At 42.6% G+C, this 233,931-nt stretch overlaps 1 protein-coding gene and 1 long non-coding RNA gene across 22 annotated transcripts; one reads left to right on the top strand and one right to left on the bottom strand.

Annotated features, from left to right (window-relative positions):
* Window positions 1–23,417: 23,417 nt before the first annotated feature.
* Window positions 23,418–231,863, top strand: AKAP13 (A-kinase anchoring protein 13). Of its 21 annotated transcripts, none has more exons than XM_064669029.1 (42): window positions 23,418–23,599; window positions 44,312–44,366; window positions 73,437–73,533; window positions 85,082–85,126; window positions 101,374–101,521; window positions 112,086–112,382; window positions 121,008–121,191; window positions 132,237–132,426; window positions 135,715–138,586; window positions 143,092–143,168; window positions 173,585–173,666; window positions 177,495–177,631; window positions 184,186–184,529; window positions 187,640–187,693; window positions 190,542–190,604; window positions 192,740–192,917; window positions 194,196–194,304; window positions 198,461–198,586; window positions 202,515–202,557; window positions 203,729–203,834; window positions 209,530–209,701; window positions 212,774–212,841; window positions 213,334–213,400; window positions 214,546–214,684; window positions 215,652–215,767; window positions 216,323–216,469; window positions 217,115–217,365; window positions 217,973–218,098; window positions 218,203–218,320; window positions 218,852–219,100; window positions 220,796–220,872; window positions 222,230–222,411; window positions 222,499–222,581; window positions 222,950–223,129; window positions 223,862–224,026; window positions 225,143–225,211; window positions 226,124–226,194; window positions 226,717–226,761; window positions 227,903–227,953; window positions 228,309–228,758; window positions 230,526–230,838; window positions 231,674–231,863. In XM_064669029.1, exons 4-42 carry the CDS (start codon window positions 85,094–85,096, stop codon window positions 231,721–231,723), a joined length of 8,232 nt encoding a protein of 2,743 aa, XP_064525099.1. In that variant the 5' UTR covers window positions 23,418–23,599; window positions 44,312–44,366; window positions 73,437–73,533; window positions 85,082–85,093; the 3' UTR covers window positions 231,724–231,863. The 21 variants fall into 21 exon arrangements, with proteins under 21 accessions (XP_064525099.1, XP_064525100.1, XP_064525095.1 ...); XM_064669030.1 differs by having other exon boundaries at window positions 184,183–184,529; window positions 227,906–227,953; XM_064669025.1 differs by having other exon boundaries at window positions 23,419–23,599; window positions 184,183–184,529.
* LOC135420996 (uncharacterized) lies at window positions 213,779–216,420 on the bottom strand. The gene is made up of 2 exons (XR_010433809.1): window positions 216,309–216,420; window positions 213,779–214,426 (listed from the first exon to the last, which is right to left on the bottom strand). It is a non-coding gene; the product is annotated as an uncharacterized LOC135420996 (long non-coding RNA).
* Window positions 231,864–233,931: the final 2,068 nt, after the last annotated feature.

The following is a 233,931-nucleotide window of genomic DNA, read 5'->3' as shown; positions in this document are numbered from 1 at the left end:
AGTAAATGGAAAACAAAGCAGAGCTGCAATGAATAAGGAACTGTCATGGAGATGAATAAAATTATGTAAGCTCTTATATCCCAGGGAAATAGATGTCTGTGTAAAGGCTGCAGGTGTAGTTATCAACATGGTTCCACAGGCAAAGAGGGCTTCATCTAATCCTGTAACTCACTGAGCAGCCCCAGACCTCCTGGGAGCAGGGTCGGAAGGGAGATCTGGCCAATCTACATGGGTGGAGCAGAGCCCCACAGCCACAATCAAAACATTTTCCTTTTTTTGTCTCACCTACAGCATCAGGGGGATTTTTTTTGCCTCCTTGCATGAACAAGACACCACGGACTCTTGCACTGAGGTGCAGATCTGGGAGCACCAGGGTTCCCTCCTTCAGGATTGCTCACATGCTGTGGGGAGGGTGTACAAGGGAAACTGAAACAAAAGAAGTTAAGTGGTGATGGAGCAGCTTCTCCAGTGGCTCACAGGCTGTCAAGTGAAAGGAAGATAATCAGAGAAATGTATGACTCTAAAACCACACAAACAATGCATATTTCATGGCTCTGCCAGAGCCATTGCTTACTCACCAGGGCGCTTGCTGTGACAGGCACTCAGTATCACAGGGTGCTGAACGGAGGGCAGAGCAGAGGTTTTTGGCTGGTTTTCATGTCCCCTCCACACACAGGCACTCACACATGTGCAGAGGGGTGCACACTCACACGCACAGAGAGTGTCCCTCTGTCCTGCCCTGAGCCCTCTTGCATAGTCTGCATGAGTAGCCTCAGCAGACCTGGCCTTGGAGGCACCCTTGTCCAAACAGGAGCCGGGAGAAACCAGCTTAGATGTCGAGCAGGGGTTAAACAAGTCCAAGGGATGTCATGGAAAATCCCTGAGCTGACAGGCTTTGAGGCTGGGGGCTGCAAGGTGGTGGCAGCAGGAGCTGGGCATTGCCACCTCTCCGAGGTGTGCAGTGATAGCAGGCTGGTGGCTGCTGCTCTCCACTGGTGACAACCGTACAGCCAGAGACAGCCCTTACCTCCCCTCCCTCCCCCAGTTCTACCAATGAAACTTAGTTTACAAAAGCCGGAATCAGGCCTTAATAGAAGGGAGAACCATAGGCAACATTTTATGGCACCTGCTATTACACCTGATAAACAGGATTAGTAGTGCAGATTATGAATACAATGCAAAGAGCTATACAGGCATTAAGTCTAATCATTGGTATTGCTACCTGCTTGTTGGTAGACAGAGTATAATGCATATGGAATCAATCTGGATATCAATAAAATAACTGTCCTCCATGCTGCACTGTAAAGGGGTAGCACTGCCAAGACCCACAAACAAATCAGGAGGAGAGAGCACCCAGCAAAGGGGGAGAGGCAAGCAATGCTGCATTCCCTCCCACCGGAAAGGGACAGTGCTGCTCTCTGGTCTGGGGAAATGGACAGCCTAAATATGAGAAAAAATGGCTTTATATGAATACACTGCAGTGTGAAATGATGCTGAAGTCAGGGTTTGGGTCTGTGAAAGCATTCCTTGCCCACAGTTTGGATGGGATATGTGGATATATACATAAACACATATACCTACTGGATGGACCATGCTGTTCAGTGTTGCTCAGTAGCAGAAGACCTTTGCTGGGTGCTGTAACACCTGCAGCATGAGCCTTGCCACCCACATTACACCAGGAGAAATGAATTACTGAAGCAAGGAGAAAGGGGGGCAAACATCTCAATGCATCTTATATTTTCCTCCGAAATTCTGAGCTCATCTGACTAAGGCTCTGTTTTCACAAAGCATAATAATACCTTTTTTCCTTAAATTAGCCTGTCACTTTCTTCTTCACACAAGCTCCTGATTATTGTGGCAACCCAAACGGCTGCACAGCCGGCAGCTTGTGGAGGACAAGGGAATCCCAGCACTACCTGTACTCCTGAATGTCAGCCCTGTTACCTTCTCAGAAAGGTGATTCATGAGCATACAGGCTGCAAAACATGATCTGCACTTGTGCCCTGAACTATGTAAAACCCACATGACAGCACTGACGGTGACATTTCAGGGCAAAAGTGCACAGTCACCATGGCAATATCAACTTACCTGAGCTGGAAAGGTGAGCTGGAGAGGCTGTACCACACTAGAAAAATAGAAGACTAACCTAATAGTACTTTGCTGAAAAGTATTTGTAGCATAAACACTTCAGTTTTAAAAAGAGCCACTGCATGTGCTGTGACAGGCCAGGAGATGTGATGTCAGCCCATGTCCTTCAGCAGCATCATGGCCTGTAAGTGGTTGAATGTAAAGAGATGAGGGTGGTTAAATTTCTCTAATCCAGCAGAAACATTCTATAAGATGGGTCTGAGTGGAAAAACTGGGGGACCTTGGCAGGTCTTGGTGTGAGGGCCAGGCTAATGAGCACTGCAGGACCTGTGCTGACAGCATTGGACTCACTCAGAAGTGGTGATGTCGCTGTCTCATGAAAGGCTCTGCTGAAGGCAGTGCATCACCTAACAGTTGCATTATCCAGGATCTCCTTAAATACTACCTTTTTTCTTTTTTTCCCTCCCTTTCTTTCCTCTTTCTCTAATTGTTCTGTTAGTCTGGGTTGAAAATCCCAAGTGCGAGTGCAGTGATCCATTAAAGAGCAGTTCACACATCTCTTTCTTCCCCTATTTTCATCTTTTGAAATGAAGGAATATATTGCCAGGTTAACTCTGACTTTGCAGAGCTCTAATGAGTTAGGCAGAGTTTATTTATGTGGAAAGGATGAATGGTTCCCTACATGTTAATAGCACAATCAGCAACAAACCCCTCAGCATAAATATTTAACGTCCTTTGTTATGTACATTCCTGGCTGTTATTCAGAGAGGGCTGAGTCAGGAGAGCAGAAGCTGCTGGGAATTGAATAAGCATTATTTGTGGGAGTGGAAAATGGAAAGTAGAAAAGATTTTTTTTTTATGTGTGGTAGCCCAATTTTCAAGAAACTCCATTTCTGTATAGTGTATAATACATGAAAGAAATTACTGCAATGGAACTCTGGCTTTTTGCCACATGATTTCATTAATGTTGCTTGCTTATTCTTGCCTTCTACACACACAGAGGTAATAATTTTATGAGATATGAAGGAGAAAATCTAATAGACCAAAGCCAGCATACATCCCCTGCAAATTCATGATTATTCATGTAACAGCAGGACATAGACATCTCAGAGAAAGGCCAACCTTGCACATCCATAGCACAGTCTATCTCCCATCTTTTATCCAAATTTCTTATGAGTTAAACAACTGAGCAAAATAAGGATGTGAATCCTATATCATTAGCATTTCTTCTCTTTTATATATACAGATAAATATATTTATGCTCTATATGACATCAAATAAAAATTAATCTTCAATCTGTTCTTCCTCTGTACCCTTCATGGTACAGCTGACAGTTATGGATGGTTCCATCCTGCTCCCCTGTACAGAGCAGATATCAGCATTGTCAGTAATTTTCCAGATACCAGAGCTATTGCTGTTTTTCAATTTAAATTGCCCACAAATGCTACACTTGCAGCACCTTTCCATATTTCCATGATTATTCTGTAACTATAGCAAATGGCCTCAGCCTGCTGTACAGTACTCATTTCATCTGAGTGATTTTTAGGCATCTAAGGGTCTGAGACAATGTGCTATATTAAATTACAGAGAAATTAAATACAAAGCTGTAATTTCAGATGCAAAGGTTCAGGTTTCAGTTTTTTTCTTACTCTCTGGAAGGGCCTTTATTCTTGAAGCTGTGCTTTCTGGGGAATTTCCTTGAGGGAAGCAGAGGGGCCTCTCCCTTCTTCAATAAAAGGTAGAGAAAAAAGGAGTTTTGGTATTTCCAAACAAAATCACTTAAGCTGTTCACTCATGTCTTTGCCTCACATCCCAAGCACAAGGCTGCTCTAAGCAGTATCAGAAGGCACTTTTGTGAGTTTAATGTGCACAGGACAGGAGCCTTGTGGGCAGGGGACACCACAGCCAGGCTGCTTCCCAACAATACAGCTGGAGGGGGAAAGGGATGGGGAAATATTTTCACAGAATGCAACTAGAAACTGTGTGGAAAAAAAACATTGCTGGTGATGCTAGAAACATTTCAGGTATTTGCACCACTGGTTTGTAACTTTGTGATATTATCGACCACTAGTGAGGCTCGACATGAGCTTGTTGTGTTTGCACCTGGGCAGAAACTATGTACAGAAATGGAGAGAAAGGAGAAAATTTCCCTGAGTGAAGAGGAGGTGGAGGAAATCAGAGAGAAGCATCACTGAGGATACAAGCAGGAGAGTGAGGAGCCAGCGCCTGAGCAGCCACGCTGCAGTGGAGACCCGCCTGCAGCAGATGGCAGCAGGGAGCTGGGATGAAGGGATGGATGGATGGATGGATGGATGGATGGATGGATGGATGGATGGATGGATGGATGGATGGATGGATGGATGGATGGATGGATGGATGGAGGAGATGCTGCCGTGGCCAAGGCAGATGGGACTCCACACAGGCCTCGAGGAATTCATCAGCCTCCTAATAACTTCTGTCCATCAGCAAAAAGGTAAAAAGAATGAAAAAATAAATGAAGTCACAAAATTTACAGATCACTCAGCATAAAGAACTGAGATAGCAGTGGGCTGGTGTGTTGGAAACATCCCATTATTAAGGTAGCAGATAGCCACTAGCAGTTTTTTTTTTATTTTATGGTTATTTCAGTAGTTCTGTCCTAGTGCCCAGATGTCACAATCCCCTGGAGGAGCTGTACTTGCTTTCACAAAGGTGAAGGTACCCACTAGAAAGTGAGTTCTGGGGAGGTGCAGGTGGGGTTATGCTGAGGAGGTCAGTCCCTGCCCCAGATGTGCTCATATTCTGAACTATAGAGTCATAGAATTGAAAGGTTGAAAGGGACATTTAAAGGCCATCTAGCCCACCCCTCTGCCATGAGCAGGGAAATCTTCCACTAGAACAGGTTGCTCAGTGCCCTGTCCATCCCAGGTTTGAATGTTTCCAGGGATGGGATATCCACCATGTCTCCAGGCAACCTGTGCCAGTGTTTTGCCAGTGTTTCTGTTTGGACTAGACTCACTGGTGCAGGTGAGAACACAAGTATTCATCCTAAATCGTGGGCCAACACATGAGCAACTTGAAGAAGAGAAGGGAGATTTGCTTTCCTACTTTCAGCCTGATTTTGGTATCATATTTGTGCTACATAATACCAATGTCACATACAAACAAACATAATGAGATACATTCACATTCATGTCTGCCATCCCTGTTACCTGCACGTCCTTTAGGAAGTTGTTCAGATGCAACTCTGCACTTGCTGCTCTCCAAAGCCCTGTGATTAACTCATCACTCCCCAAACTGTGTTCCTCCTCTCCTTGGGATCCAGCTGGATGCCAGTTGCATGTGCATGTGTGCCTAGCAACAGGAATTTCCTTAGCAGGGATTAGATAGGATCCCCCTTTCATCCAGCCCCCAGGGTAAGACAAAAAAGGAAACCCACAAGCTTTGGGTTTTGCAACGTGTGCGATGGCTCTTTATTGAAGTTAATGAAGAAAACACACAGTTTGGGAGTTGCATGACTCATGTTTATGTCCTCTCTAGCTACATGTAAAACCACAGTGTCAGAGGCTCTCATCAGACAGTGTGACAGGTCAGCATGTGACCACAAACACCACTGACAAGGCACACATGGTTTGATCTTCTCAGTAGGGATGGGCACACAGGCTTGCTTGACATTAATAAAGATGCTTTTGTCTTGTCCAGCTGGAAGCAGGAGTGACTGGATATCCCATGAGAAAGCTGGCTGTCATGTGATTTCCAGACTATGTTCTTCGTATCACATAATCTGACATGGCATTAGAGAGAGGGCACAGTCCTGCTCTGAGCTTTTAGGGCATCCATTGGCTTTCTGCTCCTGGCCCAATCTCTGAGGACAGTCCACTGTCAAGCAGCATCTCGTAGATGGCTTCTCTAAACACAGCTGTGCAGCACCACTGTAGAACAACAACCAAGTATTTGTGTTTAGTGGAAAACACAGAGCTGGAACTGTTAAGCAACATGCAGAAACCTAAACACAGTAGCTGACAACACCTGAGTACCAATTGAGTGTGATGGGATTGCCAGGGCACTTCAGATTCGATTTCTGGCTTTCTTTTGAGCACTTCCTTGTAGCTGCATCTCCACCCAATCTCTCTGACTTTCTAGGCTGGGAAGCAGATCATGCACCAAGCTCGCCCTCTTTACCCTCACTCCCTTAATCATCTCCCTTTACCATGTGTGCATCTGTCCAGATGTGTACTTGCTGTGTAGAAGTTTTACTTCCGATGCACACAATTTCCCAGTGCTGCAAACAATCAACTCCCACGTGTCTCTGTAGCCACAGCATCTCCTCACACAAAGAGGAGAGGGGAGGCAAAGGAGAGGGTCTCCCCTTGCACTTCTTGAAATGACTGCCTTGGAGTTTGCTGGCAATCCTTGCAGTGTGTCATATCCACATGCAAAACATCTTCCTGGGCTCTTTTTCTCCCCCCTTCTTGGCTGCCTGAAGGTGCTGCAAAAGAGCTGGAAAAGCCAATGCCATGCAAATGTTGAATATGTTTTCATTGTTTTCTTTTTTGTCAATAAAAAAACCAAAATGGAGTTCTGACTCCAAAATGCCCTTGTGAAAATGTGACCTTTGGTTGGATCAATACACTGAGTCACAAATAAGTCTCTGGTGCCTTTTAACAACCTCTCAGCCCAAGACATACAGATAGAGCTGGAGCTGAGTGAGATGACAACACTGAGCAGGACACACCTGCTTGCTCAGAGACTCCAGGATGACCTGCAGTCTTTGGCAGGATCGCTCCAGCAGCAATTCAGTGCATGAATTATCAGAGAGGTGGAAATCTTGCTGCAGAGCAGAACCGAGGACACAGAAGAGATGGCTGATACTTCCCACCTCAGGCAGTGCCCAGTGTCCTCGTTGCTGCTGCACGTGTATAGCAGGAGAGAAGAGAGAAATGAAGCAAATGTAAACTCAACTTCTTTCCACCTTTTCTTCTCTCTGTAAGCATCTAAGCACCAGTTACCTCCCTGAGACTGCCGGGTCCCTGGATCTGGAGGTGCTTCCTCTCACTGGAGCAGCTTCCTGACAAGAGCTGAGACATCTGGATGCTGCAGCCCTCACCAGAAGGAAGCATCTCATCACCATCTCTAGTAGGCATGCAGTGCCAGCCAGTCAGCAGCTTCATTTTTTGGAGTCCAGCCTTGTCCCTGCTTTGTTTGCATCTTCTCATGGCAACAGACAAGCTTCAGAGAAGGCTTTTCACCCACTCATTTTACCTGATAACAGCCCTGAACCAGCATCTGTTTGCCTAGAGGCACAACTCCTCGCTGCTAGTTGGGACCTATTTCTTGGGAATTGTTGCTAAATGATGTCACTTGGGAATGAGCTCCCATCAGGCTTTGCTTGCACTACCTAAACTCCAAAAGTGCCAAAACTTTCTACTGCTGTCCAAACAGGGACAACCAGAGATGTTGAACACATGGGGCTCATCCCTAACACAGCCCAGTGTTATTATTTTGCTATTCCTTCAGTAAATGGTGAACAATGCTGGTCAGTGGGTGGCTAATGAAAGTGTTGTCTGGCTTGGCTTGGCCAGGTGGGGCTGCTCTCTCCAGGCATCACAGCTGCTTGTCTGCCTCTGCTGCTGCTCTGCTTGCGGCCAGCACTGAGAGGGTTACACAGGGAACACGCAGTGGGAGGATGCACCCAGCTCCTTCCTCAGCTTTCAGGTCTTCAGGGGCATTTGCCTCAGAAATGTGGCTGTTTCAAAACCTTGCACAGAGCTGGTTCAGGCGCAGGGACCGCTGAGACTTCCAGTTTGGGGTTAGTTCTTGCAGAACACTCAGAACATCTTTTTAGACTTCATCTTCTCTGGCTGATGGGTGGATGTTAATGGGTACCAAAGCACAGCTCAAACATGGCAGTGGCAAAATGGGCTTGGTGAATAACAGGATTAAAGTGGGGCTGGGTCAGAGCAGTAGCTTAGTCACTGCAGAGACAGGGCTGAGCTGCAGGCATGTGGCTGTCTGCCCCTGGCAAGGGGGATGCTCACCCACAAAAATGTCACATGGATCCTGCCAGGGATGGGCAAAGGGACCTCAACCTGCCTGGGGGAAGCAGGCTGTAGTAGGGGAAACATTAAGACCCTTAACAGTGTGATTTTTTAAGATTATATTGTATTTCAAGATTGGTACAGTGACCACCATGGACACCCTTTGGACATCCCTGGAAGTGTTCAAGGCCAGGTTGGGTGTAGCTCTGAGCAACCTCGTCTGGTGGAAGGTGTCTCTGCCTATGGCAGGGAGCTGGGACAAGATGACTTTTGGGGTCCCTTCCAACCCAAACCCTTCTGTGATTCTATGATTCTGTGATCTCCGCTATTGTCAGACGTGATTCAGCACAGCTACAAAGCACTGAGGGTCCCAGGTCTGGTCACACTTGCCTATCTCCAATTTTCAGCACGACACAGCATCATGTTTTAACTCTTGGTTGGATCAGCAGGCTGTCATTCCCCCACGCTGGTGTCATTGTAATGGAGGTAGAGTGATCTAAATTACAATACCATTTTTAAACACTCCTCTGATATGTTTTGGCCTGACCATGTTGGGTGTGGGACCTAAGACAAACACACAGTCACGCACAGACACACACTCCTATGTTAGACACCCTTTGCAGCCTCCTGTTTCTTGCTGGCTGATGAACAGGGGACCAAAGGATCTGAGGGAATGTAACTTAGCACCAGGACCCAGTGCAGCACAAAATCCCACTTGGTGCCAAGGACTTGTGATTTACGCTTTTGTTTCTGCAACAACAGACAAAGGCATAAAAACGAAAAAAAAAAAAAAAAAAAGAGCTTTGCTGGATTTTCCATCCCCTGCCAAGATGTGAAGCCGAATGGCAGTCAGTATTCCCAGCAACACCCACTGTTAAGCACCAGTGCTGTTGCCAACTCCTGCAATCTTATCACAAACCCCACAGTGTTCGCTTTCCTTTCTTAAGCCCCAACTCCTGGAGTCATGGGATTAAGCAGGCAACTCAGCTTTTGATTTTAATAACAGTTTTTATCCCTCACTGTTAAGAAGAAAAGCTTGTGAGTGGGACAGGTTCAAACCTACAGAGAAAATAAACAAGTGTATCTACTTCAAATCTGGTAATTTTTAAGCCAATTTTTTTCGGAGGAAGAGTTTTGAATATTTTGGAAAGCAGAATTTGTTAGTAGCTAAAGAAGCCCCTTAAAGAGCTAAAAAAAATAGTCTCAGCTGAGAAGATGCTGCAGGAAGAAAGACTTGGGTTTTCATTTCTTTATCATATCAGAAAGATCAGCAAAGGGAGAACATCTGGGTTCACTAAGGCAAAGCCCATTTCATGTCAAGAGCAAGCATTAAAATTCAAAATATGAAGACTGACACTCCCTAGAAAGAGAACTAAGCTCAGCAGATAACCCTGTCTCTGCCCCAAGGTTAGACCATGTGGATGGTATTGATATATTAGTGCTCCAGAAGGAGGAGTGGGATCAGCATCTTCCATTCTGCAATGCTTGCTGCAAGAAGCCTTGTGTTGGAATTCCACAAAGCAGACAGAGGGATAGACAGATGTCTCCAGCACTCACAGTCCCCAGACTCATACCCGTTGTCTGTTCTGGCTCTCCTGATTCTGTTGCAACTTGTTTGGATCTGTAGCCGCTTCAATTTTTTGTCCTATCAACTGCTGAAACCAACTTGAGCGCAAAGCAAGTAATTAAGAGCAATAATTGTGCAGACGCCCTCAAAGTGGGGCCATCCCCTGTTTTGCTGCAATTTTTAATCATTTTAAGTTGAAAAAGCTTGTATGATCCTTGAACACATCGATAGCTTTAAAGTACAAAATGGGATGCTTTAATAGGCCATGGTGATAAATTGTTCCCATAAATGATGAGAAATGTTTAAATCAATAAAACGTTTGTTTAGATGTCCATATGGAGGAAAGATACAGTCTGTTGCTCTTCATATTGGATTGATCCCACTGTGTTAAATTACAGCTGGCTACAGCCCTTCATCATTTACTGCACAGCTTGACAAGCATGTAAAATATTCACACTGAGCGCAAAAATTTTGAATGTCTGATCTCTGCATTGTCCTTGTCACTTCCTCCCAGCCAGGGCCAAATTACAGGCTGCTTAATATGGGGGAAGCTTTGCCACAGCTCTCCCACAAGCCTTTAGCCACGTTACCCAATATCCTCTCGGCTGGCCTGGGGGAGAGAGCAGCTGGGGAGCAGATGCAGGGAGCCCTCGACACGTGACAGCCTGTCTGCCCATAGCCCTTGCATTTAGGGTTTATCATACATAAATACATAAATACAACAGTAACCTGGTCTTAAAGGAGTAGCTGTTGTTGGAAGGTACCTGGCTGTGCTTCTGAAAGGGTGACAGCAGTGATGGTGGATAGTGGGAGGAGCAGCCAAAGCACTAAAGAGGGATCTGTGAGCTCTGGGTGCTGTTCCCACCCAGCCTGGGTGATGCCAGCTGTGGCACTTGCCTGTTCCTCTCCTGGAAACACAGCACAGTGGGAGATGTTCCTCATGGGGACATGCAGAAAGAGGCCAGGAAAGTCAGTGACAGCAGATTTTAAAGCCATCTAAAACAGTAACCAAAGAACCCATGATTTGGAGTAATAATTCTGGGTAGAAATGGATCTTGAAACTGAAGATGTGCATGAGAAAGCAGCTGTCTGCACATCCCACTGCCCTGTGAAACCAGGCAGGCCTGTTACTCCTGCCTGCAGGCAGCTCCGGCAGAGACATGGGGTACACAGGCAGGTCTATCAGAGGAAAAGGTAGCTCCTGAAAATCCCATCCATCAGTGGTGGAAGGAGGGCAGCCCTTGTACTCCACTCCACTTGAGTCTCTCTCCTACCAAGGATGGGCAGGGGGAGAATTAAGGAAGAAGCTGGGCTTCACCCTAGTCCTGCCTTGCGGCCCAGTGCTAATCTTGGGCTGACTGGAAAGGCTCAGAGGAGAGCTCAGGTTGGGCTCAGACATCAGGAATGGTCCTGGCTGTGTAGCCTCAAAAGGCAACACATCACAGGTTCACTTAAAGTAACTGCACAGAACTTGGACCAAGCGTCACCAAACCCCTTTGTCAGTCCCATTTTTGGATCCCAATGAGTGCTGCTGTGCATCTTGCAAACTCACTTCTTCGTCTCTGTGTCTTGCTTTTCCCTTGGGAAATGGGTTCCCTGCAAAGCCTGGTCACTGCAGAGGCATCCCCATTAGAGCAGGGAGAGAAGCAGGAAAAGGAAACACAGCTGATGTCCTGACCAGAGCCGGCAGAGGCCACTGCTGTATGCTTAAAAATAACTCCAGGCTGAGTTCTCTGGTGTGGGCTTCACTCCCAGGCGTGCTCCTCACTCCAGCATGTGTTTTTCTCTCTTCTCTGTGGTGTCATGTCTTGGCTCCAGGATCCCCAGGCGTGTTGCAAAGCACTGGGTCAGAGCCACTGCTTTTGCTCTCTGCAAAGGGGTGATGTAAGTGTCTGTGCCCCTCCCTTCCTCACCCCCAAACTCACCATTGTCACCAGACGAACCGTCAGAAGCAGTTCTAGTAAATGCAGGTCCCCAAGGGGCTACTGCACTCCAACCAGATATCCTTAAGGTGGTGTGATATAAGGAGTTTCTATAAGAAAGCAAGCAAAATGAAATCTGGAGCCTCTCAGGCATGGTAACCTCAAAAATGTGACCACCTTTCTCCAGGGCACGGCCTGCTCTCCTGCCTGAGTGTGCCCTCTCTGCAGTCCGTGGACCTGCCCAGCTGGAACTATGTCGCTTTGGGCTGATCCTTGTCAAAGCTCTTAACCTTCTCTGTGTTTACTAAGAGGATATAAAAATGATACAAATTGGGCTGAACAATGAAATCCATAAAAGTATTGCTGCCTTGCTGCAGTTTCACAGCTCAGGTCTGTTCGTATGTACCCAGCGATGGGGAGCAATATGTGAGGTACCTTTGATGTTTGAAATGGCTTGGATCTGTGAAAAGAAAGCTGAGCTCTGCCTCTACTTTAGTGAAATAAACAGAGAGGTGACTATAAATGCCAGTTACTGCTCTTAAAAAAGGCACCAATGTGGAAATATAAGTAGGGCACGATCAGTAAAGTCAACAGTTCTTTCTAAAATAACTTAATTTCTTTAAATAGCTTTCAATAAATTTTAGAATGGCTTAAAAAGTTTTTTTTTAAGAGACAGAGGGCCTTTTTCATTAAATAATGAAAGAGGGTGTTAATTTTTCAGAAATCTGGCATTTTTTCAATGTCTGCCTTTTAGATTTATAAAGACAAACTTGCTCCTTGTACCTGTGTTTTATCATCTTGTTACTCCCAGTACCAGGGGGAACAGTGTGCTCTCTCATAGTGTACTCTGGTGGAAATATTGTGCCCCAGTCTGTCTTGGTCATAATGAAATGTGGCTGAGCACATTCAGCTTATTCCAGCTGATGTTATACCTCTTTCTGCTCTCCAAGTGGAAATGTAGTCATCAGAGGGTGTGTATGTGTGGGGGAGATGCCTTCCCCATGGGCCCTCTGGGATCCAGACACTGAATTAGCAGTGTTGCCTAAGAAGAAGCTGCTAGTCTGGAGTACTCTCAGTTTTGCAACCAACTTTGTAGGACACTTAGGGCCAGAAACTAAATGAGGATAAGCTTTACTACTTTCTGCCTCAGTTTACCAATCTGTTCAGTAATTCTGGCTTCTTTGATTAGCTATTCCAACATTTCTGAATGTAAGTGTTAATTATTTGCTATAAAGGTGGGTCACTATTCATTTCCCATCTATGACCTTGCAAAGTCTCATTTCCAATTCGATAACTGAAAGTGTGACTTCTCAACCCACTGCCAAGGTGGTGCCAAGCACAGAAGCTAACCATCCTCAATTATCGCTTTCCCTTCCACCCCTAAATAGAAAGGTCATGTGCAGCAGCACAAGTATTATCTACTCAATTGTTTTGTGCAAGTAGCTCATTTCTGGAAAAGATCTCTAACTCACCCGCAGCATACTGTGTTGCAAATAACAAGTCCAAACTTTCAGTCCCCTTCCACAGAAAATTAGGTCGAAAGGGGATTATCAACACTTTTATTCCTTGGCAATATTTGTATCTTTGCAGTCACTGCTTTTCCAGTTTGAGCAGCATGGGTGTATTGGGTGAAGAACTGTGTTAATCAGCTGAAGCTACACCATCAGTGCTTGTGTCTGAACCACTTTAGACAATTTTAAAATGTTACTTCTAACCCTTAAAACTGAACTCAGCATGGGTCTGGCTGTTGCTTCTGTTGCATCAGAGCACCAGAAGTGATAGTTCTTTTGCCACTGCAGATTCAGACAGAGTGTGTATCTTCTCCTAACTCTTTTATTCCTGAGGACGCTTTTGACCAGCATTGCTAGAAGCACAGCACAAGTGTGGGGTGTAAGCTTGGTTTAGAGACTCTGTCTAGAGACAGTGGCTGGTTGGACAGGAGTTCAGGGATCAAGAAGTAATTGATGGGAAAATGCAGAAGACACTGGGGTTTTTATGACAGCAGGAGCAGAAGAAAGGAACAGCAGCAAGATCTGCTCTAAAAGCTTTAGGGAATAGTGTGCTTCAGGAGGCAGCAAATTCCCTGGGGACTAATAACACTTCATCCTACCCTATTTTTTAATTCATTGTACTTGTTTCAACCACTGAGTTAAGCAGCTGATGCTGAGTTATAGTGGAAATTGCCCAGGGAAGGCATGTGGTGTGCATGTGCACGGAGGTAATGGCTTTATTGTGACCAGCCCTGGGGGGCTCAGAGCTAAGCAAGAGCCCAATAATGGCTGCAAAGAAAATAAACTGCTGCCCTCCATCTAGTGAGTGTGGGTCACATGCAAGTGGCTACATGGCTGCCAAAGAAAAGCGTTTCAGGCAGGAGAGTCTGACACAGCTCTGCAAGGTGTTAGACGACAGAAATCTCCAAGGGGAAAAAAAGAGGGATACTTCATTGCTTGAGATACTTCAAGTTCAATGGATAAAACACCAAAAATAGACTCTAGGGAACTAACTGAAGTAGCAGAAGTAGTGTGAGGGTGTGGGGAAGCCTGATACGTGATATAATGGACGTTAACTTTTGTGATCCTACAAAGCTGTAATAATGCAACACATCACATGCATCTCCCTGCCAAACACAACCAGCTCCCTTCTTCACTCAGTCTTTCAGCACATGCTCCATCTGCTGTATTACACAAGCAATATACACAAAAACCTACTGAAAACTACCTACACCCTTTATAAATAGGGGAAGGTGATTAGTCTACATCTTCATTTTCACTTCTATAATAATCATCCCAGTGCTCTGTTCCAATAGACAGCAAAGCATCACTGCACAAAGATCTAAAGCCTCCACAGTCTGTTAAGTTTCTGGATTTGTCTCTTGTTGTCTCTTCTAAACTTATGATAAATTATAGCAGGGTGGGTAGTTAGAGGTTTGCTACTTGTAGGAAAACCCTTCAGAGGCCTGTAGGGCATTAAGTTTCCAGGTTCTCGCTGCCTGTGCTGGAAGAGATGGGTGTTGAAAACGGCATGCTCAGGTCTGAGGAGCAGGGAACACTATGGGTTTTTCCCATGCTGAACAACAGGAATACCTGAGAAGAGGGGATTGCCTCGATTCACCTGAAGGCAGGGAGAGATGGGAAAATTTGCCACCATGCAGAGATGTAGATATATATCAGCTAAGGCCCTAATATTTTGAAGCAATTGCTCTTCCACCACTAGCTGTCGCATCTTGCACAATTAAATTCTGTGTGAGAATAAACATATCTAAACAAACATTTGCAGAAGTAATTATCAGATAGTGTATACAGTCACTGTAAATGAGCAGGCAAATTCTGCCAATGAATTCTCAGTTATAAAACTGTTTTAAAACTACAGATTTTTTCAAAATAGCCTTATATATGCACAGCAAGATGTCTTCATGCACAGCTGTAAACTTCTGACCCCAAGCTATTTTCTTTGCCCAGTGGTTTCAACATAAGCTGCAATATCTGCTTTATTCTTTTGGCCACTACAACAGCTGGGAAAGAAACTCAGTTCCTTTTTTTATTTTAAAGATGCTCAGAAGAGGAACCGAATGTGATTACAGGAGTAACCTGATGTGGCCATACATTGGCACAGAGAGATGAGCCTCCTGTTTTCATTTTCAGAATGAGACACTTTGTGTGGCAGGAGTGTCTGTGGTTTTAATAATTACACAGTTGTAAAGTAATTACAAATAGTTTTATTGATATTTGGATTAGTGGGTAAATCAGACTAATGATAGAGGGAGAGACCTGTTTGTCTACATACATATAGGCTTTCAACAGTTCTTCATGAGCCAATCAAATAAACTGTTCCTAATTTGCAAAAAGTGTAATTTGACTATTTTCAAGGAAAAACACCAATGTTAACACCATCCCAAGGTGCTTAATACTTTGCAGGACAAAGTTTGTTATGGGCACCTTTATTCCCATCTTGGTGTAATAAATAGGGGCTGTTTTCAGGCATGTTAACTTGATTCTCTGCCCATGTAACACTAATCCCTCAGATGTGGTTTGGAGTTGAATATATACATGCACCAATGCTCTTGGCCTGTGACAAACATGAGAAAATGGATGCCAACATTTGGAAACATAGTACAAAAGAGAGAGTCAAAATCAAAGCAAAGGATTTTATGAAGAGAAACACCACCAAATGCTATATCTGTGTATCATCAAAGGGTTTTTTTTATATTTGAATCCTTAATTATGTGAGGCATTTAATCTCCTGTTTTGTTAAACGATCTTGCTTGATGAGGTACTTCTCGACTTTCCAGTCTGTTACTGTAAGCACACAAGTTACTTTCTGCTAACCCAGGCAGGCAGTGGGAGGACAGAGAAGCTAATAAAAAGGGAAATACAGATTTTGCTGAAGTTCTCAGATGTCATGGCCACTTAATCAGTCACAAACAAATTCTCCAGGCTGTCGGGTTACCCAAGACAGCCACAGCCATTGCCTATGCCCACCTCACCACCCAGGGCAGGTAAGCCATAATATACTGAATCAGCTTCACTAAGAGCAAGCTCAGGTATGTCTAAAGATGGGTTAACTGTTCTGTGTTGGCAAAAAAATAAATAAAAAAGTTGTAAAGACAAAAACCTCATTAGCTGAAGTCATCTGCCAACTGTAATGACATCCTGGACACCTGTCAATGCAGAGCTGCAGAGACGGAGGAGGCTGTTTGATCCTAATCTCTTTCTTGCCAGTCTGGATCAGTTCTGTCTCTGATCTATCAGAGGCTTAAATGACCAGTGCAGTGGCCTGCTCTGCAGCCTGCAAGGCTGGAGATAAGTCTGCAAAAATACCCAGCTGACCCTGGAATGAGCTTTGCTTGGATTTGCTTGCAGGTGGTGATCAAAAATACCGTATGACAGCTACTTAATGTGAAAGAGATCCCTTCCACACAAAAGCACGTCAGTGTGTGTTGCAAAACACAACTTGCTCAGCCTGGGATGCCAGAGATGCCGTATCCCATTCTTGACATGGGCTTCTTAGCCCAAGCTGCTAAGAAATAATTGAGAAGCAGTCTAGCATTACAGGAGTGAGAGGAGACCCTGACAGGCCAGAATTCCAACCCTGCAATGTGTCCATCTCACAGCATATCCCACACGCCTGCTGCTGCAAACAGCCAGCCAAGCCCATTCTGCCCCAACAGCTAGAGCCCTTGCAACCAGAGGCAGAGTGGAACAGAGAAAGTATGCTTTTATTGTGGCTCTGCTGGTCTGGGGAATGTGAAGTGATGAGCATTTGTGAGCCAGGTTTCTCTTTGAGAACCTCCTTCGACACTAAGGACAACCACTCTACCAAAGCCATGTGCATATTCAGAATTAACTCCCCAGAGAAGGGCAGAGGGAAATAGTGTGATAATAAAAGTTGATGACCAGTAGCACCTTGTGTCACAGCATTATGTTTGCCATGCTGAGTGATACTTCATCACCACATTTATGCACATCCCCCAGTGAATGTCCAAGTCCCTGTTGTCCTTCCTGGCATCAGGATTTGTGGCAACATTATCTTTGATATCCTATGACCCACATAGCATTTGTTTACAGCACATGGTAAGGCAGCTTCCTTTTCTCCTCTTGAGAACTGAGGTTATTTCAACCTACTGCCACAAGAGATCTGCATTTGTTAACAGGCCAACTGTTCGTGCTGCTGAACAGAGATGTTCAATGGCCTTTTTTGCTTTTCTGTGATTTGGAAGCGTGTTAAGCCAAGGAAAAGCCACGGTGCATTTTTGCTGACCCTTGTGCACATCAGCAGTTCTGGTGCAGAAGTACGAGGACCATCTGGTGGGTGAATGTCCTCTTGCAGAGCAGGACTGACTGGCAACGGGTACAGAACTTGTGTGCGAGAAAATGAGGCTTTGTGACACGAGGAGAGGAACTTTCTGGCTTTCTATCACTGGAAATCTCTATAAAAGGAGCCTATTTTGTTCTCAAGATACAAAGCCAGCTACAACAGTCTGCTACAGGTACATGTTGTAAGACACAGGTATTGACAAAACAGCTGGAGGGTGCCTGCTGATGGAAAGTCAGAGCAGTTTTTAAAGCAGTTCATGTTCAGCCCATAGGTTTTGTGAATATGCCTGAAGTTGACAGTTCATGATGGGAACTTCCAGGCTGCACTTGGATCTCTGTGAAACACACATGCTCCCTGATTGCCTTCCTGAGGAAGGCATCCCTTTTGGTACTTCATTTTCATTTTGCATGTTCATGAACATCAATAGGAAAATCTTGGCAGATATTTAATTCAAGGATATGAATGGGACAACGTGCTTGTCTCCTCTGGATAAGCTGGAAATATTTCCCATCACGTATGGGCCATTGGTTTCTAGCACCCAGATGACTCTCCTCTGTCACATTCTGTAGCTTGGGAGGTCTCATACAGTCCATATACCTCTACTGAGAAAATCTGAGTAGTGGAAGTCAAAGATGGAGCACTCATGTGCTAGACAGAGAAAAAGATTTTCTGGATGTTGCACATCCACACCATACATACAGTTTCGGCCTGTTTCACCCTTCGTAATATTTGCAAGACTAAAGCAAATATTGCCAAGTGACCTAGATGTTGACAGTTTCTCTTACTGCCTCACACAAAAAGCAAATACACCCATCAGCTCTGGCGTGGATTCAAGAGAAGCCAGGGATGCCACATGCGTTGACATCCTGGCCACACGTGGTGATGGCAATAAATAATTGGTTTTAAATGCACGTGTTGCTTTCTTGATTAGTTGCTTTACTGTGGGATCTGCTGTATTGATTAATTTTAATCTACTTTGTAGGTTATTTAGATCTGAAATTGAGTAGAGTGCAGGGGATTAGGGAACTACTCTAATTTTAGGGTGTATACTGCATTTGATTAATTTTATAGCCTGTGTTGATAAAAGCTTTTATCCTAGTCTGCTATCAATTTAACTGTGTTTGTCAGTTTTTACTCCTGGGGTCCCACATAATTCAGTTTCATAAATTGATTTGATGGATGTTTTCTGATACTTCAGTAAAGCCTTTTGGCATAGATTTGCCTATCCTTTGCTTTGCACGTACCTGGACAACAACCCTTGCTGAAGACAGAAATAGAATCGTATTAAATTAAAAAGATTATTGAAAAGAACAGGATGGCTGCAGCAGATGATTGTAAACAGTGTCCTTTGACAAAGCATGAAGTATAAAGCTGAAGTGGAAGAGAAAACTGTCCCAGGAGGATTAATGATAGTGTTTGCAGCCTGCAAGTCCCCTTTCAGCTCTCCCTAGCACCTCTCCTACAGGGCTGAACAGAGGGGGAGGCCACAGGTACAGTTCAAGCCCCTGCTGAGGCAAGCCAACACTGTCAGATTTTCAAAGGTCTGGCAGAGGCAGTAAGAGGCTGTGGAATAATAGAATGGTTTATGTTGGAAGTGGCTCAAACCACCACAGTGACCTTAAAGATAATCTAGTTCAAACCCCCTGCCATGGGCAGGGACACTTTCCACTAGACCAGGCTGCTCAAAGTCCCAGCCAATCTGGATATTATTTCTTAGCCCAGGCAGGAGGGGATGAAATGTCACCCCATGTGCAAGACACCTGCACACGCCTTATCCCCGTGGGATGGCAAAGGCAATTGTGGAGCTCGTCTCATTCTTTCATTGCTTTTATTTCTTGTTTCTGTGTGAACTGCTTGGAATCTGCAGATACAGACCCAGCAGGGCAGCAGGTGCAGGTACCACATGGGCTTCACTAGACGATTTCTTTGGTCTGGAGAATATTTATAGCAAATACGAAGTGAAATACGATGATTTGTGCCTGTCAGAAATTCATGTGGGTGTAGTTCTGCTGAGGCTCTCAGCAGAGAAGTTCCCTTACCTGTTTTAAGGTCCTTTGAACATTAGTAACAGGAAATTTTTGTCCAGAATTAAAACCGGTATTTATATCAGTATTTATCCAGTGATATGTGTAAGGGGGAGTTTTGAGAGCTTGGTGTTAGCACAGCTTATCAGCACATGGAGGGGCCCTGTGAGTTGCAGAGGTGGACGTGCTAGATGTGCCCCATCAATTGAGCAACTAAAATGACATCTGCATGAGCAGCTGATAAGCATTGCCTCCCAGAATTGAGAAATCATCCTAAAGAGCTGTGATGAGTGGCTGGGGTACATGGTGGGTGACAGCTAGATGCAAGCCTGCACCCCTTCTTCTCCCACTAAAGCCCCACAAACTTTCCACAGAGGGGTAGAAGAACCCAGGGAACTTTCTTTGAATTCATTAATATAATTTTGTAGGTCATTAAATGTTTGTGTTTTGGGTGGGTTTTACTGCAGTTCACCATTCCAGGCTATCTCCTTTTCCAAGGGCGAACTCCAATGTCTGATGATTGTGACACACTAAGAATGGTTTAACTTCTCCTGAAGGCTGCTTTCAGCCACAGTACATAATTTTGCAGTAAAGGTTGTACCGCTCACAGGACTTTAGAGATGACATTGGTAGAGTTTGAAGAAGGAAAATGACATTAAAATTTCCTCAGGTGTAGCTGCTGTTATCTCAGCTACCAGGCACTGGCTTCCAACAAGCAAGGAGAGAAAGAAAACACCACACACTGTTGTCAGGCACACTAATACTCAGTGTCTCAGTTTTGTAGCTGCTTGAATATGATGAAAACAAATCTTTAATAATTGCTGCTTCCATCATTGCACTGCACTATGTTTTCTATTCAATTGCAAGGACAGCTCATTTCCAGCAACTGGGAACAATGCGCTCATATTGCTAATTCATGCCACTACACACAAATGTTCAGATTATGTTGTGCAGGACCAAATTCCAGTCTCATTCACGAGTGTAACTCGCACTTAAATCCAGTTTCCCATACAAGAATCAGGGAGCCCTGCAGCAAAGTTTGTGACAAATTAAAACCTGAAAGAGGCAATAAAAGAACATCTGATATATTTTATTATTTTTTATAGTGTTTGAAAAGCAGATTTGGATGTATGGCAGAGGGTGGAACCCTGGGGAACTAGTGTCAGAGATGATCTGAAGGCAAATGATTTCTCAGGAGGTTGGCATCCACAGAGTGCTGTACAAATTTTCCTTCTACTGTCTCCTTGTTTTGGTTTGTGGTGATATGTGGGTGCAGACAGGATATTTTGACATAGAGAATTTGGGGGTGGATAATAATTAAAGATTAAAGTATAGTGCAGACTAATCTTGGGGAAAAGAGAGGTAAAAAGATGTGTTAAGTGCTACTGAGAGCAGGGGCTGGGCATCTCAAGTGGCTGATACAGCCTTTTCATGGCAGATACTTGGTGGTCTCTGGTCTTGGGGCACCAGGAGCCCTCCCACAGGCAAGGGGGACCTGGGTTCAAATCTAAACTGAGCCTTTGTTTGACCCCTGGCAGTCTGGGGAGCTGCCTACCCACCCTACAACCCTGTCTCCCTTTGCTAATTCCCTTCCTAAGTCACCACCAGCTCCTGGCACTCTGGGGATATGTAGGCAGCTGGAGAAGCCCACTCTGGCAGGGAATATTTCTGACACAAAAAAATTAAACCTTCTCTGCCTGTATTTTGATTTACCTTCTTTGTCTGAAAGGATCATAACACTTCTGATAAATGGGGCCCATCAGCTGATCCTCCTGCTTTGGTGCTAAGCTTCTACATTGTCTTTTCTCAGTATTTTCCATGCTAATTTCCTTCCCTCTTGGTTTAGAATATTATCACTATGGTAAATGCTCCTGGGAAGCCATGCTGGCACATGACCTTCACACCCTTCTGCTGAAAAGACTCCCCAAAAGCATTTCCAAACTATTTGCAAGAGCAGCACATATGAGACCATATCCGAGGGCATGTACACAGCTGATACAGACTCATCTGGGAGGTTGAGACCTATCTTTGGGGCTTCTGACCCCCACAATGTGATTGAGGGGGGCACCTACAGCAAGACTGGGGCTGTGTCAGCTCCAGGCATGGCAGCAGAAGACGGAGGTTGACTTGCCAGGCTGGAGTTGACAAGCAAGGAAATGTTCCATTGATGGACAACCAAGAAGGTAGAGCTAAAGATCTTGGTGTGTGTGTGTTATGGAAAATTTTAGACAGCTGTTATCTGTTACCACACTACCTTGCTCACGATTGCTTCAGATGGGATGAGGCAGGTTGGGCTGGGCTGGGCTGAGTTAGTCATTGTTTGGTTGGCGCTTTGTAGGGGATTGAGTTTCGTCAAGAAGTGGCTTTTCACTAGATGGTGCTCTTAGCTGAGCCATTGCTGTGCCTGACCCCTCTTCTTGGTTCTGGGAACTTCCAAGTGATCTGCCTCATAAGCCCCTTTTGTAGAGGTGACAGGAAGGCAAATGAAAAGCAGGGGCCCTGCTCTCATATGCCTTATCCTGTTGGAGCCATGCAAGAAAAACTACTGCTTTACATCTGGTTGTAAAGTGCTGGCACATTCCAGCCTCCAAAATGACCACAGTGCACAAGTGTTGAAACCATTTTTATTATTTCAGTTGCTTTAAACTGAATCAACAGTGCATATTTAGGAAGCTAATGCCAAGTTCACACACAGGGTTTTCAGCAGATAATCTTCCGCACTGTAAACTGTGTTATTATTTCTGTTCTACTTAGAGAGAATATGGTGTACGGGAATTACCTGCAGCCTTTGCCCAGTGCTCTGGCCAGCAGCAAGGTCTCTTTGGAAAGTATTGTGTGAAGTACTTTTGGGGTGATTGTCATGAGGTGAGGCTGCCCAGCTGTGGTGGGGCAGGACACGCACGTTAAACTCAGCGCTGGCACTGCCTTTGTGGATATGATCATGTGGCCACTGCCAGGGCTAGCGGGATACACGTGTGTGCAGTAGGTGAAGCCAAGTGGAAATGTTGGGCCACCACATGCACACATTCCCAAAGAGCTTCCAACAAAAACTGAAACTGAAGGAAAGTGACGGCCACAACAGATCATTCAATTTCATTCCGCGGAGCCTCCTCCAGCCCAGCCACACGCGGACCACAGACCACATGAGCTCATTTGCTAATGGTGGGTTGCCATTTCCACTGCTTTTCCGGGGCAAGGCGTGGGAACGGTATAGGAGATGTTTCTCCATCAAATGTACGTGCTGCACACAACCATAGGGGAACTGGGAAAGAGGGTGAGGAATGGGATGAGTCGGTGGGCTGGGTTGGTGAGGCTCAAGAGGAGCTGCTGGGTTTGTGACAGGTACAGACATGCAGCAGATCCCGTTCACAGTTGGACAGCCTGGGCTCTGGACACTAGGAGGGGGTTTAACTGCTGAAGAAAGGGATGCCAGGAACCCATCCCCACCAGGACAGGCCCTTACCCCTGGAACTCAGCATGTGGGAAAGCAGGATCATAGAATCACAGACTGGTTTGAGTTGGAAGGGACCTTAGAGATCATCCAGTTCCAACACTCCTGCCATGGGCAGGGACACCTTCCACTAGACCGGGCTGCTCAGAGCCCCATCTAACCTGGCCTTGCCCTTTTCCAGGCATGGAGCAACCCTCAGATCCCCCTCAGATAAAAACAAACCCGCAGCCTAAGCTGCCCACGTCCTTTCACACCCGCAGCACAACGTTACACCCAACAGCTCCATCGCTCACAACGGCCGAGTAACCGGGAAAGGGGCGCGCTGGAGGGCGAAGCCCCGAGGGGGGAAGCCCCGGGGGTTCCCCAGCCCTCCTGGGGAGGCAGGGCAGGCGCAGCTGGAGCTCATCCCCGAGCAAGAGCCGGCCGTGCCCGCTCCGCCCGCAGCTCCCCCAGCCCCGCACGGCCCCGCTCGGGCGGCGCATGCGGGGCGGGCGCGGGGCTGGAGCGGGGCTGGAACGGGGCGGGCGCGGGGCGGGCGCGGCGCCGGCTCAGGTTGCGAGGGCGGCAGCCCCCGGCCCTCCTCCCCTCCTTCCTGCCCGCCTCCCCGGGCGGAGAGCACCGGCCCGGCCGCCTCCTCCGCCCCCTCCCCGTCCCCGTCCCTCTCCCTTCCCACCCGGCCCCGCTGCCAGGGGCGAAGCCGCCCGCCGGGCCCCGCGGTGAGTTTGCCCCGCTGGAGTTGGGCGAAGGGGTGGGGGAAAGTTTGGGGAGGCCCCCGGATTGGGGGTGGGGGGGCGGAGGGGGTGGGCGCTCCCCGGGGACGGGGGTGTGCGGGAGCCCCCCCTCCCCTTCCCGCGCCCTCGCACGCTTCCCCCGCCCTTCCTCCTCCTCCTCTTCCTCGGGGGGTTTTTTCCGCCGCAACTTCGCGTGGAGCCGCTCCGGGCGGCCCCTTGTCTCCGCGTGGCTTTATTCCCTTTCATTTTGCGTCTCGTATTAGTTTTCCATCTATTTGGTGTGTTTTCTCGCTCGGCTGCTCCCCGCCGCTATTGTCTGCGGGGCCGGGGCCGGGCGCGGTCCCCCTGCAGCCGGGCGGGGGTGGCGGCCCCGCTGCCGCGGGGACGGGTCGGGACGAACCCCGGTGTGTGCCCCGGGTGTGTGCTCCGGCACACGCACCCGCCTGGCCCCCTCCCCATTGGAATTACTGATACCCCGATCTGGAACCCCCTCCAGCCTCGCAGACGCAACTTTGTATCTCAGTTTATTTTACAGAAAGTCGTCGGGGATTCGTATCAAGAGCCCCCCTGCAACACGCCGGTGTTGGTGCGTGTCACCTTTGGGGCTGAGTGGCCTTTGAAGTCGGTCAGAGGGTCATTGCCGTAGGGCCTGTTCCATGCGTTCACTCTATTGCCTGAAAATATTTTTTTTTTCTTCTCGAGTGCGGACATTTCTTCTGGAGCAAATGCATGAGTTTCTGGTTGAGAACTGGGAAAGGGTAGTTCTTCTTAACCTGTGAACTGTTGGGGTTTATTAATCTACCTTCTATGACTGTGTTGTCCCTGCAAGTCATATAGAGGAGTTGGGATTTGGAGAGTTCGATTTTGCTGACCTCTGGAATTGGTTCTGCTCCAGTGTCCTTTACAGGGCTTCATGTTAGCTGGAGCTCAAAAGTGGAAAAAAAGTCACTTATACAAGTTTTTTTTCATTGAAGAGTGTGCTGTACTGATTCTGTTGTGGATGACCAGACGGGGACTTGATAAAGGGATTAGAAATCCTGTACTGCTGTAGCTCTCTGTAATCTTCGTGGGCCGTAAAACTTTAGGTACTCATGGAGATATGCGATGCAGTAGAAATATGTAAAGCATGTAGCTTCAGAGCTGAGTTTAAACAGTTGGTCTGAGATCCATGGATGTCTTGTGTACTGGGAGTTTTGGCTAATGTAATCTAATCAGTTTTAAAGGGCCAAGCTACGTTATTTCAGTTTGTGATGACTCTCCTCAGTCCCTTGCCGGGTGTGTTTTTCATGTTTTGCACGCCCTTGCCGAGCTATTGTGGAAAAGGGCGAACCAAGTTCCACGTAGTTCCTGAAAGTTAAGGTACTAGTGATTCATTTATTACAGTGTTAGAGGAGGTGTATTTTTATACATAGATACCTTAGTAGTGGGAGCAGATTGACATTAACCTCATAACATCTGTGCCTGTGGATAGAAGCTGCTGTCTGCACTAGAGGAGCATCCACTCCGAAGGTGCTTGCTATGCTTTGGGACACTTCTTGTGTGACAGTTTCTTGTTTGGGCACTTTAAGTTGGGTTTGTTTGCTTTTTTTTTTTCTTCCCCCAAGCCTGATAGCAGGGTAAGAGTGCATTAGGCAAGGTGAGGATCACCTGGGCATGTGTTTTCCCTTGGCATGAGTTCAGGTGCGTACCTGTCTTCCGCGTTCATGGGTTGAGCCTGTACGTCGCCTGTCTGTCCTTCCAGCGCTGCCCGGTGCTGGGCAGACAGGCTGGCCTGGGGCTGTTGCTAGAAGGGCACGGACGTTCTGCCAGGCAGACAGGTTTTGTAGGTAACCTGAATGATGAGTCTCCTGCGGGTAGTGTGGATGAGCCACGTTTCTTGACGGCGTTCCAGCCTTCGTCTCTTGCCTGGCTCTGGTGGCCACAGGATGGCCGGCATAGCCCGAGAGGTGAGGACACAACGTGTTCGAAGTAACAGAGTCCAGCCAGGGACTGCAGCCAGAGAGAAAGGCAGGAGCTCGGTGTTCGATGTTCGTGATTTACAGCTTTGCTGCATCAAAGGAGGAAAACATAGTTAAGAAGTCAAAGCTTCTCATAGGAATAGAGTTCTGCCAGGTACTGTCCGATGATGGATGTTTTTAAAACACAGGGAAGCTTTGAGACTCAGGCATATGCAGAACTTGCTACTAATCTCTCAGCAGGATATACTCGTGAGTAAGCCATGTTCTGGTCTAGGGTACGCTCCTGTGCTAAGAGGAGGATTAACTACTGTTAAAAGAATCTGGTTATTCCATCCAAAGCATGAATTAAGACAGTGGTCAATAAATTAGACTAGAGGAAAAATACCTTGGTAGATTTGTTGCTAGTATGCACAGGCTCATGTGTTATAAAGGCAGTGGGTGCTTTCATATAATTTTCTATTGGCATAATAAGTTTTAATAAATAGCTACTTAACAAAAAAATCATTAGTAGAAGCTGCTGGGCCTGCTGTACCTATCTCTTTTCCACGTCCTTTCCAGGACAGTGTATCAGTTTTCACTGCCTGGTATTTGGTGGCCATCCACTCGCCAGTAAAACTGACCTTGAAGCAGCTTGGAAGCTTTTCTGCTTATTACTGTAGCGGGTTATCTCTGCAATCTACTTGAGTGCTATTAAATGCTATTTCTATAGGGGTTCCCCACACAGGCAATAAGTAGCCTGAAGTCAGCTAAACTACACAGCTGATTAGTATGGAGGAACTGTTTGGTTTTGGCTTTGCTCTACTGGTGGAAGGTAGTGGTAAGAAATAAAAAACTTGAACAAAAGGCTAGATAATCCAGGAGGCCATAAAGGCATGATGTGCCCTCTCTGAGTGGTTGTGGGCCCATGTTTTACCGGTCTCCTGGACAGGCAGTGGCAGTTGGTGTGGTTTCCAGCTGGAGGATAACTCCTATTTGCAGGTACATGAGAGGCTGGATGTGGAAAGCTGGGGTGGAAAGCACCTTGCAGTCTGCAGCTTGTGATTACTGGGTGCTGCTTGGTGCCAAGTGCTCATGTGCTTGCTTGCATTGATCACCTGTAGAACAGATAAAGGTAATGAATGACGTTGTGAGGCAGCTGATATCTCTGGGTGTGGACAGAGTTCTGCTTTGCTGCTGTGGGGTTTACCATGGGGGATATAATCCAGTTGGAAGCCTGATTCAGGGCTGTCATGTACCACCTGAACATTCACGGCCAGGAAGCACTGCACTTTTTCTAAACCAAAACTTGTTGTTAGGGTGTTAGATATAATGTGGGTTTTATGAATAGCTTAGTCATGCTTCACTTTTTTTTCTCCTCTAAAACAGCTGTCAACAGTCTCGCTGTGGGGAGAGAATTGGCCACTCCTTGTACTTATTGAATAGTCAAACACTTCAGCCTGGCTTTGCACTTCTTAGTGACTTTTGGAAACAAAGCCGTGGATGTGGCACAATGGCTTCTTTTTATTTATTTATTTATTATGCCTGCCTTTCTCCCTTGCAAATGACCTTTATATAGGATCTAGAAGGCAAAGCACATCACTGGGAGTTAGCTGGTTAGTTACTTCAGTTAGTGATAAGAAAATATGATGGCAGTGCTCCAGGAAAAGCAGCTATGCTGGGAACTTGTTGCAGCAGTCAAGCTATACAGATCTTTTTCAGAGCAATATATCCCTATATACTTACGGTACTTTGTCACGGAAGCAGGGTGACTCCTCTCTTTATGTCTACATGATAAATCTGCTGCGACGCCACAGATCTTGTAAACAGTTTATTGCCCTTCCAGAGATGGCTGGTGGAGATGTGCAATAGGTGAAACTTTCTCAGTGTCATTCTAAACTCGAACTGTAATTTTGTCCTCTCATCTCCTTTATGCTTTGGTGTAGGTAAGCAGCCTCTTCTAGTTCCCCAGCTGGGCCATGCTGGGGTTTGTGGATCTGTTCAGCAAACCAGACTGGGAAATGGATCCCAGTTAAGAATACATGAATTTTTTTTCTATACAACTCATAGCTTGTATCAGTTCAGAAAAAAGATCATTCTTCCCCTGCATCAGTTCCCTGACTCGTGTTCCACAAGCAGCTGCTGTAGCAAAGGCTCAAGTGCTTCCACCAGGAGAAACAACCTTGGAAGTGCTTTTTCAATTGCAAAGTTATTTGACTGTGGTGCCCATCCCTGTTTTATAGCATGTGAAGATGACATGGGAGATAGATGTGTTCTTAAGATAAACCAGTGAGTTAAAATTCAAAATGTTTTCTCTTAAAGTTCCCTAAGACTGCAGTTATTTCTATCGAGAGTGAATACACTTCTCTGCAAAGTAAGTTCTGCCATTCTTATAATATTTTTTTTGTTAAATTTTCTTTATAACCAGTTTAGGTAGGCTGCTACATTGCTGAGGAACAAGGGAAGAAAGTGTAATCACAAATATTTTTAAGTAGTCAACAGTCCTTAAAAAGTATGCAGTGTGATATCTTCCAAAATGTAAGCTTTAATCCTGTTGTATCTGTAACGTATCGAGTGTTGTGACATGGTCAGGCAGTCTAACAAGGCTATCTTTTTATATATGTATATATATATATAAATTAAAAAAACCCAAACCTAAAAATCATGTGCTAAAGAGTTTATTGGGTGACTTTTATTATGGGTGAGAAAAAGCTTAATTCTTTGCTGGCGTAGCAATGTAGTTCTCACAGTCCAAATGCTGAACTATAACAAAGGCACATTGGGACCTTCCCAAATAATTGCACATTAGATTGGAGAAAGCATGAGGACAAAATACCCCTCAGTCTACTCTCAGCACCTTGTACAGCACTTGTGTTGAGGACTTGAAATACAGTATATTCCAAGCATGGTTTTGGTGTGAAGTTGGGTTTGATGCCTCTGGGCAGCCTCCTGTGGGGTCCTGCAAGGACTGCTGGTGGTGTGGGCCTTGTGGGCTTCCACGGTTCATGGAGGACCTTGATTCTGGCCTTGGCTGCAGCATCCAGAATGGTACTTTTTCAGGGGTGAACTTGTAATTCTGTAGCAGTGGTTCATTTGACAAAGTTAATTCTTCTGGACTACTTGTATTTTTCGTGACTGTCCTCTTCATAAAGACTGGGAATTCACTTTTATGTTTCTTCAAAGCGATCCAATCTCTTCAGTCAAATTTTTTTTTTTTTTGCTGATTCCATAAGTTGTTAATAATAAATAATATTCCCATTTGGCTGCTCTTGTCTTTCCAAAATGGGTGATAATTTTTTAATTAGTCATTGTGGCAACTGAACTGTCACAGTTTTCTTGTAGATTTGATCCTTGCATGAGGTCACCTTTGATTTCCTTGAAAATTATGACCTAGTGACTGATTGCTCATTGGATCCTGTGTAGTTGCTCTCCTGGGATACTATTTAAAATTTATGAGCACAGGTAGTTGCAAGTGATCCACTGCATCTTGTTTCAAGCACTTGTGAAATTTTCTGATAGACTAATGTTTAGCATTTGCCAGAGTAGCTTCTGACTGCTTCTAGTCTCTGTTGGTGTATTTTCTTGACTACGTTGAGGTGACTGATCTATGTTTCACAGAAGTCACTACCCTTTAGTCTTGTTGCTGAACCGTTTGTAACTTAATGTTACATTTGCAAAATACATGGTGAGACATGTCCCCAAATTGTTTTTTAATGTGAGATGTTATTTGCAGTGTGACAGCACCACTGAGATTAGCCTGATGCAGTGTAAAAGGAAGGATTTAAGGATTTTCTTCTGTAGCAGCTACTTTAGGTTTTCTTTCCGAGTGCAAGGGAAAAGAAAATAAGTGCTGAATTACTTATTTAATTATGAGGCTGAATTTTGGTGAGATGTTTTCTCTGTGAGCATGATTTAAGGTGATCATCTTAAAACAGAAGGATGTAAGTCACTTGATGATGATGTTCAGAACTGTGTTAAAAATGCCCGATATGTCATGTTTGAGTCTGTGCTTTTTATCACCCGTGAATAATGAATTGGAGCAGTAAGTTACGTTAAAATCTGTGACATACTTTGTAGCTTCAGTCTAAACCGTATCTGAGGTTTCTGGCAAAGTTACTTGGGAAAGTAAATCTTTTTCCCAACGTGCCTCTGCCCTCAGTGGTGTAACTGTTCTGTAAGTCTGAGTGCTGCAGTTAATAAAACCATTACAAACAAGGATTTTGGCACGGAGCAGTTGTTCTAAACCAGAGTGTCTTCAGACTCAAACTACTGACTCACCCATTCTTTTTCCATGGATTAACACACCTGGCATGTGTGACACACGGATACTGGCCGACCTGTCATGTTCTTGTAGGTATCCTTCTTTTCTGCTTAGGGAAAACCAAAGTGGGAGTGTGAGTCTGCAGGGCAACCTCCTGCAGTTAAAACCCTCCTGATGGAAACCGATGCTGGGAATGAATTTGTCCAAAGACTCCTTTTGCCATGTCCCTGTTGCTGCTCTGTCCCTGCCATGTATTAGGGGAGCACAGAGCAGCTGTTTGTGTGAAGTCTCTCCTTTCAGGGCAACCATACAAAAAGCTGTGCTGGGTCATGCTGTGGGCTCTCCAGCCTCGTTTCCTGCCCCATGGTGTTGATTGTGGGTCCTGGGGAGGTATGAGAGCTAGGCAGGTGGTCCACACAGTGACTGTGAGCACGGTGGGGTTCAATACCAGGATGTGTGGCACATTTGGGTTCCCAGCATGTGTGGCTATCAACATCCAGCCAAATCTTGGAATTTGCTGTCAATAGGGAAAGAGGGAAAATAGGGGATGCTGAGATGTGAGATTGCTGTAGGGAATGAGTGTTGCTTGCTTTATGCACTGGTTTCCCTCCTGAGTTTCCTCTGGGATGCTGAAGCCTTTGGTCCTGTAATAGCAGTGGGACAATGAGTACTCAGATGGAGGAAGCAGGTGTTAAAGGAAGGGGGGAAGTGATTTAATTTTTGGGGGGGAAGGGGAGACAGGATGGCCAGATTTGACCCTTATACAGAGTTATTTCGTTTGCCTCATGAGTTTCTGCACAGGATACTTCCTGATTGCTGGACCCACAAGTAAGATGGCAGCAAAACTGGGACTTATCCTTTTTTTGAGTTGATATAACTTAGTGAGCCAGCTGAGGAGTGAGGCTTACGTGATGTACCTCTGATGTTACGTGATGGATTTTGTTGTTTTGTTCCCTGTTACCATAAATCTTTCAGCACTGCAGAAGGGCTGCGGTGTTGACAGCACTGGACATCTTCAAGTCTGCACTTTGTACTGGGGAGAGCTGGTTTTTTAATTGTTTTAAAACCAAACTGGAGATGAATGAGTTTATGTGTGACCTAGATTAAAACAGTTTCTGTAGTCTGATCTGAAGGTCTTTGGGTTGGTGCAGAGGGTGATTCTGGAGATAAAAGTAAAACACTGGCTCAAGTACTGTGTAGCAGATGTGTTTGCATCTGTAGCTGAAAGACTTCCCATCCAGGGAGTAATGACAACACTCCATTTTAGTGGGGTTTCCAGCCTGTGCAGGAGCTTCTCTTGAACATGGGAGTCAGTTTTTCCATCACTGAGTGTTTTGCAGCCACTCCACCCATTTTTATGATGAGTGATCATCGTCTAAGAGCGCAGTGGAACACAAGAGGTGGTGAGCAAACCTTTTGTTGCATTAAATGTAAATGTTTATAGTTTCTCTTCTCCTAGCAGCTGCAGAGAAGGTAGGTTGTCTCAGCTGGGTAGAGAAATAAAAGACTAAACCTCTTTTATATGTGCTGTCGTAAAAGACAGTCTTTTGTAATAAACATTCATTTCACAAGGTCTAGGTGTCTCTTTACATTTTTGTGTGATTCAAGGTGAAACATTGCTGCACATGTTTGTTAACTGCAGGTTTTTCTATATTAAATAATGCAGATGCCAACAGGAAAACAAATATACACGTTTTTCCTCAGGCCCACTGTGACAGGATGCTGAGGGTTGTGTTGGTACCCACCACGTGGTTGTGTTTATGTGCTGGTGGCTCCTGCTGTCTTGGTCACACGAGCATGAATCTGCTTGTGCAGTGGGAGCTTGGGAGTCTCCAAGGTCTGGAGCTGCTTTTCCACCCTGGCCAGAGCTACTAAATAATTTTGGAAGAGTGTTTTGGTTATGTAGCCTGAAGAAGGGTGTGTGTAGCACGGAGGATGAGATTTGAGCACTTAGCTAGTTTAAAAGTGATTTTAACTGGCTTAAAAGTATGTTCCAGAGCGGGTACCTTCCTTGTTTCTCTCTAACATGCTGGCAGGGAGTGAGGTGGTGGGAGCAGATTTCTGGAGTGAGTTGTTCCACGGTTAAAACAGGGCTTTGATCCCTGTTTTCATGAGTAGTGTATTACACTAGAAAAAGAATAACTCATTGCTTGAAGAGCTTACAAGTTAAAACTGTGGATAATAAATATACTTGCATGGCTATTAAGAGGATTAATTGTTTGTGAAGTGCATCAAAAGTGGGAAAGTTAAAGAAGTACTTAAATGGTAACTGGCTGCATGTCACATAGGTCTAGGAAATTTGCTTCTCCCTCCTTCCAGTCAGTTTACAAGCTGTGTTTGTTGGTTGGTATGAAATTTACCTGTCGGTCTCATGTTTTTATGTGTTTTGGGAATTTTAGCAAGGTACTTCTTCAGATATGCCATCTGAAGAGAAAACATTTTACCACCTGAGAAGTAAATTATAAAAGTGACGTTTCCTTCTGCAGCTGGAATTGGCTCTATTTAAACCATGGGGTTTAGTGCTTAGACCTCCCTGGTTTTTCCTTTATCAGATTAGCTAGGATTTTGGCAGGACTTTGTGCTGCTTTTTCTTAGCCAATCCACTTGCATGTGAGTGTTCAGTAACTTTCTTGCTTTATAATCTCAAAGTTCAGAAGTCATCGGGTTGTTTGAGACTAATAAGAGATCCTATCCCAGCAACAGCTTATGGAGGGTGGAGAAAAGGAAAACACTTGACTAAGTGGAGAGCAAGTTTTGAAATGAAAATTCAAAACTACTTGAAGAGGATGGAGGACCTGTGGCAAAGAAAGTGCTTGAAATTGTGTATGTCTTCCTGAAACTGCAAAACATGAGTGTGCTTTTTTTACCCTTTCTTTACTGAATTGTTTGCAGGACCCATCCTCTCTGTGATATCTGTTAATACATGTTATGTATGTATATATATATGCATATATGATAGATGGCAGATAAATAGCAAAGAGTTACCTTACAGTTGCATTATATAAAGATTGAGCATTTGAAATGCCTAAAGTGCATAAAACTTATCAAGTGGGTGTAAACTGATAAAGTTTTTCATACTCTGCTTGGAAGAGTCTTCATTTTTTTTTTGCCCACTCTCCAGGGACTAATTTGTAAAATCTTTGCCAATTTTGACAATAAACCTAGTCTGATCAGTGCTTCTGATAAAAATTAGAAAAGGATAATTCTGTTTGCATAAATACCTGTGTATTTATGCCTTGGGCTTGTGATATTTCAGCGCCAAGAGAAACTTAGGCCATTTTGGAGGAAATGTACTTTAAGCCTTGTTAATTTTTTTCTTTGAATAGGTCCATCACTTGGTGTTTGCAATGAAAGAAATAAATTGTTTTCTTTGTAGGAATTTTTTTGACTCTTAGGTAAATCTGGATCTGAGCCACCGGATACTGTGAGGATGAAGAAGGAGAGTTGGTTTAGCATTAGATGGAAGCTGGGATGAGGAGCAGGAGTTGTTGTGGTGTGGTTGTGTTAACGTGGCTGGAATGCTCAGCAGAGCAATGTTTGAAACTTCTGCACAAGAGATGTACGACTCTGTCCAGCTGGGACCTTGCTGCTTCTGGCTGGTTTGCAAAAAAAATGCCCATGATGGGGAGGAGAGAAAGCTGTTGGGATGCTGCTAGATGAAAGCCTAGCAGCCATGGGGAATTTAGGAATACGCCCGAGCTGGGGAATGCAGTGCCGAGCTCTGGGAGTGTGCCTTCCAGCCAGGGAGAGTTGCAGGGTGGTGATGGCATGGACCACCCTGCATGTTGGGAACTAATTGTCACCTCTGCTTCTTGCTCAGCCTCAGTGTTGGTGAGCAGTGCCTCATTCAACAGCAGCCTTTTGGATGTGCCCTGGGAACTAAGCAGTGTCCTGCTTGTACCTTCTCCGTGACTTTAGCAAACTTGAATTCAGTGCTTAGTGATGCTTAACTCCTAGTGCTCTGATGTGCCAGGTTCTGGGTGTAGCTGCCTTGGTCAATGTCCTTGTCCTGGACAAGGATCAGAACAGACATTGCTTTCTGTTTGCCTCTTTAAATTACACATGTCAACTCCCTGATGTCTTTTATTCAGAAAATAAATCTTGTCTGATACATTCAACCCAGAAAAGTGCTTATATATCCAGCAGCCAGGAAATTGAATGAGTCCTGATCTATTCTTAATTTCTTGTGTTTCCTGTGGTTTTATTGTTTGTGTTACCAGCCCTAATATTTACATACTTTTGAATGAGCTTTTCTTTTTTTGGAATATACTGCTTTGTTTGTATGCCTTGCAGAACAGGTTCTTCCATTTTTTTCCCTAATAACCAAACAACTTACTTTCTCAAAGGAGTAGGAGAAAAAAAAAGGAAGATTATAGGAAACACCAAAGGGGGGTATCTAAGAATAGAATTTTTTTTTTGCTGATGATATGCTAAGACTCATTCGAAACTTGCATCTACCCTTCCAAATGTCCTTGGGCTCTTTTAGAGCTTTTTAAAACTTCTTGCATGTAAAATTAAGTGCCTGTGGGTGCTTGATCTGAATAGCAGATGCATTTACAGTTGACATTTTAAATGCAAAGGTGATTCTATGAAAAATGCTTGTAAGAACAAAGCTGTAGTTCCCACTGAAACCCCAAGACATAGGAGGACAAGGTGGTGGAGTCTGCTGTGTTAATGTTTAAAAGTAATGCTGGTGAGTGTTGTCCATCTGTATCTCTGGAATCTGATGTAGTCTTTTTTTTCTGCAAAGTAAGGAAGATTTCAGAGTTACATTCCCTATCTTTGTTCTGGATATGGAGGAGTAATGGAGCTGATGCTCTTCCAGTGGTCTGTCCCTTGGTACATCAGCTGGCTGCCTTTTCCAAGGATATTTGCTTTCCTTTAATAATCCTTTAGGAACTAACTTGAAATTGAAATTTTTTTTTAAAAATAAAGTGTTCCTCAAAGAATTTATGATCAGTCTTCATTTGTGCGTATTACTGTTCTGTGTTGAATTTCCAACTACTCTTCAAATATATAATTCTTTCAAAAAGTAAGACAGAACTTCAGGACTTTTCCTTTCAAATCTGTTCTGCCTGCCATGAAATAAAACCTATTTGCACGTTGATGAATAGTGGCTGGGAAGCCTGTCTGGTTCTGCAACAGGATCCATAAATAGCATTAGTGTCTGGTTTACTTTGGGAAGGAAGGTGTCCCGTTGTGGCAGTGGCAGGAGGGCAGTCTTGCACTCACTCCCAGTAAAGTTGCCCTGTCTGGGCAACGTTCACCAGCACGAAACTTTGAGAAACACGATACAGTGTGTGTGCTGAGATACAGAACCCCTTTGAAAGCTCGAGCAAGTACTGACATTAATAGAAATGGGTAATACTGGCCTTTTTATTTTCTCTCTACCTCTGCTGCGGGCTCATAGAGAACTTTGAGGGTCATAATGCTGGTGTGAAAAAATGCTTTCCCCATCACCCTTCCTATCTCTTGCTGCAGGGAGCACCTTGGACGTGCAGAGCACGTTGTTGCATGTGGTCCATGTATAACGCTCCAGTGTGTTTGGGTGGATGGGACCAAGCTTGGAGTAGCTGTTCTAGTTGCCAGACTGGATCTGGCTGCTAATTCTGAAACCTGTTGGGTCTCAGGATTGAGGTTTGGACGAGTGCCCCTGAAATGTACCCTTCCAACCATTTGTAAGGATATTTTCAGGTTTGGTCTTTGGAGTGTTTGGATTGTGGAACAGTTGCTAAAGGAGAAACTGTCTTCTGTGCTAGATTAAGAATCAGTTTATTCTGGAAAATGGAAAGAAAAAGTCCAGGTGGTTCAGGGATAGCACAGTTAACCATCTCTGGTACCCCAGAAGCAATCGTGTAAAAGGGGAATGGCAGGTAATTAGCTGGAAACAGATGAGGTTTGGGGTGCTGCCATCCTGGTTGGATGGCAGTGGGCAAAATGGAACCACACTAAGTTTCAGAACTGAAATTAAAAAAAAAGAAGTTTAATTTTTGCTCCCTTAATGAAGGCGATGGTAAAACGCTCCCTCGCAGCGTGGTATTTTCCTTTTCTAAACTGCTCATGGCATGGTTATTGCTGGATGTTGTGAAATGTAAATAACGCCAAGGTAGTGAACTCGGCATTCCCAGCTCCTTGGCAGTGTTTGTGAATGAAAACATCTGTCTGAGCCCTCTCTGCTTCTCTTCCCTCGCACAGCTGCCCGCTTTGAGCACGGCTCAGTGTGGGGCCATACGTGCTGCAAAGTCCTGGAAACCCTCTCCTTAGTTTTTCAGTGTGGACGCCACACAAAATGGAGGAAAATCTAGAGGGTAAAATGTGTGATTAATTTTTCTTTTACCTTTGTTAGCATTGTAGTGCAAGTTGTTAAGATATCTGGTGTTCCGGTGCCAGGCTGCGACACGGGACAGACCTGATCTCGTGCTCTTGGCACAATCTGGCTCTTTCTCCTGGTCTTTCTTGGATTCACTCTCTGGGATTTCACTCTCAAATCACAACCCTCCACTTGGCAAATGCATAACTATTCCCTGTCTCTCCTATTCAGATTATACAAATAGGCTCTGACAGGGTATAAACTTCACTGGAAAGGCCGTGTTGGTTTGTGGACCAGGGGATGGGTGATAAGAGTTAAACTGTTTTTTACATGAAATCACCTCTTAAAGAGGAGTGGGAACAAGGGGGACAACATGAAACTGCACCAGCAAGTGCAGAGGGAGAGTAGGAGACCACCCTGGTAATTCACTTGGTGCTTTTTCTGAGCTTGGGTGAGAGATCTCAGTAGCTTTTTACTAACAGGGCATTTTAAAAAAACCCAAACAATGAAAAACCAAACAAAACCCCAAAACTAAGCAACCGTGCAAATAATGCAGGAAATACATAATGAATGTTTCGTGATTGGGAAGAGATAGTAACTGGGGCTTCAGAGCTTGAGATCACCTACAGGATGTAAATACCGTGTGGGTAGGTGTTGTGTGCCAGCTTTAGTGACAGTTTTAACTTGGAAGCAGACTTTGTAAACTTTAGACGGTGCTTTAAAGTTGTTTTCATTTAAACTAGACAAATTGTTATGAATTTTGTCTTGATGACGGAACTTGAAATTGAGATGTTGGCTTTACAAGGTGTTTTCGTTTTTCTGCTTGCAATTTTCATCATAAATTGGGAAAAATGGACAGGAGAGGGAATGGGATGGTCTTGCTTCTTTTTAAATGTAGAAATATCAACTTTTTTTCTCTCTTCTCCCACACCTTGTGTGTGGTAAAAAAGGAATGTCAGTTTTTAAACAGATTAAATATCTTTCTAGCATATAGCATTGGTTTGAAGTGAGATTGCGTGTCCAGGCTTCAGTGGTTTAGGGATATATTAGGTGAATTAATACAACCGTCTGTGATGCATTTATGAAAATTCTTTTGCATGTTTTTAAAGCTTTCAGTGTTTTTTTTTCCTTTTGCTGTCAATATGAAAAAAATTATTTCTCCAAGAGAAACCTTAACTGTGCTAGCCAGGGAATAATTCTGCATGCAATATATCCTGTTTTGAAAAAAGTGGGTTATTCTTAACATAAATTACATACTCAGAATTAAGTAAGATTAAAATTACAGTGAAGACAGGCTAATAAGGGTTTTACTCTGCTGAGGAATTTGACTTAAAGCCTGCATGGGAGCCTGAAGTTGAATTCAAGCTGCCAATTCAGCTGAAGTGTAAAATGCCTCCCAGTCTCAACTGGAGTAAGCTAATGCAGAGTTTTAACTCAATTACGTTTCCCCCTCTCCTTTTCATTGGACAGATTTATGAAGAATTATTCTGATATTTTTATTTTCCTCTCTGAGTTGTTCCAAGAGCTAATACAAAGCATCAGTGGACAATGGAGGGGTAGATAGCAGAACGCTTCTGCAATCTCTAGTGTCTCTTCAGGATTTCCAGCTCTGTAAATAATTGCTCAAGGCAAAGGTACACTAATATTATTTGATGAACAGGAAGTCTACAAATAGCTGTGGTATTTTGCCGTAATTACATTTGCAGTGGTGCAGGTGTTGAGCCTTACCCATAGCCAGGAAGACCAGTGCTTCAGATAGATGGATTTGTAAGACCATGTGGATAAGGAGCTGGAGCGTAGGTTTGAAGGGAAGTACATCAGCAAAGTTGGATTTAAATGTTTAAAAAATAAAAAAAGTTTCAGGAGGTGTGTTGCTGATGGCATTGCTGCAGGGGCTTGGCTTTGTAACAGCCAAACAAAACCATCTGAACCCTTATTTCTTCAGAAATGATGAGATACTATTTTTTTTTTTTTTTTTTGGTATGGATTATGGTGGCCTTAGATTGATGTGCTGCTGGTTCTGCTCAGGAAAGGCTCCCACAGCTGTCCCAGGGCTCAGTGGTATTTGTGGATGTGGTAGTTTTGCCTCGTGGTTCTCACCCCCAAACCTTTCTTTAGCCCATGTGAAGCAAAAATCCTTTTCTTGTTAGTGTTGGTGACCGGAGCAGCTTAGTGTGAATCTTGAGCAGCTGGTTAGGTGACACCCTACATCTTCTCCAGACAGTGAGAGCGTGTTAAAACACTTCATTAATACTTTTCTTGAGCACTCTCCATGAGATGGCTAAAGGAAATGAAATACTAACACTAAAATTATGCTGTCAGAAATGCCTGAAACCAACTATCTTGGGAGACTGACTCACCCTGCCCTTCCTCTGGGATCATGGCTGGATGCAGTGGGAGGGTATCCTGCTTTTTTGTCACAACTTCATGACCTTGTATCACCAGCCCATGGGTTTATTTGGGAACAGACTGATGCAGGAGAGAAGATGATATGCAAATAGGAATGTTTCTGTGGGTGATACTCATAGTTGAAATGGTCTTGGAGTAGTTATTTTGAGAGGAAATCTTGGCTCAGGTTCGTTGAGCTGAACTGCTGAGAACAGCCTGTGATGTGGAAATAAAAGGGATGGGGAGAAAAGAAGCAGGTGGTGAAAGGATGCATGTACAAGAGAAGTGGAGCACCACTCATATTATCTCTCCTAAGCCCCCTGTTTTCCCTCCCTCCAGAGATGGCTGTTATTTCAAGTGGGCCCCGAGGTTTGGAAAAAAGATCTGGTATGTGTGTGAGGAGCAAGTATGCAGAAAATTGCTGTGCTGTATGTAAACTTAGCATGGGAGTTTATAACTGAGATGTATGGTGATGTCTTCAGTTGAGTTTGGCTCTGAAGCTTTGGGAGACATAGCAAAATACTTGTGTGCCAGCCTACACAGGCTGGTATAAAACTAAGTAAATACTTGTAAAGGATTGTCTTCATCTTGCTTAGTGCTGTTCTTGAGCACTTCTCTAAACCTTAGATGTTCTTGAAGAAATTGCTCTTCCTTAGCATAAAAAGGCAATACTTAAGAAATTTAGACAGAAGTGGTGCTGCCTCTCCAGAAAGGAGTATTAATATAAATATTTGGAGTGTCCAGTTAATCTGGCAGGATTGTGACCAAGGCATGATACTGTGCCTGTGTGCATTTACACTGTAATTATGAATGGTTTGTTCTGTGAGACAGTGTGATGGCTTCAGTACTGCCTTTTTGTTATAAATACAATGTCTTCTGGGCTGTTGTTTAAAGACTCCTTTGGAAGCCTGATTTAATAGTGGAGCTGAGTGAATAATTCAAAACCTTTTTATCAAGTCCTTGTTTAAATTCTTAAATGAGCTCACCATAACCTTTTTATGTACCCCTCCTGCATGTGTCATACAAATATTAGAATAATTGAATTTTACTAGTGCAAATGTTTCTGTGAAGCAAATTTTTAGAGCTTGATATATGACTGTTTATGTAGAGGGGAATGTAAAATCTCACACACCAGTGTCTATGCCAGAAACTTGTACTGACTTAGGGGGACGGGACCCTCTGCTTTTGTTGGAGCAATCCTAATTGAGCTGGTTTGTCAGATTGACTCATTTTGCAGTTTAAAAACTGAACACATGTATTTAAAGGAATTTTAGAGATATCTCTCTTTCAGGCCATTCTACAAACAGTAGCAGTACTTAGTTTAAAATATTTGCCTTTTTTTTTTTTTTCAGATAAGTACTATTTCTAACTCTTTTTCCTTTTCTCCCCCCTTTACATGAGATGAAACAGCACATTCAAAATGCATCTGCTTAGCATCACTGGGTAGCTTAACACAGGGGTGCAGACCAGAGAAAATCTATAGTCACCTTCCAAGTTTGGTCATCTCTTGGCTTGAAGTCCAGTCCAGGCTAGAGGAGAGCGTCCCAGATAGGTAATTTGGGTGGATTTAGTATGGCTGCTCACATGTATTAATGTTTGCAGACTTGCTTGTAAAAGCTCATTAGTGTTAAGTCACTTTTGAGTACTGATGGTCTTTAAAAGGCAAATAATAGCCTTAAAACCAGGATATCTGGAGAACTGGTATTCATTTGTCTTCGGCTTCTGAAGAAAAGTGGAAGACTTGAAAATTGAAAGCCGGCTTGAGAAGCAGGGGTTGAGGATTAGGTAAGCAGCTGAGTGAGTGATGCTGTATTCTCAGTGGAGAGTTGTTGTTTAATTGGTTACAAGAATTTAGTCAAGGCTGTTTATTCTGTTTGCACACAAACCTTCTCCTGTACATGCTCTGGCAGCCCTCTAACCTTCCTGGCACTGCTGAGCCTGTGCTGCAGCTTCCCTTGGAGAGGAGATGGAGAACTCATACTCTTTCAATGCATCACGAGTTTGCAAAGCCTGATTTGCCTGTACAGGGTTTGCTCTCTGAATTCTGGATTTCTTTGCTGATTTTTCTGAACTCTGATGAAACCACCTTTAACCGTCTAAATGTCGTTGCCATAGAACTGCCCAGGAACGTGCTGAACTGCAGCCACTGGTAATGCCTCATGCCCCTCACAATGTATGCAGAAATCTGGAATTGCAGGCTTGTGTGGCAGGGCAGATTCTTGCAGTGACAAAGAAACTACTATTGAAATATTCTGTTGCCTTCAGTTGCAGCTATCCCAAGTCTAGCAGTACAGATGCATCTGTGTATCCATAGCCAGGCCTATTGGAAACATAACATGGTCTTTAGAAGTAGGAACTTTTGGCTTTTGGGGTTATAAAGAAAACCCCGAATCCTAAACCCCAGCATGATCACAACAACCAACCTTGTATTTGCAGAAGACAGGCGGTGAAATGTAAGAGCCAAGTAAACCTGTTCTTTTTTGGCCTTCCTGAAATTGTCAGATGTGTAAAGTCGTGTTTTAACTGAACAAAATTAGTTGCATCCAGCTCTATCACAGTGGGCATGGGCCTCTTGTTGTGGTTTTCTTGTAGTCTGTCAGCTTGAGTGGGAAGACTGTTCAGACTTAGTGACTTCCTCACATCAGCTGTTGCAACTGGTGCAACTGGGTCTTAACCAAGCTGAAAAGGGACATCTAGTCCATACCTCTTCATTTCCTTGTAATGCAGTGAATATGAGCTGTAATTTGCCAGTGTGGGTTCCTCAGACCTGAAAACAAACGAGAAGTTTTGGGTGGACTTTTGTGGCTTGTTTTTAATTAAATATTGGTGCAACAAGAGTTGTTTTGTGACAAGAAAGACCCAACAATCTTCCCAAACATGCGGAACAAGCAGGCTATGTCTTGTCATCCCATTACGACATTCCCACTGTAGGAAACACCCTTTGTGCTTTGATAAGCTTGTCCTTATTCATAGTGGGAAACTGTAAATTAACGTGTACAATTGCTTTTGTGCATGAGGTTTATAACAGTACATTGTCTCTTCAGGTTTGTGTTGCAAAGCCTGTCTGAAGATAGGTGAGCAGTATTACTCATATTTACTGTGGGGGAACCTGACACTTGGCAGCTTTTTCTGAGATACCCACTAAATCTGAGTGTTTGCAGAGTTTGCTGTAGTTTATGACTGAAATTGGTGATTGCAACAGGCGAGATTCCCACTGCAGCACAAAGTGGGGAGAGCAGATGCCAGCTGAGCTTTGCCTTGAGTGATGTGTCTGAAGAGATACAGGCTGGTGGCATAAAAGAAAGTCACTGTTGTCTCCTGGTTCCCTAATTCTTTGATCACTGAGAAGAAATTATATGGCCACTGAGCAAACTGATCAGTACAGTTTATGCTGAAGTTTTGTATGGTGTATATTTATTATAATAACCTAAAGGTGAAATTGGATCAAAATAAGCTCTGGATTTTGTTGTAGCTTGTTGCTTTTCGGTTGCATATGGATATTCTGCAAAGCAAGAGGTAGTTGATCAGCCTTGTCCCTATTTACTTAAGTACCTTTAATACTTCACCCTCCACGTGGTGACCTGTGGGCTGTCTTTGCTGAGTCTTCATGCTATTCTAGATTTGTTTATGCTCTTTCTGCTCGGTAGAGATTTACACTCCGTCCTTGTCTGATTCAAAATGGTGTTCAAAAATGCATCACTTGGCATTTAAGTCTGTCTCATTCATATAACAGTGCGTTGAAAAACAGTTTATTATTTTTGCTTATATTGATCTTATCTGGCATTGTCAGAGGGGAAAACAGTTAATGACTTGATGTGTGTTCAGACTGGATGGAGTAATGATGAGGTATAGCTGAGTTATTTTCTTTCTTTTAAAGCTGCATTTGATTTTCTGCTGTGGATATTTTGATTCTTGTTTATTTTTCTCCTTCATTTGGAGAAGAATAGTCTGGGAGAGGGGAAGGAAGAGGCAGGGTTTACCCCTATAACCATCATTGTTAGCCCTAACTTCTGGTAGAGTTTTGCTGCTTTGACTTGACCTTTTTAAACTTGAGAAATGTGTTTTTGTTTGCATTTCCATCTTGTTGCATTTAAAAACTGTTCTAACTATACCAGAGTGTTTGAACATTAATGGGGGAATGTTTTTCAGAGTCTTGATAGAATTTCCAGGCAGCTTTTCATCTGCCAAGTACTATACTGAGCTCTCTTGTGGGGTTTTGCTTGGTTTGCCTTAAGAATCTGCAAAGCAACTGTTCAAAATTGCTGACACATGTTAAGTAATTTGGAAATCACCATCTTTCTCCATTGATGTCTGAGAGTGCTCATGTTGGCAATAAGAACAGGATCTGACCCTGAAAATGATTTGTGAACAGTCTTAGTCTTGAGACCAATTATAGGCAGTGTCTTCCCTCTGATTCTGGCTAGTTTATCCTTACAGTCTTAGGTATTCTATTTTTATAAAAAAATTATTTACTCAATCTCTTTAAAAAATATCCTCTTCTGCCTTTTCCGTGTATTTTTGAATTATTCAACCACATCTGTGTATTTGGTGATGCCAACTTAACAGTAAAATGTAGTTGAGTATCAGGAGAGTTAATGCTACTTCTACCAGTAGTGGTAGTGGTATAATGCTTATTAATGAATAATCCATCATCTTCCACCTCCCTCCTCCAAACCTCTACTTTTCAACTTGGGAGCAGCTGTAATCAGCCTGTACAACTTCCCTTCCTCCTCTCATGAATAAATCCAACTACCTTATCTTCTCTATCGGAAAGTCTTCCTTGGCTTTAACAGCCTCTGGAGGAGCATATAAAAGGGGCTTTCACTGGCTAACAGGAAGCAAAATGAATGGAGGAACTTTTGATAATGCCCCTCTGTCTGAGGGGGGGATCAGCCCGACTAAATTGTACCAGATTAGTGAATGACAGTGCTTCAGCCAGGGCCAGAATTATAAGTTTTTAATCTTGGAACAAGCAATGATTTCTTCCTCCTAAACAGTGGTCAACTCCCTCTTTGATTTGGAGCCTTGCAGTCATCCATATTCAGTTAGTTTGTGTGTGTGGTTTCTGGTTTCTTTTCTTTTTTTTTTTTTTTTTTTTTCAGTCTGCATTCATGACTCTCAACAAGTCTTGAGGGCTTTTTTTGGTAGCAGTGATTTTTGGTAAGACCTGTCGTGGCCACATGCCATTTTTACCAGCAATTCACACTGTGCCTTTTATTTTTATGCGATAATGACGTCTCGTATATCACAGCTTTCTTCATATTGTTCCGTCTTTTGCTGCCTTAGAGTCTTTTGCAATTAGCCCTGGGGTGATTTGAGTATTTTTTTAATAAGCAACATTTTTGGTTCTGGCCACCTTCAGCCTTACTCTGTGTGTGTGTGTGTGTGTGTGTGTTTGACTCCTCGCTTCTCACCCCACAGCTTGGTCCACATTTTCGGATAATCCAGCTCGGTGGGAGGGAGAAATGACTGAAAATCTAAATGGGGCAGCTTAGCTAATTGCCTTAGGCCTGACTCGTCTGCTGGATAACACTAGTTTTATTGCAGCCCAATGTGATTGACATTTGGGGAATTGGACTGGTATAATGCTGGCAGCAGCAGTGAAAAATCTGCCCTATTGTTTCTGATACATTTGCTGTCTGAGGAGCACCTTTTTGTTACAAATAACTATCTGAAATGCAACTAATGGAGTGAATGTACTTCTTTTTCTTTAAATCACTGACTTTTCAAGTTCCTGAGGAAAAAAGTGAGAGCATTATCCTACTTACTAAAAGTTTGCCTTTTTCTGTGGTTTTTTTTTTCAGACTTTTTTTCTTGGATTTTATTACTGGAAAACTCTCTAATGACAACATTGCTTAGGTAAGTGGAGCAAGGTTTTTTCTGTGGTTTTTTTTTTTTTTTTTTTAGAATCACTTCCCCTATCTTAACTTCTCTGTGTGTTGTGTTGTAATGTTGAGCTGCCAGCCAGCTGTGCTGCGTGTGCTGTGGTTAAGGCTAGAAAGATGTAGTAAACAAAAGTAGGGGTAGTGCCTCCAGTATGACATAAGGATCTCATTTATTCATTTAATCAAATGAAGTGGACGTGGTGCAGAATAATGAAATACAGCTTTCATCTGCATGTTACTCCCTAGTCTCACCAATTTATAAAAAAATTTTTCAGGAGATGCTCTGCTTTTTTTTTTTTTTTCCACTAGAAAGTTAACTTGCTGGTATCACTTAATGCCATTTTGTTATGAAATGGAACCTTAATACTTCCAGATTTTTAGATACAGTTGCTCTTCCTCCATCCCTTTTTCTTCCCTGTTTCCCTCAACAGTTCTAGATAGGAGTGTCTGACATGGAGAGATCATAAAAAGCTTCAGAGTTTTATATTTTTTTAGCCCAAAAGATGGAAGATCCCAAACAAATTTAACACTCTACTTTCATCTCTAAACCCCATCTATGCCACTAAAATTCAAATGATTAACAGGGTTTCTGGGTGCTGATTGCAAACACGTGGTCTTTGCTGCTTCTAAATACCTTCTCAAACCCAGTTTCTGTGCTGTTCCATAGCACAGGGACATTCTCCTGAGTGCAAATCCAGTGCCATAGTGCCTTTAGTGATGGATGGAAGAATTAAGTGTGCTGCTATACCAAAATGGACTTTATGTTCCTTTCTCTGTGATGGAGAGAAGATCTGATTGACCTCTGATGCAAGACAGAAAGTTAATCCCCAGATACACAGCTAATTTGATGTATTAGTTGGAATTGCTTGTGATTCTGGATGAGGCCAAACAGTGACTGCAGTATTCACACAGGAATATAGTATCCTAAAATCTGTGCTGACAAAGATAAAAGTGCTGCTGCTCTTTGTGAAGTGCCTGTGAAAGGGTTTTCTTTTTTTCTCTCTCTGCTTTCTGCTGCTGGGTTTGTAGCAGTACCCATTCTCTTTCCCTTTTCATCTCCTTACAGTGGATGGTCAGTGTGGAAGCTACTGGCCTCTGTACCTTGAGATGATGGACCTCAGTGAAATAAAATTGATTCAGTCTTAAAGCAGAAGTCTTCTCCAATCTGCTTATCCCCGCTGTTTGTCCCTCAGGAGAGTGAATAGGTCTTTAGCCTGAAAATCTCATTTTAGCCAAATAGAAAACTCCAGAGAGGCTTTTGGGTTCCCTTGAGGTTTACATTTAGGTAGCTTATCTGAATTTATCTCTCTGCCATTCCTTTGTTGAGGTACTGTGAACTCAGGCTATGTGGTGTGTCATGGCTTTTGTATTTTCCAGAAAGACACAGGAACTGGCTGGTGGCCTCCAAGCTATGGGTGCTCCAACAGAGGTGGACCTTGTAGTTCTGACAGATGGTCTGCCTGGTGGTTTGCTAAACTGCAAGCTGGAGTGGGCTGTAAGACAAAGCTGGATGTGCTGGCAGCCTTTGCATTTTACTAAATCAGAGAAAAGACCTTAGCAGAGCCATATGTAGTGCGTGTCTGAGGGAGATTGTTGCCTGTGATCCATCACCGTGTTGCCCATGAGACGTTCTTGCCTGTCACAGTGCACTTGTGGTTCCCCCATGTCTCCTTCAACTACTTGAGGAGTGACTAATTTGCAGCCTAAGGCTGTATTTATTGATGCTACTGCCTGTCTAGAGGGTGGAGAGGACTCTGCAAACCAGGGAAGTATTTAGGCAGCAGTTTTAAATCCTTTTAACTTTGTATATTAGACACATCTATGAATATATGCAGACTGAGCTAATAAATAACCAGGGAATGGTAGTTAAGAGGAAAGGACATAATTAATTCTGTCATGTACTCTGCTTTAAAGTTGGGTCCAGAGCAGTAATGTGTTAGGTTGGGAAGGTAAACACTGTCATTATTCAACAACAAAACATGTACAAGGCTGACACTGTTTTCCTCCTTTTGATATAATAATTTTTTGCAATGGTTTGAATATCTTCGGTGGTCTGTGTTTGGTGTGGTAGAAGCCTGTTGAAGCCGTACCCTTTCTGAAGGGTCAGTACTCCTTTATTTGAATTGAGTTTTGTATTAATGCTGCTTTGCTGACACAGAACGTGTGCTGTTCCAGAAGGCTCTTACTGTTTGCTGCGGTTGGGGTGCTTGGCTGTAATTCCTGCAATATAGTTTGGAGGGAGGTATTTCTGTTTCATCAGGTGATCCCTTTTCAACTCTCCACACTGCAGTGTTAACCCAGGTCAAATGTCCGTGTAAAAAAAAAAAAAAAAAAAATCCTTTTTGTGGGGATACTGTTAAAAAGCCAATATGAGTCTGTTAACTTGTATATCTTTTTTTTTCCCCCTCCCTCTACACCAGAGTGCAGAGAAAAGGTTTGACTACAGCAAATGCAACTTTATGTGGTCGTCAAGGTTAACATTTGGTTTTTTTTAGTGGGGAAAGGAATATGGGGGAATCCTTGCTTTGCATCTTAAAACATTTAAAGCTGCTGTGAGAATGATGGTCTCTTAGCTAAAAGGAATAACTGTCATTAATTGTCATGGTAAAAAGTTACATAAAGCAAGGTAGTTAACTTTTCAGCTTGCATGATAACTGATCATAGGAAAATAAACTAAAGTGATTGTAGTTTCAAGCTCTCCCCTTGTTATTTCTCACAACACAGCCTTTCCCCATTCCTTCACACTTCTCATTTTAGCAAATTTCTTGATGTGTAGTTAAACACACTGCAAAAAAACAAGCAAAGACTTCATACACCTATTCTTGTCTTAACCGTGCTCCACATAACCCAGCCTAAATATCAGAAGATCACTTGAGTTTGCATAAGTGAAGATACATGTATCTGAAAAGGGGTGGTGTTGTGCAACCTCTCAGTGCCTCTTCCTGTGGAGTTTTCTTACAAGTTTTGCAGTTCTGGCTCTTCCAGCAGAAGTCTTGGGCAAAAAACACTCATGGAGACACCAGAGGAATAGCTGATGCAGCTCAGCAGCCACCTCCTAAAATAAATGGTGGAAGGTTGCCTGTTTCTCTTAGCAATATTTTCTTTGGAAGACAAGCATCTCCTCAGCATGTCCTTGGCTCTCTGTGTCTCCCTAGCAAACTATAACACTGAATACTCCTCCTTCTACTGGTCACAGCTCAATTTAGATGTTCTTGATTAAAACTATTTCTGTGCTCCTTCAGGGTTTATTGCTTCTGATTGCAGATAGCTTGCAAAACTCCCAGGAGTTCAGAGCAGAAGGGAGTCCTTCCTTTGTAGGGATCCAAAAGAAGTTGCATGTTGTCAACTTGCACAAGATCTTTCTTCAAAGTATGAAAAGTTTTTTTTTAGGGGGAGGGATCTGTTAGAAAATTATTAGCCCTTGGTGGGTGGCATGAGCAGCATTGACTGGAGGGGCTATTGTTCTGTGGTTCATGTGCTGTTTATTTTGCAGCCAGTGATCTTTTTGTATTGCTGAGGCAGATGGAGGGATTCCCAGTTCCACAAGCATAACCCTGGGAGAGATTAGTTGGTTTTAGGTTTCACCACTTGGATGATGAGGTTAGCCTGAGACAGAGATGCATCCCTGTGTGTGGAAATGGTCTTGGCCCAGATCTTGTCTGGCGATGTAAAGCCTGAGAAAGGACCAAGAGGTCAACTTCAGCTTTTTAAAGAATGTGATGTATGTTCATCTTGTGGCATGCATGGACTGTGCTTTTTTGTTTCAAAAAGGGTAAAAAATTTTGTTACAAGCTCATGTGTTTTTTTAAAATGCTCTAATTAGAGCTACAATTAGCTCTAAAGTACAGCCTACCTTACAGCTACATAAATATTTATATCTGTGATACTGAAACACTAATGATAAAGAATCCCAAGGGGTTTTTTCATAGCCACAAAGTGAAGAACATTTCTTTCAGTCTCTGCCTCTTAGCACCTTTCTTCCACTTTACCTGATTCCCTCCTACCAAGCTAAGCAACATCTTAAATATGAGCACACCAGGGTTTCTTTTTTTTTTTTTTTGTATCAGTAGCAGTCTTAAGTAATTACTCTGCAGTTCTAATACTTCTTACAGAAGTGAGCTCCTCTGCTTGTGTCAGTTAGAGGTCTGGCATTTTGATGGTGTGTAGCAAACTGACACTCTGCAACAAGCTAAAATGAACAGAAGCTTGTTTCCTTTTCGCTCACATGGGCACTTATTCACTTCCCCATCTGCTTCGACTTTGAAGACTGCTGAGGTTCTTCCTCTGTCTGACCCACTTGGCATAAGCTAGAGAGGATTATCTTTCTCCAATAGCCAAGTTTATAGGGCTTCAGCTTGTTCGTAAATAATCCTTAGAGTTTTCAGTGCTGCCTTTCTTCTTCTTTCCCCTTCGAAACTGACTTGCTTTCGTTTGTGTACAAATAGGGGAAATGCTTTTTCAGTCTCTAGATAGAGGGGAGAGTTGGTGCAGTCACTAGGCAAGAGGGCATGGAAAGTGCACTGAGGAGGTTTCACTAAATATCCACGATTTTAAATATTTCTTTTGTAATTTCTATTTGTGGCCCTAGCAAAAGAGAGGATCATCTGTAGAGGAGATCTTTGCTCTGCTGCTCCTTGTACGAGCACAATTCCAGAGTACAGTCAGTGAGAGACAAAACACAGGACCTGCATATAGAGAGGCATCTTTATAGAAACATGGAATTTTTTAATGTACTTGAGAGAAGGAGAGTGTGTTGCTCTGTCTTTGCTTTCACACTTGAGTACCTGTACCAGTAATTGGTTTGCATGTGTGAATGGTTATTTTAGGGTTACATTAAAACTCACTTTCAGCTTTACTGAAGATAATTTCTTTTTAATCTGAAATGGAAAGTTGCAGTGTTGCTGTGTTTGGGCTGTTTGGTTACAACTGTGGTACGTGTGCAACTCTTAACTACTTTGGGACTCTCTGCATGCTGGAGGTGATCCTTTCTCCTGTTCCCATACAGCTGCATGCTGTGCCATAAGGGGTTTTGTTGTGTTGCTATCAATACTAGAAACAGATGCAAGGTTTTCTAGAATAGACAGTTAATTTTCCTAATCTGCCTAAATTTTAAAATTAATTTTAGTATTATCTGAAACATAAAAATCCTCAAACCTTTCTCTGAGTTTTTGTACATCCCTGTCAGGTGAGTCTAACAGAAAGCAACTTTCATCTAAGTTCTGAGCTCACTACATTTGATAAATCTTTGACTGTGTTTGTAGATGCAAATCAATAATAACAGTAACAGAATAAATATGTTTTTTTATGACTTTTCCTTAATAAGGGGGTGGTGAGACAGCCAACACAAATAACATGAGAGGCTTGGGGTCATAGTCTTGCTGTCCTTAAATTCTTATTTTGATATTTCTCAATGCCTAGAGTGAGAGTGGCTATTTTGGTCCCTTGCTTTTGCCCTGAATGAACCTGTCAGGGGAGATTTAGGGCAGTGGTCACAGCCCTGGGCCTGTCTGAGTTTAAGATGCATTTGGATAATGCTTTCAGGCACATGGTGGGATTCTTGGGCCTGTCCTGCACAGGGCCAAGAGCTGGACTTTGATCCTTGTGGGTCTTTTTCAGCTCAGGATATTCTGTGATTCTGTGAACCAAGGTGTGACTTCATATCTGCTTTCTCCTGGTACTTCTTTAATTCTCCCACATCTTCTGGCCATTCCACTGCTGCCAAAGCACGGGGTGGATTTTAGTTTTCTTTTTATTCTGCATGTGACATTTTGGACTTGGAGTTCTGCAGACCAGCCTCTCTGGACTTGAACTTTCAGGCCTTGTGATCTGCATGTGGTCCTTCTGGCCCCTTGGTAGCAGGAGATAGCAGCCCTTTGTGGAAAGATGGGCTGTAATTTTGTCCTGCTTTGAACATGTGGGATTCTAAGTATTTCCTATGAGATGTACCAGTAATATAAACAAACTGTTTTGTTTAGTGAAAGCTCTTTATCCCAATAGGATTGGAGACATCTTATAAAGTGATCACTGTAAATTTAAAACTAATATTTGTCATTATTTAAATAAACATAAATCAGGATGGTATACAAACAACCCAAGTTCCCAGCCCAGGGACTTGAAAGACAGACCTACTTGGATGTAGGCTGTGTATTTTTTGTCCATTTCCTTGTTAAGTTTAAGGCCTTGCACACCTAATTAATACCTTTTTAAATTTGTGTCAATGACAGAATGGATAAATTTTAGTGGACACAGATTTTAGTGCTACAGTTACAGAATACACATAGGAGCACATAGGGTGAGTAGATCTTAAGGATTGCAGATATTTTTCAGGTCTTCTGGTGCAGCATCTTTGACACACCAGTTGGTTTGGTACAGAGGACACCAAATGGAAGCCTTTAAGCTGGAAAGGGTGAAGTACTGGGTAGTGTGTTGTAAAAGATTTCTGAGAGTAGACGAGTCGTTCCAAAAACGTAACACTGGAAAGAAGTTTCCATGCCAGGCTGTTAAATTTCATTGCTGTCTTAATTAGAAAGGAAGCAGCCCCCTATTTTATGAAGTTTTCCAACCCAGTTGAAGCTCTATCACATTAGATACGACAACAAAATGATCAAGCACTTGTCTGGATGCCAGCAGCCTTGTACTTCCAAATTAATTGTATTTTTATGAGTAAGTGTTAACTTTTTCAAAAATAAAGCTTAGGCTTTGGAAAAAGCAGATGCTGATGAATATGGGAAGGGATGGGGAAGAGAATATCATGTTCTTGGTAATGAGGGGACCTCTGGAGCTCTAATTTCGCTTACCAAGTAGCTATTATTTTTTGTATATGAAATGTAAAATTTTACCTTTGAGGAACTTCATTTATGGGGTGGAGGAGTTCATAGTGCTTTCAAGGCCTGAGTTCAGCTGATAATCCAAGAAGGAATTCATTGTCTTCATAGATGGAGGGTATATGAGCTTTTTTAGTTCATCAGGCTTTTCAAAAATGTACAGATTTGCAGATGTGTGAGGGACTGGGGGGAAACCTTTGCCTCTAAGTGGTGGTAAAATTTAGAACTGGTATGGTTATGGCTCTGATCAACATTCATTTCAATGTTCCCATAAAAAGCTTATGACTTGGCAGGGTTTCAAGGACCAAAAAGAAAAAAGCTCTGTATACAACATGTTTTATTAATGTTGAAGGAGTAATGTTGCTCTATTTCAGTGTCTGCCACTGCATAGAATAAGTTCTCTTTGGCTCTTGTACACTTTGGCTTTTCCCCTGAATAAAAGGTGTGACTTTACATCTGCGTTTTCCTAGTAGCCTTGTATTAATCAGGATTATACATATTTCCAAGTTTTGGCTAGGTTTCATCCTTTTTCTTTCTTAATTCTCCCATGTTGCAGAGTAAATTCATGATTCTTGACCCTCAGCTGATACTGTAAAGTGTATTTGCATAAACCTTAACGTTAAGCATCACATCCCACTTACTTATGATGACTTTTTGCCCCCTCTTAAGCTTTATGTAAAGGTGAATTTGAAATTAGGCAGCTGAGAAAGAAGTCATCTGTTAAAACTTGGCAAATGTGGTTGAACTAATAAAAGCACATTTAAAAAAATACTTTTAAGGGAAATCAGTACTGTAAAACATGAGCTTTAAGATGAAATTGCTGAAGATAATTTGTGCGGCCGAAATGCGAGGGAAGGCAGATAAGACAAGTCAAGCACAAAATCACAATTTACAGCTACATACCGGTGTTACTTTGGTAAGATTACCCCTGCATGGGGCTTGGCTGGCGATCAAGGAATGGCTTAGGGAGACGGCTGGAGTGGGATCGCTTGCGGTGTGCGAGGCATCGGGTCACGCTCTGAAACAGGAGTCTGAATTCAGATGCTGAACACCGGCCCCTTTCAGCGAGCGCTGTGCTGCCTGGCCGTGGGACACAGCCCGGGGCTGCGAGGCAGGAGAAGTGTGGGTATGTGACTTCTTAAAAGTAATTTCTGTTCCCCAAGTTACTGTGCGGGTTTTGGCAGGGGCAGAGTTAATTTTCTTTGTGGGAGCTAATATGGGGCTGTGTTTTGGAATTGTGCTGGAAACAGTGTTGATAGCTCAGGGATGTTTTCTTTACTGCTGAGAAGACTCTACAGAGAGTCAAGGCCTTTTCTGCTTCTCACTCACCCCGCCAGTGAACAGGATGGGGGCACAAGGAATGGGGAGGGAACACAGCCGGGACAGCTGATCCCAGCTGATCCAAGGGATATTCCAGACCATATGGAATCATGGTCATCAGTGTATAGAGCAGGGGAAAGAAGGAGGAGGGGGCCATTCAAAGTGATGATGTTTGTCTTCTCACATCATCATTGCGTGTGATGGAGCTCTGCTTTCCTGGAGATGGCTGAACACCTGCCTGCCCTTGGGAAGTGGGGAATGAATTGCTTGTATTTCTTTGCTTGAATGTGCAGCTTGTGCTTTGCTTATTAACCTGTCTTTATCTCTCTACATGAGATTTTCTCACTTCTACCCTTCCAGTTCTCTCCCCCATCACACTGAGGGGGGAGCGACCAAGTGGCTTTGTGGGGCTTAATTGCAGCCTGGGGTCAAACCATGACAGTTTTGCTATTAGAAATTGATATAGGTTATATCTCAGACTTATGCTTCTGATTTGTGAGTGCTATTGCTTAATTAACAATTATGAGGCACTTGGAACACTTTAAAAGTGCCGTAGGATTGTAAAATATTGCATTTGCCTGTGTACACCCTTAAACGTGGAGATTTCCAGCTCCTGCTGTGCGAGCGTTTGGCTGAGTCGCACAGGCTCCCCTGACCTGGTTCTCTCCTTGTTTGCTCACTCCTCCCATTTGACCCAGCTCTTTCCTTGTCCTCTTTCCTGTCATGGGTTTGTCAGCCTGTCCCTTGATAAACAAGCAGTTCTGCTCCACAAGTGTTCAAGGTCAAGGTGGATGGGAGTTGGAGCAACCAGACCTAGTGAGAGATTTCCTTGCCCATGGCAGGGGGATTGGACTAGGTGGTCTTTAAAGGTCCCTTCCAGTCCAAACCATTCTATGGTCTCCTTCATAGAAGCCCCTTTGAAGCTAACAGAGGTTCTTATTACACCTTGCTCTGATCCAGGAGTTCTCATGGACATCGTGACCCTCTTCCCCATGCCCTGAGGTTGGGCTCTGCTTCCTGGCAACAAACAAAATTTTTCGCCCTCCATTTCCTCCCTTGTATTTCCCACATGCCCTGTACAGAGGTCAGGCAGTTGCACTTCAGGGAAACCATTAGGACTTTGGAGTTGCTTCCCCGGAGAGGAGCTGGGTGGGCCTTAAAGGCTGCTCTCCTTCCCATGGTGGGCATGGAGATCCCTGGAGCTAAAGAAGAGTTCAAGAGCAGCAGCTGGGCTTGGACTGAGGTTGCAGATGGATGTGTGTGTGGGTGAAGGCTACAAGCTGAAAGTGTTTTGGTGCTGACTGTGGGAGGAGCAGAGCAAGAAGGTGCTTTTCCAGGAGAGTTTGGGGGGAGGTTCATTTGAAGCCCATGTGGCCGTTGTGGCCAGATGTGGTGCTCCCTCTGCAGAACCAACCTGTAATGGCAACTGCTGCCTTAGTAAGTCACTTGTGTTTACTCTGTCTGACCTATAAACATTTTGAAACTTTTTCTTTGATATTCAGCAGTATTGGACAGTTGAAAACCAGCCATGAGAACATGATGTAATTAGTTACTTGAAGAAATTCCCACTTCCCTGATCAGAGTAGGCTGGATTTTTCAAGAGAATTAATATGTTATCTGCAGACGAGAACAGAAGTTCAGTGCTGGAGTGTCTAACAAGAGATGCAGAAATACCAGCTACTTCACCAGGAGCTGAAATCTCTTTGTTTGTAACCAAACTGAAGCTCCCTGAGACTTGCTGGTATTACCTGCAGCACTGGCAGCAGCACTAATGGCCGGCATCCTCCGAGAAAGGGAAAGCTCATGTAACTTGGTCTGCTGAGCCAAGGCTTTAATTCAAGCGTGGATAAAGCAAGGAATTTGATCAGGCTTCTACCATCAGTCACACTTTGAGCTAAGTGAAAAGGAGTAGAGCTGAGTTACAGGACACAAGGATTTTCTTGTGAAATCTGAAGTGTTTGGCAGATCCCTGAAAAATATGCGTTGCCACGTACTCTGGTTCAGCTCCTTGCTGTTACCCTTGTGCTGTGAGCTCACTGCATGGATGGTATGGAAGAATTTAATTTTTCTTTTTGTCTTGTCCTGTCAGTTGATTCCCTCATCATCTCTTAATCTTGGATATTTGTGGCTTGAGATAAGGTGTGTGTTGAGTTGCACTTAGTCCTAAATTAGGTCTATACTCAATCTAGCAAAGGAGGAGCAATTCAATTATGCTGGAACCCTTCTTGGGGGCATCATGTTGATTTTCTTAAAATAAAGATGAGGGGAAGGGAAAGAAGAATAGATGGTTAAGTGGTTTCAGTCACTATTAATGTTTGCCTACTACAGCAATAACTTGGATTTCACATCTTTTCCCAGGGGTGGGAGAGGAAGAAAGGGAAAGGGGAAGTTGGTTTTACAATTTTAGTTAAACTTAGTTAGTGCTTGTTAAACTGGTGTGTGTGTTACAAAGCAAAGTGTTGGGGTTTTTTATGCTTAGTTGTGTCCAACATTCCTGGGAGTACTGGAATTACAGTCTCTTGGAAGATCTAGACTTGAATTGCTGTTGTCTTCCTGGGGCTCAGTGTGCAGCAGGACCTGGAAAGTTGGCATTTTTTGCTAATTTAAAGTATTCCTCTGCTTCTGGCACTGCTGTGAGGTGTCAGGAACGTTGTCAGCAGATAAAATTTTCTTCTGGATGCCTTTAGCACTTGTTGCTGTGCTCCTTCCCGTATTCTTTTCAGACATTACCACCTTTTTTCTTTCTTACTTAATTTTTTCCGTCAGTTAGTTTAGCAAGGAATGACATTCTGCAAACAATTCAAACGAGGGGTAATCTAGAAACCTCAGAGCTGACCCTGCTGTGAGTGGAGTTTCATGTGGGGAGATGATCTCAATGAGGAGGTCATCCCATGATCTCCTGTGCTATGCTCTGGTTCATGAGTTGTGTGTCTGCCACTCACCTTGGGGCTGAACCTTGGCTGTTTGTGCCTGTTTAAGAAGTTAATCTTTCTGAAAGGCGCTTTGCTGCTTGGCGTGGTGTGGTTGCCTCAGCTACAGGAACGTAAACCAGTAACACTGGGGAAAAGAGAGGGATAAACATTTGCTGCTCTTTATTTGCGTGAGGAATTACAAGAACCTGGGATACATTTAGTGACTTGGAACAATTTTTATTTGAACGCTGGCTCAGTCGTGACCTCTGCACATTTGCATAATGAAAAGAAGTACTCAAGCCATTGCAATGCAATAAGGAAAATCTGTTAAGATTGTAGTCCCTTTATGTCAGCTGACCTCAATCTGACTAACAAACTAATTTGGCTTGATCTGTGTTTTTTAATTAAACATCAGATACTTAAAGGAATAAGTTACTGGCAATTAATCAAAGCATATATGAAGCCTGACCATTGGTCCCTATACTGCACAGGCTGATATTTTAAATTAAATGCATAAAACCGAAGGAAAAAGGGGTGAATATAAGAACTGTGGAACTTGCATGTTGGTGTTCCTGTGGACTGATTGCATCTATAGTTTCCCTAAACTTATGTTCATATAAGGCAATGGGATAGTTGAAGTGTTATGCACTTGGAGGCTCTGGAGCGACATTTGTCACCGTGGCCTCCTAAGACTTATGCTGTAACCTGTCCCTTCTCCAGTGAAATCACGGGTGTGTTTGGCCTTCTACCCAACTGGTGTAGTCATGGAGATTAATTAGACTTTCATGGAGGGGGAGGAGGAGTCGGGGTATTGTGGCATCCCCCTCCTTTGTGGAAGTTCTGCTGTGCTCTGCATGTGTTGCTGCTTAGTGTCTTCCCCAGCTTCTTCTCGAGCCCTGGGGAAGGGAGTGAACAAGATGTTCATCATCTCAAGGTAGGAGTATGTTGGGAGGTTGCTGGTGTTACTCGGTGACTTTTCCTTTTTAATGTAGTGTTGGGGCTATTTGAGCAACTTTAAAATCATGTCATGTAGAGTAGATAAGGAAGATACATGCAAATATGAGCCCTTGTGCATTGTCCCTTTTTTTGTGTGATAAGTGATGCCATGTGAGAAGTCCTCTTGCAGACATATAAATGGGGTGTGGGTTTTTTAGGCCCAAATAGTGATGCAGAATAATGTTTGTTGACATTTCTTATGGATAATACTGGAAAACTTGATATTCTTTCCTTACTGTATTAACCTTTATGTTTACCTTCTGCGCTGCTGTGATGTTCTGTGTGGTCTGTATGTTACTAAAAACATACAGCAAATAAACTTGTCCAGGCAAGAACGTGACCTTGGTGCACAATCACTACCTAGAGCCTTAGGGCTGGAAGAATTATTAGTGTCAGAGATGATGGTAAGGAGTTATCTTCCAGGTCAGTCTCTATATTTAGTCCTTTAAAGGTTTTAGCTATGCTTTTGGACTATAATTTTTTTTAATTGCAAGGGATATAAATCTTGTTAGAAGGGAATGCAAAAAAACCTACCTAAACTTCTTTAAATTCACAGTATATTCCTCATTTTACAAAAGAAAAAAGTGCCTGACAGAGATGCTGAAGAGCCTACACCTTTTGAAGCTGTAGAGGGATGAATATTCAGCCTATGAGCCAGGGGCAAGCTGCAGCAGGGATTATGTGAGAGCTTTGTGTGGGAGGAATTTACTTCCCATGGTTTACATAGTATAAAAGAGAAGACCCCTCTTCCCTTGGTGGAGTAGCCCTGCTAAAGTCAGAGCTGCTTTTCACATGGAGGAAGATTTGCAGATTGCAGTCTAATTTAGATGTATTTGTTTGTGTAAGACTGGCTTGGTAATACAGATAATGCACAATTTATTATGTCTGTTAAACTTTCAGATTTCCGTCCAGTGTAAGAAGAATTTATTGGAATTTATCACTCTGGAAAATGAGCCTGTCATTTCCTGAAGAGTAGTAGAGAATGTTGGCAAAGATTGTAGTGTCTTTCAAGACTTAGCAGTGTTTCTGTGTGGTGTTTGTGGGCTGCCTGGCACTGAGTGCCTGAAAGGGCAGTTTTAGGTACTGTGGTGTTATAATATCTAACCAACCAAAGCATGGCTGGTTGAACATTGCCAAAGGTTCCTGACTTTGTCCGTGACTTAGAATGCACAGGAGGAGCAAAGCCCTGTAATGCAATAAGGGAGGGTGGTGGAATCAGAATGAACTTGTTGGGAATTGCTTTTTCATGGAGGAATAAGGAGTTTCTGCTCCCAAAAGAGACCTCATGTCAGACCTAAGGATCAGCCTTCATACCTTTCTTTCACAGTACTTTAGGAGGGTGGTAAGTTGGAGAGGGGAACCTCTTCATGTGAAGCAAAAGCGAGCGGCTCTCTCTGGAGATTTTACAGAGTTGGGTCCTCAAACTGGGCAAAAGTTACAAAACAAACTTAATGACGCCTACACTTTTTTGAGGTACATTCCTTAAGCTCCTGTGGTTGTTCTGTCTTGGGATATACCCATATGTCTTTGCTGTGTTTGAGCAAACTCTCTGAATTCTTTGCACGTGTTGAGCACCTTTCTCAATCCTACTACACGTGACCGTTGTCAGAGCACAACAACCTGGATGCTCACTGTTTCCATTTAAGCTGTGATGCATCTGGTGACATTTGTTTGAGAAAGTTTCCTCTTGTAGCTTATGTTCCACTCCTTGCCCTCTGAAGGCATAGTGTTGTTTTTAGTGTTTTTTTCCTCCTATTGCTCCAGTTCAAAAAGCACTGGAAAATTCTCCATCAAAAATCACTGAGGATTTTCTGTCTGCCTTAGGGAACTTTCCTTCCAGTCCTCGCCTCTGCGTTGCATTGCCTTGTAACAACAATGCTTCCCCAGGAACACGGTGTATCTGAGAGGCAAGGCGTGCTTGCTTTGGTGGTTAATCATCTTGAGTGCTGATGTGGAGTAAGTTTGTGGGGCCAACGTGATCAAAGCTGGTTTTTACCAAGAGTGAAGCTGCATATGAGAGCTGAGTTGCTGGTGTGACCCTTTCAAATGGGAAGAAACACCAGCTGCTGGATTTTTAGCTTTATATTTGGGGGATTAAAGGATGTAAAGGTTCATTTTGGTAAGGCGGTTGTATATTAATGGGCCGAGGAGAGCACTTTCAGTAGATGCATGAGCAGCGTTGTGCAATGTTGCCTCTGTGTACCTTTGGTGTTCGTTCCTCTCATGCTCCATCCACCCAATACAAAACATGCTCTGAGGATGGAAACTAAGGTGGACAAATGCTGTTTATCCTCACTGAGGGGTAATTCTTGGTGCCTTATTTTTCTTTTTCCACTGCTCTCGTCCAGCCTGGTTCTGCTAAGCTGGCTAGGAGCTGAGCTGCTGCTTGCAGGCAGAAGACATGATGTAGTGTGGGAACAGCTTCTTGCTGACAGAGTCCCTGAGCTGGTGATAAAGAAAAGTCCTGAGATATTCTTTTGCAGTCCACACTCAGATTGCTCTCACGCTCCCTTCTATCTTGTGTTTATCATAACCACTCCAAGCAGTTTAGGAAGAGAGTGTGCTTGGATTGCTTTCATTTAAAAAAATTGAAGAAGGTTGGAACATTTGATCAGTCATGAGAGATTAAGTGTCATATTGCTAATCAGAGAAATTTGACACATTTTAGACACAAACTGTTGCATTGTAAACTTTATTTGTAGTGCAACAGGTGGATGAGGGATGTTTTACTGTAAGATGATGCTGCAGGAGAGCTCAGCGTTATGCATCTGGGATGAGGGTATCCTGGGCTTCTAGGGAGAAATTCAACAAAAAGGACCAAAACCACCAAAGCAACCAAAAAACCCACATTACCCCAAGTCTTGTAGAAAAGCATAGCTCAGAGGCGTCTCAGCACGTGTTATGTTGTGTGGCTCAGACGCTCTGTGGTCAGTGGTAGTCTTTCCATTCTGTTTTTGTGGAAAGTGGCCCTCGGGCCCAAGTTACCTGACTAAAGGGACTTCAAAATAAGTTATGGTTTTGTCCTTTATGTGCATCAGGACTTTCCAGTAGAGACACATGCTTACAATAAAAAGAAAACCAAATCTGCATTCTTCTCTTTTGCTTTTTTGTGGGCCTTTTGGTTCATGACTCACAGGCTCTTGTAGAGGCTTCCGAGCCAAAAATGCAGCTGCATTTTTGTGTCACATGCTGCCTTGCCAGGTCCAGTAATAGCAACTATTGGGCAAGAGAGAGTAGAATAATACAACCTGCCTTACCACAAGTGTGTGTGGAATCATACTCGTGGGAAGTTAAAGATGATTTTCATAGCAAGCAAACCTTTTTATGAACTTCCTCCAGCGCCTCATCCCTATGCATGTGCTGCTTGTTAACACCTTGGATGCTTGTGGAAATAGCACTGCTAATAAAGGACGTCTCTATGTTTTTGTGAAGGAAGACCTATAACCAGTGACTGAAGTGTGAGATATTCCTGGAAGAGTAAGATCCAGCAGTAAGGGAGAGGATTTGAGTTACAGCTGCAAAGCATTGAGAAATGCATCCTTTTGGCAAATATATTCAACTGAGAAAAGCAAAACAGAGACCCGATGGCTCCTTCAAGTGGCCCTCGTTCCCTGTGTAATGCACGTGGTTCCCACAGCAGTTCACCCAGCATGCTTTGCACATCTTTAGTCCCCAAAATGGTACTCTTGTCTTTTGAAGATTTTAGTTTTACAATGCACCATGAGAAGATGTGTCCTGTTGAAAGGCTATTTAAAGAAGAAATGGAGTAATATTCTGAATCACTTTAAAATACAGTGGTGAGTTGGTGTTGGGACCCTTCTTTAGAACCTTCTGGAGAAGCCCTGTGATACTCATTATTTGCATCTGATCAGAAGACAGGCTGTAGGCTTTGAGCCATGTGCAGTTATGTCCTATGTTGGTTCCTTCCCATAATATACTGAAAATAAAAGACACTTTTAGTGTTTCCTAAATTTGTAACAGAACTGGGTATTTAGCCCATGTTTTGCCTTTTGTGTAATATATATGCTTTCTTAATGCACAAATTTTGAAGTGCTTTTCAGTGCTTTTCTGTACAAGCTTCTGAAGCTCTTTTAATCCATTACTAAAGCATTGCAAACACAGACTATGACTGTAAACAGTATGTGCTATTGGTGAAGAAAAACAACCATCTTGGAGGCCTTTATTTTAAAGATTGCTTTTTGTTTTAATTAGAAAAGATGTCAACTTGCCAGCATTTCAGTGCCTCTTTTTTCCCTAGGGCAAGCTTGTGATCTTTCTTCTCGGGAGTATAAATATCATTCACATTTCATAGTTTCCAGGAGGATCTGCTCCACGATCCTACCAGGCACTGAGGTGAGATTGATCAACCTGTAGTTCCCTGGGTTTCCTTATTTCCCTTTTTAAAAATGGGGGTTATGTTTTCCCTTTTCCATAGCAGCTGGGTGATGATTACCATGAGGGGGGAATGACATGGATCTTGTTTGATGTCAGCCATCTAAAAATTCAAGAAAGTGCTAGCCAAGCTAGCTCTGCAGACCTCTGCAAGCAATAAGATGGGCACCCATGCCACGAGCATGCTTCTTCCATCCTAAAATCACTGAAGGAAATCTGGTCTGTAGACAGGGAGGAGACGACTGGCTTAGACTGGGCCCAATTTTTAGAAGGGTAAAACTGGGTGATGGGAATCTTTCCTCCCAGGTGCCCCAGGTCATTTTTACTCTGTCCTTCTTGCAGCAATGCAAACTCTACAAGAAATTTGCTAAACAGCACTGGCTTTGTCAAGTTCCAGACCAGGCAAAATGGTTGTGATCTCTACATCAAAACCCAGCCTAATGGATATGAGTGAATGCCACCCATGATTAGACCATGCTGTTTTCTCTGTCCTAATTCTCTTGGCATTGGGAGAAGGAAGGGTCTGGGAACAGAGCAGTAGCTGAACAAAACAAGGTGAATCAAGGGCAGAGCAGGAGGCTTAACTTGCAATTTCCTTGTCTTTGTTGGTTTAAGTCTGACCCTCCACATTGTTTAATGTTTTGTATTTCATTTCCTCGGTTGCTTAAGGAATGGTTGGGGCTGGCAGAGAAGCTTCAAACTGTGGTCAGGTGGGGCATGCAAGATTTGAATAAAGAACCTGGTTTTTACTTCCAGTGGAGACTTTAAGTTTTGGGTTTTTTTAAAATAGGTGAGAGAAATCAGTTGCTGGTTCCAGGTGTGCAGAGAAACCTTTTAGTCCTGGTTGGCTCATAATTTTGTTCTGTACCCCTGAGGATGAAAAAGTAAGTCCAACTTCAAGCGTTCTTGCATAGCAGGAGCTAAATCAGTGCGTTAGTGATCAGAGTCGTGCTGGCAGGAAAATTAGATTTGATCTTTTGCTGCATCTCTGTGTTGAGCTTTTGTTTCCAACCATAGCACTTCGCTCCTTTCCTCTCCTGGTGCTCTGGCAGTTGAGAGGTGGAATTTGTAAAGGAAAACAGCTGTAGTTCAAGCTGTGGAAAAGTTACTGAAGGCAAATCCCTTGGGGTTATTGGGCTTGGTTTCCAACTTTGAATTGCTCCTGTAAGCATTTAGAAAAGGGCCTAATCCTGAAGTTATGGGCTTCAGGGAGAAGTGAAGGTGAAATTTTTCAGCCTGCAACAGAAGCAGTGGGACTTGAATCATCCTCAGGCTTTCTTCTGACCATAATGTCATCTCAAAAAGAAGAGAAACAACCTCCCACCCTAAAATAAGTAAAATTCAGTAGGTAGATGTTTATCTGCTGTAGAAACACTGAAAAAACTTAGTTTTCTCTGTTTCAGTGACTGACCCCACCTTTCCCATTCCTCCTTAGTCACATGCATACCTCTAGCCCGTGGCTTCTCTGGAGGTTTGCATGGGAAGATCTTTGTTGCCTGGGAGTTAATTGGCTTCTGCTGGTTGTCCACCTGAAGTTCTCAGGTGATCTCTTCCTCTTGCGTCACCACTAAGAATTTAGATGTCAATAAAGAGCCTCACCCTGAAGAACTTAGATGTCAGTGAAGAGCCCTTCCCGTAGGTCCCTGGGGAAAGCCCTGGGTCCTTCAGCCGGCTCCCTTCCGAGCACACAGGGATGCCTGAAGGGCAGGTGCAGGGCTTTCCTTGGGCTGTTCCAGCATTCCAGCCCTTTCTCCCATATCAGGAAAGCTGCACCAGCAGAAAACTAACGTGGCAGAAGAAACGTGAGTGTCAGCCTAACTCACTGTTGGTCTGGCAAGCAGCAGATGTGTGGCTGATGGTGACTCAGGGGTGAACAAGACCTCTTGGTTGCAACTGTTTGAGGTTGCCATAAAGCAGTTGTTGAAACCTCACCAGAAATAAAATCCCTGGCTCGGCAGCTGCCTGCAGAAGAGCACCTCTAAAGCTTAGCTGTATCTTTTTCTGGCACTGATCAGTGTCGGACCTTCCCTGGATGATCCAAGATCTGCGAGATCTGTTCACCTTTTGCAAGGCTGTTTGAGAGATTTTCCATGTGGCTGTGGCTCTCAGTGAAGGAGCATTTTTTCACCTGTGGCAGCAACCACTTCTTGGGATCTGATGGATAGTCTGTGATCTCTAGCAACCTCTAGTGCTAAATGCTTGTGCTGTAGGCTTGCACCCCTTGTATTTTTGTTTTGCTGGGGTGAGAATGAGTATTTAAAACTACTAGGGAGAAGGCTGAATGGATCAGGGAATGTGTGGTGATTTTCTCAGAATACTTTTCTTCATCTAAACCCATTCTTTGTTTAGATTTCTGGGCAGGCATTAAATGCTGGTGTCTTTATTTTCTATTGCCAGAAAACATGCCAGCACTTATTCATTTATGTAAACCATATTATTTCTTCTTATTTGTGCATAGAACACACAAAAGTTAAATTGACATCAGCATGTCACTGTTCTCCATGGCCTAACTCTGCCTTTCTAGTCCTAAACATGCTATGGAAAAAGGGCACCTGCCCTTAGATGTCATGCTGAACATTTTAATTGAGTATATGTTGGAGCACTTCGTAAGTATAGATCAGAAAAAACGTTGTTTAGCAATAGATGTTATCTGTGGAATAACATCTAGGTTTAAGTCTGCTGCTGTTAAGGGCAGGGCACCTGGAGGGGAAAAGAAGAAACAAAAGTAAAATCGTTATCTTGAAAAAGATAACTCAGTCATCAACAAATGAAAAGCACAGAGAATAAAAGCATTTGACTCAGGGTAAGAACAATATTAATACTCAGGTATGACCCCTGCCTTAAAATGTTCTTCTTCAGAAGAAAATAACAAAGTGCTGAGAAAACTGTTGCCCTAAAACCAGGCAACTGGATCAGTGGTTTAGATACTGACTGAGGACCAGTCAGTCTGGGCACACCTGGGGACAGGTCTCTGTCTCAAGAAATGATAGTTTATGGAGCAGTACTTTTGCTGCTCTGTGTTGTCCAGTAGAGGATTTATTCATGCTCTTGGAATGGCAGGTAGATATAAATCTGTGGCATTAAAGCTTCCTTGTAGGGGCAGGCAAATGAGCATCCGTGTGTGGCTGGGAAAGCTCCTCTGGTGCCCTCTGCAAGATACACTCCATGCACTGAGGCAATGCTTTCCGAGAGCCTCATCCTCCTGGCATTGTGCTGCTGCTCCAGGCACCCCGTGCTCATGGAAAAGTTCCTGTGTGTGCAAGATGGTCCCAGGGATGACAGCTGGGGCTGTCTGTGGTACAGGCTGTCTGTGGTACAGGCTGTTGGCCGGGTAGACTTTAGCACTGGAGTTATGCTCCCTGTGACCGTCATCTATCTCTGTGTACTCCTTTGTCCCTTCTCCCACTCTCATATTAAAGAGAAGTCCCTGGTCAGATGGTAACCAAATGTGTTACCACAAGCAGGCTGTAATCAGCTGAAGCAAAAGAAGGAGCAAAAACTTTCCTAGTGCTAAAAAGTATTGATAAGGCTATGCATGCTATGTTGAAAAGACTGTGTGCAATTGAAGACACCCTCCCACCTCAGGAAGACCTTGCAAATATTATTTGGGGGTTTAATTGCTTTGTTTTCAAGTTTTATTTTTGTTTTGTTAGCAGATAATCCTATTTGGTGCTGTGCAGGATGATAGTCAAGTCCTGAAGAAGACAGGGAATATCTGACAGGAAGATTAGCCACAATTGCAGGAATATGGGAAGGGGGAGATCCAAACGGTTTGGGGCTGGGTTTGCAAGAGGTGAATCACCACTTGCATAGCTGTAGATAGGTAGATAGGCACGTGAAAACCCTACATGCACGTGGAAATGCAGGTAGTGCCTCTGCTTTATTGCCATGTGCGTGCTTGGGTAGTGCCCACAGCTCTTGTTGACACTCAGGTGTTGTTGCACAAGTGGTCATTTACAGGTGCACTGGGAGAAGGGTGTACCCTGGCAATTAGTTGGCTTTAACTTCTTATTTTTCCTTCTCTGAGCAAAGAGCTCCTTTGTTGTACCTGCTTGGGATAGGTGAGGAGGGGGAGGGTGTTTTGCTGTGTGAAAACTATTGTAATTTCTTTTACTAAAGATCTTTTGCTTTGGGGGATAGCTGATGGAGAGCTGCAGTAAGTCCACGAAGAAAAGTACTAGAAGGTGTGTCAGCAGAATTGCCCAATAGTCTGGTGTACCTGTAATAGGATTTGGTAAGTGATGGTAGCCCTAATGTAATTTGTTTTTGTTTTTTTCAGGATGCCTAGCAGCTGGTATTGAAGTCATTGCAGTGCTAGTTTGGTGACTGGTTGTAACTCTTGATTAAGGATAAAAAGGGGAGGAGTGCACTTTGCAGAGAAGATAATGAATAGGTCTTACTCTGGCCACCTCCAGCCTGTGTGTGAAACACATGGGAGGATGCAGGCACAGCCAGGATTTCACTTTGCTGCATGAATGCAGAGCAGTAGCAGGCTCAGTTGAATTCAGGCTATATTTGAAGTCAGACTTCGAGATGGAGATTATATGAACCTTTGCTGACCTGTTTTGGGAATCTTTTTGCTGGTGGCAAAAGCTTGCCTCCTCCCCTGGCATGCACTTGGAGTTACAGGAGCCTTGGGCTCTTTGGATACTGGGAAGAATCTGTACCACCTGCTAATGCTATTTGATAGTATCCCTTTCTTTTTTACTCATAATATACTGCCTTGCTATGACCTCTTTAAAGATGATTTTGTTGCAGGTGTCTGTAGAGGGGAAAAAAAAAGATGAATGAAAACAATCTTTTTCCTTAGAGGGAGGGAAAAGAGAAGTTGAGCTATGCAAAAGCAAATCTGGCCACCTGCTGAAGGGTGTGCAGGGTAGAAGATGCTCTTTGGTTGCACACTGCTTGTTTCCAGCCATTTGCTTTGATGTAGTAACTGTACATCTGCACCTACAAACAGCCCTGTGCTACCTTCTGCCTTGGCAAAAATGTGTAGGGATGGTAATCTGTGGAGGCAAAGAGTTTCCATTGTGGATTGTAATAGAATTGACAGTTTATTTTAAAGGTGAGAGAGGAATAAGAGTATGGCATTTTTCTATTAAGATCAGTGACACACTAGTGACATTTTAAAGGGCTTCTAGATAAGGCACATAATCTGTTCTGAAGGCTTTTGTTTGAACAAGCACCTGCAAATATTAGTAAGCAGCTTCCCAACTGATACTGTCACACTTACCACTGCAGTTTGGGTCCTATCAATTTTCTTTTGAGCCCTTCAATATTGATCATGTGGATTGACCATGATGCTTGCTGCTTTTTGAAATCCAAATAATACTTCTCAGCCCTGCTGCTGCTATAGTGCTTTTCATCTGGGAACTTCACAAAAAGAAGGTAAAATTACCTGCTAAGATGCAATTTGGTATTGTGTTTATTGACATAAAAGGTCAATAGAGTCTAAAAGAATATTTCAAACCAAATGATTTCACCTTTAAGCTGTATCAATGCTATGAATAGAAATCAATACTATCTGGAACTATTTTAGCTTATTCAGTAATAAACCCCAATCAGAAATCTTGGGGAGAAGCATTCTCTTTCATATGAATGGTTCATGCTGAGTTCTCATCAAATACCTAAATTGCCTTATTTTATGTCAGTTGATGGATGATCTCTGTGTTAACTGTGTGCTGATAACGCTTTCTTAATCGAGGCTGCAGCTGGGAGTCAAGTCACATGGCACAATGCAAAAGTCACCCCAGTTGTCAACTGAACAGGTTTCACTGGAGTTATGTCACCTCTATGCAATGGGGTGTTAATGCTGGGAGGAGCAAGCACTGCTTGTGAGATACAGGTGGTTGCTGGGACAGGCTTCAGACGTATCTGTTGAGTTCAAATATGAATTTGGGAAAGGGACAACTTTGATTTGAGCATCTCTACTGTGGAATCCTTGAGCTTCTGGGCAAAGGATACGGTAGGTAGGGTGTGTTGGAGTAGATCTCACATGTTTGGAGTCAGATGATGGCTTTGGGAAAACGTGATCTGCACTATGCAAGTCTGCAGCTCACTGCCTAAACACTGAATTGTCTGAGCTGTTGTGTAACCCACCCGTAACCTGAGTGCTGGGTTGCAGGTTTTTGTTGCATCATTAAACCTTCTCTTTCATTACTGGTTTAGCACCATTATACAGATCTCCTAATTTATATAATTAAGCGCAGGGCAGCTCCAGTGACATGTTGATTCGAGCATTAAAGTGACTTAATGCCATGGTTGCGTGGCTGGTGTTTGGCAGAGCCGGGCAGCTGCGCGGCGGTGATGGAGACAAGCCGGCTTTTGAAGAAAGCGGGGATGTCGCTGCTGTGTGGGTGGAGAGGTGATATTGGCCAGATTACAGACTGTGCTGGCAGCCATCTGCAAAGCCTTGGGCGAGTTGTTTTATTTTCTGGCCCTTTGTGTCCCCTCCTAGCATTTATCTGTTTAACCTGTAAATGTCGTGGCGAAGGAATTCCTGCTGTGTGCCTCCATGGCCCTCGGCACGGAGGGACCTTGTTTGTGGCTGGAGCTGCAGTGGGAGACAAGAATATAGATTTGCACTTGGTGTTTTATACCAAGATACCTCCTTAACATGGAGGAGAAAGCCTTGTATTAATGCGTCAGTGCATGTTATATGCTGGTATTTGGTTTCAACATGTACATGTTCTCTTCCTTGTCACAAGCTTTCTCAGTGCAGTAAAAGTTCTTCATTTTGTTGATTATTTTTTTAAACTGTGTGGTGATGAAGAATGAAATCCATGGGGAAAATCTAATTAAACAGGTGAATTATGCAGGCTTCTTGGCTGGAGTCAGAATGCTTTGCAGCTGATGGTCATTTTGTTTTCCTTCCTGTGGCAGTAGAACTAGATGACCCTATTTAGCTCAATTTTACATAGGGGAATTGAGAAAGAGGTCACGTTGACTGGGACAATTTTAAACAATGAAAGTGTGGGGATAATGTCATAACCTTCATGTCATGGCCTAGCTTTGAGCAGGGTGATGGACCAGACAACCCTCCGAGTTCACTTCAAACTGAAATTTTCTTGTTTCCAAACACTCTGCCTTTTCTCAGGGTCCATATCCTGTTCTGGAAGTGACATGTCACCTTCCCAGGAAATGTCCAGCCTGTCCTGTCATGAGCTGCACCCAATATTTCAAAGAAAATAGGCCTGCTCTTTCAAGTGGGGGCCATGGTTAAGTGGCATTTTCCCCTGCCTTGAGGCAGTGTGTTGGTAGCTCTTGATGATGGCCATGCTGAAGTAGTCCTTGCCCTCACTGTTCATGCTTCCTCTGTTTCCTGGTTTTCTGAAGGGCATTTATTTTGGGCTTTGCCCCATTCTAGCATGAGAGCACAACTCATTGAGATCGTCACCTGAATATCATTGTAGAAAAGAGAGGGAGGAGAAGAACCTGTTGCAGATTTAAAAGAGCTTTTTAGAAAACAGTGTTTATGTGTGGATTTGAGATGTTACTGCAGGTTGCTGCTGTTTGCTTTATTTTTTAGCTAGTTGCTCTGATATTGGACTCTGGTAACAAGGGGGATGGTGGTCTTGCTCTGGTATATCAATGAAGTGTTAGTCTGTTGTGCAGATTTTAAACCCTCCGTGACTTCAGTTTTAATATCTCCCATAGTTAGCCATGATGGTCTTGTGGAAACCGTTTGAAGCCCTTATCTCAATCCTGATGTGGTTTTACAAGTGTCTGAAAAGAAGCAGTTGCTATTTAGGATGAATGTGGTGACAGGCCTCAGTTTAAGGAAGATCAAATTTCTGGACCAAGTCCTGCTTTTATTATTAGTAAAAAACTGTAATGGCTAATAAAAATATTGTTATTATTTCAATTTTTTCCCCTTCAATTTTGAAGGCCGAAACCTCGTATACCTTTGAAGAGCACTTGTGCAGGACCATGCTCTCAGAGGTCAGGGGTTTTTCACTGCTTGCAGAGTCCCCGTGGCACCTAATCTTCTTCTGGGGTAACAGGTTGCTGCGTGTTATTGCACAGGAAGAGTTTATGGAGCACAGGTTGCTGTCAAGAGGGAAGACAGAGAGCCATAAAGCATCCCTGACCTCTTTGTTTCGCTGCTTTGCAATTGCTGCTGGAAATAAAAAGCAAACACCAAACTTCTTTCAGTTTTGTGCAGATCTCCAAGTTCGAGAGAGAAAAATCTGTTTCTGTCCAGGGCTAGAATGAGCAGGGAAGTGGTCTTGGATGGGTGCATCCTTGTTTCCCTTTTCATCCAATTGGGAATATTTCTGTTTACAAGTTCAAGGCGACGCTGTCGAAAGAGTTTAGGTTTCAAAAGTTAACTTAGTGTATATGGAAGAATTTTTGTCTCCCGTCTCTTGGTAATCAGGATTAATGGGACTCCAGTTAACATCTTAATATTATTGCTTGTTCTGCAATGTGTACAGAGATGTGAAATATGGATATGTTTTACTTTCTATTGTTTTAAAATTCTTGGTTTTTCTTCATCCAGTGTGCCAAGTCAGATGCTGCTCTTTAAACAAAACCCATCATTTACTTTCAGAGGAACCTTGTGTGTGTGTCAAAATGTGAGGAGCTGCAATCTGCTGGTACAAATGTGATAACTGTGTGATGCAGTGGCTAGTGGATCCATGTTGCACTTACACTTGTCCAAAGCAAAGCAGATTTTAGGCAAATAATACTTTATTCTTCTGTTTATACAGAATCATATTTAGCTTGGAAAAGACCTCTAAGATCATCAAGTCTAGCCATCAACCCAGCTCTGTTAAGACCACCACTAAACCATGTCCCTAAGTACCACATCTACACATCTTTTAAATCTCTCTGGAGGTGGTGACTCCACCAGTTCCTTGGGCTAGTCAAGCAAGACCTGCCTTTCTTAAATCCCTGCTGGCAGGGCTTGATCCTCTGGTTGTCTGAGAAGTGTGTCACCGTGTCCAAGCAGAGTGTGTCCAGACTCCCTTCCCTAAGGAATTAGGAAACATAGTTCAGACCATGGGACAAACTTCTTAAAATGTCTTGTGAGGCAGTCTCTCTTGGGCGTCAATAGAAGCAGGAAAAGGATGTCCTATAACGAGAATATTGTGATACGCAAATATAGGCTGTGTATTCAACACAAAAGATTACAGCAGCATGCAATTGTACACCCAGCAGTTTGGGAGATGAGGAGGACAAGCAGTGTTTTCATTGACACCTTTTGATATGAAATTGTGAGGAGATTTTATAGTGGGCAACAGCCAGAACTCGAAAGTACTCCAGAGGCTTGTTTGGGTGCTGTAGCTGTGGGATTGGCTGTGTTTGGGCGTCTTGTCTATGAAAAGGTTCCAACTGTATCAAATAATCCCCAGTAATCGGCAGTTCATCTCTTGGACCATTAGTGCCCTCCTTTTGGTGCTCTTCCTTGAATTTGTTGAAAGCTTTGTGATGGCAATTACAACCAGATGGTGAGATAACCCGTTTGATGTGTCAAAGCCGTCAGCTGGCAGAGCAACAAAATATATATCACTTCTCTGAAAAATAAAATGGGTTTGTGTTTAGGGAAAAAAGAGCAAGTTTGAGGAGTAGTTTCCTCTGTGCTGGGCACTGGGCAGTGTTTGGCAAGGGTGGGTGTTTGCTTGGGAGGAACCATCAAAGCAACTGGAAGCCCTGAGGTCCATGTGTTGGGGCTCTATCAAGCATGTGTGTTTGAGAGCCCCGACTGATTGCTCCCAAATAGTTTTTCAGCACAGGATAACTCCTTTTTTGGCTGTGTTATTAACTGCTATTCATTTAATTTAGAAATGTAGGGAGCGTACCTTTTGGTACTTGGCTCCTCTGCCTGTAAAGGACACATCAGATGCAGATTGGGCTCTTTTTTGGGAAAAGAAGGAATTACATGTATAATCCACAGGGCCAGTTACTTTGTCTTCTTAAAATTGTAAATAGCTGTAACACTGTCCTTAAATTTTATTTTCCTCTCTCTTCAAAAGATGTTTCAGTAATTCATCAGTGGCCTGGGAAATTTCTTCTGTAGCTGTCTCAGTATGGAGGGAGCAAGACCATGAGCAGTCCACTATCAAATTATCCTGTCCTAGCAATGAGATGGCGTTTTCCCCTATTTTTATTAAACCCAAGCAAAATACATTGTATAAAGGCAAGTGTCAATAAGACCTTCCTTTACATTCTCATTTACTTTAGTGAGCACTGGGTATTATCATTACTATCACCCCTTTTAGGCAGAAATTATCCAGTTACAGGTTGTTGGGAATGCTGGCAGAGCATTGTAGAAACTAAATTGCTTTTTATAAAGCTACTGTATGTCATCATCTTCCTGTAATTTTAAGACTCAGAAAACAGGAGCTATGTCAGTGTTCATCTACACTTGGTGATGACTTTCCCAGTACAGGAAGAGGAGGAGAAGAAATCCCCATGGGGAAATCCTTCTGAAGTGGGTGTGCTTAGGCGTGCAAGGGTTGTCCCATAACAGTTTCATGGGAAGTAGAAATCAGTTCTTTGGGGAATTGATTCTCTGATGTGGAGAGCCTTACTGATCGTGCAGGCTCTTTACATGTGGAACTAAAATATATATATAAGACTTTTTAATGCTATTTGCTTCTTCTTGTAGCAATCTAAAAATTCCCACAGAATAAAACCAGACAAACAAAAAACCGTGAGGAAGAATTTTGTGATCTGTTACAGCTTTTCATTGGTAGGCCAGTTGATTTTCTTCACTTGCTAAAACTTTCCAAGTCCTGAACATCCAAGTAAGCACTGCATATGACTCCATACACACACCCTCATTCCTTGGTGGATATGAGGAAAAACATGCAGTGATTCACAGCAGGCTCAGTATCTACTTTAGCAGTGTTAGCCATACCCATATTCCTTGTTGGTTCAAAAGAGTAGCAGCAAACCCTGCTTTCTCTGCCAAAATATACAAATACAGTATTAAAACTCAAGTTATCAGTGTCTCACAAACAAATGAAACCATTGTACTGTTGTTGTATGTGCCTTTTTGAGAGAGCTGTTATTTGGAGATCAACACAGGATGGCAAGTAGGAGCCTTGGGTTAATGTTGCTTACTTAACAGAGTTAATCATTGCTTTATCAAATGGTAACCATCTTCTAAAATGTGGTCCTGAGAGTAATACTACAGAAATGCCAGAGGGAAGTTCCAGTCTGTTTGTTTGTGGCTGCAAGGGTGGTTTTTACTGGTTAATGAATCCAAAGAGTGTTTGTGTGCTCTTAACTGGGGTTTAAGAGTTCAGGTAATTCCTCTTTCAGCTCCAGTAGTTTGGCATAAGAATGTAATTCAGAAATGTGTGACATCGCAGTGAAGGAATTCGTGCACAATGCTGATACTTTAAGAGGAACAAGAGTGTGAATTTTATTTTTTCCTATTTGGTCTATGTCTAAATATATATACTTGCAGTAAAACACAGTACCCTGTAGTGCCTTACTTTCCCCATTTCTCAGCAGAATGCATAAAAGAGACTTTTAGCCATTAATCTTAAGAAAACATTGTGTAAAACCAACAGTGAGGTGTTGAGGTGATGCTGTTCTTGTTCAGACGAAGAAGTGAGATTTGTTGTGCAGTGCATTACCTTCCAGTGCAGTCTGTTCCCGGCTTATTCACACAGTACAATTGATTTCCCAGCTGGTAACTCATTTTGCCATTGTTACTTCTGTGCTTGTAATTGCACTTTGAGGTCGGCAGGCTGGCTCAGGCTGTGAGATTCCCAGATTACGGATGCTTTCCCAACTGGGAGAGCACAGGGGCAGAGTCTCTCCTCCTGGTAGAACAGGAGGAGGCAGTTGGTGTGTCGCGCTTGCGTTTGGTGATGTGTGTGTAGCCACAACCTTTCCTGTTGTGGTAACCAAATGATGGCCTGAGGTACCCTGATGACTTTGATTTGGCTAATAAAATCTCCCACACAGCATTTAATAAACTAAAGCCCAACCTGGGCTTTTTCTCCTTTTGACATTTAATCCACTATAACTGCTCTTTCCAGGTGTGCTTTGTAGGCCAGGTTTATCCCTATGGATGAATCTACTGAGTAGGCTTTTCCCCAGAGAAGGAAATCAGCCTGTGGAAAAGTGCAGGCAGCCCAGAAGGGTTTGGCAGAGATTTGCTGGCTTCATCTGCTGGCTATCATCTGCCATCATCTGCTTCTGGTGCTGTTGTTCCTTTTAAAAAACCTTACCATAAAGGAGTTCACAAAGAGTTTGATGAAGTCTGGGAGGGGCTGTGTTGATGGATACAAAGGACTTAAGGCCAGCTTAGTGGGTTGTGATGCAGTGGTGGACAGCAGATCAACAGCTTTGGGGATAAACCAGATAGCAAGACAGCAGCAAATACAACTCAGCAGCACAGTTATTCTTAGGTGGTGCCAGATGCCCATATAGATAGCCCTATACAGTGTGCTCATTGCCCCGTGTGTGCTCATGGAACCACATGGGACTGCCGTGGGAGGCTCCTGTACAGCTTGCAAGGTAGAAGATGGTTTCCATCCCCCTTGGTGAAGGTGTTGTGAGGCCAGTTCGTGTGTTGGAACCCCAGCAGCCATGATGACCCTTGCGCTTGATGACTCCTCCTTTTTCCCTCTCTTCCAGGAGCTGAGTGTCGTTACCTGCCCTGCTTCTGCCCGCTTGGTGTGGCAACGACCTGAAGGACGTCTTGGAGCCACCTGTACTGCTTCATGCAGTTAAAGTAAGGTTAAATGTTTTGGCAGCTCTTTCAGGCAGAAATGAGGGTTGAGGTGAGGGGTTTGAGAGAACAGGTTTGCCCATTGCCAAGCCATTTGTCAGGCTTACCCTTGACAGCAGGAGAGCATGTTGATATCAAAGCACATGTTAGAAGCAAATTCAGAAAGTTACTTTGCCATGAAATACAGTTTCTTTGTGGTGGAAACAGAAAAGAGATGTGTGGTCTCGCCTCTTGTATCAATCATATGCCATGGTGTAAAATAGCACTTAACAGCATCAACTGTTTTTCCCTAATATTTTAAGATACAGCTTTCATGTCCCTCAGCAGGCACATGGTTACAGCCCAAGGATTTCCATGGGAGGCAGTCAGGATCAGAGCTGAGGTCCTGCCAGCTGCTGGTGGGATGTGCCTCCTGGTCGGCGCAACGGCTGTCCCTCTGTCTGTCCTGGAGCAGTCATGTTGTTGAGGCTTCTGCGTTTGTTTTTCAGTTAACACCAGCTTTTTCATGTGGTGAACCAGATCAGGGGATGGATCTGACCTAAAAATGAGTGTATGGTTATTGCAATACTGAGTGGCTGTTTTGACTCATGGAGTTACACCCATTCTCTCCAAAATTACTTGAATTTGCAAGAACTATTAGCTTGAAGCAAAGAAACTTTTAGAGTCTTGCCTGGAAATGGGTGCTTGTCATGTTTGAGCTCTGTCAAGGGAAGAAGAGAGGACAACCACGGGAAGCTGCCTCTTTTCTTCTCCCACTGTCCCTAACCTGTTTACCTTCTGCAGTGCCTCACATTTTCCATGGTCTTGCCTGGAAGACCAGCACTTTAATAATACCAAGTCCCAGTCGTTTGGCATCACTGAGCTGTGGCAACAGCTGGGTGGATTAATCATAAAATGTTGTTACTGTAGAGACAAGTATTTATTGTAATTGTTTGGCTTTACTTTATTCAGTGGGGTTGAGCAAGGGAATTACACCTATTTTCAGACCTTGGGAAAGAAATGAAGTCTTTGGCAAAATTATGAATGAAACCTGCTTTATCAGGAATAAATGTCTTGCTTAGAGCTGGTCGCCAAGTTCATCGTGTTTAAAGAAGGAATGCAGAGAAGCAATTTGTGGCTGATTTTGGAAGTGTGGTGAACTTGCAGCAAGCAGTGCTTGATGCTGAGAAAGATGCCAGACCCTTCCTGGAGGTGATCAAAGGGATGATTTTTTGCATGGCAGTAGCAGCAAAATCTCTGGGGAGGCCCAGCACAGGCAGCAAGAGCTTCTCACCTGAAGTCCTGCCTGGGAACCAGCCTCTGCATCACATCTGTTTTTTGGGTGTGCCTCCTGTGAAGAATCTGGGAAAACAAAAAGGCTAAACTGGAGTTCAGGAGCAGCATTCTCATACCCTTTCCTTTTCCTGCCTGCTGGTCTAGTATTTCCATAATTGGTCCTATAATGATAATCTTTTCATTTCATTCATAAAGTGGTTACTGCTTAATGAACTTCATGATAATGAGCTCTGTAACATTTAAAATAGCTGCATAACTTGAAAAAAAGAAAAAAAAGCCATCAGCAATGAGGGACGGATTTCCACTCCCTGAGCTTAATCCTGTGTTATAATTGTGGAGAGGTGCCTGGCTGGCGAACAGCTGCACAGCGTGGGCTCTCCCTTCTGCAGAGCTCCTTGTCCCCGAGCTGGGGTAATAAATGACTTAATGGAAAGTCTGGGTCCTGTGGGCACTTAACCCATTCCATTCCTGGGGGACCAGTGTGAAAGGCCACTCTGTAAAGGCAGCGGAAAGAAATGATTTCAGTTGCGAAGTGGGGTGTCTGCAAAGTTTGTTTTTTGAGTATGAGTGAGCTGTAGAAAGGCTCAAACATAAAAGGTGGGGTAGTGGAACTGGGTACAAACTGTGGTTATTTAGATTTTTATTATTTGATGCTTTAATTTATTTAAAAATTAGATTTGAACGAGTGTTCTCCCTTTTCTGATCTGGGGAAGTAATGCATTTTGTTGCTTGGGGTTTTACTTTCTGTAGGGCATTCCCTGGATGCATTGTGTAATACAGTGTCCTGGGAAGAGAGTTACAGCTCTCATTTTTCCTCTCTGGGAATGCCACACCAAATAACTCCATCATTGCACTCATTAGGTGAATGATGTGCGTTTTTGAGGCTGTTGTGCTTCAGAAAGGATGTGCAGCAAAATGAGCATATTCTGTCACTACCTAAAGTATCCGTTCAGAGAGAACATATTCCCATAGTTTTTGAGTTGAAAGAAGAGGACAATTATGAAGCAACAATTTGTAATTTTGCAGTGGCAGATGTGGTTGTGCTGTGCCACAGGGAGTGAGGTTAGCACAGGTACTCCTGTAGGAAACCCAAAGTTTCTAGTGAAGTTTTCCTCTTCTGGAAAAAAGTGCCAACCAGGCTTTTCCTGAGTAAGTCTGTGATGCCTGGAGCCACAGTGGGAGCATTTGCAAAAGGGAGCCTAAAGGGAAAAGTGAATCTGATTTATTCTTTAGAAAGGAAGAATACATTAAAATGTTGGGCACTTGAAGCTGCTTTGGTCAAAACATGAGTGGAAACATCTCTTGGATCTTGGTCTTGATGTCAGTTTTTCCAACTCTGTGGCTAGAACTCTCTGCTGTGGAGAGTTAAGGTTGGTGCTGCACTTATTGGGTAACTACCTGATTTGTAAATGCTAGGAGATATTTAATAATATTTGTCATCATAAAAGCATCCATGATGCTTTGGGTGTCATGGATTCTTTTCTACTCCAAGCCTGTGGTTTTGGGAATGCAGTACACGTGCTGTGGTTTGGGGAACACAGAGAGAAGCACAGCCTTATTGCTCAGCTCTAGAGTTGGGGGTATTATTTCTTTCACTGAAGCCATCATTGCTCGGTGTAGTTCCTAAAACAGCACAGCCTTGAGAGCCAGAGAATAATCAGGTGGAGAAGGCTGTTTTTAGGAGACATGCTATAGTCAAGACCTTGTTGGAATCAATAGTCGGCCGCTTTGCTCTCTCCCACTACATGTGTAAGGCTGTAGGCATTTTGTTGCTGATGACAGCTGTCCATCATGTTTATCCTTTTATACCTGGGGTGAAACACTCTCCAAAGCCTATTCTTCCTTCCCCACCATTCTTCACCTGGTCCCATACTATGCGTCTCTGTTTTCAAAGGTAACTAGTAACTTGTGTGATGCTGCCCAGCCTGATACCTGGGGATTTTCATGAAGTTCCTGGTTAAACCCCCAAAGCCAAGATCACTCTTACAAACATGAGCTGGTTGTCACTGAGAGCTTCCCCACAGTTTACTGCCAAAATGTGTTTTTAAACGGCAAAGTATATTGGAAGGTATAAACTGGATTTTGCTCATTTGAAGAGGCAGCTAGAATGTCTGCTAAGGATTTCTGAAAGTTAATATTTGAGCCTGAGATAAAAGTCTCATGCATACGTGAAACAGCTGCCCCAGAACCTGTTGGAGGACTTAATTTGAGTATAAACATATGTGTGCTTTTGCGTACATGGTGCTCTTTAATTCAAGCTGACTGTTAGGTCTTAACTTTATTAGGATGTAGCTACTTGAGCTGAAGATGTGGTCTGTGATTTTTATTTTATTAGAGCAGCATGATAGCTCCTTTTGAAATGTTGTTTGGATTTTACAAATAGGTATCTTAAGTATTGTTTGCCTTTAGTAATATGGTAAAGGAAAAAAATTGACAAGCGAGGTCAGGGTTATATCAGATTACAAGTGAATTGGTTGACAGTATATGTGTATTGTAAAGTGGGAAATTAATCACTCTGTGTTGATGACCCATGGACATTTACAAAAGGCTGGTCTTTCTGTTGCACAAATAGATTCCGGAAACAGGAAAGAGGCTTATGACAAGAGGATGAGATCAGTTCGTATAATTAGAGCTGGCTAATAATCCTTTTACTCTGTTTTTCCAACTTTTACAATATCTTACTTTATTTGAAATTGGGCACATGAACTGTAGAGAGATAGCTGCTGTGATTTGGGTTGTATAGGTTTGTTTTTTGTATCTTCTGATAACTGGAGAGATGGGAGCAGGAAAACCAGATGTGCACTTTTGAGAGGGATCTCTGCCTTCCTCTGCCAGGCATAGGGGACAGCACTACTTTTATTAACCCTACACTGCTTCATCTCTTTCCAGGCTTTGGGCAGGAATTAAGTAATCCATTAAATGATTTTTTTTTGACAGTTATGAGATTGAGATAGTGCAAAAGAAGGAAGTGCTGAGACTAAGGTTATTTGACTACGTAAGGCAGGGCTGGCAGAGCTGGGTTAGGGACTTGCTATAGCATGGATAAGGCTTAAGCATATTTTTTTAATGCATGTGTGTACTATCTGCTTGCCTGTATCTTAACTTTTTGTTAAACTTCATTATTTTGGGAAGGATAACGGGAAAGATTTGGGTAAGGGAAGTAGTGTGGCCAGGGGAGTTGGCTGGAGCAGAGGTGGGTGCAGCCCCTGAGCAACCCAGCTCCCAGCCCAGGAAATGTGTGGTGCCAGTTCCTGCTGCCAGGAAGCTGAGCTACATTAAGCAAAGCGAGTTAATCGATATGCAGAGCATTTTATTAAATCATCAGTCAATTAAACCAGTGATGCTCTGTTAGGTTGTGCTGCAGTGAGGCTCCCAGCCCCTCTGCAAGTTGTTCAGCACTTGCAACTCCTTGGTTCCTGATGGATGGCCTTTTGTACCTGAAGGCCACAGTACTGAGGTTTTCAGCACTGTTGAAAGGGAAAAAAAAAAAACAAACCAAAAAAACCAAACACATTTTAGGCTAATTTTGCAATTAAATATGTTCTTTTTATTTTTTTTCCTAGAGGGAAAACATTATTGTGAAGTTTTTCTTTTTGTGAAAAGAATCTCTATATGTCTGGTTTTCTTGAGGGTGGCTTGCTGGGTTACCTCTGAGCCTTTGGAGGAGAGTGATGGTACACAAAACACCTTTGAACCTCCTTTCCATCCCTGGCAGCCAAAAGAAACTCCTGTGTATCTGAGACTGAATGTCATCATATGGTTTTGTTTGCAGACAGGGCACAGCTGGGAAGCAGTATCACCTGTGGAAATGCTGTGTGAGGGATATATTTTTATTCCTAAGCAATCAATTCAGTGAGAAAACATAATGTTCAGCGAGTTACATAAATTCAGATGACTGAGTACAAATATCTGGGGGTTTTTTACTTCTAAGCTCAGCTGTGATAATAAACACTATGCTTGGATATGCTGGTAACTTGTTTGTGGCTGCGTGTTTGAAGTGAGGTTTTTTGTTTCTTCACCTCTTCTCCTTTTCATGATCAATTGCTTTTGCTGGTGGTATCACTTTCCTGTGTGTCTACAAAATAAATTTGGGATGGGTTACTTCTCCTAATCCCTGCAGCCTCCTATTTCTGACCGGATATACAAAATCATGCATTATTATAGCAACAGAAAAAGTCGTTCTGTTTTTGGTAGTATGATGCCTGAAAGGATTTATCTTCTGTCTTAGGGTTTATTTTAGTCACTGCAATTGTAGCTACTCTATTTATACAAATTTCTCCATGCACATTGCTGAACAACTGGTTTATGGGTTTATTTCTCCTGCCAAAGCTATTTGTAGGTTCTGTCCTGGTTTTTTTCAGTCTCCTCTCACATGGATTTTAAGGACATAGCAGTAGTACACCGATTAGGATGCTCATTCGTTTTATGAATGGTGAGTTCTGGTCTTCATTCAGTGTGGAATGAAACTTGTGGGACAGAGTGTGTGAGCAAACCCGTGTCTCGCCCAATACCAATAGATTGAGAGTAACTTACTGCAGGTCTGAACTTTGCAGAAAGATAACCAGGAAAAACACCACACAAGAAAATATAAGTAATAAAATCAACCTCAAGTCATTTGTTTCTTTCAATTTTCATACTTTTTGCTACAGGTAAAAAAAGAACAACAAAACCCAACCAAAAAAAAGACAAAAGAATCACCATAACCAAACCAAAAAAAGCCTTTTTTCAAATAATTGTTTTATAACAAAAGATCGAGGAGACTGATGATGAATAATACAACACAGTAACGTCATATACCACTCAAAAGTGGTATTCCCTTGACACTGAGGGAGAACAATAAACTTGTGAAAGAAGTTGCTATTTTAGTTCTCTTACCATGAAATCGTGGCTGCAGCAGGAATTCATCTGTATATGGGCAATTGGTCTCCTCTCCAGTCCCCCCACTTGCCATTTCCCCGTTTTTATTTATCTTGTGTGGTTTAGAGCAGCAGCTCTGCAGGGCCTGAAACCCAATCCTCTTGATATTTCTAAGTACATGATAAATTAACATTTCGTACAACCAGAGTGTGGAGGAGTGCCCTTGAGGACACTATGCTTTGTTGAATGAGAAGTGATGTGTTTTTGGAATCTTGGTTTTATTTTTGTAGTACAGCCATATAGCAGAAAGCTGAGAAGGGGGGTGGATGTGTACTCCTGGGAAATCCCTGGATTTCTTTAAACTCTTTTACAACTTAGGGGTTATTTGCCTAAAGGGTGAGGATCTGAGTGTTGGCTATAAGGCAGGTTGTCCCACTATGGATATATGTATTGGTGCCCATGGTACAGTACAAAAGGAATTCTGTTTATGTCTTGCTCTTTTGCAGATAATCAGCATCAATAGTTCTTTCTGAATTTCTGTGGGATATATGTTGTTTGGGCTACCTAGTGAAGTGTTACTCCAGAGCCTTGAAGTCAAATTTTAGTCCTTCCGAGGAGTGAAGTCCTTATAAACTACTGTTACAGGATGGTTTTATAGAAAGTAAATTCTGTTACGTTGAAAAAAGATCAATCCTTCTTTGGCTTTCATCCCAGTGATGCTGTGATGCTTACAGCTGGAAAGCCATCCTGCTTTCTCTGCATTTCTGTTTATCTATTGGAATGCTTTCCATGCAATCCGTAACCATCAGATTCTTCATGTGTTTTTTGGCTGTTCTTTCTTGCCTGCAACCACAAGCTCTTTATGGCTAAGATTGGGTTGGTTGTCTTTTTTTTTTTTTTTTTGTACAACTGGGAGTGCATGGGTAAAGCTTTGCAAATAAGAATCAATGTTTCTAAAATCAAATGTCAAAATGATAAATGAAAAGGTCAAGTGCTGGGATTCAGATAAATTTCAGCAAAGCTTAAACTTGAAGTGTATGTAGAACTGAAGTTTACTTAAAATACCTTAAACCTGAACTTGAAAAGTTTGGAAAAACTCAAACACTTAAAATAGAAGTTTATTTAGTGCATGAGAGAGGAGGACAGTGGTAGGTAGGCTTTCTCAGGGATACTACATGGATTAAATACTCCTCGTCTTACTGCTTGTTGCAGTTCTGGTCAGTTGTTGGAGGTGAGATTGGTTGTTCTTGTTTCTGCCCATCCTGTAGATCTTCTTTTTTATTAAAAAAAGGGCAAAAAATTCTTAATGGACAACTCTTGAGAGTGGCACGAGGTTTCCTTTCTTAGATGTGTATGGTGTAGAACCAGTGCCAAAACGACCAAGTTTGAACGGGGAGTGATGGGAAAATGGAAAAGCCATTTTGGAATTCCTGTCTACAGGCTGTTCAAAGTCCTTCTGCATTACAGCTTGTGCGTGGGCTGGTTTGATCTGAAGGACCATTGACCTTCCTCTCATATTTGCCCTCAAAATACATACTTTGCCTGCAATGCCTAGAGGAAATAAGCCACCTAATTATGGTTAAATGAAATGGTAGCTGGGAGTAGTGGAGGAAAAGGATTTATTGCTTCAGCACTAGGTGTTTGTATCCCTTCCTACTGCCTGTGCTTGTTTGTAAACTCTTTGGGGCAGAAGCTTCCTTTGCATTGGCATTTTTACAGCATGTAAAACCAATGGAGCCCTAATCCTAGATGAGTTTTTGGGAACCACAGTAAAGCAAATAAATGCTTTTTTCCTTTCTTTCCCTGTCAGAGTTACCATGCCCAGTGAAATGAAGAACAGTCATTTGTCCTTACCCATGAAATTTTGTGCAAAATAACACTGAAGTTCTATAGAAGAGACTTTAATACAACTGACTGTATTAATTCTTTAATGCTTAACAGAGCAGAAAGGTATCCATCCCATTTGGAGAAGGCTTCAGTAGCTTTCTATTTTACTGACCTGTGCAGATTTTTATAATGTCTAAAACCACTGTTGCTTTGAAGAGCTTGAACCTGGATTTTCATTTCACGTCCTACTTTCAAATTTGCAAATGCAAGGGATTTCACTGTGGTATCCTAAGGTGGAAAACCTAATATAATTCCAGAAACATTGCAATATAATTGTCTGGATGTATATAGAGCATGTGATAAACCTCCCAGACATTGAAATTCAAAAGATTCAGCTATTTGAAAGAAATAATATCAATGTTTTAAGTACAGACAACTGCTGCTGGAGCAAAACCTACTGGCTGCCATGAGGATGCCCATAGCTGAGTGGGAGCTGGGCAAGGGAGGTGGGATTTATATTTGCCTGTTCAGGTTAGTTTGGCTTTCAGGGCAGTTCATGTGCAGTCCAGATCCTGATCCCACAGTAGGGCCATTATTCTCACTGCAGTCTACCACATCTAAAAGAGCCAGTTCTTCCTGCCCAAAAAGATAGAAATTGCTTTCTGGGCCTCATAGAAGGAACTGTCTTGAAGGCTGTGCTCCTCTTATAATAGGAGAAAATGCAGTTTAACTCTTTTCTCCTGGTTTTTTTCCTCCTCATTTTCACACTTGAAGTAAATTGACTGTATTAGGGTCCTTATGAATCTTGATTTGGTTATGATCTGCCTTTTGTTTTCCCTTTTCTTACTAGATTAAAGTTTTTTGAAGTTTTTCAGAGGTTGTTCCCTGCCTTCCCACTGGTTGGAGAAGTCCATTTGTCTAGAAACCTAAATTTAGTCCTTTGTTGACGCAGAATAGTCATTCAGGCTTATCTGTCACTCAGTTTTTCTCCTGTGTTTTTGCCAAAGCACTTCCTAACAAGATAAAATAAAATATCTTCCAAACCTGCCTGTCTCCTTGCAAACTAAGTTTGCATACTTAGAAAAATTGGAATGACATGTGCATAATGAACTGAGAGATCATTTTAAGTTACTGATTTAAGGACCAACTGTTAAGATAAGGGGAAAGAAAATCTTCCTTCAGGAAGTATTTCCAGGATTTTTTGACAAGACCAAGTGTTCAGCAGTGTCACCTTATTTTCCTGCTCCTGCTGTGCACTTCTCTTGCCAAAAAAAACCCAACAAAAACTGGTCATGAGTTTGAACTCACAGTCCTCCCCTTTTTTCCTAGGTGAGAGGTGTTGATATTCTCCCTTCTCCTTCAGGTATGTGCTGCTTTTGGACTCTATGACATGTGGCACTTTCATCAGAGCCAAAACCACCTCCACCACAGAAAGAGGTGACCCAGGGGGAGTTTGTAATGCCACCCTGTCCTGATCTGTACATGTCTTCCTCCTCTTTCTCATTTCTCTGTCTACTCAGCTGCTCCCAAGCATCCGCCAGGAAGGTGATGGAGCAGAACAAAGCAGTCTGTACGTCTGTCAGATGACAAAGCTCAGAGGATGCCATCTCACTTTATTCCTTGAATTACAGAAACCTAAAGGCTCTGTTGAGGGCATGCTCCTCTGCAGCTGATGTTTCATAGAGATCTTTGCTACCTTCAGTGCAGCCTGTTTGAGCCAGACAGCACAGGAAAGCTCCTTTTACTGGTTTCCACCAATGGTCTTGAAAGGAACAGTCATGTTAATACTCATTGTCTGCTCCATAAAAAAAGGAAAAAATTGCTGTATTAGACCAGAAGTCTGAATTTTGCTTCCTGAGAGAATGAGATTTTCTAAAAATTCAAAAGTGAAGTGAACTTAAGAAGAAGTTTTTGCATCCATCGTTTGACTTCCATAAGATAAAATAAAATAATAAATGGGTAATGTTTTTGTGCCCCTGTTCAGGATACTCAGGTTCAGAATAGGAGAGAGAGGCTCAAGTAGGTCATGAGGGAGATTGACGGGGTTTATCCATTTTTTTTTTCTTTTTTTTAATTTTCTTTTATTTTTGTGCCCTCAATAGGACTTGAATTCAGGGGCATGTTGTAGGGCACAAGTGAGGTTTGCTTGCAGAGCTGTCCTTGGAGCTCACCTGCTCAAATGAAAGCTAGGGCTACTAATCTCCTATTTTGGTGAGTAAGTCAGTCTTTATAAGAGCTGAAAATACAGTGAAAACTATCAGTCATAACCATCTTGAGGCATTCCTGCTGTACGACAGGGAATCTCAAGGTTGAAAATAGACATGAATTGGACTAGATTTAAAACTATTGCAAAATATCACTGGCTGCCTCAGAGGACCTTTTGCAGAGGGGCTGTTTTGATGCACAAGCTTGGCAGATCACTCTGGCATTTTAAAGCAACTGGTACAAAAACATTTTGTAAAATAAGGAGAGCGTGTGAAGGAGCAAGGATAGCTGGAATCAGCTAAGAAAACTTAGGCTGTGGTTTCATTTCTGTCTCACTGAAGGCAAACTGTGGGATTTGGACAGGAGCAAAGTATGAACAAGATCCTGTGTTTTTTGTGTGAAAAGCAGAGTGGTATTTCATCTATTTTAAAAAGGGTTTGAAGTATTTGCAGAGCATTACCAGTACTGCAGACATGAGTAACAGCAGAAATTCCATTTTTAATTGTTTTGCATTCCTTCATCTTAGGATCCTGGATCTCTTAATACACACATTAAATGAAAACTTAGAGCTTTTGTTTAGGGTGAATATTTTCTGCTGCAAGGGAGGAACTAATGCAAGAGAAATTCTGGCTCAACTGATTAAAAACTCAGTACAAGAAACTTTCACCATGTTATAGAGAAATTCCAGAGACAGACCTGAAAGAGGAAACGGTCTTGGCTAAAATCACTTTTGTTGGATGAGTAATGGTAGTTTTTGACTATGAAAAATGCTGATGCAGAATCGTGAGCATCGTCTATTTTGGAAATTTTTCTTCAGTTTTCCAAGGAGCATTTTTGATTTTTTTTTAATAGTTCTGAAATATTTTTTTAACAAATAATCCAGTGAAAGGGGTGAAAAATGGCACCAAACTCACTTGGGCAAGGTAGTAGGTGGATTTCTTGAGCAGCAGAGAGAATTGCAAATGTTTACAGATGCTTTTTTGTGGGGGAGTGGGGGAATTGGTTGGAAGGATGGCAATTAAGGATTCATAATTGTCATAAAAAAGCAGATATGAAGTGAAGGTTGCTAGGAGGACAGATGAATTGAGATGGACATGAAGGGGAAGTGAATTTCACTTGGGGGATGTCCTCAGCACCAACAGTGCAGATGGCTCAGATGAGTACTTTACTAATTATTTTAGAGTTGTTTTTGCTTAATGTGAGGATAAATTTAAGAAAAAATAAAAAATTGTCAGATTCTTGTTGATCCAAAGGGAGACAATAGAAAATTGCTGTGTAAAAGTGATTATTGGAAGAAGTAATGTGTGGATGCTAAAGCAGCTTATAAAGAAGTACCTAAAATATTATGAAAAATAGCTTAAACTTGCTTTTTCTTTTTTTGTTTCAGTGTTCTGAGGTCATGAAACTTAATCCACAGCAAGCCCCGTTATATGTGAGTACCAATTAAAATACTTTTTTTTCCTTTTCTACTGTTCACACAAAATGCTTCCCACCATCTTTTTGGAGATGCTGCTCCTTTTCTCTTTGCTCCCTGAGGAGGTTATTTATATTAATTCAGTTGCAAATGCTCAGTGATAAAGCCCAGGTAAGTCACAGAGCTCCTCTGGCTTTCCAGCAGACTGTTTTAAATAACTTTTGAGCCATACAATGCTGTCTCTGTGCAGGTATCCCCTGCTTTTATTTTTTTCCCCTCCCCTGGAGCTCACGGCTGCGCTCGTGTGACTTGATGTGTTGAGAGGTGGTAAGAAGAAATTGCCTGGGTGGAAAATGGGGCATCCCAGCGTGCAGTGCTTGCCCACTGTGGTAATATTTTTCTGGTTGCAGTTTTAAACGTGGCAGGGAGGAACTGGAAGCAGCGCAGGGCTCGGCTGCAGCGGGGTATGGTTTACGTCAGCCTCCTGGAAGCTCATAACCTCCGTGGCTCCATTAGCAAGGAACAAGCTTCCTCTTGCTCTTGAATAGCAGCTTTGTTGCAGAACATGGGGACTGTCAAATTAGACCTGGTTTTGCGGGGGTGTGCGAATGTGTGTGTTAAATTTGTGCCAAAGCTGCCAGCCAGGTCTGTAACTGTTTGCTTTCCATATTGCCTTGCCCCGCTCGGAGCAGCATTAGCTGCTGCAGCTCATGGCCCTGCCCTCGCCAGCCAAGGGCAGAGCTGGATGTAAGGATGGAAAACTTGAAGGGAAAATTGCTTGCAAATGTGGCTTTTAAAGGGAAGGAAGAAGAAACAATCAGGACTTTTAGTAGACCTGTATCTTGGAGGGTGTTGTGCATTGTAAATAATGGATTGTATTCACCTTTAATGCCGTGGAAGCTTTAAATTTTGCCTACTTTTAATTACCAACTGGAAGTCTATATTGGAATTTATTCTCTACTTATTGTGCTAAGTCTTTTGCTTGAAGCAAGATTAAAACACTACGACCTGACTTTGGGAGGATGCTTTCCTGGAATATGCCATATTCTGTATTTTGGAACTAAATGTTGCCTGAATTTTGTTAAATCTCAAGCCTATTAAATGCACCTTGACTTTAAAGAAACTTAATTTAAACTTAAAACACGTTAAAAGAGAGTGAAACTTATGTTCAAATATATGATAGAATTGCTACAGTAGAAACATGTGAATGGTGGAATGCAGGATAAAATTATCCTTATGTCATTTGAACAGTGTATGACTTAACTAATCAGGAGGCTTTGTTTTCTCAGTCTTATCTACTGAATGAGTTTATTTTCCCACTGTTTTGTGTGGGGGTTTATTTAATATGTAACACTGGAGTGGTACACTTAGAAGTCCTCATCCCTACATGATAGTGAGAACTGGGCTGAAGTCAAACATAGCCCAGTGTAAAATAGTGATTGTATGGCACTTGGTGTACTGGTTCCTTGCAATGCAAATAAGTTGGTGACAACACTATTAATACATCAGTGACTCTCTTTTCTCTCTTCCTTCTCCCCCCCTGACCAGGTGTATACCCAAATCAGCTCCCTTTCAAAACAAAAAATTTTGGTAGCTTAAGGAAATTTGAAAAGTCAATATTTAGTAGTTCTGTTTGCTCTCAGTATAAATGCTTTGTACATTTTAAGATCAGTTTTGTTTTCCTTGTGTTGCTAATTGACAGCATGTCTGAGAGTTGTTAGGTGTGAGCAGAACATAAAGAACAAAGCATCCTCCTGGTAATATTTCCAAGGGCAGACACAAGAGTCTTGTAGCCTCACCACTGGTAGGTGAATAGCAAACTCCATCAGGTTCCTTCTTCAAAGTGATGGCAACTCTGTTTTCCACATAGAGGCTCCTAGAGCCTGTTTTCAAATAACTGAGAACAGTATCCTGTGAATTTCTCCATAAGGAATTCCATCTCTGTAAACCACTGGAAATAACAGGCAATACTGACATGTCAGAGGATCTCCCTGTATTTGTCCACTCAGGAAAATTTGCTTCTCCCACACTTCCCCGTTTTGTTCTTGACACCTTTGCATTACATCCTTTGCACTCTTCCTTTTTTAAGCAACTAGCTTAGATTCAGGATTACATAATTTTGTTTATTATTTTACTAAGTCTTGGATGAGTTTCATCCTGAAAGCTCCATTAGGTAGTTGGTTTTATCATCAGCAGCATTACTTTTAGAAGCTCCTTTTAGGAGAAGAAAGTAAAAAAATTATGTCTCCAGTTCAGTTCCTGGAAGCCACTTAGAGAACTAAAGCATATTTTATTCTATCTGATAATCACCAGTTTGCCCAGATTAATGCTTCATAATTAAGAAAAGGGATTTGGGAACCTGAGATGTCCAGTGTACTTGGGACCAAAGTTTTGTGGGTGATGGAAAAGATTGTACTTTCAAATACACAGTAATAGGGGGATAGAGATTCTAGTATTATTCAAATTGATGTGCATGAATAGAAAGAAGACCACCTGCTGCATCCTTCTTGGTACTTTCTTTTGACTGCTTGGACTTTCATTTACCTCTTCTGTAAAAGTCATCTGTCCTGCCCCTGCAGAGCTTGTGACCACTGGAGGTCATATGACGAGACTACTGGCCTTTGTAAGTGTGAAGATTAAGAAATAAGGTGGAAAACACATCCCGTAATAATAACAACAAGTGTCATGTTTTTGTGATTAAATAAGTCACATTTAAGCATTGCTTGATTGTTCTCTGGTTAATGAGGTTGCCAGGAACTGGAGCTCAGCATTGTATTGCTGCAGGTTTGGGCTGGAACCACAGCTCAGCTTTTCCTCTGTCAACAGCTGTTCCCAGGAGCCAGGTCCCCTCAGGAGCATCGTATCTGTACCTAGAGCTGTTTGTTACCTCCCTTAATGCCGTTTAACGAGCTCCTCTGGCCCTGGGTGCTGCTCACAGCAGCGCAGTCATGGGGCAGAGGGGCTTGTGCCAGGAGAGATAGGGCAGGGGAGTGTTCCTCAATATAGTCCATGTGTGATACCACCAGTGCTCACATAGGCTGTAGGTCAAACAGCTCTTCCATCCTACCACTGTCAACACGTCATTGCCTTTAGAAAAGGCAGTGTGACTTTGCAGAGCCTGTGGCTGAATATTGTGGGGTGAATTTGAAATAAAGATATTCAAACCCATGTCCTTAAGATGGATTGATTTCTTCACCTGCAAAAAAGGATCCATGTGACTGGACAGTCCTTTGATTGTCTGCCCTCAGACTGCAGTTGGGAATACCTTTCTTGATGCACAGATACTGGTTTAAATCCAAAACTAACAGTGCTGTCCTGTTGCTACAGAAATTCTTATCAGGCACAGCGTAGTGGATGAAGGGTAGTGTTTCAAACCTTATTTCTGATGTGCCCGGGACTTTGTGCTCGGGAAGTCCAGGGTGTCAAAGCTGAAGGACCAAGCTGTTTGTTTGCTATCAGTAGTGGAGTGGAACAGGAGGGTTGCAGGAGTCTTTGGTTGATGGGAGGTGGGAAGTCAGGAGCTTCAGTTTTGTTTGTTTTCCTTAAGTACTTGCAATGACCTTGCTGATCATCTTTTTATAAATGTTCTATCTCTCTATCATCAAAAGTCAAAATTTTAACTTCAGTACTGTAAGGTGCTTCCTGACTCTTGTCAATGAGTTATTGCAATATCCAGATCATGAAGGAGTATGGAAGAAAAGGATGAAAAAGGCTCTAAACAATGGAGGTTTGTTAGTAAGTGACCTTTTTATTGTTGTGATTCACTAAGCTCTCTGTTTACAGATGAAATAGTACAAAGTAGTCACTTAGCTTAAACTCCACTGTTGCTAACATCCAGGCAAGTGAAAGAAAATGGGAGAGAGCTTTGCAAAGGTGAAGTGTTGATCTTTTTAGAAACATTGTCATTAATTGGGAGTCCAGCAGAGTATTCAGCAGGAGATTTAATTACAAAAGGATCAAGGTTTCTGACAAAACTTTAATAAATATTGAGTGCATGGGAGGGAATTAACAAGGTTGAGTCTTCAGCTACATAAAGTCCTGAAAATTGTACTTCAAAAGTGATGTGCGTGGCTTCTGATTTCAGCCTCTGCTGGCTGTGGGGTCTCTGTAGTGTTATTGATTGTTTTTCTAACCCAGTCACGTCTCCTGCCACTCTGAAATCAATGTTGATTTGGGTTTTGGTTTTTGGTGGGGTTTTTTTTCCCTCGAAAAATAACCTGAGAGTAGTATTGGGTATGAATGTTTTGGAAAAGGACTGGAGTGACAAGCAGGGAATGAGTTGGGAAGCATTAAGCTCATCTACTCTTGATTACAACCAAGGCTACAACCTTAGATCTGCCTTTATGACAGGAGTGTTTTTTCATGGTGATAATGATCAGTGGGTGTGAAATGGAAAAGATTAGCAGCTGGAGAAGGGTGATGTATTGCTGCAAACTTTTTTCCTTTTTCCTTTTAGATTAAAAGGAACAAACTTGTTTTAAATCACAGCACTCCTCCTCTGCATGGTTTGCCTAAGGTGTGCCCACGTTATTTGGAGTGACAAACCTAAATGTGTCATAACTGGTGATTGCATGAGAGGGCAAACATTTAATTGATAAAAATGCTGCCATTGACTTTGGTCTTTAATCAGGTCTGTGGATGGAGTCTCTTGTCTAAACTGCCACTTAGGAGCTGTGTAACCTGCAGAGTTTCTCAAGGAGACTTTTTGATAGAGATGAGAGCTCCCACTTCCAAGGCAAAATGTCACGCAACTTAATGAAGTATGAACTTCAAAAGGCACAGAAAGAATGCATTGACCCTCTCTTAATATAACTTAGGGTTTGGGTACAGTAGGTCCTCTCTTCTGTTAATGAATGAACTGCTCCTGTAAATTTCCCAGTGTGTCTTGCTTTAATCTAAAATGAAAAAAAACGATAATACTTATAATGTTTTTTCCCCACTTACATATTCATATCGAATGATGTCCCACTGAAGTGCACTGTTTATTCCTGAGAAAAGCAATTGTGATACCCTCTGATGTTTGTGTTTTAAGAAAAAAAACACAACCCCTTTTGTATAAATATTAAAGGATTGAAGAAAAAAAGGTTCTCAATACAGAGAGCTGGAGGCTTGTGGCAGCACTCTGTCCCAAGTGTTGTGGCTCCCCATGCCCCTGATGCAGAGAGGTGTTGCACCTGATGTCCAGCCTCTTGCTGTGGCTGAAACCATCTCAGGTGTCACTTGTGCACTGTTGTGTGCTGGACAATTATTGTTCTTCAGGAATCTCTACCAAGGAGACAAAAGGACAAAATGAAATACCTTTGTAATTTTACAATAAGATGTTGTCATGAGGTTGGCATCTGTGGTTTAGTTACTTTTCTACTAACACTGAATTTTTTTGCTTAGTGGCATTTATGATGACAGAGGCCACTGAGATGCCTGAATATCTGAGGTCAGTCCAGCAGAAAAGGTAGAACATACCTTGCATGCTTTTGATGTGGGAATTTCTCACAAAAGTCACCATACAGAAGCCCTGCTTACTTTATCTTGCGGTCCTTAGGCAAGAGGAGAACGAGCCTTGATGTTTAGTTCAGCTCTGTGGTTAGAGGATCTGATAAACCTCTTGTCTTTTATTTGTTAGCTACTTGATTTCTTCATAATGACAAACTAGTTTTCTGCCCCACCTTCAAAATGTCTTTGAGTTATGAATGAGTGAAGGCCTCTGAGCACCTTTAACAAATAAAATATTTGCTTGTGTTGCTTGTGGAAGAACCTGCTGCTTGGTTTTAAGAGAGTCAGGCGAGGCGCCTGAATAAACTGATTTTTTGAGAGGTGTATGTTGCTGCCTGTCTGGCTCTGCTTTCATTCTCCATGCAAAATGCTTTCCTTAATAAACTGTGCTTGACCTCATCTTTTTAGTTTTTGTCACTTAGATCCTTGATTTAGGTTCTTTTCATCCTCCACTTCCCCAGCTCTGGTCTGCATCATGCAGGAAGGCATCCCTTCTGTGGAAATGGGTGTCTGGCAGCTGCCACCTGAGCTCAGCACCATCCCTTGGCAAGCTCCCTGCTGCTTCTGTGTTCCCCTATACCTAAAGGCAGACTTCGGGTGCACGGTTTGGTTATCATGAGGCTGATTGCTTGGCTTGCTCCTGTTAAGGGAGGCATTCACTAGCCCGTGAGATCTGTGCCATGTTAGCACAGGGTTGTTTGTGAAATGGTCACTTTTGTGCATTTACTGAAGGCAACTTTGGCCAGGAAAAGTCAGACAAGGCGCCAGATCATCAGCATCATCTTCCTGCAGGATAAGCCCTTGCTTAAATTGCAGCTCAGTGGCCTTTTCTCAACCCTTCTTCCATATTGTCTTGGGACTAAAAGTACTGGTTATTTGAGTTCAAAGCCCTCCTCCCATCATTATCTATTTAAACTTTTCTTCTGTGATCCTGTTTTGGAAATGTTGTGGAAATGAAAGTGCTGGTAAACAATAAATGGTCTGGCTTGAAGTCTGGAGCACATGTCTGAAATTCTGCCCTTAACTCACCACTGCTTTGCAGCATTATGTGTGAACTTTATTATGACCTGCAGAAGAAAAATGCCAGAGCTGGTACAGCTGGTAGAGACAATGATCTGCTTCTTGGGAGTTGTTAAAATTGTTTCAGCTGGTTTTCTGAAGCTACAGAAGGAATCCTTATATTGTCACACTAAGTTATATTAACATTGGGTGAAATTATGTATATATCTTGGGCTCTTCATTTAGGATTCTTTATTTCTTGTGCTAACTGGTGAGCTGGGTAATGCCTGGACAAACACTGTCTCGTCCCCAGCATTGCTGACAGTGTTGCCTCCTCTCCTCTTGGGAGGAATGAGCAACAGAGATCAGAACTTGGGTTTAAGAGGATGAAGAAACTCTTCAACTACTCTTCCTCTGTGGAATGTATTTATGTAGAGAGTTCATAAATACTATGTTACCTTTTAAAATGATCAAACACATTTCCTATCTCATTCATCAGGTTACATGTCCCTGCTGTATTTCCTCGAACAAAGCGCTGACAGTCATTTTGTTAGACTGGAGTTCTGACAGCAGAGCTGATGTGAGAGCAGTGGTTATGAAGATGTTGATTTGATGAAGGCACGATTTTACATAACCTCTGAAATCCCCTGAACTCTACCTACAGTGTCTCCCATTGCTTCCAAAGGCTCTGCTGCATGTGGTCTCTCTGCAAGTCCTCTTCCTCCGCCTCGTTCAGTAAAACAATTCCACATTGTGTTTAAGTGGAAAATAAAATAACTCTGGATAATTGTAGCTCAATGCTGTGCAGTGCCATCAAGTGGCAATTCTGTTGCAGGACACATTTTCAGGGCTGCCTGTGTTTGTATCGTTGTTTCAAAATGTTTCTTCTAAACATTGCAAAAGTTTCATCTCTGTAGTTGTGGTTGGCGGGGTACTTCTTCAGGAGGATAATGGTTATAATGGCTTCTGTTCTCTAACGGCAAAAATGTCAGTTTAAAAAGTGCCTCAGTCATTACAGTAGCTCTAAGTACTGTAGCTGTGAAATATTTAAAGACTGGTGAGGATATTTTGCAGCTGGCAGGAAAATGAGTGCTCTGAAACACGCCGAGCTCTCCCTTGGAGCGTTTTGCTGTACTGTAGAGGAGGCTGAAGTACCAGGAAAACACCATTCTTCAACTCTCTTCTGCCTTTGGATCTTAGTGTTCAAACCTGATTATTTTTTTTTCCTTTAAGACACATCAAGGCTATTTGTGAAAATGCTCCAGTGATATGAGATTGTTTCTAATAATGTGTCATCATATGTACTTTATCTTCCAGGAATTGACTCTCTCCACCTCTCTGGTGCCAAGAGAGTAGCTGGATTTCTGTTAGTCACTGTACACATTCAGACTGCCTGCTGTATTGCTCCTAAGCACTGCAATTTTGTTGTTATTGTTAGGTGAATAATTAGTAGGAAATACTATCAATCACTCAAGCAGCTGGTGATAAAATTATCTGGTTCAGTTCTCTAAGTGTAGGGAAGAACAGAAGAGGCTTCAGGATGAGGCCAGAGCAAGACATTCACATCAATTTGGGTGTGCTTTCTAGGAATTGATTGAAGTAGTGTCCACAATTTCTGAAAAAAACCTCATAGTAAGATCAGTACTTGTGGAAACTGGATGGTACTGGAGTGGATATTCAGCTACAGAGAAATTTTCCTGTCTTTTGCCTTGACTTCATGTCCATGTGGTGACATTACATGGAGACTTGCATAATTTAAAGTAAACCCCAATATGTTACTGCTTTACTGTCCCTCCATACCTCCTCCTCCTCTATACCAGAGCTGTGCAGGGCTTGTGGTGGAAGGGGCTTGGGGTTACTGTCACTAGTTGCTTGTTCAGGCAGTACAGGCCATGGTGGCCGAGGACAGAAAGTGCGCAGTCTGGCTAACACTAAACTGCCCAAAAAAATGAAAATTAAATATTTTCTTCACTATACTGCCAGATTCACCTAAATATTAAAGTTCCCATCACAGTTCTTCGCTAGGTGTTTGCATTTTTCGCAAAAGGGTGAATGGCACTTTTCTCATCCTTTCTATTTTTCTCCTTAATTTTGATTTTTTGCATTTTACTGTTAATTTTATGAAGTCTTTCTGTATGCTAAAAAATTTAAGAAATGCCTTGGCTGTTTGGTTTTGTGAAGGCTGGCTGTGTATAGCAGAGGCCAGCACCAAGAAGATGCACTAAACATCCTGTGAGCAAGTGTTGGTACACAAGTGCTGCAGAGCACATGGAGCCCTGCGCTAAGGCAGTGATACAACTAAATTAGCTGTTAACAGCCCAATCTAGTAACCTTCCTGGCTCTGTGTAGCAAAGTGGTATGTCAGGAAGATCTATCCATAAAGATAAATCATGTGTCTCTTTCAGCACTAACGAGATCCTGTTACTTTGATGGATTTCTGTTGGCAGTCTGTAGAGATCTCCTTCGAGCTTCATGGATTAATATGTGTGTAATAGTTATAATAGCATCTTGACACTCAATAAAGATTCATCTTTGAGATGATTGATTTGGAGACTAAGACATGCTCTGTCAAAGGATGTGGGCTGCTAATAACAGGTTTCTTCAAGTGTACCCATTTCTGCAGGAGTTTGTGTTGCTCGTACCAGCTCAGAGTAGGAAATCCATTCCTTGCTCTCCTCAAACCTTTTATCTCTTTGCAAACAAACCCTGCTGCAGGATTGGAGTCCTGGATTGGTTCGGGATGTGGTGTGGCTGAGATGGTGTTAATAAATCAGCCGTAATGATGTTGATTCTGCAGACAGGCAAGTTGGAGGTGTCCATGCTGTATTTTTTAGCACAGGTCACACTCAGGATAGATCTGTGGAAGCCAGCTTGGGCCTGGAGACAACAGATCAGGGCTATTTATCGTAAATGTCCATGTTTTCCCACAAATTCTTTTTACCCATAGAGTCTTGAATAAATAGTTTTTTGACTCTACGTCCCTACTTTTCCTTGCATCAACATTTTATTCATCAATGTGCTAAGCTAATCTTACTTTTAGACCAAATTCTTTCTCACCTTTGGGGGAAGAAAGTGTTGGAGAGAAAAAAGTTATTTTGCCTATCTGTCAGTGTTTCACTCATGGCTTTGTGGTTAGTGTTGGAAGAGGAGATCACTTGGCTTGGTGCAGTGTTAATGAAATATGGAAGGTATCACCTTGATTTGCTATGTGGTGGCAGAAAAATATGTAGCATCATTCTGCTCTTTTGGTGGCCTGTGGGCAAGACATAATGGTCTGTGATTGTATTTTCCAAAGAATAAGAGACTGCTTTGCAAAATCTGGCTTTCTCATCACAGAGGGGCTCAGTATCCACGCTGTTAACCTGAAACCTTTCACTGGCAGGAATAATAGCACTGCTGTTAATTTAGAAAGGAAATAAGGTTAGGCCTCGAGATTGATTTTTTTTTTTTTTTTTAAATTATTTTATTTAAACCAGTGGAGTAATTCTCGTTGTCTTCTTTTGTGTTTGTTTTTTTTTTTTAATTTATTTTAAGAAAAATTCTCTGCTTCATGCTTTAAGATCAAGGAGTTTGAAGTCATTGACTATGAAAAGGACACAAATCTTCCCCAAACTTGGCAGTTTGCCATTGTATTTATTTCTGGAGTCTCTCCCTGAAGGTTTTATCTGCAGAAGGTTGCAACACTCCACCCGAACGACATCCATCTTTCTCCACGGTCCTGACCCAGGTCACTGCCTTTATCACAGGGGATATCTCGAGGCAAGGAGGGATTTCTAGAGCTGCTCATGTTCAGACAGATTTCACAGCCCTACCTTTGTTTCTGGGGCCTGGAGTTCTGCAGAATAAACTGTGTTTGATGTGACTCCTCTGAGTCAATACTGGTGAAGTTGAGTCAGTACTGGTGAAATTGAGGATGTCTATAATGACTGTTGTTATCTCACTGCAACAGATACCTCTGGCCTCCTCCCACGGTCCCTTCCTTTTATATATGTGTGCTGGGAGCTTGCAGGGTAAATGGCCACATCTGGAAAAGGCGATGGATGCTTCAGGCTGCAGCACTAAGGTCCACTGACAACTCACCCCATGCCAGGGCAGAGAGGGAAGGGGACTCAACTGGGTGTTTTGAAGGTAGGACCCATCCCCAGATTCCACCCCTCAGGGGTGAGCTGTTCATCAGCTTCTGTTAACCTGGGAATAGCAGCCTGGAAGACTTTGCTGGACATAGGTTATTTTCTTGCCACGGAAGAAGAGCATCCTGTGGTTTTATGAGGCAGCAGTGATAGTTCTGTGTCACAGCTGACTGGCTGGAGCGCTTAGTCAGACCTGGAAAAACTGGGATCTAAGCCTTTCTCAACCAAAAGGGTTATTCCAGGAGATGAGAGCACTGTAATGTTTGCTCTAAAAATAGTTGCCCAAACCCCCATTTCCTTTTGCAGTTGGGAGCCTGTGTGGCTGTGCCTGTTTTTTTCTGTGTGGAGATGTCCATGTGTCCACGTGCTGCATGTGTCCTTCCCAGATGTTGTTTGCACAAGCCAAGGTAACCTTATGTGGGAGGGATCTTCCAGGATACTCAGCCGAGATATGGACACTGCCTGGCAGCAGTTTAACTGTTGATCTTGTGTACTGCCAGAGGTAGATGGTAATAGATCATCAAGCATCTAAACAATTATACTGTACTTTTTTTCTTGCTTGATGATTTCTGTTATATTTTCTAAAGCTGCCTTGCCCTTGCCTTTTCCATCCTCCAGCTGCTTTCAGAGTCTTCTGCAGTTCTGAGTTTGAGGTGGAATTGTCTCAACTTTCCCTTTGATTTTTGTCTAGCCTAATTATTGTCGGTTTCCAAAGAAAACGTCATATGATTGAAAAGCCAGCTGTTCCCTTAGAAGCCATTTGGATGAAAAATACTCGTGTTTGAACCACGATTCCCATTTCATTGATGGGGAAAATCAAAGCATGGGGATGTGAAAGGACTTGCCTCGTGCTGGAATTACAGCCCGATCCTGTGCGCACTGTGTTGAGCGGTAGCTGGGGTAACAGCAAGTCCAACTCCATCTAAAAAGGAATAAATAAAGATACCAATGAGCCTGAACTGAAGGAGGAGGAAGAAATGACAGCTGTGATTTTTGTGCTGTCGTCCTGTGTATACTGAAGCCCTCTTGGGAGCTGTTTAGGGCTTTCCAAAGGGGAACAAACAAAAATGCAATAAGCAATGACCCAACAAGGATCTGATTCATGTTATGAGTAGCGGAAACAAAACCAAACTTGTTACAGTGACAGGTTATGTTTACTCATCTAATCCAGCACCTGATCCAGCCTCTTTAATGAGGCATCATAATGCCAACATCTACAACAACTCTTAGAAGGAAACACACTGTGGAAGGTTTCTTTCCTTCATGTGAATTTCTAACCCACCTAACCCACAGACTTTCCATTCAGTAGGTTTTCCTGGCATGAAAAAAACAGCCAGAGTTTGCTATCAGTTGTTGGCAGCAGAAATTTTGCTTTTCTGTTTAGAACAAATTAATGATTACTGGTTGTTAGTGTTTTCTCATTAAAAGCAGAATGTTAAAGCGATACTTGAGTGCTGAAGTATTGCTCTCTAAAGCAAGCTTCATTTTCATAAGTATTTTTAGACTCTGTATGGAGGTCAGTGGGTGGTTAGTGGCTTAAGTAATGTACTTCAAAATTCCCAGTATGAACCATGGGGGGGAAAAACCAGCTTAAAAATCACATGCTTCAGCTATAAAAATACAGCTTGGCCTTTTTTTGTGGTTTTGGGTTTTTTTTGGTTTGGTTATTGTGTTGGTTTTTGTTTGTTTGTTTTCAGAAACATTAAAATTTGCTAGCCAGCACACTAAGAATATTTTTTCCCTTCATAGTTGATTGTAGAGAAGTCTACCTGTTGCTGGTAGAGCTGATATCCCTCAGGGAACCTTTCCCACTGCCAACTAAACACTTGGTTTTCAGGTAGAAGTCTTGAATTCTGCATTTGTCAGGGTTGTTTTCATGGTCCCAAATGATGACCAATTCCCCAAAATCAGACATTTCCAGAGCCTGAAGTGGAAAAGAAAAGAAAGATGTCTTTTCATGCTTACAACAATTATTTGTTTTTGGAAGGTGGATATTATTTTTAAGGTGATAAGTGATCTTAATTCTTTTGAGTGTAAAGATTTTGTTCACTTCATTGTCACTTCTAAATATTGGTGAGGTCTTCCATTAAAAAAAAAAAAGCCTTTGAAGGTAAATAGTCCATTTTAACAGCTTACTCAGAGTTGCTCATGCTTTACCTATACACAATCCACATGCCTTTAACTGCACTGTTGGAAAAACTAATACCTAAAAAAGTGGAGTTGTGCTAATGCCAGCAAAATATGCTGACAAACAGGTGCCTTGTCTGGATAGTTTTGGGGTTTAGTCCTAGTAACAGCATTTGGGCCTTTCTGGAGCTAACTGTGTTTCTACTGCCTTAACTAAGGCAAAGCTTCAGAGTAGGGCCACTCTAAAATCCCTTTCTGAATTGTTTTCTGGTTGAAAGCCCAAGATCAGGTTTGGCTTTTCCAGTGCACCCGTCCCTTGGTGAGGCAGACCACCTTTTTTCTCCCTTTGGTTTGTAAAAGGGAATGTATTTGGAGGAAAAGCCATATCCACCTTCTTTACATCCTGTTACAACTCTCTGAGACCAGAGATTTTTCAGATCTGAACGAGGGAGAGGGTGGCCTCTTTCATGAATGGACCAAGATGGAATGTTTTCATTTCCAATGGGCTTTAAGCCAAGTAAATATTAGTCGATCCAAACTAGTTTTGAAATTAAGTTATTCTTATTTGTTGGAGCATTCCAGAGAATGGCTTTGATCTGTCTGTACTTTCACCAAAGGGATATTGGCAGGCTGGCCTCCCATTTCTAGCCATTCAGGATGAAAGAAGGGTTATAATAACCACCTTGTGTGGCAGTGATACTGAACAGATGACATTTTTTGAACAATATTAAATGAATAAAGGTAAACATAGTTCAATTAAAATGTTTTTGGAGGCTGAATGCAATAGGGCTGTTGGAAAGTCTTCTATGTGGGTTGGAGGAATTTGCCTGCATTTGTAACTGATTTTCTTTAACTCCAAAGATCTTGGAAAGAGTGGGGTTTGTTCTGTGTGTTATTTCCTTTCCAAATAAATACGTTGTTTGAATATAAGTTAACAATCAAATTAGAATTGGCAGTGAACAATGAAATTGTTGGTAACTAGGAGGCAGAGATCTGTGTTGAAGAAAGATGGTCTTTTGCTTCTGGGATCTCCAATCACCTCACGCACAGTGAGCTCCACCAGGCACAGTACAACTGAGAGGTAGCTCAGGTGATACCTGTAGGTAAAGTAAAGCACATTATCAGTCTTACCAAAGATATTTGGAGACAACTTAAAAATTCAAGTAAAACAATAAATAAGATGCTCAGTGTTCCACAGTCTTTGTTGAAGGTGGGAAGCAGGGTGGAGGAGACCATCCCACCATAAAGTTCTGCTTAGACACAGCTGAAGATCCTTTTCAATTAATATCAGCTGCTGATAATTTGTGCTCCCCCTAGACTTAAATGATACCTTAAATTAACTGAATTAAAATACAAAGAATGGAACAAGTTACTTGGAAAGAACCTCTGGAAGTCACCTGGTCTGACCAGCTTCCACCTTCAAAATTAGGTCAGGTATCTATGTAAGAAGTTCAGCTATATGTTTTGTAAGTCCCAGCTTAGAGTTCAGGTTATGCAGAACCTCTGGGGTTGGGGTTTCTTACATGTATTTACTAGTTTTTTGTCAATAACAAAATAGGCAAATTATCTCTTGTGATATTGATGCAAATTAAATTGCTTTTCCTAGAAACAGGAGAGGTTTGCATGGATAGACAGGTGTCGCACTCTGTGCGGATTTGCTTTCCTTTCACAGCAATTGGACTAGCTGTACTTGGTTTCTGAGTTAAATAAAAGAAAAAAATCTCCTTTAACAGATATCATGTTAAACACTCAGTGCTGTTGGTGAGTGTTCTGAAATGTCACCTGCATTTTAAGTCTAAGTACTTTTATGTTCATGCCTTAGGGGAGAAAGGGTTTGAACAAAGTCGGATAAAAAAGCCAAAGCACAAAGGGTTTGTAGGTTAAAACTTGAGCTTTTGTTTTTTTGAACATCAGCTCAAAACTGGATCCATTTGCTTGAAATGGAATATTTAGTTTTCAACTCAGCATGTGGACTGGTCATGCTTGAATTTAAAGCTTGATTTATTTCTTTTTGCACCTGTTTTTATTTTAACACTGACTCTATACAAGATATACTTTTGCTACATGGTTCCTTTCTCCCCAGCTGGAAGTCTGGTCTGATATTATGGCGTGAGACCTTCCTAAAATGCACATTTGTGACTCTACAACCTCTGAAAATGCAAACTAGACTCAGGGTTCTATTTATCTTTTTTTTTTTTAATTTTTGGTTTTCTTTCCTGTGTGTTACAGCACTGACCCACATATTTGGTTTTAAGACCAGGGGCTGGTCATGTACTGCACTGCAAAACCTCATTTCTATCAAAACAAGGTGCAGTCCTGCCCCTGGCTAGAGTACCAGACAGGCTGGATCAGAGGAGAACTGGACATGAACTTGGAGGAGGAACAGGAAAAGAAACTGAGGGAGAAAGGGAGGAGATGTGAGACAGAGCATGGGAAGTGATGCTAACATGGCAGGGGTGTATGGAAAGGCTGGGAAGTCGGGGAATTTTCTGCAATAGTTATGTTTGACAAAGAGAAGGGACGAACTGAGTGATCTTAAGGAGAAGGTCTTAAAGGAAATTACATGTGTATTTTCTTGAATATGCAAATTAGAATTACATAATCTGTAATAATAATAATAATAATAAAATCTTTTCCAGATTTCCAGCCATAACCATATGCTCAGTGGGGTGGTGGCAGAGAGCTGGCAACCACAGCTGCAGTGTAAAGCTGGGGCATCCAGCTGGTTTTGATCTTGATAGAAAAGGGGCAGAAGGTCGTGTTACAGACTGTTGTTCCCAGTGTCTCATAGTTTATATAATTTTTCAGGCTGATAAATGATGTATGGTGAGATATTGGAGGCATTTAAAAGACTTGTAGATGTGGCACTTGGGGACATGGTTTAGTGATGGGATTGGCAGTGCTGGGTTAATGGTTGGGCTTTGTGATCTCGGAGGTCTTTTCCAAACTAAATGAGTCTGTGGTTTTATGATCAAATGAAAATTAGTTGTGTAGTAACTGTGAGCCATCCTCTTTCTTTGCTTTCCCTTCTCCATTGAAAACTGAAGTTGGTGGCTATTGGCCCTGTTATTTTCCATGCACATGTATGCATTTCAGGTGTATTTACTGTGTCCTGTGCTGGGTTAACTATGATAACTGTGTGTGCCCTTTATAGGTATAATTTTTGCTGATAGCAAAGATGAGAAAAATTATAGAATATACTGAGATACTAAAATAAACCCTAAAACTAAGCATTTTTCATATTTGGTGTCATTTCACCATAGTAAGTTGCTCTTTTGAATATATCCTGGAGATTTCTACATATCTCTTCCCAGAGTTGGGCTCAAAATATTTTCTACCCTGTTGGCTAGCTGTGATGCTAAGGATTACTTGCATATCTAAAAATTAGGATGGGCCCCCAAGTTGTGTGAAAGGTATGTATGAACAGAGAGCGTGAGCCTTGTAGGTAGAGAAGTTTTATTTGGTATGGTGCAATTCTTGGTCATGTAAACCTAACCTTGTTTCTTGTTCTTTTCCTAGGGTGACTCTGTTATTACAGTGCAGCTGACTGAGGAAGATAAAGTTGAAGATGATGTAGTTTTTTATTTGGTCTTCACTGGATCAACTGTCCAACACTGCACAAGCACAAGAAAGATTAATCCTGGGAGTCTGGAGACAATTTCTCCTGGTAAACAATTGCCTTTCTTTGCATATCAGTGTAACAGTCTATGAAGTTTGGTGAATAGAAGTGGACTGGAATGTAATGCTGTTTTGTTGGTTGTCTTATTCCTCATTTACACATTCACAGGGAGTGGAATGGTTTGGGTGACTGCTTTTGTCTTTTAAAAATCTCTTTCCTGATTTTGCTAGAATTAAATGACTTTGAGATTGCAGTTATTGAATGTTTAACTATGAGATTCTACTGTATAAAATACACAGTTACATTTACACACAGTGAAAAGCTTTTAAATGCATTAAAGATATCGGAAGGCGCATTTGCCAGGTTAGAGATGCTGTTGTACAAGTGATGTACAGCCTGGATAGTCCTAGCTACACTTATCACCTGCTTGACTTGGTGAGGTTCATTGCTGTAGTCCTGGTGGAATACAACCCTTTCCCCTAAAACCTGTAGAGCATTTCTGGAACTCTTGCAGTGGCAGGGGATGTGTGCTGCTTGGTGCCACACGAAAGCCCACCGCTCTTCTTAAGCCTTTGTGCCATCAGCAGAACAAAACAAATCAGTGCAGCATTTCCCTTTAGTGACTTCAGGACCGTGGGAATGAGTGTGTTCCAGGCTGCAGTCCTTACCATTAACCTTTCATTCTGACTTGTTGCTATGCAGCATGTTGCTGCTAGTGTGAGAAAAACGCCTGACATTTTCACTATACACAGTGTAGCTCAAGCCATCAGGTGTTTTTCTTGGGTTTGTCTTTTTATGTACCTCCTAAGTATTGTTTTATGAGAGGTGCACGTGGAGCAAAATTTGGGCTAAAGAGTTTTTTCTGCTGGTAATGAGTGGCTAAAAGTTGGCCACTCTTGGTTTTTTTTCATTTCCTCCTTTTTTTTTGTGCTGTTCATGTTGTTCAGTTGGCTTGTGAAGAGAAGTCTTTTTATGGCTACTGACGACTGGAGCCCCGTGCAATTAGATTAGTGCTTATTTTCTCCCAGAAGAGGAGGAAGAAGGGGGTGACTCCTTCCCTGCTTTTGTGTGGTGGGCGTGGGGCTCTGCCAGACCCTCTCCCAGTGACCTCACCTCCCCCTGGGGACCGTGGCTGTGTCGCCAAGAAAGGAACTGAAAAGCTTCAGTGTTCCCCTTCAGCCCATGTGGGAACCAGCGTGCCTGGTGGGATTTCCGGGCGGGAGAGATGCTTTCCTATCATCTCTGGCCCTGTTGTCCTTGGAGCAGTGATGGATGTGGCCGGGGTGGTGGCTGCCAGGCAGTACCGGGGTGATGCTCTAGGCACTGCCTCTCCTGCCATCCCCAGATGTAACTGAGTCACTGATGGGGGCTCCCTGGGGCTCGTTTTGTCACTGTTAGTGGGAAATCTGACTCCCTTCGTGATTCAAAGGGAAAAGACAGAATTTCTCTCAGTTGTTCTTTTAGTAATAATGGGTTGTTTTGGTTCTTTTTTACCCAGTATAATCATGATCTTGTGGCATGTGATATTAGATAGGGATGGGTGCTGTCCCAAAATACAGCTTCTATCAGATAAAGATTTAATGGACCTTTTGGAAATGTAGTCCCATTCCTGCACTGTCTGGGGCTGTACTGCAAGGAAAGAGGTCACATCTCAGATGTAAAGCAGCCATGTGGATAACACCTCTTCTGTGCTCATACCTCATTTTGAAGAAACTACCTAAATAAAAAATACTGTAGTGGTGCATGGGAGAAGCAAAATGGGAAAGAACCCAAATTTTTTCAAACCCTTTGCTCACACTGATATGTTTGCCCAGTGTTGCTTCAGCACTGACTACTCTGATTTCAATGGAACCATGACTTGTTTCAGTCCACCTCTTCCTCCTCCTCCTTCCTGGATGCACAGTGAATCTGTAATCGTGTGTTTACACTGTATATTCGCCAGTTGCCTTGGAGATGGCTGTGGTAACTCAGGGTTGACGTTATTTGACCTCGCTGCAGGATTAGCCGTGAACAAGAGACAGTGTGTGCGAGACCAGCCCTTGTTTAAACACCCAGGCCCAGGCACTTAGCAAGTGCTCTGCAAGGAAACTCTTACAAACAGCTTTTAGAGAAAATCTTGTACTTTGCTTCCAGCTTCGAACATCCTTTGTTTTTCCCTGCAATGCAAGATGTGTTGCACGTTCCTGGGAGCACAATTGCTCCTTGGGGATGGCTCAGGTGGGTGAAGGAAGGGCTGATTCACTCAGGAACATACCGAGCCTCTCTGCTTACCTTGAAGCACCTCTACTTCCCTCCTGGACTTGAAGGCTCTCCCCTCATTCTTGTTTAAAGTCCTCAAAATTTCATATGGTCTCCAGCAGACTTCAGATGAAGTCCATCAGGGGCTGGGGTCAAAGAGGTGGCTATAATTCAGTTAAAGCTAATGTAAAAACAAACCCAGATTTTTAATTTTTTTTTTCTTGACTTTGTCAGTAGTTTTTTTTGATGCATGGAGGCATAAAAGACAGAGAAATGACTTGATTACATTTGCTGCCAAAGTTAAGCAGAATGTTTGAGCAAAGCTTTCAAAGAAAATCACATTTAAAAAAAAAGAATCTCAACAATATAAAGTTGTTATAGATGAAAAATTAAAGAAAATGGAATGGAAATATAAGCTGTCAAAATACCTCCTAAATTCTCATTGTATGTGAAAATTCTCTATATACTTGAAAGACTTTACCCAAATAAAAGCTTGCGACTGCAGAGTTAAATGACTGCTGCGTTTTATATAATTACTAGAGCAATCTGCCTCTTTCTTATGCTATCTTTATCATTAGACTCAAACACTGAATATATATAGTGTTCAAATATAAGCTTTTATTTCTGTACATAATAAAAGAAGAGACTTCTGATTGTACATTTATGGGAGCAGCTTTTTTTTATCTGAAAATGTGGCTAAATGTAGAGTCAGCAGTCACTCAAAGGAGAAAACACCTACCTGTATTTCTTCACTTGCTCTGAAGGATGGGATGATTATTTATCCTGCCCTGCTATTGGCTGTGTTAACTTAAGGGAAATAATTTTCCCCTGTAATAAACAGATTCTCATCTGAGATGATCAATCATCACTTCAAGTATCAAAATTAGGTACTGAGATATAAAGAATTAGGCAGTAGATGATGCTTTATGTGCTTTCAGTAGCTCTTTGCCAGCCTAAGGACACATCAGGTTCCATCATCCAACTAAGCTTCTGTTTGCCTTGATGAAAAGGTACCAAAACCTTATTTAACTATTGTTTTACTGTCCCTGTTACAGTTCTTCAATTTCTAAATGATCTGGTTCAAATTTTCGGTAATTGAAGCAGTTTTCCTCAGTACCAGTGGCACTCTGTAGTTCTGCAGAACAATTTCAAATGCTGTTTTATCAGACACCATGTTACGGTGGCAGCCAGAGGTGTAATGGTTCTGGATACTGCTCGAGGTTTGAATATCATTGTTTGCAAAAGCTTGGTCACTGGAGTTTGGGTATTAAGAAAATACCAAAGGTCTGAGCAGGGACGGAAGCAGAGAAATGATACCAGCTGTGTTGCTGTGGTTAAACTGTTGTTGGCTGCTGAAATTGTGCTGTTGGGGATGGATGTGTCCACTTATGTCACAGATGCTCATCCTACTGGTGTTGGTCATGAACTGAGCTTTTCAACAAGTCCTTATTACTGTAGCAACTGAGACTGCCATAATCTTAATGTATTTTTTTTTCTCACCATCTCTGCTGGGTAGGGAGGGTCACTGAGGCCAAGCAGATTGCATATGGTAGTGTAGAAAATCTGTGCAAACCAGGGAAGTGAAATTTCATTGCAAGACAGCAGCCTCATCGCCTGCCTCTCTACTAGAAAAAACACAACCTAATAATAAAAATCTGCAAATAATGATCTGGCAAATAAACCAACAGAAGAAGGAATGACCTCATCACCACACGAGTGAAAAGCCCCAACCACATCCTGCCATGGGCAGTGGAGGCCTCTCAGCATTGGGAAGCTCTTGGGCAGATTTGGGAGAATTTTCTTGCAGGAGATGATGTGCTGGAAGCTTGGATATTTGGGTGGTGCACCTAGTGCAAGTTTGTGTGCCATCACCATAGCAGCTCGTGACTGGGCACATATTTTGCTTTGCATATAAAGGCTGGTGTCTAGTGTGTGGGAGATGTGTGGGAAATTTGAAATGAAATTTCAAATAGGGAGAGACAGTCCAGTACTGAAATCCAGAGCTGCAGCAGCTCCTAATCAAATAAGTCAAGGGTAAGAAATAGCGTGTCTGTGAGCCAAGTCACCAAAACAAGAAGTAAAATAATTTTATGAAATATAATTGCCTTTGTAAGTACTGTTGTAATGTGTTGTATCACTCTGAGCTCTGTAATACCAAAATTGCTTTTCTCTTGTTGGTTAATCTCAAAAGGTCCAGAATTCTTGTACAGGCTTCAAAGGGAGGAGGATCAAAATTGGATGTAGAAAAAGAGCCTGAAAGACTGTGTGTCTTCTGATAGCTTCTTGCCTGCAGTTTCCACAGGGTTGAAACACTCCCTTTTACTCCAAATGCCTTGACTCACTTTCTCTTCATGCTTAAGCTAAGGAGGAGAAGCAGCTTCAGTCTTTAAATTGTTCTTAATTCCACAGTTCTCAGGGTTGGGGTTTTTTTTCTTTCTGCTAGTTAAAAGGATAGACGAAAATTAATTTCAGTTAGCTTGGAAATATCTTAATTTCAAACTCTTTTTTTACTGTGAAATCCTTTTATATGCTCGTGCTTTATTCTCTTCTTCCACAGACTGTGTTTTCCCTTAAGAAACAACTCTTCATAGAAAAAGTGGTATTTCATGAGTTACAATCTTTGTACTGGTAGACCAAAAGGGTAAACAAGTTGCATAACAAATGGCCACTTGGCAATACCAGTTGTGGATTTGAAAATACTCCTAATTATGAAACAAAAAACCCCCCTAAAATAGACTAAAACAGCATAGCCAAGAAGACTTTTTGCAGTCCATCCTCTTTGGTGTATTTAATTACTTTAGGCAGTGTAATTAAAAGGAAATGATGCCAGTACTTAGATGACATCAGTCACAGGAAAAAGTGATTGAATCTGTATTGAAATTATTTAACATGTAATGTGTGGGGTCTTACACTTCTGTAGGTTTTTAGGGCATCTGCAGTATGTAAAGGGCCTTAAAAATTCTTTCTGCACTCTTCATATTAATAGTGAAAGGTTTAAAAAGAAAAACAAAGGCTCCTGTCCATCGCTGGTGCTGTGCCTATATATTTCATAAGGCTTCCCGTGGTGCACAATTGGATACAATATCTGTGTAAATCACACAAACACACTTCAGACACGGCTCTGATTTTTCAGAACCAGAATTCAGGGTTTCTGAAGCAGAAAAGAAGCACTTTTTGGATGGTCACAGGAGATTCCTTGGCTTCCCTGTCCACAAGCCACCAGATGGCAACATCTCTTGGATGCAAATCCACCAGAGTCCATGGGATTCACCATATTTGCTGTCTGACTTTCCTGCCCTGCTTAAATCTCTCTGTAAGACCTCTTTCAACTCAGCTCCACCATGGTAACTCAGAGGATGCAATTAGCACTGGAGTCCTTAGTCACCTACCAGGCAAACCCAAACATGTGCTTCCAGCAGGGCTTTAAATAGCTGCCCAGGCTGGGGGCCCATTGTTTAATAGCTCCAATGTGAATTCTGAAAATAGGAGGTTTGGACAGGATTTCCACTATTGGAGGAGTAGGAAATGAAATCATCTTTTAGTATAGTTCTGTTTAGGGGTGTTTTGTTTAACAAGAAAAAGTCAGAAGAGTTCTGCCCTTGTAACTGCACCCCAGATCACTGGCACAGGTGGACAGATCTAAGCTGTACATTAACTTGTCTGCTGATGACTTACAGCTCAGAAATCTCCACCTTTTCTCCTGCTCATTGTTCTGCATCGTTATCATGTAGAGGAGGTTGTGTTATCATGCAGATGCATCTCGCCTCTTCAGGGCTAAGTACAGACAGACCAGAACACCATGTCTTCATTTTTCATTCTTGTATTTTCCCCAAAGCAAGTTTCATTAAGTGTTCCCATTCATCCCCAGTAAGAAATTATTTAGTTCAAGAGTTATTGTCTCCTTTAAAATAATTTTTAAAGTGTGGTTTTACATGAAGATGAGGAATTCACTTTATCGCAACAGAATTAGTTGCTGCGCCCATCTCTGCATAGAATGAAATAGTTTTTTAATTTTTGTATTTTTCCTGCAGTATGTTGGCACTTCTCAAAACAGCTCCAAGTTGTGAATTGTTTCCAAGCTAGATTTAAAGTAACTTAGGAGCAGGAAGAGAAATGGGATAAAATGCAATCCTGCAAGAGGTCAGGGGTGGGTTATTAAAATTTTGTCAGTCAAGCCAGGATGTAAATGACCACATCTCATCCTGTGGCAAAAAAAAGTGTGAAAAACGGAAGCATAGTCATACACATGACGTTACTCTGTGCAGTCTGAGATGTCAGCTAGGGAGAAACACTGGTGTTTGTCAGAAGAGTTAAAGTTCGAACTCGGTGGCACCAGCGTGACAGTGTTCACGATTTCACCATTTGCTTGTGATTGTTATTTTGGCCAAAGGGCCTGATTTCTGGAGAAGACTAAGGCAATCAGCAGGGGTGCTGGGTGGCATTGTGAACCTGCTTGCATAGTAAAGCTCTGAGATTTCTCATGCCTTCTCTGGGGTGCACTCACCTGTGTGATTTATTCAGTTAATGTGTTTTCAGCCTACTAAAATGCAAACCTTTATAAATAAGCTCATCTCTCTTCCTGAGTGTCATGGTTTAACCCCAGCCAGCAACTAAGCCCCCAGACAGCTGCATGCTTCCCCCCAGTGGGACGGGGAAGAGAATTTAAAGAGTAAAAGTGAGAAATCTTGTGGATTGAGATAAAGACAGGTTAATGAGTAAAGCAAAAGCCATGTGCAAGCAAAGCAAAACAAGGAATTCAGTCACCACTTCCCATGGGCAAGCAGGTGTTCAGCCATCCCAGGACAGCAGGGCTCCATCATATGTAATGGTGACTTGGGAAGCCAGACACCATCACTCCAATTCTCCCCCTTTCCTTCTTCCTCCAGCTCTATACACTGACCATGAAGCCATATGGTCTGGGATATTCCTGAGGTCAGCTGAGGTCAGCTTTTCTGACCGTATCCCTTCCCAACTCGTTGTGTCTCCCATCCTCCTCCCTGGTGGGGTGGGGGCAGGAGCAGAAAAGGCCTTGATTCCGTCTAAGTTCTGCTCAACAAGAATGAAAACATCCCTGAACTATCAACTGTTTTGAGCACAAATCCAAAACACAGCCCCACACTGGCTACTACAAAGAAAATAATTGCTGTTCCAGCCAAAACCAGCCCACTGACACACCTGGGTTTTTTTCACCTTTTTAATGAGTCAGACATTTTTCTGTTCCACATCTGAGTATGTGAATGAGGGTGTTACAGTCAACCAACCACCTTGATGCTTGTAAAGTGCCTAACTTGGTGCTTGAGCCATGTTAGGAGAAAGCCCTGCTGATTACCAGCCAGAGCCAAAAGATGATGAACAAGAGCAATAGTGTCTGCTCTGGTCATGCCTGGAGTTCTTTGTGGTCTTGGACAAGTTACTTAACCTCATAAAAACAGATTTGGGATGGTTTTACAGATGATAACTACTTATCTCCTGAGAGTGCCACAAAGCTTTCCTCACTTTTCCTAATGCTTGGAAAAAGGGCTATTGAAGTTCAGGCATTAGTCTGGCCGTTGAGTGTTTGATGTGGAGAGAAGTGTTGCCCCACCGATGGTTCTTTCAGAAAGTTCATGTGCTGGGGACATGTTTGCTCACATTGTTCCTGTAGCGTTTTCAAAGCAGGGGGGCAGAGACTTCTTGAGCAATCTTTCTAGTATTGGCTGCTCCTGTTACATACTGGCTCCTCTTCTGTTTGAACTGTTTGCCAGAAGTCAGAACCTGTCCCAGATTCTTACCCCCGAGTCTGACATCTTCTCAGATGTGAGGAAGCAGAACATCAAAGCCTTGTGAGTGGTTGCCCTTTCGAAGAACACTCCCCAGGGTTTAGCACGATGCTTGTTTGATCCTGTCGGATGAAAATGGATCATCAGGTCTGTCACCTCTTCTAGACTGCATTTGATATCTGGGGAAGTTTCAAGAGAATAATTTTTGGCTACAGGTCAGGACATGGTCTTTTTGTCACCTTCCCTTGTGTTACATCTTGCATCTGGTGTTTAACATCTGCTCCATCCAGGGGGACTTTGTGTACATCCTTGATGTTTCTCTAGTTGTTGTCTCGATGGAGGTGCTTTTGCTGTCCCACAGAAGAGTCGTTTGGCTTTGTGGCAAGGAAGTAACTGTCCCAAATTGTTTCTCTGTAGCTGCTCACGGACCATTTTTTGCCTGTCTCTTCAATCCTGAAAGTCCACTGACTTTCTGGCAGAGTAACTGTATTGTAGGTTATTTTGCAGATGGGATTCTTATGGGAATAGACAGAAAATAGTTTTAAAAAAGTTTAAAAAATCAAAAGGTTAGCTGTTCTCATGCTATTAAGGAATCTTTTATTATGGTGTTTTTGTTGTTTTTTTTTTCTTTAACTCCTCATTCTAGCAAACTTCCACTGCTCTGCCTTAGGGAGAGCCCAGCTCGCAGTGCTTGAGTCAGCTCCCGTAGGCTGGCATGGCCTTCTCAGAGCGTGCGTAACTCACGGCTTTGCGGAGGCTGTGGATAAAACTGATGTCTTACCTGCTCCATATTGGGATGTCCTTAGGAAGATCAACAAAGCAAGGAGGTGTAGGGGGAGAGATGTACAGTTCTAAGTGGCATTAAAGGCAAGTTCCCCCAAAGTTGTACTGTCCCACCACTTCTCCCTTCAACGTTTGAGGCTTCTACTGTGGGCACGAGGAGGGTTTGTGAAGGGGTTTCATATGAGCTGCTGAGTTCCCTGAACAGTGATGTATTAGGATGCATGTGCAATATTTCCAAGAGCAGTAGAAGTAGGTCTTCCCTACCCTTATTCTCTTTAATAACATCCATACTAAAAACCTATGCCTTCGGTTTTCACATCATCGTCTTGCTAATAGATGCCTGGTACTGGGAGGAAAGAAATTTTCTAACCTTTCAGCTTCAGAGCCTCCTGGTTCAGGTACTGAGCTGTTGCAGCAACATCCATGTGTGTTTTCCTCCCCGTCTGCACTTGTCTTTGATACCTTTCCAGCTGCATTTGCTCTCCTTAGGAAGCCACACAGCCTCATCTCTGATAATTTTGGTGCTCCCCACAGTGTCCTAATAGCAGTTTTGACCTTTCAATTAACTTCAGGATCGCCTCTTTCAGCACACAAAACCTGTACAGATGCCAAAAGCCTCAGAACAGATTTTCGAGTTTGGCTGAAAGACCATGAAGATTAGGGACATATTTTCCCTTTTGTCAGGGAAATCAGCAGCAAAGGGCCCTGACAGACGAAGGAAACTTTCCCACTGACCACAAATAGGGGCTTAAATTGAATTTTCAAGCCTTTAAAAATAAATCGTCATTTTGTATTTAATTAAGGAGGGTTTCATGAATGTGGTAGTATGCTGAGGTCATGGGCAAAAAGAAGCTTTTCCAGTAATTAGTGCAGGGTCCATGCCGTTCTGGCAAAAACAGCCATGACGTCAGTCTGAGGCTGGAACAAGAAACTGTGCCACATAGTGAACTTGAAACACAAACCTTATTATTGAAGGGACATGTCTGACAACTACAAGTGCTGGCTGTGTTGGACACATAGTATATTTTTTCTTTTAAAATTGCAAAAAGGTGTTGTGGGTTTTGGGTTTGGGTTTTTTTTTTTTGAGTTTCTGAGTCAATGAAATTGCTGCCATGCCAGGACTTCCCTTCTCCTGTTTCCCTGCCTTAAATAAATAAAGTTATCGAACTTCCAACTTTTTTGTTTTGTAAATATGGAAAGTGGCCATTTCCATGTTTTTATTTAGCAGAAGCAGCTTAGTTTTAGTTTTGTCATGTGAACCCACACAAAAGGGGCAGGTGCAGCAGGGAGCAAGCACAGGGCATGCCCGGGCAGGTTTTGCTCTGGTAGCCATTTAGGTCTTTGTTTTAGGTGAAATTCCAATGTTTTCAGTACAAACCAACTGTTGTGACAGCATTTGGAGTATGTAGTTTTGCAGCACTCTGATTCTAGTTTCTGATGAGTTACCGTAGTCCTGTGGAGCTGGGAAACAAAAATTTGACCATATAATCTGGCTTTTGGTACGTTAGCAAAATCTTCACTGGAATTACTCAACACTCTTGAGTTTACTTGTCACGGATCATAAATAGCCTGGTCAGATAATGGTGGCTAATAGTTCTTGGTTTATGTTGGGACAGAGAAGAGTTACGCATCTTTTCCTTTTAAAGTCTGTAGGAAATACTTATCTCTGATGATGCATATAAATTCCTGAGATAGTATTATTTTTAGAATTGTGACCATTGGTCTTACTTGATTTAATGTAGACTATGTGTGTCAAAGGAGTTGGTCAGTTCTGGTTCTTCCACCCGTGCCATTTTTCTGTTTTTACAGTTTCTCTGGGTTTTGTTTTACAGGCCATGACTGTTGTGAGACAGTGAAGGTGGCACTTTGTGCCTCCAGAGAAGGTCACCCTGTTCTGATTGTGGCAGAAGAGAGTTTCCAGTTTGTCCAGGATGAAGCCTACGATGCCGCCCAGTTTCTGGCCACCTGTGCTGGCAACCAGCAGGCGCTGAACTTCACGCGGTTCTTGGACCGGTCAAGACCCCCTGCTGCAGACGTGGACTTTCTGGATGAGAAAGTGGCTTTGGCGTTTCGACACCTGAAACTTCCAGCAGAATGGAACGTGCTGGGGGCAGACCAGTCCCTGACCGGTGAGGATTTCTAGGGCACAGTGAGACTTGTGGGTTGGCAGAGAGGTAAAAAGCCTGGGAGAAAAGGCTCCCTGCCTTGGGAACTCCCCACGTGCCTTTCAAAAGGTGTGGTGGCCTCTGTGCTTAGAGAAGGAACCTTTGCCCTTCCACCAACATAAAGTACATAAGGCACTGACTGATGTTTTCTCTGGGTTTTCTCTTATGAAATAGCACAAGCTGACGTAAATGGGCAATATTTTAACACATATCCAGAAGGTTTTTTTGTTTGTATATAGCAATGGTATGTGTATCAGCATCACACTATATCCTGACAAAAACCTGTGTGTAAAAAGTCTTGATGCTCCTGGAAATATCCTTGTGCCACAAATCTGTTGCTTTTGCTAAATGTTGGTTTTACAGACCAGGTACGAAGATTTTATGTTTAAAATATATGTTATTTTTTCTTGGAGATGTTATGGCTCTTTCCCTGAGGGTTTATATTGCATCCCTGATTGTACATCAGCAGGGTTAGCACAGAAGTTCCCCAAAATAAACCTGGATAGTTTTGCAAATATAGGAAGGGGAAGGTGGGAAAGTCTGACCCTTCACCACAGCAGCAAGGGTTACTGAGAGCTTATAAATAAACCTCAAGACTGGCCCAAAGTCTCTGGTGGCTGCTGAAGCAGAAGTGCCAAGGTGTTCCGGATGCTGTGGCATGTCTGTGTTCTTGGAGTTCTTCTTATTTCGTCACGGGGGAGTAAAAGGAAGCATATTGGGGGGTTGGGGGACTAGTTCCAGTGTTTACAAATACTTGCTGTAAATTTTCAGGGTATTTTGGCAAATAGTTTCACTTCAGGAATGTGACTAGGAGGCATCTGTTATCTTTTATAGGATGTAGTGGCATAAACACTTGAATAGGACTGGCACGTGGCTTGCCTGGTGCAGCAGGCTCAGTTCTGCTCACTGCAACAGGGTTTTCCACTGGAGATTTTCCTGCTTTATTTTTCTCCAACTTGCTGACTGTTTTTGTAAACCTGAATACATGGACAGGCAATTCTCGTGTTAGCAGACTTTGAAAGATTTGGTCATATTTAATAGTTTCTGGACAGAAATTCAGCAGCTGTCATATGTTTACAAGGAGATAAACACCTGATATTTTTTTCCTCTATGTGGAAGTCACTGGTGTTTCTTTCTGCATTTAAAAAAGTTGTGATAACTCAGACATCTGTGGTTGAAGTGATAAAAATATGGTTGAAGTGATCTTAGTGAAAACTTTGAAGCTCTGAATTGTTGCTGATTTTGCAGGAAGCTGAGATCTGGTTTCTCTTTTTGATTTTGATTATTCTTTGGAAAATCAGCATTTAGGGAAATCAGGCCATAAGATTTACATTGTTTTGTTCAGCCTGTGCTTGTGTGCCTGGAAGTTGTGGCTGTGTGGGGCTCTGAATGCTAATGGACCTGTGGAGCATCTGTGGCATTCTCAGTGAGAAGGGGGAGCTCTGTAGTGCTGAATTCTGTAACTCTGAGTGTTTTGACATATTGTGGAGAGGTTTGTGTAGACAGTAGTATTAGTGAATAAATGTAATGGCATTAAATGCAACTTTCATCCAAGAATATTAGTGCTATAAAATATGTTCCCTTTTTTTTGGGGTTATTTTTTTGCAGTGAGATAATTACACATAGGGTATTTGGGGGAATTTTTGTGATTGTGACAGGAAAGATTTGCATGTGTAAGCATCATGAAACTGTTTTGCTAGAGTGAGATAGAAGAGATGTCCCTGATTTATGATGGAGCTCTAGATTAGAAAAATCTCTGTGGTAAAACATAGCACCCTTATACTGGCGCTTGTGTATTAATTTGTGTGTGGGAGAGAGAAAAGCACTGCAAAGATTGAAACTGTGGGAGCATTTGAAGAATTAGGCATATTCTGACCAGTGCCTCTGCAGTGGGACACGCTGTCCTGCACTGCAACACTACCTATGAACAGCTATTCCAATTCATGTTTCACATTTTCCCTAAATGTCAGCACCAGATAACTTCAAATAACCTTCTCGAAGGAGAAAATACTATAGAAATGAGAACAAAAGAAAATGTCAGATCCCTCCTTGAGAGATGTTTAGTGCTGCCTCTAAGCTGGCATGTCTCTATGGGCTCTTGTGGGCTGGAAACAAAACGCTGCTGTTCAGCAAAACCTCGGAAGGCGGGAGCGAGCCGGGAGCCTCAGCCAGCTCCCCGAGTGCCTCAGCCTGATGGGGAACTGCTGTTCAGAGATGGCTGTTGCTGTCAAACATGTTTAAAAGTCGATTTTTTGAAGGCCTGAAGTAGGAGTCTAACTTTTGTAAAAGTTAGGAAGTAATGGCCTTTCTGCTAGCAGAAACTGGGTACAAGATCCACCACTGAGCACAAATCCAGGCTGAATTTTGAGGAGGGAATGGCTTTATGTGGAGGCTTCTCCTTGCTTTCACTTGCACTCTAACCTAACTAGTCATTGAGCAGAGGGCAGGGAGTTCATTGCCATCACACACCACAGAGGGCAGAGAAGCTGCTAAAAGTGTCACCCAGCTCTGTCTCCTGAGGCCGATTAACTAATCTGCTGTGTCAGTAAACAGACACAGCCAGCAGACTAGGAATGGGAGAACCTAAGATTCCTGACATTAGAGGTCCTTGAGCTCCATCCTCTCTTGCTGAGGAAGGCAGAGGGTACTCAACCATTTGTTTAGATGACCTGGATAGCAGCAAAAAGCCTGGCACATGCTGGAGCTGGAGGAGGCAGAGGAAGCAGTGCCATGTGTGGTGCCATGGTCCTGCTCAGCTGGTCCATCACTGTGTCCTTGGGTTGCAGGGGCCAGTCAGGTGCACACGTGTGTAGGGACAGGATTTTCATTGCAGGTAGAGAGTGGGCCTGAACCCCCTTGGGCAAGAGTGTCCTGAGCTCCTTCCTCCCTGCACAGCTCAGTCCTCATTGCTGCTGTTTGAGAACAGCCGTGTCCCCAAGAACTGTGCTCTTCCCCCAGCCATACAGTGTCCCTGCACAGCAGGCCTTGCACTTAGTTATCTGTGTATCTCTGTGAACTCAAATGGCATCCACAATTTCAGAATATCTATAACTAAGGATTACTCTTGTTACCGTGGTATTCCAAACACAGCATTTCTTTCAGGTGCCGTATAATCATGTCTGTCTTAATAATTACAAGTGCACTGTAACTTTCCAAAGAACGTAGTTGTTACTGCTGTCAAAAATAGGGTTATTTACTGCTCTCAGTGGCATTTAAAGGCAGCTATTTAAATGGAACAGATTGTTGCACTTTATGTCTAGAAATCAAAATTTAATATGTATTCTGAGGATTTATGCAATGTAAATACAGGACTGCGATGTTCTATTTTAAATTACTGAAAAGAAAATAAGCTAACTAAAAAACCACAACTGAATATTTTGAGGTATGAGTAATGATTATGGCTTGTTTATGTTGCAGTGGGGAAAAAAAGGCAGAAAAAAAAATTAGGGAGGATCTAAGGCTCAGGTATGAAAAGCTTAGAGAGCTTAATTGTATCATTAGTAAACAGATCACTTTCAAAATATCTTGAAGTAGTATTCTGACAAAACCTTTGAGGAAACAGTCTTTTCATTTGCTTATTAAAAGTGAGTGGTGAAACCCAGACCTATGGTTACAGTTTTGGTTGTGTGGGCTGTCTGAGGTGGTGCTTCAGGAGCTGCTTAACTTTGGCAGAGGGTTGCTGTGATCACCATGATATGGAGCAATTCCCCTGGGAGTGTAAGGGCTGCTGAGAGATAGTGAGCCAGGATTGCGGGCAGATAACCAGGAGACCATCTGATTAGATAGAACCTTAACAGATTGCAGTTAACTGATGTGTTGAATATGTACAACTTCCCAGAAATGCTGTGGGATAAACACCCTTGTGCAGTAAGTACTACTTGGGAAACTAAACTCCCTGAGCTCCTCCAGGTAGGAGGTGGGTAGAGAAGGAAATGAAATAGTCTGAATGGATTATGGGTTTAATAACACAACGTACAAACCCAGTAGGATGGATTTCAATGTACAGGACAACATGAGTGTCATTGTGAATAGAGATAGTTAATTTGACGGTTTTTTTGCAGAAAGGGAGAACGTCTGAAGATAGGAACTAACCAAATAGAGTGTATTATTTTAAAGAAAAAAAGCAAAAAGCCTAAAAAAAACTTTTAAAAACTTTCAGAATTTGATTATTAGGAACTAAGCTCCTTTCCCGTGGGAGGATGTTAAAGATACACAGCTGATGATGTTTTTTTAAGACATAGAGCTTTAATCTGTTCATTTTATGTACCCTTTTTATAGTTTCTTGCTGAACCTTTTCAGCGTAATAGTTATAGGTATTCTTTTTGTTGGGTTTCATATACTTTCCAATCTGCTGCTCACTTTCTGTATTCTCTGGTAAAGGACTGTGTGGCATAAGTCACCACGATCTGTTCAGTGCCAACAGCACAAAGTGGTCTGTTCAGCTACAGTCCTTGATAAGATGTAAAAAGTCTTTTCCATACCCAAATTTACTGCCATCTGCAGTGGAAAACGAGAAGCAGAAAGTAATTCTTGTTCAGACAGCATCTGAAATATTCTGCTCAGGACTGAGATGTACCGTTTAGTCTGTGGCTGAGAAATTGTTGGCATGAGAATGTTTCTGTTCCCTTTGATTTTAGTTGGAATGGGGACATGAAGATCTTTTGGTGTGCTTTGAAAAATTTCTTGTTTATCTGATTAGGAAAAGAATTACCCACACGTCTTTTATTAACTGAACTCATAACTCCAAACACAACAGCTTTGCCTTGACCTTTCTTCAGTGCAGTTGTGTGCTGGAGCCTTCCCGTAGGACCTCAGCATTAGGTGACAGCTTGTTTCTGGGGTTTTTTCACCCTTGTTCTTCAAGGATTCATCTGAGCAGTGAGAACATTTCCAGCGGAAAAGCAGCATTTTGAGGCCAGATTTGATGGTACATGTCAAAATTGCCAAGTATGTGTGATTTGGGGTGAGAAGCAGGTGAAGGTCAACAGCACAGGAAGAATAGCAAGCAGTGCTACCCATTCCATGGCTGGCTGTTCCATGGTGTTCTCAGGGCATGTTGGATAAACTGAACAGCTAGGTATAGGTTACTCTCTATGTAGCTGATTTTAAAGAAGGAACAGCAGTTTTTCTCTGTTATTTGATCAGGTTTAAAATGAAAGTTTTTACTTAGTGTTCTTGTGTGTATCATACCTAAACTTTTTTTTAATCTTCAATGCTTACTTGTTTTGTCCTAGGAGCACCTTAAACCTTAATCCTTTACTATTAACAAAGTACATTTGACAGTCTTCTATGGAAATTTTGTCCTCAGTTGCACAGATAAACTGTCTGTTCATGTATCACAGGAGAAAAGAATTACTCAAAAATAATATATCTAAAATGTTGTGTTTTGCCAGCTGGATTAGAGTACCCTGCCATTATGGGGCAATAATCATATGTTTCAACTCTTGCCTATTACTAGGAAACAAGAAAGGAACAAAACAACCTTGGCCTTTTCAGTATCATGTGTCTTGTATTTCCACAATTTCCTAAGTACAAGAAGGTTTTTGTTTACATTCAGACGACAACCGTTTTAAGATGAGGAGCTCATGCTTGGTACAGGGTAGGAGAAGCAGCTCTGGCCATTGCATTTTAAAGTTTTTGATATTCTTCCATGCCTGGGACATGCATTTTGCACCATGGCAAGATCTTAAAATTATTGACTAAATTTTCAACCTTTTGTATTACAAGCTTCATCCCTTCAAAGGTAGGAAGTCTGAAGGGATCTGTCTGTCTTCCTCCCCTCTCCATCCAGCAAAACACCCATGCCTGATGCAGACCAGCTCTTGTCTAGTTTTGAGCAACACCCTACACCAACAGATGTATTCTTTATTATATATTAGTACTTAATCCAGCCCACAGATGGCACACGCCTTTTTAACTGCAGCCATACAAGTTTTGCACACTCCAGAACCTTCTAAAGCCATCGCCTGGGGCCCCTGCAGTTGTTGGATGTACAGTACTTTGTCTCTTTGCTGCCATCATCCGTGCCCATCTGTTAGGGTGGCCTTGTGCCAGTTTATATGTTAGGCAGAGTCTTCCAAATGGGCCTGGATAGTGAGCTTGTATGTTTAATATGCTCTGATGGCAACACGCCATGTCCTCTTGTACAGATCTTCTGTGCACGTTGTCCTCGCTCCAAGGCACCGGGGCAGGGCCACATCCAGTGCAGTTGTATTTGCAGACATCTCCATCCAAACTCTGGAACTACTGCGCCCACTAATTTGGTGATAAAGAAGGTTGTTTTAAAAGAATAAGGAAAAAATGAAAGGTGCAGTCCTATGAACAGACTGGGACAACTGGGAGGGGGCGTTTCATGTGTGGACATATGAGACAGAGAGGGGCACCCAGTTGGCTCAGGGACAGGATGAGTATTTGCATCTTGCAGAATTTTCAGTTGATGTGTGTGCTTAGTGGTGAGCCATGAATTGGTTAGTAGAAGATGCTTCTACCTATTGGTAAAGCTCTCAGCTGCAGGAAGAAGAAGCATTTTTGTCCAGGGGTCTGTGCTTATGCTTTGTAGCTCTAAGCTGCTCAGATTTGGTGCAAGACTGACTGTATTAATTAAGAAAATGATTTTTCCTTTCAACAAATCTAGGACAGGACATCTTGTACTAGAACGGGTGTGGTCAGACCAGTGCAATACATGCTTTATTTGAATGGCATGTCATGTTTTCTAACAGAAGTGCTTTTGTGCCTCCTACATCTCTGTAGGAAGAATTGTACCATGTTAATTGTGCTGACTTTGCTAATGTACAGGTAATGTGGGAGCTCTGAACATGTACAAGTTCATTAAGTGAAACTTTGGGCGTTTACTTTCACTTTGGGTAAGTTCTACCTGTATCTACCCATGTTGGCCTCATCAGTAGCCTTTCCCTTATGTTTATCTATATGGTGTCTCATTTTTCTTTTTTCTTTAAATCCAAGGCTGAAAACATTGATTGAATTGAATTCCTTGTTGTATTATTTCTAAATCATTACACTCTGTAACATTTAATACCAAAATCCTTCTCATTACTTACCCAAAGGCTGAGAATTTGTCTCTGAGAGAGCTCAGCTATTCTCTTTTTCTCCCATCAGCTGGAACTCCCATTCAGACACTCTCATGTATTCAAGGCAGCATAGTTTTGCTTTACAGTAATCAAGAGGAGGTTGGGAGGAAGGATTGGTTTGTAGCCCAGAGACCTAATTTGGAGTCATTCGGAAGAGAAACAGTGCCAGAAAGCCTTTGGTTCTTGCATACAGATTAGTTCTTCAGGAATTGGTCCAAAAAATTGGGGAAAATTGTGTGCTAGACAGGGAAGAACTGCCCCTTTTTGGTTTATTTTGTTTTTCACTGAAGGTCTTAATGATGTCCCTAAAGAAAGTAAGTAAGGAGGAAAAACAAAAGCACTTTGAAGAAGTGATTTCTCTTGGGGCACAGTTCTTAAGGAAAAAATACAAAATTAAATCCTGAAGCCATTTTGTACATACATTTTAAAACTTGATATATAGGTTTGGCTGGCACCCAAATTAATAACCCAATAAATCATTGCTGTGATATTAAAGGGTTTATACCAAGTGCGCTCATTGGCATGGCTTTCTGAGACCCAGTTGGTGCTTTTTTGTTGTTGTTGCTGTCAGTCAATAATGAAATCCTTTGTTAATTAAAAGAACAAATTTTTATTTCTCGCAGTTTTTTTAACCCAATTGCTTTTACCCTTCATACAGAAATAACAGGCTTTGATCTGCAAATGCTGGATTTCAGCAGTGCATCTGGAGCTCATTTCTGGTTAAAGCTTTTCAGAGCATAGTTCTAGGGCTCCAGCTTTTGGAGTTGGGGGGATATTTTTCTGAGATGAAAGCTCAGGCTCAAGAGTGACTTTTACCAGATTAGAAGGTCACGGTTATTAAACGCAAAAAGCAACAGCAGAGATTGGGAGTTTATAAATGCTTCTACTCAGAACGACAGAGCTACTGTATAAAGCTGAGAAAAGTTGGTCTGAGGCAAAGAAAACCCTTGCTTTTTTTTTTTTTTGTCTATATGAGTTTTTAAACTGTTCTCTTTTATTACTGCTGTGGATTTATGCTTCAAATGTAATTGATTTTTTTCCCCCCCATGCCTCGAGGCAAATCAGAGTCCTGTTAGACATCAAAACTTGTCCATCCCTAAAGCCTGGTCCTGGGTGAGTGAGGAGAAGGCTTGGATGTCTAGGAAAGCCCACCTGACCATGCTCCTGTTTGGAAGTGCTGCATCTTGGTGCTGGCTGTGGCTGTTTAGGAAGTGGTGGGTTTTTCACATTGACTTCTGTGGTCAGTCTCACTGTGAGAGGCCCTGAGCACTTCCAGTCCCACTGTAGCTTTTCCCTTGCTTTAAAATACCTGTGTCTCCTGGATGTTGGCAGCCAGGGTTGTTTTTCCAGGTGCTGCAGGTTCCTTGGCTTTTGGGCTGTCAGCTCCGTGCCAGCCGCCGTGTGTGGTGGGGCTGGGAGGTGGGGATATAACATTCCCCTAACCCACAACCTACAAATTCCCATTTCTTTCTTTCCTTTTTCTTTTTTTCCCCCTTCCCAGAGAACATCCCTCGGGAGACCCTGATGCATTTTGCGGTGAGGCTGGGTCTGCTGCGGCTGACGTGGTTTCTGCTCCAGCAGCCGGGAGGAAGAGGAGCTCTGAGCATCCACAACAACGAAGGGGCAACGCCCGTCAGCTTGGCCTTGGAGAGGGGCTACCAGAAGCTGCACCAGCTTTTGACAGAGTAAGGATGATTTAATGGTTCCTCTGCTGGTTTTCCATTCTCTGCCACGCTTGGCTTTGCTGCACATTATCCCTGAATAGTGTCTAAGGGCTATACTCCACCCTTAAAGGCAATTTTTATATAATTTTACTTTTACCTCTCTTGCTAGCAGCAATGGGGGCAGGTCCTGAGGGGTTAGGGGAAATGCAATAATATTATGTTCTCCTTTTGTGTTGCACAGTGTTCTGCTTCCAGCTGTCTCGTAAGACCCAAAGTGAGTCATTGTAATATTGACTAATTAAGACAAACCTTATGCAAACACAAATGAAAAAGCTTTTCTTTGAGCAAGCACAGCTGCCCAAAAGAGGGGGTATAGCAGGTGTTGTGGTGGTTGACTCTTGTGTTCTTACTTTTTAGATACGGAGTTTTTTAGTTAAATGAAATAGTGATCATTGTATTGAAATAAGGCAGTATCTTCTGGAAAATAGGTATATACTAGTATAGGTAAAAAAAATAAGGTAAGAATTAATGCAAATATTTAACAGAAAACAGTTCTCTTATGGGTGGTCCTGAGCAGCAGCCCAGTCTTACAGTACACAGCAAGTAACTAGTGGCATGAGCATTTATTGCACTATTTTACAAGGAATCCTTTGGAAGATTGCAAGTTAGTTTTGAATAGCAAATGTTTGGAGATCTAGCTTTAATACCTGAGGCTAATAAAGACAAAGAACTTAAATAAGTCCCAAGAGGGATATTTGTATAGGAGAAAAGATTTGGTCTCTATGTGTGTTATTCTGATGCCTGGTTCTCTTAAGCTTTGTTATTAACTTTGTTTTTCTGAATTGAATTTTGAGATACTTGGGGTTTATGTTGAGTGACTCAGTGTCATGTTTAGGAGTGTGCTGTGTTGTCCACATTATCACTCACCATTTCTCCATTATGAACTGTAAATTATTATCCTTTGCATATTTGTTGGATGGAGTGTTAGAGGGCAGAAAATGTTATCTGTGTTGGTGGAGTAAGTGTATTTAAGTTTCATCTTTATATACAGCCAATTATATGAAAAATGAGGGTGAAGGGGAAGGTGCAGGATGGGATAGGACCTATACTCTAACTTTCTGTCACCCTTGCTGGTATTAATACATGGATGATGACAGTGTTACTTTTTTCTCCATCGAGTTCAACAGTCATACTGTGAAAACGCAACTCTCTCACAGGCTATCTTTTAAAAATGGAACATGCAAATTCATCCTGTAACTGCAGCAAAGTTCTCCAAGGTGAGACTAACCATGTTACAGGCTTTACATACTGTCAAGAAGCTTAAGTTGGCCAAAACTTGATTATAGAGCTCAAAGCAAATACTGCAACCTGAATGTGAGCAGAGCTGGTAATTTAAGTAGAAATGGGAAGTAAAAAAACTATTACAACAGCTATTCATGTTTTGTGGAGTATATTCATGTATTCATGGTGGAGTATTTCACAACTGGCTCCAGTACTAGCATGGCAGTTCTCACTCAGTAGAATAAAAAAAGAAGAGTTCTGGGATTCCATGGAATTGCCCTGTGCCATTGCCTTTAATGGATATTGCTGGTGCAATCCATGGGATTTCTCTGATAACCTTTACAATATGTCTTTGAAAATAAGACACAAACAACTTCAGTAATGTTGCCATCAAGATCCCAGCTCCTCTTCTTCTTAGTATATCCTTAAACTGTTCATTATAGTTTGTTTTCCTCTTGGGCTGCTGGGTGGAAGTATAATGTATAAACATCTGACAGCCATGCTGCAAGTCCTGTGACAGCGAAACCCCTCCTGTTTCCATGAGGCCCTACAAACAGAAATCTGTGGATGCTCAAAATCATAGTCCCCTTTCTCAATGGGTGAGATGGTGGTGGAGCACCCTGGTCTGAGCTTGGGGCTGACTGGAGCAGTAGGAGCACTGTGTGACACTGGGCTGCAAAATGGGCACATCCTGATTCCTCAGCAGAGACTTTTACTGTGCTGAGTGTTTTCTGCAATAAAATGGGATCGAGGCTTGAAAATCCCTACTGAGAGAAGAAATACAGTTTCCAAATACAGAAAAGCAGACAAATTCCGTGAAGAGAGTGAGTGTCATTTATGTGCTGTCAAAACACAAAGGACACTGTACAACCTCCTTTCTGCCCTCTGCTTATGCGCCCGCTGTATAATCCGTGCACACAAATTTGGCACACAGCTCGTCCCACTCAGCAAAATACAGAGCAGCAACGCATGTTAGTGAGGGCCCCTACAAAGGAGTCATTATTTTAACAAGTAATTAAACTGCACTTTGCCAAATAAATGAATGCAGCATGTTTTGTGATGCATTATCCTTGGGGGGAATTTATTGTTCTCTTTCTTGCTAATTCGCAGGACCCTGCATTTTACAATGATTCTCCCAGCCAGCATTGGGAAGGGGTGAAATTTCGCCATAATTAGGATACAATCATTAAAGAGCAGACACAAAACCTTCTCCCTTGTTGCAGTTTTGCTGTGGTTTGCCTGCAAGTAGCTTGATTCAGCTGCAGTGTAAATATTTTTCTCAGAAACTAATTACACTGGTGACATTTTGAATTTCTGTTTATCAGATGAACTTTCTCTTTTCAGCTGTTGCAGTTCTTCATATTAAAAAAAAAAAGAAAGATGCTTCCAATTTAAATTTTGTAACCCTTCAGGTATTCCTTTCTTTAGTCTCGAGCTTGTGCTCTGGTTCTGCATTGTCAGACAGGAAAAGTGCATGGGCTGGTTCTGTCAAGACCAAACCGAAGAGCTGTGATAGAGATCATGTAGGTCACCAGAGACAGAGAGCAGGGTGCCAATAGCAGCATTCATTAATAAATATTCATACAAGTAAATAAATATTCACCACCAATAGACATTCATCGGTTGTATATCATTCCTGAGGGTGCTTGTTTTATCTTTGAAATGAAAACTGCACAGCAAATATTGTCCTGCGGTGCAAATGGAACAGGATAGTGTGGGAGGGCAGGAGTTTTATAGGGGAAAATATATATAAAGATTTATAAGTTATAGTGTATATATGTATGTTATATATATATATATATATATATATATATATAAGTATGTGTATAAGTTTGCTTGCTGGCAGCTTGCTTAACAGTTTGTTGTTTATTTTTTTAAATACAAATTTAAAGACAGTTTTTAACTATAATTTCAATAAGTTATCTTTCCTTGCATGAAAAAGCTTTGGAAACCAGGAAGTTTGCATAGCCCTCTCTGAGTTTCAGCAATTTCTGAGTGTGGTAGGAGCAAGTTCCAAAGTGAAGGGTCCTTGGCTGAAGCCTGTTGCTTGCCCAGTGTTCGAGTTGGGCAATGCTGGCTGCTCCGTGTGGGCTCTGAAGAGGCAGCACAGTTATTAAGCAGGCGGGTAGTACTGTGTGAGTACTGTGTGAGTAACTTGGCCTGTGCAGCAGGACAGCTGCAGCGTGCAGGAGTTGATGTTTTCCAAGGCAGTCGGTGCAGTAACACAATCCCCCTGCCAGCTCCATGTTCTGCCGTGCTCTGCACAGCAGCGAGGAAAATGGCTCCAAGACACAGCGAGCGTGCGGGATTGCAGAGAAGTTGGAAGTGCTGCCTTGTAAAACACACAAACACTGATTTTGTTTCTGATTTAATTTCTGTCTAGTAACATTTTTTTTCTCCCTGGTGAAGCCAAATGGTTATAGTTCCTTCACAGCTGAGAGTGATTTATGTCCCCTGAAAAAGGGAAGTGAGAGAAAGTAAAGCCCATTAAAAAAAAAACTTCCATTTTTCTAATCGCTGCAAAGAAAAGTTTTAGACTTGTAACAGTCTTGTAGTTTTTATTGTAATATTATTTTTACTTTTGCTGGTTTCTCTGCTTATTGCTCTAAAGCACTTCTGCAGAGCTCTGGGATTGCTCTTCCTTCAAATCTCCTGGTAATGTCCAGGTGGCTCAATCTGTGAAACTCTAAGTCAGTACAAGTTTGTCTTTCCAAAACTAAACTGATTTAATTAGCACACATGAGGAATAACTCACTGGTAGCAGAAGGGTTTTGTGAATGTTTTGCAGCCTGTGATTATCACTTGCTATTGTTCTGATTTTACGTAAGTAATTGGTGAAGTCTGGGCTGTAGTCTTTGTGGTGCCTCTCAAATAAGGAAGCTTTTTCAGTGACTTTACTTTTATAGCTGAATACACTTTTCTGCTTCCCTGAGCCAGAGCTGCAAGAGGATTTGCCTTGTATGTCTTTTTTTTTTTTTTTTTTTTTGCACCCCAATTTAACAGGTCCTTTAAGCAAGTGTTTAATTTCAGAAATATCCAGTTCATGTTCAGCAGAGTTTAAGCATGATCTTAAAACCAAGCACTTCTTACAGTGCCCTGCCAGATTGGGATGGTAGTTGAAGATGGACATTTTTCACTGAAGTTTGGTGCTGGGTTGTTCCATTAAATTCAGTCTTTGCATAGGCCAAGAGCTATCTGTGGTGCAGATGCTTTCCAAAGTCACTGCTTTCCTAGGGCTGAAAACATTGCTGTGACTTCAGTGCCAGGAGGTGGCAGCTGTATGGGAACAGGGTGCTTATGCCCCTGAGAATGTATAGGCTGAACCCTCCTTTCCTGTATGAACCTTGCAAGCTGAGAACTAAGTGTGCAAAGATCTGAGTCTCCCCTTGATCACTTCAGTTCTTCCAGTATTTATTTGGAGCATGAGCAGGACACAGCTGGGGACGTGCAGCTGGCCAGAAGGTTGCCACCACACTGGCAGGTGATGCCATGCATATTTTTAATTTTATTTCAGGCTAAGCAGAATCAGGGGCTGAAAGGTTTATTGAATTAAATGTTGATGTTTCTCCATCTGTTCTTCCACCCCAAACCAAGCAACAAATCCTTTTGATTGCAGTTTGGAGTGCTGGATTTAGAATATGGCTTGCTGTGATGTGGCAGGAGAGCAGTTGACTTTGTCTCTTAAATGCTGGCACAAGATTAACATTTAAAGGGGGATTCAAAGGTATTAAAAGGGCAATGAAAGAGGGCTCTGATGTGTATATGTTAAGATGATGTTTAGCTACAAAAGCATGGAAGGAGTAGTGATCTACAGGGTCTAGCTTTGTGGCTATGCATTGCTGAACTTTGAGATTTTCAGTTAAACATCATCATTTAATTTGTTGAACATCATGGTTAGAAAGATGCTGAGGTTGCTGTGGGTTTGTTCTGGCCACAGCAGAAGAGCAGACTGGGAGTTGGGGGCCAAGGAAACCTGGTTTGAAGGTTACTGAGTAGGAAGAGTTTGTGTTTCTCTCTTTCCACCTACTCACCCTCATCGTACTCCAACTTTTACGACTTCCTAGTGTGTCCCACATTCCCATGAAGACTTGTATTTTCGTTTGTTGGCTCCCTCCTCTCCTTTGTTTTGTATGTATCCACCTCTGAATATGAAAGAGAGAGAAGGCTTTGTCCATGTGGTAGAAACAGCTTTTTACTGTCTCTGATTTCCTGCTTGGAAATTGTAGTCCTGGGAGATGATCATGGAAACAAGCCTGTGAGGATGAGAAAGAAGAGATTTAGAAGAGATTTGGAAAGATTTGGTAAGATATGAGAAGAAAATTATTTCCCCCCTTCAGCAATCCCGATCTGGAAGTGATCCCAAAAATTATAGGGGCCATAAGTGCTGGACAGCCTTGTGTGTTTGGTAAGGGATTATGATAGACAGCTCTGTTTCAGGATAAATTTAGAAAATGCAGATAAGTGGCTTCCCAGAACTGCTGGGGTTTTGGCCTCAGGCATTGGTTAGCTGGATTGGATACCCAGTTAGGATGCTCATACTTAGTCTCTGGAGCAGATTTGCTCGAAGTAGTGGCATTTATGGTGGGGACTGAAGTTTGAACAGATTATTGTAGAGGAAGACTTTGTAAACTGCTGTGTCAGAGGCCGACAAAGCTATGGCTTCATCTCTGGGTTGTGTTGCAGAGCCTGTGATCACAGTTGCTTGCAGCACATGGAGATGTTCTGCAGAGACAAGTCTTCCTTCCGTATCACTTGTCCTGATCTGAGATGTTGGTTTTAGCTGTAAAGAAAACACTCCTTGCTGGAGTGGTCTCCATGGCTGTACTTCAGTATTTCAAAGGCAACAAATGGCATCTGTTTTCACTCTTGAGTTTACTTCATAGATTCACCTTAAACTTGTTTTGTTTGCTGATAAGACTTCAAGTTGACACTGAGTTCTCTGTGGGACCAACAGCTCCACATCCTAAGCAGAGCACTCTTCTTGTTACATAAGACTCTGAAAATAAAACAAATGGAAAAGTGCATTTAATAACAGTTACTCTTATGGAATGCAGATTGTACTTTGTGGCAAATATAGTTAATGACAGTTTGTAGCTGTATTTTTATATTTTTTTAATGTATAATTAACATTGGGGCCTAAGAAATTCATGGGTTTAGGAGCACAGACCCTTTGTGGTAGGAAATACTGGACATGCTCCCTTAGGATATGTGTGCAAACAACTGTTGAGAGACAAGGACAGCTTTTCCCTCCATAATTTGTATGGAGAGTGTTGATCAATGGACTGAAAAGTTAGCATTAAATATTTTGAATCCAGTTATTAAATATTTAGTCTGATATTGAAGGGTATGTTATACAATCCTGAATTCAGTTTGGTGTTGGAACTCACTGCAGTTTGTGAGGGGTTAGTAATTATTTCTACTTCAGATGAACTTTAACTCTTTCCTTCAATATCAAAACTATTCAAATTAGCGAGCAATATGTAGAATTTTCTTATATAAGAAACCTTTTTTTCTACTTTCCTAGAGCATTTGGAACTTTTGATTTTTTCTTTGTCACATGATTTTAGGTGCCGGTGCTTTCAGAATAAACCCACAGAATAAACCCACAGTCAGGCTTGCAGTAAGATCCCAAGAGCTGGCAATGCTGCTGAGTTTGTTTTGTTTCAGCTCAGAAATCTGAAGGAAATCCCCAGGAAATAACACCTTGAGTTCCCACACTGCATTCCTTGCCCCTTTATAAAACTGTGGGATGAATCTTCCTAATACGAGGTTTTGCTTAACTCACTGAGGCTTTTTTTTGTCTTCTGATCTCTTCCTCCCTCCTCTTCCTCTGCCCTCTGGTTCAAACCTGGTATCTTGGTACTGGCAGACGCGCCTGCCACAAGCACCAGCACCTGCCGAGTTTCAAACCCTTGTTGCCAAGCACAGTTCCTGCAGCTTTTGAGGGTGGGCAGAGCTTTTCACTCAGGTTTTTTTTTTTTTTTTTTGTTCTTCCCTTGTCTTAAAAATCTCTTGCCTGTATCTGCAGGAAGCCAGAAGCCATGCTGTGCTGATGCAGGCACTTTCCTCTCCCCCACGAGATGAGAAGAGATTCAGCACATAAGTACAGTGTGTGGCTCCTCCTTGAAAAGAAACTAGTTACTTGAGCAATGCTGGGAGGTTTAATTTAAAAACGTTACCTACTTATGTCCCCCATCCCTGGAAGTGTTCAAAGCCAGCTTGGATGAGACTTGGAGCAGTCTGGTCTAGTGGAAGGTGTCCCTGCCCGTGTTGGAACTAGACAATCTTTAAGATCCCTTCCAACCCAAACCATTCTGTGATTCTATGTTCTATCATCTTGTCTTACATGCCAGATGGGCAGGAGGTGATCCTGTGGTTTCAGCAATCTAATCAGCTCCCAGATGGAGCAGGGCATGGCCTGAGAGTATTTTGGAGCTTTGTGTGCTTCTCCTCTCTCCCTGTTTGGGGTTGCCATCCTTCTTTGGGCCAACTTTCCGCAGATAAAGGGAGGGCTGGGAAGTCTGTCCTTTGTTGCACCAAACAATTTCCCTTCTGGGTTTACCTCCAAGGACCAGAGCTGGAGGGCTTCTTCCAGGATTTTTTAGTGGGACGTGGCATGGCATGGTTGGGCAGAGGGTAGAGCTAGTGAACACTATCAGCTTTTAGTGAACACTGTCTTGCTTTTTTAACCAAGATACCTTCTTCTGCAAAAGTCAGGCTTGGAGATGATTCATATGAAATTTTCAGTTCACTGGTATCTGTTACGTATTTTGATGGGAAGCTGTTGAAAAAGGAGAATGAGAAAGAATTGACCCAAGATGGTTAAATCTCATAAGAAGACAGATTTCCTTTGTTGCTGGCAAACTGCAGCAAACTGGATTTTTGTGCTGAACAGAAGCAGATTTTCAGACTTCTTGAAGGTTGGAGTTTGTATACATATTTTTGTTAATAAATCTGCAGTAAATATTTGCATATCTGTTTTTATCTCCTAGCAGACCAGCTTGGGTATGCACTTCTATACAGCCAGTACAAAAATTCCAAATCTGGACAAAATAAACATCTTTCACAGCCAGGAAGTACAAAATACATAACTGCAAAGCTTTTTTTCCTGGAAGAAAGTGTGTTTTTATCATCTCTCAATAAAACCCAGGGTTTGCAGTGAGACATGCAGGAAAGGCACAAACGGTGAAGCTCAGTGTACGAAGACAAACGAGCAGGAGTGTCTTCATATGAGCTACGTGGCCTTGGAAGGGATTCCCTGAGCAACAGGAATACCTGTGTGAAAACGAGTTAACACTTGCAAATCCCCATTTGTCCTCTCTGCTGCAGACCATAGTGCTGGGATGGAACAGTTTATGAAGGGAATGATATGAAGGAGTCAATAGATTGAGCCATTCATTTCCTTATTGCTTAATTTTGTATAACATAGGTGAACGCCACTAAAAATGAGAGCTTGGGAGTTTGTACTTGGCTGGATGTGAGAAAGATCTTGGTTTCTCGAAAGATTTAAAGCTTTTCTTGAAGTGTAACACAGACTGGCAGCCTGAGTATGAAAAGAAAGCACTGTCTTTGTAAGCAGAAGTGATTATTTGATCTGTCTGGGCCGTGTGAAGGTGGCGGATTGCTGGAGGGGTGAGCACACTCATGGTGTTGCAGGAGACTCTGCCTGTCATCTTGCTCCAGATTTCCAGGCTTTTGAAGTCGCTGAGGGTCCTTTGAGGCTTAGCAAGTCGTGCAGGCTGCTTTGTGGGTGCTGATTTGGAGATGCCTCCAAGTGTCCTTGAAGCTGATGAGAAAGTAGAGCAGACTTATTGTGCTCAGTTCTTTTATCTGGCTGCTGTTGTCCCCATGAGTGGGTGACTGTGGGTTTTGTGCTCACTGCCTTCTTGTACTCTGAAAGTGGCCCTGAGTACAGTGATTTCTCATACATGACATCTGAAAAGAAAAATACTGCAGACAGAAATGTCTGTGTTTCCTTGATAAAGGAAGGTCATTTCTTTAGTCACTTCTAATGGCTCAGTTGACTTCAGTGCCTCTGTAGATTTATGCTAATCACCTCCAGAAACTGGATGCTTCATTCTGTTTCTCTGTGGAAATATTGATTCAGCTTAAATCAAGTGTAATTCTGCTGAAGGCAATTGACTTGAATGATGCAAGTCATAGGTTCGCTTTGTCTGAATTTCCTTTCAGATTTAACCCAAAATGAGTCACAGAAGCGAGTAGATGGTTGTACCAAGGCAGAGCAGGGATAGTCACTGCCACCACCATCGCCTGCACAGGTTTCTGTGCCATGTGATGAACTGTCTGACTGTTTCCCCACCCTGCTCTGCCCATTCCTGTTGTGATTATGGTGTCATTTGCTCGTTATGACTTTGCTTTCTAAATTGCGTGGCATCCCAGAGAGCCCTGGGGTTTACTGGTGGGCACTTACCCATAAGAAAGGTTTGCAAGTTTTAAAGTAAGAAACCTGTCAGTAAAGGTGCTGGAATCTATGTGTAGTTTTACTTGGTTGATGGCATACATTTGCTGTATATGTACTTTCTTGAATTCCAAATTATTTGAAAAAAAGCACACAACTCTGCCACTTCCAGGGAAATCTGTAGCTGTGCTGCAAAGGGAGATCTGAGGATGGCTGGTCTCTGCAATGGGGAAAGGATGTTGTAGAATCATGGAATAGTTTGGATTAGAAGAGACCTTTAAAGACCATCTAGTCCAACTCCCAACCCATTTCTCAGCTGGGGATAGGTATCAGTAAATGCAGCCCTGGTAAAAGGAAGACAGAGAAATTCCCATTTCTCACACCCTTGAGCAGGTCAGCATCATCTGTTCCTGTAACATTCCTGTTTGGCTTCATGTGTCTCCTCCAGGATGCAGAGCTTGGTGGGTGCAGCACAAGCTGCTCTGTCTGGGATGATTAAAACAGATTTTGGGTTTCCTGAAGCAGTTCTGAGTCAAAATGAAATCTGTGAACCTGTTTCCTCACACCCTTAAAGGGCCAGTGAAGCCACTGTGCAGCTCAGTGAGACCTGAGGAATTACTGCTTTGAGTAGAAAGCTTCTGCAAAATCAGGGTTTGACATTCAAAAAGAGATGACTCAGTAGAAATGTCTATTGAATACATTTACCTACTGAGTTATTTTTTCATTCTGATCTATAGCATCTTCTTTTCCTTTCTCTTCTTTTGATTGGTACAAAGAAAAACCATGACAGTGCTGCTGAAGAACAGCTGTCTGACAATACTGAGAACATTGTGCACAGAGGCAGTTTCACAGAGCAAGTTAAATTCATTTCAGGAGTGACAAAATTGCTATGACTTGATGGCTGTTGGGTGTTTGTGAGCAGTGTGCTGGGTTTGGTGTAGAAGTTGTAGCATCTGTGTCAATCCTCGTTCCTTCCAGCTTGTCCCTTTGCAGTTCTGTCTTTCAGGTGTCTGTTGTTCTGTGACATCTGCTTTGTTAATCTCCACCTGTGATAAATTCAATTCAAAAAGTAGTTGCTGTCTCTTTGCTGCTAGTCTGTCGTAGTCTGGGGTAAAAACCACACATCTCTCTACCTGAGAAGGACCTTGTGAAATAAAGCTCGTGGCTGGCATTAACTCTAAATCACATTAATTTTCAAGGCCAAGCGTGCATTGTGTATTTGTCTGTCTGGCCCTGGAGCCGGTGCTGTGCTTTGCTCCGGCCGATGATTAGATGACTGTCTAGAGTGAAGGAGAGCGTGCGTGTCCTGCCACGCAGCATCCCCTCCTCGCCTGCTCATTAACCCGCCCCTGTTGTTTCATGGCAGGGAGGAGGCCAGGGAGCCGGACTCCTGGAGCACCTTGTCTCACACGGTGCACTCGGGGGACTACAGCGTGAAGCACCACCGCGGGCTCGACGTGTACCTGCTGACGGCTGAGGCCAAGGAAGGGGCGGCGTCCAGCTGGGAGAGGGACATACAGCACCTCCAGATGCACATGCAGAGCCACCAGCACAAGGTAAGGAAAAGGCTGAGGTGGTGAAGGAGAAGTAGTGCTGCCTGGTTGCTGCTTGGCACCTGGGGAGGGCTTTCATACATAGGCATCTTTCAGGGCATATTTCTTTAGGCATTTTCTCTGGATGCCGTTATCAAGCATCCAGGTGGGCACTTTTTTCTTCCTCTTTGAGCATGGAGAGATCTGATAAAGCTGTATTAGGCAGCAAATGTTCTCTCTCAGAAGAGAAGCAGGCTTGGAGCTGTGCAATGCCTGCTCTGTTTGGCTTTGTGGGCTCTCTCTGCTCCCACCTCCTGCCTTCTCCATTACCTTGGGACACGCTTGGATGGGCAGGGAAACCTCCCTGGAGACATGCTGTCCTCTGGCAGCTGTTGGGCAGCTAAAGGCAGGCTCTGGAGTGAGGCTGGCTTTGTGGGCAGTGAGCACAGTGGGTATGTCTCTGTTCAGACAGAAAGTTCAGGGTCAGAGATGAGTATGAGGGGAAAGTCTCTGGGGTGGGTGATGGAGAAAATAACGGTCTCCGTAACACTTCAGTGTAAGATGAGCCTACCTTGGCCACAAAAGGTATGTGTCCATAGTGGTTCCTTCACTGTGCTCCTCTCAGACCCCTTGGTGGTTGGACAGCAGGAGCTGTGGGGCTTTGGAACGGCTTCCTCTCCCTGCTTCAAAGTCTCAGTTGGGATGGGAAGGCGAAACAGCAGAACACTTCTGTGCCATTTCTCAGAAACACCCTCTGTCTTGTGCAGCTGCCATCACTTGTGGGTGTTCCTTCATCAGCTCATGTAGCTGCTGTTGCAGAGGTGCAAGATCTAAATAACAGGATATTTTTGTTCCTTTAACTAAGGAGGGGAGAATTCTCAACTGAAAGCGGGCTGGGAGGATGTTCAGAGGTAGGGGCCATCCTGAGCCATTTTCACCCTCCCCTTGGTACCTGAGATCTTAATTTCTCCAGATCTCAACAGGAACTGGTGACATGAGTGGCTAACCATGAAATCTCTTGCCCTTTCCATCAAAAGACACTAAAGCATGGCCAACATATCCAGCTCACTGCTTGTTTGCTTGTGCAAATGCCAGATGGGTACATTTTGCCTGACAATGAAACCAGAAATAGACTTTTCTTTCCACCACTGTTTTATTTCACATTTAATCTGATTTGAATTTGGAAAGCAGCCCTGTAATTATTTCATTTAGATTTATTTCGGGTCAGTTGAAAGCCAGTTGGCTTCCTTTGGTAATGGCTATATTTTTCAGGCTATCAGCAGAGTGACTTCACTGTGAGGATGCTGGGGCTGCTGTGGCCCGTCCTTTTGAAAATCTTGCTTGTTCCCAAGCAAGTGTCACTGTTGTCTGTGTCTGTCCATCCTGGCTGTGTGGTCTGTGTCTGTCCATCCTGGCTAGGAGCCAGAAGCATGGTGTCCATGCCCTGCTGTGGGGCTACAGCCACCAGACTCCTGGCACAGTGTTTGTTTGTCCTTGCGAAAAGTAGCTGCAGCCTGCAGGTACCACTGCACGCAGAGCCCTGTGTCCCATCCCCGGTGCTACACAAGCATGGAGATGCCATGCCTCCAATGCTAACCTGTTTTGGGAAGCCTCAGGGAGCTCTGGCATAGCTGACAGCATATATGGGAGCTGGGTAGCAGGATTATTTTGAATAGGAGGGAGATTCATGGCAAACGCCAGAAGTACATTTAGTGGTCCATGATTCAGTGATTCTGTGGTACTGCTCAATGTTTGCAAACCTCAGAGCATGGAAAGACAAGTAAACACAATATCCTCGAGGTAGCAGTGATGATTTTAGCCGCTATTTGTATATGCAGTACCTAGAAGTTCCCTGTGATGCATCAGTTAACATATTGACCACTTAATTATTCAGGGTGTTTAAGCTGACATTTTTGGTATGAAGTTTGCTTTCTCTGAGAAATCTTAAACAAAATTTGCAGGGAGCTGTTTAAGTTATACTTCTAGGACACATGTATTTTTTTAAAATATTTTTACAAAGAAATGCAAAAAACCCCCTCAGATTTCACATAGTTCATTAGAGTTTTGTGTTTGTGGAGACTCACAGGCACTTAGCAAGAAACCAGTGTGACCTCAGAAAGCTTATGGTGCAAAGCCCCAAGCAAACCAGGGGAGGTCTGTAGGGTGTACTTTGAGGGATTGGGGTTGCTCGTTAATTTAATAAGCCACTTCTTCTAAGATGTGAACGTTGATGTATTCTCTTCTGCAGAGAAGAGAATATGAAAGGAGCTATTGAAATAGGCGGTTCTTTTTAAGTAAAGGTTTGATTGTATCAAACTATAAAAGGTTGACAAAGCAGATGCTCTGGAAGGAAAATGCAGATTAGAGGGGAATTGAATATGTTGCTGCTGTTCCATGATAATGCATGTATTAATTTTAATAGTATGTCATCATTTTGAAATTTTTATTTCCAGTTAGGAAATAAATTTCAGATATTTAATTATGCCTGCAATTTTCAGGAATAGATTAGATGATTAGTTCAGTCCTAGGAACAGTGGTGTGTTTGGACAGTGTCAGCCAATGCCCAAGTCTGAAGTAGCATTTCCACCCATGTAGAGAAAATTGAGCAACGCTGGTGAGAGCTGGGGAGCAGTATCGGGCAGGGATCTGAGGTTGCTCTTAAACAGCATTTGCTTAAAGCCCTTTGGGACTATGCTGATATATATTTGCATCATTTGGTAGACTGAATTCTGCTGTTTACTGATCTTGAATTTAAGTGCACTCAAGAAATATGACTACAACTGCTTGAAGAGCAATTACCAAGATTACAGTTCATCTCAGTGGTGGCAGATGGTGTAGCAAGGGGGTAGAGGGACAAATTTCAGCTTCGGGGTGTTCAGTCTGACTGTTATGAAAAAATTCTTCATGGAAGGGTGGTGTGGCATGGGAACAGATTGCCCAGAGAGGCTGTGGGTACTCTATCACTGGAAGTTTTGGGGACTTGGCAAGATAAAGTCATGGTTGACCTGATGTTGCATTGGCAGCAGTCCAGTCTCAGGCAGGTGGTTGGAGTAGATGACCTTCAGATGCTCTTTTCAACAAATGCTTCTGTCATTCTAATAATTTCACTATTACCTTGTACCAAAACCAACATGTAAAATACTCACTGAAGTATATTTGTAACTCTGTCCTGGGTGACACCAGGTAGAGGTACAGAGGGAGTCACATGGAATATGATTGTGTAGATATAGGTCTTGCACATAATGGAGACAGGGTAAAGTGTGACAGAGTAAAGTAATACTTTCTTTTTTTTGTGTGTGTGTCTTGTTACAGAGTTCAAGGCAGCAGACACAGCCTGTACTGGGGGATTCTGGAGACAGTTGTGCTAAAGGAGCAGAGCCAGATTGTCGCCTGACCACTGCGTCTCAGAGCCTTGAAGAAATGGCAAGAGAAGAAAGGCAGGAAAATCCATCTGATCTGGGTCACCTGGACTTTGGACAGCTCTCAGACCAAACCCAACAGGAGGAGAAATGCAACAACAGGAGTTTGGGAACTTTTAATGATGCACCCAGTAACTTGGTTAGCCTGGGGGATGGAAACAGCCCAGAGTCATTCTGTGAAAGTAAAAACACAGAGATATTGTGTAAAAAGGAAGAGGTGGGGCCAACCTCTGCTGAAGACTCTGGGACTGTATCAGATGAGAAGGAATGCACTGTGAGCCCATGTGCAAGTGTAAACGGTGCTGTAAATCTTCCATCCTCTGGAAATACAAATGAGGCAGCTGGAATGACATCTGCTGGAGTTGTTCTGGATCAAGCTGGCTTGGGCAGTACAGATATTGCCCATCAGGAAGTGCAAGGTGCCGAGGAGCGTGCAGCTGGCAGTGCTGCTGCTGTGGTTGCAGCTGCAGGTGAAGCCCCAGCTTCCTCGGAGGGCCTGGATGTGGTTATGGGCCAGACTGAATGCAGAAACTGTGCCGGGGCCGCTGAGAGGGCTGCGGGCCAGCAGCAGGGAGAGGATGGGATGGCAGAGGCGGGCGAGAGGACTGCAAACCTGGAAGAGGAATCTCCAGCTAAGGAGGAGTCAGCCAGTGCTGCTCAGCCCTTACTCAGTAGTTTTAATGGCACTGAGTGTTCAAATGAGGAGGATGCAAACATGGGAGTGGCCTGGGATGGTACAAATGCAGATGGTGGCACTGGCGATGTCTCTGTTGACCTTTGCAAGACTGGCGATAACAAAGAGACTGGATCATGCACTGGTCAGGTAAACGGTGACTTCGTGGAAAGCCAAGGCAATGCCTGTGTCACAGCAAGGCAGGATGTCACTGCGAGCGCTGGGGAAGCACCACCAGCAGTGAATGGACTGAAGGTTCCTGCATGTGCATCAAAACCTGATCCTGGTTCAGAGATCCATGGCAGCGGTAGGAGTGGGGAGCAAGAAAGGTGGGTGGAAGCAGGTTGCATAGATGGAAAATCCAGCTTGCCCTCACTGGAAGGCAGTGTGGAAACTGATGGCCCTGATGCTGAACCTGAAAACAGTGATGTTGGTGGATCTAATGGAAGTGGTGCAGAACCTGAGCATTGCCAGGAGAGCAGTGAGATCACTGACCATGGGGCTGAAGCAATGGAGAGCAGTGAAAAGGAGCCAGTAGGAACTGATACCAGCAGCCCCAGAGATGGAGGAAGTGTAAATTCTGCAGGTCAGGAAGTTGATGGCTGTCGCTTTTCTGCTGCTCAGACTGGCATTAAAGATGAAATGGGCAACAGCTTCAAACCAGTTACTGCTCAGGAGAGCGAACATGAGCCTGCATTGCTCCCTCCAGAGGACTTGAGCGCAGGCCTGGCAGAGAAGGAGCCTGCCCAGACCGAAGCAGAGATAGCAGAAAGTGCTTCAGAGCAGGAGGGGCTGAACAATGAGGTGAAATCGCCCACTCCCCTGCCCAGAGGAGAGGGACTGGCTGTGAGTCAGGAGGGAGATGCTGCAGTGGCACCTCCTGGGCAGGAGGCAGCTCTACAAGGTAATGACCCTGGATTAGTGCCATGTGCCAATGGTGCAGACTGTGCCAAGGATAATTTAATGGGCACACCCTCTGCAATTCATAATGAGGACTCTAAACAAAACCAGGAAGCAGTGGTGGCGGGGGCAGACTCGGCAGAGCTCTCCTGGCAGCACGGCGGGGAGCATGGCGGGGTAGCTGCCGGCAGGCCCAGGGACCGTGCTGGGGATGAGGGCTCCCTGGAACAGGGCCTCTCTCAGGCTGAAGGAGGCAAAGCTGAACCTGAGTGGGAGGCTCGTGCGAATGGCAAGGAGCAGGTTTTGTCAGAGGAACTTCCTGCTGGTCTTGTGAAATCCTCTGCCTGCAGTCTTGGGGGGCCTGTGGTGGGCAGCAGCAATGTGGATGCTGGGCTAAAAGACAAACCTGAAGAAGCGTGGAAGGCCGGAGCAGTGGCCGCAGGAGAAGGCACCATGCATGGACCTTCATCAGCAGATGAGTCACTGGGTGCAGAGAGTGACCCTTGTCTGAATGTGGGGCTGAACCAAGAACATGATCCCAGTCAGACCCTACAACGGATCTCCCTGCGCAGCAGCACCTCTGAGTTAAAGGACACCTCAGAAATGGGAGCCCCGAGTGATGCCTGTGAGGGTAAGGAAGTACTGAGGCCGGTGACAATGACCCCTGTTGCAGCATATCCGGAGGAGCAGGAGGATACGGACAGTGTGCTTCCCCGGGCAGCACTCCAGCCCATCGCAGAGGAGCCCACGTGTGACAGCGACTCCAGCACCGACACCGTTTGTCCGGCCGGCGAGGGTGATGCTGGTCCCGTTGGGAAAGCAGCTCAAGGGGAGGCCTTGGATGAGCATGATGGAAAGCAAAGCCAAGCTGTACCTGAAATGCCCGTCTCACCATGTTCCTGCCATTTACCTGCTGTTGAGTCACTGGAAAATGTGGGAGTAAAGAGTTTGGTACCGGCAGACAATAGCTCCTCTCTGGATAAAGTTCCTGAAATGGTAAAAAGTTTCGATGCGGTGGTTTTTGCAGCAGAGATACCTCGTTCCTCTGAATTACCAGCCCCAGAAAAAGGGGTGCTTGAGCCCCAGGCTGCAGTGGATGTTGGAGTCAGCCGTAATGGAGAAATGGATTTAAGTTTCTCAACAAAGAAGAAGAATGTCATCCTGACAGTGCAAGGAGCTGAGCCTGTTACAGGTAGGAAAAATCAGTTGGTTTCCTACTTTTTAGATTTTCTTCGTAGGCGTGCCTCTAGCATCTCATCAGCAAAGGAAGTAAGAGCTGTAGGCCTGCGCTGCAGAGGAAGTGTAGGTGTTTGGGGTTTTTCTTCTGAGAAAGGAAAAATTTGAAATTACATGTAAAAACATCCAATTAAAATGCATGTTGCTGGGCTGGCAGTGGAGGTAAGAACAGGACATCATCTCCTTTGAATTTGTACAGAAGAATTTCTAGCACATGAATCCTCCCTGAAGAAGGAATGAATGGGAGGAAGCTATTTGGATTACTTTATCTTCAAGTTAGATGCTTTCATCTGGGCATAAGGGTTTATTTCCTTAGTGCTATTGCCTCCCCTTTATTTTTGCTAACATGAAATCAGAGGGTACAGCGGGGATCTCCTGCGTTTTCTTTGCTTGTCTACTTGAAACAGCTGCAAATGTCCCTCTGAACTGCCCAAAGCTGTTTCCTAATTGGCGGCATTAGGTCATTTAAAAAAACCAGCGAGCCCTACCCCCACCCCCTTTTCCGGGCTTCGTAGCTTTTTTGTCGGACAGAGCAGCCGGTGGTGCTTTCCAGTGCATTTAAGCAGTACTGGAACTCGGATGATGAGTTTTTCCTGCTGCTGTCGGCTGGGAAGCGGAACGGGCGTTCCCCGGGGATGAGTGTGATGGGGGAGAGCGGTGGGACTTGGGGACAGCTCAGACGCCTGGTGCCCGTGCAACAGGAGCTAATAGAAAACATCACCAGGTAACTCCAAAAAGGGAAACAAAGGGCTAAATTGAATAACAAAAAAAAAAAAAAAAAAAGGGAGTTTGTTACTCCAGACTGGAATTAAATGATAGGTGAATTTGGTACTGAAGCATGGAGCTAATCTGATCTTCATATTCCACCTGTTCAGGCAGCTGTTAAATGGAAGCAGCTGAACTTTTTCAGTTGCCATTTTTTTTCTCTGCTGTGAGAAAATGCTGCAGTGCTCCTTGCTTTCCCAGCACTGAGCAAACAAACAAACAAAGCATTTAAACAATTAAAAAAAAGTCTGCTATGATATAAATCATGAAGTTGTGATGTTATAAAGGTGTTTCACTGTTTTAATGCTGGGAGCTGGATTTTTTTTGACTTAATGCAATATGGGATGACAACAGAGGGTTTGTTCTGATACATGATGGGTGAATAACTGGGGGCAGGAGAAAGGATTGGGGGGGCTCAATAGCGGGTCCAGCATACCCCTTTTTTTTTTTCATTGAGTTCAGAATTTTTAGGACACTTAGGTGTCAACAGATAACCAGTAACTATGAGTCAGGAGATCATTAGTAAATAAGTAGAAAGATTTAAAAGTGGATTCGAAGGCCGTTTTCAGAAGGAACCTGTTGTAGTGCTGTGTTGGTTTAACAGTTCAATAGGATGGGAGTGGCTGTAACTCAATACCTGGCAGGGCTCCTTTTTTCTGGGAACCTGCGGCTCTGCTGGCTCCTTCTGTACAGTCCAGGTCTTTAACTGTGGTTGGATTCTTGGAGGCATGACGTTGTCTAGGCGAGGTTTTAGAAGGAAAAGTGACTAGACAGTCCAATAAGAAAGTAGCTAAAGTAGGAAAATGATGTTAAGACATCATTCTGTGTTAGAATAGGGAAAGGGGGGGGAAAGGAAGTGATCCTGTAACTGATTTACCATACGTAAGGATTTAGGTCTAAAAGATCTTGGGATACAACGATCTGACCTCGCCTTAAGCAAAAATTGTTTATTTGCAATGAGATGCTGCACAGAGCAAAATTTCAACTGTAATACTGTCTCTTGAAATACTTCAGGATTCTTTTGAAGCAAAATGTTAGGGAAGTGCAAATAAAATATTAACTTAAAGCAGAGACAAGCGGCTGCTATGAATCCAAGCTTGCTATTTGAAATGTTTCTGAAACCTATAAAGCAGCATCTAGAACTCTGATATGGCAGTAATTCAAGAGAACTGATTTATTGTTTATTATTATTGTTGTGTACATTCTTCATGTTGATGTCTAGCCTTGGGTAGCACATTTTGTGTATGATTTCAGTGATAGCCTTCAATTCTTCTTTGCTGTGCCAGTGCTGGGCAGTTTTCCCTGCAGGCTGGGTTTGTACAGAGGATTTTGTGTCCATGACAGAGTCAGTGCACACAATGAATCACATCTTTTTTTGATGGAATACAATAAAGCCTTCTCAAGGGAAGTGTAGGTCATGAGGCCATTTCTCAGAAACACGTGTAGTCAGAGGATTTTATTGTCATGGTAACTTATCAGAGATGTGATCAGCTGATAATTGCTGTTGCCATTACTCCAAATCATTGAGCTCTTTAACTTTTTTATTTATATCGTGAAGCTGCTCCCAAATATACACCTGTTTATCTCATTGCCTCTGCTTAGTTTCCGCCTACTCCCAAAGCAAAAACTTCAAAAGGCTAATTTCCTTATCCAGACAAATATCTAGTGACTGGTCACAATACTGAAGGAAGGTAATTAAGGTAGAACATCCTGCTTTCCTAAGGCATCTCCTCATGCTGTTGGCTTTAGACTCAGAGCTGCATTGCAGCTGAGTAATGGGTTCTGTGAGCACATTTTTTGCAAGTCAGGCAGGTAGATACTACTCATTAAAAAAGAAGGGAGTTAGGATATGAAATCATACCACAGTAACCTGGGTGGGTGAGAAGAGAAGAAATGGCATGAATTTATGCTGACAAAACACCTTGGAGTAGTTGCAGTTTCTTGGCAGAAACCAAACCTGGCAAGGTTAGATTGTACGGTTGGGGTTTGTCATCTTAAATTAACAAATACTGTAATTACTGCTCCGTAGCTTTTCTCCTGGGAGAAATATCCCCAGTGTATCTCCTATAGATCTCAGCCTTTCAAGAAAACATTCATGGACAGATAGAAGTATATCACCTTATTTTGAACTTTACCAGTCTTCACCTCATACTTATAAGTGGCATTTTCCCTATGAAAAAGCACTTAGTATTTCCTTCCCCTGTTAGAGTGGCAGGATGAACAGGTAACAAATGTCACTAATGATACCCCATGTGTAATTAGGTGCTGTGTGCCCAGAGACCTCTGTGACAGCATTATAGAGCTTTTCCTTTGAGATACTTTTCTTAATAGAAGTTTAGGAAGAAGTGGCAGAGTACAAAAATTCTCTTGAATTTCATCCTGAGGGCACGTCTTTGTCCTCCAGTTCTTAGCCAGCACGGGGTATCACTACACCACCTGCTTCTCCCATCCTCAGTGGACTAAATGTTTCTTCCTTGAGTGTTCTGTCCTTGGGCCAATATCTCAACCATCATGGCATTGCCGTGATGCCGAGCAGATCTCCCAGCAAATGGCACTCAACAGAAATTTGTTGCATTACCTCTGATTTTTGAGTCTGCCCACAAACTCATCCAGTTGAGACAAAATCATTGCAAAACCAGATAGTCCCAAAAATCAAGGGTAGATTTAAAGCCAGTGACAGTTGTTACAGCAACTTCCCCATGAAGATGGGAAGCTTCTCTTGCTAAATCCCTGAACGGTAAACTCACTGCAAACACGGGTCGCCCTTAAGAAGGCGTTGTCATCCATCAAGTGTTTGTTTTTAGTAGAAATGAGAGAGGGAGCAGGATTAGAGGGGGGGTTTAGCCCTGACACAGCCACTCTCCATCTGGTTGGCTTTGGTCAAATCTCTTCGCTCCTCTAAAAGTGTCCTGTGTGTCGTGAGAGTCATTAGCTTAGGGTTGAAAGCGAATTAAGATGTTGACTTCTTGCCAGGAAAAGGTAAGCTGGGGGAACCCCTGGGGAATGATGACTAATGAAAGTTTTGTTGGGCAGAGAAAGCAGCTGGGACATGATATTTATATTACTGTGGTGGTGACACCATCGTGGGAGCATGAGGAAGGGGAGAATCAACTGGGACTTTTGTAAACTCCAGAAGCACAAGGATTTGCCTTCCTAGTCCAGAGGTGTGATTGTCATCCTTAAGGCAATGGAGGTGGGATGAATTTTTGCAGCTTGTAGATTATATTTTTTTCCAACACTTAAAATACCTGTTGAGAGAAGGCAAGGCTAGTTTCTTGAGTTATCTTCAGGTTATGGTAAGAAGAAAAACAGCAAAAATTTTGCTTCTTTATCTGGATGAATTGGAGCCAAAAAAATACATGGGCAAATACATGCAGATGTGCTTGGCCTCACCTTCAACTTTTCAGGAGTTTTACCCTGTGCTTGCTGCTGTTTCATATTTTCCTTCAGTCATAGACACAAAAAGTTGTTAAAACTAATAACAACCAAGGAGGAAAGTTGGGAATGAAACCAGATGTTGGAAGTCAAATGGACTTGAAGGGGTTTAAATGGACTTGTTGAAGGGGTTTGGGCATCGGGTTTTCTTTTCATTTTTGGCAGGTTTTTTTGAGACTGTTTTGAGTAAACAGAAAAATACTAGTAGCACTGAAAGGAATTTGTTTTTAAATTACCTTTGTGGACTCTCTGTTTTCACAGGGAAGCTGGAAATGAAAACTGAGGACGAGGTGGATTTTCTGAAAGACGGCACCGAGAGCGCTGCCCGCGAGGAAGTGGTGAGTGCACGTGTTGTCACCTTGTCTCTTGCTGTGCTGTTTAAAGACATGCCACCGCTGCTGTAACCAGCCACCAAACCTGCTGGTTTCCTTTCTGTACCCTCTGCTGAACAGCATCCATCACCATGACGTTGTTTTAGCCTTTTAAAAATAGTCTGAGCTTTTTTAGACCCTGCATTTTCAACCGCTGGATTAAGCCACATTTATGTTTTCTCAGCCAATGACAGAGAGACTGAGCCAAGAGGTTGCTTGTGGGGCAGGGTTGTACCAAGATTAGTGTATGACTTGACAAAAGCCATGTCCTGGAATGCACTTGGGGGTGGTGATGGTGTGTGGGGGCCAGCAGCACCTTCAAGGTCCCTGCACCCAGCTGCTGCCTGCGTGGTCCTGGAGAGTCTCTCCATCCTTTCCTGTGCTTTGTCCTTCTGCAGAGTTTTTTGCAGAAGGACCCATGGCTGCAGTGAATGTTGGTGTGTGGCATCATTAGCTGGGAGTGTTAGTGCCTCAGCTGGAAGAAAAATGAATAATGGGAGGACATATAGGGATCAAATGTGGGGTGAAAGCCAATATTGTTCATGTCGGTGAAACAGTATAAAAAGGTCATGCCAAGAATCAGGAATGTGTTGGTATTGCTTTTATTACTTGTGCTTTGCCGTATTTAAGGACTGTCTGTGATTAAAAAAGGTGTGTATTGTGTTTGACATGAACAGAATTTTGATTTAAAGCATCCCTAATACATATTCTGCTTTGTCAAGAGCTGTGTTTTCTTGGTCTGACCTTTCCTAGCTGGATTTGCATTTGCTGATATATTTTATGTATGGTTTCTTGTACCTGAAAAAGTGTTTTGTAAATGCTAAATTGCTGTCAGCCTATGTTGGTGCACGTTACCTTTGAGCAGCTGTGTTTGTGTGTTCCCTTACCATTATGAAGCTGTTAAAAGAGAAAACATGGTGGGGATGAGTTCACACTGCAGGGTGGAGCTCCAAAAATCTTTGCTCATCATGCAGTAAAGCTCTTTGAGCAGCAGAACAGTCTTGCCAAAACCTGTAATAAAATCAGGTTTATTATGTTTTTAACAAGTTAAGGCTTAATTTCTGTAGCTGTTTGCTCAGTGAATTAGCCAGGGACTAGAGAAAATAACTTTCCAAGCTAAAATTTGTACTGTCTGATAAGGAAGTCTGTCATTACTGGAATGCATGAGTGTGAAGATGCTGCTGATTTTTTTATTTTTACTGACTCCTTATTAAAGGTATTCCTGACCAATACTTTGGAATCTGGTAGTGAATTAAGATATCTTTAGAAAATGCAAATTAGGACATTGCCTTTTCCTTTCAAACAGACATAAAAGAAACTTATTGCATTTGGCTTCCATTTTGCATGTTTTACGGGCATTTTGATTTTTGTGTGTGTGCTTTCTTCTCCCTCTCCCTCCCGCCTCGTCAAACACCTCTTTAGAAATCTGGCTTTTCCGAGGCAGGAATGGGAGTGCCAGGGGAATGGAAAGTTTGCTGCAGGACTGACAGGGTTTCCTGTTGCTAAGTTCAACAGAAACAAAATAACAACTGCACTATATTAAGGTCATTTGAAAAAAAAAGAAAAAAAAAAGGAGTGGAGGGCTTATAAATAGAGCTCAGTTCACACGTGTAGGCTGGGCCGGAGCTGGCCGGTGAGAGCCATTGCACAGTGTGCATCTCCTGCCACGTCCTGTCTCTGCTTTATTTAGTGCTGGCTCTTTTTGTAGCCAGAAGTCTTTCAGGTGCTTATTGCCTTCTTATTACAGAGCCATTTTGTGGTTAGTAAAAGCGGTTTTCTTAACTTGTTGCGAATAGAAATGTTGTTGGTTGCACCTGGTCAGGAGCTGCAGGTATTTTGCAGTCTCACCAGTGCTGTCATCAGCTTTGGGTCTTGGGAACTGCATTAACTCCTGTTTTATGGGGTTTATGAGAACTTTGCACAATGTGGAAAGCTTTTCAGATGCACAAGTTATGGAAAAAAAGTATTTTGAAGTCTAAAAAGTGCAACTTGTATAGTGCAGTCAGGCTGAAGGACAGTAGCTTGAGCACATGGGGAAGAGAAGGAGGGAAACTCCTGAGTTGGGTTCTGAAGAATTAAAAATTGTGAAGAGTTTTTAGAATTAGCTGTATTCATAATGCCAGTATTACACATATGGTACAGGCTCTCACACTTTCCCCTGTAGTTGTTTCAGAAGACTCTGCCTGAGAAAGACTCTTGCACATATCATGGAAAAGCTGCTGCTGAAAAATGTTTAGGAAAATAATAGTCTGTGGGGTTATAAGCACTGAAGAGAAAATAATGGAAAAATGTTTTTTCCAATTAAAATGGGGTTTTAAAGTGTGTTTCTTAAATTGCCAGAATGATTTCTCAGAGGTTGTATCTGTTCAGCTATAGAAACTCAATAACCAGAACTTCCTAAACTCCTTTCAAGGTAGGCTGTGGGTGCTCCTCCTGCCAGAGACTTCCCTGGTCCTTATCTTCCTGCTTGGTTTGGGAATCTTTAGCAGAGCTGGGATAATCACTTGATGCGATCTATTAAAACCAGAGGTTAGCATTTTTTTTTAAATTTAATAATTCTTAACTCTGGTGAGAAATTTGGTTTGGCTTCTGCATACTACGATATTAAAATAATTTAAAATGGTCCCTGGTGGCTCCAGCAGTATAAAAGTAAAGCAACAGTTTGAAATGAACTGTATCCTGATGTACTTCTCTTGTGTTGATCCCAGAAATTGGTTGTGATTCATTATTTGCTGAATCTTTGTCTTCACGTGGCAGGATGGATAAGGTTGCAGTGCTGAGTTCATCCAATGGCTTCGCTTGTCTAAGCCTGTGAGTGAGAAAGTGTAGCTGGCTGACCTCAGGAACGGAGTTCACTGGGAAATAGCCTTCCCATTGCATTTATTAATTTTATTAGTTAGTTCCTGTTTAATTTAATGCATCCTACCTTTACCACAGGAATTAGTTTCTAATTAATGTCTGTGTTTTCGGAAGTTGCAGCTTGCTAGATAAATGTGGCATTTCTAAATACCTTCACAAAGAGTGAAGCTTGGAAAAAACTTGCACTTTCATCTCTCCACTGATCCAAGTAGTGCAGTAATGTGTGATATATCAGCAAGGTCACTTTCTGGGGGAAAACTTGCAGTATTTTCAGTCATGATTTGGAAGATGGAGCTATGTTTATAACACTCAGATGACATCAGCTTGGGAGGGATTGCAGGCGGTTGGGAGAATAGGGTCAGGGTTCAGAGTGACCTTAAGAAATTGGAGAGTACATCCAGATAAGAGATAAAAGAAGCCAGAGAGTGATTCATTTGTAAAGGAGAAATCAAAATGCACGTTTACCAAGTCAGGTTTAAGCTGGAGAAGGATGAGTAGAAAAAACCTGAGGATTTCTAGTGGATTACAAATGAATGAACAGTGAGAGGCTATTGCAAAAGAGACAAATCTTGTTTTGAGTTATGTTGAAGGAGCATCCTCCATAAGGTATGGGAGGTGACTTACTCATGTGTGGCACTGTGGAGCCATCATCAGTGTCATCAAATCCAGTTTGGGGTGCCCTGCTCTGAGGAGGACATGGGTGTATTGGAGAGTGTCCAGAAGGAAACAATGAGAAGAGATTAAGAAATGTGAGAAGAGATTGAAAGAACTAAATTTATTCAGTGCAACAAAAAGAAAACCGCTGTGCAATCTAGCAGTCTGCCAGCATGTAATAGTGGTTATTAAAGTCCCAGATATCCATGGCACCTTAATTTACTCATTTGCTAATTTGCCAGGATGATTTAAGCTGGATGTTGAGAAAACATCCTGTTATCATCATAAAACTGTTGCAAGACCACCTAGGGAGGCCAGGAAACCTCCTTCCCGGGGAGTTGTTGCAGATAAGATAGATGATGCTCTGTCAGGACAGAGCCTTAGGTCTGTTGTTGCCCATTGGTTTTGGTTTGTAGGCCCCCAGGTTTGTACTTTGCTGAACAGGGAGAAGAGGAGGGAGCAGCTTGGCTGGAGCCTGGCAGGATGTGCAAGAGAAGGGGACTGGGATGGCAGGACTGCAGGAGATAAAGGTGGGAAGAGGGGATGCACTGGACTGGCTGGAAAAGGGCTTGTGGGAGAAATGAGAGATTCACATGGCATTGAGATAAGTGTTTTGATGGACAGTAGGTGTGAAGGATCCAGAGATTTTTCCTTGTCCAGAACTGTAGTCTTTCATGTTTCTCTTCTCTGAGGTCAGCAGATAAATGGTGAAAATTCTGTTCAAGGGTACAGTGACATCCACTTCTAGTGCCAGTGCCAGCTGCTGGTCAGATCAGGTGGTAGAGAAATACTTTGTGACTCAAAACTACTGAGCATTGTTGGTGACCCAAGACAAGGGGTCATTTTAGTTATCCAGGCTCCAATTTATTTTCTTAGGAATTAATTATTTTAACAATCTGCTCACTCTGAAGATCTGCCAAAATTCAGATTGTCTGTGCACACCGAAGTCCATTTTCTCCATTTGCATGTGTGTATATATGTTTGTACTATGGGATGGCAGTTACAAATCCCTATTTTCCAAAGGGCCTGCAGAACAGCGTGGGAAGCTTCCCAACAGCATGGACAATTTCAGAGCAAGTGGCTGAAGTGTTGGAAACAAATCAGAGCCAGGTCTGGTGGTGGAAAGTGCAGCCTTAACAATAGGCTGTGACCTCACTCTGCCTCTTTAAAATCATTTGTGTAGCTCTCTCTTTGTAAATGTTGTCCTGTAACTACAGTAAACATGGAAAAACCCAGCCAAAAGGGAGCCTGCCCTAAGCCTGGCATTAGTGCTAAAGGGTGACACACACCCCCATCAGGTCATGGCTTTGGGCTAGTCATCTGCCAGGCCCTTTCTCACACCCACAAGCATCCTGTGTCTGCCCAGCATGCTCAAAGCAGAGGCTTTGAGATCTGGGAGGAAATTGTGTCAGATGGTCAGCCCTGAGTAAACTCATCACTGTGCAGGATACATCACCTCGGGTTTCACAGTCTGTTCTGGGCATCGCTGCACAAACTGCAGGGAGCAAGAATAAAAGCAGGGGGGAAAGAAAAGTAAAAGGAGTTAAACCCAAGCTGGGATTCTTGTTTGGCCTTTGAAATCTGTAGCAGGAAGGCATTTATACAACTACTGTGGAAGGTTTTTTGTTCTACACTTTATTTCTCTGGGTGCCGCAGTTCCGATGCCTTTCTCTCCCGAAGGCTGATAATCCTCAGCCTGGGACGGTAGTTTCCAAGCTCAGTCACAGGATTCATGGATGTTAGCAAGAGAAGCAGGAACGCAGACACCGAGCCAAATCCCCGGCTCAGCACAGAGATGCTGCTCCCAGGTCTGGCTCGGCGCGAGCCCGCGGCAGGACGGGGCACATGAAGGCGCCCGCGCCGCCCCCACGGCTCGCGGTGGCCACAGGGCTTGTGCCAGCCCACGCTCATCTCTGGAGATGGTGAGTTAATCCTGCTCCCCTACGCCTCCCCCTTCAGCCACTGCAGGCAAAGATTGCTGCCTGATACTCTGGTTTTTCATCATTTCCTAATTTTCTCTAATAAAACATCTGGCTCTGCCATCCTCCCAGTGTCAGCTGCAAAGGAAGTTTATCCTTCTCTTTTTTCACAGTCATTGTTAAAGGCATCAAGAGCTACCTGGAGTTTTATCTATCCATCTGCAAACACTGTTGCCTTCAAGGCAGAGTTGTGTGTGTATTCTTGCTGTAGTTTTGAGATGGATCAAATTAAGAACAACTGTTTAATAATGACACGTCTTCTCTGATGCTCACTTTTGGCTTGTTTCAGACAAAGGGGTTCACTCATACACATTACTTAACATTAGTGTAATGAAGTAGTTTTTGGAGGCCCTTTTTAGGAACAGGACTCCATGATTTTACCACTTTGTAAAATACAGACCTAAAGGATTTCCAGTATAGAAAATCCTAGGTTTGAAGTCCTCTTCAGGTGGTTAGATACATTCATTTTTTATGCAGTCATGAAAGTATGGATCCATAAAATAATGGATGCATAAGACTGCTTCTGTAGCAAAGGAATGCTGGCATTGAATATTGTACCTCAAGAAGGAAAATACTGTGCTGTTTTCGAATGGTCCAGTCTCTGTATCCTATGGGTTCTTTTGTTTGTGTTTGAAATCTCTTAAAGTTTTGTGGTATTACTGTTGCACAGTAGACATGGTTACTGCACACTGAATTCCTGGTCTAAATGTAGAGGAAATTAAGATGATAACATGGGAGACCAAATGTGGAGTTTTTGATGGAGGCTGTGTTACTATGACAAATGGGTACTTTGATGTATCACATCAGAAGGTTTTTATCCTTCTGAAAGAACCTATCTAGCTCCATGCTGATATTTTGGAAGCCAAAGTTGGCCCCCTACAACATAGAGAAGCCAACATTTATGTCTTTCTGTAGACTTATGTTTTTTGCAGTTCATTGGAAGTTACACCACCTTAGAGGAAAACCTCATTATACAAGAAATAGATTTGTAACTATATTCCCATACATTTGTTCTAGGGTTTTATGAGGAGTCATGGGACAGATAGGGACAGATATCTGAGAGATGAGCAGGGAATCTTGGCTGCTGATGAAGCATACTCTAGCAATATCCAGGCATGGCATTTCTGACTTAATCTTGCAGCAAAGGATGAAAAGAATGGTGGGAGTAAGAAGAAAAAAAGTACTATAAAACTTTTTCCATGGAAACATGGAATCAAAATGGATGTAACCTCTCAGTACTTTCACAGATTTCCCTTTTTGTTACTGTTCTCCACCTTTTCCCCTGCCACTACCCATTTCAGGTTGTCTGCCTTCCCTTATTATACCATTTTCATGCAAAGGTGAAAACCTGAATTTTCCTCCAGCATCTCTGCTGTTTCTGCTCAGTGGCACATGCACATCCCTGTGTGGCCCAAAGCTGTGTTGCTGACTGTTTGTGGGCTCAAACTGCTGTTAAAACATGAGATGAGATAAAAGCCTGGGCGATAACTAAATGTTTGCCTTTCTGTGCAGCATCTTTGCTCACATTGAACCAGACTGATGGCTCTCTGGCTTTGCAGGGACATCTTTGCAGTAGTACAGGGCAGATTGGTGAAGATGGAGAGGTCTTAAGGCTTGACTGTGACACAAGAATAGATGGTTAATGTTGCAGTGGATGATTAAAATATCTTAGTAGGACTGAGTGTTTTGGTATCCAAGCATGTGATATCTAAAGTAAAAGTATGGGAGGGAGTGGGTTTGGCTGAGCTGAGGCAGCTGCAAGTCAGAATTAAAACCCCCAGGGACAGAGCAGTGCCTTGGTGTTGCATTTGGCCGGGGGCAGCCATAGCTATTCTTACTGTCATGGTGCCAAATTCATCAAAGCTTTCAAGGAAATGAAATTTGTCAATTTTGGTAGAAGACTTGGATTAATCATCAGTCATGCCAAAGAAATGATGTCTCCAAATGGCAGGTCCTGTATAAACCATGGACAGGACTGACTTTTTTATGGGGACCCCAAAGCAGGTCAACATAAGGAATGAGAGAGTTTCTTCTCACTGCCGCTTACCTCCTTCCATCACCAGTTTGGTTTTTTACTGCTGTGGTCGGTGTTTTGGACTTCTGCTTTGGAATAACCCCAGCACGGAGGCTGTAACAAGAATGTGACAGAGTTTTGCAATGGTTTGATAAAATACACTTGATCAGCTGTATAGGAATTAGCAGATGGGAGCAAATTCTAAACCAGCCTTTCTTTTGCACTTGGTCCCTTGCAGCTAATAACCTTCTTCTCCTTCCACTTCTCTTTCTGCTTTTCTTATGCATTAAATTTGTGCCTAAATAAGCATGTATTTGATGCAGCCAACTTTCTGATTTTCTCTTAAGCAGTGGTGAACTTAGGTGCTCCCTCCCTTCTTGCTTACTGTGTTTATCATCTCAGTGCCAGTGATGTACTCAGTGAAAATGGAGGCAGTAGCTGTGCCCAAGAGACTAATCCAAAAGACAGAGCCAATATTTTTGGGTTACCTTGTTTGCTTTCTCTTCTGTTTGTGTAGTTTGAAATGGAGGAAAATTGCTGCTAGCCTATGTTTAACCTGAGTTATGCAGCTCTCCTTTCAGATCTGCAGAAGGTCCAATGCTTGGCTTATGGTTTCTCAGCCTGATCAGATATTCTTTCTCCCTAAAGACTTTGCTTGATGTATACCCTGATCTCATTACAGCCACTTAATAGTAGTTTCTCCTTATTTATGCACTTAGTTTTTTGGGGCCATATTCTTACCTGCAGCTTTGTCAAATACCATGTGCCTCCTTCTCCTGGAGCATTTCCATCTTCTCTACTCAAACACTAATATTGTGTTTGCAAGTACCATGGTTCTGGGTCTGCCTATCTTGTACCAGCTGTCTGTGTTCTCCCTCCTCATGTCCTTCCAACTGGTGAGATAAGAGGCAGGAACGTGAAGCCTCACCCTCACTCACTCATTAGTCTGAGCCCTGGTACTGAGTCTGCTTAGCATCAAGTGACTTGTTTTTCTTCTGTCTGAGTCTGTGCTTACATCCATAAATCACAAAAAGATCATAATCCTGACTTACTTGACACTGAACTTTTGCTTGGTTTCTTAACACAGCTGGACACATTAAATGCCTAAAAGTGGTTGGGAGGAATATTTCCAAAATACACATTTTCAAAGGCTGGAGGTGCAGTTCTCCGTAACATTGGTTTCAATCTGAGATCTTGTGTTTAGGAGCGTAGAAATCTCTTCTGCTCCTCCAAAATACTATACTGCAGATCACACTGATTCTTATCAAAGGGCATGGACAGGGGTGGGCTGTTAAAATCTGCTGAGATTAAAGAAGGGTTTCTTAGTGTTTTGTTCCACTGCTATTTTTATCTTTAACTCACCGAGGTGAGGAAATACTTACAGACCTGTTTGCCCAGGAGGAGGTAGATAAGTTTTAGCTTCAAATGCCTGCATGCAAGGGGTAAAATAGAGCAGTAATATACCTTTTTGAGCCTTTTAAAAGAGAAGGAGAGCTGCTTACATCATGTCCAGATATTCTTACCTTCAGATGACTCAAGAGAGGCGTGGCTGTAGTTGGGGTCCCATGGTGTTACAAAGGTAAGGGGAGAGAGAAAGCCCTTTGCTCCCTGCAGCATGGGCTGAAATGGGTTTTAGGACATTTTGCAAGTTTTGGTTTTAAATATGTTCTGAGGAGATGTGGAGGGAAACCTCAAAAGGCCTTTTTGTTCATAGGTGGATATTTGGGGGGCAGTGTTTGATTTTGCTTGTCAAAACTTTATTTCTTGCTTTCTGTCTTTGAGGAAGCTGAGCTTTACCTTCTATGTTGTAAAGAATGCAAAAAGAAGCCAGAAGGCCATAGATGGGTCCTCTGCCTTTTTTTATAAATCTACGTATATAGACTAAATAAAAAGCTTCTTTCTGGGCTTTTAAGTCCTTACAGTGAACCAGACAACAAAAATTTGTGTCTTGGAGTAGCTCCTAGAATTCTTTAATGCTGAAATATCTCCTCTACTTGCAAACCTGTGGCTCTCCCTTCTTTAGATAAGCAACTTCTGTTTAAACTGGCTTTTTTTATTACTATCCTTTTGGGCAAGGGTTGACACAACTGACAGAGACTCTAGGAGTGCGTGGCAGACAAATAAGAAGTTTGAAGGTGATTAAACAAGTCCTCTCTGTTAAAAAGAGCAAGGGGAAAAAAAAAAATCTGTGCTTGGGGTATTGACTTTCTCTGGCTCATGACAGTTTGAATGTACACTGAAAAAAATTGGAGCACTTTAAAAGCTTCATAAGTTGTTTTCTTCTCTTTCAAGAAAACGGAATTCAGATAGGAACATCTTGCTTCAAGTAGCAGATGAATTAAATGTTGAAAATAGGATATTTTGGTTGAGTTTGTTGGGTTTTTTTTTTTTGTTAGGTAAGCATTAGACTCCCAAAAAAGTACATTCTGTTTTCATGCATGTCTTATTAAGAGCAATGTGTGTTCTCTGTCTGGTTAGTTGTGCTGTCTGAAGCATCAAATAGCTTTTGGCAGGTTGGGTCTTAAAATATATTGTGTGTTATCTTTTATGGAGGATGTCAGCAGATGTCTGGATCCCAGCAATGAAATAGCAGGAGGGAGGCAAGACAAACCTGGGGTGTATCGTGGAGTGCTGTTAGAAGTGGAAATGAGAGATTGAGAGACGGGTAGTGAAGTGTGTTTTAGTCCCCTGTGTGGGGCAGAAAGCAGCTACAGCAGGGGATATTTTAAGCCAGTATTCAGGTAAGCAAGATAATATAGGTGCCCATTTGGGAGCTGTATTTCTTTTACTTTTTGTCTAAGGCTTGTGAGCAAGATCAGACACTGGGGACAGGCAGCCTTTTGCCCCCCCAAACTCCCAGTATGGGGGGGCAATAAGGTGCCGACTGCAGCCTCTAAAGAGAGACCAAAGGCAGGAGAGGAGCCCAACTTATATTTTCTTCCAGTCTTACTGATGGGCCTAGCCAGAAAAAAAAGGCATAAAATAACAACAGCTGTTGAAAAAAGTCCAAATCGTGTGCCTGTATCAACAGATGTTTCCATAAGCCATTGATTTTTAGGTTGTCCCAGCTTAAATACAGTAGGGGGGTGAAAAGAGTCAAAAGGGTAAAATCTATCTAGAAGATGTTTCTCTGTGTTGGAGAACTTTATAAGCTGTCAGAGAAGCTGTAAACAAAGTTGCACCAAAATGTATAGTGGCTTTTAGTTTAAATTGTGCCTTTTTGCTTGTTACTGGCTGCTTGGGTTAACAAAGAAAATATTTTGCTTTCAATAGCTTTCAGAACTTTTGTTGGGTATTTTTTCTTATGCTTCTGCATTAAATAAGCCCATTTAACAAAACCTGATCCTCTTATAAACATGGAATAATGACAGTATCCCACATATGGGTTTCATTAATTTTTGCATGTTTTGAAGTTGCCTTTTTTTTTCTCCAAAAGGCAGACTTCAGAAAAAGAAGAGACTAGTGCTACATAATGGCCAAAACAGACTAGCTGAGGAATAATAAAAATAACTAGAAATAGTTAAATTATTTAACTGTTGCATATCAAAAAAGACTTTTTTTTCTATACAGAAGGATGCTGCATCATCTGCACTCCTCCCAGTTGCTGTTACTGGTTTGCTTTGATTGAACTGGCGTCAGTTCTGCTGATTATCTGCAAGCTTTTGTGCTCCTGAGTCTTGTAAATGGTTTGGATTTTAGCCTGGAGAGAAAGCTTCAGAACATTTCCCCCTTTCTTCATAAGAAAACAAAACCAACACTTTCCTTTTTCAGATGCTCCATTTTCCTTATCTGCAGCACAGAAATTTGCAGCTCCCAGGACAGTCCGAATCAGAAGGATGACTCAGGGAAATTGCAAGATATAATAAATGCTGCTTTTTTATATTTTATCATCATCCATTGGCTTAAATTTATTTATCTAATTAATATAGCTATTAAATATATGGAAATGCAGCAGCTGTGGCAGGTGGGGAATGAGAGAGAGGACCACGAAAAGCCAACAACTGAGGTTTCCCTCTATTGACTTGACATTCACCATGTTTACAGGGACATTCTCTACCTTTAACTGAGTAAAGAGGCAGAAGAGCAGGGCTTGGATCCATTATTCCAGTTAGGAATTATCCTTGCAACAATAGATGTTACTGTAGTGAGATCTTTGGAAAGCTGGTAGAAGAGACGTAGCATATGTTAGTTTATAACCTTAGAATAAATATTTTATTATTTTTCTGGAGCAGTGTCAACAGTTGAGAAAATTCCTCACTAATGGTGATGCTTCTACATATCTGGCTGTTAATTACATGTTTTATGTCCTGAAATTCCTTTAAAAATATTTTCTAAAATTGAGCTAAAGAGGAGAACATATTAGCATGGATTGATATAGTAATCATTAATGATGGCTTTGTAGACCCAATGAATCCTTACCCTTGTATATACAACTTTAGTCTAAGGGGATGAAAGTGGGGTAAAAATGGATAAAACCAGGTTTCTTCCACAGGGTCAACATTCTCTCCCGGGCTCTTGAGCTGTAAAGACATGTTTGTTTAATATTCCTTACAGAGGACTACCAGGAAAATGGATAAAACAGTGAGCAAAGGAATATTCATGTGGTCCTAAAGCAGACCTCCCTGGTGGGAGCTGGAGTCCAAATGCCTCCTCTCAAAGTTTGCATTGGATTTTATTTCAAGTTTTCCAAATGCATGTAGGGAGGGCATGAAAATATTGGTTGGATGCGAGTGTCGGTAGGAGGGTGAGCTGAGTGTCTGTTATTGCTGGGAGAGGGGGCTTGGCTGCACTCAGAGCATCTCAGTTACCAGTCAGGGCTCAGATCCTCCTCCCCACAAAGCAAACAGAAAAATTGGAAGGGCAAAACAAATGCCACAGTGTCTTCAATCCACTGCCTTCATTAGCAGCCGAGCAAAAAGCTGACCTGGGAATATGATGGGTGCCTTTGTACAGTGCTTTGCTTTCCCACCACTTCCCCTCCCAGATTTTCAATTGCAAGATGAAAGAAGAGATAACTTTTTCCCTTTTGATGGAGTGCCTGGCCAGGACAATACACTGGGTCGTGTGGGCTTCCAAGGGCTGAGTCCTAGGGACTTCAATTAAAAAGGGAAAGAAAAAAAATAATAAGGGAAGCTGAACCATTTTCTGGCATGATTTATTCATTTGAATGACCCGTTTCTGTTTTTCAGTTAGATTACAGTGCCTTAAACTGTAGGCATGAAAGAATGGCAAAAGCTGAATAATTTCCTCAGTTCAAAATGTGTCATTTTTATATTGTCCATTAATTTCACTCACAGATACCATACGTCATTTTTGTTGGGCTTTATCCGCCAATTCATCTGCACAATCTGCTATCCTGTCTCTTTTTTTGGCTAACTACATAATTCTTCTGATAGAAGCATCCACCAGACGTTTCATGGCACTGATCTCATGTTATACTGAGGCATCCTGTAGTGATGTCTGCCTGCTCCTGAGCCCTGCCTGCAGCAGTGAGGGTCATGCTGTCATTTCGTAACACAGCGATATTTTCTGTGCTTTGGAAATGTGAGGTGGTTTGCTTTCCTGCACAAAACCTCATACTAATTTTTAACCTCATGTCTTGAGCTGTAGAGCTTTACTCTTCCTGAGATTTGTGTAAATCAGTACTTTCTTATATCCTATATCTATCCCAGGTGTGTCAGAATGAGGATTTTTATTATGAATGAGATAAAAGTGAAAAACTCCTTTGATTTTTGCGTTTGTGAACTTTGTAGGTAAAGAAATATACCCTTTTTCTTTCAAATGTATTGATCTCTTCCTTAGCTCCTCTGTAGGATGAGTTACTAGATATTGCTTGGTTGGATATCATGTGGATTGAGCAGGCCTTCAAGTATTTGGTGGATGACCTGTGCAAACCAATTTCAAGTGACTTACATAAAGCTTACAATGGTTTGAAAACTCCTATATATACAGTTCACTGTTTTAAATACTTTCATTTATATCATTATCTTTCCAGATCCCAGAAATTGTAATCCTGCCTTTAGAGTGGAATCACCATAATTAGCAAAGATTATCACAGAATCACAATATTCTGAGTTGGAAGGGACCCGTGTAAGGGTTATTGAGTCCAGCACTTAAGTGAATGGCCCATATGGGGATCAAACCCACAACCTTGTGTTATTAGCACTGTGCTCTAACCGAGCTAATTGGGATAGGTGGCTCATTGTGTGCATGTAAAATTTACATGTTCATTACCAGCAACTGAAGAATGTGAAGGGAAACTTTAACAAAGCTATCATGACCAACTTTAGTGTTGAATGAGATCAAAGAAGTAAATGCTGTTTCTTCAGCAGCAGCTTCAGCTTGGGCTGAGACAGCTGTGAAACCCAAAGCATTATCTTCCATCCAGATGCATTGGTTGCAAATTGTATTATTCTTTATGAAAGACACTATTTTTTTTTCTGTTTGACCCAATCTGTAGGTCAGTAGGCCCTGTGTCTTGGTGGGAAGGAAGTGGCTGAGCATGGGAGCAGCTGACATCCTGGAGGACCCAGGGGATGTGCAGCACAGGTTGCTTCTGGGAGACTGGTTTCCTTCTGTAGTTCATTGCTCAGATGCTCCTTTACAGCCTGTTTTGAGGACTGTTCCTGCTTTATCCACTTGTGTTTTCCTTTCCCCACCTTCAGGATGTTGGAATTCACAGAGCAGTGCAAAATGTCTAGTGTTTGACAGCAGAAGTATTTCAACTCCCATAACACACTAAATAAATATCTGTGGCGTGGTCCAAGATCCCACAGCACTTCAGCCAGCCAGACATCCCGATTTGCGGTTATTTTTGGTAAAGGAAGAACTAGATCTTGCAAAGTGATGTAAAGTCAGCTGAGGGGTTGCTAATCTCTTGCGTGGGATGTGTTTCTCCTGCAGCCATTTGGGAGCAGTAAGATGGGCAGTTGACTTCCTCTGGAATGCTCTGTGGCAGACCAAAGCTTCAGCATTTTTCTGAAGGTTATTTGGACAATGGAAATTCCTGAAAAATGTACACTGAGTCTCCGAGAAATATTAGAAAAGGGAAGGTCAGGAAGTGGCTGAAGGTCTCTCAAGGTGTTTTTGTATTTTCTCAAAACACACGCTCCATGTATCCATGTGTCTGACAGCTTTCCAAGTGCTCCTCATTCCCCCATGGCTCTTTAGCTGTTTGTTAGATGGTTCTGTCTTTGAGCTCAGACACAGGCTGCAGCTGGATGGTGGATTGTTTGGATGTTAAATTCAGCTCAGTTGTGTCGTCCCAAAGCATGGTGTTGCTTTGGGAGGAAATGTCTCTCTCCAGACTTTTGTGTGAAGATATGATTTAAACAGGGAAGTTTTGGCAGAGTCAGGGCTACCCAGGCTGGAGGATAAAACTTTTGTTGGTACTGTGAATGATTTCCCCAAGGATTAAATAAAACTGATGAATATTGAGGTGTCTTAGGACCAGGATTGTGAAGGTTTGTTGCTGCATCGCTGACCTTCCCCCTTAATAGCAGCACAGTGCTTGCCATGGATGGGATCCCTGTGATGGCTGGTCATGGGGGACTGCCCATGTCCCTCTCTGTGATTCCTCTTCTTTCCATGCCCTACCTTGTAGAAGAATTCAAAATCGCAACCAGCCTTTTGGGGCCACCCCTTGAAGAGGGTGGGACAGTGGTGGGTCCTGCCATGGCCACAGGGATGCAGCTCTGGACCAAAGCGCCACCACGTCACAGGAATGTAGACTGACAGGCAGGATAGGAGCAGGTCGGTCACTAAGCTCCTCTCAGTCTTGGAATGCTCCTGGAAACATGAGAAATGCATTGTCATCAGCCAGGGCTCTCTACCAAGGTCTGTGGTGTGAGTGCTCACTATGGTCAGCTCATTATGGTCAGCAGCTGCCTGGTCTGCTTCGAAATCCACATTTGAGCATCCACCTCGGTCTTCTCCTGTGTGGGTGCTGACCTGCCTCCCGGCAGACACGATGGATGTGCACTCCCTTCCAGATTGGATGTGCTCCTCTTAAAGGCTTTGCAGCATTAGAGTGCAGATTTCCTTTGCCTTATTTAGTTTTAGGAAAAAAGCGATTTGTTTTGTCTATCTGTGCAAGTGCCAGAAACATAACATTTTAAAAACTCTTTCCAAAAAGCTGATTTCTTTTAAGAAAAGAGCAGTTGAAATTGTAATTCTTCTCTCTTACTGTCTGATGAATTTATTATCTCCTGGTTTTAGTGCCCAAAACTGGGTTTTGACTTGCTTAAAATGGGCAGAATTTTTTCCTTTCATCTACTGCTCCATTAGTTCCTATCAGAGCCACAGAGAAAAAAGTTAATATGCCTGAGTATTTCTGCAGATTGCATCATTTTCAGCGTTTCATAACGATATGGCAAAAGTAATTTGAAACAGATAACAATAGTTCAGTCTGTTTCAGGATAACCATGATTTCCTTGTCATTAAGAGGTCTGTTAGCGGGTGGAGGAGGAGTTTTATCTGGATGAGTTACAGATCATATGGTGTGATCAAGTGCCTTTTTTTTTTTTTCTTCCCCCTCTTTTCCTTCCCTTGAAATCCGCAGCGCTGGACTTTGGTTTGGATATGAAACGATTGGATAGTTTCAAACTCCTGTCTGCACAAAGCAGCTCAGCACTTCCAGATGTTTTCAATAAGGAGCCCAGAACTGTCGCATCAGCAGCCGGTGGCCGGGGCTGCTGCTCACGTCTCCGCTCCATTTTGAGCAACTCACAAAAAAAAAGAGAATTATTTACTTGCTAGAGCAGGCTTTCTTTAATTTAATCTTTATCTTCTGATTGTCTGGCTCATTGTGTTTCAGAGCATAAATACTATATGCTGTCTAAACACTTGTATGGCATTCAAGGACTGCCTTAAATAGCTGGACAAAAGAGATTGGAAACCTTTGTTCGTCCGGGCTCAGTCTGTGTTCTGCATCTGCTCTCTGTGCTGTGTGGATGTCAGGCTATGTGCAAGGCAAGATTTCTAGCCTGAAACAATGCAGCAAAAGCCCCACCTAATGTGGGAAGAGAGTGGTGGTCTCCCAAGGGAGAATGTGTCTGGCACATTATCTTCTGTTTGTTTATATTATGTTTTTCTCCCCCCTTCAACAGTAAAGTCTGAAATTGAAGATGAGATGGACTTTGGGTGTCTGTAGTCATCACTGGCCTCCTGATCTTGGCTGTGAGTCAGGAACATAACCACAGAAAAAACTCTTGGAACAGATTAGGGATTTGGAAGCTTAAATTTAAGAAGAAAAAGAGAAGGGAGAGAGGGGTTTTGTTGGTTTATTTATTTGTTTGTGTTGATTCTTTTCTTCTGTGGCTGAAGATGTAGGAGTCAAGTGTAGGGTTGTCAAGTGGACAACCTTTACTAGATCAAGACACATGGTTATGGAGGAAGGCAGGTCATCACCTTGATTCACAGGTAGGGTATGGACATGCACCAAGTCCTGGGATACATCCTGTGCTCAGAGTCACCCAACCTGGCACTGGTCTGACAGCTTCTCTGGCCACCTCTTGCCACCTGTCTGCACCTTCCACCTGAGCTTTCAGTTCCCTGCTGCTCCATGAAAGCACACATTGGGTTACTTGTGGCTTTTGGCCATCCCCAAATTGGCCCCGTCTTTTAAACTTCCTGCTATGAAAGTTGCACATCTCTTAGCATTTCTCTCATCTCCTTTGGCTGGAGGTATTTCTCATTTTTCCTTACCTGCCAGAAGGCTGAGATAATGGGAACCACAAAAGGCTGGGTGTTGGTGTAGCCACAAGTTGGACCTGTCTTGCATCTCCGTGGAAGATGTGCTGTCGCTGTTCGTAGGGATGCTCACCTGGCAATTTCCTCTGCAAGGTGGGCATTGCCTGAGCCTGGCAGCCGAACATCTCTTTCTGGTTGCCAGAGGACCTCTGTGGATCAAAGGTGAAATCCTTTGAATGGAGCATCTGGGCAGAGTTGTGCAGTTGTTGTTTGGATAAATCTTGGATGTCTATGCCAGCAGCCATAATTAAATTGATTTGCAAACAAAAATATCTGCAGTGAAACCTTAGAGCATCATTAAGGCACAGTGGCTGTTGTAAATTCTTACACCTGAACTAAATTCACACACTTTGTTTATAGGTTCCTGTCTTGTAAATTTAGATTTGAGGAAATCCCTGCCTTTTATGGTAGTGTTTGAAGGGCTGGAATGCTGTCACAGCCATTTCTGATTCCTCATCTCGACAGGCACATGATTGCTGGGATTCATTACTTGTGGAGAAAACTGGTGCCTCCAGAAAGTCCCCAAAGTATGACCACATTTCGTGTGTGTCCTAATACTGAAAGCAGAAGCTCTGCTTGTTGTTGAAGAAAATAGAGTCATTGGCTGAGATCTCGAGCCAGGGATTGTAGCTGTAAGAGAGCCTCGTAGAGGAGATCCTCCTCAGTTCAGCGGGTGGTGTGGTGGAGGTGAAGCTTTGGGTTGTGAGGGAGAGACTGGAGCCTGGTGAAAGTGGGGGGAGATACCTCGCGTTGAGTAGGTAAGAGTTTACCTGTGTCCCTAACCTGGGGGAGCTCATCCCCTGTGAATCCCCAGCCCATCCAGCACATGAGGACACGGCCATGGAGTGATGCCCACGGTGGACCTTGGCTTGGGGGTTGGCCACTGTGTCACCAAGTCTTAGGAAAAGATGCCCTTCTTTGCTTGGTTATTGAATCTGCTAAGTCTGGAAGGGTAACTCTGCTTTTGTGTAATCTGACTGTAGGATCAGGGGTGTCTTATCCAGGAGCCCAAAATAGTACATTGTAGTTCTGTAAACTCCTGGTTTTTGGTGTTCTACCAAACGGGCGTGGAGGGGAGTCAGTTCCTGTGTTACTCACAGGCAGGCTGTGGTGGAATGTTTTGGGGCAGTCAGAAGACTGTGTAGCACTGGGAAGAGAGGAGCTGGAGTGCCTGTTCGCAGCAGATGGGTTTGGATCTCCTTTGGAAGACTCATCTTGCACTCAGATGCTGAAAAATATGCTTCAGTAGGCTTCAGGGTTTGAGTCACCTTTGCCAGATTTGAGCTGGTGGTTACAAAGCTCTTTATACAACCAGGACCACCCTATGGGACTGGATGAAAAGACTTACAACCCCCTAACTAAGCTCCAGGAGTGGGGCAAATCCCAGCAGCAGGAGGTGGGCCAGTTTGCCCAGGGCTGCCAGGGACAGCTTTTGGAGATCAGCAATTAAACGTTGGGTTGATAAGTACTGTTTCCAATTCTGTGTTTCCTGCTTTGCAGCATGCAATTAAAAATTCCTGCATTTTCAGCTTTTCTATTTAGCAAAGCAGCAAGTTCTGGTTGCTACGAACTCCCAGTCACAGAAGACCCCACTTCCCCTTTTCTTCTCTCTTTTTTTTTCCTTTTTTTTTTCCATTTTGAACCGCCCCCATTCTCTCTTGAATCGGTGAATGAGAGAATGTCTAAAGCCAGGGAAGTATGGAAAGATTTCATCCCTGGAGAGGTCAGGGTGGGGTGGAAAGCAGAGGGGGCTGCAAGGGGGCAGTTTGAAAACAGGAAACCATGTGGCAGTGAGCGTGCAGGGCCCAGCTGATGTGAATGAGCTATTGAGAGCAGAGAGTTGCTCGAGCTGGCCCAACATTAGAAACATGAAAAACTTTAGGGTGTTTTTTTGGTGTTCTCTTTTTTTTTTTTTTTAAGGAAAAAAGCTCTGCCTTTCAGGGTAGGAAAAAAGAGAGAAAATTGTATTTTCTGGACAACAAGTTGTTGAAATCTTTTGCTCTGTGTTGCAAACAAAACAAGAAAAAAGTAAATGGCTGATTTCCTTATTTTTTTTTTTATTTTTTTTTTCCATGTGCACTGATTAAATCATAAGTTTCCATTCCTGGTTTGGGAAAGCATTAACCCTGAAACTGTCTTTGATTCACCTGGCCTGAGGGTGTAGGAAGAGTCTTTTTACCTCTCCAAAAACATGTCCCTTTGCTCTCAGCCTCCTTTTGGACCGAGCAAACACACTGAGTGCCTGCAGCCGGAGGTGGAAGAGGCTGGCAAAGAAAAGCTGCTGCTTTTTCTTCCCCCCCTCCCTCCTCTTTTTTTTTTTTCCTCTCTGAATCATGCTCCCACAACTGCACAGTAAATTTGAAAGCTGGGAGAACACTGGTGCAGGACTAAAAAGGCAAGTAGTGACGTCCCAGCCCAAATCAGGAGGGGAGTGGCTTTATTTCATTATTTTCTTTCCTTTTGCCCTGTGCTGTCATCAGAAATTTAAACTTAATGCAAAACCGAGCCCTCCTGCCTTATGAACAGTGGACTGACTAGAAAGGAGGAAAGTACCTTTTTTCATTGTTTCTTTCAGTGAATGAGGGCGTGAAAGACAAAACACGTTGGTGACAGTATTTACGTTGGATACTGTGATTGGCTTTTTTTTGTTTTTCTCTTTTTCCTGAATTAGACCCGTCGTGGCTGAGCCTACCTTCTGCCTTTCCTCTCGGAGCGTCAGGGTTCCTGCTGCACACATCTGGCTTTTGTTCTCTTTTCAGGCAGGATTTTAATTCTGGTGCTTTTTGGATATCAAAGTTGTCTGGAAAACATTTTTTTTATTATTATTACTATAACAGGAAGGCTGATACCATTCTTAGCAGTTGCAGAAAAAATAATCCTATATGTATAAAGCTGTCTTCAAATACCTTTTGTTTGCTATAAGTTCCTGCGTTGCCTGTATAAGCAAATCTGTTCCGAGAAGACTTTATCAGCCGGTCGCAGCTCTGGGATTTTCTCTTTCCTGTTGAGAAGCTCGGACAGGCTGGTGTGCTGAGACACAGGGACTCCTCCGAGCACGGATGTGAGAGGTCTGGAGTGTGCCTGGCCGTGGTCAGCCCGGGGTTCATGGTGGGCTCTGCTCCTTCACTCCCAGCTTTTTGGACAAAATGTACGAACGCCACAAGAGGCGATACAGCCTGTGCGACATCTCCAAGGTGGACAGGACTGTAGATGTTGTGTTGTTAAAGGTATGGTGTTTCTGTGCATTTCTTTATGGGTTCCTTTCCCTATCTCCAACGGATCGATCTGTTCCTCACTATACTCGTGTCCCCAGCTGGGTGGTGCAGAGAGGAGGGGCAGGTGGGACAGCTCTTGCCCTTCAGCATGGAGATGGTTTTGAATGTTATCAAACCATTTCATGCCAAATATTATTATCTGTGGAGCTAGATAATCTCTTGTGGCATGCACTCTTTGGGATCACTCCCTAACCATCTTCCCTGTCCTCTGTCATTTAACAGTTCCCTCCTGATTTAAAACCCTCTCAGGTGGGTTTTCTGCATAAGGTGCAATAGGTTTTCATTTCCAGTGGTCGCTTATGGGGTTGAAATGCACATGTCTCCTGAAAGATGTATTCTGTCAAAAAAAAGGCATGGTGGATCCTCCTTTCCCTCTGTTTCTCATTTGTGTTTGAAGGGTGTTGTTGTCAGTCTTGTTGTTTGGGTGTGAGTTTTGTCTGAGGATGGGTTGGAGCAGGAGTCAGGAGTGGTTCTTGGCTAATTGTCCCAGTGTGTTCCTCCTCTAATCTAAAATTAGCAAGTGCTCCACCAAATGGCACAATGGCAGTCTGGGAATGTCCTGTCTCTGTAACAGCTTTTTGGAGCTTCAGCAGTTTCCTGGCAGAGTGAATGGAAATAGGAGAGCAGCCAGAGGGACTGCAAAACACAGCCCGACTCAGAGATCTTAACTCCTGGAAGAGCATTTCCTTTCCCTCTCCCTTTTTCTCTTTCCTCTTCTTAGCTGAAGCAGTGGGATTGTGCATGATCGTATGGCTTCCTCTTTTATGATTTTTGCTTCATGCTCTTGTTTCAAAGTCAAGATGAGAACATGTAACAAATTTATTTTCAACTGATTCTTGTCCTACTTTATCTGCACTAAAATAGACTTAGCTTTTGTTAACTTGCTCGGTTTAGGGATGAAAGTATTGTATCGTCATTTTTGGTGGCACAAATAACTAAGTTGTTTTTTCTACTAGCTCAATTTTTTGAGTATTTTTGAACTCATATAAATGATGCTGATTGAGGTTTGAATCCCACGGTATTGAGTCTCTAGACACCCTATGAGTCATTAAAAATGTTGACGTATTGTGCACACTACTTCTATGAAATGACTGTTTAATAATTCTTGGAAGAAGACCTGGTATCCCTGACAATCTTGGTTGCCAATAAAAAACACAGTCTTTCTCTTTATAAAGAGTATCCAAATGCCCAGGTTGAAATGTAACTCACTAGACTTATCTGACTTCAGTATTTCTGATGTCACCAGTTCCTTAAATTAGTTTTTGTTCAGCAAAGCTCAGATTTTATAACAAAATGTGTCTCTTGTTAGTTCCAACTAGTATTTTCCTAACTGAGTTTCAAAACTGTGGGTTATACTGTCTGTCCCTGCAAATGACTCAGTGTCCATATATGTGTGTGTGTGTGCACGCATTGCTGCTCCCAACACGGGCTGTGCAGGCTGCAGATGTTTAAAATAGGAGGGTGCTGGTGACAGCTATAGCTGTGATCAACTTTAGCTCAATTTTCAGTTGTTCTTCATGTTTTATCTGGTTTCTGTAACATAACTGGTAGATGAAATTAAATTTTGATGATCTAGGGATCCCAGCCAGCACCAGAGTGCGTCAGTGGCAGATCATCTCTTGACGTTAATGGGAGTTGGATCAGGCCCTTAGTGAGGGAGCTGGGGGCGGGGATTTTGTTGGGTTTGGTTTTAATTAAAATACTGAAATAAAACTGTACATTATCTAGGTAATTGTATTTTGAGGAGTTAAGAGGACAAGGCTTAAGTGTCAAGTATTGAAAAGCAAATAAATACTCTTAAAACAAAAGCGAACCCAAATCAGATCCATCGAGAGTGTTTGATCTGAATGAAATGTTAGCAAGATACCTGCAAAGCACCAAGCAGCTTTCAGTTTGGCCTGCAGATTGACTTGGGCAAGATGTAGTTTCTTTGAGTGGTAGATGAATAGATTCTTTGCTTCATTTCAAGACAGAGAACTCAGTAATCATAGAATCATAGAACTGTTTAGGTTGAAAAGACCTGTAAGATCAAGTCCAACCATTGAGCAGCACTGCCAAGCCCACCACTAAATCATGTCCCCAAGTGCCACGTCTACACATCTTTTAAATACCTCCACGAATCGTGACTCAATCATAACATAGAAAATAAAATCAGCTGGTGGAGAAGGACAACTGGAACAAGTGGTGAACAAAGATCTTGTGTCATTTAGGGTATTAAATGCTTATAGATGGGATTATGTTTGCATTGACTGCAACCATTCTTAGATACAGTCACAAAAGAGTTTTGATTCCTGCTGATTATTTTGCAATGCACGTGTCTTCTGAAGGGTCACTGTGTTGAGGCTCAAATTTTCCATGTTTAGATTGTGCCTGAAACAGTGGCTTATAGAGTTATGAAAAAAATCAACCTCAGCAGTTTTGAGGGTTGATGCACACAGTTATTTTTGGCTTTAACATAGCTTCTTCCTCCTCCCCACATAGAAAAAAGCAAGAGGCAACAGGTTACTCTGTGTCCCAGCCTCTATGTCAGAGGTAGGACTTCATCCCAGGAAGAAATTCCTTACTGTAATGGAGGTGAGGCACTGATGCAGAGAAGCTGTGGGATGTCCCATCCCTTGAGGTGTTCCAGACCAGGTTGGATGGGGATTTGAGCAACCTGGTCTCTTGCAAAGTGTTCCTGCCCATGACAGGGGCTTTAAAACTGGTTAATCTCTAAGGTCCCTTCCAACTCAAACCATTCTGTGATTCCATGTTCTTCACTGGCTGCTGCAGCAATGCAACCGTGATGAACTTGGTCCCTGAACAGAGTGGTTTGCCACTGTGCAGGGAAGCCTGGATGAGGCAGAAATGACATAAAAATTTGCCATCGTTGCTCCTGCTGGGATTGCTTTGTAGCAGATGAGGGAGAAGATGTGGGGTATGCGGGATGTCTCCTTGTCTGAACATTTTGCTGAGCTCTGAGCAGCTACGTGCAGGGTAAAGCAGTCTGTGCTGTGTTATTGCAAGCCCAAAATGGGAAGTCTCAGTGTGCCCATGTGTGTGTTGGCAGCTCTGTCTCATTTTTATGTTGTGCCTGCTACCACAAATATAACTATCTGGGGACAGAATACGAAAACCACACTGGCTGGCACCTTTCAAATGCATGTGAAGTCAGACAAGTGTTCAAGTGTGGATGAACAGAGTTAGGAAGTAAGAACTGGGCTTACTTTGGGAATGGGAGACTGAGCAATTGCAGCTGGGAATGTTTTATAATTGCTTATTGCCTCTATCTGCATTTTACCTTTGTGTGTGAATGTTCAAACTGTTAAGTGTAGGCAGTAGGTGTAAGTTTTTTTCATAACTGGGGTACTGAGGTTTGATTTATCTGCTTTCCAGATGAACCAATCCCATTTGGCTTCCAGTTAAAGATCAGAACATTATTTGTGAAATTAAAACCTGCATTAATAATTAATTAAGGCATTTTGGAATTATTCTGCTCCCTGGCTGCTCTGATAGCTCTACCTCAGCATCGGAGACGATCCTCTGGAATGAACCCTGCCCACCTAAGGCAAAGGGTCATTTGCAGCATCCTGAGCTAGAAGTACTATGTGGAGAAGGTCCCCAAATTAGCTGAAACTAGGGTTCCTTCCACTGTATGTTTTCGTACTTAGCTTTTTCTTTTTTATGTTTTTGGTTTATCGACACATAAGCAAGTTCATTCCTTCTTTGGGGTTGTTCATCTGAGGGAAGCGCCGTCCCCCGGTGATGGGTATGCAGTGTCCATCAATCTTTGCAGCCCTAAAATAATTCTGAACTTTAATCCTACATCTGTCCACGCTGTTATGGTTATTGAAGAAGGTGAGAATTGTATTTAGAATGATGTGGACAGCTTTTGAGTTTTTCTCTTTGTGTCTCATGTAGAATTAGGACTGGAAGGGCAACTTAAATGAAGTTAATGTGTTTTCACCTTAGGCACACACGTTTGTGGGAATTTTACTCACATATGTTAGTTAGTCAAGAGAGGGTATTTATGCAAAGCCAATGCTGTTATTTTTAAAGCTTAATTAAAGTTTGTCATTACCAGGACTCTTAATTTTGCTGGTGGAGGACATCCCAGTGCCAAGGGCTGGAAAATGTATTTTGGGCACACGTTCCTTTCCCCAGCTGGAACATTGCCAGGGGGAAAAAACACACTCTAGGAATTCAGCATTGCTCTTACACCACAAAGTGCTGATTTATTCGGTCATGTAACATGTCCTGTGGTGGTAGGAGCCTCTTCTGGTGTAATCCTTTAATGAGTTTCCTACAGCACTGCTCGCTTGTTGCTGTGAGTGAGATCACTTTGGGTCTTCTTGAAAAAATGTCCTGATATGGTGTCACCAGTTCTATAAAGGTAAAAAGCTCCCTGTCGTGTATTCACAGTACTAAAAGAAAAATCTCCGTAGAAATCATTGAAGAAATGCAAGTGTTGTCCCTTTTGGCATACACTGGAGAATGTCTTTGTGTTCTGCATCCACATGTTAATATCTTCCCCCAAAGCTAAGAAAATACACAGGGAGATTACAAAAAAAATTTTAAATAAAAAATAAATCTGGAATTCGCAAGCAAACTGATATGTCTGCTCTTAATATTGTCTGGCAAGATGATTGCCAAAGCAGTGATTTTTTGCTCTTATGAGTTTCGTGTATATGGAGTTTTTCTGCAGCAACAGATGTTGAAGGAAAACAGTGGAAATTCCTTCCCCAGGTGCCCCATTCTTCATGCTCTTTTTGAAAGAGGTTTGGAGGATCTTTAGAGGTGGATTTTGTGAAGGGGGTGAATCAACTGTTGTTTTCGTTTCTAGTGCAGGAATTAGAGGCAACTGGATAATTCCATTGTAAATGGAATTGTAAAGTTGTTCAGTATAAACATTGAATTCCAGTTATGTGTACAAATTTCCTCAATGAAACTATCCTACAGGAAATTTTCAGGAACAGGGAGTTCCTAGAAAAAAATTAGAGTCTACATATATTCCCCCCCCCCCCCAAAAAAAAGCATTGTATCATTTCTCATTATTAAAGAAATTAGTTATAATTTTGTGCTTTTTTTCTACTATTTTTGTTCTACAGTGGATATTTCAAATCTTCCCTGGTATGTCAGTTGTTGCTCAGTAAGTGTACAGGTACCTAATGAAACACTAAGCAAGCTAGAATTAGTCTCCTAAGTATTTTCCTATCAGCAGTAGTATCTGGTTTTAACTGCAACGTAGATCTTAGTCAGGAAGCTGGAGAAAGAAAAGGAGAGAAATGGAAACTTGTAAATTTAGGACAAAGTTAAAACAATATGGAGGGAAGAGGAATCCTAGAGATCTGCTAGGAAATGGAAGTTAAATTCATATGGTTCCTTCTGCTCTGGAGGTGTTGATTTATATCACTACCAGTGAGGTTGGCAAGTGCAAACTTCTAAAATAGCGGAAGATTTCCTGAGGGGTCACTGTGTTCTCTTTGTTGTGAGATGGAAGGCAAGAAGAGTTAAAATAAAGCCAGAGGGAGAGAAAAGGACTTTTCTGTGCTGGAAAGGTAGGAGAGGTACATGGGAGCCAGGTAGCCACTGGCCCCCAAGGTGCCCGTTCCTAGGGACCCTCCAGCACACTGCTCTGCTAGAAGCAGATATTTTTGAAATGTCTTTGAGAAGGAGGTCCCAACCCTGGTTTTCACAGGCAGGCACCACACAGGACTTCAAGCAGTGCAGGAGATTAGATAGCTCCTTGGCCAAGACCCTCGTGCAGGGGGAGAGGAAAGAAGAGTCTGGAAACAGAGTCTGGGGTCACTCATTTTTCCTGCGAGACTGATGACACCCCAGCCCTGTTTGTCTCACAGGTTGTCCAGCACCGGCCTTCTCTTATGCAAAGAGGTTTCTCCATTAAGTCACATTAAGTTTCAAATTCAATGTCTGCAGGAAGAGGTCTCAGAGTCAGGAAATACGTGTGTGTGCCCAGAAAGAGCAATCGAACCGGCTGCTCGCAGCTCCAGCTGGTGTCCTAAAGCCCTCTTTGAACATTTAGTCTGCTAGTGCTTCACAGGCAAACACAAAATCCTTTGGGATTCAGTCTTTTGTGCCTGGGGATGTGCTTCCATGATTCATTCTGTGTCTGAGCTGCAGATAAACACATTCAGGCTTCTGTGTGGAAAATAGCTGGTTCTCTCCTGGCATTTCTTCAAAAGCTGTATTGAAACTCTGTTCCCAGAGGCTGTTTCATATTCCCTCTGCCATCAGAACACCACAGCATCCTCCACTCCCACCACAAAGATTTGGGATGCTTGGAATCAGTGGGCTATAATCAGAGAGTGTGTGGGGCTTTTATCATCTTCTGTGGCCACTAGCCTGTGGTCCTGTTGTTGGGCTTCTCTCAGCTAAACAGAGACTGAGGGAAGAAGAGAGGAATAGTTTTATCACATTTAATGCTCACATGTCCACAAAATCCTAAGACAACCTCATTTCAAATTTCTTCATACTAGTGCATTACCCAGCTCCTGATGTTGAGGTGCTTTTATAAAGGTAATTTTCTCTCTAGCCCTTACTGTTTGTACTTGTAGTCACTAGTCCTGAGTAAACACAAACAGAAATCAGGTGTTGAGGAGGGATCCCAGTGATCAGTGTTGAGCTGTGGATAGTGGGGTTTGTGTTTTGAGTATCTACAGACCACCCAGTTTCCTGAGAGCACTCAGTAAACCTCCCTCAAGTCCTGTCTGGGCTCGTTTTGGCATAGGGAATACTTGTATATAGTAGTGGTTTCCTTTGTGTTTTGATGGTGGTGATTATTGTTTTTCCTGAATTAGGGCTACTGAGATAAATATTTAGTTTTAATGTTTCATTTTGTACATAATAAGGCATATCTGAAGCAGCACCTTAATCCTCAGTGTTACTCTCTCATTACTTTTTTTAACAGAAAAAAGCAGACGTTTTCAATACTTGGCAAAGCCACAGGGCTGAGGAGAGAGCTGGCTGGGAAATGGGAAAAATACTCAAATCTTTTTTGAAAAAGTGCCAATGTCTATAATGCATTTTCAGTGAATGACTCAATTGGTTCTATTAAGGGCAAAAATATAATGTTAATTCACCCTAATATAGTTTATTTAACAGACAGCTTGAACCTCCTTATATTTTACTTTCTTGCTAATTATTGATCGGGATGTTTAATAATTGGTTTCTCTTAGTGGATATCAGTAAAAATCAGGAGTAGTTCCTTTAAATGTAATGGAGATTTGTTTAAAAGTATGAAGGGTCAGACTCAATATGATGAGGAAGGAGTTAGGTGCAAGCAAATCAGAAGGAGGCAGAATTTGATTTTGTATCTGAATTGGGTCGTTCCTTCATTTGTGTGGACTTGAGCACATTTGCATTTGTCCTTCTCCATGTGTTCAGGCTCAACCTCTAGATTTGCCTTTAATAAAATGTAAGAAACCATGGTGCAAATAGATTCTGCTTTATCTGGAGAGAAAAGGATAATAACATGATATTTATTGATTTTATAGTCATAAAGTGGTATTTATTGACTTTGCAGCTCTTTTAAGACTAAAAAAGGATAAATTCTGCAGTTAAGTTTAGTTGCTCAGGTTCAATACCACACAGCCTCACTGAGAGCAGGGAGTGTCTTCTGTTGAAAGAATCCAAATGGTGACCCACTGTCCATGTAACAGTTAAAATTCAACATTTTTGTGTCCCTTTGGAAAACAAAAAAATCATTGGTTTGAGTTTTTGGTTACAAAAACCCTTCTCAGACTTCAGATTGCTTCTCTTTCTCTCTCCACCTCTCATTTAATATAGATGTGCTGTATGTAGAAGGGAGAAGATGGATATGCAGGTGTGTGTGTTGAGAAGAGGTGCAGGGAAGGCTGGGATCTTAGATGTGTGTGCATAGCGAGGTGTAATGGGATCCTAGATGAATGTGTATATAATATATATGTATAAGCAGAGTCAGTGAGTAACTGCTAGGAAGTGTGCATTGTATCTAAGCAAAACAGCCTGTAAAATTGGATGGAAGTGGGGAAGAATGTCCATGTGGGATGTGCACTGAGGTGCCCCGGAGACTTGACTCCAGCAGAGCACAGTGTCTCCTTCACCTCTTCTCAGAGACTCCTGCTCGTTTTTCCTCTCTCAGATCTTCTTTGCTCCCTCCCTGTCTCTGTCAGCAAGAGCTGCTGACTGGAGAAGGTCACAGCATCCTCACCACTGGAGGATTTTAAGGGCACGTTGGATTAAGACCTCTCAGATGATAATTGAGCCTGACTTGGAGCAGCAGAAAGAGACTAGCTGACCTGTCAGAGGCTCTTCCAAGCCTGTTTTGTCATCCCAGAAGTACGGAGGAGGACAAAACCTGAGGAAGAAAAATGTGCCGTAGAAAGTAGCTGACAGGTCAGGGGGAGTGGAGAGCAGGAGGTGAGCAGAGGTGCTGGCAGGAGCCCCTCGGGGGACAGGCAGGAGACGCAGCCAGAGCAGTGAGGAGCACCAGCCAACAACTGCAGTAACAAGTTCCATGATCTCAGTGAGAAAGGAAACAAGGACGTGGGTCATTAGTCAAAGCATCCTGTCAGGTCAAGGGTAGGAGAATCTTGGTTTTTCTTTATTGAAAAAAAAAAAAAAGATAATAAAAAGGCAAAACCAGTGCAATTCATAACATAGGAGAAGGGCGACCGGTGAGAGGATGAGAATCCAGCAAGGGACTGCAAAAATAGAGCAGGATCACAGAGGAGGTTCAAACATGGGTCAGAGGCTAAAACTAAATAGTAAAAAATCACTATTTGACATAGAGAAAAGGAAATTATTTCAGGAGAGAAAATGAAAACCAGAGAGAGGGTAGAAGAAATAGTTGATATATCAGGCAAAGTCATCCATTTCAGTAGTTTCCTTTTAGCTACAACTTAACGTGTGAGATCCTGTGTGTTTGAGGCAGGTCAGGAGGGGAAATAATCTCTGGATTTCATTGTGTGGGACAGGTGAGATTTGCATGCATTTGACAAATAAAGGCATTTGCCTTGAAGAAACAACAGAGAGAGTAAAGGGACTTCCAGAGTTTGCCAGCTGGAGACAAAAGTGATGTGAAGCAAGTGTTGGGTGACCAAGGGTTGTGGATAGTTCAGCAGACTTCGGAGTCAAAATGTTGGACAGCACAACCTGAGTGAGGAAGATGAAAGCACAGGCAGAGGGAGGAGAAGGCTGAGAACAGATCAGTCATCCTTGCTGAAAGACCGGGAGTCATGGAAAGGGTGAGGGACAGGGTAAGATGATAAGGGCTGCTGTTAAAATAAACCATGTGATGTGTCTTAGTGTTAAAATGGACGTTTCTATCATCATCATCATTTCGGTTAATGCAAACCCAAAGTGCTTCTTGTTCTCACCATGACCTGGGCACTTCCCAAGCCATCATTTCCACAGCATCAGAGCACCTTGCTATCTCTGAGGTGATTGTACAGCAATGTGGGTGGTAAGGAATTGCTGTTCTGTTGGTAGTGAACTGAGGCATAAAGCAGAGGAGTATTTTGCCTGCAGTCCCACTACAGATGGAAGTGGGAGTTGAAGCCAGGGTGTTTAGTCTTCAACTGGTAGCTTAAACTCTGGCTCATCCTCCCTCTGAACTCCTTCCTTGGGTAGGAGCCACCTTGAAATCAAACTTTCCACAGAGAAATAAAGTTTTTTGGCATATTTTAATGGTTTGTTTTGTGATGCTAAAAAAAAATTAAAAAAATCTTATGTTACTTTTGACATTTTCATTATTGGGAAAAAATTAAGCCATAACTCTGTATCTGCTGGTCGATGCAGAGGGACATTGCAGAAGAGACTGACGGGTGTTGGCGAGAGTGGCCTTTGTTTGATGTGCTCTGCTCTGTTTTCCAGATAAACCGCGAAAGCTGGTGTTCGCTGGAGCCATGTCCCGATCCCTCCCTGCTGGAGCGCAAGCGGACACGGGAGTCTCCAGGTGAGCAGTGTGCTGGCAGCTCCAGACCAGCAGCCATTCCCCTCACCTTCTCTATCCTTCTTGTTCTTCTTATTTTTGACATCCCTTGCCTTGACGGGGAAAAACACATAAACTGAAGACACCGTGTGATGAATGTGCTGTGAGTCATTGTTAGCACATGGCTGTAGCACTTGACTTGCAGGGAGCTGTGTGGTGTGTCACCTCCTCAGATAATTGTGCATTCAGAGTACTTCAGTATTTTGATTTTTTTTTTTTTTTTTCTCTTTTTTGAATAAACTTCAGAAGTACAGTGGGGCACACATGGTTTATATAGACATGGGTTTTAGCTAAAAGGACCGACTTTTAGCTAACCCTAATACAGTAAAAGAAAAAAAAAGTCAGAAATTCGAACTCCTGAATCCATATTTAGACCTAGATCAGTGGCTTGATATTTTTATTTTTTTTTTCCCCTCTCTGAAAGTTACCATGATTCCAGGCTTCAGGAAGCAGGAAGGCTGTTCAGAGCCATCGTTCCCACACCCTGCCCACCGGCCATGCCGAGCTCCCAGCCCTGTGTGCTGGCTGGGGCTTTCTGGCTCCTCCACTGGGACAGAAAATCTTGTCTGGGCAAGCTTATAAGAGGAGTTGGTGTCCAAGATAAGAAAAGAAGTGTTTTCTTTCATTGGATTATGCATGTTCAAAACAAATAGAGTAATTTATTAGGGCCTTGAATAGGGGCTTTACTTGAACTGTTCGTAGAGAGGAGGCTTCTTGCCTTGCTGTCCTTATGAGCAGTGTTCTAACCCAAATCTCCTTTAATGTAATTGAGAGACTTGAAAAAAAAAAAAGACTGAGTTTCAATTTTAAATTCAAACCAAATCTTTTGAGAGTGTAGGCTAAGAAGGCCTAATGTCGGTTAATAACTCAAGGTTTTTATTCTGAGTAGAAATTCTAACTCCCATCAAAGTTAAATAAGTGCTTTTTTATTTTAAAAAAAAATTGCTCTGTTTAGAAGAATAGTGAATAGCTGTTTCAAGAGTATTTTTACAGGAGAACCTGTGATATTGCCATGCTGCTTCTTTATTAATTGTATCCTCAAATCCCTTGCCTTTTGGCACTAGGTTTTTATGCTTCAGGAAAGTGTTATTGCACTCCATTAATGTGCAAAACTACATGCACTCATTTGAATTGCCAAATCTGTAATCATGCATTCTTATGGATCAGTATCAGTTGCACACCTATTACTTATCTGATGCAATATCACACTATAGAAATATTATAACAGTTATGTAATTAGATATCTGTATATACAAATTTATATTAATAATTATAGTAATAAGTGTCTGTAGCACAAGCACAAAGAGGCAGGTGTTTATGTAGATTAATGTGCAGGTTCTGGCCTTTCTAGAAATAATGCCATTACTGCACACGCATCCTCCAGCTGCTCTGTGGTGCTGGGCAGTGTAGAGAGGGCAAGAAGAATGTGGCAATACCTAACAGCAGTAAAACCACTAGCTCTAATAATGTGATTAACTTAAAAATACAGCACTTGATAAGGAATTAGGCCTTTTTCGTGTGCTGAATAATCCTGCTGAAATGGCTTGTAAGGACAGAGTCCTCAGATCTTAGAAGGTAACTCCAGAAAATGGAGCCTCTCATTTTCTGTCAGTGCTTTTGAAATTAAGTGCATAGAGGAGTGTAGCAGATATATAGTTATCAGCATGGAATTGGAGGGCTCAGCCCTGGCTTGGAGGACACAAAGGTTTGGAGATATACATAACAGAGTTGGATGGAAATTTTCTTCTTTTCTTTTTTTTTGCCTCTATACGATGTGCAGAAATGCATTCCAATCATCACTGTGTTTCCACCTGAGAGGAACAGAGCAGCGCAGCTGTGCTATAACTCCAGCATGTGCAGTGCACAGGGAGTGTGTGTGTCTTGTGTGTGTGCCAGGAGTCAGTGTCACAGCCCCTGTGTCACACCAGCGCTGCCACCAGGCTGCCACGGCAGGTGTGGAGATGGAGCTCAGCATTGTGCAGTGTCTGTGCAGCTCAAAACAAACCCAGCTAACTGTGAAAAAGGGAGAGAAGGTACACACATCCCCAAAAAGAAAATAAAGGAGGATGGAGGGAAGAGAGGGTTTGGGAATCAGTTTCTCATCACACATGAACTGAGGTGTGGGGGTGTCCCCATCTCTCTGCTCCTCATCATCTTTCCCCAACACTTCATGTCCTCTGTCCCTGGGAGGCTCCAGCAGAGGAGGCTTCGCTGCCTCTTATGATTTATCATCAGGGTGAGATATCCATCCTTCGGCACATCTGGACTGTCCCTGCTGATTTTCCACTGGAACGTGGCTCGAGCCCCTTTGTTTTTCAGTCTGGGCTGTGGACATGCTCTGCTGGCTGCCAGCTGGATGGCCGGCACCCTGGCCCGCTCCCTTACAGCAGCTCCGTCTTGTCTTTGCTTTTCCCTTCTTTTTTTTTTTTCCCACTTTCTTCTTCTCTTCCCCCTCCCTTCTCCCCCTCAGTGATGGAAAAGCAGTTCAGATTTTCCAGGTTTACCGAAAGGGGAACAGGAGCAGCTGCAGCATCCAATAAGTGTTTTTCCAATTCTCTGTGGTGTGGAAACTCCTCTACGGGGTAATGGGGTTTCCGACTGGCTCTGACTCCCCCTACCCTAAATGGGGACAGCCCCACCACTGTCAAAGTAATATTATTTTCTCCAGCAGAGGAGTCACTCCCATCAGCTGGGATGTGGCTGGAGTGTTTGATAGCTGCTGTCAGGCACAAGTTAAGGATGGGGAAGGAAAAGCGATGACTTCAAGCTTCCCAGACTCGTCCTTGCATTGATGTTTAAGCTTGACATCACCAAGGACAGAGTTAGTCAGATGTAATTTAAGAGTGAACCAATATTTTATTGCCCTGGCTCCTCTTCAGACAAGAGAGCACATTTTGGATATGTTTAGTTAGAACAGGTTACAAAGTAACACCTTTTTTTTAATTAAAAAATACTAATAATTAGAAAATATTTTGAGCTGGGAGCAAAGAACATTCAGGTTTTGCCAAAATTGTCATTAATACTTTTGCCTGAAGACTGAACAGATGAAATTATATATAGGCATTTTTTTGTGCAAATACTTGTCTGTTAGGGCTCTTGGAAAGGAAGAGTTTTCACAGGGGCTGTAGTCTAGTTCTGTGCTGCTGATCAGCCCAATGCAGACAGCTGAAAGTGTTTGAGAAAGAAGAGGTGCAATGTGCTTACATTTCGATGTCAGGAGTTACAAAAACTGAGAGTTTTTAAAAAAATCACTTAATTTTTGAATCTTAAGAAAGTGAAGTTTGTCATGGAAGTCACACTAGTGCTTTTTCAGTGAGAAGTGTAGAAGAAGGAATGAAATAATCGACCAAATATGCATTAGAAGACCTTGGCATTTAGAGGGAATTGATTCTTTAATTAAGAAAAAAAGTAAATACGGTCAAGTTATATTTCTACATTTATTGAATACGAACCTAATTTTGCAGTTGTTGCAAAACAACTGCAATGGGAAACGTTCCTTTATCCCCTGTGTGGGATACCTGATATGTAGCGTATTTATCAACATCTTAAGCTACAAGTGTTTATGGCTATTTCATGCAGAATTTCAGTTTGCACTGTGTACTTCAATGATGCATTAAAAAGGAGTTTTAAACTCTTGAATACATTGAGAACTTGCATGCATGGTTTTGGGAGATGAGCACAAGTTATAAAGCTGTTGGTTTAAATCCTGGAGTTTACTGAGAGTGTGCAAGCTGGATGTGTGGGTGCTACAGAACGGATCAGGTCATAACTCTTTCTCCTTTGCTCCCACAGAATGTGAGAACTTCCTGGAGGATGGGCTGAGTGGTGTCTGTGCCTCGTCACAGGGTGGTCTTAAAAGAGAGTCCGGGAGCGAGTCTGACCTCTTCCCCTTGTCTGGTGATGGGATGGAAGACCTTGTCTTTGGAAAGGTAGGAAAGCCTGGTTGGGATATGGTTAAAAAACCTCTGAGGCCTGATCTGATAAACCCATACTGCAAATGGAGATCATCTTGGTTTCACTGGTGGATTAGAAACCTGGAAACGATTATCCTGGAAAGAAATAGATGGGAAGGATCCGGTCTCCTCCTCAGATGCAGCAACATGAGGGATATATTTACTTGCAGCATAATTCCAAAAACTGTAACCCCCAGTGTTAAAAAAAATGAAAGTAATTTTGTCTGTCCAAAAGTAAATCAGGCACCAGAGGAACAGTTGAAAAGGTGGATTTTCTTGCAAGGTCATTAGGGATTGCACAGACAATATGAAATCCATCTTTAACCCATGTAACAAAGAGCTTTTCTCCAGCAAAGGATGACCTCTGTGCTGACACCTCTAGATTTATATACTGTAATTCTCAGAGGAACCAGTGTTTTTCTGTAAATTCAGTGTGATAGGAAGGAAACACTCACTCTAAATACTTCAGGCCAATTCCAGGGAATAGTTTTGTTGCCTAGGCGACATACCTCTAATGCCTGTTTGCGTGCAAGTAGAATGAAAATGTTTTCAAGTTTGCTTAAAATCAACAGCAGAAGTCATTAATAACCTTAGTCATTCCTGTGCCCTTTGTGTTGCTCGTGGCTGAGAAGGAGGAGTGGGAGAGACCTGAGAGACAGAGTCAGCCTCCTGAGCAGAGGTTTTTGGCATCAGCCTTTTGCGTCTGTGTCAGAGCAGCCAGAATTTATTCAGAAGGTGATTAAGTTTTTGCTCTTTAAGGATTGTCTTGCTGGTTATTTATACTTTTCTTACCGTAAGTAGATGATGAAAAAGCACCCAGAAAGAGAATAGTGATGCAGAATCAAAGGGATGTGAACCTTCTTTAGAGCAGCCATCACGTTGGTCTCCATCACACACTTTGGTGCAGCTCCAGCTCACTTGTTTGAGCAGATGCAGCTCCTGCTCTGAAAAACTAAACTTTTGGAGTAGCTTTCACGCTTGCTTTCAGAGAAATATATTTAATAAAACAAAATTCTGTTTGCTGAAATCAAATCAGATGATGGCAAATATTTTCCAACAGGACGGGAAACACCACAGCCCAGGCTAAGTGATCTCATGTGCTATAAATGAACAGTAAAGTCATCCTTAATGCATGTGGTAGGGCACAGAGCTCACCAGCCTCACCCTTTCCCATCTTACTCTCAAAGGGATCCGGGACCATGGATTGTGGGAATATAAGGCTGTTTGTCAGAGCTGTTTGTCTTCAGTTTTCTTGTGCAGAGTGACCAAAATTCCAACAGCCAACTGCCATTTGAGCTTGATTTAATGCTTGTATGGGGATGTGTAGGAGAATAGTGCTGTGGGAACACAGCAAATTTTATACTATACAGAATTTTATCTTTTTTCCCCTTTTATATTTGGAAAGTTACCTTCTCCAAATGCAAGAAAGAAAATTGAAACGTAAAAAGAACAGGTTGTGCAATGTTGCAGGGAAAGGAAGAGGTGGTGGGGAAAGCAGATCTTCAGTGGCCAGTGGAGAGAGGGCAAAGGGAGGAAATTTTTTTCTTTGTAGAATTTCTTAATTTGGCAGCCTTTGCATTGCTCTCATTATGTGGTGGATTGCAGACTTCTTCTGCAAATGGCTTCAAAAGGTTCCTGAGTTGAGTTTAGGAAGTTATTCAAAGCTAATCTCAACCTCAGTCGCTTTATTTGTCTCCGTTTGACTGACTAATTTGATTCCTTGTCTCCTTTCTCAGGATTTATCCGAGTACCTTTTCTACAGTTAAAGTTATTTCTAGGAGGACCAGAGACACTAGTTTAGCATTGTGAGCTTGTTCCTTAATTAAATATTCTTTGGTTTTAGACTACTGAGCCCAGCTGGTAGAAATGCAAATTATGCATATTTTTAATAACCACTAAAATAACTGATGCCTGTAATCTTTCTTCTGAAAAATATTGTAAGATGCATGTTTTTGGTGTAGTTGATAAGTTATAAACCTATTAAATAGTACAATTTCCATATCAAATTGAGAAGAGAGAGAATATGTTTATGAACAAAAAGAGGATCTCAAACCTTTTGGTGTCACGGTGATTATTGTTATTACTAGTCCAGTTCTTGTTTCTCCTTTCTGTGGAGCAAGAGTTGAACTTTTGTCTACTAGGGTTGGGTTTTTTTACTGTAGAAAAAACTCCTTTGTTAACTGCTTAATACATGAAAGAAAACTGGAGGAAGAACAAGCTGTTGTCTGTCTTTGGGCTGCTTCCATAGACATCACTTGAAATGTATAGATTGTAAGCCCTGGTTCTGTCCCTGGGCCATGAAGCATTGGGGTCTATGGGGTCACAAAATCTGCAGGTACCTTAACTTGTCCCTGGTGCCTGATGTGTGCTCTGTACCATCTCCTTGCCCTCTCCTGAGCTTGTCTCTTTTCTTCCTGAAGGATGTTGTGCTGAGCTGTGTAACATGAGCTGCTGGGTTCAGGGAGCTTTAGCACTAAAACCTGCCTTGTTTTTTCAGACTTTAGAGGCTGTCACTGAGACCCAGAAATTGCTTCCAAGTCTATGGCTTAAGCAAAGTGTTTTGTTTTCTCCGTCAGCGCTCCATTGCCATGTCCTCGTCATCCTGCTTTTCCTTCTCCATCTCAGACAGCCATCTGGGCAGGCTTTGCAGCACCCTCCTTCTTGAATGATTAATGCTGCATAAGGTCATCTCTCACAGTCATCTGGCAACATCCTGGGGTGGAGCCCATACGCTTTGCTCATCTTAACTTTTAACCTGCCACCGAAATCCTGCATTACTGGGAAAATTTTTAATGTGCCTCTTGGGAAATGATTCAGGCAAAGGGAGTCCGGAGCCCACAGATCATTTCCAGAGGAAGGGTCTGCAAGTCAGCTTCTTGAATTTTGTTTAATTTCTGCTTTTGTTTTGGTTTACACAAGGAAATACACAAACGCACAAGTATTTTGCATTTATTTTTCAGAATTATTGTTTCTTTTACAAAAACAAACAGAAACCGCAACAGCCATGCAGAAAATACAAACCTAAAGGATTAAAAGGTTGAACAGAAAGGAGAAGGCTCCTCCACTCCAAATCATAAAAGTTATGATAAATAATTGATAGGAGGCCACTATTGAGGTTAATTTTAGGGAACCTGGAGCCATAGGCAAATCCAAATAAAAATTGATTCTGCTGGATTATATGTCAAGCCAACCAAAGATGTTGGCTTGATACTTTTAGTGTAAAGGTATTCCAAGGAAACTTCAGGATGCCAAGGTTTAATTTTTTTCATCTTCTTTTTAAAAATACTGTAACACCTTTAATGTCTTTGTCACATGGAAGATCAGGTGACAGAGAAGGTTTGTGTCTCAGCCCTTTGCACGTTGTCATCACGGCAATGATTGAAAGAGCATTTTAATTCCCCTTATCAAGACCTCCTACAGTGGAGGGATTTAGTTGAAGAAGTTATCTTATACCCTGACCATCCTAGTGATTTGCCTTATCCCTATTCTTGAAGAAGCACATGCTTTCTTTCTCAGAATACTCCCTTTTATGCCTTATCTGATTTTTATTTACTAGCTTCTCACCAAGTACTGTTTCTGAGAGCGAAGAAAATGCCCATTAGCAAATATCTGTAAAAACTCTTTTCAGCCATGAGGTTTATGGTCATAGTTAAGGGCTGAATTTGTTGAGGTGCAATCCAGAAACCCTAAATTGAAGAAAATTAATATTTCTTTAATGTTTCATTTTTCTCATAGGAAAAGAACACATTAGAGAACCACTTCTGTTCAGCAAATAGTGGGTTTTTTTACTCAAATAGGATTAAAAAGAAATGCATATTTACTGGCCCTTGGCCAGATAGCTGATTTTTTGCAGAGGTGACTACAATATAGATGTTTTAGATGTGTCAGCCACATTTGGCATTTTGCAGACAGAGTCCTCTTTCATATTAACTGTTTTCTTTGTTTAAGAAAAAAAAAAAGTCATTGAAATGAAGGCAGAATATTTTTAGAGGAATAAGCATGGGCCACAGGTTCAAGGGAATTGTTTATTATGTTCTGTCGTCAGTCTGATGCTCAAGGTAAAAGTTAAAAGGGGCCACATTTATTTCCCTTTTTTTCAAATATCTCCTTGAACTGCTTTTTATGATAGCAGCCCTAAATATTCCTTGTTAGGAAAGTGGGTTTTGTTCTCCATTTTTAACTGGAGCAGTATTTTCATCTGGGAAATAAAAATTCCTCTTTTTTACTCTGATTCCTTCATAAATAATTTGGTGTTTTGCACTATTGTTGCTAGATTTGCATGCAAGTTAATTGTTTCCAAACTATCCTATACTTTGCACAGTCCTCTTCTCTCATGCTGTGCTGCCCCAGTCATAGAGTCCTAGAAAGGTTTAGGTTGGAAGGGACCTGAAAGATGATCTGGTTCTAACCCCCTGACATGGGCAGGGAACCTTCCACTAGACCAGGTTGTTCGAAGTCCCCTCCAGCCTGACCTAATGTCTGACAGTATTTTCCTGTCTCATAGAAGTGAAGCAGACTGTTTCCTCTACTGCAGGAGTATTATCCACATAATGACTACTTGATTGGTCTGTATTTAAGCAGTTCAGTGAGCTCTCATCATGACTCACACAACTATCAGATTATCTTGAATAATGCCAAACGACATGAAAACCTTCACAGGCCATCCATTTCAGTTCCCTTTTCTTTTAACCTACACTCCTACTCAAATCTGTCAAATCCAGTAGATTACAGAATAGAGTTTACAGAAATTCCCCATTAATATTTGACATACCTTACCATGAAATGAATGTTTGGGGGGATGTATTTTTAGTGTGTGTTTTTTAATATTTTGTGTTTAGAAGGTATATTGTTCTTTGGTGTTGTCTTGTGGATGCTGTCTTTCTTTTTTCTCTGTTTTCCTTTGGTGGATGTAAGAAGGGAAATAGTGATAGCATTTATTTAAACCAACTTAGGAACATAACTGTGTGTTAAAATTGTAAGAATAAAAATAAACTTCTAAGAATAAAAAATAGCTAAGCATGAAATAGGTCTTCCCTCTAAATAGTGAAATATTTGATTAGAACATTTTTTGAACATCCCAGTTTCTTTTTATTCAGTTAAATAAAATGTTTTTAGCTTACAATGTGTGCTCATCAAAAAGAGCACAGAAAAGCAAAAGTCTCTGGAGTGTTTAACACTGCTGGAGTTGAATGAAGTCAGTGGGGTGGGATCCAGAGTCAGGACTTCCGTGAGACAGCACTGCTGTTCATTCTGCCCTCTGTGGGTTCTGATGTCCATCTCTCCCTTCTGAGAATGGGATTTTGCAGCCCACAGTCTTCTGCCAAATGAGAGCTGACAGCCTGCAGCTCCTCCAGTGCTCAGCTTCTGCCCAGCCCTCTGAGCCCACTGCTTGAGGACAATTACCCGCTGTGGCTTTGCTGAATAGTCTGTTGTACATGGCCTGACAGAGCATTCTGACTATTATTATTTTAAATGATACAGCACAGGACTCTGCAGGAGGATAAATTGAAACTTCCCACATAGGTCCCTCAGGGCAAACACCATTTCAGACTGGAGGTGATGTCAGAGAGATGCTTGTGTTTTTTATGTTAGCCACAGGGAATGCAGAATGCACACGGGCTCTTCTCAGGCTATATGGTCAGCGTGTGGCCTTGGGCCAAAGAGAACCAATTTGGCTTCTACATACTGTTTTTTGAGCAAACTAAACCCAAAAATTGCAGTATGACTCGAAACCTGTAATACAGAGTGGCTGATCCTGTAGAATATTTTTTTTAATTACAGTTGGATTTGAAAAATACTGCAAACCCTGGTATTAACTTTCTGCTTAATGGAAAGTAGCAGGGGACAGGGATTTAAGCTTTTATTTTTTTTCTGTCTGTTTTCTGCTAGTGAGTAATTGTCCCTTTTGTGCTGCATGATGCAGTAGAACAGTGCATTGGCCTTAAGCTCTACAAGCCAATCCCAGTCTCACAGGAGAGGCTGGAGTTTGTCATCAGGAGTTGTGATGACCCAGTTCCCATTACTCGCTCTCAGTAAACCTTTGGCAGTTTTATGGCACCTTGATCAATAATAGGTTTAGCCAGAAATGGTGAGAGGAACAGGATTTGCTGGGCAGGATGAAACGTGGAACTGGGGAGAGGAAGGCAGGCAGAGGACCTGAGATGGGAGCCCAGGGTTATGGCAGCCAAGGGTGGAAGAGATCACCCTGCAGAGCATTTGACCTTCTTTGGAAACCAAAGCAAAAAGTCTTGGTTCTGTGATGGTTAATTTGACTTAAGCTATTAACTAAGAAATCTCTCAGCTCATGTGAAATATAAAATATTTGCATTTATTTAAAATGCTAAATGTATTCACTTCATTGGAAGTGTTCAAGATCAGGGTGGATGGGACTTTGAGCAACTTGATCTAGTGAGCAATGTCCCTGCCCATGGGAAGGATGTTGGACTAGCTGATCTTTTAAGGTCCCTTCCAACCCAAACCACTCTATGATTCTACTCTAATATATTTTTAATTTTTCTTGCCTACAGCAGCCTGAAGAGGAGCAGTCTGCATGTGATGTCACCAGCTCCAGTTCCTCTGCAGATGACACCATGTCCCTGGAGAGGAACTCATCCCTGGGCAGCGACACATCCCTTCCCTTCCCACCGACTGTGAACTTTGCCCAGCCCAAGGACAGGCACAGCCTGGATGGCAGCTGCACCAACATGGTGGCCTCTGAGGGAGGAGAGAAGGAAGAGGAGCTGGACAGTATCACAGATGTGCCCACCCATTCCTCTGTCTTACGCAACTCCATGCGGCCACTGTCTCCTTTCCGTCGGCACAGCTGGGGACCAGGGAAGAATGCCACCAACGAAGCAGAAATAAACCAGAGGAGGTGAGTGTAGAGCTGCTTTGATTTACTTTACACCCATTCATGCACATTTATTTGAGCTTTAGGCTTGGCATGGTAAAACAGAAGAGTGCGGACATCGCTTCTGATTATTTCTTTTTCACTCCAAGGGTTGAAGACAATCTCCTAACATATGTTTTTTTGTTTTTCTTAAATTAACTTTCAGGGTTAAAGTACTTAATACCTACAGTATGCTTGAGGTTTTCAGAGTAAATGGAATTACCGTGGGACAAGTCTTCCATTAGAACTGTCATCACCCCTTTCTATATGAAGGGCTTTGCTAAGGGAATTATTGGAGTGTTAAATCTTGTTGATCACAAAATAAACATGGCCATTATTGCTCTGTATTAAGACATAGCACAGGCTTTTAAAAATGGTGTGGAGGCTCTTCATCATGGTGAGGTGGGTCATCCCTGTTTCACAGAATTGGTTCCACCTCAGTCTGTCATGGACAGTAAGTCCCACTTAACTCATCACCAATGTCCCTGGTGGTGTCCAAGAAGATTCAAAAGAGTAGTTTTCCCAGTTGTTCTTTCAGAAGATGCAAGAGGGAGAGGTGTAACAGCCACGTGAGTGTGTAAATTCTGGTGCCAAGTGACTGGGGGAGAAAAATTTACTCAGTCCCCCTTCTCAGTGGGGAAGATGAAGTAAAGGAAGATGCAGACCAAGAAGCAGTAATTGGTGTAAGGTTCCCTGCTATGCTCTGTTCAGCATCGGGGCTGCTGGACACTTGGGGTCAAACCCTGCATATTCTGAATCCAGTGGAAGTTTGGCCAGTGTTTTTAATGTGTTTAAATGCTTTCAGAGCATTAAAACTGAGTTGGTTTAGGAGGGTCAGGTTCCTCCCTGCAGCTCACTGAGGCTGCAGGCCCCGGCGTGCAGTGCAGTGCCGCTGTCTTGTCTGCCTGCTGCCATCCTCATGGCCTCAGGTCTGCTCTTAACAGAAGGGGAGTCTTTGCATTTGGTGATGGATGGCATTAAATTAAAACTGGCCACTCACAACTGGTTCCTGGTAAAGTTTTACTGACCTGTTTGGATAATCCAGGGAGAGGCAGCAGCCTCCCATCAGGAATGTGTGCATCCTTTACACATTAGGAGCGGTGGGTGTCAGGAAGGGAATATTGTATACCCTTCAGGTTTTAAAGTCAAGGCTGAAAAACATTCAGGACCCTCTGAGTAACATAGGATGAAAGATTTATTATTATTGTTTTCTACCACTGTCACCTTTTTTTGGGCTTCATTCTTGGTACTCAGGTAATATTTACATAAATTAAGTAATACTTGTCTTTTAAAGCTACAAAAGAGTCAACATATGACATACGTGCAGGTTTATGACAGAATGAATCCATAAGCTTTTAAACTCATTTGCAGAGATTTATTTTTAAGTGTAGGACTTGTTGCATAAGGATTTCTGGGGGTAATAAACTGCATAGCTGGCAGTCACTGCTAACACTGAACAGATGGGGTTAAATTCTGCTCAGATTTGGAGGCTGTTTCTGATAAGGGAAAAATACATTCATTGTAAATGTAAGAAAATCTGAGTTAAAGGAACAGTAAGTGTTCTCTTATGTTCTCAGATACAGCCGTGGCAACATAAGGATAGCTGTCACATAGGTTAATTAAAAAAGAAAAGCTGAGTGGATCTATAGTGCTGATTTGGTTTCTGTTTGGTTTTATGCTTCTGTTAGAAAGGAATTTGGATTATTTGGTTTGTTTTCTTGTTTTCCTTGTTCTTTTCACATGAGGCTGTTGTGATGTTGAGACTCTGGTGGCTTAGTGAGCAACAACAAATACTGAGGAAGTGAAGCACAAAGAAGTGACTTTCATAGAAATCAGTTAAATTTGGAGTGTTTCCTTATTCATTTATTTCATATGCAGTAGATACTTTTTCATTTAATGGGAAAAAAGCCTTATTTCTAACTTGCCTTTTGCAAATCTTTAAAGTGAAGTAACGCAGAGCACAAGCCTTAGCTAAGGTTTGTCCTGCTGATGTGCTGGATCTGTGCTGCTCCCAGCACCTGCCACACTCTCTCCCCTCCCATGGACACCCATGGCACTTCTCTGCTCTGTAGGTGAGCAGGGTGCACTCACTAAATGGGCAGAAATTAACCAAATAAAGTGTAATTGCCACCAAAACCAGACCAAGGATTAGAACTGGGCTGTGGAACCAGGAGGAGGTGTCTGTCACTGATGGTGACAGACTGCACCATCAATTGAGCTCTAAGAAGTGCCTTCTGTCCCAGCAAAGGACTTGCAGCCTGGTCCAGCCCCCATCCACACCAAAACCAGTCTTTCCCCTTATGACGAATATGTAGCTAAATCAAGCTGAAATAGAGCTCCTGATACAGGACCCAAAAAACCTACAGGAAAAAATCAGTGTTTTTTTAGGATTTGGCCTTTTCCACTGTTCATGTTACCTGTTTTAAGAGGGACAAGCGTAAAAGTTTGTTCACAGAAAAGATCTGAAAAAAAGGTAATAATCTTAAATGAAATGTGAAAAGATGCTCAGTTCCCCTCTGCTTCCCCTCTCTCCTCAAATGAACTTCACAGATAATCCTCATGTCTACATTTTGCTATTAAAAACACAAAGAAAACCAACAAGGTTGCCACAAAAGGATGTTCATCCTTCAGTTAATTCCTGACATTCATAGGGGATTTGAAATGCCTGTCTTTCAACAATGCTGCAGTGTGTTTAACGTTCCGGCCGAGGGACGAAACGCCGCTGTTTTCCACTGGTGGATTAAGCACTGCAGAACTGGAGCTGGTGTTAATCACTGTTGCTAACAGCTTCTGTCAAAGAGGTTGGCCTTATCTAAACTTTAAACTGACCTGGCTTTGGCAGCAGCAAAGTTGCAACATGGTCAATACCTGTGCAACCTTCTCTATGTAAAAAATGCAACAACCAAAACCCGGATTTATTTGTAATAGAGAGGAGGAACACAGAGACTCATTACTTCCTTTAGGTATTTCATTTTGTGTTTTCCCTGTATGTCCATTCCCTCTGTTTGTGTGTCAGGGATATTAATCCCTTAGCTGCCATTTGTTCATTTTTTTTCCATTCAAGCTGCTGACCACTCTCCATGATTCATTTTCAGTTCAATGCGAGTTCTGGGGGATGGTATAAAGAAGCCTCCCATTCATAGGAGAAGGTACAAAGCCAACTAATGTAACTAACTGTTTTGCCTTTGTATGTCTACTAACTCCATATTCTCATGTTAGTAAACCCGTAGTACCTCTGGAAGTGTTGGCATTAGAGGTGTGCATCCCGCTTGGCTGCTTTCCCTCTCCAGTCTGACCCAGGGCAGTTTTTCTGCCCCACAGAGCACATGCCCAAGCCATTTTCTCCAGGATGATATGTTAATAACTTGGAGAAGTCTCAGATATCATTTAGTTGGCCTTTGCTATGTGTAAGATTTGGAGTTGTGTTAAAATGATTGTTTACCTGGGACCGTGTGTGTGATTTAGATTTAAAGCACATCAGGGACTCCTGGCAAGACTTGCAGAAGGGGCACGTTGGGAGGGAATGGATCAGACGCAATCTCACATTTGGAGAACACTCTGCAGATCTGCAACTAGTTGAACTAAATGGCTTTAATTTTGCTGTTTTTATGTTTTTTATAATCATCTTCCTAAAAAAATAGGTAGTAAGGCGTGTTTTTCTCTTTACTTCCATGTGTTTTTCTTCTCTGTAGCAAACTTTCATGTTTTTTCAGATCCTCTTCCATGAGGAAAATGCAGATAGGCATTTTCACTCACGTAACCTTTGTGTTGTCTATTAATATATAAAACAGGACACTTAATTTTGGACACAGCAGATGTGTACTGACCACACTTAGACATTTTAGGCTAAAGAAAATATAGCAGTTTAACCTTTCCTCTTCAGTCGTACAACCTCTTCTCATCTCCCACAGCCTGCTACCTCTCCTCCTGTGGCAGGTTAACTCAGTATTTCCCCTCCCTTGAAATGGATGGCAAGTGTGTGCAAGCAAACTACCACATTTCCACATGTGAAGATGTTACAGTGATACTATGACCAAAAAAATCCCTGTGCCTTATCATGCATCAGCATAAATGAAGCCCTACAAGCACTGCTGTACAGTTCAGGAGAGAGCTCTTAAAAAAGAACACGCTTTTTTATTTCTAAGAAGCCACTCTATTTGCATCAAGCGTGTTCTGGAGGAAGCCGTGCAGTGCTCGTCTTCTCAGCTCATGCAAATGAACATCTCTTTATCAGTCATCTCTTATGGCTTCTCTGTAGGAGCCGTGTCAGTTTTGTCAGGGTCAAAATAACTTGAAACACTGAGTTTACATGTAGAATGGAGACAATGTTTCAGATAGGCAACCTAAAATCCCTGGTCTTATCTGAAATGTGTGGCAGTTCTTTCATAAGCACCCTCTCTCTTTTTCTGGCCTCCCAACCATTTTGATATCATCCTCTCTAACCCCACTTGCAGAGCAGCAGCCTGAAACAGATTCCAACAGTTTATGCTCTCCCACAAGGCTGATGTAGGTAACAGCTCATCCCCCTTCCCTAAGTTATCTTCTGCAGAGGCGTTTTTTATGCTCTGCATTGATCTTGTTTGTTTTTTATAGTGTTGCCAACAGATTGTGGGTGGCTCCCCAGCAGGGCTGTGATTCTGCAAGAGTGCTTTCCACAGCCCTTGCCAAAAGGTCTCTTTCCTTCTTTGGGATCTTACACCACCTTCAAACTTCCTCCTGCATAAATATGGCTCCTCTTCTTCCCTCCCTCTGCTCTTCTCTTCCCTGCAGTTTTAGCACTTGGGTGTATCCTCACCCAATTAACATCTTTTATAAAACAGGTAGCAGTTATTTGAACTCCACCACTGAACACAAGTGTCAAACCCTTACAGAATGTTTCTGGTGTTGTGTGTGGACACTATATGAAGACTTGGCATGACATGATGCAGTTAGTGGGTTTAAACCTTCCTCTGTGCCCTCGGAGGCTTCTGGCACTCACAGTTCCTGGCCTGGGGATACTTAGACTTGTTTTGCCCTTTTTGTAAGCTCCTGTTCTGGAGCAAAGCGTTCTCTGGCCATGTCCTCTCCTTTCATGTATCACAGGCCAGGGGCTGGGAGCAGGACTTGTGCAGTGCTGCTCTGGCAGATCTGTGCTGATGCAAAATTCCCTTCAGACGATGTATGTTTCCTGGACAGCTTTTCCAGGATTTAGGGATCATTTATATGTCATAGCTGACAGGAAGATGAATTTCTCTGTGTCTGCAAAACCTGCAATTGGGCCATGAGCTGACAGAGAAAAAATAACAAAAGCAGTGTTTAAAATAACAACTAAAATATTTGCATACTGTATTTGCATTTCTTATGTCTTTCATGATGCAACTTTGAGACTCTTTTGGGGTATGGGAGCTGAAAGGTTTTCTAGTCAGAAGCACTCTTGATTTAATCCCAAGTTAATAGTAAGACAAGCCTGTTTTTTCCTTCCAGCCTCTTTCAATGACTTGCTGTGCAGCATTTAAGAATGGTCTCTCCTTATTTTTCCCAAGTGTAGCCTGAGGTTGTTAATACTTTTCTGGAGGGGAATTAAACTATTAAATATCTATAAGGGATTCTTTTTCTGATTTGAGGATAAGAGTTACCAGAAAAATACTAATCATTACTAACACAATGGCTGTGTGTGATTACTTGTGCAGAATTGGCTTTGGTATGTTTCAGTCATGTTTTTCCCAAAAAACTTCACTCCCCACGAGGAGTGGTTTCTCCAGTACATTGTACACCAATGGGATTGGTTTGGGGGAAGCATGGGCTGTCCTGCTACCTGTGTTGTGGTAACCTCGGGCATTTGGGGCACTGCGGTGTGTTTGTGCAGCCAGGCATATGCTACTGCATTATTTCTGAGTTGGTTGGTTGGGATTTTTTTTCAAGATACATAAAAGTGAGAGTCTTTTACCATTCCCCTGTTCCGTAACAATCCAATAATCACTGCCCTTTTCCTTTCTTTGCCTCTTTTGATGTTCCTAGTTTGAGCTGGTGTCCCTCAGGCGTACAGTACCTTGCCATGGGTCCTGACTTTACTTGTAGAAGGTATGGTATGAATAAATGTGCAGCAGCAAAGGAGCACTGCAAGCACCGTGTTGTCAGCTTTTCGTGCATCCCACCGCTGCTCTGGCTGAAGCGTGCACGTGTTTGTTTGCTTGGTCTGCTTTTTCAGCCATTAGTCTTGGGAATGGATCTTCTGAGCTGGGGTGCAGGTGAAGGTGGTGGCTGCTTTTCACTGGCCTCCAGCGTTAAAGAAGCTGCACTGTTGGGTTGAGCTGCTCTGCTCCATGATGACTTTAAGCCGTGTTTTTTCCACAGCAATGATCATAATGATAATTGTGTCAGCCAGAGAATCAGAACAAGATTAAATATGATTCAGCACTGCTCTGTTCCAGATAAATCTCTTAAGGGATTTGAGTTCATACAGACTTATTCTTTGTAAATTGAAAGATCTGTTTTTTTCTTCAAAGAGGCTAATCATGTAAAACCCTCTGTGAAAAATCAATCTGATCACCTCAGATGAAAATTTCCCAGGCATTTAAAGATTGCATCTTCTGCAGAAAGTCCCAGAGTTGAGATTGGTGTTTGCAGGTCACCTCTTTACACATAATATTGCTTGGAAGCCAGTCTCCCAGATTTTATAGCTTTTTTGCATTTTCTCTGGCTATTCTTGCTGGTTGTGGGTAGAACAATTGAACTCTTTTTCTGAGGAGTAGATATTGAGAAAAATCTGTCCTTCCTATTACAGATTTAATTACATATGGTCTATATACTCCAATCAGCAAATTACAGAACAGTATCACCCACTGATAACTATTTCATGGGGTAATATTTGCAGCTTTTAGCTGGTTTTGTCACAAGTACATAATTTTTTTCTGCACCGTGTACCATCACTGTTACCACCTTGGAATGTAAGAAAAAATATTCTTCTGCTCTAAATAATCAGTAGAAATGGGACTGATTTCTCTCTACAGGTGTTTTAGAATAAACTTTTTAGTGCCTGCTATAAATACACATTGATGAGTTGCAATCTTCTTAAAGCAGATTAAATTATGAATGCTTCAACCAGCCTTTTTTTCTCATTAATTACCATGAAAAAAATCTTTTGAATATACTGAATCTTCTTATTCAATGTTTATTGCAATTTTTGCTTTCAAGGTGCATATTTATCAGCCACTTAATGCTTCTAAGGTACTCCAGAACATTAATCACTACTCTGCAAGTCTACCTGAATTTAAAACTGCTCTGGTTGTTTAAATCATCTGTACAGTCTGGAGTGTGTTTTCCCTTTCATTTGTTTGGATGTCAGCTTGTTGGCCACTTAGATGTCATGATTAGCCTCAGGTTGGGATATAAATCCAAGGTAGACCTTGGAGGACTTAGTGAGTATCAAATCAAACATCAGCAATGGAATTGTGCTCGTGTACTGGGAGGTGAATCTGTGAAGCTTGCACATGATCCCACAGTGGCATTTCAGTGGGTTTGTTGATGCTCAGGCCTGAAGAGCATGAGGGTCAGAAGCAGAATATTAGGTCAAGATTTATCAGATTAAATAGTCCCACGTGAAAGAGGGAGTGACAACATTTATTGAATTCAAGAAAAAGATGACAGAAAAGGTAGAAAAGAAACCAGCTTTGGCAGAAAGAAGGACATTATCAGTGCCAAAACTTTGTGCAGTGGCAAGTTTTAAAATAGATTCAGTGGCTGCAGAGATGAATGTTACAGCAGCTGATGTGGCTGCTGGGAGGGGTGTTGGTCCAGGACAGGCAGCACCGTGCTATACAAGGTAGTTTAATTTGGGTGGCTTTATTCCAAGGGAGAGCCCAGTAAAAAGCTAGAAAAAAACAAAAAAAAAAGTGGAAATACCAAAATCATTAGAAGGGGTGTTTCTGGATTTTCCTGTGCACCACTCAAGAAGAATAGGAAAAAAACAGTAGGAAAGGCTATTGACCAGGAGTTTGAATGGTCATTCAAGCAGCTACTGTGTCTCATTAGAGGCACAAAGGTGCTGTAGTTTGCTCTGAAGAAAATAGAAGTAACATGTTGAGCAGTAACATCTGCATTTCCCTGCACAGTTCAGTTAGTGACTGCTGTGTGTTTTACACGTGAAGGTGCTCTGTGCTGAAAGACACTGGTCTCCAGGAGTTTGTCAGCATCTAACCTCTGTGCTTTCTCTTTAGTTACAGCCTAGAAGGCCTTGCTGGAGACTCTGGTGAGAACAAGAAGCCCTCTACAAACTTGGAGGCTTCTTCCCTGAGCTCCAAAGACCTCAGGCGGAGTCCCCTTGCCAGCAATCAGTGTGGGTCACTGGTCCTGCTCACTGAAGAGCAAGGAGAAATCAGAGACTATGGTCACCAGGTAAAACTGTCCAGCTATTGTTAGATGTCAGCAAAATGCTACATCAGCATTTTAAAAGTAATTTTCCCAAGTGACAGTCTCACAAAAGTTTCCACCCTATATGTGTATGTGTGTGTGTGTATATATATATACATATATAAAATTAAAAATCTTCCATCTTTAACATGGAGGAATCTCCATCTGTGTTAAGTTTGCTGTTTGGTTCTTTGGGACAACATGGTTGATGGGCAAAGTCTTAGGGTGAGAACAATAAACCTCCCAGTTTTCTTCCGCCAGTTGTGTGAGTAATTATGGAAAAGTTATTTAATTTTTAACATGGATATAGTGATTCTATCAATCAAAGGTGTTGATTGAATGAAAAATTGCTTCTGCAATTAATGCTTATGCTGCCTTTTGCAGTCCTGAAATACACACACGTACCAAGTATTGATTTATCTGCTAAAGTTTCCAGGTTTATTTTTGTATCATAGGAGGAAAATAAAGTTTTTTTCTTTCATAGGTTTAATCAGAATAAAAAGTTTCATTAAAGAAAAATGATAATTGCATATTAAGAAAATATGAAGTAACCTCTCTGGAACAGAAGTCTATGATAGCTGTTAAGGACAGATGAGCCACAATATTATGAGACTCCCTGTTAATTGTTATTAAAGAAGTAATTATTCTTTTAAATACTATAAATACCCTGGATTTTTGAGTTGGAACTTTCAACCATAGTATTTTCTGGGTTCATGTCAGAATCATTAACCATCCAGTCTGTTTGCCTGATAAAGTCACTGCTGTACATCAAGGCAGTAAACGGGTCTTACAGGATCTGGCCTGTCGAGCTGTAATGTCACAACTCTCACATCTTTTTTTGCTTTGGGGAATGGCATTTTTGGGGTACGCACTGCTAAGCATCAGATTTCTTTTACCATGTTGAACCACAGTCAAGTTACTCCGAGGAGTTGGAGTCACAGTAATTTCAGTGGCTGTCAGACAGTTAACAATATGTGTCTTGTAATATCTTGCAAGAAAATCAAGCAGCCAGAGTCTCTCTCTGTTGCATAATTAGTTGTCTTACACTTAAAAGACAAAACAAAATGTTGCATTTCACCTGTGCAACACTGATTACATTTTTCGTGGTACTTGACTTTCTCACCTATTATCTTATTGTGGGATTGTTTAAATTTTTCAAAGTGAGAATTTCAGTAAACATGAACACTGAACTGGGATCTGAAGTTGGGATGGTTCTGTTGTTCTTTATATAATTACTCAGTGTGGTTCTTTTCTGTCCTGCAGGCGCGTCAGACATCGCAGCCACAAGGATTTAATTTCTGTTCTTCTGCTGCTTCATCTCCACTGACCAAATCCATGTCTCTAATGTCAATTAGCAAGCCAGTGCTCGACAGTGAGTAACACAGTTTTCCCTTATCCACGCTGTCATCTGTATTATTGAGTATATCCTGCTACCTTCCCAAGGCAGAATGTGCTAGTAGCTGCTCTTGCTCTCCTATATTATGTGAAATATATGTTTCACTGCTGAATGGAATTGTGGGTGGAAAGGCAGAACTCAATCAGTTTAGTTTAGTTTTTCCCGGTGTATCCTTAGTATTTCTTTGTGTTAGGTTTCTTTTGGTTTTTTTTTTTTCTTAAGTTAGACTATTGGTACAAATTGAGTTTGTTATTTTAAAAAAAAAAGGATTTAATTTTACATCCTTTCAGAATTTCTTCCATTGATGTCAGGCAAATTCCACGTGATATCTTATTTCCCTACATCTAGATTTTTGAAAGTTGATATGTGGAAACTTGAGAATCCATGTCTTGGTCTCTTTGGGTAGTTTGTTGCTATTCATTTTGAATTAAATATTTTGGAGCAGTTGGGTGTAATTTATTGAATCTCATTCCTGAAGAAAATAATAAAAGATGATTCTATGAAATTTTCCAGTTTAGCTTAATTGAAGTGATAACAAGCACTCAATTTTGCAACTTGACTGAATTGATTCTTTCAGCTGAAAAAGTCATTCAGAAGGCTGCAGCTGGATGTGCTTAGAAAGGGCTGAGTTACACATGTTTTCATTTTATTAATTGCCAGCCAGAAACCAAACTGACATCTTAGCTCACGTCTTGTCAATTAGTGATGGTCTCTGATCTTTCCTCTTGATTAACATGCTTCTTCCTTGCAAAGCTGAACAATGCAAAGGTGCTTTAAGAAAGGCGTTTTATTCACGGAGCAGGCTTGCTGGAGGAAGCTCACAGGGATTATGCTTTGTAGGAGACATTTTTAAATTCTTCACCATGATTATTCCGTGATTAATAAGAATGTGGCCTAGCGGATGTGTCCCCCAGCAACAGTAACCAAAACATGGGCAGCTCTGTCCCACCCAAGGCCGGATCCTGCCTTCCCGCTCCCCTCCCTGGGTGAAGGCCTTCATTGTTGTTTTTTGGAGAAGCCAGTTTATTGACATTGCACCCAACTGCTGACCAGACACCATAAATAGCCCTGTTTGCTCCCCAAAAACACGGTGTTGGTGGCTGAGGGAGCCTGGACGGCTGAGGTTCGTCCCCCTCTCCCTGGACACTTTCCTTCAGGCCCACGGTGGGGGTTTATGACAGTGGAGGATTTGTGCCTCCGTCTTGGAATTGGACAACTTGCTGCCTTTCTGCTCCTCTCTGTCTTATGACCTATATTAAAAATGCCATTGAGGCCTGAGAGGTGGTGGTAGGCAGCTTTGATTATTCCATCTTCTAGAGCCAGCCCAGGCACCATGGTCCCATGGAGACAGAAGGGAAAGAGAAGATGTAGTAAGCTCTCCAGAGGGGCTGTGGAAGAAATAGCAGGATTAATCTTCTGCTTTGAGGAGGCAGATGTCTTTGAGTTTGGGATGCTGAGCTTAAAAATTACAAACACTCCTGTGGGCTTTATTTTCTCAGTCATTAATTCGTGATTCCTCAGATGAGCCTCATTTTTATAGGAACGTGGTTTTCAAAATCAATGCATTTGAGGGGTTGATGTAAGCATCCGAAAGAAATAATCATTTGAAAATTCAGATCATGGGTTCTCATCCCAGTCCTGACTCTTTCCTGACTTCAGAAACTTCAGTAAATTGCCCAGAGAAGCTGGGGATGCCACATCTCTGGATGTCTTCAAAGCCAGGCTGGATGAGGCTTTGAGCAACCCAGTCCAGTGGAAGATGCCCCTGGCCATGGCAGGGGGACTGGATCTTTAAGGTCCCTTCCAACCCAAACCAGTCTATGATTCTATGATTTTACTTAATTCTTCCTCAGTCACTTTGAAAGAAGAATAGTGTTGCTTGAATTGTGACCATATGACAGGTGAAATAGCTTTAGTACCTTTAGAAGGTCTCAGTGTATAAACTTCCTTGTATCACTGGGGTTTGACATTCCTGTTACTTCAGCAGAACACTTCAGAGTTGTGCAAGAGTAAAAATTGATTTCATGGAAATAATTTTGCATAATTTTGTGGTAGGTGTTAAAAAAATGAAAAAACCCAAACATCTGATCCCTGCAACTGTGTCTGAATGAGAAGATAACAACATGCTTTGCACAAAAACTTTAAAAACTAAATCCAAATTAATAATACATGGAGGAATTTCTCTTATTTTTACCATTTATTGTCACATGTGCTGAGGCAGGAGCAGTTTCCAAGACTGTATTTCTATCCCACACTCCCATCTGATTTCTCAGATGTTCCAAGAGCTGTTGTGGCCATTCACAACTGTTAATCCTTCAGCATTTTATAGAGGGAGGTCACAAGAGCTCTTGGCTGGAGTGCTCGGAAGAATGCTTTCGGCCTTGGAATAGCAAATTTCCAGTGTGGAGCACTGTTATAAAGCCAGGAATTGCTATAAATAAAACCACTGAAATGGAAGTAGAACTGTGCTGGAGAAGGTGGTTCAATTTACAGTAAAGTATTATTGTTCATCTTGACTTTTAGTCTAAATAGACAGTAGACTACAGAAGAAAAAGCAGTGTTGCCTAATCATGTTCTTCAGGTCTGGGACACTAAAACAACTCCTGTGAAAGGCAGTCTAAACAAAATTAATGCATCAGTCTTGCTAAGAATTCTTCAATTTAAATGCCTTATATTGAGTCCCTCTAGGGTTGTTCTGCTTATGTTGGAAAAGTGTGCACATTCTAGTCAAATTGCCTCTGGACCATTGGCATTTATGATTAATGGCTGAAGGAAAATTTCTGGGGAGTTTGCTTTGCATTGCTTGCATTGCATTGGATATTCCTCGGACAGTTTTTTTATATTCTGAATTCCGTATTGACGTCTGATATCAGCAATGCAAAAAATTCTCATTGTGTGTGGCTGAAAGGACATGTTTTATTCAAAGAGAGCAATAATTGCTTCTTCTGTCTCTTGGAAGTTTAATGCTGATAAAGTCTTTAGCCTGTTTTCCCTGTTGTGCAAGTGAATTGATTTATCTGTGGAATGACTTTAAAGTGACTGAATATATGCACTGAAGATGTTTAATGTAGATGCTTAAGTAGGACCCTTAGGTCAGAAACTCTCAGGGGCAGAGTTTCTCCAACGCTGTCCCAGTCATCTTTCCCAAGGACACACTGATGCCCCATGTCAGTGATGGGTATCCAGCAATCAGGTCACAGCTGAGAGGTTTCCACCTGTGCTGGTATGAAGAAAACGTTTGGAAAATACAGCCCTTGGGAATACCACTTTCAGTGAAGAGTGACAATCTGGCTCCTGCATCTCTTTTTGGAGAAGAGTGTACTTAAAAAGAATTGTTGCAAAGCTGCTGCTATGCAAGGTTTTGCTCTTAAAAATAAATTGTGGGAGATTTGATGTCACAGACTGATTGCTGAGTTTGGCACTGTGTTTGGTAGGCATCTTCCAGACAAGGATAGAATAGGGTGCAGAGGAGCTTTTCTCATGTTTAGGCAGTTTCTTTAAAACAAAGGCTGTGAGTTTTGGAAGGCAGCAGAAGAGATGGTTGTTTTTTCTGTTTTATTTTGGAAGAAAAGAGAGGAAGCTTAAGTGTCTCCTCTTCAAAGCTGGAAATTTTGAAGGGCGTAACATTATCAAAATTTGGGGATTTTTTTTAGAGATAGAAGTGGCAAGAACCTTCCCAGATAGATTATGTCAGCACTTCAGATAAACTATCCTTGCTAATATCTGGCAACTTTGCTGTGGTGTTGTTCTAATTTGATTCCCTGGCAGTTCTTTCGGTGAAGCTGATGCCCCTTGTCCAGAGACCCACTTTACTTGGTATTCTGTTTGGGAAAATAACTGTTTGCATATAAGTCTTCATTAAGAGGTCCTATAAAAAAAGATACCAGCAAAAATAGGGAAAGCCTTGAACCTCGAGCTATGCATGCAGTGAGACCTGCGTCCTCTGAAACCTGCACCTTATGGAGTTTGCATGTTCTCAATTCTTTGTTTCTTGTGCCTTTTCTGGAGCCAGCTGCTTTGCAGACATTTCCTTTGCTTTCGTTTTAGTTTGCTTTGGCCGCTTTCCTCTCCTTTTTATTATTAAATGCATTTTCAAGCATGCTCTAATGTCTGCTGTTAACCCACTTCTCAGCCCAGGGCCGGACTCGACCATCGAGACGAATTTCCTTCTCCTTCAGCATCTCTCCACTCATTCCTAAGTCTAAAACTCTCTTTTCTATTGGCTCTTCTTCCAGTGATGAGGAGGAGGAGTTGGATAGTAAGTAATCGTTTTCTGTGCGTTGCAGCCATTATGGGTGGAAACAAAGGGAAATCTGGTTTTCTGCTTTAGACCTTGGAATTTCACCTTGCAGACACTGAACTAACCTTTCCATTGTGTGATGTCTAACAGCATTATCTTAGTCCTGTATCTGAATACTAGCTAATGGCAGAATAAAAGGATTATAATCCAAAGAATCCTGTATATCAGCACCATCATGTCTCATCCAGTTAGTTTTGTCTGTATCCAAGTGGCAAATATCACCTGCCACTCTGACCAGCAATGTAATCTTTACCTTTTTATTAAAACTAAAAAAACTTGCCTTGAGCTTGTTACAGGGCATGGAGTTAGCAGCAGAGGTAGGTCCTTGCCCTTCCTGGGTAAGAGTGAGTACATTGCTCAGTGAAAGAGAAGTGGAGTGAAGCCCTGATTATTAAATTCTGAAAATCTTGGTGGCAACTTCACAGTTCCCCTCCTAAGCAAAAAGCACACATTGCAGTCAAACACCTTAAATCCTCAACATGTTCATATCTATGTCCTGATATTATTATCAGAGTAGTTTTGTGGGATACGGGCAAGAGTGATCCAGTAGCTTTTTTTTCCTCCTGCGAACTGTTACTAAAAGAAGCCCAACTGAGGCTGAAGACTGAATTAAAGTAATTTAGACTCCTCTTGGTTTTTTTAATAGACTTATCAAAGATAATTAAAAATGTTTCCTATTTCTTAAGCATGTTTTGTTAGACTGTTGAAATAAACCAGACACATTCCTTGTGTCCATACTGGAATGGGGGGAAATTGCTTTCCCATCCAACACATTTTTGGTTGCTTCCTGGATTTAAAACAATCTCCAACACCACAATCTAAAACACCATCCGTGTTGTAGGTATCTAAGTTCTCCTCCTTTCCATTCCTAGTCTTCCCTGTGGGTTTGTCCCTTCCTTAAGAAAGTCCTGTGCCCAGGTGTGGGATTACTGACTTCCATATTTAAGCTCCTTCATCTTTGCTCTGTTCTTCTCCTCTGCCTTTAACAAAACGCAAAATTCATAGACCCCACAAAGTGAACTGTAAACATACAGCTGTGCATCGGTGTGATGCTCCACAGTAAAAAGTACCCTCAGCTAAACTTTCTGGTGGATTTGGAATTTTTTGTTTGTTAGGGTTTTTTATTTGTTTGTGTTTTTTGGTTTTAGTTTTTTTGTTTGTTTTTGTTCTTTTGAGGGTTCGTTGGTTTTTTTGTGTATGTGTGGGTTTGGGTTATTTTTTATTACTTTATTTAGGGTTTTTTGTTTGTTTTAAGCATCCAACCCATTTAGTAATATTTAGTAGGTTAGGGTATGACAATATTAGAGGATATTTATGTTAGCCAGTATTTGCCTTCTCTTCTCCAACAGTGCTCCTGCTAATGATGATAATTTAAAATAACATCAAATATTGTCTCAAACAAAAATGTTGTTCTCTTTATATGTGTTTTATTTCCTCATATTTGAGGGTGCTTTGGTGACTTTATATAAAGGTTAGTTTAACCACAGCTATTCATAAGACAGTGGGCAGCGGGCATTTTTCATGCAGTATTCCCAGATCAGTTTATTTTTTCACATCTTCAGGATTCATTTCTCATAAAAGGACAGATGTGTTAACATTGAGATTGCACTTGCATTTCAGTTACTGCTCCTCAACCTCTCTATGCCTGTTTTTGTCTAGAGTGTGGAGGATTAGTTGCAGTTTTTGTGATGATATGGTATATTTAAGACTTGGATTTCAGATGGCTGGATAATTATTATGGAGCCTTTGTATTTCTTGACTCATGAAAGTTAAATTATAGAATTAGGGAGCTGGTTTGCAACATCCTAATCCAGTCACTGCTTTCTGCATAACAGATCTTGATAAATTATTTCAAGTCCAGCTACCATATGAAATAATTTTGGTGGGTGATGCTTAAAAGGTGTTCACATAAATATGCCAAAATTTGGCTGCTAGCCCAGATTCATTGGACATAAATAGCAGTTCTGGCTTTTGGGAAAAAAAAAAAAACAAAAAAACACCCTTTTTTTTTGTGGGTTGTGAGGTTGGTTTTAGCATTTCAGTTTTGATCCTGGTTGTGACAGGAAACAAAAAAGTTGTGAAAATAAATCTTTCTTCCCCTCTTATACTTCAGAACCAAACCTGAAGATGAGAAGATGTGTGCTTTTCTGTGCTTGTCTTCATGGGTTTTATAGCTTGCAGCAGCATTGATTATCTGATGTTATATTATAACCTAAGATATAAAATAATAAACAGGCCTTGATTTTTGTCTGGACCCACTTTGCCTGCCTGAATCAAAAATCCCCCGTTTTTATGATAAAACACTAATGTAATAAAAGATAAATGATACATAATTGAAGTTCCCATGCAACATACTTTCTCCAGGTGCTGAAAACCAGTCACAAATATCAAACTATTACAGCTCTTGGTTCAGCATTTTTCATATTTCTTATGTTAATTGCAAAGAAACAAAAAGGTTTGTGAACTACTTAAATCCAGTCAAACTGATTAATTGATTTAAAAAAAAAAGAAAATACTAAGGGGGCTTAACTCAGGTTAAAAGCAAGCTAGAACTGAAATGTGAACCGGAGTCGCTGAAGCTTTAGCCAAGGATTTTGGAGTCTGTAAATTACTTGTGTGATCTTAGTAGGTGCTTAGGTAGTGGATATTATATAAAAATATAACATCCCCTATTGGAAATTAAATAGTAGACTTCATTTTGTATATGTTACAGTATTACTAACTTTGATGTATTTGGGATAGATCATTAATGAGGTGAAAGACTTTGCAAGGAAAACATTAACACAGATCCCCAAGCAGGGACTGGGTAATGGGGTATTTTAGTTTCTCAATATGAAGAAATGATATTTCTGTCTGTGCTGGCACTTGAACGGGTGGTTAGAAAATCGGTATTTAAAGCATAATATTGTATGCACAGTTTTTCCTAATGCACTTACTGCTTTTGGATAAAGGACCATCTTTGCCTCTGATGGCAAGTAGCTCTTTTGCATTCACCCTTAGCATTAATATGTTAACAGAATTTGAACCAAAATACTATTTTCCTTACAGTATATATGCAAAAGCCTAATAAGGTGACAGTCATGCTGCTTCTTGAACTTCAGAAAGGGCTGCAAACAGGGCTTGTATGAGGGTTTTTTGGAGTCCTGGCAGGCCCCGTTGCTCCAGAGAAGCCCTGTGTCCTGGATCATTTCAGTGTTCTTCGATGGTTCTGGTAAATGGTGTCAGCTCCCAAATCTGCTCCAAATGCATTGTGCAAGCAGGTTTCTTGTGGTATAAAGAGAACTGGTGCCATTGGCAGGGCTTCAGCTTCATGTTGAAATTCAGCCTTTCCTCAAGCGGTGTTTTGTGATGAAGCCCCAGGCTGGTAACGTTTTGTGGAAAACAGAATAAGGCTTCCCTTGTTTCCCTTATTCTTTATGAAGTGCTTCAGGATTTTGATGGGAAAATGAACTATAATTTTATCAAGCAGAAAAGTTTTATGCATGAAACCCGGATGTGTTGTACAATGGATTCTTTCTAGTGGTGTATAAATAAAGGCATTGTGGCAGAATCATTCTCATTTATACCTATTGTCATTGAATTGGCAGTTCTGATTCAGACAGCCTGATTTACCAGCAAGTTTAACAGTTGCACGGCCTTTGCTTAATAGCTGAAGACTGATAAAAATACTAAGCAGGCTTTCACCTCAGCATCTAATTTGAGAGCAGCTAAGGATACAGGGAACAGGCTTTATCCCGAGCACATGAAATCTATTCTAAACACTCACTTCTGGAAAGCATTTCCCTTTCCTCTTGAACCGTCCAAATACGCAAACTGTGTTTTGTAAGATCAGTGGGCTAAGATTGCAGTCTAACATGTCACCCCCCACCCCTCCGATCTTTTCCAGGTACGCAGTCGTTCGGCGGCTCCACGGGCTCCTCAGTTCAGAGGTACAGTATTCTGGGGGTACTACTCTCTTCTGATGGGGCTCCTGCACTGGGCTCTGCTTTGGACACCCAAAAGCCTTCCTGGCACCGGTGCACTCCAGCTGAAATCAGAAGTTGTCAGATTTGTGAACATCAATCTCGTGTGTCTAAAGGCTGAAGAATATTTTAGGTCGTAGAATGTGAAAGTCTGTTCTAGGTCTCATTTCTAACAAGGCTTTGTGTTTATGCATAGCTAATAACTTCACATTATCTATTGTCACACAACATCAGTTTACCCCGAGTTATATTTTACACTGAAAGTAGTTCTTCCTCCCTGCGGCTAATTCAGTCTGTATCTCTCTTACAAAGGCCAAAACAATCGTGTTTTCGTACGTTACTTTTCATCCTTTCAAGTTGTGCAGACGAGATAATTTTCCTGGTGTCTTTAAAAAAAGTGCTTCCCCAGAGGAAGGATGTTTGTGGCACCAAGGGAGCTGGGTGTCTGGTCTCTGTGGCTCCCTTGGCTTCAGCTTTATTTCACGACTGGGAGGCTTTTTTCCTCTACTTGCTGCTACTTTCTCCTCCTTGATTTAATTTATATTTCTGTTGTTCTGCTTTTGGTTTGTGTTGTACTTCCTATTGATAGACTGTGTCCTTTAATGCAATAGTAGTTTCCTTATTCTTCCACCGTAGCTGAAGTCATAAGCTTGTGCACGTAAAAACTGGCAAAAAATAACTGACATCCTAAAAATGCCTAAATTAATCCATATAACCATTGTTGCTTATTACTTAGTATTGGTATTCTCATTTCTCAGGGGAGGCCTTGCAGGCAGTGTGGTTTCTGTTAAAGGCACTCACTGCCTTTTCAGAGTTCATTAGATGCCTTTCTCTGGAAGGAGATTGCTCTTTAAAGTATCAATGGTTTCTGGTTATTTGACCAGGGGAGCAGCAGAGGGTGCTATGTCAAGGCCTGCTTAAAAACAGATATGAGGATTCCTTGAAATTTAACTCAAAGCACCTGGATTGGCATTTTGTCTTCACTTTTCCTTCTCTGGTACAACACCATAAAGCAACCTTTGACCCTGTTGGCTAATAAATGCATTTTTCCTTTAAAAAAAAAAAACCTGTCCATTTAATAGATGCTTTGGGAAATGAAAAAAAAATAAAAGCAACCCTTTTTCTTTTTTGATTCTAGCATATCTGAAGAGAGCAGCAGTGTCCCCGCTGGCAAAGGTGTAACGAAAGTCAGTCGCACCTTCAGCTACCTCAGGAATAAAATGTCCAGCAGCAAGAAGAGCAAAGTAAGTGCTTCTTGTGATTTATGCAGCCACAAAATGACCATAGGCAGCAGAGATGAGTTCTGTATTTCAGATGAGTTCTGTATTTCAGTTCTATGTTTCCATAGGGTAGTATTTAATTCTATAAGAGCAACGAGGCTGGTGAAGGGACTTGAGCACAAGTCCTATGAGGAGAGACTGAGGGAGCTGGGGTTGTTTAGTCTGGAGAAGAGAAGGCTTAGAGGCTACCTCATCACTCTCTTCAACTACATGAAGGGAGGTTATAGCCAGGCAGGGGTTGGTCTCTTCTCCCAGGCAACCAACAATAGGACAAGGGGACATGGGCTCAAGCTCTGCCAGGGGAGGTTTAGGTTAGATGTTAGGAAGAAATTCTTTACAGAGAGGGTTATCAGGCATTGGAACGGCCTACCCAGAGAGGTGGTGGATTCACCATCCCTGGAGGTTTTTAAAAAGAGATTGGACGTGGCCCTTAGTGCCATGATATAGTAATTGGAGTTGGATCAGGGGTTGGACTTGATGATCTTGGAGGTCTTTTCCAACCCAATCTATTCTATGATTCTATGATTCTATTTAAGTCTTTGCCCAGTTTTCTCTTCTTTACTTTTTTTACTTCCTTTCTGTATTTTGTGAGGAGAGGATTGTCTGTGTTGTAACAGGGACTAGCTACATGGGAAATCTTAGCACTACAAAACTGAGCCCTAGGACACACTCTGGGAGCTCAACTGGTGGCTGGTCACTAGTGGTGTTCTCCAGGGCTCAGTTTCGGGGCCGGTCCTGTTTAACATCCTTATTGGTGGTCTGGACATGGGGATTGAGTGCACCGTACCTGCAGTAAGAGGATATGAGGAAATGACCTTAAACTGAGTCAGGGAAGATTCAGCTTAGATATTAGAAAAAAAGTTTCATTGTTAGAGTGGTCAGGCGTTGGGATAGATTGCCCAGGTTGGTGGTGGATTTGGCACTGAGTGATGTGGTTTAGGGGGGTTACAGTGGTAGTACTGGGTTGATGGTTGGACTGGATGATCTTGAAGGTCTCTTCCAACCTTGAAGACTCAACGATTCTTTGATTCTTTGTTTTCACTCTTTTCTCCACAAAATGAAGCTTCATTTATTATAGAGAACAGATTGTGTTCTGGCATGAGTTATGGCTTTGAAGTGATTGATGAGTTTAATTTTTACAGAACCCGAGAGGTTTTTAATAAAATGAGGACAGGAGCTGTAAGAAAGGACTGGCTGCCGAAGGCTGTAGTAGGTTTTCATTTTATTTTTACTTTTGCCACAAAGTTTCTGTGCACTGCAAGAGACATTGCTCAAGCAGTGACCTTTGGTGATGGCAAATATTTATATTTTCACCTTTCTTACATCCTTGAAACCCTGGGATTTAATTTGCTGAAAGATAAGTGCTGCTCAGCACAGCTGAATTTCCTGGGAACCATATTGGTTACAGAAATAATTACATTAGTGCTAGATACTTCACACAAACATGCAGTTGTTGCCTTAGATTGTCCCCTTAAGTTTAATATATATTTGGGTTTTTTTTTTTTTGCTTGGTTGGATGTTTTTTACTTGAATCTCACCTCTATTTATTTGTCTGATCGAAGCTCAGAGCACCTTACCTCTCCGTGGGCAGTATGTATTGTATCACTAGGTGATGTGTAGCTAATATGTTGGTAAATACTGTTGGAAGGCCCCGGAGAGGTGTAATTACACACAGTTCCTCTTTAGGGATCTGCCTTTAAAGATGCAAAGCCACGAGTGCCAGTGGCTCAGAGCTCCTGCTGAGCAGCTTTAAGACAATGCTGTTCCCTGCTGCAGAGTACAATGCCAAACCCCAAATCTTCTTACATAGAAACCTCTGTTGCAAACGCCAGTGAGAAGTTCAGGAGCATTTTGCACAGACTGTGAACAAGACTGAAAATTCATTAACTGGTTCTTGCACTTCGGATGCATAATCTCTAAAGCAAGAACTAGAGAGAAAGATAAGAGATCTGGTTGAAACACATAAGAAAATACAACAGAATTGCTTTGAGAAATTTGCTCTCCTTTTGTTAAGTAAGTGTAGGCTGATTTCACTAATGTCATGATTGCATCTGAAAGTGTTGATAAAGAATTGCTCCAAAATCCCCACAATAAGACACACTACAGAAATTGCAGCTGATAATCAATTCTGATATTTTTACTAATTAAAAAGCCAGGATATCATTCAAATTACAGTTTCGTCTCTGCTTACGGTGGAATGTTTGCATGACATGCTTTTTGGGGGCTCCAGCCTAACAAAACACCTTACATTTTTAGGCTCCAGCCTAAAAATCCTAATGATTTTTTTTTTTACCAAAAAATCCTTGGGAACACTGATTTCTCAGCAGCATTATGGCTGAGGAAAACTGGTAAGCATTAAAAAGAAAAACAACAAACCTTTAAAGAGGAAGTTTGACAGGAAGCTGGTTTCTGCTGCTGTCGGGGCTGTCAGGAGGGAGGGACGCTTCGCTTCAGCTTCTTTCCAGCTGGGTTTTACTTATCTCCAAACCTGCACTGTTTTACAGTTCATTCTAAGATGAACTGTAAAATAAAGCACCCCTGAGCCTACTAATGGCTACAGCTCTTTTGGAAAATCCCTTAAAAAAAACCTTAAAAATAAAGAGGTGTTTGGAGCATTAACTGTAGGGGATACTGATAGAAGTCTGGCATGTATTTGGTGTTATTCGGGGATTAGCAGTGAATCTCTTGCCATTAGCAACGTGCCCTGATTCACATTCTTGAAGTCTAAAACATGCTCTATTTCTGTCAATTCAGGAAAAAAAGAAAAACTTCATTTTTTTCCCTTCTGGTAGAGGGTTTCTAAGAAATGATGACAATTAGCATGAGTAATTTCTCTTTTTCCTTGCCTTGCGCAGTAATAAGGCAGTGCTATACCACCAACAGCGTTTCAGTGTATATAGTAGGAGTTGTAAGTGCCTGAAAGGATTAGGAGACAGGGAATATTCCTGATGTGTAGAGCAGGAGGAGCGCAAACACACCAAACCTTTCTGTTTGGGCATCTTCTGCAGCACTTTGTTTGCTGAAGTACTGCATAGCAACACTGAGGTATGTTAAAATTCGCTTTATTTCTATCCCAAACATCACAGAGTGTTTGATTTACTACCCTCTACCTTTTAAATGGGTGGTCTCGTGGTGACTTGTGACTTCTAAAAGATTAATCACATCCTTTTCTGCCCTGTGTATTTTTTTTTTTCCTTCTCTTTAGCAGTGGCAGCTAGGGTAGGGCAAGATGAAAGCAACAGCAAAGTAGCTAAAATCATCTTCAAGGAAGTTAGCAGCAATCGTCCCGCCCTCCCCCTTTTGCTCAACTGCTCTGTGCCTGCCATCCCCCCAGCTGGCCTTGCCGGCAGCTCCCGCCTGTCAGGATGGGCTAGTGCTGGTGGGGAGCAGCGCTCCTGCCCCCCGGGGGAAGGATGTCGATAAAATGGAATAGGTTTGCAGAAGTACCTCAGATAACAGTGAAGCTGGTAGGACTTAAGCACTGGGAGGTAAGAGCTTCGTGGTTCTCTGGGGGAGGGATCGGCTGCTGCAGATCTGTTCCTTTGGGTCTGCGGTACCTGCCGTGTCTGTTCCTGCACGTCGGTTCAGCCGCAGAGCCGGGCTTCAAATCTTGCTGGCGGCTCCAACAGCTCAGGAAAATGGTCTTGTTTTTTTACAATCCTTTTTAAAAATAAAGTTCCAGTAACTGTCATAGGAAAAAAGCTGAAAAAAAAAAATCTCATTTTGAGACCTTGTCCTTCAGTGGAGTGGCTGGCAGCCTGTGCATAGTGTGCTGTTTCCTCCTTGAAAGTGGTGCACCCATTTCCTGTTTTTTCTGGGGTCGTTCAGCTTTAATTAAAATGTTTTTTACAGTAATTTTCATGAAGGCAGGGTATTATTCTAGACTTCAGAATTACTGGGCTTTGCAGTAGACATCAGGTAGGTTTAAAGCATAGGATGGGAAATCTCCTTTCATCATGAGAGTCACAAGATTTGCCCTGAGCTTAGAGTGATCTTTTCTCCTGGAGCTTCACAAGACTTGGCAATAGAGCAAAACTCCAGGCATCAGCTTAATACCATCAGCCAAGGCCTAAACTGCAGTTTAATTTCTTGAATCCTGCCAGGCTGGACATGGTTAAAGGTGGGCAGGTCAGTGGATGGAGGATGGGACTGTGGAGGTTTCTGTGGGGTGGTGAGCCAAGCTGATGGCTCAAAGGAGGCGGAGATATGATGCAACACAGATGCAACACAGACTCTTCCTGGCAGGTTTTCTGCTTCAGACAGGATTGTTCCATATGGTAATGCTCCTAGTTTTGCTTATTTGCAGAACAAAATAGCATTTGGGGCCAGTAAATAGACTTTTTGTTTATGACACTTTACAGGGAGAGACTCCGACACTGGGCATTTTGCCTGGGAAGTGTTGGGAGAAGAGAGTCCTTAGGCTGAGTTACTCATTATTTGAGTGTGTCATCAAAAGCTCAACAGTTTCCCTGCGGGTGACTGCACAGCTCGATACCTCTTTTAACCACTTCATGGCAGTTGCTCACATGGGCTGCTCTGCAGCTCTCTGATATTCAGGCTGTGACAATATTAGGCAGACGACACATAGCATATAAATAACAAAATGCAAAGATAAGCTCACAGAAGCCTTTACCAATTTCTGGTTAAGCTTCTCTTTCAGATGCCAGGAAATCCACAGTAACAGTTAACAGAACTGCAGCTGAATCTTATGGTAAACGTGTTATAGGTTGGTACACAGAAAGACAAGGAGTCGCTGTAATTCAAATTTGGAGTTTTTCTGTGGAGTTTCCTTTAAAAATTGTTTGGAAGAATTCCAAATCCATGAAAGGCTGCAGGGGAAAATGTTTCAAATTTTTAGTATTTAGTATTTTCTATCTAAGGTAGCGATAGAAAAGTAAGCAGAAACTCTGCTAAAAGTTGGATAAGGTGGCTGTGCTTGTCATCTTTCCAAAGCTGAGTAGCCCAGAGGCTGAACTGTGGCTTGTGCTTTGTGAAGATGAGAGCATCTTTTATGGCGTTGCTGTTGTTCCTCTGCCTTTCTGTGCTCCCATATGTCAAGAATGTAAAAGATCCATTTTCCCAAAAAGCTTCACATGATTACCTGGGGTTGCATGTAACTATTGAAGAAGTTGCTAGTTGGAAGGAAAACAGAGGTGGAAATATTCTGGCAGTGAGGCTGTACAGGCGCTGAGGAAGAGCTTGTGTTCTCCATTAAAAATGCAGTTGCAAATCTCAAGCTTTACAGGTTGGCCTTAAAAATTAACTGTGTTGAAAATTTGACACACACTGCATGTAGTGTTTGTACTGAACATAATTCATTGAAAGCACTGAAGAGGCTGATGAGAGCCCAGAAGAAGAAAAGAGGTAAAGTCATTAAACCAAGAAATATAAAACAGAGGTGAAAGAAAATAGCTTCCTTCAGAACAGACTGAGTTTCATATCTGCTGGTGAGACATCTGTGAGTCAGTAGTATGTAAATCCACATCCATGGGGGCTGTAAGGTGGTTTTTGTAAGGGAGAGCTGGGCAGACACATGACCATTGTTGAGGTGTGCACTGGTCGATATCATTGCAGTGCCAAAGGCAAACACTGAGGAATTTGTAACTAGAGAATAGACCTCTGCAGAGTAACGAGGCTTTTGGTCATTTTTTCTCTGCAGGAAAAGGAGAAAGATAAAGAGAAGACTAAAGAGAAGGACAAAGATTCCAAGGAGAAGGAAAAAGATAAGAAGCAGTCAAATGGACATGCCTTCACTGCAACCGCTGTTGTAGCCCAAGCAACCTGTTACCACTGTATGAAGCCTTTCAATAAGGATTCGTACTACTGTGCAAGTAAGTCAGGGGAGGTTCCCTCCCTTCCTTTTGTTTTTCATTGAATCTGACATGGAAAATGCGAACCTTACGCCTTCTTTTCATTTTCCTTAAGGATGTAGGGTGGGAGGGAGACTTTGGAGATAGTGATTCATGGAGCAGCAGCATGTTGCCTTGTGGAAACTGGACTGAAATGAGTCGTGGCTGCATGGAGGTGTCCTGCAACCTCATTCCAAGCTTGAGCTCAGCCATCACAGCATCCCACGGGGTTTTCTACCCCTTGTTGGGCTGTGTCAGTCAGCTGGAGAACTTTGTTTATTTCGGCTGCATGTTATGGCTTGGGCCTGAGCTGCTTTGATAAGATGGACAAAGGACAGGGACAGCTGGCTTGGATCATGGCTTTTACTTCCAAAGGGAAAAAAAAGTCCCACCCATCTGTAGTGTATTGCTTTAGTTCTCTGAACTGCTTCGGTGAGCCCTTGGTCAGAACCACATGGTACAGAAAGGAAATACTCACCCTCTTCTCCCTTTTTACAAGAAATTGCATCACAGGTCAAATGGCAACTACCTGTGTGTGTGTGAGGTACGTGCACTACAGTCCAGGCAGGACAGGAAATACATCTGGGGGTTTCTGCCAGATTAGTGATTTTGTTCTCTTTTCTTATCACACAGTTTCTCATGCCTGTAGCTTGATAAGGTCAGCAGAGTTTGTGTGGTCGAGCCCAGAGTGCTGCCCAAAGCTGTAGAATATGAAGACAAAAATGTCTTTTTCCCACTGCAGCTCAGGGCTCTTCTTTCCTCACTATTAGTAATTTTTTACTCCACTAGCCTAGAGATAAGTCAAAGCATTTATGGGAACTGCTCCCAGACTGGAGTCCTGTATTCCTCCTGGTAGATGTGAGCAGGGGAAGGGGCAGCCAGCTGAATCCCGAATGGCAGTTCCGAGTTTCCTGGAAGAGATTTCAGCAAAGTTGTTTGCATGAAACACACTCTGTGTCAGCCTGATGGGAAATGGAAAACATCAACAGTTATAAGCTCTCAAATGCATTCTCTCCCTTTCCCCACTCAACTTTCTTTGGCTTCTGAAGCCACTTAGAAAGTCAAATATATCCCAATTTAATTTTCTCTATATTCTAATGAGTTAAAATAACCCAACAGTGTCATATGTTTTAGCATAGGTGTTCTTTCCTTATTTCCAAGATATGATGGAGAATTATTGTAACTGTTCTGCACTGGACAAGAAAGAATGCCATGAGGAAGGTTTGATGAGGGCCCAGGTTGAAATCTCACATCTGAGAGTGCTCCTTCCTCCTGTTGCATCTTAAAATCAACTATCAGATGCTTTGGAAATTGTGGATAACCAGCAGCAGAGGCTCCGTTATTCCTGTGCTGTTGCAAACTAGTGAGCATCACTGCTCTTTCTTAATGCCTTTTAAAGCACTGGATTATTTTAAAACAATGTCTCAGCTTTTCAGTGATGCCCCCCCAGCTTCCTGAAACAGCTAGTCAATGCTAAAAGATTGAGAATACTGTGAAACAAATGGGCAAGCAAAAAAGCCTAACTTTTAATAGCTTCCTGCCTGGTCTTTTTTATTTTTTTTTTTACTATCAGTAATGCAGAAAATAAGCTTTTGGGGGTTTTAATTATTAATACTAGTGATATAGAGGAGTTGGAGGAACTTCCTGCCTGCTGAAGAGTTGAATAGGTGAGAAAAAGTCCTTGAAACCAGATTTTTCAATCTAAAAAATCCAGATGTTGTATTACCAAATGATACATACTAAAGAGCTGCTTTCAGACTTTCAAGGCCTGAAGTGTGAATTTAATGATTCTGAATTGTCTTGCTGCCTGTCTTTGTGCACCAGAAGCAGGTTCTGCCCCACTTCCTTGTTCGATCTGAAAAAATGATAGTGCTTGTGGGTTTCTGCAAGAACACGCAGGTTTCTTTGTTCTGTCTTTCTTGCACAGGAAACTGTGAGATGACAGAATAGGAACACCCTATAGCCTTACCCTTATCTCTGTCAAAATATCAGAATTACTGGCTTTTGTTAAGTAGGCCTAAATGTAAAAAACACTAGGAATGTTAGCACATATTGTCATTCTGGACATGGAATTTTTTCCTTTCTTATTTTTTCAAGAAATAATTCTGAACTTTACGCTTACATCTAAAGTACAATTCATTATCTGTGTTAGTGTTTTCATGAATGAGTGGAAATAATTTTCTCTAAGCTACTGAATCTCATCTGAGAGTATTTGAGTTGTGATCTTTTATCTGCTGAAAGAGTTACAGCCTCAAACCGTATTATCAATTATTATGGAAAAAAAAAAAAAAAGTAGTTTTAATCGTCCTTTCCCAGAAATTTGCTGGCAGAGATCAGGGGCAGACTCCAAAAAACCACATAGCTTTTGCTCTGGCGTGTAAGCAGCAAAGGCTGGGGTTTAAAGCATGATGGTCTTTGGACTGGTGGGTGCTGTGGTTTCCAACCAAAACGGTGTCTTCAGTGCAGTTTTCAGCAGGAAGTCCCAACATGGTCACCTGACACATGGTCCTGTTACTTCTTCTGGTAACTCTTTAGTAAAACCCTGTGGGTTTCTGTGCTGTAGATCTTGCCTGTGATGTCTGAGTTTGTGTAAATGAATTTTCCTGTCTTTTGGATCTCACAGTCCGTATTTTGATGAGAACAGTATTTCTGTTCTCAGAGAAAATATTGACCCTACAATTGGTTTCTGTTTCCATCTCCTGCTTCAGCTTTCCACCTTACTTTCAGAGTAATAATGCCATCATTTTTCTTTCCTTTTTTTTTCTTTAATTTAAGACCCACTGGTTAAGACCCCTGGCAGCTCAACCTTGCATTGATTTTTAAACAGAATTTCCTGTTAAATTCCTTGAGGAAATCTTATTAACAAACAAAAGGCTAATTATCCTGGAGAGGAGCCTGTCTCTCAGTATTTGTAGCTACTCGTGTAAACCACAATGATACTTGAAAGGTCTAATTCTCAGTTGTGTAAATTAACAGTTCAGATTACAAATGGTGAAAACTGACCTGTTTTCTGTGTGGTTTTCTTTAATTAGTTGGGTTTTTTACTTTTGACAGACTGCAATGCAATTGTTCACAAAGGCTGTAAGGAGAGTTTTGCTTCTTGTGCAAAGGTCAAAATGAAGGTAAGAGAGTTCATGTACTCTACTGAATAAACAAAAAAAAGTTTATGCAGATATATAACATCTTCTATTATATGTCACAAACTTTCCAGCTTCTTGGAAAGAACTTCAGGCACTGTGCCCTACGTGAAAACTATTAAATATGTCGTTTATATAAGGAACACACAAAGTTTGTGCTTACCTCAAATGCAAGGAACCTGGTTCTCCAAGATAAATAATGTTTATACAAGTATGATTTTCAGTTCTCTTCAGTACTATCAGCACTTTCTCATTTTCCTGTTTCTCCATCTGTTATTTTTCCCATTTCAATGGTGGTGGGGAAAATAAATAAATATATACATATATATATATATATGTTTAAAAATACACGTACAGCCAAAAACTGATCTGTTCTGAGAGGATTCAGAAAAACAGAACTTTTTTAATTTAGTTATATGGAACAAATTGCTGCGGAAAAGGAGGAAGAAATTACAGTGAAATTCATTTTTCTTTCAGCCACAGAGAGGGATGCTGCAGGCACATGATACCTCTTCGTTACCCACAGTAACCATGAGAAACAAAAGTAAGAAAACTTCCTTTCCCTCTCCTTTGATGATGTTCTTAACTGTTCTGACAACTGCTAACTTGATATTATGAAAGATAAGTGTTTATCAAAGCAGGGATGAGAACATTCTCTGCGTGTGGTAAGCAATATTTGAGATTTCAGAAGTTGTACTGAAGTTGTACAGAGTTCATCTGCTTCTGCAGTGGCCATGTAGCTTTCAGCAGACGTAAAGTCATCTCAGATTTAAAATAACCACTTGACCGGTGTAGATTTAAAATAACTACTTGCCTACAGCGGTAAGGTCACAAAATCTGGAAGATGCAGCCTGTGGAGAGGATGTTTATTCAAAATACATTTATTTTTGTTTTAATTAAGTAGTCTTAGGCTTTGAGGTAGTCAAAATAAAAAGTTTAATTTTGAATAGGAGGAATGCTGACAAACTTTTCCTGACTTTGCAGTACAGTGTGACCAAGGGTATAGAATAGGCATGAAATAGCCCAAATGGGTTTTATAGTGCCATGATTTGATGAGCTTAAGTGATAAGCTTTGTTAAGTGATAGCTTGAAGATCTCTGTATGGAGCCACACTGCATAATACAGTTGTAATCACTGTGGTATTTATCAGAGATGTCACTCCAGAAAGCAGAAATGCATCTGAAGAAGGAAAAAATCTGGAATTAATATGAAAGATTAGTTAAAGCTAATCTATAATGATAGTAAAACTATAATGATAGTATAATGAAATAAGGATTATCATTTCTCTGTGGCATATACTGATAGAGAAACCTTCTCAAAAAATGTGACCAGAAGCAGCAAGATGCATATAATTATAGGCCCAGGGGAGTGACAAAGCAACAGAGTAGATTAAAACATATGACTATTTATCACATAAAATTAAATTCAGTTTCCAAAGTATATGTTTCTGGACTTGCAGATCCCACCTAGGAATTTTAAGCGTAGTGTAGTGCAGTCAATTCTGCACAGGGATCCATGTTCTTTCCTTCCTGTGGCTGGTTTTAACTGCTGAGATCCCCTGCTGATGATTCTAGAACAATAAGGAAGTGAATTTTAGTGCCCGGATCCTTTAAGTCATCATCACCATCACGGTTAGCAGCAGTTAAGGCAGTTACACGGCCTGACTCCTCTCTGACCCTTCCCTTGCAGGCTCGCAGCCCAAGGAGCGCCCTCGTTCAGCAATCCTTGCTCCCGATGAAAGCACTGTCACCTCAATGTTCAACAACAGGAGATCATCACAGCAGCCTACAGCACTTTCTAAAAGTGTCTCGATACAGAACATTGCAGGGTAAGGTTTCTCCCTGGACACCTGATCACCCCTGTGTTACCTGACACTGCGAACATAACGAAGTTCAGATCTCACTGAAAATAGATTCATGGACTATGATTTGTGCTAAAAGTACAGAAGAGGTTCACAAAGCCTGAAATACCCATGTTATGTATGATACCTTCAGGTGTCTTCTGCACAATCAGGTTGCCTGGGTTAGTTTAGTCATAGCATGAGTTCAGAGGAGTCTGAGTTGGCCTGGTTAGATTCAAGGCCACTTCATAGAGATGCTCTGGGATCCAGGAGGAAATTCCCTTGCCTTAGGCTGGATACTGTGCAAGCACACATTTGCAGCTCAGGTATTGTATTAACTTTTGTGTCCATGACAGTAGGGGTGAAGGCATAGAGCTGCAGTCTGCCTGGTGGGTTTGGACTGTGTTATAAGTAATTAATTAAAAAAAAAAAATCATAGAAGAAAATCTAGTTTATGGTTCCTACCCTACCTGCATTTTGAGCAGTTCTACACGTGAGGCAGTAGCATGGACTGGCATGTTCTGGGCAGTTTGAATGCCCTGGCTAGTCATGGTGAAATTTTTTCAGTCCATTTTTCTCATCTTTCTCAGAGCTAATGATAAGGACTCTTGTATAGCCTTTGGTGTTGCATTTTTTGCACTGCTTGCACCAAGGGCAGTGAGGATGGGATGTGACTAAAATGGAAAGTAGTGGAAATGGAGTTATCCAAACCATAAAACCTCAGGTGTGATTCTTTATGGAAGAAGCACCAGCACTCAGAACTGTACCTCTTACAGCTTCTTGAGCCCCAGAGGGTGGTTAGAAAAGAACTAAAAGCACATTTCTGTATGTAATCGTGCAGTGCTGGCTTTTTTTTTTCCAATTCGTATTTAAAATGCATTTCTTCTGGTTATTTGAAAGTACATTTGGCTGGGTTTTTTATGTCATAAACAATATTGTACGTTCTGTTTTTCAGCAGAGTTGGGAACGATGACAACTTAATACACACTTGGAAATTCCTGTCGCAGTCAACAGACTCCTTACATAAAATCAGCCGGGTGAATGAATCCATGGAGTCACTGGTTGATGAAGGTAAGAGATCCCCATGGCATTTATGGCAAAAGGAAGGTCTCAGTGCTGCTTTCCAGAAATACAAAATCCATTTTCAGCAAGTGTCCTCCTTTCTAATGGACAATTAATGTGCATTTATTTTAATCTTAGAATATCAGCATGATAAACAAAGCCCCACATATTAATTACTTTAGCTTGTTGAATTGTGGGAAAACATTTAGAAGGTTTCAGTTACAGTTGAGTTACTTGGAATTTAGCTCAGGGAAAAACATTTCCTCTTCTACTGTGGTTTTTTATCTGCAATGTTGTTGCATTACAGCTTCAGAATACATTATCTGAACTAGAATTTGGTCTGTGTGAAAATGGCCAACTAGTTCTTTGCAACTAAGAAATAATCTTTAAAAGTGCTTTTCATAACCTTGTCCTTACGTGGTATATGATCATTTGTGTCAGGAAAGGAGAATGTGTGTGGTGTCTGTGGTGTGACAGACAATGCCTAAACCTAAATGAATAGACAGGAATCTCAAACAGGACAAGTTACCCACATCTTAATGGCACTTACATTGCTTTGTGAAGGAGCGGACATGAATGAAGGACAGCTCATGGGAGAACTGGAATTAGATTCCAAGCAGCTGGAGGCTGAGTCCTGGAGCCAAGTAGTGGACAGCAAGTTCCTACAGCAGCAAAACAAAGATGTTGTCAAACGGCAAGATGTCATTTATGGTGAGATACCTGCATCTTCATTTTTCACTTGTTTTAGATAGCTTCTTGATGTTCCCACATGCATGGATTTGGGAAACTTTAGGTCACTGAACTTTAGGTCAGGAAACATTGAGTTGGTTTCCTTAGAAGCCATAGTTTCATTCTTGCAGTTCTTAGAAATGTAATGTATTCTGCGAAGGCTTTTTTTTTGCATTTCCCATATCCAGAAGCCATTAAAAATTCCCAGAAACTGCCTCTCCTTGTTTGTCTGCTGATGACATTTAAACTCAGTTACAGCAGAGCAGGTAGCTAGGAAGTCTTCTCCTGACAGGTTCAGGAACCATCCTCTATGGCAAAAGGGCAGTACGCTGAGGCTGCCAGTGGGTTAGGAAGGAGCAGATACCAGGGCTGAAGGTTCAGACTTCAGTGTCCAAAGCTCTTTATTGTGGGATTCCTCTGCTCTGCTTTTACATGTGAAACTATTTCTCTCACTTTTTCTCTCATACATGAAGCTACTGATTGATGTTTCAATAGCTGACATAAAATTTTTTGAAACCAGAGGGAAGCCCAATTATGGAAGAGCTTTCTCCTGGCAGCTTTTCCTTGTGCTGTAACCCATGAACTCCACAGTGACCTTGGTTTTGACCTTGTCCCCATCCTATACAGAGCTAATGCAGACAGAAATGCATCATGTCCGCACCCTGAAGATCATGAACGATGTGTACAGCGCAGCGATGTTGAAGGAGCTGCAGTATGATCAACAAGTCATTGACAAGATCTTTCCCTGCCTGGAAAACTTGCTGCAAATCCACAGTAACTTTTTCCAGCGGATTCTGGAAAGGAAGAAGGAGTCATTGGCAGACAAAAGTGAAAAGAACTTTGTTATCAAGAGGATAGGTGACATCCTAGTGAATCAAGTAAGTGCTGGAAAATGCTTGCAGTTCTGAGAACACAGCTGGAAACCAGGCACTTTTCCTTCCCTCCTGTTTGTGCCTGTCAGATAATCACAGCTGATGGCACCTTTACTCTTCCCACATGTAAGAATCTCCGCCTCTGCTTTTTTTTAGGCACTTTTTGCTCTTTCAGACGAAGGTCCACTGTTGAAAATTGATTTAGTTCATTTTGTGGGAAAGAGAAGCATTTGCTGACAGGCACAAAACAGTCCGACTATAGCCTAGAGTGTAGGCAGGAGCTCACAGCAAAATATGCTCAGTGTGTCTCTTGGCTACGTTACTGACCTGCTGTTTAACTTTGGGTGGGTCATTTTACTTTTCTTTATCCGTGGTTTCTGCCTTCTTTTTGTCTGTTAAACCCTGTGAGTAGAATCCCAAATTCTGCTGTAGGTGTGAACTCAGTAAATTCCCTAAATCAGCTCTTTTACTTTCTGGAGATCTGCTTGCTTGATTAAGGATGCTTTGGACTAATTTAGTTTCATCAGATTCTTTTGAGAGGCTGGCAGGCACTGCTGGGATATCACACCAGGAGCTCAGTGCAGATTGGAGGTCTGTGTCTCATGTCTTACAGTTCTCTGGTGACAGCGCCGAGCGAATGAAGAAAACCTACGGCAAATTCTGCGGGCATCACAACGAGGCAGTCAATTACTTCAAAGATCTGTACTCCAAGGACAAGCGGTTTCAGGCATTTGTCAAGGTAGGATCTGGTAGGACAGACATAGTCAATGGAAAAAGCATCTCCTTCCTGCACTGTGGTGACCGTTTTGCTACAGAAATTAAACTTCCACCTTTATTCCTTAGAAAAAAATGAGCAGCTCCCTGGTGAGGCGTCTTGGGATTCCTGAATGTATCCTGTTGGTAACGCAGAGAATCACAAAGTACCCTGTCCTTTTACAAAGGATACTGCAGTACACCAAAGGTAGGGACCAGTTCCATTATTCTAACTGTGTATTTGTTCATCCAGTGTAAATTTTTTTGATCCTTTTCAGCTGAAGCAGATTCTCTTACCAGGTAATCCAGTCATTGTTGTCTTGTGCAGCTGTAATGAGATAACTCAGTTCCATATCTCCATTTAGAATTAGTTGTTCAGGTACCTTGATTTAGTTAAGTCTGTCTGTAGCTAATTATGGAGCAACATGCTTAGGCTCCAAAGTTTCCCAGCTTGCTTTTTTTGTGGTAATGGCTAAAATATGTGATTAATTTGTGTATTTCATCCATACTCCCTCATATACAAAGTATATTGGAATAGTCCCCAACCTCAACCACATATATGTGAAAGGTTTTGTGAAACTCTCCTTAAGGGGAAAAAATGCATCCTGTCTCATTTAAATATTACAAAGTTATAATGCTGGAATTTGAGAGGGAGAAGAGGAAGGAAGGAAGTAAAACTGGGAAGTTAGACTCCACAAAGATGAAGTGAAATCGAGGTCTCTCTGTTTCTTTTTTAAAGAAAACGAAGTGGAACATGAAGACTTGACTCAGTCATTAAACCTCGTTAAAGATGTGATTGCTGCAGTCAACAGCAAAGTCAGCAATTATGAGAAGAAAATGCGTCTTGGTGAGATTTACAACCGGACGGACAGCAAGTCCATCATGAGGATGAAGAGTGGTCAGATGTTTGCAAGAGAGGACTTGAGGCATCGGAAACTCATCCGAGATGGGCCTGTTTCACTAAGAAGTGCAGCTGGACGGCTAAAAGGTGAGACTGTCCTGCCTTCTGCTGACGCAAACTGTTCAGGAGAGGCTCTGCTGTCCCTGCAGCTGCCTCTTGTTGGGTCAGTGTTTTCTTGAATTCCTTTTTGTTTGTTAGGTGGAAGTAGTTTTTTTAAGGTGCTGTGCACTGAAGTTCTCCCCTGAATTAAACACTAACTCTCCCAAGGAATCCTTCAGCTGGGACCATGGCATCAGTAAGAGCAGACAGGGCTGTCTCTCAGGCTTGGCAGGAAGGCTGGGCTTTCCTTCTCCCCTTCCAGCATTAGCTGATTAAATTACGGTCTGTGGGCAAGAGCGGGGACTGGGAGCCTAGTGCTGTGCTGTGCAGGGAGGCAGTGATAACATAGAATTCCATACAGGGTATGATTTATTTCGAGGTTTTGGAAACAGGAAGTTTACAGATGATTTCTAGGCACCCGAGACTACTATTGCCTTTAGATGATTGATGAAGCAAGTTATGCTGCTGTTGTGAAATCCTGTGATAAGCACTGGCTCCATTTGCATTTCTTAGTGATAGAGATGCATAAACATGTCTGTAGTGCAAACTCCTAGGGAAAGCAGGTCCTGCAGGCAAGCTGCAGACCCAGGGAGAGCAGCTTGTTCTTATAGTCAGGCTGCTTTGCAGGATTTTAAATGCAGCACAGAGAATTAGAGGAAGAACGTTTCTTAGAGGGTTTTAGCATTTCCCCTCTTGCAAAGTGCACAGAACAGAGAAAAAGAGAATCAAATGGCACCTTTTGCAAACCTCACAGAGCTTGGATTTAATTTTGCAGCTTTGCTTAAAGTTTCGTGGTTCTTTTCTCTGGAATGGATCCTGTCTTCTGAAAACAGAATGGAAGGATTTACCCATGGGATGATTTAACTTTCTGGTTTGCTTCCTCTCTGTCACAAGATTTCCCAAGTACATTACACAAAAACTCTTTGTACCGAAGGGTCTGGGTGGGGCACTACACTTGGTAGTTGCTGTGCAGCTTTATGATATGTCATTAGGAGACTTGGAAAGCTGTATGTGCACTCTGGGAAAAGACTGATTTAAAATCCTCTGTTGGCTTGAGGTTGTGCTTCCTTCTCCCATGAAAGAAAGCTAGGTCCTGTGTCTCACACAGCCTCTGTCGGCTCCCCTCGGAGTCGACAAGAGTTGTGTTTGTCTGAGAGCAGAATTAGTGGTGGCTCCTGAAGTCAGTATTTCCTCGGAAAGAAACTGCAGCTGACAAATGTTGTTATTGCATGATAATTTACACTCTGCAAACCACTCATCAAGAGAACCATAAAACCCAAAACTTCCTGCGCAGATATTTTGCTCAAGGGCTAAAATATTGATTGTTTGAGAAAACAGAGGTTCTATTGAGTAAACGTCTCCGGCTTTCGCTGTTATGCCCACGTCTTAACTGCTAGTGAGTATGTGGCAGGAGGGGAGCACCCCTGCTCAGACAGATGAGAGCAAATCCTGCAGATTTTCCAGGCACTGATTTGTTCTGCTTAATGCAAAGTCAGTTCAGAGCTAACCTGAGTTGGCATCTCCAGGAGCTGCCCCTGCTCCTCCTGCTAACTGGGAGGTTGATCCTGCTTCCAGCATTTGCAAAACCAGCCCTGCTGCTCCCCAGCACTGGTGTTATTACAAGAAATCTGTTTTGGGGTGGGTTGTGTGGTTATACTTACTGTTATGCTGCTTCTTTTGCAGAAGTCCAGGCTGTTCTCCTCTCTGACATGCTCGTGTTCCTTCAGGAGAAGGACCAGAAGTATGTGTTTGCCTCACTGGTAAGACTTCGACCTCTTCTCCTTCTTCCTTTTCTGTGTGAGAGACCCGTGATGTGTGTTGTGCAGCAAAGCCAGCCATTTGTCTGCTAAACAACTCAATTTTCTTGCTCGCAACATTTTTGTTTGCTGAACAGACTCCATTCTTTCTGACAGGAAAACATGTCTTCATGCCCCACCTCCCTGTTGTGCAGTGCCTTGGCACAGCTGATAATTGGCCTTAAAAAGCTGCCTGTCACTCGATACACTTGTGCTTTTCAGTTTGTGCACATGGAAGGAGTGGTTGGGGCAGGAGGGGGCAAGGAGATAATGCAAACATTGTAAAAATGAACCTTAGCAGAAGGAGATGTCCTAATACATTGTGGGCTGCTGTGGGGGATGGTGAGGTGAAGTGCAAGTGCAGTAAATTCAACAGAACAGCTGGAAAATAAATGTCAGAGAAATATATTTGTAATGCACAAGGGCAAAAACACTAGCGTTTGAGGGCTGGCCCCTGAAAAGGGCTGGGCACACTGACCTGCTAAAGAAAACCTAGTGCCTAATGGAGTCTGTTGGGCTGTACCTTCCAGGCATGGTCTAGACTGGCTAAACCTTGTGACCTTTCCACTCCTTGAGCATTTTGAAAGCTGTTAATTTGTTATTGCAATTCCACCAACCCTCTGCACGGGCTCAGTGCCCTACACAGGAGAGGCTGATTTGCACACAAGTCCTGCTAGTGGACCTCTACCAAATCACCCCACTTGTAGCAGCTGGTATAGTGCACAAAGGGGCTGACTCGTGTGCAGATGACACAGCAGCAAAGGGACGTTGTAACCCAGCAGGCTGATTACACAGATGCCATAACACACAGTGAACAGCATCTTACACACGAGTTCTCACACAGGAGTCAGCTGTGAGCTTCTGAGAACAGCAGAGGTTTCGTGGCATTTGAAAACAAGATGTTATTCTATCCTAGAGAGAGATCATGAAGATACTGTGTGTGAAGCAGGCACTAGCAAGCTGCACCAAGTGTAAGGAGCTGTGATATTAATGACAGGGAGAGCGTGGGCAGGAGGAAGTGAGATCAGAGCAAAATATGGTAGAGTTTACAAAACCACAAAGTCAATTCTAAATTAATTCTTTGTTGAAATGGAATGAGGTGAAATTGCTTTTCCTGCAGAACTGTCGGAGGAAAGCAAACCCTTCCCTGTTGTTTGACCCCATTAAAATAGTTTATTTTTTTTAATTAAGCCAATAGGTTCAGAAAATGTTTACAGCCTGAGAGATGTAGTGCTATGGTTTATTGGGACCTTTTCAATGCTAGTTTACACTTGGAAAGTAGCACTGTTCACCCTCCTCACCCATTTCTTTCCATCTGAAGGACCAGAAATCCACTGTGATCTCTCTGAAGAAGTTGATCGTACGGGAAGTGGCTCATGAAGAGAAGGGTTTGTTCCTGATCAGCATGGGCGGAAAAGATCCCGAAATGGTGGAAGTCCATGCCAGCTCCAAAGAAGAACGTAACGGCTGGATACAGATAATTCAGGACACAATGAACACCATGTAAGCTACCCAGCTGTTCTTGGGAGGCAGGTGGTGCACATGGTTGTGTTCCTGTGATAATCAAGCCTATCCCTGTCTCCTGTCCAGGGATAGAGATGAAGATGAAGGAGTCCCTTGTGAGTCTGAGTTCGAAAAGAAATTGTCTGATGCAAAACTGAGAGGACTGAAAGGTAAAATCCTGCCTGGGACAGAACTGGGGAGTGGTTTTGGAAAAATGTACAGGAATTTTTGATTTGGGTTTTGTGGTTGAACTACAATATTTTTCAAATGAGTGAAAGCCGTACATCCAGCAAATAATTGTACTCCTGGTTTGTGGCTCACCTTCCCTGCATTATTTTTGTTCTGAGCCTGCTGGGTGCCAGTGCTGTGCATGGATTGTGCAGGGCATTGTCATACTGTGTCAGAGTATGTGCTGCCAAACCCAGCACATACTGTCAGGTTCCACTAGATGGGGCCAGTATCTCAGGAATCGCTCAGGTTTCCTTGACGAAGCTTTTATTTTCTGTCTTCATGTCTTGTTTTCTGTTCACCCCCACAGAACAACTTCAGCAGAAGGATAAGCAGATCCTGCTCTTGCTAGAGGAGAAGACAAAGATCTTCCGGGACATGGCAGACAGTTCTGTGCAGGAGGAGATGCCAGGCTCCAGGCTGCTCTTCAGAGCCAACACAGAAGAGGCTCCAAAAGGAGAGGCCATTATGAAAACAGCAATAAATGAAGGTGAGCCAGTCAGGTGACATGTAAATTACAGTAACCAACATACCCCTCAGCTTCAGTGAAAGTGTCAGTTCTCAAGCACCAGTCTTGCAGGGGAAGTCTTCTCTTTGTCAGAATAACAGCACAGATGAGGAGATAATGCTACTCACGATATTGTCTCAGGGACAGGTCATGAGGATCAGGAAAGGAAGCAGATGAGTGTTGAAAGAAGGCAGAAAAATCAGCACAGAGAACAACCATGCATTGAACCTGCTTTGGGGTCAGGAGCAGCACAGTATTTATCCTTGGCTGAAATTTGGACTGTCCAGGCTTTTTGCTGTGCTTCAGTCTCAGCAAGATGTGAGAGTGGAGCTTGGGTTCCAGCAGGCACTTGTGGTGCCTACAAGGGACAGTCAAGTCCATCGACAAAGGCAAGGGTAGATGGAAACTCAGTCGGCTTTCCAGTGTGATTTTTGAAGAGGCTAAAAATTATTAGATGCTGTTGTCAGAGCATATCAGGTTGCCTGGAGGAAGAGAGGGAGGTGTAAGCTGTGCAGAGCTCCAGGAATTGGAGTTAATGGTCAGGCAGACTGAGTTTTTGCAGGGGCAATGCGTACTGTTCATACCATTGTCACAGAAACACAGGCTCTTGGTCCAGCAAAGTATGTGAATTTCTGACCTGAGCTCAAGCAGTGATGAAAATAGCTCAGAAGCCTGAGGTGGCCTTTAACAAAGACATTGTTGCTTTGTTATCAGTCGAACTGCTGCAAGACCTGGTGAACAGGAGCCTGGGCACTGCCCTCGGACAGCAGGTCAGCAGCACTGCCATGGAACAGGAAGGAGGAGTTGGCCCCGTCTCTCTTCCTAGAAGGGCAGAAACTTTTGGAGGATTTGACAGTCATCAGATGAACGCTTCCAAGGGTGAGTAGTTACGTGTGTGCACACCAGAATTTGTTCCTAATACATGTCGTCATATCCTCTTGCTTCAGAAGGACTTCAGCTGGTGATTTGGGTTTCACAGCTCCTCTCCAATAATAGTTGATAGATTAAATCACAGATAGGAGAAAAGTCTACGTACAGGTAGAATGATGGTAGCTGAGGACCTGTGGCTAAACAAGGATTAAACATCTGAACTCTTCACTTCTTTCTCTCTGTGTTCTAACTCATCCATACTCTTATACTTATGTGCCACATGGAAACGTTTGGCTTCTCAATAAATTAGTTTCTTCGTGTTATTATTGTAGTATCTACAGCTCTGTTCTTTGTTCTTCACTTATCTTCCAGCAGGAGCCTGGTGCTGTTGCATTTGCAAATGGATGAGGATATTGCTGAATCAAACACCTTCTCCCCTGTCTCTGCTCTCTGTGCATTTGTTTTCCACCTACAACTGCATGTGTTATTCCTGCAATTAAGTCTCTCCCAAAGAAATGTGTGACTATTTATTTCAGCTGCATAGTTGGCTGCTTCCCAATGCTCTCTTTCTTTGCCTTAGTCATCAGAAACTTCCCTGTCCTCAAATTCCTTTCTCTGTGGTCTCGCTCACACTCCCAATACAACCAGTTTTGCTGTGCTGGTGTCTGTCTCAGCACTGGGATCGTTGGACCTTGTCTGACCTCCTTCATTAAAGGAGCAGTGTTAGCTCCAGACAGTCAGACATGAGGAATATGTAGAGGCTTTCCCAGCTCTATTGGAAAGCTGCAAAGCCCTTCACAGGCCTTGGCATCATAATGACAAATATATTCACACCGGAGGGGTTTGTTTAGGGTTGTGCCTCTCTGTTGCAATGATGAATGGGGCAACCTCAGGCTGTTCATTCCCCGGCTCTAGGTTTTCTGTAGAAATACCCTCTTTTGAATTAGATTGTAATTCAGTAGTTGTAGGGTCTTGGGAGATTTGGGGAAAAGAATGCAGGGCCTGTTTGTTCAGCTGAAGACCAGGAGGTATGAAACCTGGCATTCACCTCCAGTTCTTCTGTTCACAACCTGTGAAACCTCAGGCAAAGCTTATAACCTGACTCCCCTTCGTTCTCCCCTCCAGCAAAGCAGAAGGGAGGTGTTTCCTCCTGCAAAGAGGTGGAAGGTCCCAGGACGTGGCGCAGGAGAGAAGGTCTGTTAGGAGGACTTGAGGGTCAGCCTTTAATAGCAAAGCCTGCCTGGGGGGTGGGGGGGGAGAGGGCCTTTGCACTAGGTATGGTGCCTTTCACATTGATGCAGATTCAGGTGTATGTAAAGTTGTTTATCATTAAAACAGTGGCAGTTGGAAGGTTACCACTGCAGGTGTGGGTTTTCCCCATGGGCTGCATCTCAGCTGGCAAGAGGAGTACAGGAGTCTTGGCAAGAGCTAGAGGATGGAAGGTCTGTGCCACTCCTTTGCCACCCCTGAGCAGAAGGGCAGCACAGGGGGAGGGTTACAGCCCTCCTGTCCCCACAGGTCAGTTCAGTCCTGCTTGGGAGCACTGATATGAGTCTTCCAGGGGGAAGTTAGAAAGAGAAGTCCAGGTTTCCTTTAAAGATCCAGGTTTCTGATAACGAAGGTTAATGGTAAATTGCTGGCATAGAATTACACAGGGTGTCACAGAGCAGTATCTGACCCAGATGTAAATTAACTTGCACAAGAGAGGCATTGAAACTATACCTGCAATAATATACCCTGATATGATTCTGTTATCATCCTCCATCTGCTCCTACTCTGCCTCATGTCTTCTCAGCAAGTATTCTGTGTTAGTAGATGGCAGTGCAGGGGCTAGAAAGAGCACCAATTGATAGCAGTGTGCCGAAATTATCAGCACGTTCTCTGAAACCAAAGTCAACCTTAATCTAAATTCACATCCACTTTTTCTGGTAGTGCTGACGTGTTCCGCATATTTAAGGAGCAAATGCATTTAGTTAAAGTGTCAGTAGCTCTGTGTCCCCTTTTCTGAAACATGTATTTCCTGTATTAAATTTCTCAGACTTTAGCAAGTTCATCCATGGTTTAGGATGTTGAATAACCAGTGTCAATGCTGGCTTCTTCCTTTAGGTGGAGCGAAAGATGAAGGCGATGACGCTCAGGACCTTCGAAGAACAGAATCAGACAGCATTTTAAAGAAGGTACAGCTTGGTTTATCTATCTGCTAGCACTGAGTTCAGGTTGCAAGAAAGTGACAATTCTAGTCTTGAAAAATGCCTATATTTCTTGACAATTACATATGTCCTAGTAAGTTAAAAATAAAATAAAATTGGAAGTATGCAACTAAAACCACTTCGCTGTAGCTAAAATCCTGACTTGAAAACTATTGCAAATCACTTTTATTCCTCAGTGACACAAGTTATCTACCATCTGTCTGCAGAACAGCCAAAGCATGTGTTTAATTATGCATCATTATTGAAATGATAAGGTCAACTATAACCTTGCACCTATTCTTGCTGCAGATCAATCTATCACATAACAACGAAATGTTACCTAATTAATATTTTATTGTATATGATTTTAACTTGCCTAAAAAACAGTGTGTGAATTCTCCCAGAATGAAAGGGGGGGGGGGGCGTTTAATGGGTACATCATTAGTTCAGCTAATTACATTTGCTGTGATTTCTCATTGTCCTCATATTAAATTTGTGATTTTATCATAGGGTGGAAATGCTAATCTGATGTTCATGTTGAAAAGGAATAACGAGGTAAGAATTGATTCTGTCGCTCAGCTGTTTCCTTCCTTTAAGTGGGAAGAGAATTTCTCTCAATAGGTGATAATGTAGAAGAAAACACATTTCATTTGCTGAAGCGCATCTAGACTTTTAAATACATTAAGCTGAACCCACTGTGTCATTTATTTGTTTAACCTTGAATGTTCAGACAGGGAATTCACTGATTGTCATCTGCTTGCCAGCAGGATGATATGTGCTGATTATAGGCAGCAAGGGTTAATTACCACCAGGATGCACAGGGCTGTATTTATTGTGCATCTGCAGACAGAGGGAGTTTAATTTTATGTTGCAGGTGCAGTGAATTGGGGCAATTAGATTTCTATTCTCCCTTTGATACACATTCATAACTTCCAATTAGCATTAATGGCACAATAAGAAGCAGCTCTCTTAATACTGGCTATCACATCACTACTGCAAATACTGCAGTGGTTTTTCTTCTTAAAATAATTGTAGGATATGAGAGATTCAGAGAAAATTTTAGCTAGGCTAAATTTGGGGATAGGGCATCAGTCCAAAGTAGGTTGCTCTGTGTTGATTCACAAGGTGTTTGCATTTACCTGTATTTTTGGAGAGCCTCCAAGAACACACCTGCTGCTCTTGTGTGCCTGCTGTAGTGCAGCTTTTCTGTCCAATGGCAGTAGGACTTGTAGGGGTCAGCTGATGGACCCACATTCACTTTAAGATTTCTAGGGTTTTTTTCACCCCTTGAAGTTCTTTTCCTGAAATTTTTAAGTGAATTGTTGGGTTTCATCCCAATTACTCTGCTTGTTCTTGAGCAAGCTGATGCTGTGGGAAATGGTTTGCAGTGACAAACTGGGACTTCTCATGAAGCCTGTGCCACTAGGTACTTCTGCAGATGTTTCTTCACCTGCTGCACTGACAGCTAGGGAAAGGATGGAGGTGATGCCAGGCACCTCTGGGAGATGTCCAAGGGATGTATTGGTGTACTGGGGGACGATGCAGTCATTGCAGGAGAAGAGTGAGGAAAAGGAAGGTGCAGAGGGATGGCTGTACAGCTTGTCAGACCACAGTGGGTCACAGAGGGAAGGAGGGTGCTGTACACCTGCCCCAGCACCCAGGGAGATCTAATAGCAACGCTTTTGTTTTCTCGCAGCAGGTCCTCCAAACCATTACCAGCCTCCATAAGTTGCTCAGTGCTTTGCAGGTAGGCTTAGCCCTTCATCCTGCTTCTGCTTGCTGCTTGCCCGAGCTGCCAGTCATGCTTCACCCCTGTCTGCCCTTCTCCTCTGCCTGTCACATCCCTGCATGGCTGGATACTCCACAGCAGTGTGCTGGGAATGTTGGAATGAGCTGCTGCCTAAGGGAACCAGTGCTCACCTGAGTTTGGGAAGCTGCTGGGGGAGATGCTTTTCAGCATCCTCTGGTAGCCCAGCTGTAAGGCAGCAGCGCTGCACTGTGAGTGTGGTGGGAGATGAAGGGGTTCAGTACAGCACCCTGGGGTTTTCAGGGATGGGCCTCTCCTCAGGATGCTGTAGTGATTTCTGTGCCTGCTCTCCCAGGGCGTCGTGCTGCAGCAGGACACTTACATTGAGGACCAGAAGCTGGCTCTGAGTGAGAGGGCTCTGACCCGAAGCTTCTTCCGGCCGACCTCGCTGCTGGAGCAGGAGAAGCAGCGCAACCTGGAGAAGCAGCGCCAGGAGTTGGCCAACCTGAAGAAGCAGCAGACACAGCACCAGGAGGAGAGGCGGAGGAGAGAGAAGGAATGGGAAGTCCGGGAGAAGGAACTGGCAGAGCAGGAGGCCCAACTGGCCCAGCGTGAGGAGCAGGTCCAGAGAAGGTGGCAGGAGCTGGAGCGGGAACGAGAGGAGCTGCAGATGAAGAAGGCTGCCTACCAGCTCGACCTGGAGAGGCTTCGCACGGCACAGAAGCAGCTGGAGAGGGAGAAGGTGCAGCTCAAGCAGGATATGGAGCGATTATCTCAAATGCGGCAGGAGCCTGACCACAACCAGGTAAATGATGCCAAGGGCCAGGCTCCTGGGGAAGCAGAGCCCTGCAGGGAGCTCCCAGCCAGCTCCTGGGCCAGCTGCATGCCTGCAGGGATAGACTGGTGCCAGCCCAGCCCTAGACACGGGGGGCCTGGTATTTCAAACTGTCTCTTTCCTTGCATGTGATGGGCAGAGCTGTGTTTCTTGCACCTCTGTGTTTCTTGCACCTCAGCTGCTGAGGCACTGCCAGTGTTGGTGCAATGTGGTGTATCTGGGGTGCCTGGCCAGTGCTGAGCAGCAGGGGGCTACAACAGCCTGAGTTCTGCCCACTTCTGTGTGCCATACGTTGGGGGATGGCAGAGAGGAGGTGGCTTGCTCCCAGAGATGTCCTAGGCAATCTCAGAAGGCTGATCCTGCCTGACATTGGCCTTCACCCCGTGAGGCCTGAGCTCTGGAGCGCAGTCAGGCAAAGGAGACGTCCTTTGGAAACAACCAGAGCGTTGTGGGTTACCTGCACCCTCCAGCTGTCACAAAAGCCCTTTGTGAGGCTGATAACTGCAGGACAGGGCTGTTTGCGTGCTGACATCCATCTGCAAAAGCATTCTCAGTATCTAGCAAAGAGATGGGCATTGCCCCTGTCCTGGAGAGACTGGGCACCTGCAGTCCAGTTGTGGCTCAGTGAGCAAAGGTCCCTGGCTCTGCTGAAAGAACCTTCTGGTGTCTGGCTGCCCACAAGCACAAAGAGAGCCCCCACACAGATCCTGCTCTGTGCATTTTTCAGCAAGCTGGGGTTTATTTCTTTATAGCTGTGCAGCAGTCTGGGGGAGGAGAGCAAGCATCGTTGGCAAAACATGGGCTGAATTTCATCCTTAAGCCTGTTGATCATTTGTTTGTTTGTAACTCACTGATTCTGACTGTAATTAGCTTAGAGCTGCAGCAAAATTAGTTTATAAATGTTGGATTGCCAAATGGAAATGATTTTGGGTGCCTGAATGGACTAATTTTGGAGCAGTGAGCTCTGAAAAGCTAATCACCAGAGGAGGGCCTGCTCCCTCCCACCCAGTTCCTGATCAAGCCAGAAGTTTTCCGAGCAGCCAGTGAAGCTGTTCCAGCATCAAGCACACGTAGACATGTGAGGGGCATGGATGCTGTGGGAGGGGCTGAGAAGTAAAATGCCTGCAAGGCTTAGGGGATTTAGGAGAAGGAAACACCTTTTCGAGGCAGGTATCTTACTGACATTGCAGAGCTATTAATAGAGGGTTCAGTGAGGCTTTGTTGGGCTGTTGTTTTGATCTTCCCTTTGAATGTGCAAGCTCAATTACATCCTGAGACAGCCGTTAGGAGAAAAAAAAAATTTGGGAAAAATGTTTTTGCTTTCATCTTTTGCTTGGGAAGGCTTCCTTTGACACATGCTGCTCTGGTGTGCTGGCGTTCCCCTCCCAGAGAAGCACACTGTTCCTTGGCCTCCTGCCACCATCTGTGTGTGCAAACGATGCAGGGTGAGTCTCGGTTGTGAGATCTTAGGGAATATTTGCCCTTGGCTTGTTGATACATAGCATAGTACATGTAGGAGCAAAAGATGGTGGAGTGTTACTCTTTATATGGCATCGTTTTTTCATCTTAAACTGAGAGGGCTTTTCTCTCTTTGCTTTGCCTGGATGGAGACAGTGTTTTAGCTGGTGAATGGGCTGGATGTTCACAAGAACAATCTCTGTCTCTATGAGTGGTCTGGGACACCTTTCCTATCTAGGTTCTCTGTTGCCTCTTTCATAAAACACTTTTCCTTTATAGGTTTCAAATCTACATGAGAAACTCGCAAGAGTCTCCTCCCAGTCCAGCATCGATGAATCCTCCAAGCAGAAGAGCCCTTCCCTTCCTAAACAAGGGCACTTTGATGCAGAACTGTCTGTCTCCCCCAAAAGGAACAGTCTTTCAAGGACACACAAAGAGAAAAGCACTTTCCATTTGCTTAGCACAACAAACCAGACTAACAAGGCAGCTGAGGAACAGACTCAGATGCCTACTCGCCTCTTCAGTTTAGCCAAACCAAAGGAGAAGAAGGAAAAGAAGAAAAAGGGCAGAGGACATCGCTCCCAACAGTCTGGTGAGTGTCAGGGGAGGTCACAGGTGTGTTTTCAGGTTGGTGAGCTGGCTGTTTTCCTTCAGCCAGAGAACTTGTGGAAGCACAAAATCTAGCTTTAAATGTGGATGGTAGCATAGAGATGGAGAAGATCATCTGTGACAAGTGGAGTTCCCAGCTTGAAGTGATGATCTGTGGGCTTTTCTGCCTGTTCCACAGTCCCTGGGGTTGTCAGAGGGACACACTCTCCTCATTGCTTCTCCCCTTCCCCATCCCATCCTGAACAGCTTCCACGGGCTGGATTCTCTGTTTTATTTTTCAGCGTGCTCTGCATCAAGGAGGAAAATGTCCTGCTCTGGTGTCTGTGCTTTCAGGAGCTGCTGCTGGGGTGCTCCTGGCTGTTGCAGCTCCTGAGGCATTGATGTCTTCTTTAGCTCCGTGGTAGTTTGGAAGTGATAGCCACAACCCTTCTGGTGGCCTCTCCCTTCCCCTCAAGCTGGTCTATCTTACCTCTTGATCTGAAAAAAAAAAAAAAAATGCAGTTTTTTTCTCTGGTAGTTTTGCATCCCCTTAGGACTCAGATCTGCACCTCAAACCTCTGACCCACATGAAATTTGATCACATGCCCTCAGTTGACCAGTTTTATCCATGTTAACTCACTGATGCTTTCCAACTTGTGCACAGGGAAGCTCACCCATTATGAGGTGTGATTTCATGGTTGCTCAGGGAACTGAACATCTCTTAAGGAGTCCAGTGGATTTGGCAGACAGCGGGGTTTCTGTGCACGTGGAGTCCCGCTCTGCCTGCTCTGTGCCTGTGTTCCCATAGTGATTCCCACCTGTTGTTTTTTGTGCTGCAGATTCTCACTCGTCAGAAGCACCTCCAGAGGGTGAGGAGATCTTCTGCTGAGCACAGACTGCTCCTGTCTGTGGCCACTCATGGCATTGGCACCGTGGACATCTCCCTGCCTGTTACACAGCACGTGGCTGGTGCCTGCGCTGGACAAGCATCTGGAGGTTTTAAATAAAACGTGTTATGAAGTCTGTTAAGTGGTGGATAAGGGCCTCTCTCCTGTGGTTTTGCGTGAATTCTCACCACAGAAGCTGAACTGCACAGCAAATAGTGCTATCTCTCTGTGCAAACCTTGGGTTAAATGAATCGGGATAGACATTTTCGGTCTCTTCTTACTGCTAAAGGATGAGAGAACATAGCCTTAAGGGGTCTGTGCCTTCAAATTCCCCTTTTCTGGGGAACATAACCAAAACCAAGCATTTAGCAAAAGATTAGGACTCTGCAAATGGTGCGTACACACTGGCATATATAGATATACTGTATATATACATATATGTATCTATGTATCCACTGGGATGTGCTTACAGCCAAGGTCGGCCCATGGGGATAGATGATACCTGATGACTTTCAGGGAGCATGTAGATATTAAATATCTTGCCCTTACTGCTCCGGTTGTAACACCAGTGACCCGCATGCCCCTTTGGTGTTCATGCTTTCAGAAGTACATCGGGAAGCAGTAACAGCGTTAAAAAACAACAACTCAGAGGAAAAAAAAAAAACCAACAAAATTTAAAGTCATTCTGAAAGATTTCCATGGGGCAGAGGATTCAAATGTCAAATTGTTTCCAGAGCCAAGTAGAACATCTTTGTGTATATTTAAAATGGTGCAGAAAAGAGAAATTTGGTAGGCTGGCAAGGCAATCCCAGGGAGCCAGAACAGACCGTGTTCAAGTCGGAACAACTCTAAACATCATTTTTACACACGATCACTTTGAGCTCCAGCTCATTCCTTCCTGAAGCAAAGATTATCTTTTTTGCTGGAAGAGTTCTCCTGTTGCATTTGACATCCCCATACAAGCCTAATGACTTCCTGGGGGGATGGCTAAAAATCTGCTTTTAGGGACCTTTGTTCTGTTATTTCTATTTTTCTTAGCCCACTTTTTGTGTTAACATCGGGCTTCTGTTTCCCTGGATTTTGTCAGCTTCCCTTGCTCCTTTCTAAGGCAGAATGAGACAACAGCAGTCTCAGAGCACTTCAGTGAGACAATATGGGTCAGGGGCCTGTGTGCTACGAGCAGAGCCAACTCCAGAGATGGCTCCCATCCCTATGGCTGTACAATACCATGCACTTAGTAACCATTTCTGGGGAGAAAAATGTTCTCATGGACAAAACCACTGTGGGACAGTCCAAAGGTCCAGCGTGGCAGGTCTTTCTAGGGTGAAAGTGTCTGCGTCCCTGTGTTGTCATCAGCAGAAGGGGAAGGTCCGAGGGCAGCTCTCCCTGTGCCAACTGAGGTGTTTGTACAGCTGTTGAATACAGGGATGTGTTCAGCGGGGGAAGAGAAATGCAGAGAGCCACACTGTTCTCCAAAATTATTATTCTTCCAAACCTTCTCAGGAGAACTAACCCAAATGGATTTGTAAATGGTTACAAGATGCCACCAGCTTCAAAATAGCTCAAAGGTTTGCTCAGAGTTTGAAGCTGTCAAGTGTATTTCCTTTCCTGACTTTTTTTTTTCTGTAAAATAACAAACCATTTCTCTTCTTGCACTGTTGTTTGATTTCAGTTTGCTCTCTGGCTTCTCATGAGCTGGTAACCCACAGCAGTTTTCAGAGTTAGTGCTGATGAGTATCAGCATCATTGATGGTGAGATGGATGCTTAGGCTGGGCTGTCTTGGTCAGTGCAGGAACCCTCAAGCACCTGCTTGCTTTTGAAGCTCTCTACACTATTAAGACTCAAAAAAAAGAAAAAAACAGAGGAAGAAAGGAAAAAAGTTTGAAATTATTTGTATTTTGATTTTTTTTTAATATTATTTGGTGCTTGTTCTTAATTGCAAGCGGGGCTTGCAAAAATATTTATCTTTCTGTTTATTTGAAAGAGTTCTTTTTTTTAAAAGGAATTTACTTGGTTTTATTTTTTTATTTCTTTTTGCTTTTGTTTGGGGGATGGTTTGGGTTTTTTCTCTTTCTTTCTCACCCCCCCTTTTTTTTGTTTTGTTTTTTTACCAAACGATTGGTAAACCAAATATTCTTATCTCCCTGGTTCCTACAAAACCAGGGTTTGGGCAGTGCTGCTTTGCAGCTCATGCCATGCCCAGAGTTAC

Source organism: Pseudopipra pipra, chromosome 12 (genome assembly GCF_036250125.1).
Source record: "Pseudopipra pipra isolate bDixPip1 chromosome 12, bDixPip1.hap1, whole genome shotgun sequence".
Classification (NCBI taxonomy): domain Eukaryota; kingdom Metazoa; phylum Chordata; class Aves; order Passeriformes; family Pipridae; genus Pseudopipra; species Pseudopipra pipra.
Note: the sequence above shows the minus strand (reverse complement) of the source record. Positions and strands in the feature narration are given on the sequence as shown.

Excerpts from the sequence above, each read along its gene's own strand:
- AKAP13 (XM_064669026.1), top strand. The coding sequence starts at position 85,094 with ATGAAACTTAATCCACAGCAAGCCCCGTTATAT. Across the intron at positions 177,632-184,182 it reads AAGACCTTGTCTTTGGAAAG|CAGCCTGAAGAGGAGCAGTC; the intron begins GTAGGAAAGCCT and ends TCTTGCCTACAG. Across the intron at positions 202,558-203,728 it reads ACGGGCTCCTCAGTTCAGAG|CATATCTGAAGAGAGCAGCA; the intron begins GTACAGTATTCT and ends TTTTGATTCTAG.